General features: G+C 38.3%; 1 protein-coding gene and 1 long non-coding RNA gene across 11 annotated transcripts; one reads left to right on the top strand and one right to left on the bottom strand.

The window, feature by feature from the left end:
* Positions 1-49,125: 49,125 nt before the first annotated feature.
* LDB2 (LIM domain binding 2) lies at positions 49,126-268,517 on the top strand. Of its 10 annotated transcripts, none has more exons than XM_027642859.1 (9): positions 49,126-49,445; positions 125,924-126,026; positions 214,488-214,660; positions 219,765-219,887; positions 221,499-221,582; positions 256,924-257,047; positions 258,117-258,265; positions 264,408-264,550; positions 267,244-268,517. In XM_027642859.1, the coding sequence occupies exons 1-8, from the start codon at positions 49,314-49,316 to the stop codon at positions 264,510-264,512; spliced, it is 993 nt and encodes a 330-aa protein (XP_027498660.1). In that variant the 5' UTR covers positions 49,126-49,313; the 3' UTR covers positions 264,513-264,550; positions 267,244-268,517. The 10 variants fall into 10 exon arrangements, with proteins under 10 accessions (XP_027498660.1, XP_027498661.1, XP_027498658.1 ...); XM_027642860.1 differs by having other exon boundaries at positions 49,127-49,445; positions 258,114-258,259; XM_027642857.1 differs by having other exon boundaries at positions 49,127-49,445; positions 258,114-258,265.
* Positions 197,340-214,285, bottom strand: LOC113946869. The gene is made up of 3 exons (XR_003527575.1): positions 214,245-214,285; positions 201,654-201,695; positions 197,340-197,373 (listed from the first exon to the last, which is right to left on the bottom strand). It is a non-coding gene; the product is annotated as an uncharacterized LOC113946869 (long non-coding RNA).
* Positions 268,518-288,358: the final 19,841 nt, after the last annotated feature.

Genomic DNA, 288,358 nt, shown 5'->3' with positions numbered 1-288,358 from the left:
TTAAAATTAATTTCTTTGAGAATGGGATGACTATTAGGAAAAGTGAAACATACAGAAATAAGTAGACTTAGAATAGTTAATTAATCACAGATACTGAAAAAAACCCTTTTCAATTAAAAAAATAAGAAAGGAAAATAAATTTTATGTTTGTTTTACTGGTTTCTTTCACAATCTGTCTTTTATTCAGAGTTATTGCAAAGAAGTGCCTCTGTAATTAACATGTTAGATTTTTAGTGACTTATTTTACTATGTAGCATTTTATTGCTGAAGTGTCAGTCAGTGTAATGTTCACAGTGCTGCAGGGAATAATCAGAGCAAGCATTAGGAAATTCATATTTTATTTGGTATCCTGGTAAGACAAGATAAAATGTTTTGAAGATTAGTTTAGAATTAAAAAAAAAAAGGCAACAAAACCAGTGCTACACAAACACACACCGGGAAGAAATTACAGTAATTAATGAATGAATTTGAAAAGAATGTATGTCCAGCTTAATTGGGGAGGACCTAATGAAGTTTACCACAGAGTCCTTCAAGAATAGGTATCAGCAGTGTCACAGCCATGAGTGATCAGTTCATTCATGGATGTGGTGATAGGAAGAAGAAAAAGGCAGTACCTACCTGTAAAACCCAGCTACAGTGATGCTGAGGACTTACACACCATACAGCTTAGCAACAGTTCCTGGAAAATCACTGGAACAAATAATGAAGATTTGTTAACAATCATATAACAAGGAAAAGCATAAGAGCTAACATGGATTTATAAACTGAATGTGTCAAACGAGTCTAATTTCTTTGCTTAATAAGGTAACAAACAGCATAAATATGAAGGAAATAAATGTCAGACATGTTGACTGTATTCAGGCTTTTGTCACTATCTTGTGGCACAGTCTGGATTAAATCACCATAAACTGAATAATATACTGATTGGAAAGCAGTGTGCATAGTAGAAACATGGAATCATAGAATATCCTGAGTTGGAAGGGACCCATGAGAATTATCAAGTCCAACTCCTGATCCTGCACAGGTCATCCTGAGCAACAGCATGTGCCTGAGAGCATTGTCCGAACACTTCTTGAACCCTGTCAGGTTATGTGTTAAACCAGGAGCAGATACTGAGTAGTACTCTACAAGAATCTCTGCCGCGTGTGGTGAATTGCATGTTGACAGTAATGAAGAGTTTAGCAGAAAAAAGACCATACTTACTCATAAATTCACAGTGCCTAGCTGGGAGAAAACAAAAGTTTCTGGGAAGGAGGAGATACAATTCGAACATCTTGAAAAACTGAAAAAAGCATGGAGTTCAAGGAATAGAAGTACAGGGTTAGGTATGAACACCTGCACAAACAGGAACAAGGGGCTTAAATAGGGTCTTGGAGGTGTGGGAGGCACAGTACATTGCAAGCTGAACATTTATCAGTGTGTAGCACAGATCAGCAATGGTACACTGCTGGGGAAAGGTCAGCTGTTTTACTGGGATGGAGAGATTGCTATTGTCTGGTCCATCTTTTCATCTAGTCAGCTCAGATGTTGCCTCAGCTGGAGAACTGTGCCCATTTACAAGCATAACACTCCAAGAAAGATGTGGATCAACTGAAGAAACTCTATTCTTCCTCTGGGTAGAGAAACTACTGGTCATAAACTGCAGTGAGAAGGATTCAGATTAGATATTAGGGGTTCTTATAGGAATATTTTAATTTGGGAAGAAATTGCCTGACAGTATTGTGGAATTACTATCACTGGGGGATTTCAAGAGCAGATTGGGTAAACATCTGTCAGGAATGTGGTAGTAATATTTGATACTCTGTTGAAGCAGAGAATAGACTAGATGACTTGTCACTTCTCCCACCCTGGTTTTTGATGATTTGTTGAAATGATCTCAAACTACCAGTTTTGACTAAATGACCAACTGTTCTTATGCTGAAGTCAAGCGATGTCATTTTCTGTTGACTTCACTAGGCTTGGACCAGGAACAGGGTGAAGGCATATAAATGTCAATTGCAGAATAGGTATATTAAAGGCCTGAGTCCCCCTCCCATTAAATTCAGAAGAGACTTGATCTCTTTTGATGGAAGTTTAGATGAATTCTGAATGCATACATTTATATGTATATATGTATATATAAATATATAAGTATATATAAACAGATAATGTTAATACAGTTCTGTTAGTTAAGCAATATCACTGAAAAATTGCTGTTTGAGCAAGTGTGAGAAAGATAAAACTTTACCTACAGTGTCTTTGTTAAGAGTTTAGCTCCAAAGTAAGAGTTCCCCAATGATGTACATTCCAAGAAATCCTCATAGTTTTGTTGATAGCACCTGGTTGGATGAGGTACCAAAGCATTTAAACATATGGTTATAATGAGTGAATGAAGATGCCAGGCAGAAAAGGATACTTGGGTTCCACTCACATGGTCATCTGTATTTTTCTTTTTTATTTTAGGGGCTTATACTGCATTCTACAAGTGATAAAAGTGTGATTTTGTGACTTGCTTTCTGGAACTGGAGGAAAACTAGCAGTAGAAATAATCAAAATGTGCAAAAGACTCTTTTCAGCTTTTTTGGGAACAAGCTAAACTCGTAGATGGCAGCACAGTAAGAAAATCCCCTTCCAAACTATTTTAATGTTAGAGTAGAACCAGTCTTGTAACTTGTCTGTGTCTTTTACATTAAGAAAAGTTCATTTCCATTGTCTGGAATTTATGCTCATCCTCTTAGCACACAATTTTTTCATAAGCCTAGCCTTAGGAGTTTTACAGCTTCCAGAACCAGAGAAGCTTGGCCAGGTTTAAATAAACATCCACGCTAACCATTTACCACCAAGCATTATGATGTTTGCTAGCCCCATGGAATGTATGCTCTAAGCATCAGCTGATAAACTGCTATTTTTATTAAGGTTTAATCAGAATTCTCTAGCAGAAAGAACAGAGAAACTCAGAAACCAGCTGTGTGCTCTTTATTACAGAGAGGCAGCAATATGTAATAGTATTCAAGAAAAGTAAATTCACCATATAGGTAGACATGATGAACAGTGTATTCACCCTGCTGTGCATAGTCAATAATTAATATTTCAATTCTTGAAGGAAGCAACATGACTCGATAGGTAAAACAACAGATAAGAACTGTTGCATTGCATTACTGCATGGGTCTGCAGTATATCTCTAATTTTGTAAGTGACATGATTTTCTTCTCTTTGTCTCATTTTCCCTATTAGAAAACAAGAGGAACATTCATGTGCAAATCATTAAGCCATGAGGATAAGAATGGTGTTAAAAAAGAACAGTTGTTCTGTGGCTAACCAGAAATGAATTACAAATGTCTTCATGTTATCTCTACTAAATGTTTATTGAGAACATGAAATTGTTTAAATACTTCAGTCTACATTTGGTTCCAACTCTGAGACCCTAAAAAAGGGTAAGCTTTACCTGAGATAAGATGGACATTATAAATGACATACTAGACTGCAGGAAAGATGACTTTCTTTTTTAGTACAGGGAATATTGGTTTATTCTTATCTTAGATTTTGCTTGAGGTTATCCAGTGGAGGAATGATTCACAAGGAATGGCTCCTAACTGTTCTTCCAGGTTTTAGTATTAGTTTGTTAGCTAAGGTAGCTTTTTGCACCACAAGGGTTACAAGTTCTTCATTTCACTCATAGAAACTCATGTGAAGAAACAGCAAAGTGTTTGAAGGCCTCCCAGGTCGCCACAGTCCACACAAAGGTGGGCTTTTGCCTTGTTTGTAACATTCCTCTGAGGGATCTAATAGGCTTTCAGAGCTGAGGTTCTGTGTGTCAGCGCTGACGGAACAATATCATTTAGTAGACTTACCATGAAATGCCTGGAGGAATTTGAACAGGAATGTGTATATGTGCATGATGCATTCTAGTCTACTGTCAGCCAAATCCAGCAGAGACTAGAAAGGTTTCAGGAGCAAGAGGAGAAAAACATGTAAAGGTTAAATTTAGTGCTAAAATCACTGACATTTGAACAACATAGATGTAAAAGAAAAGTGAAAGCATCAGACATTAACTAGGATTATTGTACTGGAAACTTTATCTTTGTAATGATTGCAAAGTCTAAAAAAACCCCAACATAAACTCCAAGAAACCTTAACAAAAAAAACCCCAAAACAAACCTACTAGGAAGGCTGTGACTCGACATAAGCTTTTTTTTTTTAAATGCTGTTAATTGAAAAATACCTTTACAGGTATATGATCAATGTAAAATTTTGCCTGTCACACAGGTATAAATTTACTTTTTTAATTAACACCAGAACTAATTTAGAAGTTAATGCCATAAGAGCATAAACATTGTAGAACAGACTTATAAAAATTAAGTCAGAACAGTATTTTTATGAATTATGTATTTCCTCAACATCACTTAATATGTTTAACTCTATCGAAATACCACGGATGGATTAATTGACTGTTAAACTACTGCTAACCTAATGTATAGGCATGAATATTTCTCTTGGTTTTTTTCTGATTGAGAGGACGTGATCTTTTTTACGAAGAACAAACCAAAGAAAAATTCTTCCTAAGCATACAATCAGAAATTTTGTGTTTGTTTTTTAAAGTAATACTTTGATATGCTTATATTTAGGAATAGTAATGCTTCTAAAAAAGCCCAAAAATCCTGAAAGAGCAAGTGAGGCTGCTAGTGCCATGTAGCTCTAAGTGATGTATTTTCAATTTTTTTAACAAGTATTTGCATTCTTGTACATTAAAAAAAATATCCATAATTATCAGGAAGGACTCCTCAATATCCGATAGAATTTAAAAACAATTTGTGCAAAAAATGTAAAATGCCATAAATTCAGTGAAGAATTAGTAGGATTTATACAGGTAGGATTTATACTGCTTGTTTGTTTGCCCAGTTCCTGATTAAGAAAGAACAGACATAGGTATATAATAAATTCCTTTCATTTAATCTCAACTAGCAATAAATATGTTGAAGATAATAGTTGTTCTTCAGCTAGCCTGCCCTTGCCATTGGCATTATTAGCTCTTGGGATACTGGCTAGCAACACGGATTCAAACCTCTCCTGAAATCTAGCTGCTTTTGAGAGACCCAAAGCAATAAACATCAATACAAAGCCATCAACATCCCTCCTCTGAGCATATGTGCATGTACTCATAAGTCTGGATCGTTTTTTTGTAGAGGCAGGAGCAAGTGTGGGCTTCCTGGATCTCATTTCTTTGAGACCTTATTAACTTCAATCTGTTTGTACCTTCCACTTAGCTGACCACATTGCCAAATAACAATCCTAATTATACTAAAATCAAGTTTGGAGCACACAGCTCCAATTTGTCTTTCATTCTGCTTCTAAAAACTCATCCTTGCTGAGACTGCTGCCTTTCAAGAAGCAGTATTCTTGGTCTGTAGACTGACTGATATTTGAAGTACAGTAAATTTAATTTTCAAAACCAAGCACTTGTTCATATTTAGATCTTGGCCAGAAATTGTAAGTTGCATCCACTTTGTGTGTTTTGCTTTCCACAGGGTTGGTCAGGGGTAAAGTTGCACCAGACTAGGGGAGCTCTAACTAGAGTTATTGGTATGAGTGAAGTCAGGCTGAGAGAAGGTATCTCAAAGATCAGATCAGGGGCTGACGCTTGAGGGTGTAGCCTGTAATCAATCAAGCTGTAATCACAGGAAGCTGGGATGAGAGTGTGCAGTTCTGACTGCAGTTGGGTCAGTTCTTTGCACCTTTGCAAAATCAGCAAAGGTCTTCCAAAGTGATCCTGAGCAGAGAGGAAGAAGAGATGCCAAGGGAAAGATACAGACAGTGAATAATAAAGAGAGATGGCAGCATTACTCAAAAGGGTCTGTAATAACATTTAAAGCCATGTCTTGAATTTCTCTTATACACAGAATAGTTAGTTCTTCCTTTTTATTTGCCTGGAAATGTATTTCTATTGTTCAGCATGTTGGTTTACTCTATCACTCTTATCAGGCAGTATGAACCTTGGTATATTGGAGCTATGTAGTTGCTTTTCATGTTACCTTAGCAACTGAATAACTAACATTTGAAGAGGAAGCAATAAAGAAGTGTGTTTTAATTCTTTTACAGTTTGATAAAGCTTGAGAGATGGAGAAACCACGTGTTAACTTGATGAGAAGAGAGAGAGTAAACTGCTTTTTGTTTATATCTTTTAACTGCTCTGAAAACACCTGCATTGTTGCTTTTACTCAAAAAGCACACTATGTTGCTAATCTGAATTGACGTATTTATGTTAAATGGTATACTAGCTATAGGTTATTTGTAATACAGATTTATATGTTTAGTATAGAACAGCGAGAGTGAAGAGAAAAGAGAGAGGAAGGAAAAAGCCATGTCACATCTTAGCCCCTTCCTAAACCCTTTGCTTTCAGGGACAGTTCTAGTTATACAGGTTGGTCAATTTTAACTTTTTTTTTCACTCAGCCTCAGAAACTGCTTTAACAGAACAATTCAAGAAGGTAGAAGAATAAACTGGCAGTTTGACTTTTTGAGGAGAGAGGTGGATTAGTTTTTGGAGGTCCCATTAGGTGGCTGGATAAAATTGACCTACTGATTTTTTCAGGAAAGAGTATGCCTTTAGATAAGGCACATAAATATATCTACAGATAGACTGATATTAAAAAAACTCCACATTTTCCTTAAGGGAATCATTCCTTCTGTTCAATGTAAGTTTTTTGTGCTAAGGAGACTGTTATTTATTCCACTTGGTGCAGAGCTGTGGGGGATGGCACAGAGGGAACCAGTCTGCATAGGAGAGTCTCAGAACATAGTCAAAGTACTGTGGTCTAGGAACAGTTCAGAGAACAACAAATTTATTTGAAGCTTCTTCAGAAATGGCAGATGTACAAGGCCTAGGATAACACTTATCAGAAAAGAATAGAAAGCTGCAATATCCCTCTAACCATGACACATGTCCTGTAAGAGAGATGTTAAATCTCTTTGTTGCCTCTTTACTTTCCTTTTCCCTTTTGTCTACCTTTTTCTGTCTCATATTTTACCTTTCTCCTTGTATTGCCCCAGCTATTCGTTTTAATCAGCTCTTCTTCCATAACCTGCGGCGTTAGTATTCTGCATCTTTCTGCATGCTAAAATTGTTCTCCAGAGCATTGCTCCACCCACACTTTGATGGATTGCTGTTTATATGTTGCCGCTCCCTGCTCTCTGAAAAGCGCTGCGTGCACGCAGGCACACAGCACAGACGCTTCCACACTTAGGTACAACACTGAACATGGATCTGACTAGACCTACAGTGATGCTTCTGCATTTCTATGGTTGTGCTTTAACACCTTTTGCTATTGAAACCAGTTTTGGAGAGATGTCCTTTCCTCATCAGATAGATGTCTTGTCCAACTCTCTTTCTCTTCTTTTTTGAATTGCATTTCTCCAATCCTTCAGAAAAGAATATCTTCTGCTATTAATGATATTTGACAGGTACTGTCAGTGTCCTATTAAATTAGGTAATTTGGCTCAAATGACAGCAAACATGTTCGATATTTTTGGTACTTTTGATTTGGAAAGTTTTCTGATGCATGGGAATATCCCTTTCTTCCCCTCAGACAGGCATTGCAGCAAATCCTAATTTCAAGAAATCAAGTCTATCCTAACTCTTTTACCAGGACATCCACCATAGGGATCCCTTTTCACTAGTGGTGAGTTGGTGATACTGTAAAGATGATCACTGAAAGTACTGTTGGTAAGCCTCCATTTCTGAATTCGTAAGATGACAAATAATTTCCACCTGAACATCTGTGACATTTGGATTCTGAAACAGTCTCAAATACCAGGCTGTTCATTAGTGGGGATTCAATTTCCTGTACCTCTCTGCTTCAGTTTTGCTTCAATGCATAGACTGTGCATATTCATTAAAAGCAACAATAATGAAGTTTTGCCGAAAAAGAGGGGTGTGTAAATAGAAGATGCCTGGGGCAAAGCTATGTTTTGTGTTCTGGACATTTATATAGCTATTTACAGTGCTATTCAGTTAAACAATAATAATAAAAAAACCCCCAAACCCCACAGAATTACCATAGCAACTGAAGCAAGTATGTGTTACATTTTTAATCTCTGAGATACACAAACCCTTACTAAGAAAACAAGCAGAAGAAAAATGTGAACTTATGTGCCTTCCCTATGGTTAAAGGGAATATTTTGTTTCTTGTTTCCTTGCCAGTATTTAATGCTGCCTTTGTTAGGGGAGTAGCTTTTTCTCCTTGCATTGTTACGCTTGCATCTCAGGCGGAGGATGAATGCAGGAGACAGCTGGAATGCATTCTCTTTTGAGACATTTTGGAAACTGCCAGGAGTGCGCAGCAAATGGTGGCTATGAGGCCACTACAGTAATCTTCCTGGTACACTGGAATGAATTCCACAGGTGAACACATGGGGAACACATCTATAAATAAAACATGCTTGTATTTCATATCTGCACAAAACTACTTGCTATGCTTTTCTGAATCTGATGTACAGGGAAAAAATACTTGTTCAAGCTTATTTCCCCTCCCTCCCTACCTCAATTCCTCAGTTTTACTTGGTTTCCTTAAATCCCTTTTGATTTAGAGTGCGCAACACTTTCACTACATAAGAGTTCCATAACAATTCTGTTTAAAATTATATAAACCCACATCATTGTGTGTTGTGTCTAAAACCAGTGAGACGAAAGAGGCATTGGTTAACCCATCAGTAGTCTTTCCATTACCCTCTCTTATGGTGGTAAATTGGGATTTATTTGTCCTGTTGATGGTAAACATTTTTTCCTCCATTCTATCCACCCCTGTTATTGGCACAATAATTACTAATCCTCTTATCAAGACAATCGAGGGACTAAACTAGCTGCTTTCCCCATATTACTGCAGCGCTTTGTTTTGAATCTCTTGCGAAAAATGGGGCTTTTGCAGTAACATGCCTGGACACTTTACTGTTTCCAAGACAAACAGCCCTTGAGCCAAGACCGATTTGGACAGCACGCAATAGCTTACATCCTCTTTTTTTTTTCAGGAGATTCAGAATCCTTCAGAAGAGCTAAATGAGCCTTACAACAGCCCTAGAAGGAACAGCTGTGGGTAGCTTGAGGTACAGAAAGATTGTGCCTGCCCAAAGCTGTATGAGTCAATGTACTGGTGCAGGGGATCACAGTTCTCTGAACAATTAATCTCAAGCCTGAGACTGTTGATGCAGGCCCCTGACTTAAGCAAGTATGTCTTCATGATCCTTAGGGAAAAATCTGTCCTTCTCATTTCCCTGTCAAATATCTCCAACTTACTGTATTGCAAAATCAAATGAGGCTCCAGATTTTTGAGAAAATCCTTAAGATACTGATGTTACATATTCTTCATGTTCCTTACAGACATAAAATTTTATGTAGAACCTTAGTGTGTTTTGTCAGCATAGCTGCATGGCATCCTTTCTAGATCTGGCCAAGAGTGTTTCTCTTGGAAACTAATGTTTTCTCAGAATGCAACTTTGCATGGGAAATCAGCTGTTTCTGATGAATTTTCATTTTAAAAGTTTTTGATGGAATCACAGCAGAATGTTTATAACTTCTTGTGTTAGAACATCATAATTTGCTTGGATGCTAAGCATCATGCACAAGTCAAACTGAACTAAATAGTTGGAGCTTAACAGTAAAGAATATTTTTTTAACTACAAGTAGATGTAAAAACTGTTTATTAAAAATGGAAATTCTCAGTTTCATTTAGCTCTAATTTTTGTCTCAGAATGGTGAAATAATAGCAACATAACTCAGACTTTTTTTTATTCATTTCTGCTACCTACCCTTGAAGTAGCACTTCGAGCTTCTGTGAATGTTGAGTAAAATCCACAAATGAAATATGAATTTTCAATAGCTTATGTTCAGCTTGAATTAAAAACAAGAAATTTTTTCCTCTCTTTCTCATCTTGGAGTTCATCATGAAGTGACAATTTGAAATTTACAACCCAGACATTTAACATCCTTCACAAGAACATATAATTTGAAAAACTTGTGAAGAGAAATGTCTCTGCTAAAAAATTGCACTATCTCTTTGTAGAAAGACCCCTGTCATTTAAATTTCTGTTCAGCTTCCCATCTCAAGCTAAATAACACTGACATTTTTTTCAGATGCATTTTTTTGAAAGTTACACAGATTAAATATTCGCTTAAAAGAGTTTTAACGTGACATTGCTGGCTTTCTTCTATATCCCTTTGCATAAATTTACAGCTAATGCAGCATATAGATTTTATTGAATTCCACTGCTGAAAATAGCGACACTGCCATTTGGTAGATGGTCATAATCCTACAAACTACTAAGGCAAAATTCACCCTGAATTTGGAAAATGAACCCCAAGGATTTTCTTTCAAAAATGTAGGGTGATGTATGTTTTGATAAAACCTAGCAAGGAGGGTTTAGGATGAGATTAATAAAACTAGGCTTGATGTTGAACTCTTTGACTCCGTTGGTTATTGGACACAATCTCTTCTGGTCCATCCCACAAAATGCATTTCTTTACTTTCTCTTAATTAACCATTTTTGAAAATCTATTCTTTACAGACTAATAAGTATCTTTCAATTATGTTTGGCATACCTGATCCAAGTGAATACTTCCTTCTGTCAAGACCCCAAAAAGCAGGAATTTTTTTTCCCAAATTTTGTAGAAACATTCATTTCCCCACTAAGCTATAGGAAATGCATTTAGAACACAAGTCTTGTGGGAAATTGCTGCCTTGGGAGACTTAGAGTTCATTCATATTTTAATTGGCATTAAAATATTTTAACTCTTCAATATTTCTAATGTATTTTAGACAGCCCTCCCCCTCTCCTCCCACTCTCTTCTCGTATATAGACAATAGAAAGAAGAGGAAGGGAGAAATTCAAAACTGAACCTCTACAAAGTTTTCTCTTTGATACGAAAGTTTCATGTGATAACCATTGGACAAGGGTGAAAATGACAAGCATGAGACACGAGAAACCATATTTCCTTTGTGAAGCAGTAGAGCAGATTTCATATTTTGATTAATGAGATGCTTAGTCCAAAAAAGTTAACAATGAGAATCCAAAGGAGTGCCCATAATGAGTGGTCTTACATTGTAAGCTACATTGCTCCACAATGTTTTCCTTCCTCATCCTCAATAAACAGGCTTATGATTATTATTAGAATTGCAGACCAGAAAACCAGTATGATAGCAAGCCAGATTTTATGCTAGGAAATGCTCCCTTTAATGTGTTTAAAATACTGTACAGAATCTTTTTTTGATTCAAATACTGGTATCAAATTGAGGGAGAAATATTTCTGTAGGGTAACTTTGATGATGATCAAGAGACACAGAGCTAAATTTGCAAAGCATGCAATGTAAGTGCTTAATTCCCAGTTTCAAGAGTATCTTTGAAGTTGAGGAGTCCTTAATATGAAGCATGTTGCACAAGTTACAAGCAATCTTTCTATGCCAAGTAGTTATTCAGGGGTGGGGGTTGCTTAACATTTCCTACAGCCAGCCAGTGCTGGATACTTGCCAAGAGAGAAAGGCAACAACTAATACATACATAAATGTAGTTTAAAAATGAACTTGTGGAGACAGGTACATGAAGTTTCTGTATTTTGAGTTTATTAGTGATCTACCTTGTTTTAGATTAATCTTTCATTCACCTCGTATTTCCATGATGAAAGTGATTCAAGTCTGCACTATATGAGCTGCATACATTCTTGGGTTGACACATTTCTCCAATTAGTATGGGTTTATTAAAAGTGTCTATAGCTGAGTTTGTGATCATCCATGTCTTGTGCTCTATGTTATGAGCATACGAAGAAACAGAACATTTTCCTTGTCTGACCTAAAGCATGAGATCTATCTGCATATCTGGTAATGGTCATGGAAACAAAGAAGTAGAGAAATGGTTTTTGGGTTTTTCTGCTTTTTTTCTTTTGTTGGGTGGCTGTATTTTTTTTTGTTGTTTGTTTGTTTGTGGTTTTTTTGGTTGGTTGTGTTTTGGGTTTTTTGGTTTTGTTTTGTAATTTTTTAAAGAGTGATTTGAGGTACAATTAAGCCTCAGAAATGACTATGCTTTCAGATTAGATTATCCTCTTCCCATTTCAGGATTCACATTGGGAATAAAAGTACACACCAGGACACAAAGGGGTGAAAGAACAAATCATTCTCAAGGCAGAGTGCTGTACTGATGGTCCGTTTAGTGAAATGAGCTGTATGTTATGGGTTGGGACCACGATTTTAGTTATAAAAAGAGAAGCTGCCTAAAATTGCCTAGAAAGTCAGTTCTAAACTTTGTTACATTTTGAAACTGGGCATGAACTTCTCACTTCCCTTGGAGTTTTTCTATACCCACTCATTTTATCTCTTGTCCCCATGCTGTGCTGCAGTTTCTTTAATCTCTGAACCAGTTGCAGAAGTTCAGAGGCCTCTCTGTTTTGTAGTCTGGTAGATTTTCTGATACAACTAATTGGTTTTGACTCCCCTGGAATGGTCCATTGTGGTTTTACATAGTTTGACATTGTAATGAGATACGTTTGTTCACAATGTTAATTTTGTTAGCACTGAGATTCTTTATTTCTATGAAATATTAAGAAACACAGAATGTGTTCTGGATCTTCAGACTTGTGCCATGAGCAGCAACGTAGGTTACAGAAAAGTCACAATGTTTTAATTCATTCTACTCTGCTTTCATTCCTGCGTTGTAAGCCCAAATACATTTGCCTTTAAATGCTTTAGAGGTAGACAGGTTGGGTTTTCATTGCTTCTAAATATGTGGCTGCCTTGGGGCTTCTAATTTATTTATTTTTTTTAATGGAGTGAGAGGCTATAAAACCTATGTGCTGTAAAGCAGGCAGACAAAGTTTCCTACCAGCCTACCAGGCTCAGTTGAAAGAGGAGGTATCTTCAAGCTTATTTAACTCTGGTTCCTAGGCTTCTAATTAAAATCACTGAAATGCTCCCTATTTTGAAAAGGTTACATCTCAGATTTCATCTGCGACATTCCTTTTGTCTCATTTTATCTGTCTCTCATTTATACATTTATGAAAAAAAAAAAAAAGCAATTATAGTCAACTGTCCATTACCAGCAGGAAGATTATCTGCTTTGTGGGTAAGCTTTGGCAGAGGTGTGGACACAGATTCCTTGCCTCTACATATACCTTACCAGAGTTTAACCCAGAAGTGCAAGGTAGAGACTCCTAAATAGTTCTGCACAAATGAGGAGCACCAGGGAATGTTGTAGCTATGAATGGGTTTATTTGTTCAACCCTAATGCTTGGAATAAAAGAAATTTGATTCTTCTGTTTGTTATTGCATTAATTGATTCAGTTCCAATCTAGGGTTATCATCTCAATAACCTAAAATACCAGAATTTTTGGTGCTATTCTACAAGGTTTACTTTTTAATATATTTTTAAAGTACCATAATACCATAATTTTCTTTATGTTCAGGAGATTCATGGAGTGCCCTCTTCAAATGTGGTTATTTATCTTCATCTATTTTCATGGTTCCCATTACCATAATATATGAATTTCATATCCTTTAATGTGTGAATCTGCCCAAGGCCTCTCTGAATAAGTGAGTATATTAGCTACATTTTGAAAACTGAATGTAATTCATACCGTCCAGTTTTAATTGTCTAAGTTAAGACTCATTTTGTTGCCTTCGATCCCAGTATGGGCTATAAAAAAGGTCAAGCTGTTAACTTAGCCATGCTGGCTTGTACTTCAGTTTCTGAAATGACTGTTAGGAGTCTCAGCACCTAAATTAGGTAGTATCACCATCCCTCTAGGAGACTAGGTAAGAGGTTTTCAGAGATGTCTAGACACTTGAGAAAGCAGAGGAATATCAAACGGGATTAAAAAAAAAAAAAGCTGAAATGCTTAGGCATGTTGAAGACTTACTGATGACATTTATCTCCATCTGCATGTCTTGCCAGAGCAGAGCAGGGTCTGGAGTTCAGGTCTACAAAGTCCTGTACCCCTGCTTAGTCAGTGGGTCAGTCATCTTTTTCACTGCTTTATTTTTTTGTAATTCATGTCTTAGAACAGATAATAGACGTTCTGCTCGGTGACCTTTGAGAAGTCTTTTTAATCACATTTGTGCCTGGGGAATACCAGTAAGAAATAATGCTAACAATACTGCACAATGACAGGGTCAGAAGCTGTCCCCTGTTGAGTGGGTAAGAGGAACTGCAAACTTTATCCTTCATAACTATTTCTTTTTAATATGTGACATAAGAGGAAAGACAAATATCACTTCCTTTATTTGTATAGTTTATGATATTATTCTTTCTGGAAATACTAGTCTATAGGACTTTTTCATTAGAAAGTATTCAAGTCCTGACTCAATCAATGGCATTTGCTTTAACTGGCTGTACCAAAAAGTCTGTGCTCCTATGTACCTGGTGTTGCTGTATGGCTTTATTGTCTTTCCTCAACCTTCCTTCCCTTAATCTGAAACCTTAAAACAAAGTACCGAAATTTGCTGGAAGGAAATTAACGATCCTCCAAAAGAAATTCAGTGCAACTGGAGAGAGCCATTTTAATTAGCTGACAGAATTGCACTGTTTAGGTTTCTTTTAAAAATCAATGAAGTGGCTGCAAATGTTACTAATGTCTTCATGTCTTTAAAACTCTCACTGGGGAGCCCTCATTCTTACCAGAAAAGAAGTTTTTATTTTTTTTAAATTATTATAAAGGTAACTGGTGCTTGGAGGGGGCTAAAATGCACTTCTTCATTTCCCCAGTGTTTTTCTGAGTTTGCTTGGTGACAGAAAATAAAATACAAATCCTTGCCCTATTCATGCTTTCTTCTGGGTTTTGTGGTTAGGGTTTTTTTCTAACTTTATGTGTGTCAGATATACATGCTATAGATTTTTATGCTTATAGAATATTGTGCTATCAAAGCTTAAGCTTGAAGTAAGCAATTCTTCTGAAAACATCTCTCTCCAGTGAGGATACCACAGACTTCTGTACCTAGGACTGTGCTTATCTAAGATTACCTGGAACTGTTTTCTAACACCCAGGTCCAGATCAATCTTCCCTTCCATTCACAAGCAGAATATATAGAATTATGCATATTGATCTTGTAACACTTTTCAAGTGGCCACCACTGACTGGGACTGGTCTTGCAACAACATCATCCAGCTCTATAACACCCTCGGGTGAATATTGTCAGGGACCATCACATTTTAGGTTTCAGTCCCCTGTAATAGCTCACGTACCAAGCTTTCCTTCACTGACTGTGGGTCTGTGTATCAACCAGGATTTTCGTTCCCAAGGTCTGAGGCTCAACAGTGCTGGTAAAGACAGAGGTGAGGAAAGTGTTGAGAACCTCTGCCATTTGAGCATGGTTGGTGGCTAATTCATCTCTCCTGTTTAACAGCAAGGCAATAGTTTCCTTCTGTGTCTGCTTGTTGTTTATGTACCTGAAGAACCCTTTCTTGTGGTTTTTGACATCTCTGACCAATTTGAATTCAAGTTGAGCTTTTGCTTTTCTAACTGCATCTCTGAACACCCTGGCAATGCCCTTGGGGTTCTCAGTGGGTATTAAAAAATGTCTGCTTTTCCATCCATGGTTTTGATTTTGAGCACATGTGAGCTGCTGCACTGTTCTTCCAACAAAAGTCTGAGTAGTTGAAGTCACCCATAAGAACAAAGTTTAGCTGACCCGAAGATTGCTTGAGTGATCCAAATATTGCTTTGTTAGCCTGTTCCTCTTGGTTCGGAGGTCAGTAGTAAATGTCTACTGTAAGAACCCCCTTGGCAACAACCCACCTCATTTTGACTCGGGGCATTCAATAGGGCTTCCACAATCACCACAGCTGACTTCTGCACATTACATTCAAGGCTGTATTTAACATAAGGCAAGACTCCTCCTCCTCTTCTTCCCTGCCTGTCTTTATGAAACAGCCTATAGCCATCCACCATGATCCCAGAGTCATGTGAGTTGTCCCATGCTTAAGTTATTCCTATTATACCATAAATTTCTGACTGAGTATGGAGTTCCAGTTCCTCAAGTTTGTTCCCCAGGCTTCATGCACTGGTGTACATACATTTGAGGTGGTTTGTCTTTTGGTTTTCATCTCGAGGGACAGCTAAGGAATGCTTGTCACTGCTCTGGGTAGCCTTTCTTATTCCCCAGCTGGTTGCAGTGGAGTGAGCGTTGTCACTTTGGACTTCACACACCAAGTCCTTAACTTTGTCTCTTGCTCTGAAAATAACTGATTTAATATAAGTTGCTGTATAACTGACAAAGAAACATTGCAAAATACTCCTTTCTTCATTTTTCCATTGTCTTCTCCTTAGGGAAGAGCTAATGATAGCATTAAGCCATGTTCTGATAATATTTACATGCGCAACTCTCAAATAAGGTGTGTTCTGCTTGACATAATTACAGAGGATGCAAAGATCACAGCTGGTAAACCTAAACTGCCTTTTGTCAAAATTTTTTCAAACAGATAGATCATGAGTCCAGTCCTTCATTCCTTACTTCAAGGAAACTTATTTGAATTCTCTTTAATGAATATCAGTACTGTTAATCTCTAGTGATTAGAATGTCACAGGCAAGCATAATACTCTGAAATCCTTGAGACTTCTTTATATGAGAAAAATTCTTCTTGAGACCTTTCCTAACTTCCTATCCAACATAAACAATAAAGAAAAATATACTCAATATTTTACTTTCCAGTTCTCTCATTCCATCAGTATGCAACAGATAATATTGTTGGTGCTCTATTTCTATCACTTCTTTTGAACTCTATTAGATATTTATGGGTTATTTGTCATGTACACTACAACACTACTACAACAGCTAAATCATGGTTGGTTAGAAGTTGTTTTTATTATTCTTATACAGTGTCTCTTTATTTTTTCCGATTTAGACTCCTGAATTACAATCTTCTGTTCATTCTCTCTGGACTTTTCCTAGCTGAGCACTTGTAAATGTGTCAGTGATAGTGAAAGAGAAAATAGAATCTAACTTAGATTCTTAATTCTTCCCTAGCCTCCCTTTTGAAAAACAACACAATTGATTTGAAACTGCTTGCCTTAAAGGTTAGGAGATTCTTAATATAGACATTAGGTGGAAGAAAAAAATAAAATTCCGTTACAAGAGTTCTAACTCTGAACTTAGAAAGACAAATGCAAACATTTTTGTTAATATACAAAATATGTTTCACAGCCATAGAAACAATCAATAAAAACATTCCTTTGGAGGAAAACTTAACAAACTGTTTCAGAGATTAAATGATAGAGAGTAAGAAATGTCCAATCTACGTATCAAAAAAGGTGCCAGGAAGGTTCACTCTAGGGGATTTAGTGTTTATGTTCTCATGACAACAAAAATGAGAGTATTAGCAAAGGGAGAGAAAAGAAAGGACAAGAAATTTAGATGTTGTTTTCTATCTTTGAAAGATTTTGTTTTAGAGAACTATGAAAAAATCAGACAACTACAGAGTACTGTCATTCCTGAGAAAAAAAAATAGTGACATAGCTCTGATGTCAGTGTTAGGAGTAGGAAGAGAATTTTGAAATTCGTTAAAAAGAAATATTTTTTGCCCTTCAAATACATAAATTACAAACAAAGCTAGAAAGAGCTTACATTTCACATGTTGTAAAAGTACTCTTGAAGAAACAGTGTCCTGATTGACAGAAAGCTCCTTTTGAGGCAAAAGGAATGTAATTGTCCTAGGAGTTTACCCAAGAATTGGATAGGAACTCACTTCAGCAAAGAAGGCATTTCCTTTTATTTGGAGACCCTCATCCCTAGATACACCTCCACAGCTGTCAGTAACATCTATGACTTAGATCAACCCCTTCATAGCTGATGATCAGTGACATAAATGTTGTGCTCATATTTGGTCCATGTAGCCATATTTCAGCAATAGTTAATTTTTTTTCTGAATTTAATTCTTGTGTTTCATTCATTACCCAATAAATGAAATGGGAAAAAAAAAAAAAAAAGAAAGTTCAAGTGCAGAGTCAGAAGTTCCTCCATGAAGCTGACACTGTTATGTGCTTGAAGTGCCAGTAACACATACAATCACACACTGGCCTTGTTGAACTGCTGTTGTTAGCTGTATCGCTTTCTGAACTTCTGAAATCATCAATGGAATCAAATGCTGGGTCATTTGATACAATTACTGTGATGCTCAGCACCATTTATTCAAAAGCTCCATGTGTGCATGCGAGAGGCATGCTTTAGTAGCCAAGTTCCCTTGGTACACACCAGAATGTGAAGAGACATTTTTGTTTCTTTATTAGGTGTGGTCTAGGTGGTCACTTCGGGGTGACCATAGAGTGTGGAGGCTTTGCCTTGGCCTTGCTAACAACTACTTAACTTGTGTCCACTGAGCATTACTTTGCTGCATGCTTTGGTGAAGTCGTATGGTGGTGTAGGAATAACTGAAAAATACCTCTTTTGCAGTCACAATTTATTTCCATTTAATGCTTTCTCAGTCTGTACCTCCAACTTTTCCCAGGCTGTTTGTCATCTTCTAAAACTTTCACATTTCTGGTGTTCACAGAGTTTTAGAGCTCAGAGAGAGCTGTGAGAGTATGCAATTAAGTGACAAGGATGAGAAATGGCAGAACCTTGTCATTTCATTACATTTATATTGTGGTGCTCACAGAGCTTCCCAGTAGCCAGCTGCCTCTTAGGCGAGCTATTGCACAGAGCTGGCAGAAGACTGCTGTTGTCCTTTTCGTGGTCTGTCAGAGGGGAAACTGGACTACTTATATTTCAAAAATGGTAGCAACATTTGAATGGGGTTGACAGGAGTTTAGCATAGAAAAGCACAAGCTTGGGGTACATCTATTGCAGACTTCACTGCAATATAAAGCTATTAAATTGGTTTTAGGTGAGTTTGCTCAGAGAGATGACTTTGAGGACTCACAGCAGCACACAATTCAGCGTGGAGTATCCATATGGATGAGCAGCTAAGCTGCATGATGTTATAATTAAAGACTATGTGCTACCAGAGTGAGCTGCCTTTTTTTTTTTTTTTCAGCTGCTTAGTGTGTATCTACATTGCAGTGCCATTTGTGGTGTGGATGCAAACTTCTTTAGCAAGATCCAGATTTCAGTTTCTCAAACACTTGCTTAAGCAGAAAGGAAGCTAAAATTCTCTTATCTCTATTTTTATGTCTGTGGCTTTCCAGGGTTTCTGTTTTCTTCCAGATTGCATCGCCATGTCACATGTAAAATTCTGCATCCAAGAAAGGAGTGGAGGGCTATGCCTCTTCTGAGCTCTTCTGAGCTGAAGAAAAAAGTCTGAAATCGTTTGTGCAGTAAACGAAATAGGCTCAAACCTCCTCTATGGTATGCAACTAATTAGCTGATGTTCATTTTCAAGTGCATTGTTCACAGTCAAGCTGAGACAATGCATAATATGCATTATAATGTCCCAGGAATGTGTCCTGGTTCTAACTGCTTCCTTTTAGCACTGCTGCTCCCAACCATGAATAAACCCTGCTTGAAGTCTTGAAATGTGATGGGTGTATACTGGAGACATACATTTTCAACATCTTCTGAATCTGAGCTTTCTGTGATGTAAAGCCTGTGAAGGAATGACTCTGGCACTACAGCCTGTAAAATGTCTTCCTTTTGGCTTTTTCTCTCTCTTTGTTTCTTCCTCTCTCTTCTTGATGATTATCAAAAATTTAAGTTCTTTTATTTAAAAAAAACTCTGTTGCTCAGAGACTTTTGACTATTTGCATCCCTTTAATTTTAATAATGCATGTACTAGATTTTAGTGCTAGCAATGAAACATGATTTATTCTCTATTATTTATTGCTATTTATTTAGGATTTAGTTAACAGTCTCCGTAGTTACAAGCAGCTAGCTATAAGCCAGCCTAGTGAGTCATTTCCTTTACACTGACACCCATTGAAACAGCTCCCTTGCTGAAAATTCACTGATGTAACCAGACAAGCAGTATCGCGAGAGGTCATAGCTCATTATTTCACATTTGCTCAAGTATGTGAATGTTTCCTGGACAGAATAAAATCAAAAGGATCTAGGCCTAGGGAGGTCAAGGACACAAGGGAGAATGGATTTTATTCACATGAATTGATGCAAAATTTATTTTGGTTAAAATTATGTTTAGTTACCACCAGAGACAGAAATGGGACAATGAAAATATTTTTATTAATGCTCCCATCTACACAGGCACCGGTGTCAGGCTTGCCTATGTGTCTGGAGATAAAGTATTAAAATTGTGATAATGACTCACAGAAAAAGTAGAATTATAATTGACTTAATATTTAGAAGCAGTGAAACTAAATAGACATTATTAGTTCTTGGCATTTGTATGATAACTTGTTCATTTACTCATTGTGGTCATCTGAGGCCTCAGTTTTCTCCCTTACTGCTTAGAAAGCACATAACTGGATCAAGGAGAATTTTATTTCTGGAACATTCAAGAGGAGTTTGTAGCTATATTTTGTTGGTAAGAAATCAAATGCTTACAATGTACAAAGTGTAAAGGCATGCATGTAAATGCTGGAGATCAAAGAGTTAGTCTTCTATGGGGATTATCTAATGTTACTACTTTCTTCCTCACTTATTATTATGGCATCACTCAGAATATAGTGGGATTTCTTGTCATATTTGTTGATATACTGGAAAATACTCGAACTTCCTCCAAGTCTGCAGATCTGTCTGCCAGGATGGATCCCTGCAGAACCCAGAGGGGCAGCTTTGGGAACATCATGGTGGTTTTTTACTAGACTAAGATACGTACAATAAATATACATGCAAGCAAACCAACCTACCTTAGGATAAATGAGGTTCCAGATACCAACCTATAAAAAGAAAATCCTTCCCCTGCATGCTTCCTCTCTCCTCCATGGCACCCTGCTGCCAAGTGCTGCCTGTCCCTGCAGACCGTCCCTGTCTCATCTTCCTTTGTCACATACTCAGCTTTGCAACTTTTCAGGCCAACACACAAACGGGCATAATAAGAACAGAGGAAAAAAAATTACTGTAGGTATTAAATGGTCTGTGTATCAATTCATGATTTTTTAAATCTTTTTAAGAAACCCCTACGGCTACAAAAAACCCCAACAAACCCAAACAAAAACCCAACCCAAAACAAAACCAGGCAAATTTGCATTTTAAAAACAGATATTGCACATTCTTTACCAATACCAGGGGAAGGAAGGAAAGTGAGATTTGGCTGCTTTAGTGTGTTTGCTGCTCAGCATCCAAAGGAAAGTATATGAATGCCTCCCTGCCTGCAGCGGCCGAGAGACCACTGGCCCTCGAGGCTGCTCCAGTCGGCGGCAGGTTCTTTGGCGTGTCTGTAGTGATCGATTTGCCTGCAAAACCTCCTGTCACAAGGTTCCCACGTCCTGTCACAGCTTCAGTTCTGTAATAAAAGGGAACTGACAGCAATAAAGAATTAAAAAGAGCTCTATTGGAAGAAAGAAATGCATGCAACTGTCCAGGAAGTTTAAGAAGTTTAGGAGAGAATTTAAAACTTCTCTTGCTTTCTAAATACCTAAGTTTATTTGTTTTGCTGAAGCTAATTTTATGATTAAACAAGCACTTGTCTCCCATTCACTTTCTCTAGAAAAGGCAGGTGGAAAGGGAGTATTGTGGACTTCCAATCTGTGCCCTGTTACATCTTCACAATGGGGTAAATAATCCCCGGTAAGAGCTGGTAAAACTTGAGTTTCTGATTGTTTTCCCATAAACACAGAACAGTATTGCCACTTGGCTGAAGTGGAGTCTGTTATTTACTGCTTCTATCACCAATACCACAGCATTTCTCATGTTCTACAGAACTCCTGAGCAGCAGGGCTCTGTAGTCAGCTTCTTTTCAGGCATCAGTCTTCACACGGGAGGCCTGAAACTACTTGCTTCCAAAGAAACCAATATGTCATCCTTCTTTACAGGATTTTTCAGAAGGTAGTTATGGGCTTCCTACCCCACTGACAGTTTTGAGAGTGTATATGAAGTGTTCTGTTTCATACCACTGTGTTTTGCAGTATTTTGTGGAAGTTTGTTGAGAAATAGTCTGGTCATGATAATTTTCTAGTATCACACTATTTAGGGGAAGCAGAATAGACTATGCTTGACTAACTACAGTCTTATTCATTTTGGGGCAGATGGGTAGGTTCTACACCATTGTGCAGCTTTTTTTTCTTTAATATACTGATCTACTGGGGGGAAAAATGAAATAATTAATACTTAATTGCATCAAATGAGCCCAAAATTTGCTCTGAATTGCATGCATATACCTCACTGGTGATTGTACTTGCATTACCTGAAGGCATTTATATTGCTTCATGAGATTCCCTTTCCTTTCCCCAAATACACAGTACTTCTCCTCTGAGATCTGAACGGTTTTTAGTAATTAAGGTGGTTTGTGCAACATCTTAAAGATGCAAAGGGCAGATACATCAACTCCAAATTCAAGGACTAACTCAACAGCTCTTAAAGCTTTCCCATTAGCAAATTCCCTGAAGACAGACAATTCTCTAGAAGGCATATGCCTCTACATTTGGATTTGGCCCACTTTAAACCAGTGTCAGAGACATAAGAAAAGTAAACACTCCTAAATCTAATGGACGTTTAACAACATCCTTTCCTTATATAGTTTTACTACTTTCATTTTCATTTCTGTCACATATTTTAGAGCAGATTCGCTCAAGTTACTCACAGACTTTGGTCACTGCAGGTTTGATTTTGTCCTACAGAAGATGTGTGTACAAATTTGAAATTAAGTTACCTTTGTGTTGATGCTTGACAGTGAGAATCCTCAAAAGACATACAATGAAGTTTTTGACAAAATCTAAGATTTTGGAAATCTTACAACAATCTTGAGCTGTTATAGCTTGACAATGATAATTTAGTCATAAAGTTCCCAAAACACAATTGGACAGATAAACTAAAGCAATAGAAATAGAATTTCAAGTTCACACCTTCTGCATTTAATATTATTTTTGACCTAGGTTCTATACATATCAGTGAAAGAGGCCTGATATACATACAGAATAAAACTAGACAGCAAATTAAGAATGACATGTTGGCAGTTTGGTAGAGAATGAGTGTCACTTCTTTTACAACAGAATATAGTTTGCTGTCTTTCTAGAAATCTTCCCATTCATATCTCTGAATGTTCAGTTTTGGTTGGTCTTTTATGCCAGAGATGAGCAGGGGGATATCTTTCCTCAGTATGGTGCTGTGATTCATATTCCCTGTTCTTTGATTTCTTGTGCTATGTTTGATATTCTAGTGGCAATACAGAGCATTGGGAATACATACAATTATTTGTCTACATTGTCTTTTGCAGCCTGGTTATAGATTTTCTTTGCAGTTTTAGCTGGAAGTTCTTGGCACTCTTTACACCGGAAATGACCGTAAGGTTATAACTGGGCTAGGAAAATACCTGAGGTCTGTTCCAGAATTCAAACAAAAAATTTGTCTGCTTTTCAGGGAAACAAACAACTAAAACTGCTAGACGATCCTGAGATAAAATATTTAATTTCATTTTGGCTTATGTAACTCCTTTCAAAAGACATGTCAAAGCAAAAGAACTATTTCGAAAATGAATAATCAACAGTTTTAGACACAAATATTTATTTCTGATCTTTGTGAGAAAACCTGTATGTTTCCCTACCGCATTCTGCAGCACGTTTGCTATTCACTGAGAACACTTTTTCCACCATTTCAGGTGAAATGGTTCCTGGCCATTGTTCCATGGCCAGGAACAATCTCAGCAAAGACAAGTGATAGCAAAGACATGGAACCAGAATTAAAAAAGCTCGCTCTGCAATTAAACTTCTCATGAGTTATACAAAGTAAGTAAACGTCACCAGTTTAGGTACAGGAAGAAAAGCAGTTTCCACCTTGTAACAGTTCCTGCTCTCTGGGCTTGTCAAATACAAACCAGGGCCAAGAACTTGGGCTTAAGATAATTTATCAGTCTTTTCTGATATCCAGGTTTCTTAATCTAGATGTTCCAAAACAGTTTTCACTGGCTGTGTAAGCACAGAGGCTTTACAGTTCTCTTTTGAAGCTAGAACACAAGAATGGCAAAATCCTTTTGGTATGAGCAAAGATGACTATCTTTTATAGGTTTAAACCTATTTTAGTTCTGGTATTAGCCTTCATGTTTGCTGCTTTTATCAAATTGTACAGCAAGATCTTGTTTAAAAAATTCTCCTATTATGGTTCAGATTAAAAAGTTGGTTGAAGATCATGAAACTTCTGTGTGCCCTTGCTCTGGGGACACCAACTACTGAGAGAGGTGGGACACAGAGTACAGAACAAGAATTCCTGTAACAGTTCCAGCTTAATCCGCTTCCCCACATGAATTGGTACCCATCTTCTTGTTTGTTCCAACACAGTGGACTGCTAAGTAAGGGCATATATACCATGTATGCCTGTGGCACTAATGGTAGTATGTATGCTGCTCCCTAGAGAGGAGTCGTAGTACTGGGTTTGTGTGCGTAACAACTGTGTGCATGTAAGATGTTATTTCCTGTCTTCCAGTCTCTGTTCCTCTTCCCACAATCCCCATACCTACAAAAAAGTGGATATTTTCAATTGTTTTTAATTAGTATAAACTTCCCTGCAACTTCTTCTTAAAAAGAATAACATTATTTTGGCCCTATTTTCTACTGCAGAAGAATTTTATGATTTTTTTATGAGAGTGCCTCAACTTTGGATATTTAATTGAAGCTTGCAAAATCAACCAAAAAGAGTCTGCCTCTTTCCAGCTGTCCAGTTGTTTAAGCCTATTTGGTACCATATCAGGAGTATTAAAATTTTAACTATACTGAACAATAAATAAAACTGTTTAGTAACTTCATCTGTGAGATTATAAGGATCTCTTCCCTAATTAGCCAATAATACATTATTTGGATCAGCTAAAAGAAATAGACAGTTGTTGCTACTGCCATAAAACACACTTCTAAAACCAACAGGAAAAGAGGGCAACTGCTGGCAGCTTGTTTGTCCGAGTTGTTTGTGGCTATTCATGCTGTAACATTGCAAGGTATTTGCTCTACCTACAAGGGTAGCCATGAAGCTCTGTTTAATACAAATTACACTCTCTACTTTACGAGTGAAATGTAGTTGAGTTTATTTGCCCAAATACGGGGATAAGTAATAAATAGGTTGTGTGTAACTGGTTTTTAGCACTATTTTACATATTACAGATGAACTCTTTCCTCTGGGTTAGTTTCCAGGATCCAGGTAAATGATCAGCTTCAACTGTTCAGAAGAAATGTTCTCTTAAAAATCTGAAAATAGTGGGTTTTGATGAGATTTTTACTAGGATGCAATGACAGACAGTTCATACACTGTTTATTCCCGCTGGACACTGAGAAAATGAAAATTAAATATTTAATATTTAAATTCTAAAATATATGTATGTAAAGTAAAATAAATTATTTAAACTTGGTTAAAATTAGATTTTTACACTTAAAACACTACAAAAAGGGATTTACAATGTGCAGCATGAGTATGAAATAGGATGGATGTCTAATAAGGCCGAAGTTTTTATATCTTAAAAGAAATAAACTTTGGTTCTTTTTCCTCAAGAAATATCTATGTAATTTTTTTGACAACTTTTAAACAAATAACAAGACTGCTAGAGATAATAATCTATTAAATATAAAGTCTTTGATTTAAAATGCACCAGGCATGGAATGTGAATTTGAAGGAAAGCTGAAAATTGAAGCATGAAAAAATGAGGAAATAGTTAATTTCAGAAAATGCTATATTCATTTTCACAGAATTTGAGTGGCCCTAACCAGGTTTTACTTACTTGATGACAGATTATTTTTAGGAACAATTACATGGGAAAGAAGGACAAAAGCAGAATGTTAGCAGAAGTTAGCAACACTGGGGGCCTGCTGGGTAAATGATTATTGTAAGTTATCAGTAACTTTTGCCAAGGAATAATAGCATCCTGAAGGCATCTATTCCACACTACTAAACTTGTAATTTTGAAAGAAAATGTCATGCATGCATTTTTGAAAGAAATGTAAATGTAGGTTTGATTTTGTGATATGGTCCCAAGGTGCTCTGCTTCATCTGCCTCTCAGAAAGGCAGAAAACAGCCCAGATCCCCAGGAAGGACTAGGTAGGGTGTTGGACTTCTGTCATGCCAACTGGCCACCCATCATCTAAATGTGTGCCCTCTCTACCTTTCTGTGTACATGACGGACATGGTGAACTTGGGCTGCAGGTTGACATTACAATTGAATCCCTTGCAGTTGCTAAATTCCCAGAATGCTGTTTATGGATTAAATACTTGCTGTCATCTCCAGCTAAGGATTTACACTTAGATACTCGTACATTTGTTACTCTTGTATGAACTTTGAACACGCAGGAAACCCATTATGTTGTCTTCAACAACAGCCTTGGAGAACAGAGACTTCTTAAAAAACATGTATTTTCAACAAAGGAACCTACTGTGAGCACATCAGATCTGTCCTCTGATGCTTCCCCTCAGATTTTAAATAAGATTCAGGGAGCTGTTACTTATATTCCGCTGTACGCTGCATTGCCTTGTATGCCAAAGAAGGCATACTTCACTGCCTTGCCCAGGATATATAAAAAGTTGTGGAAGGGATTTGTTGCTTGCTACACTTCTACGAAAAATGGAGGGCTTTGTATTAGGAGGGAACCTCATCCCTACGGAGAGGATAACTTTCTGCAGGGCTGACCTCACACTGGACTGAATTACAGAAATTTAAAAAAATCCCCACAGATCTCACTGCCTTCTGCTCCAGTTGTGAAGCACTCTTTTTTGACCCCATTCTCTCCAATGTAAATACTTAACAATATACAAAAGCAACAGTGACTACAACTCTAAAAGTCTACCAAGCAAAGCACAAGCTTTTTCTGTTGGAAGCAAATGAGAGGACATACAGTATTAGTGATGGTGCTTCCTTGTGACTATGCTTCCCTCTACACACTCAGTGTGCCACAGGAACCTCTGTAGAACAGATGGAGCATCTCTAGACTACTTTTGGGAGAAGAAGGTTCAGCCCTGAAGTCAGCTTCCAGCCCAGACTCCTTTCAATTTGAATGAGCAGGTACAGAGAGAATGGAGATACAGGCAATCTGAACCTTGTATTCATATTTCCTTGGATTTTGTAACATATTTACTTCACCTTTATACTTGAGTTTGTAAGACTTGTGCTTTAACTAGTATGCCATGCCACTCCATGCTCGTGGCAAAATTTCAGGTATCCGAGTGCAGTACTCATGGGATCTGACATTTTTTACTCTTGCTACCTCATCAGGGACTAGTGGTCAAGCTGATAGTCTGACCTAGGCTTTTTCCAGCTGTATTTCAAGACTGAGATGAACAGGTTTAAGTATTTGCTCAAATAAATACAAAAAAGTACTAAATCCTGGTAATAAGAATTTGACAACAAAAGCTTTTTATTTCTGCCTTGGAATACAACACCATTACTTCTTTCTCTCCTTCCACTCCTTCGATTTTCCAGGTACCACTCAAATTGCCCATAAATCTTGGACTCTTAATTTAGAAAACAATCTCTCAATCTCTACCACCTCCTAAAAAAACACTCCTGAAAAATGGTAACTGTTTTAAACATCACATTATGGGTTTTGTTCAGCTTTCAGTGCTCATGCACTGAACATTGGAAAAAGAACATTGGAAAAAAAGGGAAAATGAAAGTAATAAAATAAAAATCTTAACTGTGTTTAGATTTTTCACAACACATTAAATAGAAAAGACATATCATGTTACACCATTAGATTATCTGAAATCTGACAATTCCACTGAAGTGCCAACACCTACATACACACGTTTTTCCGGTGTTTGTGAAAGGTGTAGGAAAAATCCTTCCTTTAAATTTAAAAATGGAAGAAATATACCTGTAGGACAAGGAAAGTGTGGTTGGAAGTTCTTTATTTCAGTGCGCTGGGTGCGCTCCAAGCCACGTGGACCTAAAGGCACTTCAACCACTTGAAAATTGCGCCTTTTGTATTCTCTTGGTTACATAAGCTGTTAAATATTCAGTGACTACTGGTTTTTACCTTAAAAGGTAATTTCTTGGACTCAGGAGGGGGTGTTACCATCCCTCTTGACTGATTTGTGACATACCCCTCTGTACGGTACAGAGGGGTCTCTCTGTACACAATGGATGGCCACGTGGCAAAGGATACATTTTTGTTTTTATACTTTTCCCTATTACCGGCCGCAAAGGTTCCCTGGCATCGGGCCCAGGCAGGACCCTCCACCTTACAGCTTTCACAACATGCCTAAAAAAACCCCTTGGAACTAAATGAAAAAGAAAAGCCCACCCTCTTCTGTTTTTCCACTAAATTCATTTGCTTATAATAAAACCAGCTTATTTATTTCTCATAAAGATTATACCTGGAAAGGTTATACCTGGAAATAAAACTCCTGGAACTTTGGAAATGGTACGTATGCACATGCAGTTCTTGCGATATATGCCATAACCCTGGGATCATGCTTTTAGTTGTATTTACAGGAACACAGAGGCCTTTACTAGTGATATGCTTCCTAATGCCCCCTGTTAAATTAAGTATATCAGAGAATCACAGAATTGTTAGAGTTGGAAGAAACCTCTAGAGATCATATATATATACACACACATAACCAAGACAATCTCAATACCTAAGAGTTTATCTAATTAATGTTTGGCTTGTGTTCCACATTTGTGATAGATATTTAAGGGGGGAAAAAAAAAAGCCCCATTCCCTTCGTTGTCATGTGTGTGTCCCTCTTTGTCCTATCTCTTCTGTTCTCTATTTCCTATCATTACAGGAGAATTTTGGATGCCAGTAATTATCTCCTTCCATCCATGATTCATGTCCCTACTTGAGAGGGAAAATACACATATCTAAGTCTCAGTCAGTTTGATAAAAAGTTAAATGGAGCAGACTTTGCCTGTCTGAAGCTGGCTGTTTGAAACCCACCCTCAGCCCCAGCATCCCTGGCTGTAGGCAGAAAGCAGAAGTGTTAGCCCTTCTCTAGCCCCAGTGGATTATAGAGGTGCAGAAATACTCTTCTATAGTGCTACTACAGAAGAAAAAAACTGTTTTTCTTGTGACAGCTACATTCTTAGCATGCTGCAATTCTTTTAAGCGGCAATAATTATGCTAATATTGGGTTGTTTGGTTTTTTTCTCTTGCAAGTATTTGAGGTAAGAATTGAGTGAGGCAAGCTATTAATGATTCTATGATTCTATATTTTTAGGAATGATCACCCTACCTGTGCTCAATATGGTTGAAGAGAACAGCTTCTGCTCTGGTTACATTATAATGCTTTAAAAATTCAAAGGCAGATCCCATCAGAAGCACTACTCCTTATTCGCTTGTGCTCCCTAATGGCAACTTTAAATCCTGTATTCTCTATTGTCTTTGCTAAAGACGCATGACTTTGTGCCTTTGCTGTCAGAGTGCCGTGTATTGTGCCAGCAAAATGCAGTCAGTGCCTAATGTGCATTTACAGAACTTTCAAAGACTGTTATATATACGTTTCTCTTCTCTCTTTTGTAGAGGATACGTGATTTCTTCTATCAGTTTAGCAGCTTGTGATGTGATAGTACAATGAAACATGAGGCCAGTGCAGCCAGATACCTTTTTTCTTCATATTGTGTTAAGGGTATGAGCCTTCTTTGATGTCAGTAAAGTTAATAACGTTTAGAGATATAAAAATCAAGTCAGTACTCACTGACTAAGAAAGTACTACTAGATTCCCTTGCTAGCCTTGGTTTTTACCAACTTTTCTATTTCTATAAATGAAAAAGCTTTTAGAATTTGAGACATGAGTCCTCTTTACAAATTCTTAGACAATATGTGGAAAAGACCGTATGTTCACTCCAAACTTACACCATCATTTGGTCATTTTATAGCATGCAGAAAGGTGTCTTGTAAGGAAAAGCACTGCAGCTGGAATCCCTCTAATCTCTCCCGCAGTACTCACAGCAAATTCAAATTGAAAATTAATTGAGATTGGGGAAGAAAAGCTAATACCTCCTCTTTTCTCAGTGGGCATTTTTTTTACTTTGACATATATCTGCATTTTTTCAGTCTGAAGAGCACAAGGAGAATTCTTAAGAAAAGAGGATGTTCACTGAACATTCCCACAAAGTTCAGCCTATAGGCTAGCAAAGAAATAACAGTGTAGGAATTTTACCTTATTTACACCTGTCCACTAATTGTTTCAAATATGCATTTAGTGTCCTAAGTATACACACTGCTCAAAATCTGGTAACAAAATAGATCTTTGGCTGTTCAGTTTTAGACCTTACGTAACAGAATTTATGTATTTGTTTCGATTATAGGTAGACTACATGATTTTTTTCTCCGTTCTTTTATTTTAGGACTAACTCCTCGAATAAATTGACACATAATTTCAAAGTTGGCTTTCACTGAATATTTGCTAGTATTTCTTGTTATGTTCTATATCATTTGGTTAGTGATAATGATTACTATTATGCAGCATGTAATTTATAATGCATCATACAATCTATTTGCTGCATTACTCACAGAGATTGAAAACAGAGGGGCACAAAAATGCCTCACTGTTGCTGTAACACACTGAGTTCTGTTGTCTATTTCCCAAACATAACATGATTCAGTGGCCAAATATGCAACAAACTACTTAAAAAAAACTAGTTGCGAACTGAAATACACCGAAGTGTGTATTGAAGAGGTTCTTGATTAATTAAAGACTCCTCCTCATGTTCTGAGCATTTGAGTCTGAGCCTTGAAACCCACTTTGCCTCTTATTCCTAATTCATAAATGAGGGGTTCTGCTTAGTTTCAAGTTTCAAGATGAGCCTGAGCCAGCTTCAGAGAAATGCCCATCCTTTAGGTCAGTCTCCAGTATCTAAAAGATACTGTAGTAAAGCGAAGACATAAAGCTGGGCAAGGGAACTTGCTGGGTTCTTTCACTGGGCTCTTTTACCTGGCATCTTAAATTCAACACCAAGTAGGTCTGAGAAAGTGTCACTAAAATGTGGAAAAGAAACTTCTGAACTTATCTTGCCTTTTGCGTTCATAGTTCTCTATAATTTTCCAGAATAACTGTGGCATGAGCCTTCACAGAATCTGATGAGTTTTTTTAAAGTACAGCCCTATCCAGAATAGGACCACACCTGCTGGTATCACACCTTAATTTAAGTACTGTTTTTAATAAGGAGATGAGAAAGCTGATGACTGAAATGCAACCATGAGTATAAAAACATACCCTAACACCTTTGAGCTGATTGTCTCATGATCATTTAAGTGGTTGAGGATTATAACAATGGGAATAAGATAAAACAGGTCTGTTCATAACACGTAACAGCAGAGCTAAGTGGGGGCTAACATACCATGTATTTACTATATTATGTAAAAGTTTTCCTTCAAAAAGTCAGCATTGCCGTGTATTTCTCCATCTTTTATCCAGAGGGCAACATAACTCTCTGAAACTGGGAAATGCTAAGCTTTTAAAACACCTAAGAATGAGGAGACATATTATCACGATATCATATAATGAATGGAAGATGTGACACACCCCATTCTTGCATCTTACTAGTAATACTTTAGATTTACATATATTAGCAAATTAGATGATAGTCCTAAATGATGGCATTCTGAGCACTTCTGGTGTATCCCAGGACATTTATATGAAGTATGTCTAGTATATAAATACCAGTTTGCTCTGGCAAATACAAATGTAAAACTGCTAAAGAAACTGTAATTTAGATAGTTATATTGGCTAAGTAGCTGAGAAACAGGCCAATTCAGATTACAACCCCTATTTTAATGTCTGTACCTCTTTTCTAAAGGCCAACTCTACTAGTGTAAATATCCCATGATCTGAATTGCATGCAGTAATCTTGAGGGGAGAATATGTATTTGGTAACATTTTCAATGATCAAGACACTTTACATGACATTCTTGTTTAAATGGCATGAAAATCAGAGTTAAATGCTGTGCAAATGAGGGCAGAATAGAGCCCTTTGTATCTCATTTTCCAACTGCCCTGGGATCATCTGGAGGTATAACCACATAAATCCCCTGAGGATATGTCTCCAACTCTCTTCCTTAACATGCTGTTCCCTGATCACACTGGAAATCCACTCAATTTAGATTTAATCTCAGCAAAGTCTACCCAAGACTTTCTAAATTTGACATGCTATCTTTTTGGTGCTTTTTTACTTGAGTTATTATGTTTAACTGCAGTTTTGCTTAGCCATTCTCAAATCTGCTTCTCTGTGGGGGCACCACTGTGTGCCAGGAGGGTAAGGGTCTAAAAAATTTGAGATGAAACTGTTGGTTCAGCCTTAAGCATGGGGACATATTGCTTCCCCTGTCACTGACTGCTGCATGATGTTAGGATTGTACCTTCTCCCTGCCTTACTTTGCTTATAAAAACAGGACCATAATGTTTTCCAAGCAATTTTAACTTTCTAATCTTTCTGAGTTAAGGCTCTGCATTGCATGGAGCAAAAGCATGTCCATCATCTCCACCCAAAAGGGAAGCTCTGAGCTTGTAATGAATGAGTATAGCAAATTCACAAGTAAAAAATAAATAGCAAGTCGCATGTGGAGAAAGAGAAAGAGACACAGAGACAGATGGATTTATATAAATTCAGATTTTAAAGTGGTGGTTGATTGTTTTTTTTTAAATTAAATAATTGTAAGCAGTAACCAGCTGTAGTATTATTCTTCACTGTGTAATCTGCACAGTGAAATGTAAACAGGGGGTCAGGCTCTCCTGTGGCCATATGACCCTCTCAGCAGGAAAAGGGGGCACGGAGAGAGGCTGTGCACAGAGAAGCATACAAGGATATTCATGAGCTGGGAAATTTTGCAGCAAAAAATAGCTTTCCTGCATAGTCAATGGTGCATAGCGTTTGGTTTAAAAATGCTTATTAAATTAAGAGGAGCTTTCTGCATCCACCAGCCTTTGCCGCTGCTGCTGTGTGTACTTCCATAATGTTGTTCAGAATACTGGGGCTTAATAGTAACTTGAAGGTTTAGAAAAATGCAATAACATTCAGATACAACTTGATTACAGACCAAGCAGAGATACAGAACACAAAAACTGATATGTCTGGGGAATCTAGCTCTTCTGAATCTCTTTGTTTCTTAAAAAAAGAAATGTTTCTTAAAAGCTAAACATCTATCTACATATATAGACACATTCCTTTGTCAACACAGGAAGATGGAGGGATTGGCAGCCAGACATGCTTCAACATGTTAATTATCTAATGTTTTCTCTTCTTTAAAATTCTCTTATTTTTCTTCCTTTTTTCCCCTCAAATTTAAAAGCTGAGCCCATCTCTTGCACTCTGATCATAGTTCTCACATTGCATATTTAATACACCATATTTTTTAATTCACAAACATACTCTTTCTGTCATTGCTATAGCCACTACAGCCCTGACTACCTTTTTGTTGTGGTGCAAGCATCTTTTCCCTGCACTATTTTTATGACATAACAAACCTTTGTTTATTTCTTCATTCATTATTTTAAAAACCAATATAGTTTTCCACCCGAAATACCCATTTTTACATAACCTTGAGATGCCTATCCATTCTTTCTCAGGAGGAGTTCAGGGGAAAGGTGCAGTGCCCCTCTAAATCACAAATGAAATGAGTTTGTTGGCTTGAATAGTATTTCTCCTTTCAACCCTCCGCACATTTCAGTGCATTCCATTAGTCATTGTTCAAATGAGGCTGTTCTCCGACCCCAGAGGCAGGGGAGGAGGGAGTTTGGGGTTTAAATGAGTTTGCCAATCAGTACATAGAGGCACATTGTTTCTCATCTTATATTTTGCATGTTCTGTTTACAGACTATAACCCTGGTTCTCAGTACCAAAATGTTTCAGGTTTTGAGCATAGTGTATGTTTGATGCAGCTAATTTAAATAAATGACTTTCACATTTAAGCAATTAAACCTATAATTAGCACTGTTTGAATGAACTAATCAGCTAATACCCTATGACACACAGTTCTTTTTTCCCTTCTAAATATTTTTAAAGGGAAAGGAGATTTATAAGATATTATAGGTGATGCAGTAAAAAAAAAAGCCTTGATTCATGAAAATTGCAAAACAGCACCACAAAGCATTTAGACCAATGTTTGCCTTTTGTCTTCCAGGGAATATGGAATTATGCATGCTCATTTCCTCTGAATTCAGGGAAAAAGACTGCAATAAACAAAGTAGTGAATCTTTTTTAAAACAAGGCAAACTTCTACCACTGTTGTGTGTTTTTAATACCTAAACACACTTTCAGAGGTACTCTGGGCTCACTGTATTTGAAAACGTGTGCATACATCTAATCCAGTGGTAGGAGAGCTGCGTAAGACATACCCTTGGGAGATTCCCTCTGACTGCCAGAACTTTAGCTGCTCTCAACAATATGGAAATTTATTAGGAGGAAATTATCCTGGTGTCCTCTGAAAAACAGCATTTCTGATAAAAATCTTGTTCTCTTACAGAAGTCTAAAAAGATACATTTGTTAGTTGGTTTTGCTCCTTGGATGTATCTGTTAATTTTAATACTTCTGTTGTACTGCTGTGTATTTATGTTCTGGGCAGACATGATCTATGTGTGCCCAGTGGAGACTGAGATGTTGCAATAAGACAGCACAGAAGTATAGGAGAGAGGTAGCCTTATTCTTTCTTTTTTTCCCCTTTACTTAGAGTGGAAAAAAAGCCCTTACATTTTTATTAAACACGGAATTGGTTAATAAATGTTGTGCTACCTTGAATCTATGTTACTATAGATTTCTATTACTACAGAAATATGTCTAATTTATCATATATTTTTTCTTTTCTTTAACACTGTTGTCCCTAAATGTCATAGTGCCACATGTAGGCCATACAAGTCACACTACATACTAGCATTTCACTTTTTTTCCCCCTAGAACGCCATTAAATGTCTTCAAATGCTGAAAACAGTTTGAACACCCCCCAGTTGTTAAACACTGCCTGTTCTCACTGCAGCTCCGCTAAGGATGGGATTCAGGATCCTCTGCAGCCTAGTTTTTCCTTGAGTCTCTACCTCATGTGGGGCTCAGGCTGGAAGATTTTCAAAGAAGGAATGTGGATTTTTAATGAATGAAGTTGGCATTAGGAATCCTCCACCCAACATTAGTAGGTATACAGTACTCTGCTCTTGCAGAGCAAAGGACAGCAGGAAGATGGCTGATGGTTTTCTGTGGTTTTATGTGAAACTTAAGTGAACTGGCTAGTGTGATACCTAGCTTCTGAAAGTGATTTTTCATCTGTCAAGCTTAAGATAAGAACTAGTTTAGATTTTGATTATTTTTGTCAAACATTTTGGGGAATGTGGGAGAGGAGAAAGGGGTTACAGGAAAGTGCTGTCTTATCAAAACTTTTAAAAATAGGATTGGATTCACCCTGGCTTCTGATGGAAAGTCTCAATGTAAGAGGGAATTTCTTTTCTAAATGAGAGAAAGAGGTGCTGCCACCCTATGCAACCAATACTGTGTTATAGGGAATGTGCAGAGTAGATCTGGCTTTGAACCATTTGGTTCAGAGCAGGAACTTGCACCTCAGGTGCTTACACTTTCAGGCAAAGGATTCGATCACCCAGTCATTTCCCATGGTCTTTCTGCCTAATATTTCCACATATTTCCTCCAACCTGGACTATGGAAAGACATTATTTATTGAAGCTTTAATAGATAGGAAAATAATTTCTTGGCTTTACTTCTGACAGTCAGGGTAAGGATATCTGAAGCACTGATAGTACTCTCTGTAGATGAAATCTAAAGGAGCAGCAGATGATCAACAGCTCAGGGAAATCAAAGCCTAGGTATTTAAAGCTTGGCAACCAATCACTGAGACATTCCAAACCTGAGGAATTCACAAATTTTAGCCTTAATCTTGCTATGTTTTGGAGCTCATATGCAAAAACAGAAGCACTTACGCCTTATTCTATAGCAGAGGAATTCATCAGTATAGAAAGAGGTACCTCTATTTGTGAGGTATATTATACTGGTGAAATTTCTAGAAGAGCTCATGAGAAAATTGATAATTTCTTATTCAAGCAGCTTTGAGATAAAGTGTAGTGAATATTGTATGACAGGGCTGGCAAAGTTCTCACATGGGCTGAAAGATACCCAGTTATGAATATGGTCTATTGAGAACCTTGCCCTATGATAAGAAAACCCTGAGTACTGACACTCATCATCAGTAGAAAGGAGGTGGCTCCACAAGCCACTCAACAGAATCATAGTCAGTCTTGCAGAGGTTCTTTGGAAATCTAAACTATGGTCACCCCAAGATGCATATCAACTTGACCTTCTGCTAGTGCACATCTGCCACACCTTTCAAGGCCTGCTAGGGAAAGTCTACAAAGTTACTCTGGTCATAATTTCATAGACTTCATTTGGAAAAAAGTGTTTTTGCTACTAGGAAGCTCATAATTTCTAGAGCAGAATGAAAACAGAATGGAAAAGACTTCAAAACTATTTAAATATTTTTTTAATGTATTCATGTCTGTATGATATAAAATAATGGTTGTTCTGATTAAGTATTGACAGCCATTACCTCTAAACGCAATTCTTTAAATACCAGGAAATATCCAGTTAAAGCAGTTCTGTGACATGCCTAACTCCTACACAGCATGCTAACCTATCACTTTGTTAGGGTCTACGCCTCTCCAGTTCTGTTAGCACAGCTGACCTCATACAGCAAAAATTATATCTGCAAAAAGATTCTAAATAGTATCCTGGTTGGTTCAAAGTTTAAGATTCTACTTTGAAACATAGAAGTGCTATTTTCAAAACTATTCTGCTTGTTGTTGCTATTCATTGTTTCCATGACAGAGCTGAAAAACTGTTACAGCTGTGTTTTGGGTGGTCTATTGTATACCACTGTTGGTTTTGATTATTACGTTCAACACTCCTTTGGTATGTGTTTCACCGTCCAACAGTCTCCACACAAATATGGAGTGGTGCTGCCTCCACCCGTTGTTTATTCAATTGCTCTGGGGTTACAAAGTGGGAAAGCTAACTTTTTTGCGTTCTCCTGCTTAAGGGGTTCACAGTTCTTGGGAGCGTGCCATAAACACTAGGTTATATAATAGTATTTAAGAAGATATCACTCTGCCCTTCCCTCAGGAAAAGTCCTGGAGTAAAATATAGAACATATAAGAAGCAGCAGGATTCAATGTCCAAATGATAATGATGACAGCCTGAGGTAGGGACACCAGGTTTCTTGTGGTCAAACAAAAAAAAACCAAAACCAAAACAACAACAACAAACCCCCCCCCAAAACAAAACAAAAAAACCCCACAAAACCCCCACCAACTAAGTAAGATAAAAAGATAAAAAGGCGGATACAGGCTAAGGTATTGCTGATCTGAGTTTTAAACCTGCTCTTACAAAGACCTGCTAAAGTCAATCAGGCAATACATAGTGCATTTACCTGGAATATACTGCACAGTGTAATGGAGAGTAACTTGAGTAACTTTCAATAACATGAGTTTAAATGTCTGAATCTGAACATTGATCCAGAAGATGTAATTTACTAAAGGTTCATAACCCTCAAAACTGAATTATGAGTAGTTAAAATACCAACTACTGCCTGTAAGATACACAACTTGTTTGCTGCAGAAGAAGGAAAAATAAAAGTGCTTCTTTGGACCCAGAATTGTGAAAAGGGGTGATTGCTGATGTAAAATTAGTTACTACCTGTAAAAAATGACAGTTGTAAATATAGTGTGTCAGCAGAACCCATCCTGTTCTGTGCAGCATATAGCCTGGATCAGAGTAAAGTAAAACTGCATTGCGGCCTGTCTTCTCCCACTTTGCAAATACCCAGCATTTGATCTTCTGCAGCTGAAGCAGCACCTTGCAGCCTAGCCATAAAAAACATCCTTTAGAAACCTGCACCTTGAAGTGGTTTTAGGACAGCTGAGACGTGTACCTGGAATCAGAAGTAACTGATGACTTGCAACAGTCAACAGAAAACTTTCTGATGCCACATATTTTTCTTAACTATGTGACCTCATGTGGTTTTAATTACTTGACATAAGTGTTCCCATTTTATTTTGGTTTTTCTTTGTCCAGTTTTCATCAAGAATAGGAAATCTGTAAAGGCAGGATTTTAAACTCAAATCACTATTCAAAACTTCAGATGTTTGTCTGAAACTCATCTGAGCTGTCTCCATGCGTGTCTCTAGGTTAGTTAAATGAACTTTTTGAATGTAAGATGAAGTCATGGTAAGAGTAAAAACAAAACAAAAATCCAGGACATCCACCAAGCATTTTTAAAGGGACCTAAACTAAGATCAATTCTCATGTAGGAACAATATACAAGAGAGGGCATATCAGCCATTTATTTTCCCCTAAAAATCACCAGGCTTTTGTATTCATGAGAAATAGAAGTCTGTAACCTACTACTTGGCTTAACAGTAAAGCGGGAGTTGGTCGAACCCCCAAATGGACATAACTCTGGGTTAAATGGGTATGACTACAAGCCACGTAGATCATGTCATGAACACCATTGCTTCCTCTCTTTCCTCTGACAATATCCAAGTCCAGAATACATATTTCAAGGAACTGTGACCTGAATGCAGATGATTGATCTCAGTAGCAGTAGAGTAAACTTTCAGTATATCTTCACATTGACAGTGAACCTGGTATCAAACTTTAACCTGCACCACTTTGCTTTCCTATAAAATAATAATACTCTGTCCTAAATCACTGCCTTTTCAAAAACATAAACAAAACCAAAAAAGCCAACTCTTTTTCCATTTCTACTGATTTCCATGTAATTCCAAGTTTCTTCTCTCTTTGATTTCCTAGGTACTCCCCTCACTTTTCCTGGTCTCCCACAAAACCCTGGCACAATATCAGCAGATCTGATAGCTTCTTCTGGGCTGGCTGCCATTACCATATTTATGTCCTTCAGGGTTTCTGTGGGACTGATGACGCACAATACATCACTGGGCTGCTGTGACCAAACAAGGTTTGTGTGCTGCAGCTTCCCCCAGCATTTTGCCAGAAGTGCTGAGACCTGTCAAGGGGATGAAGAAAGATGAGTAAATGTTGGTGAGGGATGGAGGAATAGTGTTGAAACAGAATAGATGTTGGGTAGGAGGAGAGGTCTAAAAACAGTGGCAGCGGAAGAGTTAGTAGGTGTTTCAGAAATATCTGTAATTGAAGGGAAGATAGAAGTATTCTGGTTCAGGATAAAATGTAAGTAATGGGCTATTAGGGGGAAATGAAAATTGGGATCAAACAGAATAGATGGAAAAGGAAAAGGTGTGTTTGGATTGGGAAAACGGTAACCGAAGGGCAGGATGATAGTGAAGAGGAAGCTTCATTAGGATTTTTGTGTCTATGCTTTTGGCTGAAGTGAACTATACTTTCCAACCTTTGTGAAATAGCCTGTCACTAACTGCGGTCCATCACTTTATCAGTATTAACCAATGTGTGATGTCTACACTTCAGGATAGGTGCCTTTCAGGATCCCTTGGGTGACCCTTGCATTGAGGTTCTACACTTGACTACACATACGGGTCATGTACTCATTCACACTGGTCATGTACGTATCCTGACACTCCCCTTCCACTGTGCTTTTTTATTACTTCACTAGAAAACCCTAAGTGAGCTTAGATATGTCTGTCAACACTTTGGTCAGGCCCATAATGCAAAGAAGTTCTGAAAATCTAAACTCAGTACATCAATATGTGAAATGATTTAAAGGTTTGGTTGTTTGTTTTTTTTTTTTTAATGGCATATTTCAGAGTAGACAACTGCAGGAATCTAAACTCACCCTTTGTTTTGATCTCTGCGTAACACATATTACAAACTAGGGGGCAATTATAATGTATGTATATACATGAAATACAAATGTTGTATGAAGACTTAAGAAAATTTTCAGTGCTCATGCTGTTAATGTAAAATAGCCCTGTAATTGTCCTTATTATGTTCATAACTCTTTAGCTGACTAAATGTCCCTTCTCACACACTTATGTTTATACTTCCTCTCAAATCTTAAGATTTCAATTTTAAAAATGTAAAAACCTAGAATGTTGTCACTTAGAATTGTAATGCCTGAATGCAGCCCAGAATTCATATCACGCCAGGGATGAGATGGTTTTAAAATAATGGGCATTGTTTTGCTACCTTTTCTAGCTAAGACACACAGGTCCTGTGGAAATTGTACTTGCTTTTTTTCTTTTGCAAGTTAACACAAATATCTTGCTGGTTAATTTAAAACCTTTTAACTTCCCTCCAAAATTTCTATCTTTATTGGATTCACATCTGCAGTTTTATTTAATGTGAACCAGATGTTGAAATCAAGGCAATATTTATTACGACAATTGCACAGAAGGCTTGCTACAGACAGAGTGTTGTGCCAGTTCTCTGGGTACAGTGTCAGGAAGAAATAAAGTATGCTGGAGGTTTTTGCTGTTTGTCTAATTAGAAACAAAGCTTACTAATCAATAAAGTTCAAACTTCAAACTTCACAAGCAAAGAGATATGGACAAACGTACTAGAATTCTACAAGCTGTCGTTCTTCATGCACAAAACATTGCACTATTGTTAAAACTGCGGGTTGTTAATGCACCAGTAAAAATGGGCAGGCGTGGCAGCAGAATCCATGCAATGGGATGATGCTGGAAAGACAGCAGACAGCAGGGAGCAGAATGCACTCTTAGAATCAGAAATCAAAGCTAGCTATCAAAGTGGAAGCTGGGAGATGCAGCTGCTGCCATTGAGCAGCTGGTTGGTGGTATCCTGTCTCCATGAGACAGAGCAGATCCTGATGTGGGCCAAGTTTCAAGTCAGAGGGAGCTCAGATCTGCTTGCTTCTCCAGAGATGTCAGAATCTTTCCATGCTCTCTGCAATATGTGCACATCAGACTTGTTTAAGATGAGTCTAATGTGTTTTAAATACTGAATTACATACACGGTCACTTTTTTGGTCACTGTTCGGATGTAGGTTACTGAGTAGCATACTTAGAAGGTATAAGAGGTAGAAGGAACAGAATCTATGACACAGAAGAGATAAAGATTTATTCAGTATATATTTTGCTTAGTCTTTATTTTTTGGTGCAAAGTCATTATTCACTAAAAAGAGAGGCATAGCCAGTCTTTTGCCCTCATGAGCTGGAACATTTTGCACTTGCAGCATAATCAGATTTTCCAAGCAAAACTCCTGGTTATTTCAGTCACATTTATGCAGCCATACAAGGCCTTGAGAAAATTCAAGCACTGCAGAGTATGGTAACATTTCAAATTACAAAATTTAGAATGATAACATGTACTTAAATTTTAAAAGTCAAATTAAAAAACATATTGTGTCTACAAAATATGCATACAGGTAACTGATTGCAGTTTTCATGTATTGAGCATACAGTCTACAACAGTGATATCCAGAATCACAGTGGATCATATTCTGAATGCTTTCATTTCCTGCCAAGTTCTGGCTTGTGTTCTGCAAGTGCAAAGGTTTAAGATCAAATTACAATCAAAACACTTAAGATCAAATCTTTATAAAAATGGAGAATGAATTAGAAACATGAAACAAAAGACTAAAAAAAAAAATCTATGTAGGAAATAACATTTTCCAACATACATGTCTTTACACAATTTAGTGTGACTTTCTGTTAAAATAAATGAATAAATAAAGCAGAGTGGCACTACATGTTTCGTAGTAAGGTATAACCCTTGGTTCAAAATAACAAGGTGAATGCAGTCTAGGCTTTGGTGCAACCTTTATTCAGTTATGTGGTAAAGGCACAATTACAATCTAAATTGCTCTCAAATTAATCCCACCCTGGTACCAGGCACAGAATTTTTCCATGCATCATTCCCTTTCACATCAGTTTTCCTGGCTGTCCATGACTTGTTCTGCTTAGAATGTGCATTTGTGCTGTGCAAGATCCAAATATAGATCATAAGTCGTAATTTCCTGAGGTAAAACTACATTTCTGCCATTGACTTTCTCAGTCATTCATTCTTCTCTTACCTTCCCCACCTGTAAAATAGGGAGAGAGACCCGTATGCAGGAAGTTGCACGGTTTTGTCATAGTGCTAATCACCATTGTGTCTCTATGAATGTTTATAAAGTGCTTTGAAGATGAAAATTGCCAAAGAAGTGCTAGGGATGATTATTATAAGTTAATGAATAAATTTCAACATGTATTTGATTGCCAGGTAATTCAGAAGGGAATCACCAACCCTTCCCTCTCTTCGAAGAAGAAAAGTTGACAGTCAGCTAGTTGCTAATTAGCACTCAACCGAAATGCCTCCAAAGCTGAGTGCTCCCAGTTGAGTCCTTTAAAAAGTAATCTTTCAACTAATTGAAATATGCTGAAAGTTGAGCAGTGGGTGAGGTGTGTAACAGGTAAATCAGTATAGTGGGGTTGGTTATGTAGAAGGAATACTAAGTTTTCCTATATGGAAAAGCTAGCCAAAATAAACATTTTGTGTGAATTGCTAGCCAAAATGATTGTCTCTTTCATATTCACATACCTGTTCCCTTTCAAAGCCCAGTTTGTGATCTGTCACAGGCAGGATATGCTGCCATATATTTGTTAGAGCAGATTAGGAAGGTAGGGTTGCTTAAAGACTGTGTTGAAGTCTGGTGTTTCTTATTTCTTACTGTATTGAGGGGTAGTTATAATAATTCTTGCTTTGGACTGAGATAGACTAAAGAAATTTGGAATAACACATTGCATAATACATTAAAGCTGAATGACTCTTTCACCTACATTTAATTCATATTTAGCTTGTCTGTAAGGGAAACTAGCATATCAGAAAGGGGCTCAGACTCTTCAGGTCCTTACCTCTCTGCTGGCCTGTCTGATTTTTTGCTGGAGGGTCAGTCTCCCAGACCATAGTCTGCTCCTATAGCCTCCCCCACCACTTCTTGGGAGATTTTTTTTTTGGCTGTCTGCCAATGCTATAAACCACAGCACTGTCTCCTCTGCTGCTGAAGGCTGTTTTCCTCCTCAGCCACTGTGAGATGTCTGCAAAAGGCAAATTACAGGAATTTCATCACTTTCATTCTCCTGCTTCACTGCTCTGGATTCACCATCCTCAGCATCACCTCTTCATACTTTCTTCAGGGAAAACATACTCAGCAAAACCTGTTGAGCACTTTGAATGAAGAATCAGGTGCTTCAAATAGCACTTCCCAGCATCAGCCTCCAGTGATAATCCACCCCAGCATGTATTCCCATGCAGGGGGTGGGGAAACACAATATGTAGGGTGAGAAGCTACCAAGGCAGATACCTAGAAACAATTCCTGGAAAAGGAATTTCACTCCAAAAGGGACTGTAGGCAGTTATGCGTAATATGAAGGAAAATGGGAGAAATGAACCCAGAAAGAAGTGGGAGAGGGAACAAAACAAGACAGAAATGTTCTTGAAGATGCTGGACTCTGGAGAGCAGCCTTCATGGTGTCCTTGGAGATTCAGCAAAACCAAGGTATATAAAATCTCTTTGGTGTTTTGCTAGTCTGGAAGATGATCCAGTTCTGTCAAAGGGCAGATGTCCCTTGGTATCCCGAAGTTATTGCAGCCCAGAGAAGCTCCCGTGGAGGTCAAGGGCTGAATATGTCACACATGAGACTTGATCTTCTTCCTCCCAGCACCTCATGGAGCTATTTCCCCTGACAACAGTCACGATGTACTTACTTTGTAGTTACAGTACCCAGATGTGATGCAGTGTAGGTAGAGGCTGCCCAAGTGTACTGTCCACACAGAGTACCACACTGACAGCACAGTGAGGAGCAAAACGAAGCCTCTAGTGCTCTAAGTGTAAGTCTCTTGTGAGCTGAGGAGCCACACTGTAGCTGAGAACTCCTACAGACCAGTATCCCCTCTGCATTGACACAAAGGGAGGATACTAAAACACACAGAGCCCTGGCTTACCACAGCTTAATCGAAGAGAGATAAGTCAGTTTGTCTGCTATATCTTGGTGAGTTTAGAAGGCCAATCAATGTAACATCAAAATACGATTTTCACAGCTTTGAGTTTGTTTCATGTTTATTCCCCCTGCTCTCTCTCCTGCAGGGGCTGTGTAGGTACTGGATGGGTAAAGCAGACACACTGCTTGGTCAGACATGGGCAGGTTTCACAAAGACTGCACTCGACATTCATAAAGTTTTCAGACAAAATTTAATATCCATTTTAACTGAGGACAAAGATGTTGCATACCTGCAGAACAAAAAAAAATATTTAAAATCCCTTTTGTGTTTTCATCAATTCAGAGGTACTTCTAGCATCATTGGTGAGTGCTGGAGCTGTAACTCTAATTTACTAGGATTAAATAGGGGAAGAAAATTCTTAGAATTTTCATATGTATTGAATTATTATTATATGTAATTTATGCAAGGTAGGTTTGTGTTTGCAAAAAGCCTGAAGCATTTAAAAGATGTGAACACTTCTTGCTGCACTATAAACTCTGAAACAGAGTAGTTTTGGTGGGCCCCACTTATAAATTTTATAAATCCTTCTGATAAAAATAATCACATCATTTATTACTACAGAAAAGGATAATTATCACGACCAAAAAAAAAAGTAATCTACATGGGAAAAAGCCTGAAAGTGTACATCAAGCTCAGTAAATACTTTAACAATGGATTGAACAGATTTATTTGGTTTCCTGTCCACAAATTATCTACGAAGGACAGTGTTTTCCGGAATATGTTTTTTATTTCAATATATTAATATTTAATGCAAACAAATTACAGTTTCTAGATTTCTTATAAATTGCAAGCATCTGGTACACTCTATTCTATAGCTATAGAAATTAATGGAAGTAACCTGAAACCTGTCAAAATCTTGTGCTTGAGCTCTGCAATTGAGTATATATTACAGATGGAGGGGTATTGCTGGTGGTTCTTCATTGTGCACCCCAGCTTTTGATAAGCACATTTCATTTAGTCACTCATGAGTATCCACAGGAAAACAGTTTTGTTCTTTTATCTAAGGTCACTTCATCAAAAGTCTCCAATACTATCTGGCTTTTCTATAAACAAAGGACAGTTTGAAAAGGTAGTTTTGTTATTTAAAAAAAATTAAAAATCATGTTTACTTGAGTATTTCTGCAGAAACTAATTTCAAGTATCTCTAGTTTTTAGCTCTTCATATGTGATGCATCTTTAACTATGATTAGTCTCTGCTTTTCTGCCTTTCAACAGCTACAAACCACCTTAAATATATCCTCGTAAACCTGATTATTGACAGAGACTGAACAGTCAACGCATACCAGGAATAAATACAGAAATTACACATATTTACAGCTGTATCCCTTTTCTGCATTATTATTATGACTAAGTGGTTATTAAAAATAGTTCAGCCTTCAGAGCTGCTTTGATTGTCAATTTGGCAAAGCAAGGACTGTGCCTTGGTTGCATGTGGTGCTTTTGGCAGTGCTGTGTTACAGGGCTGTCTGTGCTGCTCAGGGGCATGTGGGTGCCCTCGGGCTCAAGCTGTACAGGACCCCATGAGCCAGGGGCTCCAGCATGGACAGATGAACAAACCACTTTGGTTCATCCCTTCTAGCTCCCTGCTTTTGTCCTGGAAGAAGTTTCTGCTGTTGGTTTTGGTCCTTCTATTGTAGTGTAACTCGGGGCATTACAGGTGTCACACAGGTGGGCACAGAGAAAAAGAACTGCACCCTTCTGCTCCAAGCCCATGCTTCCCTCTGAGATGAAGGGAAATTGTCCTCCAGAACCGGCAGAGAAAGAGTCCTTGACTTGTGTGTGATCTTCTGTTTCTGCCCAGGAGAGGGCAATCCGGCACCCAGATAGCGGCCAGATCATCCCATCCCTCCTTTGGGGTGCGAGGGCTTAGTGCCTGGCCAGAGAGACACGAAACATAGCTCTGTCCCTGCTGGTGAGCTCTGATGGCACACTTCTGCCTAGCTCATTTTCCTTAGTTGGGAACCACGAGCTTGTGTCCCGGTCCTTCTCTGTTCTGATGTCTCCTTTCATGTCTGTGTGCAGCGCTCAGGCTGGGTTGGGGTGAGCCAACGCAGTTTGCAGGTTTGGGGACTGCGTTAAGTGAGGAGGAATCACAATCGTTCCCTTCTGGTCTCTCAGTGCTGGGGTAAGGTTCACTGCTTTGAGGTGCAGCAGTATTTGCATGTGCACACACCCATGTAAATGCAACTCTGCACATACTGTTTCCTCATCTCTTGGTAGCCACGCATACGTGCAAGCACAGGAATAGATGCATTGTCAGATTTGGGAAGACTAGTCTCTTCTTCTTTTTTCCTCCACCTCTTTTTTCCTCTGCTCACATTAAACTAATTTTCCAGAGTAAGGAATTTATTGACTGTACTAAATCTTGGGCTAAATATTTGGTTTTGACACCTGAGTCTCTTTGGGTAGCAGCTTGATGACAGTGGTATGGCAGTTTTGGAGCAGCCCAGGTAATGGGGCTGGCTACACGCCCCCTAACCCACTCCCCCACAGCACACACAAAACTTTAAAGGTGGCAGATCCAAGTGGGAATTGAGCTGACACACTGTCAGGATCCCTGTAACTTTATGTTCCTTTGATTCTGCCTTCTGTTTTACTGTTCTGAGCATCACACCAGTCTAGATGACAACAGGCAACTGGAAGAGCTGCCAGAGCCTGTAATTAGCAGGCTCCTACCCTGGGACTTGGTTCTTGCTGGTGGGCTGTAGGTGTTGGATAATTTGCCAGTTAATCAATGGGAATTATTAAAATATCACTGCATATTTTTGCTTTGTGCTAGACCTGTACACAGAAGCTCTTATATGGGGGTTGAGGGGAGTATCTGCAGTTCTCAATCATGAAAGCAAATCCTACTGCTCTTTCCTCCTCATTCACTTTCACTACTCCAAGTTTGTCCCTTTTTTTTTTTAACTTAAAGGAACTTCTTCCTTTCCCCCCACCAGCAGCCAAAATAAAAAATATTAATATAATGGCCATGTTTAACTTCTCGAAGCAGTGAATTTTAGCTTGATCTAAACGTCCTTAAAACAGAAACACTTTTCAAGCTATGCAAAATTCTGCCATTTTAATTCAAAAAGTGTGTCCCTTCTTGGGCAAATACGTTTTATTTTGGATTTGCTTTGCAAACAAAGTAAACCCCATAACTTGGTGGATTCTTGGTTGGGGTTTTTTTGACATTTATTTAAGAAGATGGTACTTCAGTTATAAAACTTGTGTATGTTAATGCTGTAACAGTAATTTTTCTGGCCTTAGGCTTTAAGGTGTCTGCTGGGATCTGTTATAGTACAAGATACACACAGGAAAGTCTTCTCCTAGGTGCGTAGCCATGATACAGGCTTCTTATAGGGCCAGTGAACCCTGGCAGAGCACTGTCACAGTCACCACAGAACTACTGAGCCAAACATTGCACAAGTTATTTATTAAACTCAGCACCTCCAGTAATGGTAACCGAGTGGCAGTGTAGTATTGCTACCTAGCTGGGGTGCACTTAAAGAGAGAAGTGAAATTCCCCATGTATTATCTGTTGTCTCTGTGTTTAGTGACAGAAGCTGTGGGAAGTCTGTAAAAGCAGCTCAATACGTCACTTCTTACGGAAACTGTTATTCCATAAGAGCATACAGAAATAGTTTTGCTAAACAGCTACTGGTACAGTAAAGATAAATTGTGATCCAGATCAGTGGTCAGTAGAATATAACATGTGAACTTCTGTATTTTATTCTGAAAAGAGAGATCAGATTTTCCAGACAGCCAAATGCCAGTGAAAACTGGGATTTTTCAAATACGTCTTACAACATTCCTGCATTCAGTCAGATTTGAATTACATTTTTGGCAGTGGGTAAAGTGGGTAAAGCCATATTATGATCAAATATTTTTTGGGATGATTAGAAAAATTTAGAAAAAGTAATGGCGCATGCCTTGATTTCCCCATCTGTGAAATGGGTGATCCTGCAGCGTTCATGCGGAGCACCCTGACTGAGAACCGTTGTGGCTGCAGCTGATTGTTATTCTCTTAATCATATTAGTTAACTAAATCTGTTCCTAGAGTGGTTCCATTTGCTTGAATGAATTTACATGAGAGATTAATTCAGCACTGTTTATTGTTGTTTTTACATTTATTCAATACTGTAAATAATGCCTGATACTTTACAGCTGTGTATGAGGACACAGTCTGTGCTTCAAGGCTTTTTCGTACAGGTAATTTGAAGGCTCCCCTCCTAAACCCTGCACTTTCCCATGGAGCAGATGAGACCCTTTTGTTTATTCTATATTTTGAGGACTTTTCTTTCACGTGGTATCCACTCCCAGCACTTTCCTGCAAGTATGATTCAACAGATAAAGTTCATCCCTCACCTCCAAAGGGCGATCCACTCCCCTTGCCCTCCTCTCTTCCCTCGGGACCCCCCCTCCCCAATGTTAGATATCCTTCATTGGCAACGCTCTCTAACCACTGCTGGATTTATGCCCAAAAATGATCCTGAAAACAGGGGCCAGTCTCCCACCTAGCTGCCACTGCCTTTAAGCCGGACAGCCGCTTCTAAAATGACCCATTTGTGCACTCCTGACCCCCGCAGAAGGGGACTGCTGGCAGTTCTCCGGGGGTCCCGCTCTTCCACCCGCCCCTTTGTGCTTTCCCATTTTCCGGGAGGTTTCTGCGGCTGGCATCTAAGTGCTCTCCATTGTGTGAAGTGTGGCGTGCGGGGGTTATGTCTTTGTGCAGGCTCCCCGGCCATCCCGCCGTGCCCCCGAGGTGCGGCCCCCCCCACCCCGCAGCCGCAGCCCCCGTATCGCGGCGCGGCCGCCCCGGGCGGGCAGAGCGGGCGCTGCGGGAGCCGTCGGGCGCGGGTGGAGCGCCGGCTGCCCGCGGCGGGATGGCCGTGGCCTGTGTTTATGTATTTTGTAGTAATCACATTTCTGACATTACCCGAGCGTGCTCCCGGCGCGGGGTGATTGGCTCAGGCAGCTTTTAAACCACCTATATGCTAAGGAGCCCGCTGCCGGCTCCGGGGGAGGGGGGGGGGCTACGGGGGCACGGCGAGCCCCAGCCCCGCACCTCTGCCCGCCGCGGGGGGAATGGTGTTTCTGAACTAGTCGGCGGCGCGGACAGGAAATGACCCCTCCAGAAACTGCTGCTTTAAAACCGAGCGGCGGTGCCTGAAGCTATCCAGCCTCCCTCTCCCTGTCTGGAGCCTGTGCGCTCCCGCTCCCGCTCCCCCCCCCCCACGCCCCCCCTCCGCCCGTCTCCGCCGGAGCGGGCTCCCACAGCAGTCCCCAGCCAGTGCGTGCAGCCTGGATGTGTGTGTGTGTGTGCGCGCCGCTACTTTGTACTGTGAAGAACACACAGCCCATGTGCTCTGTATGGATGTTGATGATACTCTGTGTAGCTTGAATCTCTGCAAGCAGGCAAGATGTCCAGCACACCACATGACCCTTTCTATTCTTCTCCTTTTGGCCCATTTTATAGGAGACACACACCATACATGGTGCAACCAGAGTACCGAATATATGAAATGAACAAGAGGCTGCAGTCGCGGACGGAGGTAAGTCCCCCAGCCTTGTTTTCCTGTGCATGGACCGTGGTAGGTTTCAGCCCGAATTCCAGCTGAAGCGTCCCACTAGACAGTGCAGTATATACAGGCATGAACCCTAATTAATTTAGTAGTTTAATTGGGTAATCCCTCATTATGTTTCCACGCAGAGCAACTCTTTGAGGAGATACCAGCTTAGGCTGAAATCGTGAAATTACAGTACAGCACTTCAGGGTTGATTGTAACGGTGGTCTCAGGAAATTTCTTTGCCTTAGTGTGTTGTTTGCTCAGGATCTGTCCTGCTGGCATTTGCAGCTATAATATTGCAAGGTATTGCTTCAGATTTTGCACAAAATTATTTCTGAACTGTTGCAGGTTTAGGGGGAGAGACAAACATTTCTCTGGTTTTGTTTTGTAAACTCATTAAAATTAAAAATTAATGATAACTGAAAACAGGAGCAGAGTTTTAAAAACTTATTCCTAGGGTACTCTTAAAGAACACATGCTTGGGACGACCGGCAAGAGAAATTTGTGTTTACATTTAGAATGCTGTTGCTTTTAGCAAGAGAGGTGGTCGGTTCGCTACTTTATCACATAGCTGTCAAAAGTATCCAATAATGTAAACTACATTCACTGTTGGTTATGCTTTGTATAATGTGCTAGTGGTTTATACACCCAGGCTTCAAAATCCAGATCAGCCACCACAAAGAATATACTGAATGGGAGGGGGAAATACTTCTGTCACTTAAAGAAAAAAAATAGTGGGGGCTGTGTCTTGTTATTTACATGGTAAAATAAAGCACACTTTTAAATTCTGCTGAAGTAAAAAGTGTGTGGCTGAATCAGGCTGGATTTCTGTCCATGTGTCTGTGTTTGTGCAGCAAACATTCTTGCTGCTGCAATTTTTCGTAGTAGTGTATTAGTGGTGCCCTGAAAAGACTTTTAAAAACTATTAATCTGCTATAGTGAACAGCTTTATATAACGACAAATATCTGCCAGATTCGTGCCATGAAGCATTGTAAAGGATCTCGTGTTGATCTGTTTGTTGTATTGTGATTCTTTAAGATAACATGAGGTTATAATAAAATAAAACACACATGTCTGAATTGTCAGCGTAGCCATGAAGAATCTGTGACGTTTAATGTATATGATACAGCTAACGAGATGTGACCTGCTTTCTGATTGGGTACCACCACGGGGTAACTGCTTTTCCAGCAGTTACCACTGCCAGACTTAAAACATTGCTGGGGAGTAATTGGTAATACACTTCGTGCTGGCTAAAAACTCCTAGTGGCTCCTTGCTCCCAAAATCACGGCAACTGTTTGTCAATTTTGCCCCAAGTTGTTGGTTGCAGAGGGTCACTACCATTTAAATAGAAAGAGCGGGTTTGTGGGGGTTTGTTTGTACTGTTCATTTGTCACTGTCTTGCAATTCTGTTCCTTGCATTCCTGTACATATTCATGTAATAATTTCTAGACTTTTTCGAGGGAAAAGAGCAAATACGTATCATTGAGTGATTTCTTCAGGGTTTTATATACAAGCTGCTCTAAAATCTGTCAGTGCTAATTTAGCCTTTTTACATATTATTTTAGTGGTACTTTTAATAATTGACTAGTCTCTGATTGCAACTCTTTTACAAATATTACACTAGAAGAAGTTTTTGAGGGACTTGTGAAACAACTTCCCCCGCCTTCATTGCTGAGGTGTGCTGAGTTAGACTTCAGGGCATTTAACTGCAGTTTTTGCTGCACATGTTCAGATGGACCATTGTGGGCAAAAAGCAGAAACTTACTCTTCCTTGCTAGGACTGCCATAGGTTTCAGCAGCATTTTACTTTGACAGACGATGTTTAGCTAATGAAGGCCTTATGCTCCAGCATTTCTTTTAGTTACTCAGAGTAAAAATTTTTTTACTGTGTGATTGTTCAGTGTTTACATTCCGGTTCTCTCTCTTTTTTTTTTTTTTTTTAATTTCTGAGCTCTGTGCTGTAAGCATTGTTATTGATTGAAACGTGTTTTCTAGCTAACTTCAGTTCATCTCATTCATCGTCCAATTAAAACGTCTCCTTAATAAAAAAAAATTATTGAACTAGTTTCCTGGGACACTTAGAGTCACTAGATGTAGACAGTCTGTAACGACTCATGCTGGCTTCTGGGGCAGGTCTGGAGTGGAAGTTTCATGTTAATTTTATGCAGTTCCAATCATTTTTGGGATTGGTAACTGAAGGCTTCTGGAGCATATATAACCAGCTCTAAATTTTTTGAATCCAGAGCCCTGTATGTCATGGAAGGAATGTGCTTGTGCTGTGGGTGATACAGGCTTACTGCATGAACGTTTCTCTTCAGGAAGTCTTTGGAATAATGTAGGCACTGGTCTCTGAAGGAGGCTGCTTGTGCTCTCTGAGCCCCAGGGGGTAGGTGAGCACAGGCAAAGCAGCTTAAGGGGAACGGAATAACAAAGAAACTCTCCAAAAGACTGGGGGTAGCAAGCCAGCAGATTCCACGTGGACCCAACTTGTGCAGAGAGCCAGTGCCAAGTGGAGATGCATTAAAAAATGGGAAACTACAGCTGTTATCCCACATATATCCGTGGAAAGCCTTTGGGATTTTCCTGGTTTCCTACAAAATAAAAATGTTTTTAATAATTCTTTAGAGTCAGATTCTCTACTGTCCCTTGCAGTGGTGGAAGTTCCGAGGCGGAGCAAAACATACATAATTTAATAATGTTGTACAGAGGATGGATGGAAAGGCTGTGGAAGGAGTATCTGTATGTCATGTCTATCTGTTTTCTCCCCTCCATCTGCTAGTCTTTGTAGTGAATTCCTGTAGCAACTCTCCTGAGCTTGCAGGTAGGTGAGAAACAATTCCAAAAAAACAATGGGCTCCTAGAAGCACCATTGGGGAACACACCAGTAAATGCCATTTCTTCTCCTGCTCTCCCAGCAGCAGGGTCGATTGTATGTTGAGTGTTGTAGAAGTGTCCTCAAAACAACTCTATGCTTGGGGACCCTTCCAGAGAAATCCATTGCTTCCACTCTGGTTTCTGTCAGCATTGGGTGGAAGGGAATAACAGTCAGTGTGAAGGATGTGCTCAGTGTATTAAGTGGACGAAGTACAGAGTGATAAAGAAAGGTCATTTAGATGCAACGTAACTATCTTTGTTGTTCTTGTTTTCTTTAGGAAGAAATGGAAGTCATGAAAGTAAAGAATTAGCAGCTTTAACCTGTGCTAGATGTGCAAACTTTTGCTCTCCAAACTTCTTATAACTTTATGAGCTCCTCAGACAGAACCTACAACTGCCTTTTTAAATTCAGGGTCAGTCTTAGGCGAAGAATTCCAATCACACCCAGGCAGGGGGTGGTTTTATGATGTAAGTACTGGCAAAAGTCCACCATCTAGCTAATTCTTATGTGATCTAAAGCAAATTACGGAGTCTGAGTCACTAAATAGTGTACAGGAACACCTTACCTTCCTTAAAAGTTGTTCAAAGAAATCTAATGTGGTAATACTTTTTTCTAAATCAATACATACTTTCTTAATAATACTTTGGGAGCATCTAGTGCCATTTTGTAATACATCAACAATCCTGATTTAAAGAAAAAAATGAATATTTAAATGCTTAATAATCTCTGGCAGATATAAAGATAAATCTTGCTTACTTCTCTCATAGTTGATTAACTTTCTGGTTAACCAAAATGCAGCTGTTTCCTTGCTCTGTGTGTGGTTTTAAGGATTTCATCACCATTCACTCAAACTCAGTTTATCTTAATATTTTTCTATCTGTGTTGGTTTACCATTTCAAGAAAGCAATCCTGTTGTGGCATAATCAGCAGTTTCTGAAGTTCTAGGTAGCAATACACAACATAGGTAAATTAGCGTAAATGTTTTCTCTGTTTTTCATAAAACTTGATGTTTAAAAAGCATCTCTTTTCCTCTTTGATGTTGTAAATCCTTTTCCGTTCCAATTTTTAATCATTTGAAAATGCTCACACTTAAAAGAAAACAAAAGGTGATTATATCTTGTATATAATTATTCAGTAACATTACAGTGTGCCATGGAGAGATCACTTAGAGCCGCTGACAGTTTAAAGTTTGAGGCGTTGCTTTATTGTCAGTAATCAAAGAAATTTATCAAGCCTTTCACTTGTTTATTTAGTCCCCTGTATTGTTAGAACTTTTGTGTATCACAATATATTAAATTCACCTGTATCTTCCTGTGTAACTACAAGAGATTATGCTTTACATCACCACTACATGCAAAACACAGTTTTCCCTCTGGCTAATAGAAAAATGTTTTAAGGGTGACTGGAGAGCTTGATTAGTAGCATATTTGTTTTAAAGACAACCAGCTTAATCAAATGATATTAAACTCCTATGAAACTAAATAGTGAATTTAACAAAGTAGAGATTTCATAATGGAAGAAAATGTAAAGAAAATGAAAATGAAAATAAAGGAGGATGTTATGGTTATTTAAAAGCTACTAAATGAACTGGAAACTTACACAGACATTCATATGCAACCAAATATTTAAAGCAAATCAAAGCAAAACAAATTTTCTGCAGTTTGATGAAATTCGCTTATTTTACTTCTTCACATTGCTCTCTGATGAAATAATCTTCTTCTTCCTGATACATTTTTAATAGATTAGTCATAAAAATCTATGTTATGACATCACATTTGTTCACATAGCAACTTAGTATGGCAAACAGATCTCTCATATTGTGTACATAAGTCTGAGTTTGTCCAGTGAGTTTGTTTTGTTGAGAAGAAAACACATAAACTTCTGTCTCAAGGTATTTTTGAGGAAATACTCTTTCACCCACACATATACTAATACTTAGCAATTCTAGGAACATGAGTAAAGTATTTTGAGAGTACTTATGAACCATGCTTTGCTGAAAGTAATAGGTCAGTTTAAAAAAAAACCCTTGAATGCCTTTAGGCATACACTGATTTCAGGATGGATTCAAGGCTCTTTTTACTGATTGTTTCTTATTTGATATACTTTTTTCATCCCTTAAAAAATTTCAGTTGCAGCTGTTTTCAATTAAAATTGTTACAAACTAACAATTCTTATGAGGCCAGGGAATAAAAAAAAAAGACTCTACTTCCTTTACATGCTGATCCTTAGTTTACAATCGGGGATGTCTTGCTGCTTTTGCTTCCCCCTCCCCCGCCGAACTTATAATATAGAAGGGAAACTGCACACATAAGGAGCGGGGAGCTATTGGGGGTAGGGACTGGTGAGGACGGAGAAAGAATCAGTGCAAAAGTGTAAGAATGGGTCTTGTCTGCAATCATGCTGATACTTACTAGATGATTTTCTATAAAGAAACCTTTTCAACCCTTCCTTTTCTCTTTTTCATTCTTTACTCTTTAAACCATTAATCCACTTAAAAAAACCTTAGACCTAGTCTTTCCCTGATGTAAACAAGATTCACTATGCAGATCCAGTGTCAAAAATAGAAGCTGTTGGTTAGTGAGAAGGAACAAAACAGAGATCATAACAAGGACCCAGTCCTGGGCTCTTATTTAAGCTGGAGTTTTGCCTGCAGTAGGATTGCAAAGTCAGATAAAAGGGAAAATAATTTGATATTGATATATACTCTTTCTTTGTTTAAAAAGAAAGGGTATGGGTAGATTGCTAAACTCCTTGCAATATTTTTTAGCTGGACTCCTTAATTCAAGTGGTATTTTTTTGTATCTCTTTGCCAGAAGTTGCATATCTACTGCAAACAGACGTTCCAATCATGCTGGTACTTTGTTCGGTTGTTTCCTCCCCAAGAAGAGCCTTCTTTCCTGCACTCTACTGTGTAAACAGGCCAGGGTAGATCCTCAGTTTTGCTGGCTGCTCCTTTCCAGAAGTTGTTTCTGGGCTACTTGATGCCTCAGAGGGGTGATCCTGGCAGGAACAAGGTTGCCCCAAAGTGACTGATGATTGGTCTCCAAAAAAAGGCTGTGGTAGGGCAGGGTCAGGTCTTAATGGTCTTATTTGTTAGACACAAATAGAAATGAAAGAAATATCCCCAAACCCCTGGCTGAAATATTCTCCCTAGGCTTGTGTCTTTCCTTTCACCGTGTGTTGTTTCTGTGTTTGGTTACCGTGAAAATTTCAGAGGGAAATAATTTTATGGTCAGAATACTGTTTCCGTTTCTTTCACATTGTGGTGGGCAGTCATGCCCTACTAAATTAAAGCCTGTAGGTTATTGATCTAAGCTCAATAGTCCACTTGGTACTCCTGAGGTAACAGAGGATCAACTAGAACCACCTGCAGATCTTAAATCTCAGTATGGGAACAGTTGACGCTTCTGGAAACAACTCTGGCACTTTCATGCCTTAAGAGATTAATGAAAAAACAACTGCTCTGGAAAAATGAGACCTTTGCAGAACTAAACATGAAGTAGGGCTTGGTGTGTTTCTAAGCCTATCACCTCTTCAGGATTCAAGAGTGTTGGTAGCGTAGAGTCTTTACAAAGGCCATAAACTTTACAAGAACAGGTTGTTCTCTGCATGAGACTTAGGTTGCCTTGGTACTCCCTTGTTGTTTCTACAGTATGGTCAACAAGGCATACCATGTGGAAACTCCTGGCCAAGGAGTGTTCCCATCCTCGTCATACAGACTTGAATCATAGACTCATAGATTGTTTTGGGTTGAAGCATGAGACTTGAATGTAGCAGTGTACTTCTTTATGAATAACTCTGATAAATACAGTCAAAATATAAGTGTCAAAGTAGAACTTTTCCCTCAGGTCTTTCTGTTGTCAATATTCACATTCAGATACTTGGTCAGAGGAGAGCCGCAAACTCCAAACTGATGCAGTAAAGCCATAATTTTATGTAGATTTCTAAATGTACTTGAAATCTAGTGTCTGGTCACCTGCAAACTAAATAGTTAGATCTTTTCATCCTTTGGAGCAACTAATAACTTGGAACATTGCTGTAATATCTGTCACACATGATCTGCAATACCTGTTGATATTTGTCTTCCCTGATTCTAAGTTTGCCAAGCCCCGTTAGCTGAGCAGAAACATTGTTTGTACCTGTGTTTAAAAAGGGAAGGGAGAAATCTGGGTATAATTTTAACATCAGATTACTCACATAGAGCAGATTCAGTATCTGTTCAGATCCCATCCAGTTACTGCAGTTCCATTTACTGCAACTGCTAGCTGCAGACTGGAGCATCCAAAAGAATTGCACAGTCTAGTTAGATGACCTTATCTGTTGCATTCAGAGGGAAAAGGAAACATTACGTGTATATAAAAGTGATAACATTTGGAAACCTCTGCTAAGGCAGATTCAAGAATAGACTGAATCTTAGATCTGCCCTGCTTATTCTTCAAAAATACCTGAGGAAAAAAACAACTGTCCCTGTGTGAGTATTAGGTGCAGTCTCACATCATGTGTGCAGTGGACTATTTTTACTTTTCTTTTGGACCTTCAAACATTTGTTTTTTCACATGTTTTATTATGTTATTTTCTAAAGTAGTAAATTTAGAAAATTATGACTTACAGCACATTATGTATTTGAAGTATTTAATGTATCTTACTGTGATTTTTGTTCCGGTTGTGTAGTTTTGCCTCAGCCATTAGCTGGAGATTTTATCACACGAAGAGCTGCCATCTGTACTAGAGTAGGTTACAAAGAGATTTCGGAGATATTAACAACCACATTATACAAAAGGAAATATTCTAAATCTTTAAATACAGTAGTTACATGGAGAGACAAAAATGCTCAGAAAACAGGAAAGTAAATAGAGTGAAACTGTTGAATCTTATTCCTGTTTAAGCAGAAGCAGCCTCAGCATACTTTCATCCCTTAGGAAAGCAGTCAGCAGCACCAACATTCTTAACCATCGTCTATGAACTAGACATACTCCAAGCTGTGATGTGCAAGGCAGGCATGACATGTGCTTTGCCTCTAGCTTTGCAACTGGGATAGTATTTTACAGCTGGAAAAAGAGAATACAAAGCGCCTTGCACCTAGAATGCTATGATTTTTTCATGCAGTTTAAAAGTCTCATGATGGATCCTTTGGCAGTGGAGAAAGGCCTGCAACTGTCTGTTTTACTCTGTCCCCCATACCCTGATAGTAACTTGCCTTTTCAGATCAGTGTAACCGTCTTCCATAATTCTTGTACCCATTTTAAATACCAAAAATGTTTTCATGTCACTCTATTTCACATCGCAATAATGCGAAAGGAAAAGAACTGCTATAAAATAGTTCCTTTAGAGCACATGAAAATAATTTTTGTTGTTCAGCGTCTTGCAAGAGGGACCTTCCTTCCTTTTCGTACTTGGCCAGCATTTCTCCAGTTTTCTTCTTCGCTATACCAAGATGTTAAAAACATTGACAGATTACAGATTCTAGATGTGTGTTTGCAACTATACCTTTTGCTGTAGTGGATGAAAGCAATACCATAGCTCTGTCACTTCTACCTAGACTTAATCACTGGAGTATCAGTTAACCCTTAGGGTAATTAGGTAATAATGTTGTTGATGTGATTTGAAGTATCATTTTAAGCAATTAGAAGTTCAGATATAATGTGATGAAATTATGCATTATATAGTGCATCTATCCATTTTACACAGGAAAAATTACCATATGTTTTGTGGGAAACTTGGTGTTTTGCACCGACTGGAGTTCTGCTTGCATTTATGAACAGTGTGCCTGTAAACTCTGGTAATAACTCTTTGAAGGCCACACCTATGCACGCTGCTGATTATGCTAAAAAGCATAGGCCCATTTTAATGAATCTGTTGGCATGAATAATGGGACATGAAAAGCCAACACACTGGATAAACATTCATTACCTGAGTGCAACAAATACTACATGCAAAATTTCTGTGACACTTCACTTGAGTTTAACAGTGAATTTGCTGTGGCTACATTTATGGGTTTTATGCGTTTCTGTGAATGTTTGATCAATGGAGTTTTATTCTTACATTGCAGAATGCAAATTTCAATGTGCTAAGCATTCTTGAAAGAATTTGCTTATTTTATATGGGCTAAGCTGAGAGACTGTGTTTCCTGTTTTGTGCTTCCAAAATCTCCTAGATAGAACCATGATACTTAGAAATTAAATACATCAGAGAAGAATCTCTGATTGCTTTGCGGTGAGGACTGACTGGTGTGTGAATGTAAAGCAAATTAATAACAATGACTGGTTGCAATGGGAAAATTACAAGTCAGTAAATATGATTCACGTGCATAATTTTTTCATGGGATGGAACGCTGCTTAGCATGCAGTTGTATTAGAAAAATGGTAAAAAGTTTCTAAGCTTCCTGGCATTTTAAGCTCTAGCTCCATCTGTGCTCATCCAGTCAAGGATGCAAAACAATAACGCACAATATATGACCAATTACAGCGTATAGTCTTATCATAATATTGCATGCTTACATCATGCTGCTTGTTATGAAAGACAAGCAAAAATATGTCTTAAATTTGAATAATTAATGCATTAGGATAAATTGTTATTAATTCCTAGCAACTCTGGGCAGAACACAGTGGAATTCATAAAATTTCTTATTTGATGTGAATTATTAGCTCAACTCCTTTCAGTACCTCTTAACACTGGCAGGGTTAATAAAGCAAAGACAAAACATTGGTCAAGGTGCCAGTGCACCAAATACCTCTGTTCCTTGACAGTGCTGTAAGATTGTTTAACACCCACATCAAGAACATCCTGAAGCAACCAAGTTACACCTTGACTGATTGTTGCATCCAAAGGGTTGCACTTCTAAATACGCAGTGTAGCACAGACAGAGTGGTGTTTAGCACCGGTATGTAACCTGAAGCCACAACCTGCGTGTCTAGACTGACAAGAATCCTACCAGTTGAGCCACTGTGACACCTTGTGGCTTATGAAGCAACACAAGCATCTTTTAGAAAACTAACAGGTAAAAGCCAGAGGTTAATGGGTATTGACAAATGTCCCTTCATACAACTATCAACAGAAATGTCTTTGCTGGGTTACTTTACTGTGTTTTCAAGCTACAGTTAAATTAAGCACTAATGGATTAATTTCTGCTTGGGGTCTTTACAGTATGTATTTTACTGCAAAGTGTAATAAGTTGGGACATCATTTTGGTCAGTCTGACCTGCTGCTATTATCTGCAGTGCTTGGGTGTTTGCTCATCATTCAGATTACATAAAGAAACACTAGTTTTGACTGCAGTGCAGAGTAAATATTTTATTTGTTTGCAACCATTAATTTGGCTAATCAAAAAAGTGCCTGAAGGATGCAATGTACTTTTTGGTGCTATGTCTAAATGGTAGCTGTACAGTAGCTTTAACTAAGATATAGTTAGCATTGGGCATGCAACTCAGTACATCCCTGAATCTGGGGTTAAATAGATCAGTGTTTGAGCTGTGGATTATTCATTAATTACAATAAAGCTGTATTTTGCTGGGAGTTACTGGTAAACTTAAAATTAGGCAAATAATGCATGGAGCTGAGAAGAAACACTGGATCTATAAATGCTCAGAACCTCACATTACCAGACACTAGTCTCCTGATAATCACTTGTTATGTCTTCAAACAAGCATTTCCATGTTTTCTTCCATGATGATCCTGACCATTTGAGAGGAGTTGCTTGTAAACTCACGTGTTATGTTCCCTAACATTTTATTTGGCTCTGATGCTTTCAAAAACTTAGGAACAATTGGGCTGAAATAGTTATCTTCTGTTGCTAAATACCAACTTATTGCTGAATACACTGCTTTACGATATAAGGGGTCTGCATCCCTCTATTCTGTGTACTTAAGGTCTGTGTCCCTTATCTCCAGGTGTGGCCATAATGCTGTCACTTAAACATAATACATAGGCATACATGCCCAAACCTGCATTTAATTCGGTGGTGTGGGAAGCGGTAGCAGCACAGGGCTCAGGTCATGCAATCTGCCTTATTTCACGCACAGGTATTTTGATCCTTTGCTAAGCTTTATGCTCTTAAAGTTAGGTGGTTACTGATGGTCATACACTACCCTGTCTTCAGGATGTGCACCTTTATATTTATTATAAGGTTTTTAGGGCTGGGACCGCCTTATAGAATCATAGAATCACAGAATCAGCTGAGTTGGAAGGGACCTCCAAAATCATCAAGTCCAACCCTTAATCTGCTACCGCTGCAGTTACTAGACCATGGCACTAAGTGCCACATCCAGTCTCTTTTTAAAAATCTCCAGGGATGGAGAATTCACTACTTCCCTGGGCAGCCCATTCCAATGTCTGATCACCCTCTCTGTAAAGAAATTCTTTCTAATATCTAACCTAAACCTCCCTTGGCACAACTTGAGACCATGCCCTCTTGTCTTGCTGATAGTTGCCTGGGAAAAGAGACCAACTCCCACCTGGCTACAACCAAGTGGTTGTGATGAGGTCTCCCCTGAGCCTCCTCTTCTCCAGGCTGAACAGCCCCAGCTCTCTCAGCCTCTCTCCTCTTGTGCAGTGGAGTTCTGGTCTGTATCTGTAGCACTTTGTGATTATTGTGCTATGTATTGTAATTAAATAAAGGCTAAAAGTAGATAGTAGTATTTAAAATACTTTCAAAACCAAATCTAAATATACCACTGTCATTTTGATTTTGTAAATCAAAATGTTTTAATTGATATTACATGTATTTATGCACTACAAAGAATTATCTGACTAGAAAATACCATAATACTCCAAGTTCCTGGAAGATGACTGTTTAATGTTATTAATACATTTTGTTACTTCTCAAGTAATTCAGCACACCCGTGCAAACCTACTGGCTTTGCCAAGCAAGTACAAATATATTTTAGGGAAGCGTTCTGCTGGTTGATTTGTACATCTGATATTGTTATTAAATCTATTGCTTTTTAGTGTGATTCTTCAATAATTTCATGTCAATCAAAGTAGCTCATTCCAAGTCTGTTTTTTCTTAAAAGTGGAAAAAACATCTTTCCACAGGAAAAGCATATTCTTTCTAATGGGAACTGGTGCTGTGGAATATGTATCTTATTTCATGACAGTTTGGGAAGGGAATATTGTAAAGTCTGGTGATAAATAAATTCTTGTAATAAGTACAGATGAATCAGAGAGGTTGTTCTAGGGAAGAAAGGCAACACTTATTTTTTTCTTTTATTGTTTGCACTCTACTGATTTAATTAGCCAGTGAGAACAGACCCACTTTGAATATTAAAAAGACAAAATCAACTTCCCCCTCCCCCGTCCCCACATCTGTTGCCTTTTGGAGACTACTTACAGTACCAAAACTACCCAGAGTCTAAGTGATTTTGCTTTTTAACAGGCATTACCTGTATGTGCTTGCAAATAAGTGAGGTAGTTATAAATATTTTATTCTGGTTATGAGGAAAAGGTACTGCTTAAATTGTCATTTTGAAAGAAACTGGGCTACCTTAAGCAAAACCAATACATTTTTGGTGTTGTAAAAATGGAGGTAGTCACAGTCCTGTGACATTTCTGAATGGTGATCTAATAGCAATATCTCAATGGTTACCACATTACAGAAACTTAAATTGTTCCTAGGTCTACTTGAAGTTGGAAAGAGTCCTGTCTAGGGTTATGCACTGGTCAGGAGCAGGAGAGCATGGATTGATAAAACTATGAAATGATCTCTGCTCTGTTTCATTATGCTACTGCCTTCCGCAGTATCAATTAGATGGACTGAATTTCAATAAGGCAGTGAAGCAGTTCGCTGCACCTCTGCTGGGTTAGGCTCACCCTTGCACAGAGCTACAGCCTTCTAATTGCAGTCTAGAGTATGAATATTAATGCCTTGCCTGGATCGCAGTGTTGCAGGACCAAGGGATCCTTGTCAGTGGATCCTGCTTTGTGTTCATGCTATGTTGGCACCTTTCATCACCTGTGGACCCCAGAATTCCTTAGCATTGTTTAAGGTCACATGTAAAGATAGCATCAAAAAAAGTGGATTTTTTCAATAGCTTTTTTTCTCACCATTTTTATAGGCATATAGTAGCTACTTTACTAAAATATTTTTCCTGTTGAGAGGAAAGAATTCTCCCAATTTTGCTGAAGGTGGTTTTTTAGAAACACAATTACCTATACAATTTTCAAGATTATTAGGAAGTATATGAAACTATTAGGACCATGGGAACTTGGATAAACCCACCTGGTGTGCAAATTTGGTTATCAGAATAGATGCACTAAGCTTGAGAACGCTGAGTGTGATTATAAGAGTCAACTGAGAAACATAAATTGAGAGCTCAGCCCAGCAGTCTTTCCCTTCCTTAAAGATTGATGGCACACAGATGCATGATTGCAAATAACATAGTTTGTGGGCTAGTGATGCTGTGGTGATTAAAAAAAAAGTTCTTGAAAATTCTTTTTCTCTATCACAAGCTTCCTAGGTTTTTTTTCCAGCCTGACCTTGTAACCGCAGCTCCCCATCCCATGCAAAGACTTCCTGTTTGCAGCAATGAGATGAGCATTTGGCCCTGCATAGGAAGATTCTCAATGAAGGTGCAGAAGCTTGTATAGCAAAAACTTGCTTTTGTGGGACCTACCTATTCTTATGGGTTTACCAATTTTAAGTAATTTAGTTTTTAGAGGTGAATTTGAGGCACCTTAAAAGGACTAGAACAGCATATTCAGCTTTTCAGTGTTGTCCATAGTTGGCTTTGTGATAAAACTGCGTGTTCAGGGACTTATACTATGTTCACACTCACCATTTCACACAATGGCAAAGGTATAATAGAAAGCACGGTTAAGAGCAAGCAGCTCTCATATTAAGGAGTATTGTGTAGCAAAACAAATAACAGAAAGTGTATGAAGTTTTTCTCAATCAGAAATTTAGCTGGAGAAAAATGTATAGCCAATAAATTGGCAGAGTAGTAGGTAGATCTGGCAGGCTGCATGAAATACATCCTTTAACTGAGCTTATCCGTACTGCTTGAAAGTGGATTCCAAAGCCTACATTGTTAGCTGTATTAATAAATAACAAATTTTGCAAGATTTGTTATTAGATTCTAATACTGATCAAAAATCAAATCCTGGACATTCATAGTTAATATTTTTTCAACATTTTTCTGAAGCAGCTGCTAGCTTCTACTGCTTTACCAGGAAGGAGAAAGAAGATGATTAAATTAAATTCATAGCCTTTTAGTGTCTGCTCAGCCTGCAAATGGCAGTGTGTGGGGTTTGTGGCTGTGACCTGGCAGACTTACAGCATTTTTATGACGTCAAGTGCACACATCATGGGAAAGCTAAATGTGAACTTCAACCCCCCCCCCCCCCCCCCCCGTTTGTTTTCATTTAGGAGACTAAGAACTTCTCCCAGTAAAAATGAGAGTGAGAGAATCGAGCCGCTCATTACACTTGCAAACTTGTGTGCTTGGCAGCATGATCTGAGTTACTGGGCCCAGCAGCTTGTTTTTGTAGACATGCTTTCTATATAGTGCTTTATTTGCTTGGTATGGCAAATGATAACTTGCTGCTTTAATAAGTGAAAAATGAATGCAGGTAGAAAATCTTGAGTTCTGCTGAAATAAATAGCAAGTTCTTCATTAGCTTCGACAGCACCATATAAAGTATGGATTCCTTCAGTTTGTTATTTGCATGAACCTTTGAGTTCTTTTGCTAAGAAAATGAGATTGAAATAATTATATCTACAAGGTTTTATATATCTTGACAAAATGTTACTGTCTGTTCACACTCAGTTGCATTTAAAACCTATGGGTGCATTTCAGGCCATAAAATAAGTTTACAAAATAACAGCTGCTTTCATTATAGTTGTTTCCCTCACATCTACTTAATGATTTATTTATTTCTAGGAATTGCATTTGAAATTCCCAGACATCTAAACCTTTTTCAGCATGAAACTGACCACTGATCTTAAGAAATCATCTATATCAGCACCAACTCAATCACTGACAAGGACTAGAGGAAATGAAACATCTGGGATCTATTAAGATTTTTATTTATGCTTTTAAATATTGAAATGTGTATGGCTGCTTGGCTTTTATGCTTTGAGCATGAATCCATTAAAGAAAGCTCTCATAACACAAACAGTTGCATGGTAAAGTGATTTGGGCTGGAAAACTAGGACCCTACCATGTAATTGCAGGGGAATTGCAAGGAAGGTGATGACTGTGGTGAACATGAGCTTATCTATTTATTGTGGTGACAGAAAGACTTTACCAAGTTCTTCTCAAAGATAAGACTCTTCAATTCTCTCATAGCTTCTCGCAGAAAATGCTTCACTGTTGCATTTATCTCCTTTCTATACACTGTGCATTTGAGATGTGACCTTGTTGAAGTCTTCAGTGTTCGGTGATGGCCTGAAGTTTTCTCACTACCACACTTTCAAATACTCCCCTGCCTGAACCCTCATCAAAGGAAACTGTTTTTTGTTTTTAGCTTGCCTTTGTAATCATGTCATATTTTTGAAGGAGGAAGGAGACTGTTAGACTAGGGGCCCAGGCCTCATCAGAAGGCCACAAACTCTGCTAAATTTGTTCTGCTCCTTTGTGTTCCTCTGGAGCTTATGGAGAGAGAAGGGCATGAGATGGGGGGGTTACAGCTTCTGAGGTGCTCTGTCATCACAGTACCTGGCAGACTGTAAACATATTGCTAAAGACTGACATAAGTGCAACAGGCACTGTGGCTACTGGGCTTTTTCAGAGGTCAAATAAGGAAAGGCCTGAGTGGGAATGCAGTCAGGTTTTCCACAGAACTGCACCTTGAAGGCAGTGCCCGTGCCTGAAACGAGGCAGCTCTTGTGTTGGGGCCGAAATGTTTGGGGCTGCAGGCTCTTGTTGATGCTTTGTAAATACACCTTTCTGCTTTCCTCCTCCTTCAGCCAATACATTTAATTCCTAAGCCAAAGGATTGTGGAGACTGTTCTCGTTAATCAAGTGCTGGCAGAGGGCAGCCCGCAGTATGGCAGTACTGCATGCACAATGTCTGGACTCCTCAGTACCAACAGCAGGAGCTGAAGGAAGGACTCCAGTTAGCCATCAGTAAGTAACTGAATGCTACTCTAACTGGGACCAGTCACTAGAGAGGGGGAGATCTCACACATTAAACTGGAGTATTACAGGCATTTTGGAGGAAGATTGTAAATCCTACTTATAGTGACTGGTGGAAGGAGGTGCTCAGTACCAGGTAGCGGTCCCTCAACTGAGGCTGAGCCTCTTCCATCCCACAGAAACCCTCTTTTACAATATATTTGGGATTTTGTCTGAGGCTTATTGATTTCACTGAAGACTCTCAACACAATATCTGGAAATAATTAATGGGAAACCACAGCACTGTGGGGAAGAGGAAGGAAAAAGGATGCACACTTTTAGAGAACAGGTGCATTCAAGGTATGCTTCTCTTAGTGAGTCTTACCAGAATTTTCCATTCTTTACTTTTGGATTCAGGGAAATAGGAGAATGATACAGTAAATAGTGAAAGTTAGCTTTAGGAAGGTAAAGGTTTTCAGAAGTGACTTTCCAGCAAATATACCAGTCTGACTGACCATGAACAGGCGAATGTTTAAATACCATTTTTATAGACATTACTAACCCAAAGGGAACAGTAAAAGCAGAAGGGTTTCCTGGTGCAGCACACAGTGTCTTAAAAGGACATTTTGAAATTTGTTGTGACTTGACATGCAAGTTTAAGATTGGATAATATCCTGTAGTGAAGATGATGTACTTATTGAACTTGTATTACCTTGATGAGCCACATTTAAAGCTTACCTAGGAAGTATCTAAAAAACTATACTGACGTAGTAACTCAGTGAAAAGCTAATATATTATGTATCAACAAATGTTAACTATATTGCACAGATTTGCATACCCTTCAGGATTTCGCTTTACGCCTTTTCACAATGTACACATGAAAATTTTATCTATGTCAGAATAAAAACTTAAAGAAAAAGGAAATTTGTTAAAGTTTCACCCAGAACCTCCATTGCTTATGCCGGGAACTGCAGTGAATACAGATGATTCCACCACTGATTATCATTCCAAATGTCAATGCTGTGGGGCTTTCCTTTTAAGTGACGTTGAAAGAGAGATTTATTGTTTTACAAGTTTAGATTGATGTTTCTTGTTCATTTAGAGAGATGCACTATGTTGTAATAGCTGGCAACCTAAACTTATACTATTAATGAAAGAGCACATTTACAAAATCTGAGAGCTAGATCATAGTGTGGCAATTCTGTGAAGGATTGTTCGCTCAATGATTAGTTGCAGCACTCCTACTAAATGTGTTTCAATTCAGTTTTTGTCACTGAGAAATCGAGAAATAGGTGGCTTATTAAAGGTGACCACATCCTTTTATGCAAATTTAATGCACTTGGCAGGTTTATCATGATAAATAGTCAGGATGAGATAGTTCATGATGTATCTCTAATCTCTTCTGTGAAGATGTTCATGTCTTGCAGGAAGTAGCCCCTTGAGAGCTGAAATCTTCAGAAGTATGTGGCAGATGGTGGTGTCTGCAGAGTCTCATGACTTGCTTTGAAGTCCCTCCAAATGATGCTTTTAGTTATTGTTCAGTTTTTGCAAGTTCATCTCCCTTACTTCATCTCTCCTTGGTGTCCTCTTCTCTCCTCCATTACGTTATGTCCCCAAGTTGTTTCTCATACTGGCAACATGCGCCACATCTTACAGAGTACATCACTCTCTCCCCAGTCCTGTCATATTTTTGCCTGTAAAGTTGTTCTTCCATTAGGTATCTTGCATATTTTAAGTGAAGTGGTTCACAACTGGAAAACAATAAAACAGAACAAATGTCTTAGAAAATCTTATCTATCATTCATATGTTGTGTTCAGTTTTTGAGTAAGTCTTTGGAGCCAACGTCAGTGCCAGTGTCTTGTTAATTATGCTATATCATGTTAATTATAGTCAATTACCAATATTAATTAGGCCAACTTCTCTTTTGATTAATAACAAGAAATGGTTAAATTTTAATGCTGCTGCAGGGGATCTGAAGGAACTCACATAATCAAAATAACACTGCAAATCTTTTTATGCAAACCTTAATTTACTGGAACACAGCTAATGAAATAGATACAATATAAAAGCATAAAAAATACAGTTACACATCTGGACAACTGTGTATTTTCAGAGCTTAATATTTTCACTTTTCATTAGTTGGCCTAGATTGATCTGAATTTGGATGAGATTTTTTTTTCTGAAATCAGGTATCAAATGTCATATAAATTTTTATACCTGTCATACTTCCTTTCTAAGTTCACATTTTAGAATCACTCTTCTTAAGTATTTCTGTTATTATTGTCACTATACATAACTTTGTGTGTAATAATTGGTAATATTTACTTTGGTAGGGTATCTAGGGGGTTTTTTTGGCATTATTTCTCTCTCAAATGCAATTCCCACAAATTCACAACTTGATCTCATTTAAATAGGAAAGGAAAGGCTGAGAAAAGTTTTTAAATGGGAAAAGAAAGGCCCAGGAAAGGCTAAGGGAGTTGGGGTTGTTCAGCCTGGAGAAGAGAAGGCTCTGATATGACCTCATTGCAGACTTTACCTAAAGGGGGGCTGCAGGAGAGCTGGAGAGGGAGTTTATACAAGGGTATATAGTGATATGACAAGGGGGAATGGCTTTAAACTGAAAGAGGGCAGATTTAGATTAGATATTAGGAAGAAATTCATTACTGTGAGGGTGATGAAGCACTGCAACAGGTTGTTCAGAGAGGTTGTGGATGCCCCATCCCTGGAAGTGTTTGAGGCCAGGTTGGATGGGACTTTGAGCAACCTGGTCTAGTGGATCCCTGCCCATGGCTTGGGGGTTGGAACTAGAGGATCTTTGAGGTCACTTCCAACCCAAACCATTTTATGGTTCTATGAAATATCTTTATTTGTTACAGTTTTTTTCAATCATGGCTTAATAATTTCTACTAACATTGTAAAAAAACAGGTATTAATATTTCACATAATAGTTTCATATTTGTGGTGCTGTTCCTCAGCCTACTGTATGATGTGTAACAAAACATAACTTCTGTTAAAACTAAGACCTATATATTTCTGTTTGTACCATACTTTTGCTGTCTAAACTGCCCTTAAAGTTGAATAATACTTCTTGCTTACTTTTTGAGTTTCTACTTACTTCTTGTACGTGTAGGAGCCATGGCTAACATGTCAGATGCTAAAAGCATCTGGATGCTTTTAAAAGGGAAGGGGTCAATGAGCTATGTATTCTTGAAATGTGATTCAAGGAAACTACAATGGAAATCATTACCTTCCATGACTAGTCTGGTTTAAAAATTCTTGGTTTTGAGGTGGTACTTTCAACTATCAATCTATGCCATCAATCTATGCCAAAGACTAACCTGTCTTTGGACTGTTGACATTTTTTAATGAAGTGTCAGTTATTAAATGTTGAAGGCACATTAGTACATCCTCATCAAAATATGTTTTAGGTCCTTGTTACTATGTTTTGAAAACATTATAGTTTCATATCACAATGTAATTGTTTAAAAATAAAAATAAAAAAACCCCTGAAAAACAGTACTACAGACCCGATCAGCTGTCTGTAGTCTAGAAAGAGGTACAGATGAATTTTAAAATCTCCTTGTTAAAATTCTGCTCGTGAGTTAAGGAAAAGACTGTAGTGACTTTTCTGTCTCTGTGACATTCCCTTTGTTTCTGGTTATTGCTACAGCATGTCATCCCAAGGTGATTTGTGGAATCACTTGGAATGATTCTAGATTTATAAGAATTCATTTGCAGAGCGAAGATGTTATTTTGCTTTTGTAATGGAAAAGAAAGTCCAAAATTATAGTTACAATCTTTAATTTTAATATATATGTTGTCTTACCCAGTTGGTACTTTACAGTCTAGATCTAAAAGACTTCTATCTCTTATACAAATAACCCTTGCAGTTCTAATGCAGACTCAATAAACACTTTAATAATGATGTATCTTGTACTGTTTTTTAATAAATTATGTGACTGAATGCAAACTTAGATTAGCCATTACTCAAAATGCCTGGCTGATATGTCACCATTACATTTATGCCACTGCATTGAACTGGCAAACCGTTTGTACATGTGAATGAAATAATAAACAATTACCTGCCTACTGCCCTTCCTGTGGGTGCTTTGACTCAGTGCCAGGGAGACAGAATCAGTACCTGTAACTTGCTATGCTCTACCACAGACCATATTAAAGTTGAATGGGTGGGACCATTGGAGCCAATCTGGTCATGACCACGAGATTCATTTTTTCACATCTCACTTGGTTTATGATTCAGCTGTTAAAAATGTGTTGCTTTTCTGTGTCCCTCTTGGTTGCTGCCCTTTTTGTATGAGCCGTGCTGGTTGTCTTTCTTTTGTTGAGCAGCACTCTTTCTTTCTCAATTTGCTTTCAGACCCAGACCTAGACCTCCTCAGTGCAATGCTCTGGTCTAACTCCTCTTCTTCTCTGGCCTGGAAAGATTGTTAATAACACAGTACTATGGTTTTGCTAGTGAAGTTCAGTAATGAATATTGTACTTCTCTGGATCATTTCTTAGCCTTTCTGGAGCAGCACCCAATTCTATATTCACAATTATGAATTTTCCAACATTGATGTTAATTTTGTTGTAGATTTTTTTTTAATGATAGCTAAATAAGAGACTTCTTTCAGTATTATTCTGAAAATCATCCCATTCATCACATATCTGTGTTGCAAATGAATATGTAATACAATGGTATCACTGAAGAATGTCCTGAATAGTATATTCATTGCACACACTGTGAATCATAACACAGATCTTTTATCTAGGGCATCTTTTGACTATGCTTAGGAGTGAATTGTTATCTGGTGATCTAGTGATCTTCAGAGGAGAAAAGCTGCTTAAGTGAAGAGAAAAAATAATAGAAAAAAGGGAAAAAAAGACAATGCCATCAAGACTAAATGCTTCACCAATAGGTAATATGTTTTTGCACAACTGATACTACTTACCAATCAATAATATGCACTAAAAAGGAAAAAGGAAGTTATGTATTCCAGGATGGAAAACACAAAATATTTACTCAACAGTCTGTTTGCTTTTGTAGTAGCAACCAGTCTAGGCTTTTATTTGCAAACTGTGTACAAAGATGAAACACCAGAATAGCTGTGCAGTTTCCTTTCTTTTTTTTTTTTTTTGTCTTTTTGGAAGCCCTTTGCACAACTGTTGGTTTAGTAAATGAGCACATTTTTAAACTCTAGGCATCATACATGATAGGTGTATAAACTAGCCAGAGTAATTTCACTTATAGGAATGCCAGCAAAGCTCTGAGAACTAAAGTAGACCCTAAAGCAGGCTCTAATTGTCCTGGCTGTCTGGGCACAAACATGGAGATATGGTGCCATCTCTTCTGTGTTGCTTGGCCAGCCTGCCTGGAAAGAGAGATCGGGAAAAGACAGATTGGCATAAGCCCTCATGCTCAGTTCCTGGGAACACCATGAAAAAACAGATTCAAACTCAATAATACTGTGGGCCGTCTAGAAGAGAAAGGAAAATATTGGCAAAGTAACAGCTTTGGTTTTAGAACAGCCTGGAGGCTCTTATTTTTGTTATCTTTACTCTGTAAGAGTAAAGATAGTTGATTGATGCTATTTAGGTTAGTCAGCTTTGATGCTCTCTTTCCAATACCAAGGATTGCTTTAAGTAAATCTCTTTTTTTTTTTCTTCGTAGAAGAATCTTCCTCTGAACTTAACAGAAGGGTTAAGAAGGGTCACCAATGATGATCAATACATTTTTTCATCACCGTAATTTGGCACGAGTGTGTGCATAATTGGACTCTGACCACTGGGTTTATACAAAGGCCAAAACTGACACATAACTTGAAATATGTTATTTGACCACTTTCTATGAGGTCTCATAGAGAGAGGAGAAGGTGAAAGACAAACTCTTCAAATATATCTGATACTTATAGAACTAAGTAGCTGTAAAAGGAAATGATACTGCAGGATCCCCCTCTGCCCCTCAGTATGTAAGAAAAGAATGTATAGATGAAAGAAGGGAAAACATTTAAAACTTCTGGGATGATCTGCAGCAGAAAGGTGGCAGTTCTACTTTCTGAAATAGCATAAGTTATGTGTTTTCAACAGGAGAATATTGCCAAAAGGAGCAACCGAATATATATTCTATAAAAAGTATGAGTTCAAGTCCTGTGAATTTCTCATAGTTGAATCCAGTATCACTTAGTGAGTGTAGAGTACTTAAAAATACACGAAACAAAACACTAGAAAATTCTGTTGTCGCTTTTTCGTCCACACACTGCATCTGATTTTGTCTGATTTTTGAATTTGATCTGAAATTTTAGTTAAAAATAATACCACCAGCTTTATTAAAAAAAATCAAACCAAGACACCAGAATCTCTTGCCAGTAGCACTATAAATAGAAGATTATTTTTTAAAGGTCTTTTATACCTAGCACTGTTTATTCTGTATTGTTCAAATTTGCACACTCTTTTCTACCTGGTAGTGAAAATATATTAATCCTTTTTTTTTTTTTAATCTGTTTGTGGTGGATTTTTTGGAGGGATTTTCTGGTACTGGTTGACCTGTGACAGGACCAAAGGGAATGGCCTGAAGTTGTGTCAGGGGAGGTTTAGGTTGGATATTACAAACAGTTCTTTACCCAGAGGGTGTTTGGGTGCTGGAACAGTCTCCCCAGGGCAGTGGTCAGAGCACCAAGCCTGATGGAGCTCAAGAAGTGTTTGGACAATGCTCTCAGGCACATGTTGTGACTCTTGGGGATGGTCCTGTGCAGGGCCAGGAGCTGGACTCGATGATCCTTGTGGGTCCCTTCTAACCCAGCATATTCTGTGACTGTGATTTCGTGACCTGCAGGACTACTTGTAAGAGTTTCATAAAAGGTAACTAAGAAGAACTCCCTATTGGCAGCCTTCTATTTGCCTTACAGAGGCTGGCATATCGTCTGTTTAAAATTTGTAGATATCTGCATATATAAAAATGAAAAATGGTGCATTGTTTTTTTCATTGTCATATATCAAACACTAACTCCATTGTGCAGTAGCCAGATTACAAATAAACTGGTTAATTGTCTTCTACTTCTGTCCTAATATGCAGGCTTAGAGACCTCATCAGAGATCCATTGAAGTTCATTAACTCTGACTGGAGCTTCCAAGTTTGTTTGTTAATTGAAAAAAATACTAAACAAAAAAATACTAAACCAATACTTAAAATGACAATTGTCACTTGCACCAAAAAAATCCCTAAACAACAACAACAAAACCCAAACCAAACAAACAAACTCCAACCAAATAACAACAACCAAACAAACAAACAAGAAACCCCAACAAAACAAAACAAAACAACCCCAAAAAATCCCAGGAAAGGCCTGGATGCCTGTGTTGAACTGCCAGACATTATCTGTTTAAATTCTCAAAGACAGTGAGTGAAATCTGCATAGAAACTCAGAAAGAGCATCTATAGACTGAACACTTTCTCACATGTCAGTGCTCTCACAGGCTGGCATGTCAGAAAAGGCTTTGCAGTTTTGTTTTTTAGGGTGTCACAAGCTAGCACAAGCATTCAAGCCTTCTATATTGCATGAAATTTTAAGAAATAAGTTGGATGACTGGATGAATGGAAGGAGCGAAGCTCTCAAAGCTAGCAGTGAAACTTTAACATACTCTTGTGCTGCCGATCAGAGCTCATTGATGGGCTGGCATATCTGTCTCTTACAGTGAAACAACTTTTGGAGAATGTCCTGATCTACCTGCCTAGGATTTTGTATTAACACTCATTGCCAATGTATCTGAGCACTTCCCAAGTGTCAGAACAACAATCATATCTCTCTCTTCCTTCCTCGCCAGAGGTGGAAACAGTTAGTTTGTTCTTTCCCCGTAAGGGAACTTAAATGGGGTCAGGGAGCCAGGATGGTTAACAATATGGTTTTGTAACTTAGCTGGATGGGTGGATTTCATCTCCATTGTTGCTTTCTTCCTGCTTTGTGGTGGTTGCACGCTCGCTTGCCAGCTTTCCTTCCTGGTCATTGGCACAGCTCACAAGAGGAAAGGAAGGCTCTAAGTGGCTGGGTGCAGAAGTGAGGCTGGGAAGAGGTAAGAAGTTGAATGAAACAGACTGATAAGGAAGAGGCTTGATGACACAATCAGATAGAGGAGCTTTAAAAGGCTAAAGTCAGACCTGCTGAGAAGGATTTATTGCAGTAGCAAGAGGTCATGTATTTTTCTCTTATGAAGCCCCATAGGAATGGACTAGAGTGCGGAGAACTATGTGAAAGGCCTAATAACAGAGAAGAGGAGTTAGTTTGCTGTCGCAAAACAGTGTTCAGTCACACACTGAACTGTGTGGGCAAATATGCATGGTGGAGGTCATGTAGCTGATGGCAGGCCTCAGCTTTTGCTGCAGTTGGGTGCTGCTTAGTAACTTCTCCCAAAGGCAGTGATTTTAGCAGGATTCTTCTAGTAGACTACTCTTATGCCAGAAAGTGACTCTGAAAATATTTGTCGGGGGGGAAAAAACAACTAAAAATCTGCTGCTCACAATATGCTGCTGGCCAAGGGTTTTATTATTTATTTATCTCAAAAGCATTTTAGCAGTGTCCATGTACCCGTTGCATGACAGCTCTGAGAGATTTCATCCTTTACTCCCAAGATGGGCTGGATGGCAGCAGGGAAATAGCAAAGACAGGATAGTGCTGAGAAGCTCAGAGCCAGAGGACTGCAGGGCTCAGGACTAATCTGCCTGGTTAAGGCAGGAGACAACACTGGCTCAAACAGACCTGCTGGTTGCATGGTCAGATCAAAGGAGTGCTGTATCCTCATGTATTATGTTTTGCTAGGCTTTTCAGAGTGTATGAAGGGCAGGGGGTTTGCATTTCTTCTTTGAGAAGATATCTGTACACTATATGTCCACCTCAACCCTCCATACAAAAAGCAAGGGTGGCCCAACTAAGTGCAATAGTACAGCATTAGGCATGATGTTTCCACTATGGTCTGTAATTCTGACAGCTTTCTTAATGCAGGGAGTATTTGCAGTATGAACTGCTGCCAGAACTATGGGCACATCATTACTAGAACAGCAAACAGCAGGCAGCTAAAAATACCAGGGGTCAAAATTTACTATTGGGTTAAATCTGAGAAGCAAGTTAGTTTTTGAGGGATTCCCTCATGTGTAACCAATTTGCCACATACGTTGCTTGATATCTGGCCATAAAAACCTTTTGCTTTCTCAGTTTTTGTGGTATAAGATTCCTCCATATCTACCTAATCTCGTTTTTGGAAGGAAAGTTCCTGGCATTTGAGAACTCTTTCTTTCCCTCTCATTTCTCTGTTTAATTTTTTTCCCTCTATTTAGTTTTTAACCCTTGCTTGGTTTCTCTCACCTTTGGTTCAGAAAAGCTGATGTCTTTAGTAGCTGTAAATGCACAGAATGCCCCAGTGCTATGTGGTGATTGATAGGTTCTTTACTGAACCTTGTTGTCTTTCTGCATCCCCTTCCTTTACTGTGCTTCATTTCCTTTTTCCCTTGACTACACAGTGGTTTCCAAAATGAATGTCTTTGGCTCTGCTCTGGCTTTAAAAATACTTCAAATTTAGATATTTTGGGATTTCTGGAATGAAAGAAAGAACAGTTTAGGGCTTTTGTTTTCCTCTTATTTTCTGTTAGAGTTTGAATTTCCTTGACTTCCCATGGGAATTTCCCATGGGAAAGAGAACAACTTTCACAAAGACCAGCTTTGCTAGACTGTCTGGGAGTTAGATCCTGGGAACTTGCACAATTATTTACCTGTAATGTGAAAGCAACAGTTAGAATATCTCCTATAATCTTCATCTTGCAATTCTGATCTTTTGATTCAGACTGCAAAATGTTAGTCCAATTTAGAGAAAACAAACAGACAAAACAACAAACTGCAAACAAACAAACAAAGTAAAACAAAAAAGAAGAGAGAGAAAATACAGGTGTCCGCCTCTTACTGGGCTTTTAAAGCTGCCAGAGAATGAAAAACCTTCCTTTTTTTCAGTGATATCATCCCTTGCCTTTGCTGAGGTTTGCACTCTTCTGGAAAGCTCTACCCAGCATATGTTAGAGAGATTTTTCTGTTGGTATCTTCTGGTTCAGTTTTGCAAGCTAGACTTGACTCTACTCTCCCATTTTCATATTGACTTTAGATTTCTTTCACATATTTATTCGTCCATAAATTGTAACCAGAGCATCAGAGGCAATTCTTTCCACATCACTCCTTGTGATAGTCTCCCCTCCCAGACTGTAACAGCCAGGTTGGCTGGCCAAATCCCTCATCTGAAAATCATTTGGTATTGTTTAAAATAATTTGTAATTGTTTAATTTATGTTATTGCAACTCTCTAAACAGTTTCCACACACTCAAACCTTGGTTATAGTGTGTACATTTGGGTATATAATTTGAATTTGGTTATCTTGTCAGCTTTTTCTGTTGAACTCTGCACTGTTTGAACTTGCAACTCCCTGGTGCCGATGCAACACCCCTCAGAATGGACAGTTTTAATCCAGCCCTTCTCCACCTCCATAATTTTAAGTCGTAGCATAAAAAAAATGGAAAGGTGATTTATACAGCTCAAGAACGACTTATCTTTGTACAGAAATTTGTATGTGCTGTGATAGCAGAGAATTCTTACAGGAGTGTGAACTAACCTGTGCAGTATTTGGGCCAAAAATGCTGATGACAGGAAAATAGGACCACTCTATTTTCATATGGTGGAAAATAACGTTGGCCATTCCTTGTTGATTGAGGTGCTGCCTTGATCTTTTCGGCCTTGGAGACCAAGAGTAAAAGTGACAAAAGATTAACATGACTCAGTTACAGGGAGTTGCTAAACTGAATAACACAATCTAGACATTTTCATCCTATCTACATATTAGCTTTGGCTTAATAGTTCAGGAGGATGATCCAGAAAATAGCTCTCATGCATTAGTAATTTCAGCAAACATTTATTTATGTTCACAGCGTTGCATGCAGACTGAAGTTCATTCAAATAATAAATACAATTCCCTCACAAATGGCCACATGTTTTCTATAGTCTATTGTATTTATTAGCATGTGTGTTTAAAATAATACTACATAAAATTTTTTTTCCTTGGACATGATTCAGTTTAACCCATCTCCCCATAGTAGGCTGTTCCTACACTCCATTCCCACAGGATTTTTTTCTCTCCTGAGAGCTGTTGTAATCCCATAAATATTAGAGTAAACCCATAAATATCAGGGTAAACTGACCTGATCACTAACCAGCACTCAGCATTTCCCAGGTGGAGCAACACCTGTTCATTTGGACATGGGGAATATGCAATAAAGCCATTCCTGCTAACCTGTGACAATAAATACTGTTTTGTTAGTTTTGAAATTAGTCTCCTAAAACTTCTACAAAGAACTGAGAAAAATTCTGGGTGTGTGTCTTTTGAACAAGCTTGTCTTAGTCTGTGTCAACAGAGTTGATAAATGCTGATGCTACACCTGTGTTATTGAATAGGGAGTACATAGCTGACCGATGGAAACAAGAAAGGGACCTGCCATACTGGAGCATTTCAAATTCAGCTTCTTCCTTTAGGACTAGATGGCATTTTTAGCAGACAGAGAGCTTAAACAAGCTCATGACTGACGTTGCATACTCGTAGCCCGCACAACATGGAATAAAATACATTTGATTAAATGCTTTATATTAGTAGTTTCCATAACTTGGAAACTTGGCACCTTATCTTGAATTTGTGATAGGCTGAGGATGTACCCAGTCAGTTACTGTCTGACTGATATAGACACTTACTAGATGGTAGTAACTTGTTGTCTGGGTCTGAAGCCCAGGTAATGTAGAAAGAATGGCCTAAGTTTAGAGGACTGGTTTTGAAAACAGGGTTCCTTAAAGGCATTACTTACAGGCACTTCTGCTACAAAAGCTCTCTAAGACAGAGGTTTCTTAGCACTATGATGAACAGAGGTAAGTTGACAAAAAATAAGGAAACATCTCTATGAATCGTTAACAATCCATTAGCTAAAAAGCACTGCTTTGGAACCTGGAGAAAGAATAAATACACCTAATAACCCTTGTTGTTCTCATGACCCTATTTTTCCCTCTTAAAATTTGTTCTGAGATTTCAGTCAGTAATTGATTTTTCCAAGTCTGATATCCCCCCAAATACATATTACATATGTTATATATAAGTATGTTTAGTAAAAGCATATTTTATTATTACTGCCAGATTTTGTTTTTACTCTCCCTTTAAATGAGAGAACATGGAGGAGATGACATAGCATTACCCATGTAATTTTGCTATAACCCTTCATTAAGCAGTCCAGAGTGACAAAGTAAAAGCAGGAGGAAACTGTTTTATGGAATTTTACCCCAATGGTCACTCTCAGGAATCCCTGCTTAAACCTTCAGCCTTTTGATTGGTGCTTGAGATCTGTTACCGTACATGCCTCTTGGCTTTTACCCTCCTTCTCTAGGCTCCCTCTGGATCATGCTAATTGGTTTTTATTTTAGTGTTCTGTTGTATTTTTATTTGGCATTTTGTTTGGTTGATTTTTTTGTTTGTTTTTTTTTTCTTCTTGAATCAGGCTACTTTCATTTGAAGTGTCTAATTCAGACCTAGTTGTAAGTTTCAGCAGTCAGATTTAAATATCTTGGCCATAATGTTCATACTTGCACTGAAATATTGAATCTGTTCTCGCTAACAAGGCAGTTTTTCACACATTAAAGGAATATGTCGAATGTTGGATCTGTTATATTCTTGAAGTGTTGAATCTCTCCCCTACTCAGAGCAGCAGTCCTCATCATAGATTTCAATTCAACAGTAAAATATTGAAATTCTATTGACTCATGTGGTTTCTTCCCATGCTTCAGTCCTTAAAAAACCAACCCAAAAAACAAAGTTCAAGTGACCCTTTGAGCCTGTCTCACTGCTGTTAAAAGAGAATGTGCCTTAAAGTACTATGTTAATTTTTTATCTTTATATGTCCTCTACAAATAATTGGGGGGAGAAAAACCCAACATGATCCATAATAATTATATATAACATGCACTGCCTATTCCTTCCCTGTATCTTTTTAGGTTTAGTATATGGACACTGTCTGTGTCTCTGCTCAGAGCTTGTTTAAAACCAATATGCCTATTAACTTTCTGTAAATTCTGTTTATAAAGTCTCCTGGACCTCTTCAGGAGACATTTAATTTACTGATAAATACCTCAGCGGTTTTATAGTTAAATCATTGAATTCTGTGCTTCAGTAAAGCTGAGGTAATAACACGTATCTTGACAAAAAGTGAAATAGTTGGAAATTTAAGGTACTACTTATAAAAAATAAAACTAAAATAGAATTTTTAGTGAAATAACAGACAAAGTATCTTTTCCAGAAGTATCTTTAAAAAGCAACATTACTGGGTAATTACACTTTGTTTTTTAGAGCTAACAGTACTGAGTTGCACGTGTATATTGATGCAGTTTTCAAAGTCAATAAATAGTGCATCGGCTCCAGTATGGAAAGAGGATGTTGCAGAAATAATTATGACATGATGCGATAACCTCTTCTTACCAAAAAAAAAAAAAAATTAAAAAAAATAAAGGAAAAAAGCAAAGCAAAACAATACCGTAGTGTTCTGGCCATCAGGAAACCACGACAATGCTCCCACCTTTTTCCTGTGACTTACCCAGAGTTCCTTCCAGGCGACACAGATAACTGACAATACTGCAGACTGGATCCTGTGCCAAATGAAAATAAAGTAATTTTTCTGTTAAATTTATATCTGATTAAAAATGGATCTTAACAATACCCTTTTTGATATTCAGTTTTGCAGATCTTCTAGCTAAAATACTTCTATGTAACTAAAACTGCATAGTTCCCAGTGTATGTGTTGCTTCAGCAGGACAAGGACAAAAAATTACTTTATTTTGTAAATTCATATCTCATAAACTAACTGTGATTGAATAAGAAAGTTTCTCATCTCTGTTTCTACTGAAGAAAAAAAAATCCTTAAAGTTAGCTTTATGATTCTCTGGGACTCGAGTATTCATGAAACAGTTCGATTTGCTAATAATGCTTTTCAAAGTGCACATGACTTAAGGAAACCATCTCCTCTCACAGCGTTTGAAATGCCGATGTAGTTCCCTACATGTAAACGTTTTGGGCTGTATGGATGTCTTTATGGGCACTCTCCTATTTTCTGCACACCCATGGATGTGTTTCATGGTCTCTTGTCTGGGTACAGTGGAACTTGGGCAGCTCTCCAGCAAGGCTGCAGCAGCACATGGATTTTAGCTTTAGAGATCCTTGGTGTCTCGCCTAGAATAAGGCCACTTTTATCTGTTCAGGAATGGTATTTAGGTGAAATCTCCCATCAGTGCAACACTCTGCAAGCAGATCTCCAAGGAGTGCAGTGTGGATTAGGAACTGGCTGTAGCATCAGGGGTGCAAAGAAACTCTACCTCCTGCTTGCTGGGGAGAAGGAGCCTCTGTGGTGTGGTGAGTGATGTTGAGGTCCATGGGGACTCGCTGTGGCTCCCATCAGCACACACAGTTATTTCATGCCTTCCTTACAGATAGGGAGCTCTTTAAAGTCCCTTGTTTTTAGCTCAGTTCACTCAGTTAATTTCCTCAGGCATTTTGCAGGGTTATTTATGCTTCAGCTTGTACTTAGCAGCCAAGTTTTTTTTTTTCTGACTGGCTACTAATGAAGAATAAGTCAATTTATCCTCATCAGTTAAATTATAAATACAGAGAAAACAGAGTAAAAATGTCACCACATGGAGATGGCTTTGCTTTTTTCCATTCCCTAAATCCTGGTTTACGTAAACTGAGATAAATATTTATAAAAAATGCTGGGCACAGTAACCCTCTTTTTAAAACTATTTGGATTAGCTTGTGAGATGTAACTATTGATAACACAGTTTGGTACTTTTGTAAGTAGATTTACTTTGTTCAGCTATGTCTTCCACTAAGTTTTAAAATAAATGTTGTGTTTTATTTGAGCTGTATAAGAAAAGAACTTGTGAACACGAAAAAAAATAGAAGTTGTCAGAAGAAGGTTTATTTTCATAGTATATATTGTGATTTTAAAAAAAAGAAAATGCCATACTTGCAGGCCAAAACTTGGACCCAGACCAAATTGAATTAAAGGGGACAGACAGGAAGGACTTCCATGGAATATGTGGAGGTCTTCTGTGCACCCAAATCATGTGCAGGAAGCAAACAAATGTCAGTGCAGGTGTGCCAGTCTGCCCCTGCCCCTCAGCATGTAGGACTCTGGGGAATGAGGCAGCTGATTGTCTCAGTCAAAGCCTTCTTCAGAGAAGTTGATCCTTCTCCCGTTGAAATCAATGCCAGGCCTTCCCTGTATTTCAGAGGAACAAGGTTAAAGTCTCCATTACATGCCCTGGAGGTTGTCTTCTGGTGTGACCAGCTTGTGCCATCCCATCCTCACAATTACTACTTCTGTTGTCATAAGTGTGCAAGCCAGAGGAGTGTGTATGTTTTTTTTTCCTAAAATATACAGTGAGGGATTTCAGCATTTTATGATGTTTTTAATAATTAATTGTCAAAAAACACAACAAAAATAGATGGAGCATTAAAGCAAATTTACAAGCCATTGAAGTAAAGAGCTGCAAATAGAAGCAATGCCTGTATTCTACCTTCAGCTATCACTATAAAACTCATCAAAGTAAACCAGTTTTATTTAGACATCTGGAAAATGTACTTTGACAAACATCCACTTGATGACTGTCAGTGTCTTATAAAGAGACTTTGATATCAAAGATCGTCAGAAACTGTCAGAATAAACTGTATTTTTTTTTTGACAGAAGGATGTTTCCCAGGCATGATTTATATTGTCTGGTTGATATGTTTTTAGTATCTTAATACAAAGGATTATTTTTACAAATGTTTTTGTATCTACTTGTGCAGAATGACGTGACATTAAGAAGTATTTTCACAAGTTATGCAAACTAGAAAAGCAGAATCTCTATTCTTCCTCCTTCCAACACTCTTAAATGTTCTGTCCTGAAGGTTAATGGATAGCAATTTTAAGACTTTGTATTTTTGATAGATTCCCAGATCTTACTTAGGTAATCTATCTAAACCTCTTTTCAAGCAGATGGAGAGAATAATCAACTAAGTATCTGAAGAGAGGATGTCAAGAGGAGGGACCCAGGCACTTCTCATTGTGCCAAGCAATAGGGCAAGAGGCAATGGGCAGAAACTGATGCACAGAAATTTCCACCTGAATATGAGGAAGAACTTCTTTACTATGCGGGTGACCGAGCACTGGAACAGGTTCCCAAGAGAGGTTGTAGAGTTTCCCTCACTGGAGATATTCAAGAACCATCTGGATGCAATCCTGGGCAATGTGCTCTGGGATGATGCTGCTTGAGCAGGGAGGTTGAACCAAATGACCCATCATGGTCCTTTCCAACCTTAACCATTCTGTGATGCTGTGATTCTGTACTTTGAGTGATGTTGTTTTCTTGCATTTATTCTACTGAAATATATAGGAACAAGGCAAAAAGCATCTGATTTTAGGTTTTCTACAAATGGCTGCTCATCAGCCATGTGCAGCATACCTCACCTTACATAGAAAGAAATGTTGAAGGCAGTAGGTAGGATTGCAGATGTCTAAAACAGCTTTTTCCTCTTGGCTTTCTTTCTTTTAATCCAGAAAGGAGGTGTTGCCTTGCAGTGTTACTGAAGATGCTGAATACATTAAAGTAAGAAGATGAGAGGAATGCCTTGTGGGGACTTCTTGTAAACATGCAGCATGATTGCTTTTTATTGGAAAAGGCATTTCTGTGACATTCTGTGCAGTGCTGTAGTGCCATAGATATGTTGAAAATGCTGTGAAAGCCTTAACTATTTAATTCTCATAATCCATCTGCAAGCACTAAGTGATTAGTTGCAGTTTATCTCAGTGTGGATGCCGGTCTTGGTACTTGCATAAGCCTGCCCTGCAAGGCCCTGCTGAAGATGGCAACGCCCATGCTCGATGCAGTTGGCAAAACTTCTCTAGGTTAATAAGAGGGCTGGCAAGGTGGTCCTGAGTAAACAGAAAAGTCTGCAAGAGATGAACATTTTAAACTGGTTTGAAGAATAACAGTGGCTTGATGGCTACAAGGGCGCTCATACTGCCTAAGTTTAGGCACCAAGTTTCCTGCTTTGTCAATAGGGAATGGAGACTTCTCATATACGTGAATCAGATCATGAGAAAAACTAAATTTTAGGGTTTATATAGGCATCTCTAGACTCTTCTTATCAACCTCACTTCCACAGTTTGGTATTTGCTTAAATTTTTCTGTACCTGTCTTTTTTTGGTACCAAAGAGATGCCAGGGTGTATATCAGTGTTCCTGCCTTGGGAAAGTACATTGTTTGCAGAAAGACGTTTTATAGGTAGATAAAAGAATTACAAGAATCTTAAAACAGATTGTTTTAGGAAAGCAGGCTGCCTTGGGGTGGATATCCTGTATGGAGTCAGGAAGGTATAGGAGGGACAGGAGATGCTGTGCTTGCAGTGGCTGTAGATCTAGAAGTGGATAACAAAGGGGCGGGGGGGGGGGGGGTGTTGGGGGAGAAATCAGTTGCTCTCTTGCTCTTTCACACACAAAGGCTATTTTTGTCTAACAGATATCAATTCATCAGTATTATAAAGCAGTCCTGCTAAGGAAATACCCTATTTTTAAGTTTTTGTTTGCTGCAGAGCTTCAGAATGTTTGGCCAACTTTATCTTAAAAATGAAGAGGCTGGATTATTTCATTATTTACCTTCAGGGTGGCTAAACAAGAATTCAGTTCACTTCTAAAATACTATGCTATTTTAGAGTAACTGTTTGTGATACAGGCAATTACCCATACAATTCCCTTGTTTAAGGATGACTGTTCAGGGAATCACAGGTATCCCCCAGGTGCCTGCTGGACACAACTAGCATTGGCTGCAGCCTGAACATTTAACTAAGCAAGTTTGAAGGAGGCTATTTCTACCTTCAGGAAGGTGGTAGAGGATCACTGGAAATAAAGATGTTTCAAGGAAATATTACAACCTGTTTTGACTGTAGGCAAGGTTCTGCAAAAATAGCTTCTATCTTTGTGATAGTTGTGTCCTGGTTTATATTGCCTGATTTCTTTTCATGACCATAAGTGTTTGAGCTCACCAACAAGTATTTCTAGGAAGGAGCTCCTTTCAGCTGATTTGGGGAGGTTACTTTCCTTGACCTAGGGATGATGTTCTTCCTTTCTACATGTATTTCTTTCTTAAAGGAAGTGGCCTCCTCTGCTGGTCATTCTATTTCTTCTTCAAATGTGTGAAATAGAGAACTAACATCCCCATTTCCTTTATTTTTTTTTTTTTTTTATCCCCAGAAATGATCTTCAGTTGTTTATTTTGGCAAATGACTTCTGAGGATCCGTGAGAGCAATTGTTGCTATTATATTAACTTCATCTAACTTATTTCTAGCACCACCCCCAAGTCACCTCCTCTCCCTGCTTTTCCTCCTCTTGACTACTCCCACTCTGGTTTTCTGTGATTTTTTTTGTTGTTGTTTTTGCGTGTTTATATCTTTTTGTTGTCTTTTCAGTTATGATTTTTCATCCATCAAATCACTTTTCTAAGCCAAGTCAGAAAAACTGCAATAGTTTGCACCTACACTTACACAGAGATTTAAATCTGCAAGCTTCTGACTGTAATCTGTCTGCTAGTTCTCACCTTTCTTTCCCTCTGTATGAACAGCCTGTGTCTTTCCAAATTCCAATTTTGGGAGACTCCTCCTCCCCCCTCCCTGTTTAATTCCTAGGAGGAATAAAATCCTGGCTCCACTGTATGCTCTTTGCTACAGAGCAGTGCCCACACTTTTCATCTCTGTGACTCACGGAGTACAAAATTAGTGCCTGTGAAGCTCAAGGAGCAGGGAGAAGCTGCAGTTCCCAAGAAACACTGTTAGCAGGCTTAAGCTACTTCTGTCACCGAAGATGGTGACTTTTTCTTCTTTGGGCTTATCCCTGTTGCCCACCATGCCTTTCTTTCCTTATGCTAGAAAAAGCGTTTGTGTAACTTTCCCAGATCAGGGAAATATTTCAGATAACGCAACCGGGGAAAACAGAAGGCTAATTTGATATTTTTTATGTCAATGCAAAGATGTTTTGGATTTACATTTTTCCTTTTTTTTAAGGAGCTTCCGTAATTGTTTTTCATTTTTATTTTCGTGGATTCTGTGGTGATAGAGACTGCTTAAACACTGTTCACTGCCAGAGAAAATGTGCAAAATTTTACATTATAAATCTGTTCAGGTTTTCCTGTGGTAGCCAGAGACCTGCCAAAACTATAGATTCCCTGGAATTTCCCAGGTCTCCAAAGAAATCTCACATCAGCTACAAATTTATAAAAAAAGAAAAAAAATAGTTTTGTTGGTTTTACCACACTATTTAAGAAACAAAAGTTAGTATCACACAGAAGGTTTTCCAGTTGGAAACTATTTAAGTCTTAAGTGGAAGATGAGAAACTTGGTGTACTCAGAGCATTATATCAGCAATTGTAGCTAACAATGTAGTTTTAAAAATATTTGAAAGCACAGGATAAAAGTTGCTATGGTTGTTTGTATCTAAATCCAAATTAGTCTCTATTTGAGAAAACTTCCAAAACTGTTTCCTAATAATTGTGTATCTGATGTTATTTCATGCATCAAATGTTTGTCATCCAGAAAATAGATGCTTTACAGTTGGTACAACTTAAAATATTTCAGTCCAGAGAATTAAATTTTCAGATTTTTATTAAGCGATATATATATACATCTGCATGTATGTATATATTTGTATATGTATACACTCTTTAATAAATATGGCTAACAATATGTTTTTCTGCTAAAAAACCACCCAGTAGAGCGGGGTGTTAGTAGTCTGTAATAATCTAAAATAGATCATCCAAGAAAGCTGAGGTGACCATGTTTCATTCAAAGCTGCCTAAGTCTGCCCATTTCAGAATTATGACATAATAGATATTTATAGCTGTCAACACAGTTTTTTTAATTCAACCAGATTTAAAAACATTTGAAACGGCACATAATATTCTTTTCTGTTTAGGGATGCTTTCCTGTGAATTTAAGTCTGGTCCTACATGCTAATGCAAGAGCTAGTTATAGTTTAGTTGAATTTTAACAAGTGTATGGATGCCATGTGTCTGTGAAATAAAATTCAGTGTAACTTTCCAGGGTACTTGCTCTGCCAAGAAATATGTAATTTCCCATGCTGACTGTATTTAATTGTTGGAGGATATCTTGTGGTTTCTAGTGTTAAAGATGGAAAAATATGCCAAAATTGGTCAGGCTAGGTAATATTATTTTGAGCTCAGTCCTACACAGCAGTGAATATATCCATCACTCCTTCTTCCTTGTGGAAGGAAGACAGCCAGCAGAGAAGTACAGGGATGCCCATTTTTCTTGTGTCCCACTTGGGACTGCAGTTGTGGATCCAGAGCAAATGGATCACTCCTTAGCCCCAGCTGGAGGTTATGCCCGTTTAACTCTGTGTTTGCTCTCTAACCCCTCTCTGAGAAACCATTGCCTCTTATAAAAAGGACGGCTTTTAGTTTTAACTGGAATCAATTCACAGAAATGGGTTAGAAAGTGAACAAACAGCTCAGCTGGCTGCGATGATTGGGCAGTGTCTCTGCAGCACAAGTGGGAAGAGAGGGATCTGAGTGCAGACTGGGGCAGCACTGTGAAGGAATGAGGGAGGGCTGAATGATGGTGCTGACTGAGGTCTGCTGCTGGCTGCCTGTTTTGTCAATGGCCTCATAAGCTTCTGGTTCTAGTCAAGGTCGTCTAGTCAAGGTCGTCTCCCTCCAGCCGTGCCTGCTCTTGTAGTTGCAATAGCATGTGTCGAATCCCTACATGAATTGTTTTGCCTTACTAAAGAAACAGAAAGCTGCCACAGCAAACCAACAAATCCCTGCCAAACCTGTTTTGTCAGTTGAGTGATCTGACCTGGCCAATAGAGGAGTCAGATGAACCCAAATGTAGGAGGTAGAAGGCCTGCAGAGCCACAAGAGAAAGGGAAGGAGGCTGAAAGGCTGCTCATTTTGGCAGAAGGTGCTGTTGGACAGGCTCAGCTGAGCTGCTTAACCACACTGTCACAACAGGATTTTCAGTAGTCAGAACACTGTGTGGGGAACCTCCAGCCCTAGTCACTTTATTAAGACAGGAGGAAGGCCAGGAGTATTCTTTTGGTCTGCAGGCAAACATTTATTTCATTGGGGCTCTTGGCTCAAATGCTTCCTGGAGCAGCCATTTATCCCTTTCTGGTCCCAAATTACTTCCTTGCTTGAGGTGCTGGTGCTGAAGATATTCCTCAGCTCTTTTTCTTACAGTGAGCAAATGGGCCCAGAGAGCTACATCTATGCTTAGTAGGAAGGATGGGGTTGGACGAGAGACTCTAGACCACAGGTTAGGGAATAGGTCACTCACCTGGAAGTAGGGAAATCTGGGATCCAACCCTGCTCCCAAAACACTGGCCACAGTTCTGATTATGTGCAGAAGAGGAGACATGAGGGGTGGGATTCACCCAATCAAATATGGATGGTCACCTCTGAGTCACATTTCTAGATTCCATGTATGATCAGTGGAGAGAAACATATTTGCATAGAAAACAACTTATCTCCTACCAGTGTGGACGCTTAAAATAGACTCAGTGAATTGCAGCTTCAGAGCATCTCTTTCTCTCAAACTACAAGGAATTTAGAAAAGTAGATGACTACATCAGAAAGCTTGGTTGATATAAATATTCCAAAAGGTAAATGAGGAGTTCAGGAGTATTTTGAGAACAACACTTTAAAATTCTGTTGCCTGAATTTTCCTATAAGCATCTAAATAATTTAGTAGATCTGGATCATGATACCTTATAGGACAGGACCTTTGTTTCCTAGAGTATAATGACTTTCATCTAAAAGTCTTAAAAGCGTATACATATCCATATAACAGGTATGGTTGTGATCCAAAAGGGTTGATGTCAGGGATTGTGGAAGAAACAGGTGAAAAGGACAGTAATAAATTAAACCTCAACCATTAATTTTCCCTGTATTTGAGTCTTAGTTTTGGGAAAGAATAACAGAAAAGTCATATTTGTTATTGGAAGTTGTTCCTTCATAGCAGCTCTGATTTCGCTATTTTTTTATTTTCTAAGCTTCACACAGTGGTTTGATTCTGATTTAGTTAATGTTCAGCCTATTCAGAAGGGTAAAATTACTGGGGTGAGCTTTATTGCTGTAATGGAGGTCTTGAGAAATTTAAATTGAGAAGTATTCTAATGCATCTCTGTAGAATATTATCTGCCTCACTTCTGAATGCTTTGCTACCATGTGCAGAACATGGCACATAAGTGGCTTTCGGGGCTCGATGCACTTATGCAAGTGTTTTTCCTTGCTGCTTCCTAACACAACAAAAAGACACTTGAAGCCTATTCTTGGGGCTTATTTTTATTGCCAATTTAAATGTAAAGAGACTAAAGTCCTCTGCAATGCCTATAGGCTTTTTTTTTCAACTGTAGACATTGTGAAGGTTTGTAAAAGTGTATTGTTGAAGATAGAGCCAAGATTAAATTAAACAAAATATTTTTGCAATGTGTTGCAGGTAAAAATTGTTTATAAGTTTACATTAGCTAGTCAGGGAACATAAACTTTATTCTGTGCTTTCCCCAGATGATTCTACAGTGCAAATGTTGAACTGCATCTAACGCATTATCTAAGGAATATGCTCTGTGAACATTTGCAAACATTATGTGCTAAGATGTGTTCAATACACTGTTCATTGAGCAACTCTGAAGAGTAATAGTAATAATAATAATAGAAACCTATTTGCAGACAGTTGCAAACAGGAGAAATGGCTAAATGCTTCAGTTAAATTATTCCTTATTTGCCTTGTCATACTATGTGGTAACAGTTAATAATATAATGCATTTTAGTAATGGGTTGGGGTTTTTTTCCTCTACTACTTCCTCTGGCCAGATTATTCTCTTCCATTAGCCTATTCTCCATGGTTTATTTGTTTGCGAAGTCCATCCACTGATTGTAGGCTGAATTCAAACTTGGCTTTCCTACTATGTCCAAGTGATGAAGTAATGTCTTTTTGTGGACACTTTTCCAGCAGATCTACTAGTGGAGGGTTTTACTGCTATTTTATTGAAATTCTTCCTGTAGGCTTGGTAATAGCAGTGCTGAGTATCAAAGCCAAAGATGGATATGGACCTTGGACCTCCTTTAGATGTGTTTCAGAGACTTTATAACACCACGTTCTGATCTTTAATACTATAAGATACTTTAACAAATATTATGATTGAGGCTTTCAAACAATCAGACTTAAGATAGTGTTAAGTCAGTTTAAAATTACATCACTTTTGAAGTTCAAATATGAGACTTTACCCCTCACTAAGCTTTCCTATTTGTATTTAACTCATCTATTACTTTCTGCAGAGAAAGTATTTCAGCTTGTATAAAAAATACTGTGTCTTCTCTTAGCTGTTTATAACAAGCTGATTAATGTAATAATGTTATTAATAATGTGGTATTCAGTTGTTCTGGGTTTTTTTAAACTAAATCAGTTCATGTCAGATTTTATAAAAATGCTAACAACACAAAGTGTATTCAGATACATCTATCTAAAAGCAGAGGAACACTGTGCATTAGAGTGAAGCAAGAGGAATTTCAGTGTTCGCGGTGGATATTGCCACTTGCATAACAATTCACCTCCCTCTGTTACCAGTGAATATTCATATTCCTATAGTAAGGCTCTTTGTATTTACTGTTCTGCTGAAGTATGAGATGGCATCCAAACCCTCTAGTGTTTTATTGCAGTAGACATGTCATTTGAAATGGTATTCTAAGCCTTCCTAAATAGAACAAGCTAAGGTGAACAATACTCTTGTATACCTCTCCTAAAATTCCTTAAAATATAAATTTAGTGTGATATTGACCTCTTTATAACTGCCTCATTTTGTAAAATCCCTTACACTGGCTTGGTTTGGAATAAGAGCAAAGGTGGGGAGAAGGAAGAGAGAGTGGTTCTCTGGACCCTGTATTTGTAGCCCAGAAAAAAACCTCCAAGAATCACCTGCACTGGAAGAAATAGATTTAGTATGATAGCATGCAGGAGAGAACTGTTACAGAGAAAACAAATCATATAAGTTATACATGAATCCATGCAAGGATTCTGTTTTCTGTAAAACTGGAGTACAAACTTTCCAATAGCCATCACTATCTGTCTGTACAAACTCAGCCTGTTAACTGTGAACTATAGACTGCTTAAAAATAAGGAATCAGCGTGATTTCTGGCAATCTTCCCTTCTCTGACTACTCCTGCCTTCATCGCTCTTCCCTTGCTTCTTGTACCATCCTTCCTACTTGTGCTCCCCCTCAGGCCTTTTCTTGCCACTCTTACCTCAATTTTTCATGTGCTGCATCTTTTCCAGGAAAGCAACAGCCCCCAGTACCAACAGTACCTCGGGATACTGGTTGTTCACCTCCCTTTCCTCACTCCTCCCTGCTGCCTTTCTTCTCCGTCAGCTCATTACCTTGGCAGGTTAAGTAACACCCAAGAGTTGCATTCAAATTTAACACAGTTTATTTATATCTTCATTGGCTACTTTTCACTGAGGAAGTCTCACCAGACTGATCTGGACCCAAACCAGGACAACACTAGGTCTTCTCCCTGGCTTTGAGGGAGCTGTTCTCACTCTGGGACAGAGTGGCTGTTCTCTGAGCAGTCTGCAGTGCAGCCAAGTTTCATGCAAAGCCTGAAATCTAGACTATCCATGTTAGACGCAAACATGAGATGTATACAGCACGGCCTCGGATTTAATGTTTCAAAACAGGTGTAAATAACTTCTGTCTTGAAAGGGATTCAAACCACCTACATAGCCACCCTTATCAGTTAATTTGTTCTCATGCAGTTAACTTGTACAATGTTTGTGTGCAAATAGTGCTTTAAAGTGATCAGGCAACATAATTAAGAAAACTCTGCTTTAGAAGCACCAAGGAGTTTCCTCTTCATCTTGGCGGGAAAAGAGGAAACAGCCTCTGTAGGACTCCTGTAGCTGCTCTTCAGAGCCTCTCTAATCAAGGTGCTTCTCTTCAGATCACAGTTGATGCTTTGGGAAACCTTCATCAGCCTCCAGTGCACTGGAGGACTGGGAATTCAGACGTGGAAATAACAACCTGCTGTTCCGGTGGATCATTTTGTGCTGTGGTGACAGCACACCTGCAGGAGTGGGGCTGGTGAACGTACCAAATTGGAGAAGGGTGCTGGAAAGTTTGTTTTTAGCAGCACCAGAAAAGGCTGAACCTTTGATGTGTTTGATCAGGAGGTGCTCCATCCCTGGCAGCAGCTCTGCAGTCTAGTCAGTCCAGCCTCAATGATGCAGCGGTGCAAACTGCAGAGGGCTTTACTGGGTACCATGGGACAGGGATTCGAAGGCTACAGACAGACCGACCCCACCAAGCAGTGGAAGGTAAATACTTGGCTGCTTTTATTCACTGCCTTTATTAGATATTTTCCCACATACATGAAGACAGAGGTTTCGTCTCAAATCATGTGGTGACTTTTGTGCACAATCTGTATTCAGTGTGTTCTCTGTATCTCTATTCTCTAGAAATATGCCATTAAAGGTAAGCCATATTTATTCAGGTGGTTATCCAGTGCCTGTTCCCTAATGAAAACTTCATTGCCACAGGTTTCTGTCAGAGCAGGAGCCATTCAGAGCAGCAGATAGGAACTAGGTGTCTCATTCAATTTCGATTTCTTTGGCTTTTGTGTATTGTAACTGTGATCCTGTTGGGCATCCTTTTTTGCTAGTATATGGGACTTACAGGACTGATTTTATGTAGTGATTATTACTATCAATAAAGATATTTTTTATCATTCTCTTCCTAAAATATTTTTGTTTTTCACCATGACAAATATTTACTATTTGATTTTATTGCAGCTTGTTAATTCAAATCTGACTTTTGTTACTTTATTACAATACTCAGCAGCCAGTATATTGTATAAATATAAATCACTTATGACTTGAAACACTTGAGTGGGACATTATAACTTGTCATTTTGTATTTTGGAAAACAGATTTTCATTATTTTGTCAGGCAAACTTCAGGCTAAAATGCCCCTACCAGTAAATGAACAGTGTGACTTACCTTGGCTGGGAGATCTAAAGTAATTTGAGTGAGCCAACGGCAATGCTTGCTTTACGCGTCTTGCACAGGCAATACTTCCGTCAAAAACAATGATTCTTAGAACTACCTTTTCATGGGAGTTTTTCCTTTCCCTCAACACATCAGCAGAGACAAGAACTCATTTTACAGACATGTGTGTGTAGATATGACGTAAAGATGGGGTATATTTCAGACAGCACCAGCTGCCTCTGATGCAAGAGGAGGGGAATGTAATTACTTCTGAGGAAGTCTGTACATATTTGCCAGAATTTATAAATGTTTACAAGTAACTGGTCTTCACATAAGCAGGGCCCTCAGGGAGTGCTAGGCCCCCATCTGCTGGAGAGTTTTATGTCAATTCTGGTGATTTTTAGGTTATTTTCCCTGAATTTTTTTTTCTAAGAATTATCATCACTTGGCTTTCTTACTTAAATGCTGATAGTGCCTGGAGAGGCAAAGGCCTTATTGTTCAGAGTAGTCTACATACATATGGTGAGAGACAGTTCCTCTCCCAACAAGTTTTCTATCTCAATAAACAAGGTTAACAGGGCTGGGAAGAAGCAGTAACTCCCCACTTCACGGGGGAAGCACCAGAAAGTGAGAGGAGCTGAGCACTGAGCCCCAATCCTGACAGGCACCAAAACGTTTGCTCCTGGCAGGGCCAGAGGGTTTTGGAAAATATTTTCAAGTTGAAAACAGTTGGAAGCGTACTTCAAGAAAAATAAACATTGCAATCTGCTTGGGTAGCTAAGGAAGAATGGTACAGAACTTGGCATCCCACAGGTTAGGGGATTAACGGCTTTCCGCTACTTTTAAGCCCTTCTGAGGGTTTTCTGTGGCCTCCGAGTACCTTCGGTAGCTTAGTTTGCAGCTTTTCTGTGTTGTAATGCTGCCTAGAGCTGTGCCTTTGTCTGGAGTCTCTCTGCTGTACTTACACAGCAAACATGTGACCAAACTCTGAGTGTGAAATGATCAGTTTCAGGAGGTTTTGAGGAGCCTGAGCAGGTAACTGAGGTGTCGCGTCCGTGTTTACACAGAGGGCTTGCCTGAGGAGCTTTTTGCATGGCTGGCAGTGAAACAAATGGGGTCTCTTTCCAGGATGCAGCTTGTCTTCTATGTGCTGTTAGCTGGAACGTAGGAGGATGACATAGAAGAATGTAACCAAGACACTGAGAACAGTCAGGCTTGATTAGAAATTCCTTCCTTTGGGTTGTCTCTCCCCCAGCATGGCCACTAGCGAAACTCCCCCAGCATGGCCACTAGCAAAAGCAAGACTGAGAGTGCTGCTGGGACCAGCCTTACAGCTCTTGCCATCCACCTCAGGGCAGTGTGTTCCAGTGGCTGGAGTAAGATTAATTGCAAGGTTGAATTTCACACATATCTTTTAGGGCACCTCTAATTATGAATGCATTACAGATTAGAGTTAAAAATTGTTAAAAATGTGAAAAAAGAAATTGACGCTTGAAATTGTAACTTGGGAATGTTTAAAAGCAGACATTTGTCATCAGCAGGGATGGTAAAGGAGGAGGAGGTAAATCTTACATTATCCATTTTCTCCCAGGTAAGAATAGGAGTGGATGAAGAGTGAAGGTCTCTGGTTATGTAGAGGAAAAGCCTTTCTGTCCAGTGGAGACAGCATTCCTAAGGAAAAACATTCAGGTTTTGGGATTCTTTGGGAAATTTGCTGTTTGTCATCTATAAGACCTAAGAAATAGCTCGCAGTCCTGCCCAAAGAAACTAGCCTGAAGCTGAGCCCAAGTTGTGCCAGCTAAGAGTGGTTACACTTCATCACACAGTGTAATTTGAAGAGACCAGTTTATAATATTGGGCTGATTTGCAGGAGAAACAAATCATATTTAGGTAGAATCCTATTTATTGCTGCAAATTACAATCACTTTGAAAGTGGATGGATTCACCTGTTTCTTCTGAAGTCCTGTTTTCAGTCTGTGACCTGATGTGGTGTAAAAAGGATCAGATCATCTCTATATAAAAAGAAAAAGAAAAGAGAGAAAGTGTACTCAAACCATAAAAAGGTGTTTGTTTTCTTCAAAAGAAGAAAGGCGGTCTTGCCATAAATTTGGTAAACTTCATTTTTAGTGGTTATGCCCACAGGTTTAGCTTGAAACAGGGAAATGTGCTATGTTTTAGTACCCAGAAGGAGTCTGGAAGAAAGATTTGTCCTGATAATTTGTCATTTACCAAAATGGGTAGCGATAATTGGACACAGGAGACACTTGCCGATCAGCTTTTAGTGACAGTGCTGATAGTTACTGAAAACATAAAATATCTCATGGTGGAGCTTCATTGCCTTCTCTCTCATCAGCCAGGGCAATGTCCCCAGCAAACACCATATGCATCATTGCCAAATATATTTTATAAAGATATTCTCGGTTCAATACCTTTCCCATTCTTAAAAATATTCTACAACTGTGCATATTAAAATTTACTGAAGATTAATGAAATTGGAGAATTGTAAGATAGGGATGGATAAACCCATCCTTCTGAGGTTGCCTTTGGCTCTGGTGGCTCTGGCCTGGGGTGAAGGAGGCATATTAGTTACCTGTGAGGTTTAAACCTATTTTCCAAACCTTGCTGCCCTTGATCAGCATTATATTACTAACCTTTTAGCCACCCCGTTGGTATTGTGCAATAGGACTGAATGTCGCTCTGGTGGAATGGAACAAAGAAGAAAATTACTTCTTTGAAGAGTAAAATATCACAATTAACTGAGAATCCAGATGTCAAAGAGCCTCCCAGTCTTTCTTAATTAGAACATTTTCTTTTACATTGCTTTTAAGCATCATTTATCGCAACTTTTTATTTAGTTTATGCTTTTTAAAATATGTGGTGTTTTTGTAGGGTACTGTACATAACTATGATATAATTGCAGAAGTCTCAGCAAGAGGTCATATATCATTCTGACTTCTCCAACTACCCTTCTGCCTGTCAAGTATCTTATAAGAACTGGTGGTTTTTTTACTGCATTTTACATGCCCGAATGCCACACCTTAGATGCAGGATGCTTATCTCCTTGCTCTGTATTGCCTTTCCTGCTTCTTGCATAGGATACACAACACTGCCTGCAGTGGGTGCCTATATTGTGTAGTTCTAATATTTGGCTGTCTAAGGAGAGGCTGAAAATGATATTCAGATGAAGCTAAATTGCCAGCTAAATATGGAATTGAGCAGTAGATGGTGAGGTCCCATGTGGTATTTTATTATCAATCTCATCACGAGATTGTAAAGAACAATACCAATAATTAGTCAGCCTTCTAACCCCGCAAAACAGAACCCATTAGTTGTATTAACCTTCACAGTATACTTTATTAATAACTTCCTATTTTACTCATGTATTATGATGTAAGAAGGATTTCTGGATCTTAATGAAGTCCTCATCCATTATATGAACTAAATAATACAATTGGACTGAACAGGTTAAAATTTATTTATTCAGATATAAATCAGTGATTGGTAGGTTAGTGTGTGTGTGATTGAAAAGGCAGCTTTTTGTTTCTGAAATAAGACCCTGGTTTAAGGGATGCTAAAAAGATTTAAGAACTTCCTTTGCTACCCTTCTGCTGATGTTGTTACCCTAGATATAAGATATTCAGGCTGTATGTTATATTCATATCCACTGCTTCTAAGACACATGACCTGAATGTGGCAGAAAGATAATTTTATAATATAATGGTAAGAATTTAGAAGGATAAGAAATGAGGCCAGTAGCTAGCCTATAATGAAGGTTTTTTTGAGGAAAGGATCCCAGTACAGCAGAGCTATTAAGAACTGCCAAAGTAAATGGGATTTAGGCATATATGCAAAAAGTTAAACACATACCTCAGTGTTATTAATCAGGATCGGAAAGTTTATTAAGGTTCGTAATTGAGTCAAGACAAATTGTTTGAGTACATTTTCCTTGACTTGTTGTGGCTTCGGTAAATTGTGTTTGCAATCACATCATTTTACCTAAAAGTTATTGGGAATAAAAGCTCAGAGGGAGTTCAGTAAAACAGACTGGCTCAGGTTCTCAAGAGAGCACAAGGACTAAATGCATTAATAGATTTGATTTTAGAGAATTTAGCTAAAAATTACTTTATTTAGCATTTGTTGCTATGTGCTAGAAACAGTTTCTCTGACCACACATTTGATATACGTACAAGTATCAGATAGGCTCCATGCTTTGAACTGGTGAATATTTAGTTAGGAAGTTGTTGGGTTTTTCTGTAGTTATTAAGCTGATGACTGGCTTGTATAGAACTGATGTGAAGGGAAGTGCCATCTCAAGCCAATCCTCTTTAAAGTAGGCTAGACACCAAGACCGTCTGTTTTACTACTGTCCCCACCACAAGCTTGTTCACCACAAGCCACAAATTGCCCTTTTAGGAAAGCAAAGCAAACTTAAAGCAATAATAATCTGCAGTGCCCAGGCAAAAACACTTTTTAAACGTGCTTGCAAACATTGCTGTAGAAAGACACGAAGGCAATTAAAGCTTCAAATAAACAGTAAAAAAAAAAAAAAGCCAAACAAAGAAGGTAATGTTAAATTTCTATATGACCTATCAGTATTTAAACTTAAGGTTGAAATCCCATCCCTAGATGCCTTCCTATAGATTGGTTTGGATAAATATGTAAAACAAAAGCCCCTGCTTTTGCTCTTAGGGTTCTTCAGTTTTTAATTTATTCTTCTGTTTTAGGCATAAATTAATTGAATTCTGACAAAATTAATGTTATATTTTTTCCAAGCTGTTGAGGAGAAAGAGGTACTGAAGACCAGTTTTCTGGTCTTTATATAAAGCAAGCTTCAGGGCTTGCTTGCTTGTTTTTCTTTGTTTTGTCTTGGGGTGTTGGGGTTTTTATGACTGTATTTTTTTTTTTTCATGTCTTTGAGATACTGACAGACAGGCTAGTGGGTCTCTGAGGTATCTGATAGACATTCAAAAACACTGTAAACTGTATTTATTACTCAGGGTAAGACACAAGACTAATGGAATGAATCAATAATGCTCTATGTACACGTGCTGTGTTTACCTGGTTCTGCATAATTATAAATGGAAATTTTATTTATTGTTTAACTGATAATTAACTAACCAGTTATATTAGTTCTGGGTATTAATTTTACACTAGCAGTAAATCTGATAAATCTTTTTACAACTATTTAATTGTTTATGTCTTTGTTTGTAGATAATAAAATTAAAGATCTGGGCTGAGACATTAAGCTGCCAAGAATGAGCACACACCTATACAAACCCCAAAATAATTCTTTTCTCACAAAATTCTTTGCAGACATCAAATCGGAGTCTCATCTATGTAGCCACATATATTTAAATACCAAATTTTTAAAATGTTGAAAATAATAAACCACTAGTAGTACAGACAAGTGTCTGAATTTGGAGTAAGATGCCCACTTAGAAGTCCTAATGAGGAATAATTCAGGTGAAAGTTGTAGCTACAGTTAACTGTCCTTTGACTTTTAAAATGAGTTAAAGATGCTTAAATGTACATGGAACCACTGCAGGGTGGAGAACAGGAATCTAAAAACTAAGCAGGATCTGGCTAAAGTTAGTAAGGCAGAGTCCTGATGAATACTTCTGTGTTTAAGCATTGTTCCTGAGGGGGTAAATGGTGAAGAAATCATGTTTGGAGCAATGCTGGTTAGGAGTGATGTTCTGTTGCTTATTTAGATCATGAACCTTTTGTCAATACTAACAATTAGTGGGCTAAAGATTCCATTGACCACATCACAAGAATCAATATACACGGTACTTGTTAGTTATTTACCACAGAGTGTATTAAAGCCTATAGATTCAGCATAAATCCTTTAAAGCTATCCTGCTATGATCCTTGCCACAACATGCATTGACACATCAATAAATCCTTTTGACAAGGGTGATATGTGAAAATCAATACCAGTTTATCAGCTATTTCCATGTAGTCTTTTCTATAGAGGTTTAAAGATCTTTTCCCAAAGCTGTATAACTGACATGGTGTAGGGACAGATCTTGAATCAAATCGTGACCTTGATTAATGCTGTTCACTCAAAGAATTTTGTAAATCCCGTACAAGGGACATAAAACCATTTCTGATGAGCTTCACTGTTTGGAAAGTGCTTTTGAAAGCTTCACTGTTTGTTTTCGGTGGGTTTTTTTGTGTGAAAGTAAATGAACTTTCCCTGTGGACCCAGAATGAGTTAGGCTTTTTTTATTTTTCTGAAAGAAAAAAGTTCCTTCTGCTGATAAAAAATTGCCAGGTGTTTCCTTTTCACTAATCTGTTATACAACATAAGAGCCATCACCAAGGGCTGTGCTGTGTACTTATTCTGCTATAAAAACTTTATTGCAATATAAAAATAGGTTTAAAATATATATGTATAATGGAAAGTGTACAATTTAGGCAGAGTAGACCATTTTTTAGTTGTTTCTTATTAAGTACTTGAGGAACTTTGAGCTGATCTCATCTAATTTCAATTGTCAGGCAATCTTTTAAAAATCTAGGCTCCTTAAGCTTACAGTGGTGGTTATCTTTCATGTCTAAATAACAGATTATTTAGATTTTTACAGTGATTCCTTCTATGCATACTGTCCTCTAAATGTATACAGTAGTTTTATCCTAAAGATGTATACATTGCTTATTTCATCAGCAAATTCTCATTGTCCTAGAGAGTGGAATAACCTTGGGAACCAAGAAAAAAAAGAAATGTCCCTAAAATACAGAAATGTATCTGAAACAAACCTTATGCAAAAAATAATGGCTACGTTAATGGCACTAATTGTTATTCTTTTTAGATTAAACTCTTTTACCCCTTTCTTGTGCAATAGATTAACAATTTGAATCTCAAAGTATGCAAAATATTTAATTAGTTCTGTATCTGGCATTCAGGGGCATGTAAGAGATGTTAAAATCATCTCAAATCCTACAGAGAGAAAAGGATAAGGAAGCCTTTGGCTCTTTGGGACTACCTTTGCCAAAGTCAGCTTTGATATAAGCAAATCCAACTCCCACTTCAGTCAGCAGAGCTGGCATCCCTAATGGTAGGGTTTGATTCTGCCCTTTGATAAAATTTTTCCTGTGAAAGCTGAATGTGTTTCCTATAAAGTTTTCTCTACAGATACTGACCTTAAAGGAAGGAATAAGAAAGCTCTGGAATACCTTTCAATGGTTTTAAATGAACTGATGCAAAAGATAACTGTAGTACCTGTGATAGGAGATTCTGGTCTCTCAGTCTTTCCCTGCCCTGTGTTATACAACATTTCACCCTAAAAATCTTACCTAAAACCTCCATTCAAAAATCTCAATTATTCTTCTATGTGTATGATATAGTACTGTACACTGTGTTATCTGCCTTTCTTTCTTCCCTTCCTTTTCCTCTCCTACATAATTTCTCCTTTATGTTTTTCCATCTGATGAATCTCTTAAGTACTGATAAATGGTGCTGATACATGTAACATTAAATGTCATTAAAATACAGGGAAAACTGTGTATTGTTTAACTACTTTGTTTATGGTGATAAAGATATTTAGATGGCATCCCCTCACTGGTTAAATACATGAACTGTCCTTAAAAGTAATTAGTGAATTTTTCACTTTTTGCAAAGAATTTGTTAAATACCTTCTCTCTGTGTCTCTCCCTTTTAAAGAGGAAAACTGTTGCACTTAATACTGCTCTTTCCCGTTAGAGTAGTCTGGATTTCTCAGTGCACAACCAGGATGGGCTTCTGGTGTGTGCCTCAGGGATTGAAAGCTGAAAAGGGAAGACAGTATGAAGAAAAGGGTGGAATAAAATCCACATAAACAACCAAAGAACAATGATCCCTGAATGAAAAACAAGGTAGAGTAGCCTCAGGCAACATATAACCCAAGCTCCAGCTGACCTTGGCAACATGACAGGGTCTTTATATAAGGACAGAATCCTCTAGCAATTTCATCAGTTTTGCCCCACTGTCAACCTTGCATCTATTGTTATTTTGTGTCTTTCCTTTTTTTTCCCCTCTGATCACATATATTTATTGTTCAAATGTATTTATTATGATTAATAAAAGGAAGATCTCTAAGTACAATTGAGCTTTCTCAAGTCTCTCAGACTCCAGAGGACTGATGAAACTCAGGATTGGGGTTTTTTCATTTCAAAACTCTTGAGCCAGAGAAAAAGTAAACACTACCTCTGCGCCACCAGGGTTGAATTTTGGGTCTAAGAGTGGTCTTGCTTCTCATTTTGGCATAGTCATGGTGTATATCTTTTGTCCTTTCTGTTGTGAATGTGCAGTTAAACTAACAGCAGAGGATGGAAAGGCAGCCGTCTCCAGCATGTCACTTGGCAGCAACCAGACCTTAAGCATGAACAGATTTGTTGAGGCAGCTTTCCCAGCCTATTCAGTAAAGGCAACCAATTCTGAGCCTTGTGTACTATGACCTGATGGGGTCTATTAAATATCCTAGCATAAAACATGCCAGGGGCCAGTGTAAGGGAAAGAAAGGAGTATTCATTTAGAAACCTAAGTTAAAACCTGTCAGCAGTTCTGTCTTGCCAAGAATACTTGTTTGACTGTTTGTTTGTAAAGGATGCATCAGTGCATCTTGCTTTAAAATTGTAAAGGCTGCATGATTTTTTAATTGTATAAGCATTTTGGCATTTCTTTTGCTATAACAAATGAACATGCTGCTGCATCCACACTTGGTATATATGGATAAAACTGAGAGAGGAAGATTGCTTGGTGAAGTTTTTGTTAAAGGCTATCATGTATCCTATGCACCTGTGTTTTTGCATGTGAAGAACTTTTTTAAAGTCACAATATATCAACAAAAGTCAAAAGCTTGTGAACTAAACTGTGCAGGATAAAAATGTGTTACTGTGGTGTTTTGATATTTTAGCAGTTTTAAATGTTAATAACATTTAAGAGAGTGAAGTGCAAGTTTTAATTGAAAGGATCATTTCTACTGTTCAGAGCATTTTGTGTATATCTCCATTTGACACTGATGAACTAATTTCCAATGTGTTTATTTTTAAAGGAATGAGTCTTACAGTTTAAAAGCACAGTAGTAAAACTACTGTTAATTTTTAATGCTGCTGAATATAAAGGGGTCTTATGCTTACATAGTTAAAAAGGAGACTATTGTCATATGAGTGGACTGATAAATAATTACATGGAATTTGGTTTGCTATTTTCAAAAGCAGGGAGAAATTTTATCAGTCTTCTATTGATTATACCCATCTTGATCAGATTTTCTTGAGGAGGAGGTGCAGTGGCTGAATTCTGTGTAAAAAAAATTAAAAAAGGGTATAGCTGCATGAGCATGAGATGTCTTCAAAAAATTATTATCCCTTATTATTCTTTATTATCCTTATCCTGTCAACTATCCCCTATATTTGACAATTTGAGTTAGGAGCAAAGTTAGATGTTTGAACAAACAAACAAATGGGAAGAATCAAAAGAGATTTTAGAGGCAGGGATTTGTTTGGTAGGAAGGAAGTCAGGAAGATGCTTTTATTCCTGCCCTCCAATCTGACCCACTTTCTTTCCTTTAGTTGTTTAGTTGTTTTCACATGAACAGTGATATACCATGTGTGCTAAGTAGCAGAGTTTTGTCAAGAAGAGGTTATATTTTCATAGAAAGGCTGTATCAATTCCTTCAGTTAGTTTGTAAATCCACTAGTAGAGACACTGAAATCTGAAGTCTTGACAACACTGTATAGATGTTTAACTGAATTAATGACAAGGTATAAAAGCATACCAGAGTCTGTTAGATGTGGAAGCAACAAGCTCATTTTGGTTTCACCTTCAGCTCTTGTGTGACAAAACCGAACCACCCAATCTTCATTTTCTGCCTTGCGTAGTGAGGATGACAGAATATTTTAGTTCTTTCCAAGCATATAATGGTGGTGTTCTAAAATACTCAAAGCTTTTTTCTCTTAGAAATAATATTTCCTCAGCTTCTAGGATCATAAAGGGAAAAGACTGTAAAAAAAAAAAAAAAAGAAGACAGACCTAACTAAAACAAAAAAAACCACCATCAAAAATCTTGCAGAAGTCTGGTCTGTGTAGTCAGTTCACACATTATATGTTTGTTCCTGGGAATTTCTGATTTCCTGGGATTCAGACGTCCCTTCCATGCTCTGACTTAGACTGGGGCCTGTGATGGAGACACGTTGAAAGAGGAAGGGCTTGTCTCAGTGTGCATTTTGTCTGAGGTCCTCTCAAGATTTATAAAGAAATTTGGCAGGTGAAATGCAGCAGTCCTTTGCAAAGATGTTTTCTCATGTTTAAACAGCTCTGATGGCATCTGCCAAAGAGGGACAACGACCAGTCACTCCTGAATTCTTCCCAGCCCTTTTTGGGAGAAACTGATGTCATGATTCATCTTCTCATGAGACAGTGCTCATGTTTCCCTACTGGTTTGTGCCTCAGCACAGGAGGAGGTTCTTTGTTTTCTCTCCCCTTGCACTCACTTCTTACAGTCCCATGCGGGGCTAAATACAGTCTGGCCCATGGTAGAGTTTTGGAATCCGTTTGCTTGCTCTTCTACAGCTTTCAAGGCTTGCCAGCAATACTGTGGGAAGCCTGGAAAAAATTAAAGCGTTACTCTATCCTAAAACTTGTCTCTGCAAAAATGCTATTCTAGGCTTCCATGTTTATTGTTTCTCTATGATTCTCTGTATGAAATTTGATCCATTTAAAAAGGGGACCAAAAAAGAAAAAAAAAAAAAAGGATTAAATCCCTGATTACCTGCTCAGCAGACTCCTTCTGTGAGCAACCAACCTGAATTCTCTCTCTTCAATCTGTGAATCAGAATATCTTCTGGTGAAAGGAATCAAACCCAGTTGAAAATGGCTCTGCTGTGTTTGAGCTTAAAATTCTTTTCAGCTGAAAAAACTGAAGTTACTTGACAGCAAATTCACAGTGCATGGCTATTTTTAAAGGTTAGTGTATTAACTGGTTCATAGGGAAGACAGGACTGTAAACTGTGGGGCAGAAGTTGGGGTTTCCTCTGAGCAATATTTTTATCACCTGTATTCCAGTGTAATTTATTCAGCCTGCAGAGTAACTTTGCATGTTTCAAATGCGAGTCACAGACCAGTTCTCTGCTGAGCCCTCTTACAACAGCCCAATTCACCCCTATATTCATTCAGTTGGAGAGAACCCCTGGAGACTTAAACATTTGATCTCTATAAAATTCAGTGAAGTTTATCGTAGACTTTCCTTTGGATGCTTTTATTGGAAGGAGAAGCACATGGTATGTAGCTTGCCTTTACCTTTAGGCTAATGGTAGAGAAGTTCTGAAAGGGTCCCTGTGGCATAAATAGAGGGAGGCACATCACAGGCCCTGATGTGAAGAAAACCTGCAAGAATTCTGGATTGAAAACAGTAGATTCATTAATGATCAGGTCTTGTAAACTGGTGAGTAGCCTTTCTCTTTTGTGGAAACTCTGTTTACATTCAGAAATCAAACAAGGGAGCTCAATCGTGTTTTCCTGATCTGTGAAAAGTAAAGTTCTTCTCATCTACAAAGCCATATAGTAGACTTGGAACTGCTCTCCAGGGAACTAAGAACTTGGCCTTTATTAGTTAGTTCCAGAGTGTAATTATCTCCTTAAATATAGTTAATAGAGAAGATCAATCTTAATGGACCACTATTTTTTTTAAAAGTACACAAAAGCCAGAAAACTCAGAAGTCACATATGCAAATCTATCTTTTATTATTTTGCTTATATCTATACAGCATCTCTTGATAGTCAGGAGAAAAGGGAGGAATTTTGTACATGTCCTTGCAGCCGATGACCCCTCAGATCTGTGTATATTTATCTGCATTTAAAACTGGCTTTTCTTCAGTTACTAAGGCACATTTTAAATATGGCTGGATTACCATTTTTGAGACTCAGTCATAATGCAGTAATTTAAAAAAAATTGTGGATACTTGCAAACAAAGAGAATTGTAGGGCGTTATTTGTTGCAGTCATTACCAGGGCTGATGCTCTCATTACTTCTAGTTTTAAAAATCCTCTTGGGCCATGACAAAAAAGATTTTTTTAGTTTGATGACATCTTGCAAAATAAAGTAATGTACTCTTAAAATAATGTGCAATGAAATGATTGCCAAAATCTCTCATTGAAATCTATGCTTTCATTGTACCAGAAGCATCAGCAATCACATGTTTTTTACTACATATTGTGCTCTTTGATGCTGTAATAGATGAGGTTTTACTAAGATTGCCTAAAATTCTCCATGATAGCTCCCTGTTGGCAGTTGCTGATACCTTTGTCGGACTTTAACCATTTGGCTTCTCTATGAGATGAAGTTTTCCACAATGGTTTTCTTCTTAGTTGAATCTGTTATGGAAAATTTCAGCAAAAATTATTCAAACACTTCCAGGCATTAGGCAAGGGGAAAATATATTTGTTTTGACCACACTGAAAAGTCCTGGCAAACTTTGCTCTGAATAGCTGTAGCTTCCCCTCCCTTCCTCTGCCCCCCATCCTATTGTTTGAGAATAAGGATCTGTAATTTGGCAGAGGGTGCTCTTTGTCTTATAAAATGGTTATGAAAGGCATCACATTGCATGAAGTTAAAAATCTTTGAGAAAGGGTAATGAAGGCAGGTAGGAGGCTGGAATTAGCTGAGAAAAGAAACAGTGCTATCTCTGGTTGGTGCCAATAGGAAGTAATGGGGGAAAGCAAGGGGGAGAGGGACTTGAACAGAGAAACAGTTAGTTGGGGATGACACACTGATAGGAAACTGAAAACCAAAGGGAGTTATAGGATTTAGTATTTCCTACACAAAAGATCAGGCCTTGGAATCAGCCTTTGCAGAAGGAAAGATTTGTGGGGAAGAGGGTTCAGATGTCAACTATCCTGCCACCAGCAGCAGGTGGTTTGGGAAAGTACAAGTGAGCAAAACTGGAAAATGACGAAACACTTTTTACTGATATATCAGCTCGTCCCCAGTGGACAGTTGTGCCTGGAGCACTGTGTTCAGGAATTGCCAATGTATTCTGCCTCTTCTAATACACCTAATATGTTTTAGAATTTGTTTATGCTTGTGACTTCTTTGAAGCCTGGCAGCAATGAGTTCAACAGCTTCTGCATTGTATGAAAAATTAGTTCCTCTTATTGGATTTAAAACTGTAAGTTGATTTTATTAGATGTCCTCAGATTATTTTTTGTGATTTATTTATTACAATGATGATTTTTAGACTGAATAATCATTCCCTAATCACAGACAAGAAATTCCAGAACTTTTATGACTTGCAAACTTCTGTTGTACCCATCCCCAGCTACCTGTTTTCCAATTTGAAAGCATGTGGTTGGCCTTTTTTTATCACTACATATCATTAAACCAACATTTCCATGGAATTATCCATAATGGTTCAGAGATTTTTGTGCTGAGTGATAATAGCTAAAGTCCATTGTGGTTTAGATCTAATTAGGATTGTTTTCCCCCATATGCATTACTTTGCATTCATCAATACCCTCTGCTGTTTTATTGTTGTTTAGTATTTTAAGCTTCCCACAATTCTCTGCATTCAGATCAGCTAGCCAGAGTGACTCTCCATGCCTGGTAAACTTTTTCATGTTTTTATCCATCTTCTTTCAGAGTCCTACAAGACTATACCTAACATCTCAGGTCCTTGGGAGTTGGGCTGGTAGGTTTCCTCTTTTGTGAAAGCTCACCAGTTATTTCTAACCTCTGTTTGCTATCTTTCAATGATTTATTAACCAAGTCTTGGGTTTTCTTTTATTAAAACTTAGAATAAGATAAAAACTCTCTGAGTTTCACAAAAAAACTTCAATGCCTGCACTTGGAGATGCAGGAATTTAATTTGCCTATGAAACTTTAATGGGCATCTTTTAGCTTATAATAAATTCTTTAATTAACTGATCTCACAGTATCTGATCATGTGATTCCTGCTTTCTTCAGTGCACAGCGTGGCTCTGTAATGGGAGCAAATCAGGATAACATAAGGGAAGAGACTGTTGTCTGGAGAATATTTGTTTCAGAATTTGGCAACTGTACTGTGAATGAAACAGGGGTGGAAATGACCCCTGGTTAAGATGGGTAAACATTAAACTCAACAACTGGTTGCATTTTCACATCTTGCTTCAAGGTACTCACACATGCAAATAATGTGCAGGTTCTCATAGAGGCCAATGCCTTTACCTGGCTATTTACAACAGGCTACAGTAATTTTACAAAAGATTGGAAGAGTGAATGTTGTGGCATTCTCCAAGAAATTCTGGATGAGAGAAGACACTCACACACAGATACATGAACAGATATGGACATAAGATTCTTCTAAGTGTAATTCAAAATTATATTATTAGTATTATTAGAAAATATCTTTGTCTCTAGGCAGCAGAAGAACCACTGTCCACTATGGTACAGAACAATTGCTTGCAAATGATTAGGCTTAAATGTTGGCAAAATAATATCCAAACTCTCAAGACAACTCTGGTGTTTATAAATCAACACCAGCTGTTCCTGTTTATGTAATACTTTGTAAACATAAAAGAATAAAATAGAATCTGATATGACAGCTCATGTACCAAGATTCAGCTTTCTGCAAAAACAAATCAGACCATTAAAAAATGTGGGGTTTATTGCAGATATTCTAACAAAGCCAACTAGTCTCATGATAATAAATGTAATCATGTTTGTCTAATGCCTTAAGGCATATGGCAGGTACCTGGCAAGGAGACTCCTAAAGCCGTCAGAGAGGTTTTATTCTCCCCTGGAAGGAACAGAGGAAGACCCTCTCATAGCAGCACCTGTCAGGCATTTCTGAGCCATGTCAGTTTCAAATTTGCCCTGAGTGCCAAATTCTGATTTCTGTCACACAGATTCTGTCACAGAAGGGACTCTCGAAAGTCAGTGGGGTTTGCTTTAGTGTAATTGACCTCAGAACATAGTCCCAGATCTCTCTTAGGAGCTGGATGTGTAGTACAGTTGGAGTATTACTCTCTCATAATTAAACTCATCATTAAAAGCTCTTGGGTTTCTTATTTTGGTGAGTATTTTTCATGTGCAGAGTAGCCTAGATGACACAGTTAGCTAAAACCAGTCAAGTGGGAGAAAAGTAAGATTTAGTAATCTCATGGGCCCTCAGAATGAAATAAACCCACAGGCTGGTTCCATGTAAAGTGCAGGGTGAAAACCAGGCACCACAGAGCAGAGTTTCAAACAAGCCATTTATTAAGCTCAGGTCAAAGCTACTGATGGGGTGGTCTTTAGAAGGTAGGATTATTTTCTGTTTTGTTGTGAAAGCTCAGCATCGTTCCAGAGCTGGGATTCACCTAGACTCAGCTGCCCACCCAAATCCCTGAGGATAGGAACCTAAAATTTTCTTCTCAAAAAATGGGCACAGAAATGAGCCTTATTTTTCCTCTTAATTTTGTCTGGATAAGGTAATAGGGGCTGCATCTTCACCTCTCCTAATGTTTTAGTTTGTACTTGGATTGTTGCTTTTGAAGTAAATTACATGAATATCTCAACTTACTGCATGACAGGTCGTGTTGCAAAGCAGTCTCGGCATGTGTGAACTGGACCTTAAGGTCTCTGCTTCTCGGCACTGGGCCCATGAGATTAGTCTCAAGCTTATTGAAATTTAACCCTTACTTCCTCCTACCTTGCCTTCCAAGATCCCCATATTTGGGGCATTGGATCGTCAGTACCAGCTATTGAGGTCTTGTTGCAGCTTGCCAATGCAGGAAACCTTCTATGTTTATCTCCCAGAGGTGCTCATCACTCCCATCACTCCAGAGTAGAATTTCTTCTTGCTTAGTCTCTTCTTGGCCCTGAAAGTTTCTAAAAACAGTGGCAGAGCCTCAGACAATGCCTCTTTTGGACTCTTTGGAATTAGAACATTGTCTGGATGTTAGAGAAGGCAGCTTTGAATCTCTGCAAGCTAAAAATCCTTGAATTTGGGTCTTTTTGGTAAATACTTTACCAATGAGATTGTCACGTAGGAATTTTCTCCTTCTTACCTGTACTGGCCCAGCTTCTCAGAGGCTTAGGTGCCGTCTGGTGCTTACCAAACCATCTTGTGGCCATTTGGAGAAGAGAGGTCTTGGGTAGAATGAAACTAAAATCCAACTGACTTAGATCTCTTGGTGTGGACATGTTGGTGTTGGCAGAGAGGGAGAGATTGCATTATTGGGGCTTTTTTATTAAAAACATGGATGGTGCTGGACTTCAACTGATCATGTCTGTTTCAGGTGATAAAGGCATTCTTTGGTTCTGCTTTCCTATTCTTTCTAGATGGCACACCTGTAAGTTTTTCATTCATGAAATGTTCAAAACCAGATCATAAATTTTTGTCTACTTTTGGAAATTATTCAAGCAAGTGCTATGTCTCCCTATTTATTGTTCATTAGCAGTTTGTAACAAATTTCCTATCTCTATTCAGGTTTGCTTCTCTTGCTTTATGGTTGGTCACCTTTACTCAACATTTCCTAGTATTTTTTTTAAAGGATACAGAAATCCCATCATGTGGCAGACTAACTAGTAGCAATAGTAGGTTTTCATGCTGGGTCTTATATTCTCTAATTCTGCAACTAATTTTTTTATAAGCTACCTCTGTCTCTGCTGGAAATGAATTTAATTTAATCACAAAATTATTTCTCTTTTGATGATTACATTCATCTTGTCAACCTGCCTCTAAATTTATTCTTCACAAACATTTGTATGAGCTAAAATTTGGCTGCAGAAAACCACATAAAGAAATCAAATTGAGATTAGATTTGTAATTTGAAAAATTCCCCACAAAAATGTTTACATTATTCAGTGACTTCTTATATTGAATCTTGCATGACAAACAACTGCCTGTAGATTATTCAGCAATGCTGTTGTAGGACAAGGCATTAAATTGAATAACAGAGAATAGGATGTACTTTCTCTGGCTGAATTTTATGGGCCTTGCCATGATAAAATATTCTCAAAATATATATTATTCAAAAGCCACTTTTATTTCTAAATAGTATATAGGAATAACTATACAAAAAGAGTGACGTAATTTTTTCGGGGTGGGGTTCAGGTGATGTTTGTCACAGTGATTTAAAGCTAATCGAAAGGGCTGGGTAAAATATAAAAGGCTGCCCTGTTAAAAGAAACTGGGCCCCAGAGTGGAGCAGAAATGCTCACCGAAAAAGGCAGTTGTTATGTCTTGCTCAGCATCCAGATACTGTGATCAGTGCTTACCAGAAACCTATGACCTTCAAAGTGTCTGTCATGTAATCATAGAATGGTTTGGTTTGGAAGGGACCTTTAAAGGTCATCTAATTCCAACTCCCATGCAGTGGGCAGGGACATCTTCATCTAGGTCAGGTTGCTCAGAGCCCCATCCAGTCTGACCTTGAATGTTTCCAGGGATGGGGCTTCAACCACGTATCTGAGCAATCTGTTCCACTGTTTCACTATCCTCATTATAAAAAAAAATTCTTCCTTATGTCTAGTTTAAATCTACAGTCTTTTAGTTTAAAAGCATTACCTCTTGTCTTATTGCAACATGACTGCTAAAAATTCTGTCCCCATCTTTCCTGTAAGCCCCCTCTTTAAGTATTTGAAGGCTACAATAGCCTTCTCTTTTCCAGGCTGGACAACCCGAATTGTCCTCATAGGAGTGGTGCTCCAGCCATCCAGCCGTTTTTGTGGACCTCCTCTCAACCTGGTCCAACAAGTCCACATTTCTACAACTACCTGAAAAGAGGTTGTAGACAGGTGGGTGTCGGTCTCTTCTCCCAGGCAACCAACAGTAGGACAAGAGGGCATGGTCTTAAGCTGTGCCAGGGGAGGTTTAGGTTGAATATTAGGAAAAAAATTTTAACAGAGAGAGTAATCAGGCATTGGAATGGGCTGCCCAGGGAGGTGGTGGATTCACTGTCCCTGGAGGTTTTTAAGATGAGACTGAATGTGGCACTTAGTGCCATGGTCTAGTAACGACGGCAGTGTTGGATCATGGGTTGGACTTGATGATCTCAGAAGTCTTTTCCAACTCGGTTGATTCTATGATTCTACAGTCTTTCTTGTGCTGTAGATCCCAGAGCTGGATGCCATATTTCAGGTGGGGTCTCACCAGAGCAGAGCAGGGTGCAGAATCACCTCTCTCCATCTACTGACCACGTTTCTTTTGATGCAGCCGAGTTGCTCTCTGGGCTGTGAACACACATTGCTGAGTCATGTCCAATCTGTCATCCATCAGTACCCCAGACCGTTCTCTGCAGGGCTACTCAATCCTTTCAGTCCCCAGTCTCTGTTGATACCAAGGGTTGCCCTGACCCAGGTGTAGGACCTTACACTTGGCCTTGTTGAACATCATGAGATTCATATGGCCCAATTCTTGAGTTTTTTCAGGTCCCTCTGAATTGCGTCTCATCCCCCAAGTATGTCAACCACACCATTCTGCTTTCTCTTGTCTGCAAACTTGCTGGGGGTGCACTTCATCCCACTGTCTGTGTCACTGACGTTGTTAAACAGTACTGGGCCCAGTATGGACCCCTGAGGGACACTACTCAGTACCGAAGAGACATATAGACAACCTTCCTATCTACCAGGTTTTGTGCAACATCTGGAAAGTAAAGACATGAAATGGTGAAATCTCAACTTTTCTGTTTGAAGGTTTTCTGGGACATGGCATTTTAGGGGCAGAATCTACTAAATAGAACATATTATTTTGGAACTCTGTTTTTAGCTTATTTATTTATGACTTGGCAGACTCCTAGTCAAGAGAGGATAACCCTGGTCCCAGTGATAAGTTTTAACAACTACATGTTTATGCACCAGTAGGTATCAGGAGGTCAGTCATAAAAACCTGTCAGTTTGTATTACTTCTCTGTTGACTCTCTATCAAAGCATGAAGGAAATGGGAGCTGCCATCTTTCTCTTCCTACCAATGGGTAGTATGTCATGTATTAGATAAAATAAGCTGATTTTTTCTTATATTGGTGCAAAATACAGTCCCTTTGAGAACTGGAGAAAACACATTAAATTTCTATCTATTTATTCAGTTACTGAAGGAGACATACCACTTTTGTAGGTGAAGGCGGTGGAAATAATGATGTTTCTGGAGCTTTTTAAAAACACATAGGCAGTGCTCGCAGATGCTTGTGATATCTAGTGTTGAATTCTGATCAGGTCTCCCCAAAGCAGATCTTTTTGGATATTCATGAACTGTTAATTTTTAAGTTATATGCAAAAGAGAATAGTGAAACTTGCATCATCTTTAATATGTTCAGGTCACTTCCTTTTGATACCAACACCCAAAGAAGCCAAATGAGAAAAGAGAATATCAAGGATGATCAAGGCTTCTTTTCCGCATGAGAAATTTTCACTCTGTTAAACATTGCCTCTGCATGAGCTTCCAGCTACCTGATATTTGTGGCCATGAGAATGAACATATGCAATTACAATAGGTAAGCCACTCCATGCTTCTACCCAAAGCAGAGCCAGGATCTGAAGGATCATGCCATTGGCTTAAATGTCATCCCACGAAGAAGGAAAGAGTTTGAAACTCTCTTTATTCCTGTGCTTATGTTTAAATACATTTCATCACACTCAAGCATCTCTCTGCAATCATGGCTACCATCGGAATAGGCTCCTGTTCTTAAAAATCCCACACTTTAATATCTATCCAGAGTGCCTGAGAGCTTTGATTTCAAGTTAATTTTTTGATAAGACAAGCTACAAAGCGCACAGTCTACAGCAGAAGAATAGAGGACCAAGTTATTCTAAACTTGTATCAAGAAATTAGATACTACAGACTGACAATTTCAAATGTTGAGCTACAATTCTGTCTGTTTGCTCCAAGCACTCCATGCACAGAACAGACACTGCTGCATCTCACCTCAGGTAGACCCCGGAGATCAGGAAAATATCCAGAATTACTTTGATCATTATCTTGATGGAAAATATTAATTTTTTTATAATGAAACATGATGTATGGTGGTTTCCTTGGAACTAGTTATGATAACAGTAGTCAAAGTGGAAAAACTGTAAAACTACTTTGCTTTATTTTACCATGGGATAAGTTACTTTTGGGGTTTTCTGTTTTAAAATCTGATAGATGGCCACTTTGTAAATACAAAAGTGATTACTTGATTAAATCTAAAAAGTACACCTGGCAAGCAGACCTTTTCTAGGAATGAAAAAAAGATCCTTTCAAATAGGAAACATCAATTCTTAGCAGTAAGGTTACCATCTCTTCACCTTATATCTCTTAGGAGACATTTATTATCCTTGACTGCTCTGCTTACTATCACAGGAATATTGTGGAACATCGTGTTTCCTTTTATACTTGAGAGGCACTGCTGCTGATCGTCCGATAAGTCAGATATTTCCCTACAACATTCTTTATTATGAGGCTCATCATATACAATGTATAGTATACTTCTGTTTTCACATCCCACCCTGACCACTGGATTCAGTTGATACATATCAGCTCACAACCCATAGGATCGTATGTCTGCAGCATACTGTGTAATATTGTTGAAAATATTCACTATCTGCAGTTTCTAGGCCATGTCCCCTGGGCAGTTTGGTGTCACCTCTTTGACTGCGACTAATGAGCGCCTGGAATATTGGCAGAGGAGTATACTGACAGTGTAATCCTCCTTGTGGTCCCTTCAGATCAAGGTGCATGAATATTTGCAGGGAGAGAGGGAGGAAGCTGCTTTGATTCTGTACTTGTTCTGCAAGTCCATTGAGACATTAGGACGTGAAGGCCTTGTGCTTATCAACTGTACTGGAGAGGGTTGAATCAAGTCAGAAGGAACTGAGCCCAGGTCTAACCACTGCCAGATGTTGAGCCTTACTGAACTAGAACAGCCACAGGAGTCTGAACAAGGAGCTGCTTGCTTAATAAAAAGCATATTTGGTCTTCAATACACTTCTTTGTCCTTGCTGATATGCCACAAGATACATGGTGGGCTCTGTGCTGACCTAGCAGTTTCCATTGGTGTTCTTGCAGCTTTCAGACCTCCTCATGTGTTGTGGAGGTTATAAAAAGTTCACATTTGTTCTAGAATGCCTCAGACCACAGATAACTTAATATATGATTTTAAGAAGCAGATGACCTAATCCAGGAGACACTACTACAGAAGCTGAGAATACCAACAAAAAATGTGTCTGTGCATGTCTGTATCAGTGCATCTGCTTCTAGAAGAAAACTATGAATCAGGAAGTAGAACTAAGAAAGCAAGAGGGTAAAAAAGAAGTCATTTTATTCTAGAACAGAGAGGTGATCCTTCAGTGTGCCATACAGAAATCAGATCTAGAAGTCAAGTGATTTTGGAAGAACTCATTTGGAGAAGGAGAATCCTAAAAACAGTCAGCACTTGAAACCAGCACCCTCCAAAGAGGATCTGTGATATTTTGATATAGTATTTCTTTGAGAACCAAGAGAGAGATCCAGCTACAACCAATTTTATAGGTTCTGACTAAACATGGTGCAAAAAATATGATAACATCTCACAGTGTTTGTCACTGCATTGGTAGAAAACAAGGTGCTTGGTATAGATCCATATATTCTGGGCTGAGCTTGATATAAGGTTCCCCTAGTATAAAAAGACATTAGCACTGAACCTCTTCTGATTTTCTGTCTCACTTTCAGATGACAGCTCCTCTGGCAGTTAATGCACTCCCAGAAATGTGACCGTGTAGTTCCTTGGCTTTGTCAAGGCTACTGCTGCCTTCTCAGGCTCTTTGGTACTCTGAACACAAATCTTTTAGGAAAGTTCCAAGACTGTAGATGCTCTAGGTTTATGGCACTCTTGAGGAACACATAGTACTTAAAAAAATTTAGGGTTCTGAACACCATTGTTGTATATTTTAGTTAGAAATGCACAACTGCAACACAACAGACAACACCATGCCCACAGTATATACTATCGTTAAGAAATGAGGTTTTAGATCTTTGAAAATAGGTCTGAGCTGTTCAATAGGTGCACTTCTACATATACCTCTTTAAGTTATTTCAGTCTCCTCTGCAGAAATTCTGTGATTTTTTTCTCCATGTTATGCAAAAATGTTTTCTTTCTTAAAATAGTTTTCTGTGTGTTTGAGCTTTCTCCTGGATTTCATATTCTTTACGGTTTTAAAAATCTGTATCAACACTGGTACTTTTTATTAGGCTATAGATACGCATCATGTCTCTAAATACTGTTCCTTACAAAAGTTGGGGAGGAAGAAAACTCTTTTTCAAAGGCTTTTCTTGCTCACCTGGGAGGCAATGAGGGTAAAAATCTACATCAGCAGTCCAAGGTATCACTTACTTGGCTCTTGGACTAGTGGGAAAATTAAAAATCAGAAATATTATTAGGCATTTTTTCACAATAGAGCTTGTTGGCTGGCAGGAACACACCAACAAAGTCCAGAGTTTTCAAGCAAATTCACAAATTTTCTAAGTTTTTCAAATTGTCACATGCATACAGAGCTTTTTTGTACTTCTTTATGTTCTGCAACTTTACACAGAGAAATTTGGAAGGTATTAGAAAATAGGGAAGGCCAAATGCCAGCTATTGAAAGCTAAGACATCTCAAGTGAATCAGTTTCACTGCTGATTTAACAGGTCCACAGAGTCTGAAGTGATAGGTTGTAGTTCATAGGAGGCTACTACTGTGATGAAAAGATGCTTAAAATTGCATTAGATATTTACAGACCCAGAGGTAAGGCCCCAGTGGATTATTATATACAACATAAAGATTTTATTTTTTTTTAAAAAGGATTAAATGCTGACCTGCTATGAGCTTTTGACTCAATCATATCAGGTCTCAGCTACAAGGATGACCTTGGTGGGTGAGTTCCCTGACATATGTAGTTCGCACTTGGCCTTGCTTACTTTGTTTAAATTTAGATTTATACATTTTTCATGTTTAAGCAGTAGGGTAGCTGGTAAATAGACATTTTTAGTAAATAATTGCTCATGTTGCTACTAGCTGACTGACAACAAATGAAATCCTACAAGGATTTTTATATATTCTGATGGTAGTGATACAGCTAAGTGGCCACTTGGTAGGTGAGAGCTTTGTTTGTCTAGGGTTTTAGCATAATCATTAAATCACAGCTTTCCCTAATTGCTTCAGCTGCAGCCAGACTCAGTTGGATGGGATTCTGAAGCAAATGGAATCCTGTCACATTCAATATCACTGTTTGCTTTATTAAATAGCATTTCTCTGGGGACCTGCATAGACTTTTGGAGTTTTTAATTTGTTACAGTATGTAATAGCTGGCTTCTGTAAAAGAATTGTTCACCAAGCTGCATTCTTATTATTACTACTGATGCCTTTTTACTTTAAATGAGGTTGACAAGATAAGAGATGCCATTTAGAAGAAAGCTGTACTTACTTTTCTCAGTGAAGACTGAGTTTTGAAAGGGAGCAATTCTTGGTATGCATAAATTCTCCCACTGCTTTTGAAGTGAAAATTTAAAGTTAATAATTAAAACAAACACATAAACCCACTCTGTTATCACAACCTTCATTCTCTCTATATTTCTTTTGGTGCCTTTCAGTACAGTATATCCTTTGATTTAGCAGCCGTAACACCCTTGTCAGTGATCAGTTACACTGTTCTACAATTTTATAGTGGCAATAACAGTAAAAGTTTTGGTTCTAAGTAGCTTTTTCGTGGCAAGCAGGTGATTCAGACATCTCCATTTGAATCAGAATTTTAATTTGTAAATGCAAATGTCAGTTTAAAAAGTTCACTACCCTGTACTTCTCACCATAAAGACTTGTAAACCATTGTATATGTGAGTGTCTCAAGCACAACCCATCCTCACTTTGTCAGAGCAATCTGGACTCCTGATTATTGTTCCTTCATTGATCAGTCTTGGCTATCACATGCCCAGTAGTGAGCATTATGTACTTGAGAAGGATAGTGCTACACCACAGAAACAAGGAGCAACTGAGTCATCTGACGGCCGCAGAATAATTTGTGAGCAATGTCAGTATTTGATATGTTGCCTTGTCGCAGGATTTCCTTATATTTCAGATTACTGAGGATGTAGGAAGATACATATGAACAATTCTGTCTTTAGTTTAATTGTATTTTGTACAGGATTTTTTATCCAAATACAGTACAAGATAAAACACAGGATCTTAGCACATTTATTTGCAACCATGGCTAGCTGGGGAGTGAAGTTAGGAAGCCAGGCAAATAATCACATCTTCTTCATTTAAAGCATTTCATACTGGCAGAAATCTTTAACCAGTGCTCCAACTTCTGTCTGCCACTTGGAGCTTTTTATATGAAACAGCAGGAACCTGGCAGCCTGGAGATCTTTGAGCATTGAGAGCAAAAAACTTGAACATCATTTATAAGTTTTCCTGCCAAGACTGTTAAAATCTAGACAAAGTAGATACAGTTGTTTCACCCAGCTATTCACTTATTTTTGTCCTTCACTATGTAAGCTCTCAAAACCTCAACCAGTTTTCTTCTTGACTTTTAAATTCTTGGTAGGTACATAGAATAGGATTTATCTTACCTACCTTTATCCCTGTAACAGTTACATGTCTAGACTGAACCATTCTCTAGGCTCCCTCTACAGACAGTGAAGAGACAGATATCTCTAGGAGGCTTTTTATCTCATATGAATTTAGACAACTGTCTTGGGGTGAAATGAATCCCAGCCCTGTTGTCACCCTCCAGCTTTGATTCAGCAAATGTAACAAGCTCCATTTCCATGCTGGGATTTGGAGCCTTGCACAGAATATTCCACATCTGATTTCCACTTAATTTAATGGAAAATGAATGCATAAGTCTTTTAATTAGCTTTGAAAATCTCTGCCTTAATGTTTGATTAAGTCTGAATGCATGTGTTTGTATATTAAAAATTACAAGCAGTAAATGTATCTGTATTATTTTCAAAAACCTGAGCATCTGACAACTGCAGCTGATTAGCGGACAATACTGACTATGGTATAGTGTTGAAAACTGGAAAAAGTAAGTAGAGATTAAAATATGGACTTAATAAGAATACCTCAGCACTACCTTTTTTCTTGTCTCTCTCCTAAGTAGAGTTTAGATTCCAAAACACATTTTACACAAATAATTGTGGATAAAGTGACATTGCCAGTTGACAAAAATGGCAATTACTAGTCCTAATAAGTACAGAAGACATAAAGGAATTAACTTGAAGTGTAGTTTTGCTATGCTAAAAAAGTAATCCTTTAAAATGATCACAAGAGTAGGGCTTCTGAGATGAGTTGAATAAAAAAACCGTGAATGAAATTTTAAGGGACATAACTTGCAGGTGACTCTAGCTCTTTTATGAAATTATTTGTAAATTCCCACACTGTTTTTTTGCTTAAAGAATGTGCACTGTTTTTGTAGCAAAGACATGGGGTTTTTTTATTAGCAACACATAACAAGAACTCATATTTGTGCTTTTTGCCAGAATTTTTCTGTAAGGTGCTGTAGTGTTTGCTTCTCTGCACTGTGAGGAACTATATACTGTGGTTACAATTTCTTTGGGTGATACTTGAACACCCAGAACTACAATATTATTATAAAACACCTAAATGCAGTAATACATAATTTAAACAATATATAATTTAAAGTGTATATATGATTGAAAATTGTAAAAAAAGGGAGAATATTCTTAAATACTTCTTTCTTAATTGTTTTTTCTTTTTCTGACTAGTTACTGCTAAGTTAAACTTTTGTGCATGAGGTTACCTGTCCTCTAAAGGAGATGGGTCATACGGTATACTTGATCTTTTCCACTTCATGTACCTTTGCAAGAAATAGCAGCTCATTGGTTACACAGAGCTGTCCATAATTTTGATATTCCCTTACCTGGTTTGCAAAGCATAATAGGAAGTCATAATCTTTAGTTAATTAGACTTGAAGACTAACAAATCCATAGTTGGATCCCAGTTCAGCAAAACTTTTAAGCATATCCTTAATTTTAAAGTCTCTTGCTGAGTCTTAGCAAGAGTTTTCTCCAAGTCCTGTAAGGTAAAGTTGTGTAGAATGGTCTGGATTGGAAGGGCCCTTAAAGATCATCTAGTTCCAATCGCCCTGTAATGGGCAGGGACACCTTCCACTAGACCAGTTTGCTTGTTCAAAGCCCCATCCAGCCTGGCCTTGAACACTCCCAAGGATGGGGTATCCACAGTTTCTCTGGGACACCTGTTCCAGCATCTCACCACTCTCACAGTAAATAATTTCTTCCTAATAGCTAATCTAAACCTGCCCTCTTTCAGTTTAGAGCCATTACCCCTTGTCCTATCACTACATGTCCTTGTAAATAAGTCCTCTAAGGCTTTCTTTGTGTATATAGAGATACATATCTCTTCACCTGTGTGTCTTTTCAACCATATAATCTTTTTTATGATAAAGTCAACTCTTCATTGCTGCATTACTTAGCCCTGTCCCCATTTGATACTTCTCCAAGAAGCTGGAATGTAGGTAGATGTGTGGTTTGTCTTATCTGAATTTCCCTTTCCTACCTGGATCACTAGGCTTGCACAAGAATAAGGCACATGAGATAAAAGTGTGTTTTTCAGCACAGCTGAAGAACCGTTTCTTACCTCTCTAAGTACAGACTGTTAGATCATGGTTTAGATCATAGTTTTTCAGAAGCAGGGACCTCTGAAGGTCCCAGCTTTGTGCTTGTCTCTAATACACGTGGTGCTTTCATGAGACTTCAGTGATCAAAGAAGTGGTGAGAGTCCAGTGTGAAATGGAGGTCCAGTGTGAAATGACTGTCTTCATTTCATCATGTTCTAATGTAGAATTTAAATGCTGTCAGTAATAATTTTACTTTCACTGTAATAACTGATAAAGGGATTTGTGTTCACTAATTTTTTTTTTTTAGAGCCTTGGGAGTTGGTGCAGTTGGGTAGAGAGATCTAGAGAGGCTAATTTACTAATATTGCTGGGAATATGACTTTTTTTCTGTGCCCTAGTGACACATAATGTTTGATGCTCTATATTCACTCATGGCAATACTAGTTATTGCCTTTTCATTCGGATAGATGGCATAGTAGCTTCCATTTACTCATATAGATGGAAGTAAACAAGGTAAAAAAGAAACCAGGTCAAAATGTCAGAATAAAATAAGAACATTTGTATGGCTGACAGCAGTACAGTAGATAATAGACACACTTAATATTCCATCTCTATAAAACATTCTCAAAGGCAGAGGCTGTGGGGTATTCTGTGGCAGAATAGAGAAGTGTAACTGTGGTTCATTTTTGATAAACACAAAACTCAGGTCTGTGATTTGTCTGCAATGATCATGGATTGAGAATACTACTAAGAAAATCTATTACTGTTCCCAGCCAGCTAGACACATCCTCGTGCCTACTAAAGAGGGCTCAAATTTAAAACAGTTTTGAATATGGATTTAGTATGCACTATATATATAGCAAGTCCTAACTCTGGGTGCTATGGGTGTCTATTTCTGTTAAAAATGGCATGATTTAGTTATTAATGCCCAGTCTTTTTGTTCACACAGCCAAAATATAGGTCTTATCCATAGAGACCAAGCGAAATCTTATCCTATGTATTTAAAAAGGACAAAAGAGCATCTTCTGCTGGTCATTGACAATATTGCTGTGAAATATTGAGGATGATGCTATGTTGGTGATAATGAATTGGCAGTGGAGTGTGTCTTGAGCCCAGCTTCACTGCTCTTTTTTCCCTTTTCTCTCTGCTCTCCATTCTTGTACACAAGTTTCAGGAGTGGAATAATGAATTCAAATTAAAAAAGCAGGTGAAATGACACATTTCATAAGGTAACTCTTTCTGCTCTGTACTGCTTAACAATGTGGAATTAAACTCTGCAATCCCCTGTCTGCTGTAGGTGAATAGTGAAACAGGCACAGAGTGGATTTGAAGAATTCTTTTCTCTTTGTCCACAAGCTGCAGTAAAATTTAAAGACTGACAAATAATAGGTTTGAGACCAGGCATTCTTCTTTGATTCTGTTATTAGACTGAATGAGGTATCTCTCTGTCTTATCCTTTCCTAGCAACTTAAGTTATAAAGCTCTGTAATTTTAAGGACTACAGTTTTAAAAGGTTATCCAAATTGTTATACATATAGCATCTGTGTAGATGGAAAAATTGAGTGGCTTAGATGTAGCGGAATAACTCTACTTTTCTAGTTGTTTGTAGACCAGTCAAGCTATTTGCCAGCCTAGTGAGTAGTTGTCACAACTAACAAAAGTTGTCTAATTTGGGTATATGTTAGTGACCAAATAACAAGGAAGAGGTCAACCATCCATCTGAACATAAGAAAAAAAAATTTGTTGTCCTTATTTCAGTGTCAACATATTTCAGTTAATCTGAACTCCTGGTAGAATTTCCCAGTGTGGACCTGTTATTTGAGAATCTAAGTGACATTATCTCAAAGCAGTATATCTGCAAAGCTGTTGTATGGCCAGTGTCATTACAGTGTAATGGTTTTCCTGTAGTGATGCTGATTCCTAAATGCCTGGGTTGAGAGTTCATCAAGAAATGGCATAAATCACATAAATCAATCTGCATATTTTGCAAAGCTTCTCTCTTTTTACTTTTTTTTCTCTCCCATTTTTATCTAAAGTTGAATAATTAATGTTTGATTTTCACAGTTCCCCATTCAGAAAATGGGCTGTTACCCTCCGGTATTTTGTTGTCTTAGAGTGTAATGGTTTATAGGTAATAAAAATAGGATCCTTGATATATTAGGAATTTCAAGTGAACGTGTAAGAGTAACTCCTGTTATGAGCTATTCCCTGAAATTTCATTAGATTCTTAAAGTTACTGCAGATTTACATGGGAAGCAGAAACATTGCCCCCATTTTGCACCCCAGTCCGTCTCTCTGAGGAGGTATTGCTGTGGGGATCTGTTGCATGGCTATTATCTGCCTTTTCAATAAAAGAGAAACTTGATGTTGTTTCTTTACTGTACAAATGAAGATAAGTTCCTAAGTGGAATGTAAACAATAATTTAATTAATTATTAAGTGAGCTGAAGAAACTGATATGTTTGGGGCATTGAGCAGAGTTTTGGCAAGAAGTTGCAAGTATGTAATGGAACAGAAAACTACGTATGACCAAAGCCAAGTCTTAAAATCTTTCAGCCAGTTTTACTACACATTGTTTGAGAGATGGAATCCAGCCACACTAGTGAGTGAAATAAAAGCAAGCAACACCATTAAAACTGTGCGTATGTGTGAAATAACAAATGGAAGGACTAGAGTAGGCCATTCCTGGCAGCAGAATGGGAAATGGAGGTTCTGTAAGATACCACTAGCTTCAAGATTAAAGTATATTTAATTCTATGTAAGGCACGCTTTATGTTTGAGATAAAAAATCAGATAGATTAACAAATTGCAAAAGCAGTGGGAGTGGTCCTTACAAACCAGCCCTGAGCAAAAGACACTGGGAATATAAGATAGGTGTGCATCTTCTTGTACCTGTGTAACAGCCATTTGACTATGTGGGTTTCTCACCCACATATGTATGAGCATTCCACTCTTTCATTCTGTTCATACTGTTTCCAAGAAAATCAATCTAAGACTCATAATATCTGTATTCCTTATAGAATTCATATAAATAGCAAAAGACCCCTATGCCAGATTATAAAACCATTGTGCTTTGCAGGACCAGATCTGCAGATCAGTACTCAAATGTCCAAATAGATGAAATTAAGATATATAGATCCCTATTAATTTGTTATTCCTGTTTAATTTATATCAGAATCCTAAATATGTTAGGTAGAAACAAGATGGATCTAATTTTAAACTAATGGAGAAAATTATTGGTATTTGGACTATGTGCTCTGAGTATAAACTTTAATGTCAGATTTTTTGATATACTTATCTTGTGAGTTTTTTAATTTGTAATGGCTGCAGAGTTTTTACAGGTGTATTTAATGGCAAAATCTTATCTTGAGTTGCATTTTAACAGCTCAAGTATAGTTTAATTTGCTGGGAACAGGAGGAGGGGAGGAATGCCATTCTTTCCTTGGGGAGACAGCAGTTTCCTCATGCAGCATTAACTTGAAAGAATATGAGACACGTGTATGTTGCCAACAGGAGTGTGGATGTATAGAGTTCTGAAAATAGTAAGTGTCAATAGGTAAGAGTTGCAGGTGCCAGAAGAAAAATGTAAGCTCCCAAGGGCACTATCTCTTTTTATTTTTGCCTTGTCCAATGCCAAGGTTGATGTTTAAAATTCAGATTTTTCCGTGAAAAGTGATTATACAAAAAAAAAAAAAAAAGGTCTTGTTTCAGAACAGATGTGTTTCCTGTGTGTATTCAGAATCACATTTATTTGTTCCCATACCTTTATTTTAATATATTATTTACGCTTGTTACACATGTGCAGCCAAAAGCAATGTGAGGGAGAAACCAAAAATCAGCTTCTCACTGGGGATGAACTGTGGAGCTGCTGTAAAGGGCAGCTCTGATGAAGGCTTATTGGCAGCAGGATCTCTGTATCCACTCTTTTTGGGAACACAGCAGCCATGCTCTGTAGCTCTTTTGCCTCTGCAAAACACTAGCCTCGAAATCTATAACAGGGGATTAATCCACTTAACCCGTGATGGCAGCAAACTGAGACAATTATTACTTTTTCCATCCCTGGTAGGCACCAAGGACAAGTGTTTACTATTCTTTATAGCAATCTTTTCATATGGTTAAAGCCTGTCATCACATTTTCTGTGAGCTTCTTCTGTCTTATACAAAATAGAGGTAGATCCTTCTGCCTTGCTTCTTGTGAATCTTTTGGGGTTGGTTTATTTGTTTGCATTTGTCCTTAAACTCATTGATTCCTGTGTATCTCAGAAAAATTCTTTTAGAATGGGTAGCCCAGTCCTGGCCACAGTACTCCAGAAGTGGACACACTATTCCAGTTGAAGTCTTTCAAGAGATGTATTTGCTGGAGTGGACGGCTATTGTATCTAAGACATTTCCCTTATTTGTGAGACATTTGCTTTATAAGCGGGACCATTTTCTACAGTACTACCTAGCCAGTTATTCCCCATTTTTTTTTTATCCTTTTGTCACTTCATTTTACTGAATTTCATCTTCATTTCAAATCATTTCTCCAATCTACCAAAATCATTTTGAATTCCAGTTCTGTCCTGCAAGGTGTCTTCAGCCTCTCAAGTGTGGTTTCATGTACTGACTTTTTACATACACTGCATTCTGCCTTCCAAGTCATTAAACAAAAATAAAGGGATTTGGAGAAAATGCCATAGTCTCAGTTGGCCTCATATTCCAGTTGCAAGATCTAATTTGGTTCAGCAATCACCATCACAGACAAGAAGAAAAGCCTCATTTAGCTTGCAGACTCTTAATCATGTAAGTGTGTAAGGTGTAAAGAAGAACCCAGCTTGACTCTCAGATCACACAGTGAACGTACAGGACTGTTAGATGGAGGGGGAAAAAGAACAACATTGTACTTAAAACTGATTACATTTGCCAAAGAACTCAGAGTCAGGAAAAAATATTGAAACCCTAGGATTCCATGTACTTGGAGACCCTTTTCAGAGTTGAGCCATGCTTCAAATTACAAATAATACCAGGGGTGGAATGGATCAGAGGGAATAATGACAGTTGTAGCAGAAGATGTTTTGCTGCTTGGGTAGTCTGGCCACAGCAGCATGGCATCTTTACTTCTAACCCAACTTGCAGGCTTCTGCCCTCTTCTGTCCTGTGACCCATTCCATAAGTATATTTTAATACAAAATATTTTTTAAGTATTAATATTTTTTTTTATGTTTAGGCCATTATTTCAATGTTTGAGCATGTGAGTGCAGTATGTGAAAGGGAGGTTGCCATGGTAATTTCTCATTATTGTTGAATAGAAAAATAATTACTCTGGCAAAATCCCCCGTAACCTGTCAAAGCATAAGTTAAAGATGCCTGAGGGCAGCCTTGCCTTCACCATCCCCTTTTTGCAAAAAAAAAAAAAAAAAAAAAGGATGGGTTTTTGGTTTGGTTCGGTTTTTGTTGTGTTTTTTTTTTTTTTTTTAATAACTGGATCCTTTTTCAGCTTGGCTGGGGACACCTCATTTGATTTGGTTCACATTTGGCTGTGAGAGTAGTTGGGCCCACCTGTGACAAGGGTGGAGCAGAGAATTAATCAGCAGAGCGTATCCAAGCTTGACAGAATTTATATATTCTTTTAGGCTTTGGTTTTCTTTCTGGGGATGGTGTGTTGCATTTTATGTTTTTCCTTCTTCCTGACATAAAATATGCAAAAGCTTAAGATAAAGACCTTGGACAGTATTCAAACTGTGACCGGGTCTGGATATTTCATCTATCCAGGGAGGGAATTCACAGTACTTCCATGCCCACATTTTTCTTGCTTTCAAGACTTCTTGGAAGCCAGAATGAGTGCAAGTATGTGTGGTTTTGAGGTGAGGCCCTGCACTTTCCTTGCTCTTCTCTGTCTTTTTGCCATGTGCATTTACATCCTGGCTATGTGATGTTCCTGTTTTTGTTCCCATGTCACTGGATGCTACATGGCTACGTAGCTCCAGTGATACTCAGCTACTCAGTTAAAAAGAACTGCAAATGTGGTATGTGACATTGCTTAAATCCTTCCCTCCCGTCTTCCTTCCCTATGACAAGTATGTCCAAAAGATTGCAGTTAAACAGTTCTGCTGTCTCTCTTTTGCCACTACTTGTTGAACAATACACTCTTGTATGGGCTTATAATGTAACCCACCAGGCTGTGCTGAGTGAAGGGTCCATGTGCAGAGGTGTGTTGAACACCTGTGTATATATTTCATTCTTACCGTGGCTACTCAGCTCCTCAACACAACAGTTTGCACATGGTAACACTCATCAGGTTTACACCAGGAAAGAGCAGCAACTCTGTGACAACAGATGTTGCAGATGTGGGGACAACTTTGATACCTCTTTGTGTGACTGAACTGCAGGGCCATATGGTCCTATCACTGCCAGGTGGGATGGGCCTTGGCAAGGAAGGAGTGTTACAGGCTCTGACGCAGCCAAGAAGTCTCTCTGGCGTCTCTGGTACGACCCAGATTGCTAAAACCTCTCCTTACCATTTCTCCATTGTATGCTTGACAAAAATCAAAGTGGAGAGACAGGAAAGATACCTTGCTCAGCATTTTGGAGTGAAATCCAACAGTAACATCATCTGGAAATACAGCAGCAGAACTAAAAACGCCAGATAGTTATTTCTCTGCATGTATACGTATAATGACTATGATAGATGTGTATTTTCTCTTAAACTGATATTTTATCTCAGGGGTTTTTTTCCTGTGAAGGGAACAAATATTTTTCTGGATTAGATCTATAATGCTCAGGCATTAAGAGGTTCTCATTGCTCACTGTGCTGAGTGAACCTGGCCTTGCACACTAGTTAGGCAGCTGCCATGCGTGGGACAGAGTGGCTCTGAGTGCAACTTGGGCATCTTCACAAGTGTATTTCCAGCTTTGTTGCTGTTCCTGTGTGCTGCAAGTGATTTAAGTCTCAGGGGCCTCAAAAGAGCAGAAGAGACTGTACCAAAAATTTCTAATCCAGCTATTAAATATATCCATAGCTTTTGAATTAAACCTTTGGTGTGTTTTGTGTTTTCTGACTTCTGTGAAAAACCTTGCAAGCTGGACCACTTGGTCACGTCCTAGACATTGAAGTTTGGGTGGCTGTTTTTGATCATTCAGGTCTGAAAATACCTGGTTCAATTGTCAAAGCCAAGAAACTACCTGTAATGGTGTACTGGTATATGCTTTACATTGTACACTATATTAATAATTGCCATGTGTATTACACCTATGTGTATTACTTTAAGTCTAAGTATACACCGGTCACCTTAACATATTGTTTTCACTTCATGTATCACACTTAAAAGTAAAGTTGTCTGACAACAATTACATTTAAGTAACTAACTGGTATTTAACCTGCAGTAGCATCATATTTATAATAAATGCACTGAAGTGGAATGGCCATTATATGTAGTTTCTAAATAACTTTATTGTCAGCTCATGCTGATGATTGGGTTATGTAGCATTTTAGAATTAAGTCCTGAGGTTTTTTGATTACTAGGACTAAACATTTGAGACACATAGCCCAGAAAAGGAGGGAAAAATCATAGTTGCTTAATTTGCTACTGATTTATAAAGCTATATTTAACATTTGAACAAAAAATTCTTCATTGAAATGAAAGTTTTTACATATTTAGTGTGCTTGATAAAATGAAAGACAGTCTATTGTATAATAAACTAAGCACTTTATTTTTTTCTTAAGTTAGAAATGGAACTTTATCTAGGAAAATTAGTTTGAAATATCATATAGACACCTGTACTCCAAAACCATGGGTGAAGAAGATAAACTAGGTGTGATCATGTGGAATATCCTTTACAACATATCAATATATATTTATTTTGCCTCCTATTAAGTGAATGATCTGTTGCTTCCTAGGACAGTGACAACCTCTGGTGGGATGCCTTTGCAACTGAATTTTTTGAAGATGATGCAACTTTAACCCTTTCATTTTGTTTGGAAGATGGACCAAAGCGATACAGTAAGAAATGTATATTTTTTTATCTACTGTTAAGTCTGAGTTTCTAAACACAGTTTGTCTGTACAAGACAGATGCAACCCTGGCAATGACAAAGTCACTTGTGTGTATTCAGTGACCATTAGGTTCCATTAAAAATTGCATGAGTTGGGGATCCATTATTTTTGTGGAATTCTCTGAATTTGATTACATGAAAATAAATTATTTCCTAGTGGAGTGAAGCAAATAATAAAATATAATCTTTGGATTTTTATTTTTAATAAATAAGCTTTGTGGCTGTGCTTGCACTCTTTGTTAATTTGTTTTCTGCAACGATTCAAGTGTTGAGTCTTGTGGGCAAAATTGTTCACAGAAAGGGAACTTCGTAGCAAATATCAGTGTTGTTGCTGGAAGGGCTTCCAAATCTAAACAGGGATCAGAAAAACAACAAATCAAAAGCTATATCTTTGCTAATGTAGATAAGTATTCCATCAGCTGTGTGGATCTATGCTGCTTGCACACATTAAGGACCTGCCTTGGATATTGTCTGAACAGCAGTGGAAGTCCAGAACACTCTTAATCAGGCACTAAATGAAAGCTTGAATAGAAGTGCAGCAGTGAATAAATCTGATGGCACTGGTATCCATTGCCTGCACACGCTGAGCAGCAAAAAGGGATAAAATTCATCGAACAAATTGTTTGAAGTGAATAATTCACTCAGCTTTAGCACTAAGCAACAGAGAGAGAAGTAAACATTGAAAAACTGCATTGCCAGTTGTTTCACTCGATTCAGAGTGACCCGTGCTTTATGGTGACAGCTTGTACTCTGTTTAATGCTTTGAATCTTGTGAGATTCTTCTTTTTCATGAGAGTGACTGAATGTCAGCCTATCACTCACGTACTTCTAATTCCTTTTATCAATTATCTCAGGTATTTATTTGACAAGTGTTACCTTCTCCTGGAGAAAAAATAACAGCCACTTTGAAAGCACGTTCTGGGATTAGTGTTGACAGAATTACAGTTTCTTGCCTTTCAAAGCAAGTGATAACTCTGTAAAGGTCCTTAAATTACAGCCTATAGCAACGTTGGTAACAGCTGATCTGTCCTGATTAGGTTGAGTCAACTTGTCAGATATCAGATTTGCTAGTTGTGTTATCAGTCCAGAAGGCACAGATACATCAGCAAAAAAGCAATTAATGTCCAGTTGGATTCAGAGGGAGTTGTGATTCTGGAAAACAGTGCTGCATATGAAAGAATTTGTCAAAGTGTAAAATATTCCTGTTGTCACAAATGCTTGATAATGGTTATACTGTGTGTAACTGGGACGGTTTGGTACAGAGTAATACTGTAATTCTTGCCATTGTTTCTGATAAGCATGATTGAAAGATCAAATTACTGTAGGTATGTTTTTAAAAGAACTAGTACACAGGATTTTCCCTCTGGTTTTAATTTCTGACCTCTGCACAAACTGTTGTTGCTTTTGCTGTTATTCTCAGCATCTGAAATTGAGGGTTCTCATTTGGAGCTCTTTGCTGTTCATTCCTATTTCCTTTCCTTCATTAGTAAATATTCCTGTAATTCTGAACTACAGTATTGGTGATTCTTTTTGACATGAGCAGTATGACTGTACAGTGATACTCTAAAGAGCATGCTTGTGCTGTTCCAGTCTGGGACTTCCACTGTCCTCTGAGAAGGCTTGAGAGCAGCCTTGGGGGTGCCGTGCTGTCCAAGTCCCTGCCTGGGGACACATTCAGCATTGCCAGGGGAGGCTGCAGAGAGGAGGTTGCATGTTAAGAGTAGCTTTCTCTTCCTAGGAGGGAAGTTTGTGTCCAAACCCATGTTCAGGAGTTGAGAACAGAGCAGTTTGCTCCCTTTTTGAGTACAAATAGCAGAAAATCACTTCACCTGTAGCAGGTACTCAATGAGCACAGAGACTTGATTGAGGTCTTCCTTTTGCCTGCCCAAGCCACGCTTATGCTCTGTTATGCTTTTATGGATGCTCTTGGCATCTCCCAAAGACCATAATGTCACCTAGTACCTTTACTCCAAGAAACCTGTGAAATTGTTGGCCAAGGGCTGTGGCTTCTCTTAGGTCAGCCAGAGTATTCTGAGTGGTTGCAGCACCAAGCATGGAACTTTGACAGAGACGAAACAAAAGTCTTCATACTTGCTGTCCACGGCAAGACAACTGCCTCCTTGCCCAGTATGCATGCTCTTTAGTACATAGTGAGCATTAAAAATATTGGAGCTTGCAGAGGGGGAAAAGAAAAGATAAATTGTTTGTTATTACTCTTGCAGGCACAAACAGTAATGGAGGCAACCAAGATAAGGCCCAGGAAGAGAGAAATAGCCATCCTTTGAGAAGTTGTTTATAAAGTTGAAAGTGATGAAAGATGCTAACCTCTTGCATTTTCTTCCAGAATTCAAAATTGCCCGCCTTTGTCTTACTTCAGCCTCTGAGAGATTTGCTTACATCTCTGACATTGGTTGTGGCCACCACCTCATTTTCTTTCCTTTGAGCAAAAGTTTCCCTCTTTCTTTCCTTTGGGCAAAAGTTTCCCTCTTTTGCAAACTAAAATATAATTGGAGCAAACAAATTCCATAAATAATCTTAAGTGTGTGTGCATATGTGGAGAGAACAAATAGTTTGTCAGCGGCCATGTTTTCTCTCTGGGTTATGGCAATTCCCAGTTCTTTTCCTTCCTTCTTCTCAGGGGCTACCCAGATCTTGCCTTAAGCCATCAGAGATGTGGAGGAACAAAGTGTTTTGTCCCAGGTCCTTTCTTCAGAGCCCCTCAAGAAAATTGTGTGAGGCTGCTAGGAACTTGCATGGTCTCTTCTGTTCTTCTCTAATCTTGACTGCAGTTCCCAAACCCCTTTGGGGGCTTCTTTCCCATGCTTGCTTTAAACTTTTCTTTTCTGTGAGTTTCCTATCGTAGCCTGTTTCCCAGCTGGCTTTCTCTGCCCTCTGCTCTTACCTGAACAGTCCAATCCCACAGCCAACACAAATGTTCAGAGCATGTGAATAAGGCCTGTAAATCATTGTTCATGTAAGTGTTAGAAGATGTAAAAAAAAAATATTACTTTTTTTTGTCTCCAATTTCTTTTTAACTTTTAATATACAGTTCTGTCCAAGGAATTGTAAGGTTTGTAAACTCACTGTTTTTTATCTCAGAAAACTATGTTGCTTATTTAATTTCATGGCCCAAAACTGAAGCTTTATGAAAAACACCAAATATTTTTAGGTCTACCATTGATATTACCATGTTTACAGCACTCGATACTGAGAAAAGCAGTTTTTCTTCCCTTTGCCACTTTCACTGTTTCTCATCACTTGTCAGCTCTCAGATTCTTTAATTAGTAGGGAAAAACAGATATGGGTCAAAATGGGGATTTTATGTCACTGGGTTATATTTACTTTGATTTGCATAACACAGTACTATATACTGGTACTTGACCTAGCTTTAAATGTACCTGTATATCTGAATGGCACAGCATGTAAAGATATTTATTATAACCTGGAAAGAGCAGAGGTTTGTTAGTTCAGTGATCCACCAGTGCTAATTAATTTGATTGCCAAGTTTGTTAGACCTAGACCAGTTATCTTTGCAGAACAGTATTTTGCCTTGGATAGATGTTCAGTTGAAAGACCAGCTTAACTTTTTCATGTAGAGATTCTGTGTCAGACCTGAAATAGCTCCTGTGCCTATCTTTGCAGCTCTTTTTGTCTTTCTTCAACATTTGATTTTTGTAGATGCAAGAACTTTACCTTCCTCAATTCCTTATCCTTGGCACAGCATTCCAAAAAAGAACATACTGTCTTTTTTCAAACAGCCACTGAAAATGTATGTTTTTCTCCTATTTGCTTATACTCCTCAGCTATTCTTTTGGTCTGCTATTATCTATGAACCTTACTCACATTCTATGCTGAAATTTTAATGAGAAATGCTACAGAAAATGTAAATGTATTTAAATGTAACAAAGGTGTAAATTATAGGTTTCTCTAGTCTGGTGTTTTGGCTACCATGAGATGGAGAGAAACCTCACACATTCCAATGCCTAAGGGCAGGAAACGATTCCCAAAACCAAAGAGATGCTACCTGGTTTATACTGCATTGAATTATAGTCATCAAAAACTAAGAAGTAAACCCATGAAGTTCATTCTACAGTGAGAGGAAAAAGAAATTTGCTCTAATGTCTTATGCCCTAAATAGTTTGATCAAGAAGTAAATAGGATTTCAACAAAACTAAAATAAGAAAACAGGCCTAATGGAGCAGATTTTTTACTTCCTTGTTATGGTTAAAGCATTCATTTCCTGTTAAGAGGCTTCTATCCCTGTAAAAGGGTAAATACTAGACTCTGATCCATTGTTGCCCAGGTTCTTTGTTTCTTAGAGACAAAATATTTCCCGAACAGATAAGAGAAACAAGTTTGATTGACAGCTCTTAGCAGAGTCTCATCAGCTGCTGTGCTGACAGCCTGGTGATGCGCACTGTGCTGATGTGGTAGGGAGTGACAGGTGATTGACAGCCCAAGACTGTGGAGACAGGAAAGATGAAGCATGCTCAGTAAGAATAATGTGCAGTGTTTATGCAGCACTGCAGAGAATAGGAGCTAGAAAGTTAACTCTTTCAGGGCAAAGTGCCACTGTAACGCAGAACGGATGCAGTTGCCACTGTACAGAAAATTAGGGCTTGTCTGCATTTCTCTTCTGTTCACTAAATGCTTTCTGTCCATGGAGGAGCTATATGCTGTGAGCAAGCAAAAGCATGAACTATCACATTTGTAGCTGTAAAAAAATTTCATGTGTGGTAGGTATGATGGAGTCCTCAAAATGGATTTATTTAAGCCTATAGATGTAGAATGTGTTGAGAGTTTCAGGCACTTTTTATGGGCTTCCATCACCCAATTTTATATGACATTGTATAATGTTACACTGTAGAAATTTCAGAAGGAATGATTTGAGCTCTTTTACTCTCCCTATCCCTAGGAAAATATAGTGATTTCAGTTTTATTGTTACTCTGAATATGTAGCTGATAATTGAATATGTATTTTGTGTTATAATTTCTACTGCAGTTTGTGTTTGGAATGTACAATATAACTATACCATGCTTTGCATTTTATGTCCTTTTCTCTACTTCGTTCATGAGCCCTGCTTGATTTTTCTTCTTTTTTTAGGTTTTTTGATAGCTAGATAGAAAGAAAGAAAGAAAAAGAAAGAAAGAGTTTTCTGGGCAGTAGTTTCAGAGTACAGTGAACTTTGGGCCAAGTGGTAAAATCATCACCTTTAAAGTGCTTATCTAAGTTATTCTGTGTGCCTTTAGAATATATTACATAGGTGTATCTTATATTTTACTACAAAGTATTTAATTAATACACAGTGAGTGAGCTGCCACAGATTTATTCTTGTTTGTAACCTGTGCAATACAGGTAACTTTATAGCCCTTTGTTCAAAAACTTTTACAGGGGTTAGTGGTGGGAAGCTACATCTAGTGGGTATTTCTTACAAGCAGGGAACATAGCTTGGGAATAAACAGGGAAAGTTCACCACACATATTACTGCATAACTATTGTCAAAGAGAGGGTTTTGAGAGGCCAGCATGCTACATTATCACCCCAGGTTTCTATAAAACTGTTGTCTGGCTTCTCTCATATAACTCTGAGAGAGAAAATTAAATTTGCCAAGAGAAACAGATTGTAGTATTTCCAGGATCATGTTCTTTCTTTTTCCCTTTATTTTTTCCCCCATGAGAAATCTCAGTCATTAAACATGACTTGAGCATCCAGGTCCAACACAGTAAATTGGCCTAGCTTAGTAAATAAGACAGATTATTTTGTGTGACTCCCTGCTCTTCATCTTTATATACCCCTCTTCTAGTTTTGGTTTTTTTCAAAGTTTTTTGGCAATACTTTTGAGCTTAATTTCAGAACATAGATGAAAATTTCATTAAAATCAAGTATAACAGGTCCATAAGTGCCTGGATCACCACTAGCCCCTTCACTCTCTGGCTAATTAACAATTACTTCCTAAAATTGGTGTTTCAAGTCTTCTCAATCCATTTTACATATGCTCTATTAAAACTGCATATTACTAAATTTTATTAAGAATATAAGCAATGCACTAGTAAGTCAAATGGTTTACAGGTGTCTAAGTGTATTACTTCCATGCACTTATCTTTATCACCCAAACTTTTGTAAGCTCATCAAAGAATAAAATGAGATTTGTTTGACAAAACTTTATTTTACATAAACCCATGTTGACTGGCATTAATTACATCCCTTTCACTTCAATCTTTGTCAGTTAAATCCTGTATAATTTTTTTCACTATTTGGTCTGTATTGTTATCAAGCAAGTTATGTAGTTCCCTGACTGTATAGTGTCCCTTCTTAAATATCAACACAACAGTAGTGGTTTTTTTAGATTCCCTCAGAAGGTCTATTTTTTTTTTTAATTATTATTTTGTAACAACAGATAGAAATGGACAAAAAACCCCTAGAACTGCTAATTTCAAAACATTTACTTTTCATAGATACTATTTAAGATCCATCTTAGCAGCTGATGGACTAGAAAGTACTTTTCACTCAAGATCAACATTCTTTCCAAAAGTAGAACAAAAAAGCTTCTTATATATCAATGTTGATATCTCCTTCCAAATTAATTTAAGTTTTGAATAAAATTCAAGGTCTTCTTTTCGCTAGCTTATACAGATATGGATTTTTCACTGCCAACTTCAGCATCTCATTCTAATATTTTATATTTCATAATGTATTTTTACGGAACATTTTCTTCTTTTTTATCTTTGCTTTTTTTTCTATAGTCATCATCATTATCAGGATTTTTTTTTCCTTCTAGCTATTGCCTTCATTTTTCTACAAACTTTTTTTGCCAAGTTGTTTTCTTTCTCACATTATAGTCAATTGAGCTTTGGTGAATCCAGTATTCTGAAGCACCAACTGTATCTCTCCTACTGACTGGGATTGCCTTTTCTTTGTCCATACTGAATGCATGTTTTGGATGGCATTTATACAGAAATATGTGGTCTGATTGGAGAGTGTCCAGGGGAAAACAAAAGTCTTGAAATAAGACTTACTACAAAAAATGAAAGAATTTGAGTTGGTTAGTCTACAGAAGAAAAGGCATGGCAAAAAGGAGAGGGGAAAAGGGGACATAATAACAAGACATATCAAGGATATCTTTTTCCATATCCATGATGAGCAGGGGAAGAGATGCTGGCCTTAAATTGCATTAAAACAAAAAAATTACATAGAGGGGTTAGTTCCTACCAAGGAGAAAAATGAGGTACACGAACACATTCCTTGGGGAGGCTGTGGAGCCTCCCTAGTAAAGGGGCTGTCTGACCTTCACTTCTAATTCCATGAAGTCACTGGTCCCAAAGCAAGTACTAGCTTTCAGGCTACCGTTCAGTTCAGTCTCAGCAATTGTAACCTGTTCTGGAACAATTTTCTCCTCTTGGATGCAAAACTTTTTGTGATTAAAAACACCCTGCTATTTCTGATTTTTTAACAATAGAAATGATATTTTTCTGATACCGCCGGCTGTGCAAGACTTTTCACTTGAATCTCCACCAATTTCCTTCAGAAAAAGCACTTTTCTTTTTTTCCACGTTACTGACAGATGTTGAAGAAATAATTCCTTCTAGCTTTTGATTTGCGATTAGCAGATATGAATTAGACCTTCACCTCTGCCAGCTGCAGTCTTGTTAGCTAGCATAATGTTCCTGCACCTCTCAGTTATTGATACCTTTCAAATACAAGCACAGACTGCTTTACTGTAAAGAGCCATCCATGTGCAACATGTTTGTTCATTGCATGTGTATTCAAACACAACCTCGGTTAGGTACTCTGTGGAAAGGTTTATCATGAAATCTGTTCTCTCAATCTGTTTTTCAAATACCTTACAAATAATGTAATCACAGATATCTTCTGTTTGTAACTAAGCTTGTTATACGAATCACTGTTGGAGACCCTATGTCTGTAAAGTGGCACCTAGAAAGGAGTGCTAATGTACTAAGGGCTACTAACTCCAAATGTGAATATTGCACAATTTTATAGATCCTCTAATTGTAATGGCACACTGAAATCCAAGTCAACCAGATTGGTTCTGCTGCTGTGTAAACAGATTAAGTGATAAGCCCTCTTTGGGAGAAATCATAATATAACAGGACATGATACATTTTAGGAGTTTAGGGTCCATTCAGAGAGCAGAAAGAATACAGACAAAATTAACATGAGAGAATCACAGGCTTTTCCCCTGCCCAACACAAATAATCCCTTTGTTGTGGTAGGCTTTTGTTCACTCATTTGGTCCAAATTATGTACCATTCAGTTCTTTCTCTCTGCTGCAGGTGATGTTAATAAAATGCTGGAAGCCCATACGAAAGAATGGAATTCAATATCTTTTTACATCAAAATAGTAAACAACTTTTCACTATTACAAACGCAGGTTAAATAATTTCTTTATTTTTTGTGTGCGCAGTGTAATGGCAATTGTGCGGAATTGGTCAGTACTTTTTCTGTTTTGCCAAATAACTGTGTCTGTCTTCAAATGGTGTCAGTACATTAAATTTATTTTTTTAATTGAGAAATAAAAATATTGCTATACTAGAGGTATTTGATTTTTTTTCTATGAAATTGAAAATGTTTTGTGGTTATTACTTCAGCTTTTAAAATTATCATGTGACTTTTAATATGATCAGTTAATATATGTTAAGTTCTAGCAGAAAAATTTTCTAACATAGTTATGGAGTTCCTGTAAGAAACAAGACTCAGTTAGAATATTCATGTTTCAATTAGTAGTCAGGAATTTTTTTTTCCTGCATTTTTCATTTTGTTTCTTTTCTTTTCTTACACTTGTTTCATTCTCAGAAGTGAAACACCCCCACTTTATGAATTACTTAAGCAATACTATTTTATAAACTTCCGTTTAATAAAAATGAAAGCTTTGTGGCATAGGATATTTTTATATTGTCATCTTGTTTCTAGACCAAAGAGAGGCATTTAACTAATTAAAGTAGTTTTATTCACAACTAGTATAGAATACTTCAGAGCACATGGATTGCCCGGAGGTATAACAAACAGATTTCCTTTTATAGAGCACTGAATAACTAAACAGTGGGCCATCAGATTTTTTTCTTCCCCTTTTCAATCCACAAATCTAGGTGAATCAGGACATCATTCATATTGGTTCTGGGAACTTTATGTATATTATGATAATGTTATAATAATTTATAAATTCTATCTTTTGCATTTACTCTAAACACTGCAGGTAGTGCTGCTGCATACTTCATGGCTCTAGCACACTGTCAGGACAAGGCTTGTATGTGCAGATGATCTTTTTTAAGCTCAGACAATAAAATATTTGCTCCTCTACCCGCAAATCTTATCTTGCAGACTTGTATGCAAACACGAATAGAACATGGTCAAATATACAAACGTGCATCTTAAAATAGTGTTGGTTCTATTACACAAAACCTGTATACTTTTTAGTGTAGAAATAAAACTTTAACAAAACTGTTACATTGTATTTCTATGATGCAGTAATGCTATTCCACATGATGCACCTTATTTTTAGGCTCTAGGTATTTACTATAGTGCAATATTTTTAAATGGCTTAGGAGAACACAATATGCAACATCACCAAAAATTATAGAATCTTTATAGAAATACATTTAAACTGGGTCAGCTGCAGCACCATGATTAGTAGAAATAGACCCCAAAGCTGATTCTGGACACTGAGATACTGTTCTCAATTCCATACTGAAAGTTTCCTTGAATTAATGTAGTCATGATTTTTTTTAAAAAGTCTGCTGTATATGAGAAGGCTGGGATATTATACAGTGGCTATCATTCTTTATCATATTGAATTCTGCACTCCAAATTATATTACCTTTAAAATGTTGCTGACATTTTGCTGTTCCACTATTCTGATCCATATAAGTTTTATACCATAATATTTTAAGTTTATTCTGGTGCATATAGCAGTGTAAGCAGTACCTTGCATTTCTTGTTTCTTCTCCCCTTATTTTCTAAGAGAAGTGGGTTCTGTGATGTATTTGTTTAGGATTTTTCAAGAGAAATGCACTCAATATATAGATGCTATTAAAAGTTTACAACAGAGAGGACAGTTTATAGGTATATGCATTGGATTTGGAACAGAATTATTCAGATTTGTGATATTACTTTGCTTTTGTGGAGTTTAAACTAGTCTTCTACTGAACTGCTGGGGTTGTCCTGACTCCTGAAGGACAGTCCTCAGCTCTGCCTGCACAGGAAAACATGCTAATCCAGGTCCAGCGTTCGAGATATGCTCTTCTCTGAAGAAGCTTGCTTCAAGTCATTAGGAGTGTTGCTATCTTGATTTTCTATTGTATGAGAAAGCCAAGAGAAGGATTACAAGCTAGCTCTGATACACTAGAGATGGTCCAGGCTGCTGAGGAGACAATGCCCCAGCACATGGCATTACCTGCAGCCTCGTCATTTCAATGTGTAGGTCGGTTTCACTGCTGTCACCCAGCCAAGATGTGTGGATCATCAGTCAATTTTTGAGAAAAGTTTATTGCTCAAGGGCACTATCACATGTAGAGTCTAGGTGATGTCTCTTCCATACCTCTACTCCAGAATAAACTTTCTAAATGTAAGTGTTCCTTCAGTCAAAGGGGCTTGCACCTTAACTACAGTGTCTTGGAAGTACTATTCCTTCAACAGTGTTACCTTTTTGACACCATTCAAATTCAAATATGTGCTTTTTATCTATGACTGAGGCTAATCTTAGAATTTTACCATTTTGGATATAGTGCAGGAATGTGTGCAGAGAAGCACGAGTGGACAGCTCTGTTTAATGGCAGCTTTTGAGTCAACACCATCAATGCAGTTCACTGAGTATCAGAAAGTAGATGTTGACCATTTTGTTGTGTCTATTAAAAATTCATTACTCCCACCTCTGTTTGGCTATGAAAAAGGCTTTTATACACAATTTTTTCTAGTCCAGAAATATTAGAACACTGTGTAATTCAATTTTATTTTTGTCTTTAATGTCTGAACCTGAATTAATACAGCATTACTTTTCATCCTGATATCAATCTTGTTCCTTTCATTCAGATCCAAGTTCCTTTGTAGTACATGATTTAATTCACTAAAATGAGGTAAAATGAAACCCCGGTCCAGGGAACATTGAACTAACATATTTTTGGTAGCACATGCGATAGCAACAATCTGCTGTATAACTCTTTGTGTTTCCCTCCCCTCTTTTAGTTGCTAAGAGATTTTAAAACTTTTTTCATTCTCAATATACCTCAATATTACCCCTATTTGTTCCTCCCGCATCCCCACCTTTGGTCTTAAGAAAAATCAGTTCATTCATTATTAAATGATATTAGATTAAAAATACACTTTGCTTTTATAAAATCAAGTTCCTGGGGTTTTTTAAGCAATTTTGAACTCAAAATAGTTTGGTATTCCCTAACTGTGGATCTGTGTTTTCTTTTGTGGCAAATCGGCTTTGATTTGACAGCTATTTTTGTTTCAAGATTGTATGCACACCAGCTTTTCTGCTGAGGCATGGCTCTTAGGGACAGTTGCACATGCATGGCTGGCTGTGCATCAAATTTTGTAATCCAAAGGGATGCTTCAGGTCATGGTCAAAAAAAAAAAAAAAAAAAAAAAAAGAAGAATAGAAGGAGGAAAATGTCCAGGCAAAGAGATTTTGAACCAGAATATGGCCTTGCACTGAGAAAAGGCATATCAAATTGGAGAACAAAGGAATATCTGTCCTTTCCAGACTGTTTCTATTCAATACTCTGCTTTTTTTCATTGTGTATGCACAACTAATAGCACTAGTTAATAGTTTCAAAATACAAATGAAATAGAGGGTATCATCCTGAGAAGGGTTAAACTTAACTCAGTAAAATGTGCACAACCTGTAATGTGAGATTGTATACAACTTGGGAATTGTATTGTGATAGTGTTCTTGGCTAAATGGAAAGAAAAAGTCTGGACAATACATTCCAACCACCTTCAGAAAGGTAGAGTTTGTACTGTTAGCACTCTCAGGGGCAGCTTGTTGGTTTAATTTATAATCTGCTGTGCTAGTAGCTGGATGCTGCACTGACATTAGCAAGCAGTGCAATGCAGTAGGAGTTGCGGTGTTGAGGACATGACATCCACACAGCACATGTTTTGCAGAGGTTTATTTCAGACTAACTCCAGTCCAATCTACTGAGCTAACTGCCTGTTAATGGCTGGCATGCATTAGGTCCATTCCTGGAGTCCATTTGATTCCTTTCTTGTGAAGGGCATACAGGTTTTGAGATTGGAGACCTCTCCACAACACAGACCAAAGCAGGGTGATTCAGCCACTGACTTCAGACAAGTATCCCTTAATTGAGCTAAACAGTGAGTGTGAGTTTAGGTATGGAGAAGGAACCCCTTTGTGATAATGTTTGGGTAGAAAAGTTCATTTAATTTTAGTTTTGATATCATTTATATTCAGCAACAGTTCCTGCGATAATACTCTTCTGTGGTCATATGACAATTCCTTTTCCTCAAACACCAGCTTGACTTTTTTTTTTTTCCTTGAGATGTGGAGAAGATAGACTATTCAGCACACAGTCTCTCAATCTTTTTACTTCTTTTAATTATTGTGGGGTCTGCAGCCTTGCTCTGCAGCTGTGTCTCAGTCCCTCCAGTGGTGCTGACCTCCCTCAGAGTAAGCCAGTGGCCAGGCTCAGTGGTAGGTTGTTTTTGTGCTCTGGACCCACTTCCCCCTGTTGGGTCAAGCAATTAGCCCCAGCTTACAGTCCTAGAGTGCTGTATGGAAACCTCATTCCTCAGGGAATGGGGTCATCATGTGTGTTCTTGACATACTTTGAAAGCTGGTCTTAAATCCCAAAATGCTTTTTTCTGAAGTTTCTTTCCCTCCATCAATTCTCTTTAGCAATAACAAAGACAAAAGACCTTTTAGAATACGATGGTGTGATTTTACAGTGAAGAGCTCAGATATATAATAAATATAACTTTGGCTGCTCCTAGCAATAACTTTTTCAACAGAATGTAACCAGTATGTCAGTAGATATACTGTTGACTGCCATGACTTCAGATTAATATTAATATACCTTGATATGTTTCTTGATTGCAGGAAGGTGCACACATATATCTAGATTGTAGTAAATTTATATGCTATCGAGTTCATTTGTGCAAATATATGTGATCATGTAATTACGATCTGCATTATTGCAATATAGATGCACAGGGAAGCAGGATTAAGATTGTACAGTCAGCTTCAATTTGAATATCCCCTGATGTCTGAGCACACTGCAATGCAACATTATCTTTTGGTGAGGCTTTTGCTGCAGCTTCTAGAATTAAGATCAATGCCTGCTTCTCTTTGGCAAGTCACTGCTATCCTAAACAAAGGTATGTGGACCTGATCATTCTGAGTGCATTGGTCAGCTGCAGCGCACAAAAGGAGTAAAGGAAATGAATGCAGTGTCCATGGGGAACATTAGGTAGTACCTAAAATGGCAGTGTAGCTTCTCAGCAGAAGTGGTCAGTGAGAGCTATGACACAGTACACAGAGCAGAGCCTCCTCTGGACCCGGTCACCACTAAGGCATCTCGCTACAAGAAAAAAAATGAAGTGGCATGTAAGAGAGTTAGCAAGGACCAGCATTCATCATTACCCAGCAGGTAGAAGTCCTTCTAGAAAGGAGGAGAACATCAGTATTTTGTCTGTTTGTAAAGTGCACCATGAGATAGTAATTCAATTCTGTTTAAGCTGAATGATTGTTTAAAGACATTTTAGTATCTACTAAAAGTGCTAGTTAATATGCAGAGACAGTAAACAAAAAATGTTGTTTACAGAGAGCATGTTAAAGCCATGTTTAAGCAAGGCTTTAATGAGATAATACTGGCATGTGAGAATTTTCTGGTTTGCATGTCTTGCCAATTGAGTATTCCACTTCTGTCACTTCTTTTTTAAAGTAAGGGTCATTGCAGTTGCACAGCTTATATAATTTGTCTTTATGAAACTGATACATTTATTCACCAGACCGTGACACATTTCTCTAGACCTGTTGATAGGATCTAAACTGTACTTCTTCTGTGTGCTTTGAATTTGCAATCAAAAGTTAGCAGTTTTGAAAGGGGCAACTATGAGTCCTTTACCATGAAATTTTGGAACAGTACTAATATGAGAAAAAGCGCTAGGAGCCTGCATCAGACAGATGTGTTGCAACAGCATTGCTATATGATTTCATTCTCACTGAAAAATGTCATAGCTTTTTTTTTTGCAAACTTTTCAAGTGCTTATGTCTTTCTCTTCTCCTTTTTTTTATACCATCATAGTTATACTGGTTTTGTCAGTTTTAATTTATGAAAGATGATATTTGACATGTCTAGCTAGTTTAGTTATTAAGGAAGGAAGCAACAAGAAAATAGCATCCTAATACACTAACCATAATGAAGTCAACAGTGTCAACAGGGCTTTTGGTATGTACTCTTGTGTCTTACCTACGCAATAATGAATCAAAGGGACAAAGACCAAAATTTTCAGAGGCAGAGAATACTTACAGTCACTTTTACAAGTGTTCATGTAAACCTGTCATTAATATATCCATGCTTGCCATTATATACAGCCAGTTGAAGAAAAGAAAACTTGTTAATGTAAATACTGGTTTATGTATTTAGAGTCTCACCATCATTTATTAAATTTATACTTTTACTTTTTCATAAAATAATTATTAGTGTTCTCAGGTTTCTGGCACAACTGACTTGGTAAAATGGCATGCATATATAGCCTTCCTATTTGAAAAGCAGTCTAAGAAAGATAATATTTGATCAATTACTTATGAGTAAACCTACTATTTCAGACAATGTAGCTGAACATATTTTATGCAAAAATATTAAAATGTGTGGTTCCTCTAAAACAAAGATGTGCCAAAACATCAGTAATTTTAAGTATGCAGGTTCACAGTAATACAGCAGTTCTCTTTTATTTGATAATTACCTTGGTAAGCTAGTGTCCAACTAGGTCTGTATAAAGAAAAATAATCTTCTCATTAATTCATGGTAGAGCACCAGCGCTTTTCATCAAAATATTGGTCTGAAATTTTAACTTAGTTTTACATTTTTTGGACTGAAGTAAGAAGCTCTTTTTCAGATTTCCTCTTCATCATTTCCCACTCTATTTTTCCATTACTTCTTTCTACTATTATACTTCAAATTACACCATATTTAGTTCATAGAATCATGGAATGGTTTGGGTTGAAAGAGACCTTAAAGGTCATCTAATTCCAACACCCCTATAATGGGCAGGAACACCTTTCACTAGAGGTTGCTCAAAGCCCCATCCAGCCTGGCCTTGAACACATCCAAGGATGGGGCATCCACAGTTTTTTTGGGCAACCTGTTTCAGCATCTCACTGCCTTCATGGTAAAGAATTTCTTCCTAATAGCTAATCTGAACCTAATGCTCTTTCAGTTTAAAGCCATTATCCCATGTCCTGTCACTACATGTCTTTGTAAAAAGCCCCTCTCCAGCTCCCTTGCAGCCCTCTTTAGTAATGGAAGGTGCTTTAAGGACTCCCTGGAATCTTCTCTTCACCACCTAGAGAGGTGCTCCAGCCCTCTGATCATCTCCTTGAGTTTGTCCAGTCCCTCTGGATGGCATTCCTTCCCTCCAGTGCATCAACCACAGCACACAGCTTGGTGTCATCTGCAAACTTGCTGAGGGTGCACTCAATCCCACTGCGCATATCATTGATAAAGGTACTAAATGGCACTGGTCCCAGTATAGATTCCTGAGGAACACCACTTGTCCACAACTCTTTGAGTACAACCATCCAGACAATTCCTTATCCTCTGAATGGTCCGTCCATCAAATCCAGTTTAGAGACAAAGATGTGCTACAGTGTCAAAGTCCAGGTAGATGGTGTCGATCTCTCTTCTCTCATCACCAGCGTTGTAACCCTGTCATAGTTGCCTGTGTTTGGATGAGTTCTGCCCAGTTCTACCAGCTCTAAATAAATGACAGGGATTCCCTGTCCCAGTGCAAACCAAAGGGTAAGTGATTTTTTTTTTGCCTATCCATTTCCCCTCTAACTCTAGTTGTTAAAATTTAAAAAAAAGAAAAATATATACCAACATTTTAACTCATCACTTATTTTTCAGAGTAAAGGTAAACATGGTTCATGTTGTAGGGATAACAGATTACACAAGAATCATTTAACAAAACATGTAAAAGTTTCCTTGGATGATGTGAAAATGTCTACAAATCTTCAAAGGGTATTTTCTTTCTTTTTTCCTATTTCAAATATAGCTCAGACTTCTTTAGTGAGATTGCTGAGAACCACTGACAGATTTAGATCAGTGAAAACCTTTCTTACAAGTTACATTTTCTTCTTTTTCTTCTACCAGAAGAAATCTAACTTCCTGTTTCACATCTCAGATGCCTTGTGCTCACTGAGAATAACAATAATCAGATTTATCCTGTTGCTGAACTATCTTAAATATAGACATCTACAAAGACTGCAGTAATGAATCTCAGCTAATATCCTGTTTATTCTTACAGAGCTTTTGTATAGATTCCTTTGCTGTCACTGAAGATGCTTTTATGATTTCTGTAATGTATTTATCTTTCAAAACAGCAGAGCAGCTTTCATCTGTCTGCCATCATTACAATTTACAATTGCAGTGGCACTAAAGATGATCTTCCTCAAGTTTCCAATCCACAGTATTTTCTCAGGTGCTTCAAAACTGTAAGAAGTTATTTCAGGGATAATATATTTAATATAGGCTATTAAATCTGATGCATTGAATTCCTCAAGATATGTCACAAGTGACTCAAGCTCTTATTTGTTTTCCCATGGACCACATGAGAGTATCCTTCTATTTGAAATCAGCTCAATTTTATCCATTGTCAAAAGTGCAATGAAAATTAGTTCAGGATGGCTGAAAAGTCATAAGATACTTTGCTAAAGGTGTATCTCATCAGAATCCTCCACCCAGTGCTCTAGACATGCTGCAGAGTAGAAAAGTCCAATTTTCTACCTGAAGGAAAAAAAAAGGCATAAGAGGGTGGGTAGTGATATTTCAAAGTCCTCCTTTGCTTCTACTTATGATGACATCTTAAGTACTCAGTTCTTTTTTGACAGTTCTTTCTCTATGACAGTTGAGTACCCAGTTCCCTCATACACTTTCACATCCTGACCTTGTGCATAATCTGAGAACATGAAAGTGGGAGAGGGCAAGAAGGGGCTCTGGCCTGTTGGATTCCCTCTGTGAAGGACTCATTACCCTTCCCAGATCCTAAGCTACCAGTGCATAGTTCCATGCTATGTGACATCCAGAAGTGCCTCTCTGCAGCCTCTGGGACCTCTGTAATTCCCATGTGGTTGGAAGCTGATTTGGCTCTAGGAACTGCTCCCTGCCTCTTATTAGAAAGAACCATCTGTTTTTCCTGTTTGGGAATGTTTACTTTCCAGGTGTTGAGCCGGCCATGCACTTTTATGCCTATAGTTCAAAGGATCCCTACATGATATTTAAGGTCTTTTCCAACCCTAACTGTTATATGATTCTATGATCCTTGAAATGTTTTTAAACTACAACTTTACTGATTCCTCCCACCCAACTGAGCCATCTGTTAGAAGGTATCTGGATTTGCCTGGTTTGGGGGTTTAGGGTTCTTTTTTTCTTAATTTTGGTCCAAGTAAGAAATCCACAAGATGCAGTTCAGACCTTCCTTCCCTGCTCAAACAACAATACACTGCTATGCAGAATTTTACTGAAGACCACCTGCCTTTCATCTGAAGTTTAGTCAGATTGTACTGTTTCTTTTAAGTTTAGTGGGACACACGTGTTCATTAGTGCTACAAGTCTGTGGGCAGACAAGTGTCTTTTGGAATTAGAAGAGCACCACACTTCAGAATCCCGAGAAGTGTTATGGTCTACAAATTTAACACAGTTGGGAACAGTTTTTCTACTCTCATTTCTGTAGTATTTGGACATTTGAGCTCCTCCAAGCTCCCTGTTACCTACCACTTCATCCCTTCCTCTCCAGTGCATGAGAAGAGACAGCAGGGGCCCTACCATACGAGCAAATTCTTCTACCTGGAGATAGAAGGTCACTGCTGGGGCTTGCCAGGAAAACAGGACCTGAGACCTTGAGGGATCCCTGTCATAGAGTAGAATAAAGGATTGTAAGAGTTTGTAGTATCTGCCAGCAGAGTAAACCCGGAAGAAGGGGGTAGGAGAAGAACAGATCACAAATACTTATTTTTGTGTATTCATTGCTAAGATGTAGTTGAGCCTCAGTATTTGGGTTATAGCAATAAGGGCCATGCAGAGAAACCTAGCACATGAAAAACATAGGGACCCTCCCAAGACTGCTGTAGAGTTTTTTTAAAGTAAACATCAAAATGGATTATTTTTTTAAATCTAATTTTTGAGTGTTCTGATGTCTTATCTCTTGTGAAAGACAACATATGACCTGGATAAGCAGTATTCTAAAACCTCTGGAAATAATAAGTCTGATATGAATTGTCTTGCTCTAGTTATATATTGATAATAGGAAGAGAACACAAATCCTGAGTTGTCATTCCTGAACCTTCACTACAAAATCAGATTTTTTCTTTAGACTATCATTCCTAAAGTTTTGGACAAGATGCTGCATAGTTAGAAAATTATTTCTTTTGTTAACTTCTTCTTTTACTATTACTTATTACTCTAACTCTTCTGGTATTGTCACCCTTGCCACATTTTGCCTCATTTTGGATGGAAGGCATTGAAATAGCATGGGAACTGCTGTTTTCTCAGGATCTGGAAAATTGTCAAATACCATGCTAAGTTGCTTATCATTCTAAGAGATCAGCTCTGATATTAAGATCAGAGTCAATGAGGTCTAGCTATGTAACCAGAAGCTTGAAAGCATGCATGACCTAAACTGGACCTCTTGTGAGTTGTATAGCACCATAAAATGCAAGGCAGATATTTTTCTCATGCTGTAAATACTGCTTGAGGTCTGAGAAGAATTCACGAATCTTGCACAGGAAAGAAACCTCTCTTCCACATTGCCGTCAGTAATTCTGCATTTTCTACAGCAAAATATAAATTAATTTTATGAAGCACAGAGCTAAAATTTAAAGGTAATAAAACCTTGCAGGTTACTTCTAATCTTCTATGTCTGACTGAATCATATTATCAATGGAGATAGTTTCCATTTCATCACACAGTCTTTTTCAGCTTTTTATTATAAAAGCTCTAGTTTTCATGAGGAAAATTACCATGCTCTCATTTATTTTTTCTCTGCCACTTTCATCATTCTGGAGGTTAAAAAATTCTATACAGAGTGATTCCTGTCCAGTAACTGTTCTGTTACGAAATCTGTCCTTTTACAAAATTTTTCTTTAATTCATAAACAAAATCTATAGATAAAACTGTGCAAACAATGTACTGTGTGTGCTAAACAAAGCTGCTGCCTTCTGCTATGATTTATGACGGAAGTTACACCTCAACAAGTGGAGAGGGTCTAAGGGACGCAGCTAGCAAAGGATCAAAATCTTTTCTACTCAGGTTGTGGCAATTAATTCAGGTAAGATTTTTTTCTGTTGGACAGGTTCAGATGCTTTCTTTGATTGTCAGTCCTAAACGCTGCCACATGTGGGAGATGGATATCAGACAGCTTGAACTGTCTTTCCACATGGGCAAGCGCTGTGAGCTTCCAGGCTCATCAGAGAGTTATCATCAGTGCAAATCAACTGTAAAGAATTTCTAGTTGACCCTCTTGCAAATAGAAGTCCATCTACATCTGAGATGGAATTAGATGGTGTGAATTTTGGTCACTATGTTTGCAATAAAGTATTTGTTTTTACTTGCAACACCAGTCCTAGTTACATGTATTCTGGTATCTCCATTCCTTATTGCCAAGACAGTGCTTTAGACTGTGAAGATTATGGACATGGACAATGAGTTTCCACAACAGGGTCCTAGAATGTGTTCTAAAATGTGTGTCTAAAGCCTTAAAAATTGGCCTCGTTTTCATAATTCCAAAACACCTAATTTTCCACAAAATCACTGAAAGTTATTTGCATAGTTGAGGGGAGGATTGTCATAGGCACACAGAAGAGATAAATGCTGCATGCATGTGTCAAGCCAGTGTGAGGTGGCTGATATTACTAGTGCAGTTGAAAATACAGACCTGTATATCAAATCACATTTAGAGAGCAAATCTGTGCTGTGAAAAAAGCTTGCTATGCAAATAGCCAGCATTTTCACCCGTTAAGTTTCTAGCATTTAGGATACCTTTGAATTATAATTGTAAGTTTCTCACCTATAGGTGAGAAGGCCTCTTAGAGGCAGAAGATAAATGCTGGTGTCTCTCCCTGTTATTAAGTGTCTGATAGAAAAGGGCAATACTTGTTCAATCACATGGCAGTTGTGCTTAAGATTTGTGAGACCAAACTGTTAATGATTCATAGGTGTCTCATTTTGGATAGGAGAGGTAACCCATTTAGTCCTTGTGAAAGACCAAGCCTTTTCCATACCGCTTCTTCAGTCATATCTTTTTAGGTAGTAGTGACAGCCTGTGTAGACTACATAATTTTGTCTATGTGTGTTATTTGTCTTGTAACTGTTAGGTAACCATATAAATACATGTCTAAGAAAATATAATTGAATTAATTGTACAGTAATTTTATTTGCTGGCATAAAAACCGACTTCTACACTTCTTTCCCCGTAGAGAAATACCACGACATTTTTGTAGATGTGAATTAAAAATGCCATATTGATAGGGCTTGGACTTCTGAACTCTGTTGAAAATGGAATATATATAGATGTCAAAAACAGTAACAAAAAACTAGGCAGTGAGGAGGCAGATTCAGAGTGATTGAGCTTACATATATTCACCACTTTCTGTATCTTGAACTATGCAGTATTTGATCATCCAGACAGCTTTTATCAACTGTTCAACTGACAGAAGTCCATTGAAAACTGGCCTAACGGTGTTTGAATTACCTTGCTATGATTCCTCAGGCACCCGAGGGCGGCTGTTAAAGGTTGAATCTGATTCAAGACTGTGCTCATGTCAGACTACGCAGGTGTTACTTCTGGTTTTATTTGTTTTATCTGATTATTCGTTTAACAGAAATTGCCAAATAAAAAAAACTCTGACAACTTCTTTTAGCTAAAGAGAGGAGAATTTGCTGGAATACATGCTTATTCCTTCTCTCATGTCAGTTTTGTTACCATTCCTTTAAAATATGTATCCATGTTCAATTAAGTTTAATTTTCTCAAACAGCTACTTGTCTGTGCTGCTTCTGAAGGAAGTCATGCTTGAGTCTGTTTTATATATTCTAATGTCCAAAAAAAAAAAAGAAAGAAAGAGAAAAAGAAATATATCAAATAAAATTTAAACAGAAGGACCTCATTTACAGGAGAAAGTTCTACAGCTGTTACTGGCTTAAATCAATTAAGTAGATTTCATTTTGATATTTCATGATTCCAAAAGTTCTGTGCTATTTCTAAAGTGCTATTCTTGCTGTTTACTGAAACTGAAAAATTTACAAAGAGCAAAGATTTTTTGCATTAGTAGATTCATCTCTGGTTCCTTGTCCTTTTCTGTTTTCAAGATCAGCCACTGCCTGGCTGGGAAGGGGCTGTTACCTCACCCTGTTCCCTATGATGTATGTAAATGTAAATGGCCTACTGCATTCGTGTAAAAGGTGAGGATCTTAGAAGGAGGCTGAATTGATAGAAATTAAGTGTCATAATGCATGTGGTGTGTTACACATGTTAAATATCATACAGGACATGAAATGCAAATGGCATTTGACACACAAACCACTGCTATGAATGTAAGACTCATTGTGCTCAAGCCCACTTTGAAGAAACACCTTTCTCCATTCTGCAGCCATCAGAAATCTGTGTATTAAATTAAGTGCTTGTTTTTGTTCCATATTCTTTGCATGTGTGTGTGCATATTTTAAAGAGTCAAAAAATCATAACTCGTGTCTGCAGTTTTGTTTGTAAAGCAGTCTTTGAGTGGACAAAGTTCTAATGTGCACAATGTAAAGAGAGACATTTAAACCTCTCAGCACTGCATAAGTTGTAAGTCAAACTTTGTAGTCTTTGGCTCAAGCCTGTAACAAATCAGTTTGAAATCAGGGAATGCAGTGGCTGATTGATTAATCTTTTGAATGGAATTTTATCCTAGGGGGAATTTTTCCCATTTAAAAAACTGAATTCTAGGCCTTGGGACCTGAATCTTACACCACATTGGTTTCCCAGTGTTATCACTCACTGGCTTGTGGCAAGTTGCAAGACTAGACTTAACCTGTGTGAAATATGCATTAGGCTTTTCATGCCTAAATCTAAGATTTGTTGTCTAGAGTGGATCTAGATATATCATTTGGATATGTCTAAATTAGATAATAAAAATTGCTCTGTTTTCCTGTCTCAATTGGCAAGCAAGTGGAACTGGAGAGCATCTCAGTCGATACCCTGAATCTCAAACAAATCCCAGTGCCTGCTAGGAGAGCTCAGGCATAAGTTTAGCATCTGTGACCACTTCTCGTTCCGGGTAACACATGGGGTTCTACAAAGGAGGTTGTCTACAAAGATATGGATAGCATCTGCATGCTATCAAACCAGGTACTGTAGTTCATTTTGGGAGGTGCTTGAAATAGATTATGTGAACGCAAATATTTGTCAGAACTGGTCTTGGCTATTCAATGATTTTAAACAATTGGATGACTGTTGTACTCCTTCCCTAGGTGCTAGAAATCAACAATAATGCCAGACTACTTCATTCATTGTTATTCTAGAAAATCCCTAATCAAAACAAGTATAAGTGCTGATGTGTGCTCAGTGGTGGAGTTTTGTGTGTTCCTTGGAAATATGATATTCCCTGGAGAGAGAGGAAAGGATTAGAAATGATAACCACTTTTTAAATACATCAGCTTGCTCATGTGTGTGGTGTTTTTTATCAGCTTTACAGCAAAAGCTTCATTTGATTTGTGCAGGGATGTGGATAATAAGGAGAGAGGCCAGCGAGCTGATTTTTGTAGTCTGTTTGTAGCTTAAACAAAGATCTGGGATTTTGCGGATAAAGACCAACTGAAATACCACAGATTATGCAGCTTTGTTTTTTTTTTTCAAAGATTTGTTAATTTTTTCCCCACACAGCCTGAGTTTCATGTGTCAACTCCACATGAAAACAGGCAGTTTTAAAACAGAATTTGTGGCAGAACTTCATCAAATCCTGCTCATTGACTGTGGTTGATTCATTGTGTTCAGGGATGTGCCATAGTTAAATACTCTTGCTTTTGTGATAAACAGGGTTTAAACTTAGACCACCATGACATTAGCAGGCACAGTTCTCACTGCAAAAATGCCACTGTTCTGGATAAAATCCTTGAAGTGAAACAAGAGGTGGAGCAAACTGCCATCTTTACTGAACAGCGAATATAAGTCAATGGCATGGCTCCAGTTTTTCTGTGATACAGTTGAAAAACTTAATGAAAACTCTACTGCCTTGTTCCTTGTACAAGAGTGGAAAGCACAGCCCTGCCAACAGATTTCTCAGTGCAGGCACAAGTAGTATTTTCCCTTTTTTCATTTTATTTCTTGTGAGCATTGTATACTTTATGCTTAAGTTAGGATCACTTGAATGCAAAGTGGTTTCTGGATGCTGATATCAAGTGAGAATTGCTGTTAGTCCAGCAGCGTAACTCCTGCAGAAACTGTGCAGTTCACAGCTTGCTCTCTTGTGAAGCTGAACCAGATGCCTTCACAACAGAGCTGGGACTTCCTGCCTTGAACATTAGCTGGAAGTGCAAAGAACCAGATAAATAAAAAGCATCACAGAGATGCTCTGTGTGAAAGTATTTGCATTATTTGAAAATGCATAGAAGAAAGCTAGGCAAGTGCAAGGCAGAGTGACAGGACAACACACCACTTTAGCAGTACTGCTCGCTTTCTTATTCTGACCAAGTTTTTTTGTCCACTGCTGGAAAACAATGGATCCTTTTTACATTAATTTTTTTTAACTTAGTCTAGAATTTCAGCTTCTTTCAGAACGTGTTATAGGGATGATGGTCACATTTATTTTTAAATTCCAAAGGAAACAAATATAGGAACAAAATCACGTTTTCCTACAGCACTTGGGAAACAACTTCTTCATTCACCAGTACCTGACCACTTGGAAATTATGTTGACTAATAGTTGACTAAATGAAGCAGAATCTGCATGGAATACTTCCATTGCAGAGAAAGCTGCAGGGAGTAACTCAGCAGTGCTCTTGCAGGCAGTGTGATATAGTGGGCAAAGCTCTGGCACAGCTCTGGCATAGCATGAGGAGACGCAGGTCTCAACTCATGTAATTTGTAAAACAAGTAAAGCAATGCTTTTGACTTATGGCTTTTAATTTTTCTGATACATGATTTATATAATTTACATTTTCAATGAACCATCTTTTTTTTTCTTTAAGCAGGAAATAGCAAATTGAAAGTGGTGGCACAGGCAAAATGAAGCATTCTTAAATAAACTAGAGCTACTTGTAGGAAGATTGAACCAGCTGTCAGTGACTTAGAACAGCTAAAAGATGGGAGCTGATTTTGCTCTTAATAGCTAGACTGTCCCTCATTTTAGAAGACTGCTACATATTTTCAGCTTATGTTTGCAAATGTGCCATCTTTGCTGTAGTCTTATCATACCTCATATACAACTTACACCCTGATGAGAGATTTTTGAGGACAGCTCAACCTGAATGATCAGTTATTGCATATTCAATCTGTAAAGCACTTTGGGTTCTTTGTGAGGTTAAGATGCTGAGTTTTCCAGCGCCAAGGGTCAAACTCTGATGCTAGTCCTCATACTAGCTAGTACCTGATCCAGTATCAACTTCAGTGGGGATGGGTGTCGAATGCAATATTATTAAACATGAGTTAGGGTAACTGATGTAATCCTCAAAAGAATACACATCAGTATATAACAGATATGATTTGAGCAAATGCCTTTTACAAAACTATCCGCTATACAGGAAGAGGAAAATTTTGGAAAATAACATTCAGAGCTTTCATAAATAAAACTGTTAAGACCTCTACTTCCAAATCATCAATAAGCTTTTTTTATTTCGTAGTGTGCTTTTGAATAGTACCAGGCTGTGAGTTTAGATAATTTTCAGTACTCTTGCAAGTTTCTGGCCCCAAAACACAGTTCTGAATGACCTGCTTTTTATTTTGCTGATTTTGAAAGGACTAACGTGATGGGGTGCTGTTGAGGAACTGCCAGCCAACTGCCATCTTTAATTATATCTGGGCTTCTTCAGCTTCAGTTGAGTAAAGTCACAAAGTCTCTTTAAGAGCCTTTTTTGCTCTACAGGAAATGTCAGGTTTAAGGTATAGTAATGAATCTATTATGAAGTGTTCAGTTATGGGGCAGAACATTGCTGAGGAAGGTATATTTGGTCTCTGGGAAGCAGATGAAATAGAAAGTAAACTAAGAGACTGGTATAAATGAAAGAAAACTATCAAAAGAGTAATTTTGATTGTGTGAGATAAACTCTTGTGTTGCTGTGACTTTCTTACTGCTGGCTATTGAAATTCAGGGTCAGGTTGTGCTGGATTCAAAAAGGCATATATTGAGGACTTAATCCAAAGGGAAAAGCTTCCAGTGGGACTGGCTGCAGCCCCAGACTAGGCAGGGGTTGATATGGTCACATTCATACCATAGGACCTGAAATAGAGGCATGTTGCACAACTCAGTGTTTCCTTTCATGTTTATGATGAGTATTGGCCAGTGTGGGCTTTTAAACTGCCCCAGCCTTGCATGGGGAGGGACCCCTTGCTCCAGGCATGGGCAACCTCCCTGTGGCACAAAGTCTTTTGGCTAGCATCAGAGGGAATTCATTACCAGAGATTTAGCCTTGCTTGCTCACTGGAAGGTTCCCACATAACTATGTCCTGTTTTTTAAGAAGTGGGTTTTGTTGGCTTAGCTCAGCATATTGACTTCATTAGGGGCCTTTGAAGGTATCCTTGTGATTGCTCCTGCCAACGGAGTAGGGACTCTGTTTCTCCAGACCTTGCTTTGTTGCAGGCCAGAAGGAAAGAATGCCCCAAAGTTGGGTAGCAGTGGCAGTCCTTAATCCTCTGTATTTCCCAAATGCTGCTTCCGAGACGGGGAATAATTTCTGTCTTGCTGTCTTGTTTTGTGTGTTCCATTGATCCTCTCAGCACTTCAGAAATGGTAGAAACATGACCTTTCCTATGAATTTTTAACGTAAGGGCCCTTATCTTGCAAACTTGTCTACCTCTGCACACCCTAGAGGATTAAAGTCAGAGCGGCTTGATAGGGTAGCAACATTTGTTAGCAGAGATCATCCTGGCAGAACTGAAACCTAAATTCTTTCTGATTCTTTTAGAAATATTCAACATTTTTAAGATTTTTTTTTTAAAATGTATTAAGCAGAATCAAAACTTTAATCAGTACTTTAGATGAGCTTTCTGACCATATAGCAGTAACTTCAACCTGTCCTTCTTTGTATATAAACTTAATTTTTAATGCTTCAGTTTGCAATTTGGAATAATATTTTATGACGTTCTATTACTGTATATAAATATGTCAAGATTCCACTATTAAAGTTAAATGTTTTAATACATATTTATAGTTGGAAATAATTTCTATTCTAGTGAGATTGTATAGCAATAAATACAAGCTGAAATAAGTAAATTTTATCTGTTGTTAAAATAGTTTGTCATTGTTAAACAGAATTTCTATTATACACATATTATTTTCTATTATTTGAATTAAAAAGAAGAATTTGTTTACATTACGAACCGTAAATTTAATTGACTATTAAACAGTTAAATTACAGCATTGGCAAAGCTAAGCTGCCAGTAATTTGACCATAAATATGTGCAATTTTTTCCCCAAATGCTTTTCACAAAACATTATGAAAATGCACACATTACAAGAATCCAGAGAGCGAGTGCAATTCAACTTCTAATTTTTATCTGAAAATCTATCCATTTTCAGCATTAGAGAGTGAGATACAATAATGTATTCAGAGTGATAGAACAAGGGATTCTGATGGCTTTCGGCGTCTGACACCCTTATTAATGCTTCTAGGTTTTGATCCTTAGATACCATCTTGAAATTCATTGTGAAAGAAAGCTACTATGATGTATGTGATACAATGCATCTGGTATCTGCTTTCGTGCTTTTTTTTTTAACTGCCCTTTTTTCAAGTGTTTTAAACTCATACGTATTTCTGATCTGGTTTCCATAGCCAACAGTTACTACTGACAACAGTTTTCATATAGTCTTCACCAAGGTCTGGGTCCTACAAAGTGTTGACTGCTGTGGTGCTGATCTCACAAGGGTTACCTCAGAGCACTCATCTCAGCTGCCTACTGCCTTAGCGCAGTGCTAGTGGAAGGGCTCACATCTGGCTGCTGGATTTGGGGAGGGAGCATCCTAGTGGATAGCAAAATAAGAAACCTGTCTGAGATTTGGCATCAAGAGCATATGAGCCCTGAAAACAATAAGACCTGAGTAGAGGCTCTAACCCTTCCTTACTGCCCGTTCTGACTTCCAAACTGGAGGCTTTCAGTTCAAATTCTTGCTGGCATACACTTCTGGATGGCAGAAGGTGCTGTTGTGTATCTTTCCTGCCCTATTAGCTCTCATGATATACAGAAAGAAAACATATGATAAGACCAGCCAGTCCACTGGCAGGACTAATCAGGTTGCAACTTTGGTTTTTGAAGGGTTAGTAGAAATTTGTAAGTTATTAGTGGGACGTTGCTCTAATTTGATGTTTTCTTCATCTGTTTTCTGCTTCTGTGAAATGTATAGAACATACACAGATCATTTGCCACTTTGGCACTTAATTTAAGCAAAGACCATAAAAGATTCCTATGGCTATCAGTTAATTTGGCAGAGATTACGCAGACCTAGTGATGAATTTGTCTGTTATCAATACTAAGTACTTAAAATTCGCATTTTCTTGTCTTAGCTGTGCATTTTGGATGTGAGGTTTAGTTTCATCCCTACTGGTTGGACCCTTGTGTTTAATTCTATCTCTTGCCTACACAGGGACTGTGTCTCTTCTTCAGTACTGTGCTGTCATGCTCTTTCTTCATTTTCTTTGGAACAGAAGTAAGAGTCACAGTTTGTCTTAGTGTAACTGGACAAACAAGAAAATATTTTAAAATTTGCTAATAGAGAACAAAGATAATTTTAACATCATCAATAAATGGAAAGCTGAATTGCTCATGCAAGTGCAGTTGGAACAATTACAATTTCACCATTTTTTCCTGCTTCAGCTGCTCTACCCACTTCCTCACTTCATCGAAACTTTCTGACGAAAATCTCATCCTGTCTTTCCATTTCCTTTAAGGTCTGTTTCTGTAGCCATCACCTCTTACATTGAGGCACACTTGACAAACCAGAACAGCATATGTCTTTACTGTGCTGTCATGTGCAAGAAGCAAATTAAAGTGTTTTGTGAATCTCACTGCTAGTTTCATTTCTAGGTGATGTGGTACAGTGTATTTGCACAAGCTGTGCTGACAGATAGGATGGAGAATGTATACTTACCTTAAACAAGTACAGTCTTATCAAATGTTAGTTGGCTATGGTTTTGAGTTAGATCTTCTCCTGAAGAGAGAGTCAGTAAGTGATACACATACTACATGTGTTCTTCACATCCCTTTTGAGAAAATTTCCTGTCAGAGCAGAATGGCATCAGAGAGGCACTAGCTTGGCTGAATGGTCATTGGTGTGGCTCTGGGTGTATGTTGCTCATGTGCACCACTGCCCCATCCTCCAACTGCTTACAGTTTACTTGTCAGCAGATTCACAAGGAAGGCATTCATGAGTAATGTAAAGGGTAGCTGGCGTGAACCAGCTGTTTGAGATGTGTAAACTACTTTCTAAAGTCTGAAAGGGGGCAGTAAGGGGTCAGGATGTATCTTTCTTAACACCAGGAAAGCCTCTCGTTTGTCAGGCAGGCAAATTTGCTTGGTGGGGTTTTTTTCTCTTTGCTCTGTGCTATTGAGTTGCACATATTGAGTTCCTTGCCTCATAGCAGTGTGCCATGGGTACATTTGTAAAAGGTCAGTATATAATGATATAGCAGTTTGTACTTGACAACATTTTTCACACAGAATTTTTTCTCTTTAACATTTCTGAAAAAAAACCACACAGTTTTTAAGCACTTCTGAGGTGAATTTGAACAAACTGGTGTTAGGAATTCGCCATCGCACTGCTCACCGATCCCTAACCTTGAAATGCTTAAAAATAAATAAATAAACGGATTAGCATAGAATAATATAGTAACCCACCAAATTTATTTAGTTTAATTTATGCTAATCATGGCATATTGGTGCTCTGGCAGATAAAATAAAGCTGGTGGAGAAGATTGCGTCAAGGAAGCTATGACAATTAACCCTAGAAATTATCACTCTGAAAGTGCATTCAGCTTTGCCATTGAAAAGAACCAGTCCAGCAAATTCTGTTAACTGTCAGTAATAAAATGTGTTTATTAATTTTAGGAGTGTGTAATTTTTTAAATGTATATGTAATTTTTAATTATTTATGTACACGTATGCACATATCTATTTTCTTAAGGTGTGTATATTCCTGTTAGAAGTTAAAATATTTGAGAATATGAAAACACAACTTAATCCAGGAGAGAACTCAAGCTATTTTGTATAGGCTTTTAATTATTTCTGGTTTATGGTGGTTTTTTCTAGGTTATATAATATACCATTTTAGGAATAACTGTACATAATACAGAAGTTAATATTAGTTTAGGCTTTCAGTAACATAAGAAGTAATGAAAGTGACCAAGCAGAAAAGGTTGTATGTCTCTTTACTGCTATTTTATCAGAGACGGATAGATGGACTGTATCAGGTTGCATCTCTTACAAATTGTGTCTTGGCTCTGTCTACCAGAGGGACCATACAGTCCACATAAATAAATAAAGTTATTATCATAAACAAACAACTATCTTAGGACTTCTTACAGGCTTTAGTTTCTGCATGTGCTGATTTGGTTTTAGATGTAAATTAACTCTTTTGGTTTCTCACTTAAAACCTTGTAAAGCACTTAATGGAAACAGAATTTTAGCTGTAACTTTTTTTTCCATGCAAAATGAAAAATTGAAATTGGAAGGAAGGAAAAAAAATGTTCTCTTCTTCACCTTAGATCACATTGTGTGAGATAAACGTCAGACAGGATATAAGTAGAAGCAGTCTCTGAAAAGGCAAGATAATTTTACTATTTGCTAGGTTAGGGTTAGGATTTTTGTTGTTTTGATTTGCTTTTTAAGGTGTAGAATCACAAACTTAAAGGTGATGGCAAGGATTTTCCAAAGAAGATGCCTCAATTATGTTTTAATTCTTTTTAGGACAAAAGTAGGTGGCCTGATTTTCCATACTGCAGAGCAAACAGTGGCAATCCAAGGCCCACAAGGACTGCAGGATTTTTAGAACCCATCTATTTCTTTTGCTGCTGTATTTTGTGTCTTTAAATCATTTTATCATGAACCTTAAAACAGATCTCTCCTCCTGGTTACTGCCTGCAATGCCTGAACAAATGGCAGGAGCTGAGCAAGTGCTCAGGGAAGAGTAAAACTGATGATGTGCAACTTCTGCCATGTGTGCAAAACAAACACGAAAACAGAGCTCATTTTCTCAAATGCCTTTTGTCTTCTGTTATTATTTGAAGCATGGGTTACTAACAAATTTTCAGATGCAATTACAGGCTCTTACGGATTGCATTATATGTTGAACTTGCACAGTAGTTTTCATTTAAACTTCTTGTCTTCAGTCAATTAAAACTTGCCAGAGTGTTTACTTGGGGACTAAAAACACTCCTGCTGAATATGTAGCTGGAAACCTCAGTCTGGACATGGCTTTCTGATATGGGCCAAGCTAAAACATACTTTTCCACTTTTTCAGAGAATATTTGTGGACTCTGACAGCTTGTTCAGCTGTAGGTAGTAACTTGAAATTTGGCATGGAAATAACTCTCATGAAGGAGAAGTGCCATTACTTTTTCTAGAGAAAATTGCTTTTGATTTGACTGAGCTGTAAGCCTTTGAGAAGTAGAACAAAATTTTATTTTCTGAGCTTACAGCGTGTGCGGTGGAGGAAAGACTCTGTGCATACGGTTAATTTAGTGAAAGTGCAGAGTATAGTGAAATATGTTTCTGAAAACGGGTGGAGGCACCTGAGGCTGGCACTTTTTAAGTTATGAGGGGCACATCAAAAGAACTTTCAATTTTTAGGTGCTAAGCCAAAGGCAGCTTCTTCTCCTCAGCTCCTAGAGATCTAAATGAAGCTCCTAACACAAGCAGTAAGGCTTTCCTACACACACAGTCATGTTACTCTGCCCCAGAGAAATATATGAAGGAAAAGAGTTTGTACAGATTTTTTAGCCTCTTCTGGAGTTTAAATGACATTATGGTCACACTACAGAAAACCCAGCAGATCTATCATGCTGTATCCACCCTGATCCAGGTAGCAGGGTCTGTATCTAATCTGTCATTTACCATACCTGCTGCCTTAGTTTCTTCACTTGTAGCTAACATCAATCCCACATTTAAATATTTGAAAATCCATCTTCAGGTATCTTGCATATTTTTAATTTTCTTCAAATTTGGGGTTTTTTTAGCCATATATCCAAAGATAACATGCTCCATCCGGTCCTTTATCAAAGCTTTTTTTATTTTTTTAATTTACTTTTGGTAGCCTTCCCATAGGGTCTCTACAATTTTCTCTTCTCTAGTTTTCAGACTGGTCCTCAGGATTTGATGGCATGGAACAGAAGAAGAAATCTGTTGCATGTTCCTTCCAGAAAGCTTTTGTTGCCTAGGCAGGCACCAGCCCTCGTGAGCTCTTGCAGGTTCTACCATGGCTCCAGCTCCCCTGAACCTCCCTGCCTTTCTCTCTGACTGAGCCCTGCAATTTTACTGTCTAAAGCCCTACCGAATTATAATTCCTCTGAGACATACTGATCGACTTACCCTCTCCAACAGGATCCGATCCTGTCTCCCCAAAACATCCCTCCAACAGCTCCAGCTTGACTCTCTGTCCACAAACACAGGTTCTGAAATCAAGCTAGTGCTTGGGGACCAAAGCAGCTTCTCTTTTGTGTGCAGGAAGGTGAAAAAACCCTCTCTGAAGGACCTTCCTTCACCAGAGCTTCCTCACCAAAGGTTGTGGGTGGATATCGGAGTGCCAGACGAAGGGCAGATCTACCTGTCGTAGAAGGATACCATGATTTTCCTATTTCCATTGTCCTTGTTACAAAGCTGTTTTCTCCAGAAAAGCTGCCAAATAGACACATCATTCACGCTTGCTCAGGCCTGTGGCTGCTGGTTGGAGTGTCCCGCTCTGCCAGAGCCAGTAATGCTCCTGACCCCATTGGACTTGGTCCCCACAGAGATTTCAGAGAAGGGATGCCTTTCTTCCTTAGGCCTTTAGCTGCCAGACTTCCCCAGTACAGAGCGACATAATATCAAAGCCAACTTATTCACTACTAAATTAATTATGTTGTTAATTGGTTAACCTAGGGCAGACAGTATGGAAAAAATGCTCAATATGTGTTTGCTGGCAAGAGAGGATGGAGCTGGGCAATGGAGATGTACAGATTATGACAGTGGGACATTTTCATTGTAAAACATTGGAAGATGATATACAGTCAAACCTTGTATAAAATATTATTTGAAAATACAGCATCCTCTGGAATTAAAACATAGACACATAAGGACTGAATGCAGGCAGTTTTGGTATCTTTTCACTTTTTTATGCTTAACTAGTTAGTCTTACCCTTCTCCCAACTGCCTGGTGTACAGATGACAGAATGGCAGAAAACAGCAATGGGGTGGTACCAGTTGAAAAGGTAAGTTCAACAGCTGGATCCTGGCCTTGAATCCAGTTCTGTCAAAAGGACAGGATGCCACTGTGACCACTGAAAAAAAAAAAAAAAGGAAAAATTTCCAAAGGCAAAACATATCCAGCAATGTGCTGCAAAGAAAAAAGCATAATTAAATTGCCCAAATCACTTTAGCCCTAGAGCTTGAAAATGTCAGTAAATAAATTATTGGCTATGCAAAGATCATTCTTTTCTGCTAATAGGAGAGAAGAAGCAAAGCCACTAGCTGTTCCTTCTTTGATCCATAGCAGGAAATAAAAGCACAGACAATACCACCAAAATGACAAAAAAAAAGACATTTCCTTTCATAGCAGTCAGTCCTCTCCATAATTTGGAAGAGAGTTATCACTCCTGTATGTGTGAAATTCAGCCTTGTTTGCAGTATAATTATATAAATAGCATTTTATTAAAAGCTAACTGTTATTTCCAGACTCTAAACTTAAACACAGACAAGTTCAGGGATAGATATAAAATCAATATATCTCTTCAAGTAATGCAAGCAACATTTTGAAAGGCAACTATTTGGAGTGTAGCAAGTGATTGACTGATAAGGTTGCTTTGTTGTTCCGTTTGCAGCTGATTTGCTATACCTTGTCCATTAACATGACTGTACAATGGGTCTGTGAGCTCAGTTTGATCCTGCTGTAGGACTTTTATTTCATCCTCTGAAAAAAACTGAGAGTAGCATGTCTGAAAGTTTGTACCAGAGTACTTCTAACACCTAATGTGAAGACACAATGAGTTTTTACACAAAACATGCTATGCATTTCAGATGATTTTTAATCATTAACTGTGCTAAAAATCTTGTTTTCTTTTGGAACAATTAGGTGTATACAAAGCTCTAGTAGTGTGTAAGCAGAGGTAATGAAATACTGGGTTACTGACTATGTCTTTAACTATTTCTACTGTCTTTATGCAGATTTTGATGAAATTGTATATCAATTCTGTAGTATTAATATTATTTTCCTTGTATTACATGGACTAAAGTGAGCACAATAGCCATGAAACAGAGTGCCTCTATTTCCTCTATGACCCCATCTTACTACCTTAGTTTTCTTCTGAGTACCATCTAACAGGTGAATGTCATTCATTTCAGCGACATTAGTTTGATGTCAAATGTGACTTAGGCTTTGAGGTTGATGGGATGATAAGTAGCCCACAGTTCCCCCCTGTGGGAGATCATGTCTGCAGCAACCTGCCTTTTTACATTCAAAGGTCATGTCCAGTTGAGAGAGCAACATGTACAAATGGGATTTTAGATACAAATTACCTTTTGCCCCTGAAAGTACAGGAGGGCCGTGACACAATAAATATTCAGGTTTTCCTTCAGTCTTACCTGTTCCTATGACTAATCAAGCAATTTAAAAAAATGTACTCAATTTTAGCTTAGAAGTGCTTGTCTCTTTAATTAGATCCTTCACCAGAAAAGTCTGCTTTTCAAAGCACAAGTCAGTCAAAGAAGGAAAAAAACCCGCAAGCATATACTGGACAAGTGTCTTTTTATATATAGTCACTGTGATGAGCAGAGTAGAAGAACTCCGGTATGGCTTGAGGACAACAGATGGAATCACTTAAGAAATTTTTTTTTCTGAAGAGCTTTTTCAATAATGATACATTTTTGATCATAATTTATATTTAGTATTTTAGGTCTCTTGTTTTACTACCTACTCTAGAGATCTGAAAAAATAAACTAAAATATGAAAAGAGGACATATAAATGCATATTGATATAGTGCTGAAAATGTGATGGGAAAATGTCTTACCACTTCGTAGTCCACATTGTGAAAATACTATTTTTTAATTGTGATATTTGGTGCATAAGCACCATATTTTGGACCAGCATGAGTTCTAACAGGTGAGACATCATTTTGCCTAAGGAAATACAGAGTTTATGGTGGTATCACTGTCAGACCTCTAACTGCTGTTACCCTGACACTTGATAGTGACATTAGTGACCACCACTGTTATGGGTGTAAATTCTACATGCACTGAGCTTTTATACAGAAGTTGAAGGGTGAGGGAGGGAGGAGGTAGAGGAGACAATGCTTCATGACTAGCTTAAGGGATATTAAATCAACCTTAAATCCTTGCCAACCAGTTAGATGGATAGCTCGCTGTTTCTAAAATTTGCAAGTCAAAGGGAGACAGGCCTAAATTCTTTCCGCTATGAAACCCCCACAGTCCTCTGCCTTTCAGGCAGAAGCAAAAAGGAATGGAAAATTCCAAACTAACGAGCGCTTCATTTTTTTTTTTTTTCTGCAGTGCTGTGCTTAGAAAAATTGCACTCTTTTTTTTTTCTAAGGCAAAGAAGTAAAATTAAAGTTGTATGACTGTTATAAATATTACATGTTCAGGGTATCAAGAGTACCTGTAGTTCTCTGGTTTCTGAGGGTGTTTTTGAATTAACCCTTTTATAGATTCTGGGTGTTGGGAGGAAAGGATTCATTCTTAGTCAAATGTTACACTATTAAGGAGAGAGTATCCTATCTTAAATGTTTGTGGTATTTTTATATACATTGTTTGCACATCTGTTTCGTAGAAGTGGACTGTAGAGCACTGAGAGAAATAATTACTTGTCCAAGTTTGCCTGACAATAAGAGATGAAGCAAGAAATGAAACCCAATGTCTTCAGTCCAGATTCTGTGATGCTTTGTAATTCTTTCAGTTTTACTGTATATTAGAAGTTAGTCAATGTAGATGTTGGTTTCATATTAAATACACATATATTTAGCAGCAGAAGGATTCAGGATTCAGGAAATGATGAACTTTTACTGAATTTCTCAAAGGCTGAGACTAATATGCTCTCCTGTTTCATTGACATGATTAAAAACAACTTTTGACTGGTCCGTTGGGAGGAGTAAGACGGAAGGAAGTTGGAGCAGCCAAATTCCTTGGCTGAGACATCCTAAATCTGAAGGACCCATACAAGCAGGAATGGAGCGTGCAGGGAAGCAGGCTCTCCTGCTGATCTGGGCAAGGCATGTGCACTGTGCAGTGCACTGGTGTTCAGGCTGTAGATGTTGCCTGGAATTCACTTTGCCATGAATTTCACTTTAGCTGAGTACTGCTCTTGCAGGGGATGAGATGTTCCCAGATACGCTTCCTATATGGTTAAAGCACATTTATGGCTTTCTGCTGGGTCTTGTATAAGCAGTAGACAGACTCTGTATCTCCTTATTTCATCTATTTGCAACATCTTCCTATATAAAACTTATCTGTAATTTAGCCCATACTGTCCAGAAGAACTTCCATCCTAAACCAAAGTCAAAAAGAATACTCTTCAATTTCTTGGTTTTTGGTCATATGTGTGGGTAATTTTTAAAACTGTTCCACTTCTGCTTCTCTGTTGACTACAGTGAATTTACTCATTGGATCAAACTTTGTTCTTCCTTTTCAGCATAATACCTCACCCACAGTAGCATCTTTGTGCCTGCCTCCAATCTTCATTTTGCAAGCTGCTCATTGCCAGTAATAATGATGTTGTTTCATTTTCTTAATAATCTTTAGCTGTCTTTGGGCTGGTTGATGTTCCCATAATTTAGAGAAATGCTACCCTATTTAAATAAGTAAACAAATTAAGTAGATTGTCAGTTATTAACGTAGACAGTACATCTCTAACATAATTATTGTTCTGGGCATTAGTGCTTCAGGAGTCGATCTTTTCTGTGTACAGAATTCTAAGACTGTTTTGGGGGAAATGAATACCCACTCTTAAATTCATTGCTCTCTCTTTCCTGCAGAAGGAATTAGTAAAATTTGAGAAAAATGTACCATTATGCATAAACTTATATAGCTTTACTTATTGTGTCACAGGTAGGCACAACAATGAAAAGATGTTAAATTTTGTATTTTATGTGGTAGTTCTTACAAATTCTACAATATGTCTGTCTCTTTAAAATATTCACTTGCTTCAAAGCTATTTTTGCCTCTGACCACTATCTGATGAGAAATTCACATGTGCTAAATATACCCATGATAATAATCTTATTTTCAGTCCTCCAGTAAAAATGCTGATGGTCTGAAAGGGATTTGAGTCCTCAGTGTAGCTTCCCTGACATTATTTTTCCGGTAGATTTCAGGAGAAAGAAATGGTTGGAATACTAAGCAATAAATATAGCTCTAATGTGGTTTACCAATCATTTTGTCAATATAACAATAGTAGAGCAATAACAATATGTCAATGAAACAATAACAGTATATATAATAATGATGTTTATCTCACAAAGAACTTCTAGTGTATTAGTGATTAGAGAAAGGGGTTGAGAGAAATGGTTTGCTCACTCATACAATACAGCGCCAGGTGTGAGTTGTATATTTCCACCTATGTGATAAATTTGGGACAGAAATGAGTGTTGCAAAATTTTTGAGTTGTTCAACCAAGCTTCAATTTGATTGTCAGGTCTCTGGACTACTAGTTGAAATACAGACTGTAGCAACCCTCTCTGATCAGTATACATGCCATTGTTCTTAGTTTGAAGTCAGTGAGACTATTGCAGTCACCTCAGAAAGAGCGGGTGTGGGAATCCATGTTTCTTCTGGAACAGACCTACATGTCACTTTTCACTCATCATTTTGCTGTGTGTTTGGACAAATGACTTTGCCTGTATAGTTATGCGCCTTGTTTATACCACAGCTTAATTAGAACTCTTCTAATGTTTCTGTGTTAGCCCTTTAGCTGAAAAGTAGAAATTTTAGCTCTTGCATCCAACAGTTCCTGATTTAGCTCAGGTAGGTGACAGGGCTTAGGCACAACTACACTGTTAGCAAGTGCTGAGCCTCTCTGTGTAGTGCCCTGCAGAAAGAAGAGGGCACCCTGTTACATGGTTCTTTTTTGCCTTAGAAGTATTTATGTAGCCTACTAGCAGCAATTTCTGTATTTTTATCTCTCTCTGCCTGAGCTGGTCAGCACAGAAGGTAGCAGCATCCTTGGTGTCCATCAGACATTTCTGTCAGCTGAAACAAGAAAGCTGTAATGAGATTCTGAAAGCTATTGGTGCAAAGCTTTCAGATTACCAGGGACAGATTAAAACAAACAAAAACAAAAAAAAACCCTCAAACAGCAACAACAACAAAATGATGAAACACAAGCCCCCAAGATTTAAGAATCTGAGCATTATTGTTGGAAAAAGGTGGAGGGAAATATATGTGAGCATTATACCAACAGAGGCTTTATTACTGCATTGTTTTATGTGATTAAGGCAATCTGTAAGAGTGGGATTATTTTTGAGAGTGAAAACAATATGGGTGATCTCAGCCAGTATCTATAAAATACAGTACACTGGGGGTTTTAACTCCAAAAAAGAATTGATTTAATGAACTTTTCCAGAAAATGGGTTCATTCTCAAACATTTAACTAGCATGCCCAAAACTATTTATCACTATTCAAAATATCATAAGCTTTAAAGAACATAGTATTTTTAAATTTGGCTGCCTAATTTCAAATGTTTTGGATATGTGTTGGTTCAGTCTCGGTTTTCTTCTGCAACCACTACATCTATAAGGATTTTCCTTTTATCATGTGAAGGCTGATTCTTATTCTGGGACCTGCTATTTAAGAAAGCCATCAACTATCATGAGACTTTCACTAAAATTATCAGCTAATCGTTTATGGTAGATTGCATTCTTCGGGGCACTATGAATGAGCCACAGGGCACTATCAGTGAGCTAAAGACACGCTCTCACACACAGGCCACCATTTCTGACTCCCATGAGATGAAGAGTGATACAGTCACGAAGAGCATGAATTCTACTAGAAATGTGAAAGAGCAAAACTGTACTTGCTGCATACATACCAGAGTTAGGTGGAGAAAAATAAAAATCAAAATAATGATCAAGACCTTATTTTATTGTAACTTAATTTTAGATTTGAGCTCAGACCTAAGCATTTGTAACTTTAAGACTTTTAAAGATAATGCCTATAGAATCTTTTTCTGCTGTGATTAATTTTCAGGTTTATGAGCAGTTCTTACACTTATTCTGTGGGGTTCTCCACATTTGCCTGCTTATTCATGCTGTTAGTTCTCCTTGAAGATTTTCACAAAGTTATGGTGGTATTTGCAAATTCCTCTCCATTGAAATTATTGAAATAGTAGTAGAAGTTACATAATGAAGAGCTTTATCTGAATATTTAGCCCAGAAATTAAATAATAATTCCAATTATAAATTATAATTGTTTTACTTAATTGCTTATCATGTCAGAAGATAAAGACAGATAAATGGTAACATTATGAATAAAAGCATAATTTTAGTGATCAAGTTAACATTTTCTTTCTTTTGCTACCAAACTGACAGAAAATTACAATGCAAATGTATTTTCATAATTTGAAAACACATTCCTTCCACAAATATTTGACATGAGTTAAGGAGTGAAGAAGGTTATAGCTGTCTCTTGGTGTTTTATACTCAAGTGATGTTAGTTATCTAACAGGGGAAATTAGTAATATGACAAAGAGCCACAGAATTCTGTGTTATAGAAGTGCATTTTATTTTGTAAATCTTATTTTCTTTTGTATATGTGAGGTGAAAACAAATGATATTTAGTTTTTGTTTCTTTATATGCACTCCATCACCTCACATGAAGGTTTGTCGCAATTTAGCAGTACTAAAATGTTTCAGCACGTGTTATTTTAAGAAATTATTCTGTAGCTTAAACTAAAGCCAGGTTTTGTTCACCTTCAAGTTGATTTCATGTTTAAGTGGAATTTGGTTATTTACAGAAATAAATTTTGAGTATATATCTGATTCATGAACATACAAAAATCACTTTTTGTCCATTCTTGGGGGCTAATTTATCTTCCTAGTGTAGTGTGAACCTTCAAATATGATGGGATTGTAATACTTGTGCTTCATTTATTAGCTCAGTTTACAAACTGAGGGTTGTCATATTTGGGTAAGGAAAAATAGGCATAGGCTTACTACCCCTTTAAAGCAAAAATCAGTCAAGTAATTCATAGAAATATTCAGGTTGCTAGAGTTGACTGAAGGCCATCTGCTCCATGCTTTGTCTCAAAGCAGGACTAAAAGTTAGAAGGTATTCTGAAAGGTGTAAATGTAGGATCTGTGTAAATCTAAAGGTGTAAATCTAGGATTTGTCAGTGATAAAATAACCCACTCATTATTAATATTATTTTTAAAATTTATTTACTTTAATTTCCCTTTATAAAAGAAAATAAGTGGCAGCTCTTCCAGAAATTAAAAAGTGGGTCTTTAAATCACAGGTTTCTGTATTGTATCACACAGTCTGGACTACTGCAGTTTTAGCTCAGTGAAATCTCATCAGTTTGTACATATAATTTGCTAGACTAGTGGTATGATTAATATTTCAGCTTGCTACAAATGCTAAAAGACCTAGAAGGAAAACAAACCATTCCTTTTCATTTTACAGATAAATAATCTGAAAAGGTGCAGGAGAATCCTACAGTTAGATACAGGAATAGAGATGATAGATCCAACTTCTATCCACTTGTTTGGAAAAAAACATATTCTTTCTGCTCAGCTGTCCTGCCCATACGTGCTAAAATACATGCTTTTCACACAGCTAGAAATAAAATCCCAGGTTTCTGTTTCCTTCACTACTGTCTAGTAACTGTAATAGCAGAAGATTGGTCATTTTTCTGTCTAGGTCTTAGTCCATGCACAAGCTACATAACTTTTTTGGGTGTAAGAATTCTATGGTCAGGAATTTAGAGTGCATGTAAGGAACAAAATGATGAAGTTTTCAACAGGGCAAAACAGCACTGACAAAGAAATCAAATGGAGTTTACTGATTTGACAGCAGGAACAAATCTTCTGTAATAAACACCAATGTTTTGCAGTAAAGTTTTATCTTAATCTTTCAACTGAAATCACGCAATTCAGTAAGAGTATTTTAGATTTCAACCACTTCTCAGACTTGGATTTCTGTGTTTCTCCTCAGTGGCATTGTAGATGGGAAGCTGTGAAAACAGCTACTCGTATCTTTTGGCCTCAGTGGTTGCTTTGTATTGTTTTATGTCGGTTAACTTTTGCAGAGCCATCCAAAAATAGCAAGGGGGATAGAGAGTCCATGAGGTGATCTAAAAACATAGAAATTATGGATCTCAGAGCATTCAGGCCCTGGAGACCAGTTTTGTTTACTGCACACTTCATACCAACAGTATGAAGTTTAACAAAGGCAAGTGCCAGATTCTGCACCTGGAATGGGGCAACCCCAGATGTTCTTACAGACTGGGGAATGAGAGGCTGGAAAGCAGTGCCACCAAAAAGGACCTGGGGGTCCTGGTCGATGGCAAGTTGAATATGAGTCAGCAGTGCCCCAGCAGCCAGGAGGGCCAACCATGTCCTGGGGGGCATCAGGCAAAGCATCACCAGCCGGTCAAGGGAGAGAATTGTACCGCTCTGCTCTGCACTGGTGTGGCCTCACCTTGAATATTGTGTGCAGTTTGGGGTGCTACAATATAAGAAAGATGCAAACTACCAGAAAGCCTCCAAAGGAGGGCTGTGAGGATGGTGAAGAGCCTAGAGGGGAAGCCATACCAGGAGCAGCTGAGGTCACTTGGTCTCTTCATTGCAGTCTACAACTTCTTTGTGAGGGGAAGAGGACAGGATCTTTGTTCTCTGGTGACCAGTGACAGAACCCAAGGGAATGGCATGAAGCTGTCTCAGGGGAGGTTTGAGATAGATATTAGGAAAAAGTTCTTCACTCAGAGGGTGGTTGGGCACTGAAACAGGATTAAGAAAACTTCCACGTCTGACCATCCAGGAGCCACTCTGGCGGTCACACTCACACCACCTGAGCTGAGAGTGAAGCCCCTTCTCAGCTCCACACCCCACACTCACAGAGCCAGACAAGCTTTCCTTACCAACTCAACCTTAGGTTTCCCATAGCAGAGGCTCAGACATCCTGTTCCTTAAAATAGTTTAATCATGATGCAATAACAAAATAACAGCTTGAGCTGGGTGTCTCCAAGAAGAAAGTAGACCCTGAGTTTTTATGCTCTTGGAATCTAAGTGGGTTAAAGTCTTCAGTCATGGGCTTCTGCCGTGTGCCTCTGTCCTGTCTCCTGGCAGGGCCACAGGTCCCCATTCCCTTTGTTATGCAAAGGGCTGGCAGTTCACGACCTCTTGCCAGGAGCTCCCACCACACAGGGTTCAATCTACAACTCACACTGCAGCTGCACATGGAGCTACCTACACTGAATGTATTCCCAAATAACAGGCTTCCCAGAGAAGTGGTCACAGCACCAAGCCTGCTAGAGTTCAAGAAGTGTTTGGACAATGCTCTCAGGCACATAGTGTGATTCCTGAGGCTGTCCTGTGTAGGGCCAGGAGTTGGACTTCAATGACTCTTTTGGGTCCCTTCCAACTCAGGATAGTCTATGATTCTATTATTGTACACTGACTGCTTCTCCTCCTTCTCTTCTGCCTTGGATGGTGCCACATGTTGCTGCAGAAGTGAGCACCAGTTCATTGTCATCAGATCTTCAAAAACACTACAGTGAGTCTTTCCCTTCACTGTATATTAAAGGCAAATGGGAGCATAATATGGACGATGGCTTTGGCAGCTGAGGCCTTTCCCAAATGCATGTGAAAAGTCAAAAACATTTATATCAATCATGTGGAATGTTTTATTACTATTGATAGATACAACCCCCTCTCTTTCCTCCACAAGAAAGAACTTCAGGCTTCAGTGAACCCCTAGAGGATTCACCATCTGAAAAAGGAAGAAAGCACAGATAACAGGAAAAGAATTCAAACAGGCAAGAGGAAAAACAAGCTGGAGATGTTCCCAAATCAGTGTATAAGCCCTTCCAAAATGCCACTAAGTTATTCTCATAAAGCAGCTTAGCTCTAGGTTTTGGCACTATTCATCCAATGTTTATGTGAAGGAAAGCAAGAAGGAGACTCAGATGAGACTGGTCATTTTTGGTTCCTTGGTCATTCCCTATCTAATGTTTGGAATATTCTTCTGCCTCTTTCCACACTTAAGAAACTTGAAATGCCTTTCATCCACCTCACCAGAGACCTAGGATGGCAAATGTTTCATTCCCTCAGTGAACCTGATCTCAGCTGGGAACACCTCCCCTTCTCTATTTGTTCAACTTCATGTATATGTATCTTCGAGGATATTTTTTAAGGCCACGAAGCTCAGCAAGGAGAGAATTATATCTGCACTTGTACCAACTGTTTAAAGAAATTATAGCACAGAATGATTTACAGATATTTTCTAAAAGGCAGTATTTTAAAGCATGAACAGTCCTTTTTTTTTTTAAAGAACAAGCAAAGAGCTGTAGTAATTGCGTTCAGTCAGCATAACCCTCACTGTTCATTGCTGTCACAGAATAGAAAAATATTTCTTCTTTGTATTTCTGGATGCGATGTTTTCCACTTTTAACTGCAGTATAAAAGGACAATGATTTTCTTCTCCACCCCCAGAAGAGTGAGAGATGAATGTTTAATTAGCGCCAGAATTTGTAATGTTCACAGAACAATTTTTTCCCCATAAGTGTCTGCTGATATGGATACCGTTTGTAGCTCATCTCCATACTTCTTTACTATCTGCTAACAACAGAGCCCTGCTGCAGTTGCTGCATAAGCAGTTTTGCTTTTTTAATAAGGAGAAGGGAAGTCTTGTGGTTCATCCCAGTGGTGCCGTTTAAGAGAAAAACAAGAAATGAGGCAAACAAGGGCAAAGGCAAGATTCTTTTAACCCTCTGACTGCTTTTGCCACGTTTCTTAATTTACATTGGTGACAGAAAATTTGGCAGTGTGCCTGGTGCACCTCATTCCCCTTCACTGTAAAAAAATATCAACTGGATGCTGTTAAATGACTTTTCTTTGCTGTGTTTTCTTACATTATTTGTCGTAGCTCGTTATCTCTTTCGACTATTGGCTCCCTCAGGTTGCTGCAGCACGTCAAAAAGGAGGAGGGGAAATAGCGAACTGTCCAAATGGGATTTGCTCAGTGGGACCCTGCTGAGGGAAAACCCGTGGAAACAGAATAGAAAAGTTGTGGGGAGAGCAGGGGAGAATGAAGACCAGGACACCAACTACCTCCTATTTTAAACTTTCTATAGAAATCAGCAATTGTTTTCCTTAACTTTTTGATGTATAAAGCAATTATAATGGAAATAATCCCATTGTTTCTAAAGGAGCTCTTTGCTGCAATTTGTGCACAAATGCTTTGCCATCATCTCCTGAATCTTTCAGAAATGGGTGGGACTCTAAGGGCTGTGTTTTCAAGGCGGGTGTGCCTGGCAAAGGCTGCACTGACCTGCACACTTTGCATCCTAATAACCAATTTAATTGCTCTTCTCTGATTCCAATGAAACCACTTACAGAAAGGCTGTGCACTGTTGCCAAGCATAAAATCCAAACCCCACAGAGAAGTGGGATAGAGGAAAGAGTGTGATGTTCATGTTAATCACTAATTCCAGTAAAAATGAAATACTGGGGAGGAAGGGTTATGTGATCACAAACATATTGCTGGAGTGGAGCTGCTGTAGTATCTCATTTATGGAGCAGTGAAATGTAGGAATGATAATAGCTTGAGTTTATATAGCACCTTTCATCACAAAGGATTCAGAGGTGATTTACAAACTTAAACTGTTACATAGATGGCACTTTTAAAACAGAACACAATTGCTGTTTTCAGAGTAATGGTCTGAAACACTACAGATTGCATTAGTGCTACTGAAATGATTTGGGCTGTTATTGGAGAATAGGTAGGATTTTTTATATCTGTAGAATAAAAACGGGATCACAGTGGCCACCCCATGAATGAGCTATGACAGCTGTTTAAATGTGCCTAGAAAAGCAGTGCAATGCAGGAACCAGCACATCTAGGAAAAGAAGGTCTCTCTTGACACAGAAACTTTGGGAATAATTCAGTGAAACAGTAGCACTACCATCCCATGGAAAAATCTATGTATAAGGGGTCCTCATCTTTATGGAGTGGCACAGGTTGTTCAAAAAGCCTTGACTTTTACATTTCCTGCAAAAGTATGTCCAGCAGCTTGATGGCCCAAAGCATTTCAGGAGGAAAACAGGCCTGCAGTCAAGGCTCCTGGGGAGAAGCAGCTTCTGCTGAATTTGCAGTCTCACTTCTGCCATCTTTAGGTTTCCTTCCAGGTTTCCTGCGCAGACGTTGGTGCTGCCTGTGATGGATAAATGTGATTTATGTGAAAGCACTCTGAGGGTATACTGTATGAAAAGTCCATATAAGTGGATGTGACACCTGTAGGAGCTATAATTGGTTTTGTTACTCATTACCTCTGATTCTGACTGCAGAAGAGCTCTGTGCTGGCCCAGATGTGGGCAGAGGAGCTATGTGGTTTTTGTTTCAGCAATAGATTTAGTCCAACAAGCTGTTAGGGACTAGTATCCATTTTTATTTTTGTTTTTCTGATTTATTTACAACCCATCTACTCCATGCAGTTTATTTTGACCTAAAAAAAAGGTTTCAGATGTGATGTATTCTTAGCACTTATAATTGAAGGAATGTGTCTTGCTGGCTATATGAAATACTAACAAAGTAGGCATTAAAAAAATTGTAAAAAATTTCTACTGAAAGATGTGAGATCGACTTGATGCTAAGCAGAGTTGGCAAATCTGTGGGGGTTTTTTTGTAACTGTGTGACTCCTGTGCAATTAACTCTGGAAAATGCAAGCCTTAAAAGTTTGCAAAGCAATCTGAAAATATTTGTTCCTGTCCTGTACTTATTCCAGTACAATGTGAAAGATAGTTTTAAATGCAACTACAGCAATACAAACTGATCTACGTAATGAGATTTGTAGATTAAAGCCTAATTAGGGCAAGTAGCTCATGAAAGCGTCCTCCAAAGTACAGCTGCTCTCCCAAGAAATGCACCACAGAGCAACTTGTAACAGCCTTTTACCAAACAGTTCTGTATTTGTAGCTAAGTACATTAAATATCAAAAAGATTATTGGTCCTGAATTTGTATCTTGGTTCTGTTAAAACTGGAGTAAAGAACCACTGAAGTGGAGGAACGGCGTGTGCTTTTTTATTTTTTTTTTTTGGTGGGAAATGGGGAATTTTCTCAGAAATATAAAAAGTTAAAATAATCAACTATATTTAATACTTCTTTAAAAATGCTTGTACAAAGCTCAAACTCTTATTAATTCTTCCCCAGGAGATCAAATATTCTGCTCTAGACAGGTTGCTTTTTGAGCTAGCTAGAATATCAAGAGACCATGCTTCTATTCTGTTTAGCTAATAGTCTGGTATATTCTGTTATTATTGTTCATGTTAATATGTTTATTTCTTATATATGAGAAGTTGATGAGACAAAGTAGGACAACAATATACTTCCATATATGCACATTTTATCAATTCTGGATCAGTATGCCAGTTCAATAGAGAGATACTCTAAGCCTGTGGATGCTTACTTTGCTCAAGTGTGTTCTTACTGTTCTTGTTCAGATTTTTTTCACTATTTTGGTAACGCTGTTGTTGATGTCAGTGGATATTCTGTCTCAGAAATAATTCACTAGAACAAAAAGGAAATTTGAAGGTCTGACACAACCTATAAAGGGTTGAAATTACTTGCACTAGAAATGCTGGCACAGGAAGCAGCTTTTACACAAAGGATGGTAATAGTGTGCAGCTCTATCCAGCTGAAATTACAAGGGAAGGTTACAAAGACATAATGTGACAACCCAAATTAGATTTTGGCAAACTGGACAAAACTAGCACTTCACCCTCAATTTTTTTTTATAAGATTTCCAATGTCCCAAGTGGTCAGGACCTTAGATTTATTTCTTGTAAGACTGGAGTGTTCAAGAGTAACACATGTGAATAGGAGAGAACAGGAGGAAAGTAAGTCAAACATGGAAAGAAAAAAAACCACACAGAACCCAAAATAAAAAAACCTAGAAGCACTTCTGTTTATATAAGGAGAGGATAATGGTGTGTGCCTAGAAAACTAAATCAATTTCTATGTGTAGATCTGAGAAATGTTTTGCTGTTTCATGAAAATTCAGTGTTGATCAAAGAGAGAGAATCAAGCAGTTAGCTTCTTTGAAAGAATGCTAAAATGTGTGATTTATTAGGGTGTCAGGTACTTTTAAGATGTATCAATGCTATCCCTCTTGGCTAAGCTTGCTGGGAGTCCCAGGAGGGAAGGTCGGGTGCAGGACTGTGTGCTGCTGCAGCTGAGGGGGCCCCAGTGAGCTCCCACTGCTGTGCTGCTTCAGTGTAAATGTTTCTTTCCAACAGGCTGTCATCAGAGAGTGCTGATTTAGAGCAAAAATATTTGTTGCTGTCTGTTTCACTGATGGCCAGATTTTGTGGGAAGGAAGGGCCCCTTGGAGATTGCACACCAGGCTGTGCTGTTACCTGCTCATGCGTGGTTAGCAGCAGACTGAGGCAGACCTGGGAGAGAGCTTAGCCTTTGCCAGGAGTGGTTCTAGGGGGAAAGAATCTGTTCACTGATGCAGAAAGTCTTTTCTTGTGTGAAGTGCCCCGGGCTCACTCTCAGTCTCGTTTCCCAAACTGACTGTACGCTCCTTCTGCGGCAGTTGGGGCACCACTGAAGAGGTGCTGCCTGTCTCTGCGTTGCCTTTCTGCAGCTCCTAGTGCAGCATGCCCACAGGGGCATGACCCAGGGGACACAGCCTCCACCCATGTGGCTTTGCTGGAGCTCAGCACTCTCGTGGCTGCCAGAACTGCTGGCACCACCACCTCCCACAATACCCACCCTTGGCAGTGCTGCACAGCACAACCCTGCTGCTTTCCAGCCACAGCACACTCCTGTGCCTCCACAAAAGCTGATCCACTCATCTGGGTGCCCCCAGTTCCTCACTTGGATGATGCAAGGATTAGAGTATGAGCATATTTCTTCTTCTTTTCTGTCTTCCTGGCTGTACAACCCACTACCAGGGACAGGCAGCGGCTGCCAAATTACATCCTACATCTGTTCATTTCCAAACGCGCCTTTGTTAGGTGAAAACCAAGGCCTCATTATTGGCTGTAAGTATGTAGTCACTTAGGAAAATAAGTCAATAAGTAAACATCTGAGTGAACAAATTGGTGATTTGCATCTCCTTGTTCCCTGAATGCGTTCACAAGTGGTGAGAAAAAGAGCCAGTGGCTCCAAACACATCCACGTGGCATTTCCCCACAATATACTTTTTCAAATAGACTGTCTGGCTTTTTCAGCCAAACGATGTGTAGCAAAGTCTGGAGAGAAGAGAGATAGGTGTATTTGATTTAGTAATATGGAGTACCAAGGTAAAAGTACAAAGTTTACTTTCCATCTGGAATGCTTCTGATTTACTCCCAAACACAAAGTTGACCACATGGAGAACTTTCTGTGTCTGCAAAAAAATCCAGCTCTCTATTTCAGGTCTGCAAGGGGAACTTCTGCTTCTTATGATGGTAAATTTCTGCGCTTTCCATTTCTACAAACTCCATTTTTCTGTTCAGTAGACTGAAATTTAGATTTAGAAACAGTATAGAATTAGAGGTGAATAAACTGTTACGAGAAACTCTTAAGTCATATTGACTTAAGTGATGAGATCATGCCAAGAAAGTTAATGCCGGCAGCTCTACGGTAAGGCTGATCAACTGATTTATTCAACTCTGTTTGTTTTAAGCAAAAACATATGTCTAAAGGGGAATTTCAAAGCACATCAAAAAAAACTAAAAAAGCTCAGGTTTCCTTTAAACCCTTGTTGTCTGCACTCCATTGACTATATATTTTTCATATAGAGATAAACAATATGAAGAGATGAACACACAGCATAAATGCCTTTTAAAGTATCTTTTTAAATTCCACATTGACATTTATTAAATAGAAACCTTGGATTCCAGATTGTGTGGTCCCACATCAGTAGGGCAGAGTCTGGCTGTATGTTTCTGCTTGCTTTGTTTGCTGCTGATCACCCTTGCCCACTTTGGTTATGCTTGAAGCCACTGCCTATGGTTTTATTATAAATTATTTTCTACAATTTATGCTTGCCTCTAGGCTTGTCCAAAGATAACTTGATAGCCTAAGATCTAAAGTAATTTTAGGCTCGTTCAAACTCTAGATGCACATTGCCCACACCGGCACGTGGTCCCATGTTAAATGGGTGAATTTTTTTTGTTAGTCCCCTCCTGCATGGAATCCGGTCTCACCCTGCCATGCAGGTTTTTTGAGAGTCTGTTAGTGTTAAAAAGAAATGGGATCCAATATTCAGTCTTCAAAAAACTCTCAGAAATGGAACAAAACATAAATTCCAGACAAACTTGCATGACACATAAGCATTTTAGGAACACTTAAAAATATCTTCTATTCCTAGACTATAACCTTTCCTGGAAATTAATAACGTCTATGAAAAAATCTGTACTCTCAACTAATTCAGTATAGACTTTAATATATTTATTCATCCATCAGTATGAACTATAAAGCATTTGTATCAAGGCACTGAAGAAGCTTCTAAATATTGTATTTTTAATATATTTAATAGGGACTTAAAAGTTTTGTTGTGATTGACTATCAAGCAAATAGTGCACATACAACATGCCAACATGCAGCTCTGAGGATTGGCTTTCTCATAAGAATTCATTACATGTGCCTGGCTTTATTTATGCCTCTGCTTACATAAGAATTTAAAGGCTATCTTTTTTGCATCCATATGTAAGCATTGAGAAACACATTGAGCTGTACACACCAGGAAGCAGGCAATGATGTTCTCTCCAAGATCATATTTTTTCTTCTTAGTTGCTGGGATCATTAGATGATAGATCATCAAAGTATTGAGAGACATTGTGTCTTTGCCCCCAGATTCATTACCACAACTCCTTGCCACAGCAGAACCATAGAGGGATCCTTGACAAAGCCGGAATCGGCTTCTGGGAGACTTTGCAAGAGTGTTGTAATTAAGTGGGTATGGACCAACCACCATTGCTTGAAAGTGCAAGTCCATTGTTTGAAAGGGAGAGAAGTGACAAAGAGGAGCTACAGACTGAATGTTATGGGAGAATGTTATATGGGCCTTACAGTACTCTCCATTGAGAAGTGGTTAAATAAAACAGTTGAGCTGGATTAAAAATTAGGTAAATAAGAGGTTGGAAAAAGTCACAGAAGTATACCTTGGGGAATGATTTTACATGGTTTCAGGAAATGACCAAATAATACATTCATTCTTATCTCAGTGATTCGTCTTAATATGAGCCAAAAGCTCTTTGGGTCTCTGAAGAGGCACATGGCTCATCATTTTTCAGCATACATAGTAACAGTAATGAAATCTCAGATTATTTCTTTCTCTCCAACTAAGGCACTCATTGTTAAACCTGATATAGTCTTAAGAAAAGTCTTTCCCCATTAGGCACATAAATCCTAGTGAACATAAAGATTCCCAAGTTACACCATGATGTAGAATTTGGATGTAAGCAGAATCAGAGAGACCTTTGAATTCCTAAAGCAAAGATGCCAGTTCATTAGCACATGAAATACTGCTCAGTACAGGGAGTTTTGATGAACCAGGTGTTAACTGAATATCTAAAAAGCATTTGTTGCAAATGAAAATAGTGATCATTATATCTGTGAATAGAAATTGGCACCAGCCAATAATATCTATATTTCCTCTTTTAAAAAATCCACCTTTTAACTAAAGCTGATATCTCTCCTGACATAAATGATGGCAACATTATATTTAAATTTGGAATTGTAAATCTTAGATATGGTTGAAAGAGATTGTACTGGTTGATCCAAAAGCCAGGGCTGTAAAAACACGACAAAAGTTCTGAAAAGTCCCTGATAGAAGACATACAGGATCATCTTCAAAAAGTAATACAAGTAAACATAGAAATAATAGGGAAAAGTGAAATGAGAAGCACTGAATTTAAATTACAGGTTAAAAATGCATGCAGCAGAAAAGAGAAGCTGAAGAAATCATTGAGATATAAGTAGAAATAGAATTAAAATAGCAAGAAAGATTTTAAAGCATATTAGGTATAAAAATCACCTTAATCCAAGACTAGCTCCATTGCAATATGAAGAATATAAAATCAAATCATAAAGAAAACGAAAAAATGCAGAAGTGTTCAGTTAATAATTCTGTTTAATGTTTGAACACAAGTAGGAAGGAGTTGATATGGTGAATGAAATGAGAAGTTTACCATCTGCAGTGAAAGAAAATGTGGAACAGTAGCTGCAATAATTAAATGCTATAGAAACAAGAGGCCCAGAGAATGTACAATTAAAAGTCTTAAAGGAATTATCCAAGGAGCAGAAAGATCTGAGTCAATTTGTGATTGAGACATAACTTTAGGACTGGACATGGATAATTACCTGTGGAAGACAGGCTTGATGGAAGCTTAGATGTTGCAAAAAAAAACAAACATGTAAAGGTCCAGTGGGTAAACATTGAACTTGAACAAATTCAGCCTTGAAGGAGTTGGATTTTCCTTGTATTAAGGTAATTTAGCATTGGAATAGATCACCAGAGAAGGTGGCAGACTCATCAGCTGGAGACTAAAATGAAATGAGATAACTCTTAAAAGAGTTGCATCTCAGAAAAATTCTGAGATGTGTATAGACAAGGTAGACTAGATGATCAGAGCAGTTCCTTTTGGCCACAGAGTGCATAAATTATAAATTAAACTCAAACTAATTTAGAAAATGATGTTTCAACCCAAACTAGAAACTAATTTACTGGCTCCTGCATTAGACTCTTCCCTCTTATGATGTCTGCAGTATAACTGCCATTGATTTTTTATTAATTAATGGCACATGTTTCTAATGTGGTCTGTTTTGTGGCCAGCTAGTACTTAGGTTCCTTTTGTGTTGCTGATGCATACACACATGTAATGAATTATGTATAAAAAGAACTGTAGAAGAACTTACACTCAAAAGAAAGCATGAGAGACAACAGGTGGTCACAACAGCCACACTGACGGGGGCTGAGGGGTGCTACAATACCAGGTAGAACTGAAGAGTTTCTACTGAACACAATAAGGTGCCATCTGGCCAGACATGCCTGAAGGTACTGTGGGGGCTTTCCAGCAAGACTGGTTGCTCTAGCAAAAGGGTCACGATTAGCATTAAAAATAACAGGGAGAAAATTTTATTGAATTGTCAAAAAATCAGAATCAACAGTGGAAGGTATCGCAACCCTGTGGATACAGAGGGCAACTGCACAGAATCTAGACCTACATAAATATAAATATTTTCAATGTCATTATTTTAGAAGATGTTGAATCTACTGATGTTGGCATCCTTAGAGAAGCTGAACTGAGTCATTAAAGTTACTTCTTGAAAACCTTTGAAATACATACTTTTATTCGGTAACACATTCTTCCAAAAATATCTGAACAGTAATGGATGTTTTATCATCAGCTCAAAGAAAAGACATGCTACCTCTCCCAGCATTTAAAATAAGTTTAGAATTGAGGTACAGTAAGAATGCTTGTACTAAGTGAGATTTTAGATTGAGAAGAGCTGTATTGCTTTCCTCTTGAACACTTGGAAGGGCAGAGTGTATCTAAACCTTGTGAAAGATACCCTGCTTTCAAATTCTCAATGGCATTCTGTGCTTTACTGGGTACTTTTCACGTGTTCAGACATTGTTCTACAAGAGTCTGATTAATTATTTTTAAAGGATAAAGAAAATAAAAGACAAAATAAGCCAGATAAACATCTCCCAAAACAACTTGTAGTACTTGGAATATAGCAGGTTTCGTATACATATACATACATATAAAATTATATATAATGTGTATTAGAGAGTTTTTGTTTACTTATTTGTTTATCTCTATAGCTAGCTCAACTGGCTGTGCTACATAACCTGCAATAATTCCCGTATTTCTGGGAAAGTATCTGTGATGGACTGGTAAAAATAATTCTTTACTTTTTGTGCACGCAAAGGTATGCATGTTGATACCTTTGTCTATAGCTGTATGTGTGACAAGTGTATAAAAGGTGATAGAGAGTGTCACCTTATGTGTCACCTCTATCTCAATGGCATTTAATGTGCACTGTATGTAGTACTCTTTTCTGTAGCTCCTCATACAGCTTGTTAAGAAGCAGAGGCAGCAGTTTGCTAATACACTCATATATACAAGTATTGTGCAGAAGCACACAGTGCAAACTGAAATGTGGATCATTTGAAAAGTGGATTTTGTCCAGTGATTTCAGTGGGCAACAGATCAGGCCCATGCCATTTGTCATGATATCTGTTTAAAGTCCCAGCAGTTGCTTCTGAAGAGGTGTACAAACTGCAGCAGAAGAAAATCTTTATTTCTGCAAATAGTTTCAATCATTCACTGAAGTGTTGCATCTGTCTGAGGGAGAGCAAATGTCCTCGTGTGGAGAAGGGCAAGACAGGCACCAGTGGGGATTTTCCCTGCGCTGAAACCCCAAGTCTAGGACAACACTGTAGTTTTTTCAGAGTCTGCATAAGTCAGTTTGTATTAACATCATGGCTCATGGTCCTTGGCACAGGAAGAAGGATTAATAAAAAAAGATTCTTAATACATTTCTCAGGGCCCTCATTTCTGCCTGCCTCTCTGGGTATCTAATTATCAGTCATAGTGTGGCCTTGCTAGGATGCTGCATGTATTTATCATTTGAGATACTTTTTCAGTCTGGTTCTTTTCCTGTAGAAATGTAATGAATGTATAGTGCAAACTGGGATGTTTCTAATATCCCCATGATTTGGAATTCAGATGCAATAGGAGAATTGGTGATGCTGTTCTTTGCCTAGTCAGTTACTGATCTGGAATCATTTTGTTTTTCCTAAAAAATGATCAGTTGCATCCCAATACAAATGTTATACAGTTTTAATATATTGTTACTTACGAAAGCAGAACTATTAATTTCAAAACATAAGTGACTGCAGATAGCTTCTTTTGTTCCTTGCTGTGTTTGGCCTCACCATCTCAATTCTCAGACAGAAACTTTTTCTTCTACACAAGGCACATGTCATATTGTAGTACTGAAATGTACAGCTGTGTTTAGTAGCTCCATTCTCACACGTTTAAGAATAGCTGTGCCTGATTTTTTTGAGATTGTGCCAATATTCCAAATGGCTTCTCTTTTGTTTTTGAGAAGTTAAAGCTTAATTTTGGCATTTATCAGTTCTGAAGTTATGTTTGGTTTCAACAGCTTTTTTTCCCTAAGATTTATCATCTAAAATAACCCGCAGTAATTACAAGAATTTGTCAGGATGTTGCCGATCACCTCCTGCGTGTGTTTTTAGAGGGAGGTGTGAGGCAGGACGCAAGGAAGCGTGTGTGCGTGCTCCAGCCCTGCCCAGGGAGCGCTCCCCGGGTGCTGCCTGCGCCTGGCGCTGTCAGCAGCAATCCACTTCGGCGGCTTCCCGATCTTCAATCAGTCTTTATGGCCCCTCGTTGCTTGTTGTTCAAGCTGTGTGTCACAGCCAGTCACAACAGTTACTTCAAGCAAATTTTCACACTCTTTGGCTCAAACTGCTGGCAGCATTCCTAAAGACTCTGAGGAAATAATTCCACAAAGTGGCATAAATTAATGTGACTAATTAACATGATGTTAATTATTTGTAAATTGTATGTTTGGATACACATTACTTGAGAGGCATATGTTACATTCAATGTTTACTGAAACAAGTGACTGCTAATCGCATCTCCTGAGTGTTCCTTTCACAACAGTCAGCAAATAGAGGCTTCTCTAAAAATAAAAATTGTGTCCTAAGGGAATGCATGAACTATAGCATGCAGTGAAATGAGGAACTGGAGTAGAGTTACCTTCGTGGCGGCCTGAGAAACACGTTGAAATGAGTTTCGTAGGTAGCAACTACCTCCACCTCGCATGTAAATCAGGATGTATACACTATATTAGCAGAATGTTTTTAAATTATCTTTTCCCATGCCAGTGGAAAAAATAACTGGAGCACATGTAATTAAAAGTTTCACCCAAGGACAAGACCTCAGTTTAGGTAAATAAGAGTAATACAGTTGTTTTCTAATGTTTGAGTTTCTAATGTGATGCTGAGAGGGTCCTCCTGCATCATTAGCAGCAGTTGCAGGCACTTGAGTGGTAAGTGCAAGGGAGGCAGAAATACGACAGGTTCAGTAACCTGTGGCTTTCTCAGCATGAGAGCCTCCTGTGTTGGGTTCCAAGCTGTCCACAGACAAGTGCTCCAACTGCACCTGGCAGCAGACTGAGGTACACATTATTCTGAGCCCACACAGGTTCTCATATGCTCTAGAGGGCATCGACAGATCGTGCTGGTGCTCATCAACGCACACTGCTTTTGTGAACAGAGTTTGGTTTTGAGTGCCAGTACTGAGGGGCTATAAGAGAGAAATGCAGTGAGTAGTGTGGTACCACAGGCCACTATGTCGTATAATCCCTTTATTAAATTGGTAAAGCTCCATTATTTAGGATTGTTTTCTCGGTAGTGCTGTCAGAAAGTTATTTTAGAGTACAAGGAGCTAATGCTTAAAAACTCTTTTGTAATTTCCAGTTTATATTTTCCATGATTGCTTATAGCTTTTTGTTTTTTGTCAGATCAACATTCTCTTTTAGATTAAATAGTTATTTTACCTCTCCTGCATTCCCCCTGCCCCAATATCATTTGCATCACATCTTTCAAAGTGCAGGTCCATGGAAGCTTAATTACTTTAAATGCTGGTTATTTTCCTGCCATAGCAGCTCCCTAAACTCACTTGCCACCTGCCTGCACATGCAGTAGAGGTGGTGCAAGGGAGAGGAAAGGACCATGTGGTTGGAATGTAAAGACACAGAGAGGAATATAGATATATAGGAAAAAAAGGACAGGCATATCATAGCTGTGAATTACATTAGTAATCAGAATTTTGAGAAGCGAATTTTCAATCACAGTACAACCATATCCTAGATATTAGGGAAAGTTTTGTATTTTACCCTTCCTTTTAATCCTACCATACTTCCTATTCTTGCTTCATGCATCAAGGTATATGAGCTTCCCAGTAAAGAAAAAGATTTTGACTTTTTTTTTTTTAATACAAATGAACAACATGTTTTCCTGATGTGCTTTCTTCTTTCAGAAAGACAGAAACTGCTTATGTTGAAAGTTAAAAAACAAATTTTGTCTGAGGCAAACATCCAGCCTGGAAAATTTCAGCGAAATAATTACAGCTTGACAAATATGTAAACAACTGAAACCAGTGTATTATAATAAAAAATATTAAGCCAACTTAACCAGAGCTCTTGTCTATAATAAAAATGTATGGAAGCATACATATGTATATACTGTGCTATTTTCTTATATATGTAATGAATAATGCAGTTCATTATTTTTGGAACTGTGTCATTTGCAGTACTGTTTTAAGCCAGCTCCTGAATTCAATGGGTCTCATTGTATATGTAAAGTTTAATACACGCATAACTCTTTTACAGAATCATATCCTACAGTATTAATGTGATATTCACATTATGAAGTTACCTGCCTGAAAATCCAGAATATTTTAAAATATGGCTACACACATACTGACAATTAAATTACAAATCCTAACACTCTACCTTTTCATGCCTTTTTTGTGTAAAACAGTTGCAATATACTGAAAAAAAAAGACAAAATGTAATTCCTGGGATTTTAAAAAAAAAAAGTTATTATGGTTTATAGTCTTCTTTTATTTGATTGGGTTTTTTCTTTTCCTGGAAGAGGAAGGGAAAGGAACTCTGCAAACACAGAGTTTACGTGTTGCTTATTTAGGGAATATTTTGACAGCTGGGTGAATGAATCCTTAGCAGGCAAGGGTGGGGTGGAAGCTCCAGTTGTTGTTGTGCTGAGGTGCAGATGTTTAGGAGGCTGGTTTGGGACGTGTTGACTTAGAGTTTCTTGAATAAAGAGCCTTCCATGAGCAGATACTCTGAAAGTCTGTTTTGTGACCGAGAGTCTGATCTGTTTGAACTCTCTTAGCTGTTAATTTAAAGGAAAAACCCAACTATGGTCATAGATGGGCAGTTGGGACTGGGATTTGGTGCTGAAATTATACAGAATACAACAGTGAACTTATTTTCAGGAAGTTACAACTTCCATCTGCTTTTCAAAAGAAACTTAGAAGAGTTTTATTACGCCACAGCTCTTAGTGACTCTGAATTCTCTGTACAATGCATTTGCAGATAAATGGAAATGGGTGAGTACTGGGAAAATTTTTGGTTCTGTAAAAACAAAAATACAATTTTTGAGGTTTTGCTGTCGTGCTGAAATCATATTATGGTTTTTGAAAACAGAAACAAGGGGGTGAAGAATTACATGAAAATAATGACTAACAACAGGTCTTTAAGCTGTGAAGTCTTTTTGAAATGGAAATATTTATATACCTCTTCCTCGAATGAAGAAGTTTTCTTAGCATTTAGGTAAGACCTAAATATGGTAACACCATATTTTTGACAGTGGACAACAACAACAAAAAAGCAACTAGGATAACTCAAATTATTTTTATAATAAAAATAATTATTGATTTTTTTAAATTAAAAATAGTTATGGTCTCTCACTCGTATACCCTATTCAGCCAGGCAGTTGCTAGATGACTCAGATAGCAATTGAATCAATTACACTGAGTAGACCACCTTAAAAAGGTGAGAAGATGTGCTGGCAGGTCCTGTCATTGATGGCTGTTCTCAGTCATGTGAAGCAGAGCCACTACTGACAATACAATAACACCAAAAAATGTTAGGATAGGACAGGATGTAAATAACAGAAATTACAGAGAAGAAATTGCAATGGGTGGGTGGAATTAATCACCAGAGCTGGTGTTGGGATGATGCTGAAAAGTTTTCGCTGGACGTTTCAGGCACAACCTAGCTGTGATTAGTCAAGGGAGAGGATAAGCTGAGACCTTGTGGAATCAACCATATGACATGAATGTAATTTTAAGGATCTGACACAGACTCGAAGATTTGGTAGGAAAAACTGACTTCCATTCAACTACTCAACAATTTGTAGTTTTCATTTTCCCGGTGACTATACTTGGTGTGCTGATCAGCCTGTATGAACCGTTGTGAAGTCCCAGTTGTGAAGATTTGTAATGTACAACTGACAGCAAATACTTGCTAATCCCATGGATTTCACTGGGAGTTCAACCAGAGCCCAAACACCAAGACACCACAGGAAATCCAGTGTTCTTTCTGAATTCCTCCAGTCTCCAAGTTGTATTTTGGAATATCCCTAAAGAAATTAATTTGAAAGTTGCAAGAATCCTAGGTACAATATGAAAATTGTAACCATAGGCGTTGCAATCTCAATCTACACTGAAGAGAGCTGGTATCAAATGACTCTGAAATATTTTTCAATGTATAGATAATTTCAGATGCATAACTTCTGCAGAGTTTTCTAGAAATAATTTATTTGAAAACTCTGATTTCTGATTTTGTTCTACTTTCCTTTATATTATCTTAAACTTTTATTTTATATTGGATTTATCTTTTTATGTTCTTTGGCATTTTTTAGAAATTTTCAGCCTCATAGTAACTGCAGCTATAAATTCATCTTGCATTCTTGCTGTAGGCTTTATGGTGATGCAAATCCCCCCAAAATTCAAGAACTGGATTTCTAGGAGAAACAGGTTACAACTATTGAGGAAGGAAAGTCATCAAAACCTAATTGTAGTGAGTTTCAATGCATATTTTAACACATTCCAAAAATTGATCTGCCTTCTGGAATCACTGGTGCCATCTCAAGTCCAAAAGGTGTTTTCTAACATGAAAAATGGTACTTACTAGATTTGCAAGAGTCTCCTTGGGTGTGGGCAGAAGGTTGCCTGAAGACCCAAAGCCATTGGGAAAAGAACCCACAACAACACAATGAAATGGTTCAAGGAGAAACTTTTGGAGACTGGTGGACTTTTTTTACTTACAGGTCAATTTTGTTTGTGGGATGAGAATGGAATAATCTCTGTAAGATTTTGGGGAACCAAAGGGTCAGATTAGGCCCCTAAAATTAGAAGTACCTCTCTGGCTGGCCTAAGTGAACAACTGCTGTCTCTTAGGGAGCTTAAAATTGAAGTCAGCACTTATGTTCCTGATGGGAATAATTGTGCCAATATATTAGATGTTTTTAATTTGAGCATATACCCCTTCATAAAAATAGCTAACTAAGGTTAAGTTAAACTGCAGGCACATAAATTTTTCATCTATGCATCACCTTTCTTTTAAGTATGCTTCTATTTGTAGGTTATATCCTTGGGAACATGCATGTCCATCCAATCACACAAAACTGAAAAACCTTCTCTTACTATATCCATAAAGGACATATTCTTGTTCCTCCCTTCTGTGCCTGATGGGTGGCACAAGGGACAGATACATCCACCAGCCTCTCTGGTTTCATGTAACAAGACAGAGTTCCAGCTGTTGTTAAGACACCTATTGGCACTGTGCATCATGAAGATAAGTTTCAGAACAACGAAACAGCCCAGCATTTCTATGTTAAAATTAGACACGTATAAAAAGTCACATGAATGTGAAGTTCACATTAACTGTATCCTTAAAAAATGCAATGACATTCAGTGGTCTTATAAGGATTTTGTTATAATATTGTCACAATTTGCCAATCCATTACTTAGACATCTCTAATGGATGGATGTCATTTAAAGTGCAACAGCGATGCACTTGGTCGATTTATGGTCCATTCTTCTCTCTAGTCTTCTGTCTGCAGTGGGATTTCTATTGTCTGTTGTTAAATCCCAGCATAAGGGATACCACAGCTGCAGTGGACAGCTGTAATTTTTACTGACTTTTGTCTTGGTGTGTGACTCAGCCATGCAGTTCACTACTCAGCCAACATGTTTTGACAATGGATTTGAATAATGTAAGTATATGTATTGTCTAATTAAAAATAGGAACTGTTTATTCTTTTGAATTTACCACTGTTGGAAGAGAAACAAAGCATGTGTCTCTTTTGAATTTAATATTGGTGTTTCCTAGGTGCTTAATGAGGGAACATATAGGACAGCTGTTTTCAATGTATATAGAATGTAAACCCTTGGTAGTGTTTAACTTTTTGAAATTACATGTAGTTTTAAAGTCTCGTGAAAGGTAAAATAGTCACAAAACACTGAAGTAATCATATAATCCTATTACTAAGAGAACAGGATCCTTAGTACTTAGCATCATATTTTGGTGTTTGAAGAAGAGTTTCTTGCCATTGCTTACTAACTTTTTATGCCCATACAAAAGTGTTAGAAAGTACCTTCATCATCCCTGAGCTGAAATCAAATTGATATACTAGCTCTTCTTTAGAATATCCCAACACACTCAGCTTGTTGTGTTCTGTGCTGGATCTCATCCATTGAATGACACCTGATACCTCGTATAATTGAACAAGAATTGTATGCTGCTTTTGGTGGTGTTTGTACTTAATAACAGGTTACATGTAACCTCCTTGAAAAACTGAATATTTTCCTCCAAACAACTTTTCCTGTGAGAACATCTGTAAACACGTCCTATCCCTATGTCACTTCTCTATGGAACCAAAGAAGAGGGAAGATGATATATTTGAGCTCACTGAAATGGAGCTGTGTACCCGAAAAGCACTCTAAACTTAGCCTTATATGCAACCCCCCTGACAGTAAGAACCATCCCTGAGAAATAAAACAAAGATGTCACCCAGTAATTTGGCCTCTGTTTTGTACCTCGTGTGCCAATCAACATCCCATAATCTCATAAAGCAAACCTGTAGTACTGATTGGTTTGCAGGTGAAAAGCACAGTGCTAAGTATAGTTTAAATATTTAAATAATAACTCCTCCATTGCATTAGGTACAAACCTGTTTTCTGTCAACATTCAGGCACTCCAACCTGGGATCTTAATAAGAAATATCAGTTAATCACAAATCTATCTCCAGGCTATATGAGCCTCTCTAATGTGTAATTTCAGGAAAATCGCCACAGGACTAATGTGTACCCAGAACAGAAGCATGTAACACTCTCTGTGAGATTCACTGTGATAGAAAAGTGGAAATGAACCCCTCAGTCTTCCAGGAGGAGGTACATTAGTGTAGTAGTTGGCCATTTTTAATACCATTTGATATCTTGTAAATGCATAAAAGTATTGAGAATTAGTACTCTATAAGTGGTTTTCTAGCTTTCCTCCAGGTGAGAGACAGCTCTGCTGTTAGCAGAGGTATTTTAAGGGAGGAAATAGTGTTGATATATCTGCATTTTTATCTGATTACAGTATGTATTTAAGATTCTTTACACATTTGGTCAGGACAAATGCTAGCTACATTCTCTTAATTAAGAGTGGAAGAGTTTGGGTTTCCTTTTAAAAATTTTGGTCAACTCTCAAATAAGTGGTCAGCAGGGACGCTGGATGCTTATGACAGTATTTATCTTTTAAATATCAGAATCAAATTCTGTATTCGGTTAATAAAATTAAGAATTTAAGGCTGTAAAATGCAATGTAGAGATAAAATTCGCTATCTATGACATATGGAAAATTAAGATAGCCAAGAACAATTTAAATATATACAATTAAATCTTTTTTGGCTTTGGAAATCAAGATTTGCTGCTGTGGTTCAGCATATGGTTTACTGTTCTATTTGAAGTAGTTTGACTTTTAGCTTGTTTAATACAGAGACTATCACTGTATGAGAAAAAAACAAATTTGTTCTAATAAACCCTTTCACCTAGTTATGATTTACATGACTAGTGCAGTTAATGTAATAACAGACCTAAGGTTTTTCACAAATATACCAGGACTGGTATTATCCATTTATTTCTTTTTTGGTATTTGCCTTTGCACCTGTGTGCTGTTGATTTTTCCTGTTAATAGTTTACTTAATTTTGAACTCTCTTGTAGAAAACCTTTCCATTATAAGAAATGCCTTGCATAGAAGATCAAATACTGTGCTATGTACTCCACTCATTAAAGAATCAGTAGCTGTTTTCTGTTTTGTAAGTACTTTGTTCAAAGTAAGAGCTTGCAAAAGTAATAGTAAGACATCTCCAGTCTGTTCTTTCTGTTTTCCTGGATATAAAAGGAGCAGCTGGTTAGAATTTGTTGCCATATTAAATATATCCCAGTAGGAACCACTTCTCACTCAGAGGAAAATCTAACACTGGCTTACCAAAATGTGCAGACTGTCGATTGTTCTTCAGCTTTTACTTTAATTCACCCTATAGGTGATGTCCAGGTATATGTTACTACTCTTCTACACATGATTTTTAATCAATATATTTTTGAGTATTTAAATTAAAACCTAATAAATGGTAAGGAATATTAGATATTTCAAAGGAAGGATGTAAAACTTGAATCTTGAGTTCTGAGTTTTAAAGTCTTCTCTGTGAGGAATGAAAATCCTATAAAAATATTTTTGGTGGTGGTTACAATGTGTATGTTCACATTTTATATATGAAGGTAAAAGCAGTGTATCAGAATTTTGCAAAAAGTTTTGTGCATGATGAATCTGCAAATTAGATGCAAGGTATTTATTTTATTTAAATTGTATAACCATTTGTCACATAGCTTGGAAAAAAGGTGTAAGCTAGAAAGGATATGTTGAATTTTACACAATTTAAAATATCTGAAGAGCATTCTGTTTAGGTGACATGTTTGACTATTAAGTACAACGTACTCATCATCTGAGTGCCAAATATAAACTGCTAAGACAGCTATTTGGCATGTTGGTCTGTTACATGTAATTTTTCTAAAATTTATGTGATAATACTTGTTAGATTTTTAAAGGATTTCCTTTATTTTGTAATCAAAATTTGTTGCTGATTATGTTTGGAATGCGTTTGTGTAGGTGTACATAGGCACACACCCTTAGACATGTACAAAATAATGAGGTAACAGTTTATACAATAGTGAGCTATTTAAGCTTAAATGTTTGACATCATTATATTTGTATGAATAAACCATGAATAATTCTTCCTCCTTAACAAACTGAGATTAGTATTAAAATAATTAAAACAATGAAAAAATAGAAGTAGTTAACCAGAAGTTCACCTTGGTGAGTTAAATTCTGTTTACTTCATATACATTCCACTGTGCAGAAGTGTGAAAGGACTTCATGCAAACCTTTTCCTGCACTATACCTGCAGGCAAGTAGTTGTTATTATGGGTTCCAACTAATCTAAGAGTAAGATTTTGTCCAGTAGATTATATTGCATTTGTGCATACTTGCCATAGCAGGGCAGCCTCTTAGAAGCTGCCCCAGGAGACCAAACACCACCAAGGGGACCCCCTGCATATTGGTAGAGGTACAGATTCTGATCTGGCAGACGTGAGCCATGTGAATTGAGGCCAACTGAGGTGCATCATCAGGAGTCAGACCAGCACTCTCTTGTGCTGCGTTGCCTTACTCTGGCGTGGGGGTATGTCCACGCCATAATCAGTCGCTGAGGAAAGGGCAGGGGGAAGACTCTCATCAAGTCACAGAATTGATTCCTTTTTCATCTGGGGCCTTTCTGAAAATGATTGTACAGGATTGTACTCCCCCAGTTGCTGGATTTTTCTTTTGGACAGGAATTTCAAAAAGTAGTGACCAAACGTGCTGCTGTCCATGAGGGAGATCATTAAAATGCATGTGCCTGTGGGTTGCAAAGACAACTTTGGCATTAGAGATAGTGCAAGTTCCAGTGATAGATGTACAGCAAAAGAGGAATTATTCTGGCACCTGCAGTTCCTGTAGTAACAGAAGAAGCTCATGCAGTAATGAACTCTGGTTTATTTTCTTTTTTATTATTACTATTTTTGTTGCTGTTTTCTATAAAGTGAAATATTGGGGCCCATCCTCATTGACTTTCCTGCTCACAGCACTGTAGCTCAGTGCAAAAGCACTGTTCAAAAGCATGTTGAGACGTTCAATCCCACATTTATATGTTATATAACTTTATATAAATGTATATAAAGTGTGTATAAATTATATAACTTTATATAAGTTACTGCTCTAGAAAATGATGCATAATCTAGTTCATCACATAGGAAAAACATGAGTTAGTCTTACATTCACTGTATCTGTGCTGGATACTGCATATACGTATTGATATATAAGATTTTAGCAGAAAGTAAGAGACGGTACTGTAGTAATCTAGGAAACTACTAATTTTCCTCAATTTTTTCAGCTGTTTCTTACCAATGTACTTGGCATTATACCTTACAACTTTAATTTCTGATCTACAAAGTGTAGGGGGAAATTGAATCTGCCTGATAGTCCTGGCTGATAGCTTTCTTCAGAAAAATAATAGTTTTCATCTTTTCATTAATATCATTTGATCTATTCTCCAGACCTTTTTTCTTTTTTTTTTTTTTCATTTTGCTGCTCTCACTGTCTGTAACTTTGCCTTCATGCATGTTACACTGTATACCAGAAGGTCTTGACTAATTTCAAAAACTGAATAATCTCTGAGGTAGCATAAGCATTTCTTAGTGTTCTGTAATGATTCTGAGAAACAGGATTAAATTTATTGCAATGATGATACAGGAACCCATTCATTATCATGGACAGATTATATTTAAATTGTAGAAACATTTTACATTACAAGTTTATATTTATAAAACCCAAGGTGATGGAAATAAATTCAAAACCTGCTCTTCTAGCCTGTAACTGTGTGCCACAGTCTTAGCTTAGGAGAGGAGGAAGCTCTTGCAGAAACTGACTTTATTCATGTGATAGAGAGTGACATTGCACCAGAGGAAAGGGTCATCATTCCTGAGCTTTTAAAACATCCCACACCCAGATCTTTTAGTCAGTTGAAGCTAAGGCTGCAGAAATGACCCTAATGTAATATTCTGAAGGGAACTGGTGATTGATTTGATATATTCTTGGTAGTATTTCCAAACTTTTGGCTGGAGTAGCCTATAGAGACCCTTTGGGCAGTATTTGGTGGCCCCCTGTCCTGTTGTCTGACTACAGAGGTGATTGTCCCGTGATCCAGGCAAACCAGGAATCAGCCATATGGCAGCTCCACACCTGTCATATATGCTTCCTGAGCCATGATGGGTCATTGTAAGCAGCCTTCATTACATCAGGAACAGCAGGAGCAATCCCAGCATGTGTTACAGACGGGACACTGTGGAGTTTCAGAAAGCAGGAGAAGGCAGTGAGGCAATCCCAGGAGTCACAGCTGGCCTCTGCTCTGGGTCTGGGCAGTCTTTCATTCAGAGCATCCCCTCAAATTGAAGAGCATATTGCCACATTCATTACTTTTGGTTTCTTTAATGATGATGTTTAAAGCTCAGGCAAGTTGCAGTGTTAAAGTCTGGTCCGACCTTGCTTTCAGCTGTGGATAGGGCGCACTGATTTAGTTGCATGCTCTCAGAAACATCCTTGTTATCAGTGCTTAGCAGTTGTCTTTGGAGTGGGTACAGTTCCCCAGAAAAGATCTAAAAAGCTTCAGGAAAAACTGGGTCTGGTGTTGCAGGACATTTTCCAAAACTCTTTCCACAGCCATATATTAACTACTGAGTTTAAGCCAACAGCTATAGATCTTTCAGCAATGTTGACTTACTTTCTAGCAATAGCAAATTCAATAACCCTGCCAGAGCACAATGCTAATCAGTCACTAACCATACCTCTAACCAGTCTGGAAAATGTGGTATCTGTCTGAAGAGCAAAAATTCATGTATGTATCATTTTTTTCTCTGTAGCACTTATTGTTCTTGCTATACTCCATCATCTATGAGAAGCCTGTTAGATTCTCACAAATCTGTGCTTTGCCAGTTCTTTCTCTGTATTGTAAAGATACCTGAATATTTAGATTGTTAATAGGTGTAGGAAAATAGTTATGCTTAAAACAGAAGTTCATATAAGAATGTTTATTTCTTGCAACACATTGTATTCTAAGTCTCTGTACCAAATCTACATTATGAATTATGCTTTTTCTTACCACTGTTTTAGATCACTGCTGGTTAATACCTAATTTTCTAGTGATTCAGTTATTTTTTTGCATATAAGTTTTATTTATTTCATAGGTTGCTGTGAAATAAAGTTTCTTTAGTGACAATTTCCCAAGAGGTGATTTAGTACCATCTCATATTGTCTGACCTTCAAATTACTTTCAGGCAACCACAGTAGTAGAACATTCAAACAAATACAACATAGATTTATCATAAGTCATTATCCTAGACTACACTGTTACAAGAAATGTGGTAGATCTGATATTATTCAGATTTCAGCATTTTATAAAGAATCACACACAGGAAATTATTAGTCCAGCTGAACAAGGTGGATGTTAGTAGTGGCACAGCAGAATGGAATGAAACTGAATAAAAAAGACATGACAACAGGTTATGCTAAATGGAGAACTGTCACACTGGAAGGAACATGTCAGCAGAATTTTTCAAGGATCAATCTAGAGTACTTGACTTACTTAACATTTTAATTAATGATGTTAGCACAAAATGTAGAAGTAGAAGAATGGAATTTGGTGGTGGCGAAATATTGTGAGGCATCATTAATATAAAGGATGATCAGAACATTATGCAGGAAAAATGTTCTTACCTTGAGGACTAAAGTAATAGAAATGAGATGAAATTTAAGAGTACTGATGCCACTTAAGGGCTGCTGAAAAGAATTTTTGCTAGAGACTTATCAGTTGAAAATGACAGAGGAGGCAAAAGACCTGTGTGTAACAATCAGTCATAGAATAACTATGAGTCACCGATGGGATACAGCTGTAAGCGATGTGATCCTAGAAAGTATCAAACGAGAGATTTCCTGTGGAGGCGGAAAAATGTTAATGTTGTAGCAGCACTGGAGAGCTTGCTTTTGAAAAACTGTACACCCACTTTTAAGGAATATTGAATCCAAGCGAAGCAAGCATTAGGAAGGTTTATAGGGACAATTAGAATGGTACAGAAGCATATGTAGTGCAAACAAAATAAAGGTTGGGGCTTGTTTAGTCCAGTAATACAAGACTGAGAGGAGACCAGATTGCTGTCCACATGCTCTTCGTGGGGGGAAACAGCAGAGTGGGAGAAGTGACACTTGACACTAAACCAAATGGGTATGTGCTTATATGAATATAAGCTAGAAATTAAAAGAACATTTCTAGCCATCAGATCAATGGGGTCTGAATCAGTAGTAGCAGTGAAAAGAGAAATGGACCAGTTTTAAAACAGAGCTCAGTAAGCTTATGGAAAAGACTAAATTATAGGATTTTTCTATGATGTGATTTCCTGGATCATTTGGGGACTAAATCGTCAGACTGATGAAGTCTTGTTCTTTGTTTCTTAATCACCTATGTTGCATGATATGTGATGCATACAGCTTGCTTAGGCCATGTGAACTTATTTATCCTCAAATTGATATTGAACACCAAAACATACCCTTTACTTGAGAAGAATCCTTATTCATACCTACACTGCTCAAAAGTACTCAGATGTCCTCATTCATACCTACAGCAGTGCTCAAAAATACTTAGAAGACTTATGTATTTCTTAGAGGTACTATAGATTGTACAAAAGCTACACTGTATTCTAAAAAAAAATATAGAATTATTCTCATTTATGTTAAGGCTCCATTTCATGATCTTGGCAAATGAAAGAGAGTGGGTGTAAACAAAACTTCTAGGCTGCTAAGAGGGCATAAACCACCTCTAATACCAGTAAAATGTGCATCTTCTTTGCTGACACAAGCACAGACCTTAAAAAATATGAAAACCCTAGTCTCTGTTATCTCCATTGTATGCTAACTTCCACAATGACTTCACTGGAACAGTGTGGCAGTAAGTTTTACTGAAATAAAAGGTTGAATTTGGCATGGAATGTGAAAGGAATTCTTGGAGGTTACGATCCTTGAGATGTGAATTCCACCAGTAAAAATTCAAATGCATGTAATTTCTATCAGGATAATAAATGTAAAGGTTCTGAGTAGCTAAAAATGTTGATCTTTAGATGCTTATCAGTAATAATTAACTATATAGGAAAGTTTTCCTATTAAAAATATTTTTAATGGACTATTATGACTTTAGGAAATAAAAATAATTTAAGACGATATGCAAGAAAAGAAAGGGACTCTGGTGAACAAAGCAAGTCCAGGCTACCTAATTTTGACTTTGAAGTGGTTCTTCAGTTTACTCCTCTGCAATAATGGATTGGGGGAAGAGGCTGAGGTAGAGACAAGGAGGGGGGCAAGTCTTAATGGAGCATTTTAAATTACAAGAGTTGTTATTAAAAGAAAGAAGAAGAAAATTCTTCTTGGGGGAACATCTTGGGTTTGCCTGGCTCACATTACCAGAGAATACTTGTCTTGTTTGAAAAATATTTTAGTATTTCAATTACAGAATCCTCTGGGCTCTATTCAGAGCACAGTATCCACTGCTTTGCAGAAGGTTGTGCATAGGGTTCTGCAAAAAATCAATTCTTCCAGTATAAACATCCTTTTTGCAGAAAGTTGAAACAGAAAACGAATGCAGTACACTGACATGTTGCTAAGCAGCAAAAAGGACATATGTCAAGAACCATCTATGTCTTTTGTATTACTACACTTCCTTTCCTCACACCTTCATCACACAAGCTGTTATGATTCTTATGTACCCATAATATGGAGACAAAATGACACAGAAGTTAGTTTTTCCTCATTTCTTCCTCATTTGCATTTCTTAAAAGATCTAGTGTTAAAGACAGGTCCCTGGTGGGTGTAATCTGGTTGAGACGTTACCAGTTTCAGGTCAGTCCAAGGCTTTAGGCATTATTGGTGTAGCTGATTAATTCATTAGTTGATGGACATCCTGTTGAAACCTTTTGGGCCTGGGTTACTTCCAGAAACAAAATGAAAATCTTGCCAAAAGGGAGAATATTAATCTTAGAAATAAAATCAGCCTCTCTAGACTGTGAGGTCAGTGGTACCCTGATGGGATAGTTAGGACCTACAAAATGGTGACTGCCATTAAAAAAGAGGTAATTTGAAAACATTACCAAGCAGGAGTTTTGCACTGACCACTAATTTATGTTGCTGGCCGGGTCTTTTATTCACTGGAGTAAGTGGTTTCTTCCTAGCAAGTCTTCATGGAAAAAGCACTAAGGTCTTCCTCTTGGTCTGCCACAAACATTTATTTATGTGAGTAGTTTCAGTGACATGTATTTTTAAAGTGTATTAAAGACCTTTTGATAATTGATTGTAATTTTTGCAAGGATGTCTTTTATGGTAGTGACGTTCCATGGTTGTAAAAGCACTTATTTACTGTGAAACTATTATAGAGTACTTCCAGGACACAGAGTCTTCTTGATAACAAATGTGTCTTGAAATGAGAAAGAGCTTTTCTTAATTTAAAATTTCAGTGTTGGGATTATTTTTTTATTATTACAGCTATTTAATAATCTCTTGCAAGTAGTTCCATATTTTCAAGGTCAAGAATTTTTAAAAAGACTAATGGGACCCAAATTTCTTTTCACTTCTATCCAACCAACTGTGATGAGGTAATGGTATTCTGCAAGTTGGCATTGGAACAACAAATTATGTATCAGCCAGGGCTCATGCCTTTTTCTCTATATACCCTGTGACTATATAACTAATAAAATCCCTGTTTTTATTGTGTGTGGTCAAGCTTCAGAATAATAATCATCCTTGAAGATTAAATTAATGAAAAATCAATTTAGCAATCAAATATTTCAACCATGGTTGGTGGCTAAGTTAAGAAGGTATTATAAGTAAAATATAATTTGTTCAGCCATATAGGCAGTTGTTGGATTTCTTATTCAGCCATCAATTACTGCAAAATGGTTAGCTGAAATTACAATTGAATAATGGTTGCAGCTCCCAACTAGAGTGCAGTCACATGTGGAAACAGCTGTAGTTATTTAAAAAGTGACCATCCCTGCTCTTTGCTACTGCTCTTCCTCTGGAGGTGGTGGACATCAGCATGTGTCAAATGCTTCCTCGGCAAGTCAGTGTCAGCCACACTCAGCCCTCGTTTGGGTTAGGAGCTTTTGCGGGGGCTGGCGAGGTGTCTCCGCCTGGGCTTTAACTCCCAGTGGGATGACAGCAAGCTGGTAAGGCTGGTCATGTCCTGCATTGCTCCTTCTCTGCCTACCACAGGGCTTTGGCTGTGACCATGGGTCTTTGGTTGTCCTTAAGCCTTTTCAGGATGATACATTTATAACTGCGTGTTTCGTGCCTGTACACAAAGAGGAATAAGCTTTACCTGAATAGTATCTGGTTACCCAATACTGTTGTGACTGCTCCTGGAATGTTGCTGTTTTAAGTATTTCAATAATATTTACTGTTCTATAATTGTACTTCTATCAAACTGTTCATAGATTAGGAACCAGACTGTAAGAAGAGTATTTTCAGTGGAAGTGTTATAAGCTTTCTGTTTCAATTTCCCACATGTTCAGTACCCATCTTCCTGACATGAGCAAAAAAATTAATTACTTTTTGTGAAATAATTGCCCCCAGTTTACTGTGTACCATATGACATTAATGAGGAGGGCTTTGAAATTTGCTCTCAAGATTTTTAAGTGAAAATGATGGTAAATTAAGGAAGCCTTTGGAGCTCTTCATGAGTTTGTGATTCCATATTAGGGCTCAACTTCTCAGATAAAAGCAGTGACATAATAACATGGGCTAAGTCATTACCTTTTATTCATGGTACAAGGGGTTTTTGTAGCTACTGTCTGTCTTGCAGAGCGTTACGTGCTCACTAACATATTCAGGGAAAAGGTTGTTCTCTGCAAGCTTATCTGTTGAAATATTTCCATCTATCCTGTTCTAAAGCATTTGCTAGTAGGCATATGTATACAATATATCAGGAATGAATGCCAGAAAAAAACCCTATAAAAACTTACTTTTTGTCTTGAAAGAGGATGTAGGTTCAGATGTGCTTCAACATTGCACCATTGCTGTGTCTTTTAGTAGTTTTACATGTAGGCGTTTGCTATTAGGTGTTTGCTATTGTTAAACGTGACAGCTACATCCCCCTCTTTAGGTAAGCCTTCTAAAAATAAGTGTGATTTACATATGGTTTGCATATTTTAAATCATAATTTGCATATGTTAATTGACAGTCATTGCAGCAACAAATGTTAATGCACGTAGTTGGTCTAAATTTTAAGAGTTACTGGAAAGTTTGTCTGCTCAAAGGCACGCAGGCTCCCTTCTGTATCTCAGCAAAGACTGAACTGCCATTGACTCTTCCCGATGATGCTGGGGAGTGAGGGGACTCTGTATTGCACACTTCAGGAGCCTAAGTGAATAAATACAATTGTATGTTTCCTGTTTTCAAAGGGTATTTATCTTGCAGCTTTGGAAGGGAATCATCGCCCTGCTGTCAGTGCCTTTCATGACGGTAACTTTGTTCCAGATCATATAGAGAATTGCTCTTAAAGTGAGCCTACATTTCCAAAACCTTTTCAGGGAATGAGGATCTTCATTTTACCAGCAAAATAATGTATGAAGTAAATGTCTCTTGTAATCCTGCAGCGGAGTCAGGAAGCAAAACTGATGTAGAGGGAACCAGATGAATACACCATAGCAAGGACTGTCATGCCATTGAAAACATGAGATTCATTTCTGCAGATCACCCATCTGTTTTGCAAGAACAAGCAAGATCAGGATATTAAAAATATATATATTGGAGGAAACATCCAAGTTTTTACTCAAAAAGGCGTTAGATAGGAAAGGACCTAGTAGGGAGTAGCTGCTTTAATGATATTTTGGTTGCTGAATATTGCAACAGTTGACCCATGCTGGAATAATCTAATAACGGGAGCCTCTTGGGATCCTTCTGCTCTGTAGCAGACATACTGGCATCAGTTTATGTATTTTCTAGGCCACTATGTTTCAAATAAGAGCAGTTTCATATTACTACTGTCAGTGATGCATTCAGAAAAAACAGTGAAAAAGACAAAAAGAAAACCTGTACAATTCTCCATCACAGTGACACCAATGTGGTATCAATGATATGGATCATCCATCTTGCAATACTGTTTGCTGTGGTTACCAGGTATACAAGTGACCGACTCTTTCCTCCAACATATCTAATGTCACCAGCGGTACAGTTTTTATTCAGTGTTTCAGCAAGACTTCTGCTTAGAATCACATTTAATAAAGACAACATAATAATTCCTGGTAAATTTAGGAGAATGATTCATAGGTGGGCAGGTAGTTGGAAGAATCCCCCATAATTGTCATCTCACTGTGTCCCTTAAAAAACGTCCACTGGCAGCCACTCTCTTGGGACTAGTCTGCAAATGCAGCAGGGATCACTGCTATATTTAGCTCAACTGATCAGAGCATGGTGCTGATAATGCCAGGGTTGTGTGTTCAATCTCTGTATGGGCCATTCACTTAAGAGTTGGATTTGATCATCCTTGTGGGTCTCTTCCAACTCAGAATATTCTGTGATTTGCCTGGGATATGTCAACCCAACATAGTATAGTCATCACAGTTTATGGAAAGGAGGTGATTATTTCATGTCAGTTGGTTACTTATATAAAGGTTTTTTTATTTCAAATAGATCACTGTAGAATATGCTAAAATATTCATAATATCTGGAATCACTGGGGACAAAAAGACACCCACAACATAGATATTGTCATTTTTTTCTGTGATACTGGAGTGTAAACAGAAACATTTCTCTGGAAAAAAAAAGGCATTTTTCTTGGTTTCTGATCACATTTGGGTTAAAATTTACCCTTTATAAAGTAATCACCACTTTTTCTTGACACTGTTAAGAATGTCATTCCTCAAGTGTAACTTGTAACTCTGATGCAGTAAACAAAAATGTTGTTTCGTTAGTACTACCATTTGCTCTTAATTATCCTCACGGTTGCATGAAAACCTATGTTCTGAAATTCAGTTATTCCCATCACCTTCCTTGTGATTCTGAAGTTTTGGGTGCATTTATGCAGAACGTACAAAGCATCAATAACCTAACAAACAAGCAGGAAACACAAATTCTTCAATGGAAATGGTTTGGGTGAACTTCTTGTGAGTGAATTCCATGTGAGTACCCCTCTGAAGGACATTGAATGCAGCAGACAGCTCACAACATGGGAGAGTAAAATGTGAATGGGATGACATACAAGTGATGAAACTCAGGGGGAAAAAAGCAGGTGGAAATAGCAGAGGAGAAGCAAAAGTTCAGCTTCCCTACGCAGCATCCCCACGCAGAGCAACGGCTTCCTGTGAAGTTGCCTCTTTGGGGGTGTAGCCTGCCATCTGCCTTGGAAGTGGTGGATTTTTAGGAGAAATTAAAGGTGAGAAAAGTCATTCAGAGCCACTACTTGTGACTAAATTGCACACCACCTCATGGGAATAGCTCTGGGAAATGAAACTGATGCTGCTTTGCTGACACAATGTGTGTACAGTTAGAAGCTCCTGTTCCACCCTAGTAGGATATTGCATGAGTGTGTAGGCATAGATGATTATCCTGAAGAAATTCAGAATCATACTTTGCTAAACATGTAGTGCTCCTGAAGTGGGCACATTCTGTAGACATAAAGCACATACTGTAGGAGAGGGTCAGTATTTTCTTCTTTCAGAGAAGTCCCTCTTGTACCAACATGAATTTCATGGGCAGTAACAGGTGAGACTCAGTTGCGTGGTGTGGCAAAACCAAACCACCCTATGAATCTTTTCTGCATTTGTGTGACAGGCATTGTGGTACATTGTTCAGTCAGTGTGGGCACTTACCGACTACGAAGCCTGGGGAGGAAAGATTTTAGTATCACGTTGGTTGCTGTGAATTGTTTTCTATGCTATCTTGCATATATTCAAGTATTTAATGAGTTATTTTTGAAGTTCAAAACCATAGCTCAGACTGTCAAAGTAATTTCTATTTTTTACAATGGCAAGCAAAATAACCATCTCTTTTTAAGAACTGCTTCCTCTGAGGTTCTTGCAAAGGCTGGAACCACAAGAATCACAAGCTAAAGAGCCTGTGAGAATAAACTCGCTCATATGATTTTTAGCACTTTCTAACTCTAACCAGGTGTGAGGTATGCAAGAACAACCTTTAATTTATATTTCTTGTTGTGATCATTCTACGAACAGGAGGATAGGAGGGATGTGGATAAAGTACTGTAGGAAATACAGGAGTGCTGATACAAAAAAATTTTAAATGTCATGTTCAGTCCAAGGCTTGTGCAGAGGTCTGGGAACAACTTCTATTTGTCTAAATTGCTTTATGCCTCACTGTGGGCCATTTTTCCTCCGTTTCTACTTTTTGTAGCAAAATGACAGTTTTGAATTAATCCACAATGTTGCGAAAAAAAAAAAATACAGAGGCTTCACTTTGTGTTAGCAAGCAGTTGCAGAGCAAAGCCCATATTTTCAGGTTGCATTCTCTATGTTGATTGCCATAATCCAGAAACATAGGGAGCAGAAACAGTGCATCTACTTGTCCTGCATCAGAGTACAGCACTCCTCCTCTACCCTCACCTCTTAGACGACTAATTTCACAAAAATGAAGATTATTTTCTTTAATTCTTCTTATCACTGTGCAATCAAAATGCCTGCTGTTTAAGTGGAGATCCATGAGGGACCAGTATTTGTTCTTGAATAATGTCTGAAGTAAGATCAGTATTAACAGGGGGGAAATAAATTGAAAATATTCATGTATTAGTGTAGTGAAGGAAGGCTGACATTAGACAGAGATGTTTTTCTATGGTTATGGTGAAAAAAATAACTTGGTAGGAGTGTTACTTTTTATTACTCTCCTGTGTAATGAATGCCCACAACAGAACAATTTTGGACTGGTGTTTTCTGCATTTTATTCCATCATCTTTTTTATGTCTTATAACAAAAGTGCAAATAGGTTCCTACCAAGCTTACTCTTACATGGTGTTAGGTTTTGTAAACAAATGTTAGCTCACTATTCACTGCAGTAGTTGGCACTACAACAATACACAAATTTGTTTCCAGATCCTGAACTGAGTTTGCAATGCTGCTGTTAAAAAAAACTATGTTCTTAGTTGTGAGATATGTACAAATTATTTAAAAGTCAGGGGAATATTTCAAATACGTATGTATACAGCAATAGATTGACATGTTCACACTCCAAGGGGGAGTTTCTTATTTTTTTATTGAGAGTCTTATTTGACCGTAATGAATTTGAAGTATGCCAAATTAAATTAGTTTTACCACGTTAACTGATTTTTGTACATTTTTAAAAGTTGGTAAATTTTGAAAAAATATATTTAATTTGTTAAAGAAGTATTTATAATTACATGCTCATATGCATGTTAAGAAACCAGAACATCTAGCTATGTATCTGGGATCATTCTCCCTGATGTCAGCGGGAATTCTTATTGTCAGAGTTGCTCTGTAAGCCTATTGGCACTGCTGATAAATAAAAAATTACAGCTAAACCTTTAGAAAAGAGCTTCCTACCTTGAATTTCTTCAGTTCTGTAGGAAAATATGTTCCAAGAGAATTTTTTTATATGCTTCTAGTCTGGGACCATAAAGTTTGTATATATTTTTCTTTAGATAAATTGAGTTGTTAGGGTGATATTTGAAGTGTGGGATTCCCTGTGCTCTCATTGTACTTGGATGTCAACAGCTATTAAAAGCCATGACTTCCATGCCTGAATGTATGCAACCTCTGTATCTTTCTACCTGTTCATTTTTGGAAGTAGGTGTGGTGGACCCGGGCTGGGATCACGCCACACTTGTCCGATTATTTTTTTCCATTTTTGTCTTTGTTTTTCCATTCTTTCTTTTAGGTAGTCTGTGGTTAGGCAAAGATGTTGGTCTGAGCGGACATTTGGGTTGATCCTGTGTGCCAGTTGTTGTATGTTCTGGGAGTCCCTGAAATTTTCCTGACAGTGGCATTTCAAGATCAACATGAGAACTGCATCTTACCTGTAGTGGTTCCAGAAATCACAGCCAGTCATTGTAGAAAAACTATATCAAGAAGAAAACATAACACCTCTCTGTAAAACATGAAAAAATGTATCATACAGCTAAAAGGACAGAAAACAGAAAGACACTGTTTCAACTTGAGCACGGATTTGTTATAGTACTTATTACTAATGTTACCTTTTTTGAGTTAAGGGCATTCTGCAGTATTTGCTGCATAAAATTTTATTAAAAACTATGTATAACGTGTGTTCTGACTGAAGCTTATAAACCTGTTACATTGCTTGCCCTTTTCTGAAAGTGCTTATTTATTACTTCATGTTATTTTATCAGACATCTGATTTGTATAACTGAACACAGGGCATTTGCCTTCATTTTAATGGTAATAAACAAGCTGCACTTTTAAAACCAAGAAAACATTTTTAAATGGTAGAGTATTTTTCTAATTATTTTGTCCAGTGTGTTCAATACCTTTTTACATTCTCTGCAGTTAGCTTCCATGAGCTTGAAAGAGAAGGAGAAAGAGAGTGGGAAAGCAAGCTTTGCTACAGAAAAAAAAAAATCAAAGGCAACCACCAACAGCTTTTTGAAAAAGAGTGTTCTGGTTGTTATAAAGCACGTATATAACCGACAACTGATATTATCCACTGGTGAGATATTGTTCATACATCTACAGCATAAAATTACCAGAAAAATCATGCTGGTTATCAATCCACGTGTTCTCAATGCAGTTTGAGGATTTTGAGAATACCATGTATATCTTATCGTATCACCGTAGCCCCTCACCTCCCACCAGTTCTCCAGACACACTCCCCACTACGTTATATCCCCTTTGATGCACATACCAACCCATTTCACCTCTGATATTTTTCACCTGAATGTGGACCACGCTGTGATGCTAGACTGACAGTGCTTGAGTGAGAATTCCTGTGTTCAGGGAAGGGACTATCTTTCTTCTTCATATGGCCAACCTTTGTGTTTCAGTCTTACCAGGAATAGAATTCTTCCAGTGTTAAGGAGATCAGCTACGCCTGTATGGCAAATGACTGTATGAGCCTGTTTTTCCCACACGCCGAGCTGACCAGATTCTGTGTGGCCATTTTCATCTGCCTTGGAGCCCCAACAAATATCTGCTGCCTCTTCACAGGATTTGCTTGCTCAGACGTGATGCCACGCTATGCAAACGTGTAGCTTTTGGGTTACTCAGAGTGTTAGCAGAGCAAGTTGGTGTCTGCATACAATATGCTTTACAGAAACATTCGTGGCTATGTTTACACTGTACTAACCACAGTGAGAGAATAACTTCGACTAACTTAAACTAGCTGCCATAAGTACTGTTACTGTCTATCTCTCAGTGGAAGGGAGCTTGTGGAGAGCTGCAGAAAGCATCTAAGAAGAAAGGTAAATTCTGTCTAAGCTAAGCCCTCTGAGGTCCCAGCAGCCTGTGCTTGTCCTCAGGCTTCTCATCATGAATGGTGTCCTCAGGCTTCTCATTGGGCATGGTGGTGATGATGTGAGGTGCTATTTTGGCAGATACAAACTGGACTGAAACCAAAAATAGAATTTATCAGGGTTGCATCTATTTAAAGGTGTGTGATGTTGCTGATTTTTCCTGGATGAGAATCAGGAACTTTAGAAGTGGAAAAGCTCTGCACTACACGTGGTACTCTGTCTCAGTCACTCGCAGCTTCTCTTGTCTTCCAATGTTTCTAAGAGTGAAAGGGACCTATGCATTATTCAGAGCAGTACTTTGTCAATTGTTTATTCTTCCCTTATATAGGCTGTATGTGTTTAATAGTATTTCTAGAGCAAACATAAATTGTTTTTTTTTTCTGCCTCAGCTTCCCATCTAAACATGGTTCATAGGAGAGGCTGGAAATTAGAAACTGATAGAATTATATTTGCAGACATCTCTCTTCAGAACAACTTCACTTCAGCAAATATAACACAACAGATCTTCCTATGTGCTTTCACAGCAATAATTCGAATATTTATACAGTTGAGGGGTGGGGAGTGGGGAAGGGATATCCCCAGCATAATGGCCAAATTCTTAGCAAGTGGTTATTGGTGTGAGTCTAGTGATTTTCATGAAACTGTTTGATTTATATCAACAAGAGATTAATCAAGTCGATGGCTGTGAAATGTGTGGGTTGGTCACTTAACCCACCACCCGCATGAACACACCACAGAAAGGCAGAAACACCACAGAAAGGCAGACACACCACAGAAAGGCAGACACGTGTTTTCTACAGCAACTAATCCTTGGGTTTTGAGCTCTGGATTCTGCCCCAGACCAGGTTGGGCACCTGCTTAAATGAATTGTGGCAGTATGGGAGGGTATGGCCAGTATCACTTTATCTTAATGTCATTTTGCTTATGTTTTTACATAATTTTTTGTTTCATGCCGTGTTTAACATTCTACTAGGTCAGATGAAGTCAGGAGTCAGGGGTGTGCTTGATTTAATACAACTGGATGGTTTCCCTGGTTTTTGTCTGTTCCTTTTGGTGTCTTGTCATTTGAATTTTATGTTTTTGCCTTTATTTCTTGAGACGACTTTTCTGGGTATCATTTTCTGTGCTGTGTTGGTCCTTTATATTGGTACAGATTGCATTTGTTCGTCTAAAATGCCTGTCCTGCACAATTTCCATCATTTTTACGGTCTTACATTTTGTCATTTTCTGCTTGAGTTTGGTTGTGGTTTGTTATGTTTTGACAGTGGTTTGTCATACAGCTGTGAATAACCTCTGGTTTGTTCTTAAAACTTCCTTCTTTGCAGTTGTTGAACAAAATTAACTGAACTACTCTTTCTTCAGACACAATGATAGCACAGACAGAAGTGTGAGTGGCTCTATACGGCAAGCAGGCAAACCATTTGTTCTGGCTGTATTTGCATTCAGAGTGTGGAATTTTTATGCAAATACAAATCTTCTGTTTGCTAAATATTCATGTGTAGATCTTTGGTGGGAAATGATGGTTTTGATTTATAAGATGTAGAAGTTTTTACAATTAAAGCTGGAGCTTCCTCATCTAGGACATGTCTGTGTGTGGGTAACCCCCCCCCAGACATTTCTCCCCTCCGGCCTAAAAAATCAGCTTAGACCATATGCTTCCTGAGAAATATGCCTGCCATCAGAAATTCTGAATTTTTCAGTGTGGAGTAAGAGTCTGGACTGCTCTGTACTGTTAGAAACCTAATTCAGTTGTTTAAACAATAAATTGTACGGTCTGTGAGTTTTCATTTTATGATCGATTAATAGATTCCCTAAGTACTTAGGGTGTTGTCACTGGATACGGAGCAAAAACTTGAAGCTGGTATGGATCTGTGCAGGGCTGATCCTCTGCTATTTGTGCTTCAGCTTGAGACGCTGGTTGTGAGATCTGCAGGAAAGGAGCTGAGTTGAAGTTGACTGTGAGCCAGCAATGTGCCATTGCAGCAAAGAAATCAACAGCCTCCTGGGCTGTGTGAGGCAGAGTTTGAGGGAGGTGGTCTTTCCCTCAGTCCTGGTGATACACATCTGTGTAGGATACTCAGTTTGGACTCACTGTTTAGAAGCCAGACATGGATATACTGGAATGAGTCCAGAAAAGAGCCATGAATGTGATTAAAGGCTTGGAGGATTTGCTGTATGAGGAGAGGCTGAGAGAGCTGAGAGAGCTGAGACTGTGCAATCTGGAGAAGCTTATAATGTGTTTAAATATATGATGGAGACAGAGTAAAGCAGAGCCAGGCTCCTCAGTATTGCAAGAGGCACTGGGCCCAAAGTGAAACACAGAAAATTCCATTTAAACACAAGAAAAACTGATTTCCTCCGAAGGTGGTCAAACACTCGCTCATTGTGAGAAGAGAAATTGTGACGGCTCCATCTTTGGGGATATTCAAAACCCAATTGGACACAGCCCTAGACAAGCCATTGTAGGTGACTTTGCTCTGAGTGGAGGGAGGGATGATGCCCCCCAAGCCCAGATCCTGTGAAAGGAATCTTGGACTGCTGTTTTCTCTTTACATTCTCTGGTCCAGACTCTCTTAGCCTGAGGCTGAAATACTCAAGAACTGATGTCTGAATTTTGTAGTAAGCAATTCTTTAAAGAGTGGTGGTCTGCTGCCAGTGTAATAAGGAAAGGGTTTGGGAGGAGATTTTATTGTAATAGGTAGGCTGGCTGAGCCTTAATGAAAAACTACACTGATGCAGTTTAGCTTTGTACTGAGATATAGAGAGGTTTTTATAGTTCTTTTTTGAATGTTTTTACAAAAATGAATTATAGTGAAATATCATCTCTCTTCAGAGAGATGAAGGATTTAAGATTGAGTTGCAGATTATTTGACTGTTGAGAATAAGGGTCATAAAGTGGGGAGTTAAGCTGAGGTCTCATTGTCATAAAGTTTCTTACTTGCTCTTGACTCAAGTGTGTTTTAGAGGATTGAAGTGCTGGTTACACTCTTTCGAGAAAAGGAAACACACTGTCAACTGAATCAAAATTATACACGAAAACCCTCACTAGGCTAAAATATTGTTAGAAAATACTTATTGGACAAAAGACAAAGTCAAACCTAGCAGAGTGATTGAATTACACAGGATAGAAGGAACTGGAGAGGGAAACCTAGACATTTACAACTTTATAAGCTTTAATATTTGGGGTTATAGCCTTTAACTGTAGGCAAAGTTATTGACATAAATAAGATATTCCAGATACCATTATACATCATGTATCTAAACAAAAACATTGGGTTCTGGTTGTGGGAAGGATCCAAGTCACTCAGTAACAGTGCTGAATCCACATCACACATCCCACTTTGTAATTTTGTTACAAAAATTGAGAACATAGGCAAATTGGTTGGAAGCATTAGATTTCCAAAATTTCCAGAAAGTGTCAAGTAGACCATTAAAGATAAAAACAAAATTATAAGTACAAGGGAAGAATATATATAATGCTAATTTTACTCCTCAAAAGGTGTGCTTTATTATCAATATGGAGATAGTGCTTCCACTGTCTTCTAAACTTCATGGAGTTTAGAATCTATAATGTCTGTAGATTATACAGATTTTTTTCTGAATGTGCAAATATGTAGTATATTACTAATATACTACTATTAAAAGTACACTAGTATACTCTAGTATAGTAGTATTATTATTAATGTAGTATAGATTTTATATCTTAAATTTACTTTTATTTAATGCTTAATTTGTATAAATAACTATAAATTTCTGTAAATGGAGATTAATCATACATTCTGATTTCTATTGTGTAAGTAGTCTACATGATAGAAGTCCAATCTTACCCACTAGATAGGGAGAAAAAAAAGGACAGGTCTGTATGTGCCAGATTCTTCTTTGGATAGATGTGGGTGGATTAATCAACATGGCCCACATGTCTCTGAGAGAGAATTTGGACTTATTAGACTGTCTTTTCACTGCCTTCCATGCCACACTATCAAATCTGACAGTAGATTTTCCTGGGAATTGACAGACTTGTGTTGTTTGGGTTTGAATCCACTCAGCAGATAAAGCTGCAGCTTCTTCCAGATAGCAGATCACAGTACTGAAAACTGGAGCTTTACTATTGTCCAGCTTGATTGAGGGATCCCTCCCTTCACATCCCAGCCAGGTGGACTGTGTCCAGAAGAAAACACAGCTGATGTGCTCTTTCACTGGGTCAATTTTGGGCAAATAGAAGTATAGGCAGAATAACAGCAATGATATTACTACGTAACTCCATTAAGTTTTGCTCTGTGAGCACTGATGTGTTTATTTCAGTTATAGAAACATATGTAAATAAACATGCCAAGCTCTGGGCCACGCAGATGTTAGTTAGTCATGACCAGAGATGTCAATTAACAATTAACAGAAAGCTCATGCTCTCTTCTGCAGTGCTCAGGAAGGTTCATTTGCAATCAATGGGACGTCGTCTTCTGGCTTCCCTAGTCCCTGCATCTGGCTGAGGAGAGTTATTTGTTACATCTCCATTTAATTACTGAGATCCAACTGTGATAATCTCTCAAGCAAGAGACTCTCATAGTCTGCCTAGAGCTTTATGGGATAGCTCAACATTTTGTATTGGGAGCCAAAAAAAACCCCACAGTCCCAACCAGCAGAGTTCCTCAAGCCCAGCTATAGCATATTGATGAGATAATCAGCTGCAGACCGCACCAGAGCTTCCAGAGCTCCTTTAAGCTATAGGCAGAGTGTTTTTTTCATTCTGCCGCTGATTCTGCGGTGCTTTTAAAGGCTTTTTATATTTTATATTTTTTGGTTTTATTTGTTTCTGTTTTATTAGTTATTTTATAACCTAATTTTAATTGAAGACATAGGACTTGACAGGATTCAGAGCTGCAAAAACCAGCCTGGAAGCAACAAACCCAATATTTTTATTTAACTGATTAACACTTCCATTGTTTCTTTTTTATACCAACTTGACAGTATCTTACATGGTGTATATGTATATGCTAAATCCAAGTCTCTGCCCCTGAGAGCTTCTACTGTAAAGGCAACACGTGAACAGTTCAGTGAGGGGTTTGCTATCAAGCCCTGCTTCTGCAAAGAGGCCATGACCCTTCATTCTGTAGAGAGGGCACTGAGATTTTGACAGTCTGTCTTTGGCACACAAAAGGAGGAAATGTTCTTCTATTCCTAGCCCACAAATAATGCCAGTTTCCTGTGAACTAGAAAAACATGTTTGCTTTCTATTTTACTCAAATCTTCCTTGGGAAAAAAAAACCCAACCTAACAGTACCATCATAACCACAGTGTGTAGTGGTACCACAATTATATTACAAACTGTATTTTTAACTGGTTTTCTGCCCATAGGTCATCTGAGGCTTGCAAAAACTCTGAACTTCACAAGTTATGGACATTCCCATCTAGAGATAATTGGACATCTTGACTCAATGTGGGATAGAAAAATAATTCTAGAATTAAACTTATTCCTGACAGAATGAAGTATTTTACACTCAGGCAAACATATAAAAGGGAAAATAAATTAAATGACAGCATGAAAATAATGATTCCTGGGATAAGGGTGACAGAAGAGCACCCTAATCATCATCGTTGCATGCCCAGGCCAAAAAGTGGGAGCATGACCTCAGTATGTCCCTCCCTAAGAGGTAGGCCTTGGGCCATTTAATATGTTAGATGGTTTAATTCTATTCTTTAGAATTCCCCAGGTGCGATACTTAAGAAATTACATGTAACTGTTACTGACCTATAAAGCTTCTTGCCTACGTTCACAGATTGAATTAATTGATTTCTGGACTGCTCATGTTTGGAGGAGTGTCACAGACCTATCTTACTTCAATTCTAAAATTGTTTTTTGGTTGGAAAATGTGTATGGAATCACATGTAGCCAAGCTCTTACACCACAAAATAGACTAAAGTTGTTTCATGCCAGCAGATGACAACATTCTGTTTTGTGCAAAATAGTCATTTCAGATATGCCTTTCTTATAGACATTTTCATATAAATAACTATTTCTTGTTGCTAAATCCAGCTGATCTTTGTCAGTTTGCTTTGCTATCTGGGCAACTGCTAGCACAAGTAAAGCAAACATTAAGTGTCAGTGCCCACTTCTCATGAGAAACGGTACATCCTCAGACACTCAGCTAGGGAGGAAGATTGCTGCCCAGGACAAATGATAATTTAAAGCAGCGTTCCAGTGATCTGGAATTAATGCCTGAATGCTGAGGGCCAGGTGAATTTTCCTTCTAGTATATACAATATCTTACAATGTGGGGAGTCACATTTCACACTATTAAATGGCCTTTTCTGGGAAAGGGGACCTGTTAGTATTTGTAGATGCAGGTATGCTTTCTTATGCTACGTCTGCTTTTCTAAGCCTGACTATTGGGCTTAGAGCCTCAGTACCTGCAGTCAGGGCTGTTCTAATGTACTTTTGCAGGCAGATGATATCTATTATTAGTATTGCTTGATAAGTCCCATGAAAAGACCTTCTTTCTACTTATTTATAATTTTGCTAAGCTTGATCTAATAAAGCTGAAATTGTTTTTGCTTTCATCTAGTTCTTTTTTATATAAACCAAAAAAAGATTTCTTTTTTTCCCTCCAAATGGAAAAATATTGGTTTTTTCCATGTTACTAAAGCCTTGCAAGTTTGTTTTTTAGATGTCTAAAATCCTGTATGCTCTGGAGTATGGTTGCTCACCTTTGTGGTAGGGGTGTCCCTTTTGTCCTCTTTGTGGAAATCTGACTGAATTTAGCAGATTTCTAAATATTTGAGGGGAAAAAAAAGTCACCAAAAAAAAGGTATGCAGTGCAGGCTTTGCTACAGTTCAACAGCTAAAATTCCCAAGGTCTTCCTTTCCAAGGAATATAGTAAGTCTCCTCATCAGAGTCCATTGGGGCTAACCACATGCCAACTACATAGAGTAACTAGATATTTTGGAGCTCAGGGCTGTGTGAAGTTGTTGTCATTTCCACTGTAAAACCCACAGGGAAGGCTCAGCTAGTGCTGCATGCAAGAGCAGAAAACCTTTTCTTCTACACTGCCAGCAGATATGTCTGGGATCAGGCAGACCTGTGAAGGAAAGAACTTGACCTGAATGTAGGGGTAAGAAAAGGGATGAGGAGAAAAAAAAAAAGGAAGGGAAAAATCAGGACAAGATGTCATTAATATGATGAGACAGGGGAGAGAAAAATGGTAAATGGGAGATGAAAGAAGATGGAGGATGATTAAGTGAGAGTTGGAAGTCAGTGAGAAAAACAGGGAACAGGGAGATGTTTGGCTGGGTGAGGGACACAATGGGAAGACTTCTTCTTGAATGGTCTCTTGCTGATGAGAAGCTGAAGGAAGGAAGGAGAGATGGGGTTTGTTTAGAGAAAGAATCTGCTCTTAGGAGGAGACAGAGTGGAAAAAGTGCAGAGAGATAATTTTGGAGGAAAAAAAACAAATCAAAACCAAAACCAACACCACCACCACACACACAAAAAACCCCAACACCACCACCACCACCACAACAACAACCAACAACAACCAAAAAACCAACCAAACAAAACCAACCAACCAACCAAACAAACAAACAAACAAAAAAGACAGACCACAAACCAAACAAAAAACCAAACAGGATCCAGAACAGTGCTGAGACTGTTGAGGCAGGGAGCCTGGGTCAAGGAGCTGTGGAAGCTTGGCTGGGTAGGAAGGGCACCAAAAAAGTGTATGTGGAGCTGGCGTTTTGGGCAGAGTAGAGGAGAGACTGAGGAGTCTGAGACTGGAGGAGGCTGAGACTAGATAACTGGGCCTGCTTAAGTAAGAAGAATGAGGAAATCAGGTAGATTTGGAATGGGTTGATGAGCGTCCTTGAGCAAAAGAAAAAGGGACAGCATGTGCGGAGGGGGAGAGAAAACAGGGAGATACTGGGAATTGAACAGTGAACTTGGAAGATAACTGATGTAAGCCACCAACCCTAAGGTGAGAAAACAGACAACTGGACTATGGGTGTGGGTGAGCAAGAAGAATGGAGAAAGAAAGAAAGAAATTCCTGACATCAGGAAAGGAAGTTACAAGAATTTTCCCATACTCAAACTGCTGCTACAAACACTCGTGTTGGGAGCTCCTGTGGCTGAGATCTGTGTGCTGGCTCTGAGGGTCCCCAGGCAATGCTCCTTTAGGGAAGTGTGGTGTGGAAGGGAGGACCCCTATGAAACTATGCACAGACACATATTCTGAATGTGTGTTCTGTGGGCTAAAAGCCAAGCTCTAAAATATGAAGGAATTCCAACTGCAGTGGCATGTAAAGCTTCATTCAACCCCATTGGTGGAGTTGGATGTGCTATTTATATACTTTTCATTGTTGCTGTGGCTGCCTCTGGGGAATTGCAGACCCAAGACCAAGTTAGCATACAGTTTGCTCTGGGTTCTGCAAGATGAGTTCACTGCACTGGCACAAGGATGATTAAACAATATCCTGAAGTGGCCACAAGTATCAAGTTATCCCATAATCCTGCCTTCTCATTACCCAGGATTCTCCTAGGAAGTATCCTTCAGCTATCTCTAGCATAAGATACGTGGCATTACTAAAATATTGTTGAGATGCAGAGTGGCAGACAGAGATGGAGTGTGCACCTCCACACATGATCGTGTTCATCTCCTGTGAGAAGGGAAGGAAAAGCACCTTTGCAACATTACCATTCTTTTGCCCAAGAAAGGATTGTATGTATGCATGCAGCAGAGCAGGGCATGCACACGCATATGTGCTTGAATGCTTATCTATGCAATCATGTTTTGGAAGAGAAAAAGCAAGGAAAAGTTCTTCGTGCTAAAAAATGCACAAAGTTTGCAATGATCTCTAGACTTCATAAGAGCTACTCCACAGCCTTTTGTTGTTCTTGGAAATACTATCTCCTGCACAAATAAACTTTGTTACCGCTGAAGAGAGTTTCATGTTTATCCTAGAAATGAAATGATCTTTTAAAACCATTGAGTACTTCAGGAAGAGAACCAAAACCTTGAACATGCTTCAGTCTTTTGTGGCAAAGCAACATAGTGCGCTGAGGACAGGTCTGCTCATCAATACAGGTTTCCATTTCTGTTTCTTGTGGAGTTGAATATTAAGCTATAATCATTTATGCTGGTTATTTGCATCCGCTATTTTCAGTTTTACAGGCCGACAAGGTCTGCATGTGCATCTGTCATGCAAAATCAGGTTCCATGGAGCATATCCTTGTGTGCACCTCTATTCCTTTTCATTCTTTTGGTCTCATACTTTGTTGTTCACAGTAGCATATCCCTGTGGCAAATATAGATAATGCTTACGAGGAAAAGTAATAAGTTATTTAATGTATTTCTAGCCTCCTTTAATGTGTTGTAGCTGTGAATACAAGGAAAAGAGCAACACCATATGACCATGCTACTTTGGGAACAGTCTATAAGCTGCATTTAAATAGTTTCAAGATATTTATGCAGTGCATAAGTCACATGAATAGAGGTTTATCACAATCAGTAGGAATGCTGGATTTTCATATCACACATTTGCTGCTTAAGATGATTAGCAGGAAATTTAATTTGCACTAATTAGCCTTAGGGGAGCAAGAAATTAACTTGATGGGTAAATTTCACTTTTTACTATATACCATACCAACATGGAGAAATTTGAGTTAAAGCATGAGTTGAATGCTATGCTAATACACTGGACTTCAGTTTTTCTAAATTAAAATAAAAGACTGTGAAAAGATAATATGTGCATGTTGATTGGGTAGGGTTTTTTAAGAGCTAGAGTCACAGAATAGTCTTTCAATGTATTCACTGAATTTTCGGCCACTTTCAGAGGGTGTGTTATGTTTTTGTACATTAAACTACATTGATATCTGATATTACAGCAAAACTTTAACAAGTCCTAATTTTCTATATTTGCATATTTTCATTATACAATGTGCATTATGACTGCACATGCAACATTCCACATTGCAACACACAGAACAAACACATTTTTCACAGAACTACTGTGAAAATTCGATATTTTTTAATTTGCAACAGCCATTTGCAAATGCATTTTTAGGTTCTGGAGCCTTTATTCATCTGCTGGCAAAATTTCTATGAAAATAGTTTTTTAGAAATTACTCTTAAAGTATGCAGCAAGTGAGGGAGGCATGAGTCACCATATAGTCCTAACAGACAAATAAGAATTAGGAACTAATAAACTCTAATCTTGCCTGTTGATGGTGACTTTTCTATCTCATTCTTCCAAGAGACCATTTAGATTACTTGGGTTTTCCCTTTAAAATGGACGCAATTTTTATGTATCCACCACTCAGAAATACTGTGGATTGACTAATGAAGGCAAAGCAATGAGTCATTTTGTGTGGAAGTATTGGTCTATTATAAACTGAAGTGTCCTATCATACCAGGCTTGTGGTTACATCCAAATTTATCTGTAAAGAAGGAGATGGAAAGCATGAGTTGCATGCGAGATGATTGCTTTTGATGTCAGCACTTCTACTAGTTTTTGCATCTAAAGTACACTCAGAATTACTACTGCATATTTGGAATTAGACCCTGTAGTATTTAGCTGATACTAATATGGAAGTGAGAGGTGTGACTTCAGTGAGAGTTTTGCCCTACTAAGTATTGCTGAACTGGGTACCTTAAATCCCTAGTTCAGGGTCTAAGTGGGGCATATATGCTCAGACTTTTTAGCCTATGATATAAATACTGGTCTAAAGAGAGATCTCAGATAGACCTGTGGGTAGTCATAGATTGTATAACACATATTGTTTTGCATTCTCAGGTTCTCCTTCATTCCCCAGTGCTCTGATTTCTCAGCAGTAGCCCTCCTATTCAGTCAAGAGTGCCTGTGCACGTGTGCGTGTGTGTGTGTGTGCGCGCGCGTGCATGTATGCATGGGTGTATATAAATATACTTGTCCCCAAACACAAACAAACATATATGTCTACACAACCCCCATATATAAATTTGATTTGCTTTTTTTGGGTGTAAAAGTATATTTCTGTAAATGCTCACCACTTGTATTTATACACTTATGGGTAATATCCAATTTTCAGTCGTAATTGACACCATGTGGCTTTTTGTATAATAATTACTTTGGGACAAAAAACCTTGCAGATGGTTTCAAGAGTGACTCTAACTTACCATCAATGTAAAAAGATTAAATATGATGAGCCCACTCCCTCTGAATGGAATCAGCCATTTTCATTGATTTCAATGGGAGCAGGCGCAACTTCATCTCTACAAAAGGGAGAGAACGTGTATTATATTCATTAAATGAAAGTTTGATTTCATTGAACTTAAAATTATTCATGTGCTGTTAGCAAATGGTTTGAGATTTTATAACCTAGAGCATTTGCTGAATTCTGCTTTGTATTTTCCTCACAGCAATTGGAAGGACCCTCATTCCTCGTTATTTTAGCACTGTCTTTGAAGGAGGTGTAACAGACCTGTATTACATTCTCAAGCACTCAAAAGAGTCATACCACAACTCATCCATCACAGTGGACTGTGATCAATGCACCATGGTCACTCAGCATGGAAAACCTATGTTTACCAAGGTAACAGGGAAGACTCAGTAAAGCATGTTGTTGGTTTTTGGTTTTCTTTTTCTTTTTTAGTGTGTATAAGGGTAAAAAATATTGGCTGTTGAATTTTTCTGGTAGACTGAGATTATTTCTAATACTGAAAACCCTTGAAGCCATTTAATTACTGTTTTCTATATTCATTATGTGACTGGAAATTTCTGTGGGTATCTTCTGCAATTCTCCCAGAAAGATTACAAGAGAAGCTCATAATGCCAAGTGGCCAGAACTATCGGTTTTATGTGAATTAAATTCAGCCTGCCCATCTCCTTTTCTCTGGGCTTGATTTTAAAACAACAGTGAGATTTCACATTTCTGCTACCTACCATATGGGATGGTATGTACTACATTTGATACTTACCTAGTACAAGGACTATAAATCTTTAGGAAAATAGTGATTTAATACAGTAGGATGCCAGCCCAAAGGGCAGTGAAGTCAATGGAAGGAGTCAATTGATTTAAACATGCTCTGGATCAGGCAGTTAGTGAATATTCAATATTTGTAATTGATAGTGACTTATCTTCATGCATAGGCCACTTCTAGTCCTGTAATTAAACCAAGTATATATTTATAAGAAACAGTACAAAGAGTGGAAAATAAAAATTAAAACAAAAAATTCCCTTATATTAAAAAAAAAACAGTAAAATGTTTTTCAAAATAGAAGTGTCCCTTTTAAGACATTAACAGAAAAAAATGATTTTCCATCTTGTATCTGTTCATCTTTAACCTTTCCATGGAGAAAAGTAGGAGGGGTAGCAGGAGAAGATAGCTCATCCATGTTGCCCTTCGCCCACAGGACTGTGGAGGTTTTAGTTTTAAGTCACTGGCTATTGACAGCATCATGACCAAGGTCCACATGGCTCAGGCTCTTTTAGTATCTATGTGAGTCCCATCCCTTTACTGGGTTTTCTTTGCCATCTTCCTGGCTCTTGGGGTAGGGCTCAAAGAAGAGGGAAAGGAAGCTGCTGGTGTGTGGTGCACTGGTGAGCCATGAAGTGTGTATTTAGTGGTGTCATTGTTCCAGCTCTCCCACCCAGCCCCTGTGACTTATATAGACATAAAAACAGATAGACAGAGAAGAGACCAGATATTCCTAGTAGCACTTCTTTGCCACCTCACTGCTCATGAGGAGCTGTGAGTGCTGTCCATATCCACCCCCATGTGCAGGGGACATGGCAAAGGTACACCGTAGCTACTTCTCTGCTGAGAACCCTAAAGCCATTTCTGTGTCATTTTCCTTTGTGTTTTTTACTCAGTAAATACAGAACACTTTTCTCAATTCAATTAGTTTATTATACTTATCATGGCAGCACATGACAGTGTTGTTATCTTGGAAAGGTGGTTAACATCCAGCAAGTCAAAGACAGACTAGCAGCATGATCTGGGCTGGGTGCCCACCTCATGTCAGGGGGCCACAGTCACCTCCCATGGCACTGTCCTGCTGTGTGCAGTGGGTCTCTCTGCTGTAGCCCTGGCAGTGCTTCAGCCCTGATCTTTCTCTTGTAGATTCTGATATAAACTTTTGTGTCCCAGTAGCAAAATTCAGCTGGGGATGTGATTTGGATTTTAGGAGAAAAATTAGGAGGTTTTAATGGCTGTATGTTTAAAATATGACAGTTAGTAAGAGCAAATTTGAAATAAAACACAGTAATTGATAGAAAAAGGGGAGAAGGGAATATGTTACTCTTTCAGAAATAAGTTGGAGCCAAATGTTGTCTCAACTGTGCGTGTTTAACTTCTACCAGAGATACTGAGGGCACAGATCGTACCAAAGGTAAACTCCTACTGTCACGGTATTGCTGGTGGAACAAAGCAGACCTCCTGTAGTAAGCAGCACCGCAATGAACTGTGTAGCTCCTTAGATCATGTCTGAATTTGACCCAGTGAAACTACCACAGGAGCAGTTTTTAATGCAAAAATACAAACTCTTTCAGTTTTACAAACAAATTCTAAGCTGCAAATTCTAACCAACTTCAAATATAAGGGATTGAAACACCTCTCATTATGTATTGAATCAAGAATCCACAGAGTCAAGAATCCAATGTATTTTATTCAGTTCAACATTTTGCTAGTTAGAGCAACTCACTGCATACTGCGGTATTGGATGAATATGCAAAATGGCATTTCCTTTTTTTTTCAAACAAATATGGCCAGAACATGCCTAGCAGTAAGAATATGAATAGTTCAGCTTGTCTTTAGAGGGTAAGAGGTCCTTGTAAAGTGTCACACACTTAAAAATTGTTTTATCAAGATATAAATAAACACTATAAATAATTTATAACAGTTCAATGGCATAAATAAAATGTGGTAAAAAACTGAAGCCAAGACCACCATGTTTGTTTACCTGGGAGATGCTCCATTTATTTTTCCAGGTAGAGGAAAGTTTTAGGAGTCCTCCTAAGTCTATGTTTTCACTGTGTTTACTGACTCTCCAACTTTATGTGTAGGCAAACTGTTTTTCTGCAGCTAGCAATATTTATATTTCCCAATAGTTTGACCGAGGAGAGCTTTGCCTTCACCACTAAAGCAGTGAGCACCCCCTGTTTGAACCATTCTCTTCCTGCTCCCAGCAGCGGGGCCATCAGCTGGATTTTATAGGTGAAGCCCTTGAAACCCAGTGATTTTAATCCTTACTAATAATCTCAGGCACTGCCCAGATTTGTATAAGCTTTAGGCTTCTTTTCAAGCAACAACTCATGTTTGAGAAATGGTAGTTAATAAAGGGTGAAGGCTTCTAAAGATATTTACTGATAGGAGAGTGAGACTGTGAGCAATAAGGCACAGGACCAAAGTTGGTTTTCATAGGAACAAGCAGTTGAAATTCCTACAATTAATAAGTGCAGTGAAGGGGTTAAAAAGCTATTGGTTAGTTTGAGAAATGTTCTTTTTTAGTTTTTTCCTGGCCTAGTCTAGAGCAACCACGTGATACACTGAATGCCTGCCAGCCTCTTTCTTGTTGATCCTCCGGAGACCATCTGTGCTGGGGGCATTGATTAGAGTGTGTCTGCTGGGATTACATCTTTTCTGTTGCCATGCCAACTAATCAGCTGATTTTGGTTACCACAGAAACAAAATGTCAGAGCTCACAGTACGGTAACATGAATTCAGCACAACAGAAAATGTTTTCTTAATTGGAGACTCTTTTGATTTTTTGGATTCTATGTAAAAGGCAGCTTTAAGAAAAAAAACCCTTTTAAAAACAAGAACTGTGCCAATTCTATTGATTAAAAGCAATGTGTAAAATTCTGCTCTACATAAGGAAATTAAATTCCTTTATAAGATGTATAAATTTTTACCACTGTGATATGAGGAATGTGTTTCACTTTTTCTATTAAAATTTGTTAATACCAGTACCTAAAACCTGTTAAGAGCTGAGGGGATTTGAACTTAAGGGAAGAAATATTTGAAAAGCCACAGGTATTATTATAAAAAATTATTTTAAACTTGAAATATTTTTATGTTAACTAGTCAGTGACCAAGCTCTTTGGCCTCAACACAGTTACATTAATACAAAATGTTTTTCTTCAGTGAATCCTTACGTGTGTACATGTGTACCTCTATGTAATTTCTCATCATAGTGCAGGTGATGTGAATATCAAAATCAGGGTCAAATGACAAAATAAGACACATTACAAATTTGAAGGCATCACTAAGGTGTGTTCAAAAAGGCAAACGAGAACCTGTCGCAAGATTCTCCTTCACAGGTCTGCAGGAATTTGTCTGTTAAAATTACCTACATGTTTTTGCAGAAACAACAAGGAAGAAAAACTATGATGATGTTAAGTGAACTGTTAACCAGAAAAGCCCCACATTGCCCAAGTGAGAGCTAGCCAAGCCTGAGCTGGGGCTTGTAAAAAGACTCAACAGACTCAACTGAATTTGGGATGGCTATTTTTCAATCAAATGCTAGCTGTATTAAAATTAAAGTTGCAGAAACCTTTTCTTTTGAAAGCCATTACACCCTGTTTCCATGATCTCTATGTACCCTTAACTTGCAAGTTTACATCAAACAGGAGTTATAAGTCTAAATATCCAATTTAAAAAGAAATCAACAACAGTAGTTGTTTATTTTCAAATCAGACATCATTTACGATACTCCACAGTACTCCTAGTCAAGATACCCTACTGGGCTTGTATTTTGCACCTTAAAGGAGATCACAACCACAGTGTATTTTCCACATAAAATTGTGGACAATTGTTTAAAAGTCCCAGTAATTTATTCCTTTTCGGGTAGTACCCACTTTTTGAATTTATTCCTCCCATATTTTCTGTTCCTTCTTAGACAAGACCCATCACATCACAAAGCTGCGTGAGCCATTTTCTGTGGAAGTAACTCCATTGTCCTGGCTGAAACCTCTCCTCTGCTCCCCTCACTCTCAAACCTGCTTGGTGATGCAGCTCATACAGTCTGATGGCAGGCACCCCACCTGGCTTTCTTGGAAGGGGGGATTAATAAAAGTAGATAAGAAATGAAAAAAAAAAAATAAACCCACAAACAAAAACAAACAAAACCCAAAAACAGGACAAAATTCTTGAAAAAGAAAAGAACACTTGGTAAAGACAAGGAAAAAAAAAAAGGAAAAAAATCAGATTTGGCCACAGGCATTCAGGCCACTGTGTAATACAACTGGACATGAAAGAAAGGTTTATATGCCAGGCTGTTGTAAGGAAAGGGCAAAGTGTGGGAATGACTAGGAATGACTGGTTCAACAACTTGCCATCAAGTGCACACAGTTGCACCACAGTCACCTCCACTGCAAGGTTCAGTCATTAATTAGCAGTAGCAAACTGTGAGGGAAAGGGAATTGTTGCAATAAATAAGATTTAGCACACAATATTCTATGTTTGTGAAATACTATAAAATCTATAGCATTACAAGTTACTGTCTCTGAAGTAAGGCCAATGAAGTAATTTTCCCACATTTGCTTTTTCCCCCCAAGAGAACAAGAAACAATTAATCTAGCAGAGATGAGCAATAGAATACCGCTCTGATATTTTTGAATGGTGTTTAATCGGTGATACAATACCATTGAAAACAAAATTCCTGGGAATTTATTTCATGCATTTTTTGTATTCTAGGTATGCACAGAAGGACGTCTTATCTTGGAGTTTACTTTTGATGATCTTATGAGAATAAAAACATGGCACTTTACTATTAGACAATACAGAGAATTAGTCCCACGCAGCATTCTAGCCATGCATGTAAGTAATCCTTTATTCATTTGACCTAATGCAAAGAGATGAGATTAGGTTTATGAAAAACTCCAGCAAATTTCACACCCAAGGCAATTAACTATAAATATTTTGGTTTGCCTGCAACTACGGCCATTTACAAGTCCTTTCATCACTCCCTTGCTCCTCAGTGCTCTAATATTGCCACTGTTGCTATGTTTTCATTCTGTTTTAGCATGTAATTTTCCTTTTAATCCCACTTGGTGGTCTGTATGATTTGGGTCCAAAATCTGTTCCTATTGATATGAACTACAGCAAAGTCAGTGAATTTTTATCATTGTAGGAACAAATTATATTTATTCTTTAAATGAAGCAAACTGATGCTACCCTTGCATAGACAGAAGATAAGTAATTACCATATATTTACTTAGAAACCTTTAGAATTTTAATCCAGATCTTTTTGTTCCACATTTCATGACTTTCTTTTGTAATTGAATGAGATCATACACAATGGAAATTAAAATATTAAATATTCTGCAAGTCGAAGTTAAAAAATAAAAAAGTAAATCATGGAGAAACAAAGAACATAATCTCATTGACACTTTCCTTTCTGCACCAAAGAAGCATTCCTCCTAGTAGTACCCCCATAAACAAAATCAATTGCAGGAGTATGTTTTTATACATACAACACAGACCCAAAGATGTTCCCGTATTTTGACATCAAGTTACTTAGATATCCATACATAAAAATATATTCTTGGTGAGGAATTTTAAATAGCTTAAGCAGCCTGGACTTATTTCAAAGTCCTACTACAAGTCTGAAGAAAACATCTTTGAAAACCTGCCCCATCATTTCTGTCCCAGCTTTATCTGCTATTTTAAAGGACTGATTAATTGAACTCTTCAACAGTATCCCATTAAGGGACGATGAGGATGGCCATAAGCGACATAATGTATTTAGGAGGCTTCTACAACTCAGAGTGGAAGCAAGTTAGCCAGAAACCAGTAGGTATTAATTTTAATAATGAGATTGATCTAATTTTAAAGAGGAGGCTGGTCTCACTGGTAAAGCTCCTGGCTAGGGTCAGAGAAGGATGATACTCGCATTTTGCCTGTTTAATCCTGGGAAAATAACTTGGATCAGAAGTGTTCTCCAGCCTGTGCTTAATGTCACCTGCGTGATGAGCTCTGCTGAAGGTGCCTTGAGGAGATCTTTCTGCTGCAATTTCTCACCCACAAAAAGAAAGCGATACCTTTTTTGTTCCTCCCTTTTTCTATTTAGTCTTCTGGGACTCCCAGCCAACAAATAGAAGGCTCAAAGTGTACTGCAATCCCCCAGGAAGCTCTTTGGTGAGGCCATGCTCACTTACATGACCAGACCTCCTAGGTCTATCTTTTGAATGGGCAGGGACCAAAGGAAGATATTGGAAAACAGTCTTTATTCTGCTCCTATTTTGTAAGGATTTATTTTCCTGTGCATACAGAGCTCTAGCCTACTACATAAATTTAGTATCAATGTGTAATTTTCCCATAGAATTGGCACTGCTTTTCAGAGAACCCTCCCTGGATTCCACTGAGGACATAGAAAAAACCAAAACAACACAAAGCAAAGTGAAAATTATTTTTTCCTTTGTTGTTTAGGCACAAGACCCTCAGGTGCTGGAGCAGCTGTCCAAAAACATCACTCGAATGGGTCTGACAAACTTCACCCTCAACTACCTCAGGGTAAGCATACCATAGCTGGTGATTATTGTGAGCATTTTTTAAAAGTTACTGTTAGCTTTGAGTCAAGGTAATGAGAGCAGAGCCTTTGGTGGTCAGGTACAAAACTGACCTAACCCTTAATGAGGGTGAAGGAAAAACACAGACACTGTAGTAGAGATGTAGCTGATAACAATATGCCATTAAAAAGGCTAAGAATTTTATTATGGAGTCCAAGCCATATTTGAGTAGCTCTGTTTTTTAACAGTCTTTCTTTTCAGTTTTGAATAATGGCTTTATTTTACTGTAAGCAAAACATTCCCACCATTTTTCCTTTTTGCTTCACTGTTCCTGAAAATGGCAGATAATTCTTATTAAAAACTGCCTGTATTCTCCAGCCTTTTCTACCTCATCACCTTTCCCAGACAGAGGCAGGGCTGAGGGGAAGCTCAGCTCCAGCCCTGTTTGCAGCAGTCCCTCAAAGCAGTCTTCATTTCACATGCCTCTGGGAGCCTGAGCTTCCTCCTCAGCCTTGCGCTGAATCAAGTGTGGTTTTTACGATTAAATAATGCATTTGTTCCCATTGCTTTTTGACCCTTAAAGTGCATTCAAAGTTTGAATGTTTATTTTTATTTTTGAAAGTATTCCCCAATGCGGGTTTATAATATATACACTGAAATACAGATTTGTAGAGTTCATATTTCAAGGTTAAAATTCAGATTTTTCCTATTTCTAGGCATGCCATCAGTAGATAAAATGAGGCAAATTGCTTGATGATACACCAAGCTAATTTGGACAAAAGTATCTGGTTTTATTTCTTTTAATTGTGTGAGTCATTAATCAAGACACTTTTTAAAGATAACAATAACACTAGAAAATGCAGTTATTTTCAGCCTACTGTAGAGCTGTACCTGAGTCTATATTTTAGCTGTACTTCATTCAGTTCTGTGAACCCTGTACTACCTTCCCTATGGATGGATGGAGTCCTATCCCCAGTGCATCTTGAACTCCAGGGGAGATAGTGTGCAGAACTGAGATGTGTGGTGAGATCTCTCTCACTGTATCCCTATGATTTATAAACAACCTGTAGTTGTACTTACTTACTATCCCAATACGGTAAGCCATTGCTGATTTTTGCTTATGTGGTGTTAGTGCAAAAGTTACCATTCAAATTATACCCTAAGTTGTGCAGAGCAGGTCTGTTGTAGCATAACTGAAAGAAGAATATTATGTAAAACCTCGGAGGAATAAATAATACATTGCATTAGAATTTTTCCATGTGTAAATGTAAGAATGACACGTTTACATAAAGCATATTGGATTCCTGTGGTTAGTTTAGTTTGTGGTTTGGTACAGAGAGCAACCCCTGTGCTTTGGCAACAAGCCTACAGCCACACTGTCATTGTCACCTGGTGGGGCATCATAGAGCATATTCTACAGAAAATCCCACTGGGAATTCCACCTCAGTCATGGCAAGTTTTGCTTTACACCCTAGTGGCAAACTGGGCAGCAAGTGGCTGACTCAGGTATGCTATTTCTGTGTTTTGTTTACAAATTGTCCAGTGGCATAAGGCATTGATCCTCTTCTGAGGTCTTTGATCCCCTTGGAACGAAGGGACACACTGTCGAGTGCTTAGGCTGACACACACCAGTTGCAGGACTCTGTAGTTGTCCTCCATGAGGCTTGGAGGGCCATGCTGGATTCTCAGCACTGCCTCTATCACTGACCTCTTCTGAGTGTTTTGTGGTATAGTGTGTGATCACTGAATGTGACAATGCAAATGACAGAGGCAGGATTCCTGTTAAGAGACAGCTGGCATCAGGTACCAGTGCTGCTACCTCTGTCAGCATCAAAAAGAAGCAAGAAAGGAAGAGGGGGAGGCAGGAAAAAAAAAACTCAGAAGAAGAAAACTGGGATCAAGATAAGCACTAGGGAGATGACCAGTGAAGTGGAAGGGGATGAAAAGATGAAGCCTCACTTTTTTTCTTCTTCCGAACCCAGACATTAGGTCTCTGGGTGCAAAGCTTCCTCTGACTCCTGCTGTGGTGATTCCAAGAGGAAATTTTTTTTTCCCAAGCCAATCTTTACATTTCTCTTTTTCTCGTGGTGAGGAATTGATAATTCTGTTCTTTTTTTAAGATGTTCAGCTCATCATGGCTTGTATTACATGGTGTATTTCCATTTCGATTTGCTTCTTTCCCAATTACTTTCCTCTGTTAATTTTAACATAAAAATATCTTCTGAGGTCAGGCCTGTAAAATCATGCACTAAAATAGTGTGGTAAATGTACCTAGCTTTAAGGTGTTCTGCTTTGTGTTTTTTAAGTCAGCATTTTATGATATTTTATTCAGTCTTCCCAGTGTTTAGTAATTAGCACTGTTACATCGTTTTGAATAAAGATCAGAAACTAAGCATAAAAATTATTTTTTTTTTCTGCTGCACACAGCAAAGGCTTGTGATACTCATAAGCCAAGACTTCGCTGATGGGTGGAATTAATAATTTTTATTCTCTAACGTGCACACAGCAGCAAGCTGTGCTGCAGTTTCTTTAAAGGAAGAATTTAAACCTGGATTTCAGATGGTTGTGATATAAAGGCAGAGCCTGTGTTTTCTGGACTCTAGACATCACAGAATGCTAAATCATTGCTAGTTGGGATAATTGCAGTTGCTGGCATGTAAACCTCCATTCCTGAGTGCCACATGCCTGTAGAGCCACAGCTTTGGATGTGAGCCCTGGTTTGTCTTCATTCACTCCAAGTAAAGCTGTCCAGCACAGAAGAACATTGATTTGTAAATCATATTTAATACGAATTTAAAATATATCTTCTTGGAACCTGTAAATGAAATGTTTTATCCCATGTCAATTGCCAAATGCTCTTTTTCTCTGTTTTCTCTGGCTCTGTACAAAACCATAGGCTTCCTTTCTTTCTAGTTACGAGTTTGTTTTGTTCCAGCATAATTGATTACCTCATCAATGGGGTCAGTGTACTTTGCTGTAGCTGCTGACTAGCAGTCGAATAGGCTGTCTCAGAAATAATGAGGTAAACATTGTAGGTTTAAAATTAGTATCAGGATTTTTAAAATGTAATTTCTCATCAAGTCATCAAGTAGTAGATATTAAGAACTGTCAGATAATAAGGCCAAGACCTAGAGCCTAGTCTCAGTCAGTAGGAGTTCAGGAACAAACAGGAATCCTGTACAGAGTTTGAAGATGGAGATAACATTTGGAAGAACAGTTTCCATTGAGCTAGAATAATTCAGTCCCCCCATGTTACCTTATTTTTTTCTCTGTAATTTTTTAGTTGCTGAGGTACTTTATTTAGATCTTCAATGCATAATGGATTTGAATGTACTCTAAAAACAATAGCTTTAGACTAGCAGCAGTATTCATAATTTGGAGCTTGGATATTTCTTGCATTTATTCTCCTAAAATTTCTGACATTATAAAAAAGTCAGCCCCTATTGTCAATTAGGCAGGACTACCAGGCATGAGCTTTGAAATACGGTTGTGTCTTGCCCAGCTGATTTTCAAAATTTATCTCTGCTTTCTTGCACTGGCTGGGCTGGAGTGATTTCTTGAACCTCTACCCCAGATCTATCTATTGCATCCTCCCCACACTGTGGTCTGCTCTGGTAGCCACTTTATTGATGTTAATGGAGTCGAATCTGCATCAGCCCTTTGCAAAGTTAGTGTGTCAGAGCACTCCTGCTCTGTGTCAGGAGAGGTATGTAGGCAGGGGAATATACACTCCCATTTCCCCTTACGTCCTGTATGACTCTGCTAACCAAGGCTTATCTGAGCTACAAATTATCCAGTTTTTTTGTTTTCTATATAAACCAATAATAAGGTGTTACTATTGCTATACAGAGGACAATATTTTCTGAGTCCTCACTTTCACTAATTTAGTTCCTCACTAGACACTTTTGGATTTCTTCTGCTAGGAGAATTAATGTGAGTTATTTAATGGGACACAATTTTCTGAAGACATTACTTACATTGTAAACAAAAGCCATTTGTATGTATACCCATTGTGTACACAAAATTTTCTTTTGCACATGCAAAATAGACACACATACAACAGTTTCCATTAATGTGCAGGACAATTTGATTTTCTAAATATGGTTTCGTGCACAGAAAAGATATGAGCTCAAATCATTTTGGAGCTATTTTGCTCCTAATATGTAACAGTTTATGACAGCTATCTGGTCAGTATTTTACAGCTGTTGGTGTATCTTCAGTGAAGAAGGAGAAAGCTTACATAGGAGTAAGCTTACATACAAGCATGTTAACGATGCAAAGTTAGTTACCCGGGGGATAAGAAATGCTATATTTATAGTCACTCATGCCATATGAAATAATTTTCTTTTGCAAGTTACAGTATGCCATCATCTTCTAAGTTAATCATCATGCATTGTGTTTCCCACAGAGGCCCAACCACATGCAGTGCACAGGATGACTGGCCCTCACACAGTAGTGAGTGCTTCAGTGCTACTAATTTTGTGCCATTCTGCCATTCTGAAAGTGGTGGATTCACCATCCCCAGAAGTATTTAAAAGACCTCTAGAGGTGGCACTTAGGAACATGGTTTAGTGGTGGCCTTGGCAGTGCTATGTTACTGGTTGGAACCAATGATCTTTCCCAACCTAAATGACTCCTATGATTTCATCTCAGCTGCAAATGTTAATGGCTGCATGGCTTCTACCAGCTGAAGAGGCACTGTCATTCCCCGTGCACACATGTGGCATTGAGGGACATGGATGAGCCCTGGGGCAGTCTGAGGGGTCAGCTAAAGGGAGGTGGCCATTCTTAGAAAACAAGGGTCTGATTTTGCAGAGCAATTAGGATTTCATCTTGTCCCAAATACTGATAACAGAACTATTGCTGTTGGCTGTAGTCTGATGTCTCAAGCTAGCTATAGCTATATAGTTGAAAAAGGAGCAGATGTTGTTTCTGGGAACACACTGGTGAAAATGTTTTTTCCATGACTGAGTACCACAGTAAGGCTTGGGAGCAGGGGCAGTTTGTTAAAGCACCATTGGATTACTCTGAGCTTACTCTTTCTTGTTCTGCAGTCCCCTGCTTCATGCTTCTGCCATGTTTCTGTGTCTTCAGCAGCTACAAATGAAGTCCTACACCTGGCAACTTCATTTACTCCATGCTGTGCACTGACTGGGGGGTGTTGGGTAAACAGAGTGTGTTCATGTAGCAAGATGCTATATCCTAATGGATGTGAATAAGTTCTATTAAGGGTTCATAAGCACTCAAAGGAGAGGGTTTGGATCATTTAATCGTTCCAGAGATTTTCATATGAAAGCTGTCAAAATTTTAAAGAATCCTCTGAACTGTAGATGCTGAAAGCAGACACGACATTTTCTAGACTTAGTTCCTAATAAATGATGGAATTTTTCAATCTAAACCAATCCAACTTGGGGCAGTTTTCCCCAGGAAAATGCAGTCAAAACGAGAGGATTCACACAGAAGGATTCAGATGACTATAGCTGGCTATCCATAATCTATTTCTGCCAACTATAATTAGTTGATTCTGCCAAGGTTTTCTGGTAATGTAATTTCTAAGCATTTATTTTAGTAATTATCACAGTGGTTTCTGTTCCTCTCTTATGCATCTAATGCTTTAGAGACAGTGTTATATGTTATTTTCAGAATAATAAATGAGAAGAAATGTATTCTTTGCAACAGCTCATATAGTCAACTGTTAGGTTTTCACTTTTTTAATAAAGACACAGAACAGTTATATCGAGAGTTACTGCTTCATAAACATGTGAGATCACATAAAATGATACAGTAATTTTTTTTTAAAAAGAAATCATCAAGATGGCATGAGTGGGACAAGAGAACAGAAACCAGAGAGTTGCAGAAGATAGGACAGGTAGAGAATGAGGCACCAACTTAGAAATGTTCTGAAGAGAAGATAGAATCTGAAGCAATCTCTGTTAGAACATGGGTTGGAAAGATAACATTCATATGGTTAGAAATAACAGTGGTGTGCTTTTCATCCATTGATTTCTAGCATTTTGCTAAAACAAATGGGAAAATTATGGCACGTGAGAAGCAAAAAAAAAAAGATGGAGGAAACCCAAGAGCATTTAAAAAAATCAGACAGTAATTTTAAACCACACTTTGGAGAGTATAGTGAACTGGTGCAGCAGTGTCCACTTCTGCTTCTCCTGACTTGGAAACAGATTTTAGTGTCTGTGGATATCAGGAATTTCAGAAGTCAGTGAAAAGTGGGGAATGGGAACAGAGCACAAGAAACAAAAGATATAAGAGAACAAACTGGGATTTTAGCAAAAATGGCATATTTTGCCAGTATTCTGGAGATGGTAATAGCCAGTCATAGAATCATAGAATCAGCCAGGTCAGAAAGGACCTCTGAGATCATCAAGTCCAACCCTTGGTCCACTCTGCCGTGGTTACTAGACCATGGTACTAAATACCACATCCAGTCTCATCTTAAAAACCTCCAGCGATGATGAATCCACCACCTCCCTGGGCAGCCCATTCCAAAGCCTGATTACCCTCTTTGTAAAGAATTTCTTCCTAATATCTAACCTAAATCTCCCCTAGCAGAGCTTAAGACCATGCCCTCTTGTCTTACTGATAGCTGCCTGGGAGAAGAGACCAACTCCCACCTGGAGTTGTAGAGAGTGATGAGGTCTCCCCTGAGCCTCTTCTTCACACAAAGAGCACTGCGAGGCTCATGGGTATCAGTTAAGTAGAAAATGTGTGTGTCTATGAACACAAGCTGGCTACCATGCCCACTGGACAGACAAACTCACATGACCTTTGAAATAAAATTAAGGTCTGGACTAACGAGAATGGAAGGATGATAATCAGCGATGTGAGTCCTTGAAGCATCCATGGGTAAGAAATCAGAATGAAGTTATGTTGGAGCAGTTTAAAATTAAAAATGTCAGAAGGGTAAAATGGAGAAAAAGAGAGACAAAGACAAAGCACTAGTCATACAAAAACAAGCTGCAAGATTTGAAATAATAATGTTATTTCAGAAAAGAAAAAAGATGAAGTAAAAAGTCCAAGAACACAGCCACAGGCTCTCTTTTTAGAAGACCAAATTAAAGCTTGGACTAGTATGCAGTGCCATCATAAATAATAATAACTATTAATTAAGTTTAGGAATGAGACCTGCAGAGGTACAATTTGTATGAAGACCTGAAAATGCCAAAACCAGCTTCTTGTTCAAAGCAATGAAAACAGCAAAAAATTTAATTAGTTGTTTAATATTGAATATCCATGGGTATTTGGTGCAAATTGTTATGCAGGGAGGAGTGGGTGCTCAGGAGAGGTCAAGAAATAGGCATTAATGCAAAGCTGGTGGTTCAAATCTTTGTTCTTGGAAGGATTTGTTTTAGAATCTGAAATATTTATAGTGGAAAGCTTATGGCAGCCCTGAGGTTTGCTCTTCATCTGGAAAGGTAGTCCTATAGCCCACTCACTCATGTTTTTAATCTTCATAAAGATAATTTCATGGTCTACTGTGATATCACAAGGAACTAGCTCACATAACCTTTTTAAATAATTTTCTATATGTAGTTAACTTTACTGGTTAGCCTGCTTATCCCTTCCCCTTCCTCTGCCACTCTTTCTGTAGGTAAAACAGCATTATTGCTTACCTCTCTCTGCTCGAGAGGCCTTCTTTCATGCATCTCAAAATAAAATCTGATTTTCCATATCTACATATGTTGGAGGATTTCTTTGGACTCTTGAGATTGATCCTATTTCTAAGATGTTCCTGAAAATCTCTTTATCTTTCTTGTGTGATACCCTGATCCTTGTCTCTATGGAGGATATCTCTCCACTTTGTCACTTCAGTCTGTCCATATACTTCCACTTTTTAATTTGTAATCTTGCCATCTTATATTCACAACAGAAACCCTAAATACCAAAATTTGGCTCTAATCAGTAAAATAGCTTAAAGACTATTAGACTGGGTTTGTGTGGGTTTTAGAGATTGGCACACACAAAGCTAAATTTGTCTTGCAGTCACCTCCCTGCAAGTACTGCTGGAGCCAGGTCAGGAGACTGATCTGGTGAAAAAAATTAATCTAATCCTTTCCACCTAAATTATGACCATTCTTATTAGCTCCCCAAGTGCTACTTGTGCTGGGCACACAAGAGCGCAGCAATATGGATTTGTACCAACTGGCACCTGTCTTGAAGTCAGACCTCATCTCCAAATTTGCCAGCACCGAAACGAGAAGACCAGAAAGTGCTGGGGAATCCTACAGATTAAGTACAATTCTGTAAAGCTGTAAATTTCCCTTTCTTACTTCTGGATCTGGAACATTGTGTTGATTGTGTCTGACCTACTATGGTTTTGCACTGCTATAAATGTGTTCATTTCATTAGAGTGACTACTGACTTCCAGTGGTAGAATTCAGAGTAGACTCTTGCTCAGAACAGATTACCTTAACTGACAAAACTTGAATTCAAAACAAAATAAGCAGAAAGAGAAAAGTTTGATCTTCTGTGTTGCTTCTGAATGAAAACAAAATTTTATATATATATATGTATGGTTATAAATGGAATATCCATTTTTGTAGGTATTCTATGAACTGTTTAGTTACTGTTTAGTAACTTTGCAATTCATTGCCAGTATTCTCCATTTGTACTAAGCTATTGGAAAACTTCAGTAAACTTGTTCATTGCTGTATATACACATAAATGAATACTGGTGTCCATCAGTTAATGTGCAAATCTGTGCATTCCTTTTGATTTCCAGGCATACCTTCTCTTGATTTTAAAGGGTGCATCAACAGGTGTACAAACTAATAAACAGAAGCCCACAGGATGTAATGGGGAGAATCTCTAGGCAGTGTCAATAAGCAAAGGTGCTGGACCAGACCTGTACTGGTGCACAGACAAGGCTTGTGAGCAGAGTGCAGGGAGAGGACATTATCAGAATTATAACATAGGATTCATATAAATTGTGTAATTTCCAGTGCTGTGTTCTGCATGGCTAGAAAAACCGTGCTATGTTAAATATTCCTTCCTACTCTGAATTGCTTCCTGTGCCCTCTTACCTTTTCTACTTGGTGTTGATGCCTCACCATTACTCATAATAAGGCAGTTTGTTAAACAAAGATCCAGTTCAACATCCATTAGAGTCAATGGATATATCTCTTTTGATCCAAATGTCATCTCAGAGTTTTTCATTTATTCAGAGGTCTTTTATACACATAAAATCCAATTTATTGAAATTAATTTCTCCATTCCTTTAGGCAGTTTTAGCCATGAAAATGCCATGCTTCATGAACAACAACAACAACAAATGGTTACTTTTATTGCTTTTTTTGTTGTTATTTTGTTTTGGAGTTTTGTGACAAAAGAAAATTGACTTGATTAACCATGGACTATATAGTTCTTAGGTGAGCCCAAATAAACAAATATCAGCTTGGGAATCTGATTTGAAGAAAGGGTTTAAGAATAGAAAAGAACGAAGGAATACAAAAGAATAGAGCTTTCATAGCAGAACAGAGATTTTTCTCATTTTATTAATCATTCAGGCAAAACTTAGAGCTGATTTAATTAAAGGACTGTGCACCATTTCTACCCAAAATATGATTTTATATAAAATAAGTCACATGAAAACAAAACCCACAGCAGTATTCCCTAGCTGAAATTTTATAGCATCTTGTTTATAAAGCAAGGATTGGACCCAATCATGCTGGATCAAAATCTTCAAAGAAAACAGAAGCACTGTTTAAACAGAATGGTATTGGTGATGAGGCAGAGATCACAGTACTCTCTGGAGCAGACCTTGTCTCATTCTGGTGCTTTGCTGCTCCAGCTTCATCAGGAGTATTACCACTGTATATCACAAGGTAATGTACATCTCAAGTCTATAAGAAAGCAGAGGTTTCTTTCTAGGGAGTTACCAATTTCATTCAAAGTAATGAAATTTAAAATGGAATAATCTTTTGATAGTGATATGCAAAGGAAGGAAGGAAGTAAATTTCAGTCTTCTAAACACTACATGAGACCTTTTCACTGATTAGCTTTTGACAAGTTGTATTAGAGCTATGGTGTAATTTGAAATATTATAGTCTATTTAGTAGCAAGTCTATTTTGTAACTCTCCCAACATCATGTTGGTATTCTAGTGTATCCTTGGATGCCTTACTGATTTTCTTTCACAGTGTGTGAGATGAGATGTTCAGCCTTACAAAGGACACCATGTCATATATTCTATTGATAAGTGCCCTTGAACAATGTGATTTTAAAAATGAATTAATTTTATTAAAATAATTGCAGTAAGAAACAGGACATGAAATACAGCTTGCTCACTATCATAGTTAAGAGTGTAAGGAGAATGACAAATGATTCAGAACAAATGTATATTCTCGGAGTCTTTCAATGTTATCACCAAAATCATATTCATGATACTTTTTGTTTCTTTTCTGCACCTTCTTGGTGTCTAATTGTATTTTGAAGACCATCTGATCTCTTTATTTCTCATCTTCCTCAAATTCTTTCTAGCTTAGTGTATGGATAAGTTGATTCTTTTGGTCTTATTTTAATATTTAGATTCCTACTGTGGACCACTTTGCTACCTGAAGTTTTCTGTTGCCATAAAAAATGGTAAGGAAAATTTCTGCTTTGAATCACACAAGTATACAAGCTGGAATAACATCTCAGAAAGTAGTGACCTTCCTCCAGAGTGACATAAGTGGGTGCAAAGTTTCTCCCGTGGTATTTATATATTTCATTACCTTTAGAAATACAAGGCATGAACACTATCAGACTAATCACAGCAGCAAAGGGCATGTGGACACTGTCATAATCTGACCTCCAAGGCTTGCTCCCAAGCCTCTGCTAATCGGGCCAGTTCTGCTGAGATCACAGGGAGCAGCCAAGCAGTTCTCAAGACTCTTCTGAGTACAGACCCAGTTTAGAGGGAAAAGGCTGCCTCCCTTATAGACCAAAAAAACCATAAAAAGACCACAAAGTCTTCAAGAGCTGTCTTTTTCTTTTTCACTGACACTGCAGCAGGGATTAGAAATTAGAAATACATGAAGCAAGAGGAAAAGCAGCAGAAAGAAAATCTACCCACATAAGCCAAAGCACTGTAGCCCCCAAGGGGACTTGAGAATGATGCTGTCTATGAAGATGCTATCACTTCTCTACTTACACTGTCCTCCCACATTTCTTGCATCAAATTCTGTTAAAGACCACTTCCCTAAAGAGGAAAGAAAACCAGAGAAATCACTGAAAGGATCAAAATATAAAACAAAATACTTTTTCAATAGTGATTGATTTGGAGTGATATTTTAGGCTTTTTTCTCTCCATTTCTTTGAAGTAAAATTAAGGAAAGCAGTGTTTTTTGATACCTGCTATGAAGGCTGTTACTGGTCCTTGATAATACCTTTGTGTAAGTGGAAGTTGTGGCTGTTTAGTACTTCTCAAGATGGATGAATCACATCAGCTTTTACCCCAACTCATATTCTTGTATGAACCTAAAGGGAGCTTACATTTTTAACTTCCAGTGTTTGATTTCATTGTTCAAAGTTTTTTTCTTTTTTTTCTTAGTTTCTTTCTGAACAAAAATTAGATTAGAAAGAACTTCAAAGGATATCAGCTGCAAGAGGGCTGTTGATTTCAGTAGAATTATACCAAGTTATAAAAAAATCAGGTCAAAACAGGGGAAAAAGAGGAGACATAAATGCATTTAATATTTTTCATGGTTGCTTTGACAAAGCATTTAAAAGTTGATCTGCTTACATTTTGCTCACACTTGTTTTTTTTGGGTACATGAATATATGCTTTCCCAAACAATTAATACAATTCGTCTTTGCTCAGCTTTCTACTAGTAAGGCTGGAATCAAGTTCAGTTATGGATGCAATCCAAAGAGCTATTCATCTATATCTGTAATCATGGAAGATGATGTATATAAAGGAGAAAACAACCATTTGTCATCATAGTCTAGCTTAAAGATGGTCTGTGCCTTAGGAATAAGGCAATATGAATGGTTCTTCTCATTAGCTACTTTATTCCAATCTGCAGGAGCTGTTAGAAGCATCCATTTACTAACACTCAACTCTCTGTGTTTTAATAAATATAGCTGTATGAATCTATAGAATATCATAGGAATTAAGATTGTGCAGAAAACACCTTTGGTGATGAACAATCAACCTTCTGCTTGGCAGAGCTCTAAAAAATTAAACAAAACCCAGAAATCTATGATGATTTTTGAGGTTTTTGCTTATCATATAGATATTTTGTATGAATATAAAATGTTGTGTTTTCCTCAGTTTAGTTGGAAAAAAACACCCCTATATTTTTTGGCCATTTTAAGCAGTGTGTTACTGTGGCAATGGGAAAGTCTAGGGAATGCATCTGTGGTTGGTTATCAGTGTTAAACACCTTGAATAAATTGCATAGCATCAGAAAAACCAGATGACTTCAGCCATCCAAAAAGTACAAGAAAATACATTGCCTGCAGCCTCTTGCAGCTATTATAAAATGGAAATAATTATGGAGAGGGGAAAAAAGTTCATCCATGTACATTTGCTATAGTATATGTCCATGTCAGCATTGAAAATGTGCCTGAAAGTTCTAGCATAGTAAAGCCATTTCCTATAATGAATTTTGTTATGCCTCCTCATTTTCTGTGGACTCTGAAAGTCTAGATCTACCTGCACTCCCATTATCACAGTGTCTGATCGTTTTGCCTTTTTTTTTTATTCAAGCAATATTGTTATAAAAACCTTTATATCCACTGCACAGTTGAGGAGTTTAGGATGCTTAGAAGGACATAAAGCCACAGTCAGACTTTGTGGCTTCACTGCAACCTTCAGCTAGAGGCTTATCTTTTTAGATTTCATTGCTTAAGACACCACAGGCATCTGTGCCATCCTGGTTTCAGCCAACCACTATGTTGTTTATTTTTACAGCACAGCATGAGAGGTGGTAGGTGATGCCCAACTTTATCTGGTATTCCAGAAACCTTGCCCCAAAGTCATGACATTGGGTCAATGTTCTCCTTAGCCTGAGGGAGTTCAAAGCCCTGTGCGCTGATACACCATGAACATGCTAAAACAATAGCGGGTGCTGTGAGCAACCTATTGAGGCTGGGCCATGATGCAACCAGGAGGACATGGCTCCCTGGGTCAGAAAAGGAGCCTGATTGTCTCAGCTAACAGGAAGCATGGCTGGTTAAGTATGAGGACTTTTATTCTCTAGTCTGCTCTCAGGATTCTTTTTTTTTAATTAAATAATCACTGAACAGCAGGTTGAAGGTGTTAGTGGTTGCTCCTCTGTGTACTCAACTTGTACTTCTGTGTACTTAAGCCATCCAGGTCTGTCAGACTTTAGAGCTCGTTTATCTATTCAAACCCCCCAGGTTAGGTTCATTCTTGTAAACAGCATCCAGTGGTGTTCTTGGGTATCTGAATGGAATATCTGTACTCTTTTAGAGCTGTTCCTGCCTGCTTTGCTGACTGTCAAAGAATTCCTTGGCACAGGAGCTGGCATGATATAGAGTCCATTGGTGGGAGGGAGTTTGTATGTGGTCTTCTGTCTTGGTGCGTGAGAAGGCTCAACTTTATGAAAGTGGGACATTCCTTGCCAGTTGGCCTCACTGCCACAGAACTACTGGCACATTTCATTTACTTGGGTTTCTTGGCTTTAGGGGGCTTGAGCATATGAATTCTGAATTGTCTGAGTATATGCCAGGCTCACCTCAACCAAGGTAGGTGAAAGACGGGACTTTTATGGCTCATACTCTTGGAATTGAATATTTAGATGCTGGGATCATTTTTTTTCTGATGTTCCCTTTAGTGGTAAAACCATAGTCACAGACCTAGAATGAGCTTGAAGACCAGCTCTCCTATTTTTTTCCCTGATATCATTATCACCATTTCATTCGGCTTTTTTCCCCATATTAACAGAAACATGCTTGTGTGTATCTCTCCTTTCTGTCACAGGAAAATGCTACTACTGTTCTGAGTACTGGGATCACAGTAGGTAATAACACTTTTCCCTGTCAGCTAGCAGGAGAAATGGCAGTCTCTTTTTATTCCACTCCCATATACACTTCTAGAAGTGAAAGAAACTTGCCTCTGTGGAAGAGGCCAGCCTAGACTGGAAGCAGGCGTATAGAGCCTAGCACCAAAGTTCCCAACTGGTACATAACAGAACACATTCCATTATGTGAGGACAACTCCTAAATGCTATGAAGAACCTGTAACACCTGGAAGTGTGTGTCTGGGTACACAAAATGGGGCTAAAATCTGGGGGAAAAAAAATAAAACAGCTTTTCTTGGTTGTCTCTAGTCTTTACATGTCTGTCTAAGTAAGAATTTACCCTTTGATGTCTTCTGTTAGTGCTGCAAAGTCAGACAGCTTGCACAGATTACGGGAGTTCTTCCTTTCTGAGTCGCATTTTACAACACAATTAAGTGCCAAGTGCAGTGTTGATATATGAAACAGAAGGAACACAGTTTGACTTTCAAACTCTAAGCAAGAGTTTGCAGTACTAGCAATTAGGAAAAAGATATTTTTACACATAACTTAAAGTCTTATCTGAAAATCACTGAGATAATAATCTTGGGACCTTATGACGTTATTTTACCAAGACACAAATTAAGTATAACAGCAGTCTGAGGACAATGTTGTGCAAAACTTCGCACAAAACTAGTAATAGATCAGCTGGTCTGTTTTTAAAAGGAGGGAAGGAAGACTATTTATTTTCCCTCAAAGGAACTGCTACAAAGCTATTTTCCTTATCAGAAGAACACCTTTTTCCTGTATGTTATCGCTGACATTTGTTCTTTATAACCTGATGAGGGCAGGTGGAACACCATGGGAATGAGTAATTGTTGATTTGATATAATTTTAACTTTTGTTTCAAGCCTTCACATGCGGTTGGTATTTTGCCACCTTCATTTTGCTTATTGGTAACCTTGGGCTATTTTGTAGTCAATAATAGGGAAAAAAGATAGTGCTTCTTTTTACTGCTAGACTGTTAGGTGACTCAAAGTCTTTTCTAGAGACTGTGCAGAGTTTCTATATATTTCTTCTTCTGTGATCAGCAGAGAAAGTTTCTTGATCATCCCACATAAAATGGTAGGGAGCATTCATGATTTAGGTTCTTCTCAGAATGTCTGATTTAGACCTCTGATTTAGACATCTCGTAACAAGCACGCGGTGGTCTTCCTTGTTAAGGGACTTGGTGTGCTGGTGGGGTGAAGCAGCACAGTGTGGCCATGCCTGCTGCCCCAGGTACTCAATGGACGTGGCAGTCAGCTGGGTGCTGCCCGCCTGGCAGCCAGGCACTAGCTGACCTTTCCGCCTAAGGGAATGCTGTAGGAATTCCCCCCAAAATGTTCTTTTGACATGGTCATGCCCAGAAGATGGGCTTTCCTCTGTCAGATGTAAGGGTCTATACAAACCTGTTACTCCACTGATCAGTGGTACTGGTGTAGGGATTGATCTTCTTCAGAGTGGATGCAGCGTTGTGCATGCAGTAAAACCCAGCGACTGGGAGAAAAGCTTGTGCATCCTCAGCTATGGCCATACTCTGCCCACAGCCAACCTGTTTTAATTTGCCTTCTCGGCACGTAACAAGTATTGGGAGACCTGAGGTTACAAATGATCAATATGGAAAGTAAAGCCATGGAAAGTAAAGCCATGAAAATTAAAGATTTAGCCTTATCTGTGCCCAGTGCCGTCTCTTTCCATCCTGAAATGAACCCAGGTGTTAAATTCTGTGTACAGAATGCAAGTTGTAGTGTAGGTTGTAGACTCTGATATAGTCTCTTGAATCTTAAATGGCTGAACAACCATAGTCTTTTTGCATGTCCCTAGTACTTTACATAGTACTGCAATACCAAACCCTAGATGAAGGTGAGTTCCCAGTGTTGCTACTTTTCCAGGATTGGGGTTAGCTTCTATCAATAAGAAAAAAAAATGCTTTGGCTCAACCTGCTAGTTAAATGTCCGTTCTTTGGATTTGGATCAGGAAAATTGTTCTTCTAAATACCCCTTTCTCTTCTTCATCATACTTGGCTGCTGGGAAAACTAGAAAACAAATAAAAAGAAAATTAAATGCAATATAAAACTAAATGCAGTTTTCTCTATTGTCATCATTCCTGGCTTCAGGCCAAAGAGATTTGGTCCCCAGCTGTTATGTCATCTTAGTCATGCTGCCCAGCCACAGTGGAGTAAGGGTGATCCCCAAGATCTCCTCTAAGTCAGGACCTGAGAACCACAAGCCTCTACACTACTATCGGTCTCTGCTCCAGAATAACCCTTTCTGGGGACCTGAGATAATCAGCAGTAATTAGATAGAGCTAAAGTAAGATAGCTTTCCTTAAACAAGCCAGCAAGGATCTGGCTCAGAACACAATCCTAAAAATGCCTTTGTCTATCACCAAGCAGAAAACCTTATCCAATTGCTTTCAGAAACCCACACATGGGTTGTTCATCTATACCAGTTTCTTAAGGAGCATTTGTCCCACATCACCAGTTTCAACCACACATTTCTGCCCACATGCTGCCTATTTCCTTAGTTATTTCTTGGACAGATCTATTCCCCCAGCTGTTTTGCTGTACAGCCACACAAATAGCTGGGTTTACACAGCAGTGGGAACAGCATGGTGCTTCTTAAGCTGGCATTGCCACCTAAGAAACAGAACCCTTAGCATAGTGTCCTTTGGATACTGTCCCTTCCTAAACCTTCCACAGGATTTCTTCTGGCCTTGCTTTCTGGGAGAAGGGAAGAAGTAGAAGAAAACAGTCAGTTAGCACTAACATCTCTGAATTAGGATTTTTTCCAAGTAGCAGTTTATTCAATATTTGATGGACCATTCAGTCCCAGGTTGGATGCAAATACTTGCAGTTTTCTTAGAAGAAAAGTTTAACTCATTTCTCCACTTAGCCACAGATTGCTGAGGGGTTGGGGAAACTGGGGCATACTTATGAATGTAAAAATATCGCCATAATGTTTCATGTTTTCCACACCCTAAATGTTCACTTCATGGCGCACATACCATATTGCTTTCCAGAACACCGAGATTAGGGCTCTTTTGCAGTCTGCAAAACTAATTAAAAGCTTAGAAACAAGGGGTCTGAAAGAGCATATTCCTGCTAAAGCTTTGCTGGTCAGTGGTGTCTGCAGACTAATTAATCCTCCTCATGTCTTGATCAATTGACTCATACCATAATGATCTCATACTTTTCCCATTCAATATCAGAATGTTTTTAGTGATTGGAAATCTCTGGCTCTGGCTGTGTTTTATACCTTGTGTCATCTCTTAGACTTCAGGAAATTTTTTAGCAAGAGTTTCCACCTTTCATCGGAGCTAATCAAAGGGCTCCTCAAACTCTATGATTCTTTAGCAGCATCTCCCAGAATGAACCCACTTGGGAAAAACAAGATAAATCAAATAATATAGGCAAGGAAGTAATGCAGACAATTCACAATAATAAAGTAGCTGCATTAGTCTCAAAACAGCAATTCAAAGGAGCATAGGATTAAGCAAATACTGTATATGTCAGTTCATTTGCACCATCTGCTGAACCAAATATCATAAGGGGAAAGGATAGTAGACACATGGGACTGTGTGTTGAAATATAGTTGGAAAAAGAAAATTGTTTCAGAAAGCTATGAAAACAAAAATCTGGGTGCTTACAAGTCTGCAGCCAGGAGAGGGAAGGAAGAATGATGTCATTTCATAGACCTCAGAGATTTGATTTTTTCATTTACCATTTTTAGGAGTGGGGGAGGTTGTGGAGCTTAATATCGTCTACTCTGGAGTCTGGTTCAAATAGCAATTGCTATTTAACTATAGGAAACACAAGCATGGAAATTATTACACAGAAAACGAGAAGCACAGGTTTTTAAAATGTACTTGGATGCTGTGAGTGAGTACATGCAAAGTTTGGGCTTGGACACAGTCACCAGGATACAGCCACAGACTGACTGTGGTTTAGATGGTTTAGGCATTGTAGTGGCTTACTAAGAATCTGCTGTGTTGACCAGGGTGAGTGAGAGACATTTGGAACCCTTCAGATGATCTTTGGATCAGTAATGTTACTGCGAATGCTTCCCTGGAAAATATGATCAAAAGCTGTGAAATTCTATTGTTCAGATACTATTGTAAAATATGTGTATTAGTCAAAAGATGATATTGGATTTGTGCATTGCCAAACATAGGAACAATAAAACAGGGGAAAAAATCCCATTATTCCGGTAGTCTGGGAAGTGCTGGTGCATCTCTCTTGAAGTGTCATACGGTGTATTGGCATATACCAACCCATTTCAACCCCTCAAAATATGTGTTTATTTCTCTTTATCAAGACTGCTTAAAATTGGAAGTTACAGTTTTTTTCTTGTAATATAAATTGAAATAAGAAATGTAAATGAATTGTTACTTATTTAATTGATAATAATTGCACTTCACAATCTGTACCACATAAGATAATGGCTCTGGAAGTCAAAAGATATTTGCACAGAAGTTTAACTTGGTGATTAATGGCTTCTTCTGTAAGATGACACATAAGAGCTGCAAATACTGTCCCATCTTTAAAGACTTAAAAAAGTATGGTTTAGTTGCAAGAAAAAAAAAAAAAAGAAAAAAAAAGGAAAGGAATTTTCTGTGTCCCTTGTTTTGGTGTTGAATAGGACAGTATTCTGGAATGTGATTGTAAAAATTAGAAAGGTCTCTTTAAAATGAAGTAAAAAGTAGTCATTGTTTAGTTTAAATTTCAGTTCTTATAGTGTCAGAACACCTCAAAAATGCTCATAAAAGCATCATTGATTCACAGATAGATGGTGTTAAAGGACATAAAGCATCAGCAGAGAATCCAGTAAGACTTTGTGTATATCATAGGGCGTTGTATTTTACTGAATTACTGCCAAACTGAGCCTAGTGACTTCCATTTCACTGAGACATAACTGGTGTTTGGCAAGAGCAGAAAGTATCCTCACAGCACCCATTTCAAATTATGGAATTATTAGTTTCCTTATTATATAGATGGGATATAGAGTAGTTCAGGGAACCATTGGAAGGTCTTTCTGGATGCTGCATGCTCTACCAAGAGGCTATTTTCTCATGGAAAAAAAAAGAAAAGAAGAAAACACCACAGGAATCTTAAGGTCTCAGTAACTCCTTCTCCATAAAACTGACTTCTCCTGACACTGGGGGTGATAATGAGAATTTGACGATTGTTCTGTGACTTGTGTGATATTTTCAGTCCTGGCTGGAACACATTAAAAAGCTGTTTTGAACATAGAGGATACATTACTGTGATCACACTAGCAAAAAAAAAAAAAGTTCAAAATCTCTCCTTGCTCTCTAAAAGCACTGCACTGCCTGAAGAAAATAGATGGGTTAGCATAGGCAAAATTACACAAACCATGTACCAGAAGTGAAATTCACATTGCCTTGCTCATATAATAAAGTGTAAATTGTATTCTTTTAATATAAATAAAGTATAAAAAGCCAAATCATAATTGTTTTTGTAGTCAGAGTTTCCAGTGACAGACACTGTGTCTTGTGAACTTCCAAAGACTTTGTGACCACTCTGGAAATAGCAGCTGTACTGTCACCAGCAGCACTGGGACCACTGCACACTGACTGTATGCATCAGTAATGTATGGACAGTGCTATTTGCAAGAGATCACACATTTTGTAACTTCCTGATCCAGAAATGTAGCTCTGTCCAATTAATCCAGTTTCTCTTAGCTATGGAAAACAAACTGGGCATTCCAGTCACCAGATCTGCAGCTGTCATTGGGTAGACGATGTTCTTGGCCTAACTTTCTCTGGCTGCATTTCTGCTTATAAACCAGACAGACCTATGACACTGTTGAGAGCTGGCATATGATTATCCACCCAGGTGAGCTGTTGGCACATTTTCGCAATTTATCCCATGCCACCTTGCTCTCTCCCAGACCTATCTTGGTGCCATTCTTGAAGCAGACTGGGCAAGGGATGGTTTTCAGTAAGAAGTGTGATTGGGGCCACCCTTCACTGGCAGCAGGCAGGGTAGAGCTGTGTGCACACAAGTGCTGCACTGGCACACGTCCTGAGAGCTGGAGAATGGGTCTCACCCATTTGGGAATATTGTATTTTATAATGTACCCATGTCTGTGGTTCCATACCCATTAGTAATGTATCCTTGTGCATTGGATCATCAAGCCATATAAACTTAGAATGGACCAGATAAGAGCAAAATTACATTTCTGTCATATTAACAGAGCATCCATTGTGGAATTTAGTCTGACTTTGTTGTCTGTGCTGAGCACAGACATGACCTGATGCTGATATCAAACTGGCAGATGATTCCTTATATGGCATGAAACATTCTGATATAAAAGTAATTTGTCAAATATTTTCAAAAAATATTGAACTGGTCAAATTCATTTCTACAAGCACAGCTCTCTGGATTACCAATACCCAGGAGCTTTAACACCAGGGCTGCTGTGCTACTGAAGCACAACCTTAGTCACACAGTTAACAGCATTGGGAGCAGTGCTGCACTGCAGTTGGTAGCACTCATACATACACAGAAGACCTTTTTCAATATTGCTGTTATTGAGAACTTCAAATGAATGGATGCATTTGAAAGATGTCCCAGAAAATACATTTCCTTTTCAGCTGGCAGCTCAGTTATTCATCTAAGTAGTCTGTGGATTAAGTAATTTGACAACCTCTGAAAGGTTTCTTTTTGTGAAACAATTGTGTGTTATTGCTCTCTCCTTTTTCCATTTCACCTGTACAACTAACCCAGAAATTCAACAGAGACATATCAAGACACACACTGGGACCAGACAACAGCCACACCAAGTTGTGTGTGATAATGCTCATAACTATCACTGAATGGGCTCATATTCCAGAGAGGGAAAAACAGAAGCTGGGAAAGGGTTAAGAAGATTGGGTTTTCCTGAGTTTTTAGCTGACTTCTTGGTATAAGTCTCTCTGGGCGTGGACAAGGAAGGAGTACAGATCTTAGTCAGTTCGTGTCTCAGATGATTAGTGCAGGGGAAGCCAAGTTGAGGTACAGCATCATGTGTTATAATACAGTTGAATGACTGATATCTAATTTATTAAGCAACCAGGCAGATTGGGCAGTCTGATTTTTCTAAATGTGTGGGAACTGTCAGTTCATTGGTACTGTTGGTACTTCTTCATCTTTATGTTTATGCTATGCTGCAGTGTGAGGTGGGTGGGAAGAGGCTGGACTATCCCCATTTGGACGTGGTTGCCATGTCACGGCACTTTTCCCTCTCAGGAAGGATGTTAGCTTTGTTTCCCTGGGGGCTGCTTTCTCAGCAGACACTCGGACCCCAAAGCACTTGTGAGAGTGGATGGTGTAAGGCAGTGCCATTGCTGTACACAATGCCCCCACAGAGCTGCAGTCATTCTGGGAAGCAGGGACTGCACGTGCCAGTGTGTTTTACCTCTACCTGATCATCATATCCACCCACCTTAAATTCCATCTCTGTTTTTTGTATAGATCCTGACAGAACAGCTCAAGTACACTGTGTACAGTTAGAGGACAAGTATTGATTTTGCTGTACCTGAATAAAATCCTTAACAGAAAAACAAACCTAATGTTAGTGGTTTGGTTTTCATCTCTTTTGACTTTTGTGCGTGGGCTTCTGTACTCACCATCTAGCATTTGATCCATGTGAAGTACAGAGTTGCAGCTTGATTTTTAAGATGTGCACGACCCAGGTTGTGATCTGTGCAGGCACAATTTCAGAGCCAGTAAATAATTTTGCCTATGTTTTATTGCCTGTATTTAATTGAAGTGCAAAGTAATAATTTCCTTCCTACCTACAAATCAGAGGATCAGATGGGCAGTTATTACATTTTTCTGCTGTAATTGTCAAGAACAGCTGATACATCAGCATTACTAAAAAGATTCAAAATGTAGCTTATCTGCACTTCACTGGGCCAAGGGACAACTAGCCTGATCTGAAGTGTATCCTTATGTATTTTGAAGATGTAGCTCTGAATTAAGTTTATTAAAACACTATTTTAATAATAGGTATAGTGTACATTAGTTGTGTTGCTAACTATAGTGTCATGAAAACAGTTGAAGCATTATTAATGTACATGCTATCAATACTTAAAAGCATCATTGCCTGATGGTGATAATAAAGCTTCACTAGGGGATGATCTATGACTGCAAGCATTAAATACTCCCTACTTTAAAGTCATTAATCCCTACTTTCTTCGAATACGTTTAATTAAAAAGTTCCATTTTCCAGTAATTGCTGTTTTTATATAACCTCGAAATGGAATGTTATTCAGACACAAGGTCTTTTATATAAACATCCATCTGTCCACAGCGTAACAGTGCTGGGACAAGTCTTGTGGATTGGGTGAGAAGTGAAGAGATTACAGAAGACTCTGTGTCCCTGTAAGAACTGTGAACTTTTGTCCTCTGTGTAACAGCTCTGGAGGATTTTTGCCTTCAGAATTTTGGTACCAAACAAGGGAATTGCAGAGTCAATAGGAGTGCAAATCATGAAACAATGGGCTTAATGCCTAGTGGAGTTGCATTATTAGTTTATAAAGCAAAGCTCCTTCCTTATTCCTTTTTTCCTATGTCAAGCTCTGCACTGCAAAGTATCGTGCTTTCTATCTGAACACAGAATTAAGCAAACCTCAATTGCGTGTATAAAAATACATACTCATATACATATCCTCTGTGCTTCAGGCTGAAAGATCTCTAATAAAAAGAAAATATGTTGGTATTAATAAGATTGGCATTCAAAATGTATGAAATAAATGCATGGAAGTTTGTCAGCTTATTAATCGTTCCATTACAAGTGGTGTTTTTGCTTTCATTGCTCGAACATCTAACCACAGTTCATCGGCTACAGGCCAAGCTAGCTTTTGCATTGGCACATTACCATGCGGTGTAGTTCTCTACTTCTCTTCCATTTATTAATGCTGCAGACTTCCTACAATTCAGGCTAAAAATAGAACTGGTTATGTGAAAAACACTGCATTTGTGCTTGAGTTGCAGTATAGAAACAAGAGGATTTTATATGGATGGGGGAAGAGATTCATGACACAGAAGAGCTAGCTGCTTATACTCTGGAAAAAGCTTTCTTTTTGCTAGGTTGTAGATAAAATTAGAGTTGCTGTGTACATGTTAGTCTGAAGGATGAATCACAGTTGTATTGCCTCAGTTTGTATGAATCTTCATGTGTATCTATTGTATGAAGGAAAGATGATTTCTTCTACAAGGAAACATGAAAATAGCACAATATATGGAAGTGAATTTGTAAAATCAAGGGTGAAGGTGATTGTTTTGGTTTTCAATATAAAGACTGTCTTCATCTATGGCACCTGTTTTGAAGTAGTCTCAAAAATTACACACTAAGCCAAAACTTCAATCTCACCACTAAATTTTTAGACTTGCATTTTGGCCAGGCATAGCATCTCCTATTGTTCCACTTTCAGTATCTTTAAATCAGCATTTGCTGTCTGCAGACCACTTCACCATGAAAACATTTCTAAACTTATTTCCAAGTTGCAATACAGCTGCACACTAAAAATGGTCAGCATTCAAATGCAGTCACTACACTCGTGATCTTTTTTATAATGCTGTGATTTGTTTTGAATCAGCAGTAGTTTGAACAAGACAAACAACATTCCAGATTCCATCTGAACCTAAGGGAGCTGCCAGGGACACAGGTGAAGAGTGACAGTGGATGCATTTCATAGTCAAAATGAAAAGCGGCAAAACTGATAAGGTCTCATTGTTGCAGAAATAGAAAAGCTAACAGTTTGCATATCAGAAATATCAGGTGTTAGGATTTAACTCAGAACTGCTGAATTTGCCTTGTTTGCCTTTGGAGAAATAGAGAGGAAGGAAATGTCATGCAGCAACATCACACATGATAGTGATGGGAGACAGCAAACAAGGAAATAGACCTTTCCGATGCTGTTTCCTAGAGATACTGTTTGGACCGGCAGTGATGGTGGATTATTAAGGAATTCTGATTATTAAGTATATGCGCTTGGCAAAGAATAAGAGAGGAACGAACCTCTTTTGAAGTACACAAGTCTCCAAAGTCACCCTTGTTTTGTTTTTAACTCGGTACCGTGTAAGAAATAAAATCGGCGATTGTGTTAGAAGCAGAGGTAGCAATATTGAAATGAGAACAAATTGTAAGCTGTATGATTTTTGAACTATCAAGAGAAAATGAAATTAAGAAAGCTTTCAAATGTCATGTGCTTTGCACTAGACCGCTGAAACACAGTGAGATAAAACAATAGGTATTGGGTTTCTATGTCAATTCATAACCTACAATTGGATGTAAAAAAGGACATATTAGTTCACAGGACAAGGCTTAAGTAAAAAATATTTGGTACAAAGAGCTTAGTTCCTTCTCTTAATTACTACAGACCAGCCTTAAGCCCTACCTAATGGTGGAACTCCAGCTAAATCCAGTATAGGCTGAAATCAATGAATCTGCTCTGATTTACATTAAAATTTAATTTTGTCCTGACAAGCTCTCTGAAATTGATACTCACTGCAATACCAAATGCAGTATAAAAGATCATATCATGCAGTCAACATGATGCACTTTGCAATGTAATTTAACACTAATGTTAAATTAAATTACAAGGATAAATTTTATGGTCTCAAAATCATTTAAGAGCTTAATTCTGATCTGAGATGTGTAAGACACAAATCTTTCCTATTGATCACTGACTATACAGATAACTGTGAGAGAAGAATCACACAATATGACAGGCTGTCCAAGACTTTTTGTTATGATACAGGCTTGTGATTTGATGTATTGATCCTTAGGTTAGGATCTTTGCTGAAGGAAAAGGCTCAAGCAGGTTGTCATCATTGGAGAAAACACCAAACAATCTGTATAGTTTGGGTGAGGTCAGATTGCATCAGGAGATCCTTAAGGAAGATTTAGACAACTGTAAACAAGAGTTAGACAACTCAGATTAAAGGTTTTCGTGGTTTTCAGAACTAAACTCTGGGATGGGACTTCCCCTGTAAGTCCTTTTATTTTCATTAGCTGAAAATATATGCAGCAACAGAATGCAGTTTGCCTGTACCATTAGGATTCCAGGAATATCTGCTTATGTTATTGAAACCACGTGCCCTTACTTTGTCTGATTTGTCATTGAGGGAAAGTAAGAAGATAACCTTCACTGTCCACTTTGGTGTAGGAAGAAGCATGAGCCCACCTGGGCAAACAATATTAAAAGCTCTTAAGGTTCGTGTCATGCTGTGAAGGAAGGGTTTTTCAAAACATCTCCCCATTGTACAGAGGGTGAAGAGGAAAAAGAGCATTTGCTGAAAGGACGTTCTTTTAATGTCTAGGCAATGAGAGGAAGAGTGAATAATTTAAAGTTGCAAAGTTCTTGCAAAGAATCAAAAATTAGAAATCTATTTAAAAAAAACAGTATTAAAATTTCAAAGAGAGAAGCAAAACTACAAACAGTGGAGCTCCTTTCTAAGTCCATAAACTACAGATCTTAAATAAAAAGACTAAGCAAAATCACAGGGAAAGACTTTTTTCAGAGTTTGAGGGGAAAGGGTTTTCAAATAGTTACAGCAATGACTGAGAGGCCTGAAACATTTTTTAATGCTTAAGAATATTTTGAAACAGAATTCCTTACAGCACATTCCATAATAAGCGTACTGACAAAGTGATAACTAATTAAGACATATGTCAAAGTTGTCTCCACAAATGCACTCCAGCATGAGTGCTTCCTCTTGGATGGGGAAAGGAGAGCACATCTGTCCAGTTCAACATGCATTACATGGCATCTCAAAGGTGCTCCACACCATTCATTACTTACAAACTGAAGATGTCACTGTATTGGGTTTGCATGGTCAGGTTTTGGTAGCAGGGGGGCTACAGGGGTGGCTTCTGTGAGAAGCTGCCAGAAGCTTCCCCCATGTTCAGCAGAGCCAATGCCAGGTGGCTCCAAGATGGACATGCTGCTGGCCAAAGCCAGGCCAGTCAGAAATGGTGGCAATGCCTCTGTGATAACATAGTTAAGGAAGAAAAAAAAGTTATTGGTCAGATGTAATGTGACCAGAGAAGAGTGGAGTGAGAATATGCAAGAGAAACAGCTCTGCAGACACCAAGGTCAGTGAAGAAGGAAGGGGAGAAGGTGCTCCAGGCACTGAAGCAGAGACTCCCCTGCAGCCTTTGGTGCAGACCGTGGTGAAGCAGGCTGTCCTCCTGCAGGCCATGGAGGAGACCCATGCTGGAGCAGGGGGATGTCTGAGAGAGGGCTATGAACCCATGGGAAACCCGTAATGGAGCAGGCTCCTGCAGGAACCTGTGGACCTGTGGAGACAGCAGCCCCCACTGGAGCTGGTTTCCTGGTCGGACTTGTGGCCCTGTGGGGACCCACACTGGAGCAGTCTAGGCTTGAAGGACTGTGCCCTGTGGAAGACTGACCCACACTGCAGCAGTTCATGGAGAACTGTTGCCCATGGGCTGGATTTACGTTGCAGGAGTTAATGGAGGACTGTCTCCCATGGGAGGGACCCTACACTGAAGCAGGGGGAAGACTCCTCTCTCTGAGCAGTGGCAGAAACAATCTGATGAACTGACCATAACTCCCATTTCCCATCTCCTTGCACTACTGGAGTGGAGGAGGTAGTGCTTGGGAAGGAGGCAGGGGTGGGGGAAGGTGTTTTTAGATTTATTTAGCTTTTCATTATTCTGCTCTGATGTTATTAATAATAAATTCAGTTAATATCCCCCAGTTGAATCTGTTTTGCCCATGATGGTATTTGGTGAGTGAGCTCTCCTGGTTTATTTTTAGTTTGATACAATATGGGTGCTAAGGAGGCCCCTCAAACGAGGTTCTTCTTGGGGATGGGTGTGCTCAGCTCTCTGCAAAGCATTTCAGCAACAGTTCTGCAGGAACACGGACATTGACAGGAATGCTTTCCAGGTTACAGAAGTGTTGAACCCAGAGCCCTTCTACTAGTCTGAGCACACTGCAGGATGTGAGGAACTGCATTCCTGGCTAGGATGCAAGCAAGGAGGAAGAAACTTCTTGAACTGTAAAGGAAATTGGGTTCCCTGGTGACCAGGGGCAGGGTTTTGATGCTGTTGTGGTGTCAGCACAAAGAAGGGCAGAATTAATAGCCACAAGAGCTAACAAAGTTTCCATAATGACCTGAATTGTTCCAGAGTGCATGAAGGAGAGGACACTGGTGGAAGCTGTTAGCTAGCTGATATGTAAAAATGAGGGGGGAAAAAAAAGAGGGAGGGAGAAATTAAACTGGAGTCCAACAAGAATTAGCTGTTACACTGGTGATGGCTGTACTGTGTTAAGATCCATTTCCTATCCACTCATAATATTTGCCTGGAAAACCATGTTTTTTAAGCTTAGTCTTACCTGAAATGAATGCTGCTTCTTTCCATTATCACTATTGCTGGGAATTGAAATGGCTGCAGATATAGAGCAGTGTAAAAACATGATGAGCTATGTAGCTTGGGAGCAATTGAGCAGCTGAATACTGCATTATTGAGAAATCATTCCCTACCTCTGGGTCTTAGTGAGAAACTGGAGAGTCCTAGACTGGCATTCAGGGTAGAGCATAGGATGAATAAACATTACTGAGTGCTGAGTATTTACTAGCGAATCCAGCATGGAGCTTCAGCAGTTGCATATCATCCCCCTGCGTCTTGCAGGGTTGGCAACACGCACAAAAGGAATAGTGAATGCCAGAAGCCTTGTGGCAGAATTTTTTCTACATAACAAAATTATCAATGAAATTAATGACTTTTTGTTTAAAGTGCATCAGGCAAAACAGCCATATTTTCAAGTGACAACACGTGAGAACCATTTAAATATATATCAGTAGTCCTCAAGGGACTTGTAGATAGCTATATGAAATTGTTGGTTTTACATGCATACCTTTCTATTGCCAAATTACTCCTGGCTTAGTATTTTACCTCTTATCTAGTTAAGATAGGAATCTTTTTAGGACAAGGGGCTCAGTAGTTTGTAAAAGACATGTTATCTCTGGCATTGTATAAATAATAAATAATAAGCTGTAGTTGTTAATGATCATTAATATTGCAAGTGTTAAGCTAGAAATTCTATTTCTTAGCTTCTTAGGTGATTGCAAGTATAAATATTTCTTGACTCAGTGTGGTAAGCATTACAAAACATAGAACCTTCTCCAGTTTGGAGTTATGGCTATCAAGTATATCCCAGATCCTGTAAATCTCCTGTTATGGAATTTGTCCCAGAATCTGCTACGGTATTGTGCTACAGAAACTCGTCCTGTATTTTTTTTAAGTTAACACAAAATATCCAGTCCACGTGGTTTTGGAAATGTACTTAAAATATGAGCCAAATTCAACCTGATGCAGTCCTGCCTTGCTGAGCCCTGAACTAGTCTAAAACAATTTCTTTGAGAGGCGTGATCCCATTCATATCAATTAAATTTTAAGTCTAAGTCTAAAGAAAGTATTTTTAGCAACAGTTTCAAACCTTTTTATTACTATCTGTTTAAATCAAATTTATTTAATTTAGGAGTAAATACAGTAGGTGTGCCTATACCATATTTCCAAGCAGTTTCCCACCTCCTTCTAGATACCAAAAGCTCATATTTTTCCCTACTTGTGTAGCAAAACCAAGGACTTCAGTCCGTTTATACACTGCCAATTTAAAAATCTTTGGCACAGAAGGAATTGGAAATACGGAGAGAACAGTAGTCATAGTAAACAGTCCAGGGATTACTCTGTGGTATTGGACTAACTTAAGCTATTGGGGCTAAGAGCTGCCTTTTCATTCTGTCCCAAAGATCATCTAAGGTTTCGCTAAAATAAAGGATCCTATGCAGACTGGATTTTGAATATTCAGGTTAAAATTACTTTTATAACTTAAATTGAAGCACCTACTGGATTTGCTGCTTGCTACACTAACTACTGCAAAATTCCAAAATTGAACATATATTTATTCCATGTATACCATTACATGGGATGTACAATGTACATTTATTTGCATCCACATCTCAGCAGGAGTGTACAGTGTCTCTTCAAAAAGGGAAAGCAGGTAGCAAGAGTAGTAAGCTGAGTGATGGGAATCTCAAAACCCCTTCTTTTGTCTTAAAGTTTATCATGAAGGGAAGGAGCATGGATATGGTTGATCCACTGAAATGTACTGATGGAAGAGACTTGTATTTGACTTGACATACTGGGCAAGAACTTAGAACAATGCCAAATCAATCCCCTCCAGAAAAACAAGTATGTAAAAAAAAACCCCTCATTTCTTTCAGTTCAGAAAAAACCCAAAACATTTCTCATTTATATCTCCATGTTTTTAATGGAAAACAAAGACAGTTTTAAAGATGAAAATGTTCTGTATTCACATGTGATCCTTAAAAAACACAAGCTATTTTGAGCAGTGAATTGCAAGCCGGCCAGTGAAAGAAGCAGCAATATGTTCCTAGGAAATTTTCATTCCTCCCTCTGTTCTGCAGAGAAATGATACTTACATTAGTTCTGAAAAACAAGCATAAGCAGAGAAATTTAAACTCAGCTATAAGCCTTCTCTACTTCTAACTCCAAAGAATGAACTTTACTGAGGACTGCAGAAATGTGTTCCTGTTTCAGTGCCATACTGCTGGGAGTGCAGAGCATTCATACTCTGGGCTTTGAAAGGCTTTGAAAACCAATCCAGGAAGTCAAACTTGGAGGTATAGCTCTTTCACAGAGACTAAAAAAATATCCATAATATGTCCCCTTCCTCATCACAGGTGTATTAGTAACATATCATGGACCTCTGGGAATATGTATCTGTGGATATGCATAAAATAGTGGTTAGAGACATTTCAGTTCTTTTCAGAAATCCTGCCCCACTGAAGAAGTGAGACCTTTCCCAGGGAAATGCACTGGAGCCAGAATTTCACTAGCACCATCAACTGGAGTTTTTTTCTCTAGAGCACATACAGGATATGCAGAGGGAAGACTCCATTTCAGTATAGAAATAAAATGTCACAGAGTCGTTGGTTAATAACTCAGAATGTTTGTGAAGGATAAAAAATGAGCTCTTAAAGAAAGCACTGAACCCCTTCAAGGCTGCACACTGTATTCCAGGTATACGTTCACTGTCAACATCCTACCTGAACATTCGACGGTGATTAATACTCCCATTCAAATGGAGGTTTTGTCAGTTTTAGGAAGGGTTGTACATCTCCATGAGCTCTGAATTTTCAGCAGTTCCTATAATTTTCAAGTGATTAATACAGCCATTCAACAAGGAGACGTTTCAAGCATTAAACAGTTAAAAGTACATTTCAGTAAAACTTCAGGGAACACTCTCGATGCTGCCTGGTTTCTTGCTGGCTCATTCAGAAAAACTGATGTTACATTATTCATTAACATTTGTAAGTGTCATCTACATGAAAATTTTACTTAATTCCATTTTTTAAATTGTGGTTAGTGAAACTTTTGCTTTTACAGACAAAATGGGTAACCACGGGAAGATTCTTAAAACTTGTTTCTTTTGGTAGACTGTGGGACTTGTTGGCCATCCAGCACTTACTGACCAAATATGTTTCCTGATTTAAAGAAACTGGCTGTGTGGTTATGTCAGTCTCAGCACCTAAGTATTGCAAGACTCGAGTCTCAGTGATTTCTCTTTAAAATGCAAAAAGCATCGAAAACCTGAAGGGCTGCAGTTCTTTTGTACTGCTGGCATGGAGGCAGGGAAGCCTGTTAGCTGGGGCAGCTCTGCCACCTGCAGCTCAGCGCCGGCAGGACCGCAGCGCCTTCACCAACCACCCAACAACCTTCCCTACTGCGAATGGAAAAAATCTCGTGGAGACAAGAGGTTTCACTGAAGAGGGTAATTGCTAATTAAATTAGCAATGGAATACATAAGCTTATGGTATGCAAAAGTAAGGTGAAAGAGAGCTTTCACATCGGTCTTTCTGCTAATCTTCACTGCTACCAGAATGAGTATCTCTTCTCAGAATAGAATGAAAACCCAGGATTAGAACAAAAATCATAAGGCTAAAACTGTCCTTGGTGTGACTGGACTGATCTCAGAGATGAATATGGTTCCCCTTACTGATGAAGGGTGGTTTGGGCTCTGTTGATAACTGAAGTATTACAGGAAATTATATGTGGATCCATATTCTCAGAACCTTCTAACCCCTGTCTGCAGTGCCTCCAGTGTCTCCTCATATAACTCCCTTCTTAAAACACACTGTGTTTTGAAACCTGTAAATGCTAGTCTTCTCCTCTAAAATAAAAAGTCATTAAAAAAATCAAATCCTTCCAGATGTTTTACTAACACACACACACACAAAAAACAAACAAAAAAAAACAAAAAACAAACAAACAAACAAACAAACAAACAAAACCAAAACATGTATTTTATTATATTCTGTACTTTCACCTCCCTGAGCCCTAAGGATATAACATTACCGTTTTGTCAAGTTGGATCCAAGCCCTGTAACTGATTAATTGTCCATAGGATCCATATAGAACTCTAGGAAAATCACTGTCACTTTATATAGTAACAAAATGTGTGCATGCATCCCTGTGTGTACTGGGCACCCACAGACAGAGGTTTCTCATGCCAAAGACTTCTCCCTCTGTGAAGCACTGTGCCCATCTCTAGTGCTGTCTCCAACTTGCAGCTATGGCAGTGAAACTGCAATGGTTCTGAGTAATGGTCAGACATCATAGCAATGAGCTCAACTAAGAAAAGATGGCTGGAAACTAATTCTAATAATACTGGGATACGAAACATCATGTGGAGTTCTTTCAGTGAATTTTAGTACTGCAGAGGGGAAATATATAATCTATTATGATACACATTGTTCCAAATATGTTTTAAAAGCTAAAAGAAACATAAATTTTCTTTGAACTTTGGGCCTTGTACAATTGCCCACACATTCTAGTGCCTGAAACATCTGGGCCTTCTGGGACAGCAAGAGCAACCTGGTGGATCAGATCCTGCATCACCTAGGACATTTCAGCTGGCACTAAACACCTATGTGTGGGCAAATGAGTCCCACCTTTAGTGTTGCCTAAGCGTGGAGATTGGAAATACCTAATTGTGTCTTGTCAAGCATTGCCATTAAAGGTTCTACATTCCTAGGAACGTAGAAATTATTTCTGTAATCAAATATCATCACTGCACTAAGTTCTTGAAGACTTTAGGGTGTTTTCCTGGGTGACTGATTTCAAGCTGTGAAGAAATTCCTTGTAGAAGTGATTGGTTTTGTTGGTGTTCCAAATATTATTAATATAGTACTACAGTAAAGACTTATATGTTTTTGTACTATCCAAGGCTTAAAAAAAATTTAAAACAGATGTTTTGAAGAAATCTCACAGAGTGAGACAAGGTGATCTGTAGAGGATAGGCAGTTTAAAGCTCAGGCTTCTTCTATATGTCAGTGAATGTAGGAGTTTAAAACATTTTTTTAGGTTTGTTTTAAGATGTCACACTGTAAAATGATGCAGTTAACCCAGCCTGCCATTTACCCTGTTCACTAGTGTTGAAAATGGCAGGTGGTTTTGGCCAACCAAGCTCTTAAATGCACCTTCTCCCTGCATTTTTAATCTTGCTTTTTGCAAAAACCAAGCTCAGTGGCAAGTTCCTCAGACTTTAGATAATTGAAGCACGATCTTTTCCTCTTTTAAAGATTTAGTTTTGAGTCACTTTAGATTTCAAGTAGGTTTTAAGGGTCACTGAAAAAGACTGTGAGATGTAATATCAATAATTGTTAATCCAGATCATTTTACACTTGTGCCAAATTCACATGAGCTAGGTGTATTTAAAACTATAGAGTGCAAGGCTCTCCTATTACTCAGGCATCCAAAGCTGACCTTATAATTTACAGACTTTAAAGGGAGAAAATGTTTGTGAATTCCCTCAAATCAGAAGAGTAATTCATGCAAGTCCATACAGCTTCCAAGTATCCAGAAGATGAGACTGTCCCATGTCCTACTGTAGGGCCCTCTGCACTCGTATTTTGACTCTGTGCACCTGAGGTCAGTCAGGTATTTCTAAATTTTGGGTCTTTATCCCATTTAATCTTGTGTGTGAAGTGAAAGAGATTATAGACAGGATTAACAATGAAGGTATCTACAGGTGGCAGGGACGGCCTGGTTCTCAGTGCACATTACAGTCGGAGCACAATAGAAAATATCTTTGCCAAGATGATAAAGAAGAAACATTCTCTTCATTGCCAACAGTAAATATATAGGGAGGAGTAAGTGTTTCATGAATAAAGTGTCCCTAAGGAAATCTTGGAAGACTCTACGTGTATATTTACATATTTTTAGTCCCAGTAACAGTAGAGTTATGTGAATCTAGTGCTCTGCCCAGGGTAACTAGTTTGTTCAGAATTATCACAGCTATCTTTTTCATGCTTGTTACTATTTGCTCATAATGAGAAAAATTAGGCAGCCATGCCAGAAACCCACTTTTGAGAACCAAAACAATGGTGTCCATGCTATCATGAATCTCTTTCTCTCTCACATACACACACACACAAACACAAAACCTGAGCAACTGTCTGCTGGTTTCAGAATAAATTGAATAAGAACTCAAAATACAACACCTCTTTCACAGCATAAACATATTTTAGGACCTGATGCGCTTAATTTTTGTTAGACTATTGACCCAGAGGAAAATCTGAGTCCAAAGTGACAGCAGAGATCTGATAGCAGCTCTCTGTCTATTAGATTATCTTGTATTTATCTACAAAAAATATGTAAAAAATTCTATGTAAGAAAAAAGTCAATGAGGCAACTGCAGATTCAATTTCTGCAACTGGAAAAAAATAATTTCTCGTACTTAAGCTCTTCGTTCTCCCTGCTGCTTTATGTTATTTCTCTTTTAACTGCTGTTAATGAAAGGCTCATCAAATGGCAGTGCCAATACACAGTAATATTTAAATGCTGAATTAGTCTCTTAGTCCTCATGGCAGCTCCCTTTCAGCTATTTTCCCTGCATACTTTGCATCTCCATTTGTATGGATGAGAGTGGGGTGCACATGGGGAGAATGGAGCAAGCACTGATCAGCTCTGCAGCACAGAGAGCAGAATTTGCCTCCTGTCATACATATTTTAAAAGCACGAAGGTAAAACATCTCCTGCTGAACTAAGTCCTAGATGCCCCTTCAGCAAAACTTGCTAAAATTAAGTCAATAACTCAAAAAAAGGCTTGGCTTAATTTATACCTTTTTGTGATTGCCATTCTAACTTCCAATAACTTGATCAACTTGTCTTACTTTTACTGTCGGTAAAAAAACTCTGCCCCTGCTTCTATATGCAATTCTGCTTTGAAAAGTGACTAAAAATGGCATGCAGAGTCCATTTTTATTCTGTGCCAGCTACTTCCTTCTCATATATGCTCAGTTAGTAAGTGAGGAACCTTTTCCTTACTTGTGCCCAGCCCTGCAAATTTCAGGTGGAACCTGCAGATCAGCCTGGAATTTTTTTCTTTCTTGTGTAGGATAACCGAAAACCAAGGATCCTGCAAGCAAGAGTAACCTCTCAATTATATGTGTGCAATTCTGTAGTCTTCTATGGCTTTGTGTGAGGTTTAAATGACTGGAAATGATCTGTGGTGATAAACAGGAGAGAAGAGAAACCAGATCAGAGTTCTTTATGCTGGAAAAAAGCAGTGAACGGTGATTTTAATTATTAAGTGAACAGATAGAAAATACATAAGACTATTTAAAAAAGAAAGATGCTTGCTTAAAATTCCATTTTTTTTTTCAGAAATCTCCACCTTATACATTCAACATTCAAGCAGACAAGGAAAATAAAATGCTTTTCTTTGTTCTCGGATGTGACATTCATGTCATAGGAAGAGAATGTATAGTCCTCGTAACACAAAAAAACTCCAAAATTATCTGAATTATTTTGCATGCAAATGCAAGATAAAAGATCATTTATGAGAAGTCCTCTTTGTGGAATGCAGCAGGTCATAAGAACACTGTGTGTACATTTTGCTGTATGGGAATGATAACCTACTATGGGCATTTTATTATTTATTAATTATTCTTTGCAGATTAAGCAATCAAGCATGAACATCTTCTAGTCTTCTAAAATCTCTGTAGCCTGAAAGACCGGAGTTGAAGTTTATCTGATATATATAAAACATACTTAGGATAGCAAATAGCGAGCAAAAGTTTTCCCAATTCAGAGAATTCAGAGTTTTATCCTGCAATTCCAGTGCAGATTAAATTGAACTTTACAAGGCATCCTCAGTTAGCAAGAGTAAAAAAAAAAAAAAAAAAAAAAGTAAGATTCCCAGTAATGTAAATACTGATCAACTGGGCCTTTGCTTGGATGAAATTGTTCTATTCTGATTTTTTCTTCCAGTTGTGTGTAATACTGGAGCCAATGCAGGAACTGATGTCAAGACATAAAACTTACAATCTAAGTCCTCGAGACTGCTTGAAGACTTGCTTATTTCAAAAATGGCAGAGAATGGTGGCCCCACCAGGTATGTTTCATTTCCAGTATTCCACTTATTTTACAGTAAAATTAATGGAGAAACAATAGGAAAATTTACTTCTAAAGGAAAGCAATTAGCACCGCTCCAAAAGAAAGCCTGAAAATTATTCTGATGTTTTATGATTTGTCTGACACAACTGATTTATGGATGTGCACATTCAGATGGTTTCACTATGACTGGGATATAATTTAGTACAAAAAAATGTGTAGATGGAATGCAAAATGCCTACTGACTCCATTAGAATTCATCGTTTATGTAATCCAGCTTCCTGCTGTGACTCTGAAATTACAGCTACAAATCATAATTAATTGTCTTTGAGACTAATATAAAGTTATTTACAGGCCTGAACCTAATCTCCTTCCTCTTACACCTCAAAATAATAATTCTCGCTTTTTTTCAGATTATAAAGGTTTGCATATCTAAGACTATTCGCACGGGTGCTCAGGTCAAATTTTGAGAAGTACAATTGCCCCTCTGTTCTTTGCCATTTAAGCAAAGCTGTGTAATCATCCTGTTTTGGCCTGAGTTTTGAAGGTTTGCAGGGAAATGGCATTCAGCAGTGCTCTCTTGGGAGTGGCAGATTTAAAGGAGTTCAAATGGTAGTTGCTCGTGTTCCACAACGGTAGGGTAGAAAGCTACCTTAGCCCTCCTCTCTGGCTGGGTCAGTTGAGGCTGTACCCTACATCAGAGTAAGGCCTGGATTTTTGTTTAGCACTTTTGCTTGCTGTGTGACCTTCAGAAAGTTACACAGTCCCTTTGAGCACCATGATAGTTCTCAGGATACTCCCATTGGTAAAATGCTTTGAAATGTCTTTATAGATAATGCCGGGACAATAAGTTTGGGTAATCCATTATACAAAATTGAAAGCAGTTTCCATTGGTTTAGGCCCAAAAATCGTTCTATGGTTTGTATGTTAAATCTACTACTATTACTATTAAACTTAGAAATTTAAAACTAGATGAAAAAATATTCTAGCACTTCTGCTTATGGATCATTTTAGTTCACGCTTTACAGTATCTGCCATTTGCTTTCCTTCTTATCATTTTATTGCAGCAGAACCCACAAGACAACCAACAACCAAACGGAGAAAAAGGAAAAACTCAACCAGCAGCACTTCCAACAGTAGTGCTGGGAACAATGCAAATAGTACCAACAGCAAGAAAAAGTCAGCTGCTGCAAATCTGAGTCTATCAAGTCAGGTACCTGTAAGTCTCGCTTTCCTTTTAGGCCTGAATCACTTACGGTGCTTTTATTCTTTCTCTACATTGTAAAGAAGGTGCATTCTTGAGCCAAAACTATCACAAGCAAAAGGCAATCTTGCACAGTGTGCTGTGGAAGCTGGGGAATTAGTGAAGAGATGTGAAGGAACTGTTCTGCAGTGCAGCTTTAACAAAGGACCCTCAAACCCAGGTGTCCTGAGGATCAGATGTGATTTTCTAAAGGCCTGGGCCAGCTCCCCTTCTTGTCAAAGGGAGTCCTTCCACTAGTGGTGGGACTAGATCGGGCCTTGTGTTTTCAGATATAGCAAGAGCCTTGCAGACTTCCGTCTGCCAAGTGCTAAGTGAGGATGTGTCCCTGTGGTGCAGGACAGTCATACCTGAAGAATCTGCTGTTCTCTCTACTTTAGTACCTTACTTCTAATTGGTGCCAGATTCAGATGCTGAACAGGAACAGGTTATGAATTAACTTACCTGTAAGGGTTATCTCTTTTTCCAACCACTCCACTTGCAGAGGGTAGATCCCTTGAAATATGGCTCTCAGCTTATCCACCCTGCTAGCTGGAACTGTTGACATCCTAATTGTACAGGGAGACACTAAGTCATTTCCAGAGTAGTAACTGTACCAGTACTAATAATGTCACATTTACTGCCTTATTCACAATATAGGGCTAATCAGTCCCCAAATTGTGACAAAGTGTGTCTTAGTCAATAAGGAGATAGCTTATGCATTTTAAAGCTTGTGAAATTAATTTTATATTATAGGAAACATAAAGTCATACCCTGGGAATAACATGCAGGGATTTTTATTGGATTTCTGATCAGCAGATAGGAAAGGACTAGGTCTCCTCTGAAGCCTGACAAAGAATATAGGCCTTTTGTTAGCACGAAGCAGACACTTCCAAGGAAACTTGAATACCCAGATAAAAAAAGAGGAGTAGACTAACACCGGTGAAATGAAATGAAGATTTTTTTTGTTTAGCAACTGATTCAGCAATCTAGTAGTTTACAGAAGCTTGGGGCTTCAGTACATTAAACTCATATTTCCTCCTTGTCATATTAACATTTTCACGTGGCTCACATCCCCAGAGTCAGATTCTTTCCCTTATATAGGCATCTCTGTGTTTTTCTGGCAGCACAAAACAGTCAGAAGCCAGCTACCTGATCCCCTGGTGACAGGGACCACTCTAACTCACTGACAGCATGCCACAAACCCCCTTGGATCAATATTCAAACATATTTAAGAAAAAAACAGCAATTAAGTGCAAACCTGAGCAACCATTTAGTTCCCTGCTGTCTCTCAAGTTTAAAAGACAATAAAATCACTTCATCTCACTACTTTCTCTCTGAGTTCAGTTCAGTAAGACCAGAATCTGACCCCCTGCCACTCTTCATCCTGCCCCTCCCTGGAGAGACAACTTTTGTTGGCTTCAGTGGTAGCCATGTATGTTTGAGTGTAATTGAGCCCTGTCACTCCTGCTGATATTGAAGCTGACTTCAGGTACTGAAAGGTTACTCCTGACACATGAAGTAGTCAAGGCTGCTCTTCCTGATGGAGATGATAGTTGAGCATCTGAGACACATTGGTGAAGTTTATCATGGTACGAGGGATGGATTTTTAGCCTTCATTTACTTTCAGGATGTTGCATAGTCAGTGTTTTTCAATATTCTTTTCTTTCTGTACCAGAGTAGCAAAATGGTCCAAACTCTTTCATATGGAGGATCAGGTTCCATTTTTAGGACACTTCTCCTTTCCATCTGCAAAGGGGAAAATGCTTAGCTGTTTGATTTGACATACTAACAGCTCTTCCTATCTTCCCCACAGCAAAGATAGCAAACCAGATGGAATTGATGGTTGGGCCACCCTGTAGGGTAGACAGAACTTGAAATAATTTTAGCAGTAGGATATTTTTGTGCAAAACTATTCAATGCTTTTCAGTTTAATAGAGAGCTGTTACCACATTTCTTCAAAATTACACATTCCTTGAAGTGGACCTTATTACAGGCATACCACTGCTTTCTGAAGTTAGCTGCCGGTAGCAGTAACTTGCTCTCTGTTTCTTTCACATAATTGTGCCTTAAAGTGTATCATTTAGTAGTTAATGTTTGGTTTCCCTTATGCAATAGAAGACAAGAGATCCTTGAATACAATCTGGTAGTTTTCAACTCATTAAAAGCTTCATTTGTCCATACAGCTTTCTGTGAATGGGACTGTCCTACTCAGTATAAAAAAACCAAAAATCTACTGAAATGATTCATTTTCAGTGTTAAAAGCATTTTCTCCCTCCTTATTAGGGAAGAGGAATGGAATCACTGCATCTTCTTTCCAGATGACTCACATAACCAGACCTAATTTCAGTTCAATTTTTCTCATCTTCCACTCTAGAGAACCCTGGCAATGGGCTCATATCCACATCAAATCTGGACTAATACGAAGTCCAGCTTTCCCTTTTTCTCCAATGATTTCTTCTCATCCAGCAAAGTCAGTCTGTCCACCATAATCACATCTAATTAAAAATTTCCTGTCACTTTTACACTTTTGTGTTGTTTTCTCTCTAATAGTAAAATAATCCTGGTTAGACAATGTTTTCTTAGCTTCTATGTAGTCTTGGTTTAGGACATTAGTAATTATTCAGTTTTGTTCCTACAGTAATGCTTTGTACACTCTGGCAAATGTGTGAATTTACCATTCAGCTCATCCACACCTCATTCACACCATTAACTTCTGTTTTTTTAATGAGATCTTCGTGCCTGGGGAGGCAAATGTCATGTTCAGGATAGTGTCCAGAAAACAGCTGAAGTACCAGCAGCTGTGACAAAGCTTGAAACTTCACAGAGTTTTGTCATTTTCCCCACAGCGCCTTCCAGCTCTTCAGATGAATACATTGGGCTGAGCCAACCTTGATTAATGAGAGGCAATGGTACTTGTCACATAGACATTCTTCTAGTTGGAGGAGGAGAAGGATGTGCCATTTCCTCTACCTGCATTATTTGTTGATCATTTCTTCAGGCAGGGAGGGTGCTGACAATACAGAGCCAAGCCCAGAAAGTGAAATCATGTGGTTGTATTTCCATGCATGGGTCAAGTTGGCACTGCACCCTGAAGCTCGGTTGGTGAAGCCTAATCAATCAGTATCATTTGTGTTCTTTGTGTTGCTTTAAATTGATTAGCACTTTCACAGCGCTGACACATTCTGATACATCTTTAATAACACTGTCTTTAAAAGTGTCTTAAGGGTCTCTGCCAGTGGGTGGGTATGCATCTTCCCTCTCATCAGTAATTTGAAAAGGTTCAGTCTTAGTCCATCCTTTTGTCTCTAACTATTGTTTATACTTTCTCAACTGTGGTAAATAAAATACAAAGTTTTGCCCTTTTGACAGTCACACTCTATTGCACTCATTTTCCCTTACGATGGTGGGAAAAACATCGATTTCTGTGATTTTGTTAGTTCTCAACCTACTGATTGCAGACTCTGTATCTCTTGTCAACATAACTCTTGTGGCCCAAGTCTCATGTTTAATATCTTTTCCACATATTTCCTACATATTTCCTACATTCTTAAAACAAATGTAGTTAGCCAGTGTGCTACATGACTGCACCACACAACTCATGCCTAGGTTGGCCCATTGCTTATCCAGTGGTGCTTTTGACTTGAATCCTGTAGATGCTGGGGCAACACACTGTAGTGTGCTGGAAGTAGAACTAAGTCCCACTAAAGTCACTCCAATAGCACAAATACAGAAACATTTTTCTCTCCAGAGGTTTTCTTCTCTCAGACCCTTGCAGGTGCAGGCTCAGTACTGCATTAGCTTGTTTTAGTGCATAAAGAAAACTGACAGAACAGGGAGACTTGAGAAGCTGCAGTCCACGCAACTGCCTTAGCCTCAGCAGATGCTGGATTGAGGTTTGTTTATGTTCTTAATCCACCCGACCTTAAGAAGAAACGTTAGCCCATTGGGCAGCAACTGGAGTTACCAGTTTCCTCTTTTCTCTAAACAAAGAGCAAAGATGGGCAAACTCCTCCTGCAAGGTTCATAGAAAACTTTTCTAATGTCAGACTTCCTATGATTCAAAGAAATTATTTATCTAATTTGGGTGTACCATTGCCTTATCACACAGCACTAATAATTTCCTCTGATATTTGAAGCTAGCTGCAGTGTTTTCCCAAATCTTTGCTCAGTTTTCAAGCCTCTTTACTGGCTAAAATCATATTCCTTAGCATTCTTTATTCTCTTCTGTTTCAAATAAAACTTTCTTGCAAGCCCAGGCCCCTATACTGTAGAATAGTGACTTGTTCACCGTGATCTGTGGATGACAGGTATATGCAAGACCATCAGAAGGGGTCCATACAGCCATTATCAAATAAATATTACTTTCTGTTAAGTTTAATAAAAACAGGGCACATTGATCCATTTTCATATATTTGAAATTTGACAGCAATGCACAACTCTCACAAACTGTAAAAACCATTGCTCCAGGCTGCTCCCAGTCATCACCACAGAAATTAATAGGTGGATTTTGCTTTCATTTACTAATGAAGATCCTGTTGAGTGTAGTACTGTAACCAGGAATCCAGTGAAATATCATTTGTGTTGGAAAGAATAAAGCATCACTACATACCACTAAGTAAATCAAACGTTCTTTGTTGCATCCAGAGTCTTAATTAGAACCTCCTTGCACTCTTTAAGCAAGTTACATACCTCAGTAATCTTTCTTTCTCTTTGTAGTTCTCTGTAAGCTCCTCAGAAGCCAAATCCATAAATAAACCTGCTAACATGGAAGGGAGCAATACAATCTCTTATGTGTTTCAGAAACAGGGGGTAGGTTTAGGTGGTTTGTAAAGGATGCTGTAGAACCACAGTTACAGTTCCAAGGCCAGAGATCAGTGTCAGAAATTATCCCATGTCTCAGAACTGTGCAATTCAGAATCCAAGATTTAGTCGTAAGGAGATGAGAGAAAATAAATTGGTTTCCAGTTTTTGCACTTTAGGAAAAATATTCCAAACAAGACCAGAATGTCAAATTAACAGGGAGGATTATGATGAGATGTGAAAGATTTTCCTCTAGAAAGTGTTTACTCTGAAGCCTAATTAAAATGTCAGTTCTGTTTCTATAGATCATTTCAACACCAACGTCAGTCTGATGTTTTTGTAGTGGAAGCAGTGAACATGATGGATATGGGCAGCAGTGGGTCTCTCAATCATTAATAATTTTTTGTGGTAAGGAGCTAAGAAGTCAGTTATTAAAATAATCACGACTAACACAATTCCATAAGAAGGAAAGCAGGAGGAGGTACCCTTCTTCTTTTGACTTAGCACTAGAGGTATGTTAGCTGCCAGAACTAGTGCAACTTTCAGTCCCTGGAGTATGAGACGTGCTTGAACAATATATTTGCTAGTGTTAGGCATTTTTAATTACCTCAGGCTTGTGAGCACTGTTCATCTACTTCTGAGAACTGAGACATCTGAGCTATGAACTAATCATTTTAACACACTGGGTGGGATCGCGTATTAACAGTAGCAAAGATGGCAGGCATAGGGATGAGGAATTTTACATGACCCAGCAGTTTACCTCCAGACTTCACAAAGACATTGTTTAGATACAGGATGATCCCAAGTTAAGAAGTTTAGTTACATAACTGGGCAGAGCAGAGCTAAATTTTGAGTCTTGGTATAAAAAAGATGAAGCCTGAGAAGTGACCGGTCTGTTAAATAGAAGTGCTTGTATTTGAGTTGTGTACAAAGTGACCTCTGTGTGTAGTTGTTATGCATCAATTAAAGTTTGGATGGCAACTAGGGTAATTTCAGGATGAAAGGTATGATATACATGAAAGCTGCTTTTGTGGTTATATTATAAAATAATACATTTCTATCACATAATGTAAAACAACCACTGCTTTATTTATAGTGCTTCACTGCAACCATATTTTACTATCATGAGACATTCCTTGACCAAAAATATTGTTTCTAATCACAGAGTAAATTAATAAGATTGAGTGACTACAGACTAAATCTTTTTTAAACTAATCTAGTCAAATATGTGCTACCATAACTAGGCCATAGCAGTGTGTGCTGCCGTGCAAGAGACTAGGGTTTAATTCTTGGATTCTGCTTCTCACTCCATGAGCAGGAGCTAGGAGCACTCCAGAGCTGCAGCCTCAACCCTGGGAGGGATGGAGCCTTGTGTCATTCAACAGCAGTGACCCCCACTGGCCAATTTAAGGAGAAGCATTGAGGGGCTCTAAAAGGAGTCACTTCCAGTCCTCCTCAGAGGTTGGTGGTCATTGCACGGGATCTAGTGAGTGGAGGTTCAATGGGGTGCACTTGGTGGGGTCTTCAGCTTTCAGTCTAAGGAGCAGAATCCTCTCTGGGGAGGAAACAGCATGTGCGCTTCCTGAGACACTATTTTTGCCTGACATAAGTGGCAAGATTGTCAAGATTTTTTTTTTAAATGTCCTGTAACTAATGCTGTGATATCTATCTTTTAAATAGAATGAGGGAAAACTCCACTAACCTCAGCATAATTGTAGTTTAATTCCCAGAGAGAGAGAGAAAGAGACTCAATGGCATGGAGGGAAATAGAAATGCAAACTGTCCTCTCAGTGGATGTCAATGTACTAAAGGAATAATATTTGCAAAGAATCTGAGAAATTAGAGGCGAAAATAGTTACAAGGTGATTGAACATCTCCCCACTGATGCACATATGTTTCCTACCACAGATTGAGATTTTTCCCAGCCCAGCATTAGGTGACCTGAGCAGCAAAGTTAGCACTGTTCCAGTGGGGTCATTAATCTTCAGTTTGCCATTATCAGTAACAGGAATTTTGTCTTAGCAGTAGGGATTGCATTTTTGTTCACTTAATGTCATCTTAGTACCCTAGTTTACATCTCCTCAGATTGACCTAAAGTGATCATCTTCCTTTCAGCACTTGCAGTTGTTAAGCATATTTACCCCTCCCAATCATTTGGTGGATGTAATACATATTTAATTCTTTCATGTAGCCTCCCCAGCCAGCTGTTCTAGCCCCACAGTGATTTTTGATACGCTTCTCTAAGTCTCATCCAAGTCACTGACCTCTTGCTCGTGTGGCAGCAGGGAGAACTTGAGGCCCGTACTCAAGAACATTGAAGTAAAGGGAACTGTTGCCACCTTGGTCTGTGATTCTGTGTTTCAGCCACTCTGGTCTTTTTGCCTGCCATATCACACTGCACACCTCAAACCCAACCTGCTGTCCTCTGCCAGGTCTCTCTTGTCATTAATGCTCTCGCAATACAATGGGGTCAGGTCTGGTTCAGCAGTGCACACTATATATTGTCTGTTGTTTAGAGAGATGGAATAAATTAGAACAAACTTTTGCTTATGAACACCTTTGTCTTTAAAACTTCTATGTCTTAAAGTTGTGTGTGAGTTTTATTTAACCAAATATTTTATGGATATATGGAATAACAAAATATAGACAAAGTGAAGAAGAAATCATGTAACAGTTTCCATATACTCAAAAATATTTTACGTAGCATAGGCTGAAAATGTGATACAAAAATTCTTCTGTATCATGCCAGCCTTTGTTGAGGGATATCAAAAAATAGTATAAACACTTAAAGGCAATAATTTGTGTTGTTTTGTGGTGAAGGAAGTACACATCTGATTAAAAAGAAACCTTATTAAATGCAAACATGTCTTCTGTTTGCTTTTTACAAATGCTTTTACATCCAAAAGGAGAACCAGATCCTCTAAAATATGAATCTGTTGTTCGCTAGGATTCTTGGAAGAGCTTGTTAAATCAGCAGGAATGAAGCTAGACATCTGGAATTACTGCACTTTTACCAAGCACTAGCTGATGCCCTGACACCTGAGCTGCATGAAAAGATGCATCCCACATATTTCTTTAGCAGTTAGCACAGCAGCCTGATTCTCTGTTGAACAGAGGGAACAAGAGAGCTCTCTGGCTTTGCACCTTTGCTTTCCAATCTCAAGTTTGCACCTTTCTATCCCATGCTGCTTAGGTTTTTTGCAGCAAATCTGTGATGCACTGGAGTACAGTAGGCGGTTTACTTGTTTTCATGGAAGGACAATTTGTACTTAAAGCAGTGATTAGATGAATTCTGTCTTTCTTGCATGCTTTAGTTTCTGATGACTACTAGCTTCATCAGTGTAATTATAATTAGCACTCTTCATCTTGCTTTTACGGTACCAGCTGGACAGATTGGTCCTCTTACTGCACAGATTGGCGGCAGGGTTGCCTACATGGAGTTAGGTGACAGGCACCATGAAATAACAGATGGTAAATTCAGGGCTTGTTGGCAATCAGCAGGTTTTTGCTAATGACTTAATTAGCTATGCAAATTGTCAAATCAGTGTGAACATTGTTTTTATCGAAAACTTTACCTAAATTAATTACCATAATTAAGTAGCAGAATGTCAAGTATATTAGATACGTAAAAGGGCTTGGCTGGCTATGGATTAGAGAGTTACCATCTTTATTAGTGTTGTGCTCCATGTTTGAGAAGTCTGAGGATAAGAAATGCATTCACTTTTAAACTACTTCTAAAATACACATATCGCAAAGTTCCAACTGAGATGCATCCTGGTGCCTTTCCAAAGAAAATGGCTCAGGAAAGAATTACTGGATAAAGGCTAAATATTTCAAGGAGGAGTTTAAAAGCAGTTTCATAGCCTGTTTGTTTGCTTAAAATCAGGCACATTTTTCAGTCTACCTGCTTTTCAGTTCTGGGGTTTCTGAGATCCAGAGCCGTGAGCATGCAGCTAGAGAGATGTGTTATAGCTTTTGATTTAATTAGAAATAAAGTGTAAGCCTGTCTCCTGCTTCCTACTATGCAGGAACTTTTAACTCTGTTGTTCAAATATCACAAAGTTAAGCGATGCAAATTCTCTAACATAATTTTTTTAAGTTGATTTTTTCTCTCTCAAGGTTTCCATATAACAAATATTGGGTGCTGTTCACAGGATGTGATGGTGGTAGGAGAACCAACTCTGATGGGAGGCGAATTTGGGGATGAAGACGAAAGGCTTATCACTAGATTAGAGAATACACAGTATGATGCAGCAAATGGCATGGATGATGAAGAAGATTTCAACAATTCACCTGCACTGGGAAATAACAGCCCATGGAACAGCAAACCTCCTGCTAACCAGGAGACAAAATCTGAAAACCCCACACCACAAGCTTCCCAATAGGTTATCCTGCAGCCGTGCCCACTGCAATGTATGTCAGTGGGTTATTAATTACTGTTTCACAGCATTCTTCAAAATAAAATTTAAAAGAAACACCTTTCAGATTATAAAGTATCTATTTCTAAACTAAAGCTATCCAATTTTTTTTCATTAGGGAAAACTCCTGTATAAGCTTCCATATACATACCTTGGAAGCATTCTCATACAACATGATACTGGCACTGACCTCGATTAAAATAATTGGAAAAGATACAACATCTCATGAAAAATTTCTGACAGTGCATTTTATTGGAAGGGGTTGTTTTTTTCCTCATCAAACAATGGCCATATTTTAAAGTCATCAGTGCTCAGGATCTCATTAACGTAACTATGTAAAACTTTTTACAATTGTAATATATTTTCTGCTTTTCAACTTGCACCTGAAATTTCTTGTTTCAGAAAAAGATCAGCTTTTAAGGAAAAGTAATTTAAAGTAACTTTCGTTCTTTCTTTAACTTTTCTTCCATCAGTTAATCATATAAAGGATCCAGCATTTTTAATTTACATTTAGCTGATGCCAGTAGATACTCTATCCATCATTTAATAAAAATACTGAAACAAGAAATGTCTTTTTTTCATCGAAGACATGAGAAATATTTTTATGTGGAAAAAGACACCCAGTCCTATGAGAGTTTATGCTTTGTAAAATTGCTGTCGATCCAGATATTTTAAAGCCATGTAATCCATTAACTTTGTGGGCAGCTTAATAAATCTAAAACTTTTGTGTTTTTATTATTGTATCTGAGTTGGCTTTGTTGTTATTTCTTTTCATAGTATATTTCTTGTATAATATTTTTGTAAAGCCCTCATTTTTTCTTTTACTTTTTTTTTTTAATTCCGGTGTATTTATGTGAAACTTTATAAAAGAAACTAATTTTTTTCATTTACATATTAATATGTTCAATTCATTATGTAAAGACACAGTGAGTCAGTGTGTTATATAATACAACTGTATTTTATGTATGCTTTGCCAATAAGTGTGCCAATAAACTGTGTTAACAAACATGCTCTTATACAGTGCATTTACAGTTCCTTGCATGCAAAACATACATGCCTGTGTGCAGGATCACACACCAAGACAAGATCACACACCAAGAATTTTTGGAAATAGTGTTTCACTGAATTTCAGTCTTTTTCCAGCAAAAGGGAAAGTCTGTACTTGGGTGTGAATCATTTACAGCTCGATTTGGTTAGACGATCTTTTTTAACAATAACGATGTGCAACACCAGGGGTGGGTTACAGTTGGGAAGGCCAAGTGTGAGGGAGTGCAGGGCATCCAGCCAGCACACCTCCATCCTGAACTTTGCATCCCTCGCCTTCCAGGGCTGGGGCTTATCAGAACAGGAATTTCCACTCTGCTGAATCCCGCCTGATAGTTGTATGATGAGTCCCTCAACTGGGGCTGAGAGGATTTTAAAAATTCTCCGTCTTTTTTCCCTTTGCTATCATATCCATTGTTCACCGAGCAAGCAAAACCCCCGGAGTGGTGCCGCTGCTCTGAGCACAGCCCAGCCTGGAAAGCCCCTCGGCTGAGCTGGGAGGCACAGACGGACACGCCTGCGTCCCGGGGCAGCTGGGAAGCCCTGCAAGGTGCACTCTGCGAGTGGCAAAGACAGGGAACGCTGCCGACACAGAGATGCTGAGTCTACACAATCCTGCCTTTTCTGCATGGGAGCAATGTTTTGCTCTTGCCTGAAACTGTATTTTTAAAATTACTGACATTATAAAAACAGCTGAAGAACTTCTAGGGGGGGTTTTTGAGTGGTTGTACATATACCCTGAAGTCAGTCTAGGGAAATCTATATATTCCAAAGATATATAGATATTTTTTAATCATGCTTTTGCTAGATGTGATGCCACCAAAGAGTTTTGAAGTGACCAGTGCAGAAGGAATAGAGGGCAAAGCACCCTGTGTGGCCACTTGTTTCTTAGCAAGACAGCTCCCTCTCTGCCCCAGGAACCAACCTCAGCCCCTGACATGGGTCCATGCTCCTGTAATCAAAATCCTTATTCAATGAATTTTGGCACCTATGGTATGCCTTGCAGGAAGATAGCCTAAAAGACACTCCAGGCTCTAGAACACAAAGGATATCAGCTGTAGGGTAGAATTTAAATCTATCTAAATAACAAACGCGAATAGCAATGCTGCTCCTTCATGACACTTGCAGAATGTAGGAAACTGTAGGTCTATCATTCAGTGACTACATAAGTCCTGATTTTTCCATGTAAATAATTAAATTCACAATGTATTCCATTAAGGAATCTCTGGCTCCTATATAACTGCTATAACATTACAATTATACACTGTAATTCTAACGTTCAACACCACTAATCATTCATATTATATTTCCACGAGCACACTCTAAAAGGCGTTCCTTATTATTAATCTTTCAAGACTGGCACTACTATTTCAATTTTTAAAAGATTTATGATGTCATATTACTCCTGTTGTTTCAGTAAATAAACATAGGATCACTTGAAAAATGGGCAACAGACTCCTTGGAGTCCTGTCCTTGAATTAATCTGGAAGGACACTTTCTCCATATCTCCTCAAAAACCTCGTCTACAAGCTATCAATCCACCCTGTTGTGGTTAGGGTGAATAACAGATGGAGCTAGCTAATTTTATTTATTTGCTTATTTATTCATAAAAGAAATGTCCAAAATGGGCCAGCTCGAGGAATTGGGTCGAGATGTACAGCAGCTGGACGTGCAGTCTCCTCACTGCTCCTTCCTTTGTCCTCTGAGCTGCTGCATTGGCTTTTCTTACCATATTTCAAATGACATGGTAAACTCATCAAGACGGAGCCTGTGATCCTGTTTCTAATCCCAAGTGTTCTTGTCCTGTCCTCAGGAACACTCCCCAACAGGTATAGGATTAAAGTACAGTGATCACATGAACTAATGGATTTTGTGGCTTTTGGTTGGAGGTTGCAATTAAGTGACACTGTGGCTTCTGTGTGCTCCATGAGTGTCTGGCACAGAGCAGTGGGAAAGGTGAATAAACGCCACAGGTGTAACCTGGTACAGGTATGGTAACAGGTCTGTGAGAGCTCAGGTTGCAGCCTGAAGAGTGAAAGCTTGAAACCAATAATTAATTTTACTGTAATCTAATCCCAACACCTACCAGAATATTGTATCTCTCTTAGAATTTGGAAGGGAATAATGTTGTTGATACTTCCCTCTGGGGAGCCCTGCAGCTATTAAAAGGAGGAAGGAAACTTATCTCATGATGTTGAAATACTTTCAAAGAGAAAGCTCTTGTTTGTTTTAGCTAAATGGAGGGAAATACTGGCTCTGAGAAGTGCCCTCACAAATCAGAGGGAGGAAATTCCAGTTTGCTTGGAAAAGCAGAATCACATAATTAGTAAAGTGACTGAATATGAACACTGATAACCAAGCTGGTTGCTGTTACAAAGGATTTGAACCCTGCAAGAGTCATAAGCACTGGTGGGTTTTGATTGTTCTTTGAATTGCTTTGTTTGGGGATTATTATTTTTTGTAGATCTTTGTTCAGCAAAGTCCCCTTCTCAGGGAACTTCCAACTCACATGAGTCATCAGCTGGTCTCACTGGCTGCTCCTCGTGAGAACATTTCAGTTCTTCAATCTCCTTCTTTCTCTCTTTCCACAACTAGCAAAAATAAGCAGTATTTGCAGCTTTGTAGTCTTTTCAGAAAGATGCCCTGAGGTTTCATCATCTCTGCATTCATATGTATGAATGTAATAATGTAGTAGGATAATTCAGTTTGGAAGGGACCTTGGGAGGTATAACTAGTATTTGCATGCTTGCAGCATCACAGGCCTCTGTGAAAGTTGTGACTCATTTTTAACCTTGGTCCTGGGGAAGGTACTGCTCTCACACATTTGCAAAGTGTAACCAACTTGCATCCTTGGGGGACAAAGCAAGAAGTGCCCCGTACCAGAGAGCTACCAAGGATGATCTGCCTGAAAGTGTGCAGAAACACATAGGAACCAGAGGGGGAGGAAACTACCAAAGGGAAAGGAAAATGCTGAACATCATTGGGTGTTCTCTAGCACCAGGGTGGAGAGAGGTTCCTTACCCAGCTGTTGCTGCAAAACACCATTAACGGAGTCTAAATGATAGAACAGACTAAATTTTGCAATTTCATGGCCTCCATGAAAATCCCATTTTAGCAAAGACAGGATGAAAGAGAAAACATGAGTGATTGATACTGAAGGAAACCCAGTTTGTGTCTAATATATCCTGGAGAAACTGCTAATGGAAATTGAATAGTCCTGAAAATATTTCCTGAGACTGCAACTCTGATCAAGTAGCCCTATGGTGATATATTGCATGTCCAAATTAAAGCTGCCCTGGGGCACACGTAACCCCAGCAGCTGGTTTTATTGTGTAGGACTGGATGATTTGTATGTTTTTTCTAGCTTTTTGACAGCATATTTTTATACAAAGCTAAGGCCTGAATCTTCTACTATGTAAGAGAAGCTACTGAATATTTAACATCCCATAGAACTGCTGTTATTCCAACATACCATTATGTTCTATTAGGAAGCCTGGTGGTACCCTAGCATTTCAGAATGGCAGATGGTACCTTTAGATAGAAAGTCACTTATGGAAGTCTCTAAATTTATGGACCATGTTGGTACATTTCATGAGAAAATATGAATTTCCACTGAATGTTCAGAGTATTAAAATCTGTTCTAATTTACCATGGTATTTTGACAGCAACTAGTATCAGTTCTTTCAAAGGGAGAGGCTTTATTGGGAACAGTGATGGAGCAATTTAACTGTAAAAGCATTTCTTCCATGACCCTGTGAATCACTTCCAAAATAAAAGAACTATCCCTCACATCAAGAAATAATTTTAAGGGGTCTATGGGAAGTCTTAATTCATAAGCACATTTTAAAACACCATTATGCACTAAAGATGACATCAGAAAATAATACACTCGTGCATACAGAATCAAAAATGTTATAAAAAGCATCCAACTGCAACAGAGCACAAGCACTCCAGCTCCCCAAGAAATTCCCAACTGTGTTTCCATCAGTTTTATAGGAGCAGGATGAGACTGGTAAGCTTCAGTTTGGATAAGATACTAAATCCATCCCTGATAATTCAGGTTATTGCACATTAGCAAAGGAACATGTTTCAGCTGAAGCAGATAAATGCCCACACAGTGTGCCTCCATGCCTGCTGGACACCCAAATTCATGATCCTTTAGGTCAGTGCTCATAGCTGGAGTCCAATTTTTTTTTTTTTTACTTTGTACGGTGCCCTGTGACAGAAACACTTCTCAGGTGTCCAATATCTTACCAGTTGGAAGGTGACATGCAGAGCATTTCTCAGAGTGTGTACTTTATACCATGCTAAAAGAAATTCTGCCTGATCTGTGGAGATCCTCAAGTTGTATATCAGCCCAGTTTAATTAATAGCTCTGTCTCAACAACTCCGAATTCATCAGAGATGCTGTGTATAATTTCATATTGATCAGTTGTAATATATAAGGTTAGTATCTCTTTCGTATATGCATTAGGAGACATTTTAGCAAATGTTTGATATGAAGCAGGCATTTAACACGTCTTATCACATTCAACTGCAACTCTAATTTCATCACATGAAGTTTTATCCTCCCTGAGTGGTCTCTTGGGGGGTCTGAGTACTGAAAAAGCTTTTAAGAACTGGTGTTTGGTGCTTTCAGATGCTGGGGGTTTTTTCCATTCTATTTTCTTCCATCAATCTTTGATATCTTATGAAAATTTGTTTGTCATTTTGCACAAAGTTTTTAACTTTCCATCTTCTGGCCATGTGTAATACAGAATGCAGGACCTGTGTGTGCTCCACACAGACAAACCCATCAAAACCAAGGTGGGTTGCTCCCAGCTTGCCAAGAGAGCTCAAATTCAGCAGACAGAAGGTGTGAAATTTAGGAACTGTGATCGATACTGAGGCTTGTGCCTGTTTTCAACTGCAAACTCCAGTCTGAAAAGAAATTTTCAGCTGTTTTCTTTGAAATCTCCCCTTCAGGTTAAACTCATGTTCCAAAGGGTGATAACAAAGGGTGAACAACTGAGACAGCTATCTTTTCATTCATGTTTGTCAGCAGCTCTGTGTCTGTATCTGTGCTTAGACCACCAGCTCCTCCAGTGTGAATCAGGTGGGAAGTGCTCCAGGAGCTGGGCATATTGCTAAGGACTCTGGACAGCAATCAAGAACCTTTATTGTGGTTCTTGAGCTGTGTAGGAGTAATGCAATTTCATTTTTACATACCACAGCTATCTCAGCTGCTGGCCTTTGTGTCAACAGGGACAAGGACTTTCAAGTTGACTTTGTTTAGCAAACTTCCAAGTTTTGCTGCTGTTTCAGCCTAAGAGCTCAAAAAAATGTAGCCTATATCAGCCTTCTTTCTCCCAGAAAATGTATTATTTTTAAATATACTCCCTTTTTTTAAGTCAGAATTTCCTTGAGAAGGGCCTAACTCACAAATTTCACACAGCAGGATTTGGCTTTTCTGTAGATGCCAGCTGCATTCCTGAGAGGGAGGAAAAAATACTAATGGCCAGTTTATAATGAGGAACTGAACAGTGGCACTCTGCAGGGAGGCAACATTTTTGAGCTCAAGACCATGTAATAGTGGGATATGGGCTTTTAAAATGGAAAGAGAGTTGTCAAGTCCTATGATTTTGCTGTGAGACCCATGACATGACCAGTTCTCAAGCAGGGAGGGGAACTGTGGGGAAAGGAAGGATGGTCTGTATACTAATTGCCTTCGAAAAGTCTGATGCTTCCGAAAGTGGCAATCTACAAAACAGCAGTTTCCAAGAAAACTCAATGTATTGGGTAAGAAAACTGCAATCAGTAATGAAAGCAAACTTCTAGGGATGGGCCTCATGAAGGCACTTCCCTGTACCAGGGCAGACATGTAGCTGCAAGGTCAAGACTCAAAAGGGAAAATGGAAAATTGATCTTATTTTATATTTTATTCATTTTATAAATTTGTTTTATTGTTTTATTACCTGTGACCATGCAGGGTAGTGCCAGAAACTGGTCTTGTTTTTTAGTTCCAACAATCTCCTTTAGCTGATTAACAGGCAGATTAATTTGATATATCCTTTGAGGTAGAAGAAAGAAAACACAGGGACATCTCTACTTTGAAACCAGGGGAGTCATTTTGTCACATTAAAAGCCTGGCTGCAGTCATAGCTTTTCTGGGACTGTTATACTCTTACCAATACTTCACCCTCCAGCCCAGTACCCTCCAATCTCCTCCAGACCAAGGCCTTTCTTGAGGGAAGGTTTGTGGCCATTTTACTACCACTGAAAAATATCTGCCTATACAACTGCAGGCTGCTGTGAAACACCCAGAATAGATGTACAGAAGTAATGATTCCTCAAAATCATAATTCTTTTTTTTTTTTATTCAACCAAGAGTTTTTTGTTTGATTTGAATGCCTTTTATTCTTTTGGTTTCTTCTAGGTATTGAAATTTTAACTTGTACTTTGATAATTTTCTTTCCAGATGTGATTCGCATGAAACTACAAGTACCACAAATTTGTTTTAAGTTTGAAACAAACAGTTAAAAATTTCTGGAGCTGGAAGTCAAATATCAAATACAAGCAGCTCTGATCTAGCCAGGGGTGGGTTGATGAGGTTCCCTTCTCAAGGCTTTTGACTAACCCATGATGCTGCAGAGTGAATTACACAGGTTGTGTCCTGCCCAGCTCTCTACAGAAATATGCTTGTAAATGTTGCAGAGAGATAGTTGAAGGACATATGAATGATATAGATCATCTAAAACATCAGTTATTACATCTTTCTCCTCTCCTCCCTTCCCCAATTCCCTTCAATATTTGAAAATAGACTAATCCAGAAGAGTCAAAAAAAAAAAAAAGAAGAAAAATTAAAAGAGGCTTACAGAGTTGTCAGCTCTGGCTTTCCAATTGCAAGGGCTCATCTTGGGATGTTCTTATGGCAGCTGGTCCCTTAAATGTGACCAGAATGGATTAACCCTGACTGGAATGTGGCCACTGTGTACATGCATGGCTTTATGGCACTCTCTGTGTATACAGTGCAGCAGTTCCCAAAAAACAGTTTCCTATAATTCCCTCAAAAGGACTATGATGACAACCCCACTTCCTGTACAAAGACAAAAGGCTTCAGAGCTGATCTGGCCTCATGGCACATTCATGGTCCCTCACAGGAAACCAGCAGTGCCTCGATGAGGCTCCAGGACAGCACGGAGCTGCCTTGTTCATTCACTGCACCATCCCATCCTTCGGCAGCGGGTGCCACCCCTCCACCCGAGCATCCACAGTTCTGCTCTGAAGCCACTCAGCCTTTCACATGACCCAAGACACTTGTATATCTTAACATTAGTGTATCTTGAGTGAAACTGTGCCAATTTGGATCCCTTTATTAGCAGTATTAAATTCCATTGTGCAGGTATTTCCACAGCTGTGAGTTATTCAACATAAACTCCTACTGAAGTAGAGAATAGGCTGCAAATAACTCACTGGGGAACAATTTCTTAAGTGCTAGTTATCCAGAAAATTCCTTTATTCTCAGTTTTTATGGTAGGATTATTTGATGTAGAGGATATGTCCAGGTTATAATGTATTTGATTATTTATAGCAGATATCTTGTGGCATGAGCTCCATTTTAAAATGGACAAGGATTATTGGAACTAGACAGATGTGATGTTAATTTCCAAAACTAACCTCATTTTCAGTGGAGCTTGTGCTATTGCTTGCACTCTTGAGAATATCGCTTTTCTAGTAATTTTTCAACCCCCCAGTTGTTTTGCTACTGAGCCTATTTCATCCTGTAATTTTTCTGTTTTCTACATCTTTCCTTGATGACTATTCCTATTTTGTAGTGAAATATTTCCTTTCCTATGCCACCAAAAGGATCCCCCATACAGAAAAAAAAAGGTCTTTTTCTGTTCCACTCTTCATCAACCTTTGAGATATGCATTTTCAGTTCTATGGAAGCCCCAAGAGCAGGTGTCACCTGCTTTAAACCTGAATAAAACACCTCACAACCCCCTCAATGGAAAATCTCCCTTCTGCACTGTTACCTGCTGGAGCCAGCAGCCTGCCCTTTTTGCTGGGGAATGCATTTAGAGGATATACACCCTTTTAGTAATGCTACTGCATTAGCCAGTAAGGAGACCCTTATACAATTCTTGCTGGTGTCTCTAATCAAACTATTGGTGTTGCACAGTTGTTGTGGTTTAACCCCAGCTAAATACCACATAGCTCCTTGCTCACACTAAACACTCCCCCAAACACCCAGCTCCTCTCTGGTGGGATGGGGAGGAGAATTAGGGGAATAAAAGTAAAACTCATGAGTTGAGATAAGAACAGTTTAATAATTAAAACAAGGTAAAATATAATCATACTAGTGATAATAATAACAAAAATAATAATTGTAATGAAAGTGAGAGAGGGAGAGGAATAAAACTCAAGAGAAACAGGTGAAACACACAGGAATTTCTCACCACCCACTGACTGATACCCAGTCCAACCCTGAGCAGCAGTTGGCCCATCCCAGCCAGCTCCTCTCAGTTTATATACTGAACATTCTATGGAATGGAACAGTCCTTTGGCCAGTTCAGGTCAGCTCTCCTGGCTATGCTCCCTCACAGCTTCTTGTGCACCTGCTCTCTGGTAGAGCATGAGACACTGAAAAGTCCTTGATTTAGAGTAAGTACCACTGAGCAACAGCCAAAACATCAGTGTGTTGTCAACATTATTCGCACACAAAATCCAAGCCACAGCACTGTACCAGCTGAAGAAAGTTAACTCTTTCTCAGTCAAAACTAGGGCAATTGTTCAGTTCCTTTTCAAAGAGACTCTGCCTCCTCACCCTCTGTTTTACCATTGAAAAGATTTTGAACTGATCCCCTAACTTCATCAAGGGCCCCTACATCTTCTACCGACAGGGCTGCTGAACACCAGCTCCACATTCAGCTTCTCTGCCACCTTTCTGCTCTCACAAAGGTGATCCCGTTACCCAGCCTTTCTGCCTGAAGTTTTCAGAGTGACCCATCAGTCCAAGGTCGGCTTCAGCCCCACTGTGTCACAGGCTTAGCAGTGATGGCAAGTGTGCTAGAACAGTGGCCAGGCAGTAAAGTCTTAGCAGATGCTGTGCCTCTGTGCTTGCAGCTCTGTCAGCCCCTTTCCCCCATGTGATGAAGAGATCAGTTCTGAAATGCATTTTTGAGGTTATGGCATACTGAGCTGAGCCACTAAAGTGCATTGCCTACAATTATGGTCCTTTTTTTTTTTTTTTTTAATTCCCACCTATTTATGGTGCCACACTAATTTGGTTTCAAAGTGCTGTGCATGGTTTTTATTTGTGTGACTTCCATTTGATTTTTTTTTTTTAATAGAAATTTTAGCAAAATCTTCCAAGTGCCTCTTAACAGTGATAGGATTTCATTCCTATCATCCCTATCCTTTTTTTGCAGGCTATTCAGCCAGCAATATTCAGGGCTTTTCTTAATGCCTTCCATCTCCTCTGTGCTGCTGGGAAGGGGCCAGCCATCAGCCAAACAGCAAGTAAATAGATTGCATGCATTTAGTGTAGTGATGGGTACATATGTTTTTAGTGAAGAGTTTATTTGCCAGAAAAAAACTAGTTTGAGAATTCAGGTCAACTTTTGGTGAATCACTTTGAACTAACACTAATAAATATAAGAGGTGAGGACAGAAAGATTTCAGAAGAGCAGGAAAAGTTCATATCAATTTTTCTGGAACAAATCAGCTCTGTTTAGTTGGGCCAGACTACTCCTGTTGTCAGCAGCAAAACCAGACCAAAACAAACCAAAACAAAACCCAAACAAACAAGCAAACAAACAAAAACCAAACAAAAAACCAAACAAAAACAAAAAAAGACAAACAAAGAGCAACCCAGGCAGGGAGGAGAAAAACAGGACAGAGGATTGCCCCAAACACAACATCTAAGTCAGAGGTGTTTAATAAATCCATTTCCTTTGTTGCCCATTGCCCTCCCTCGCAAGCTGTTGACCTGCCTCTCCTGTGACAGAGTCCTGTTTCTAAACCCATCCACTACAACCTTCCTCCTCCCAGGGTCTGCTTCATGAACATGCCCAGGTCCCAGCTGGAGAGCCCCCAGCCACTGCCATCCCACACCTATCTTTCTAGAGCTCTACACTAAAACTCTCCTTGTCCAAATCCACCCAGACCTCCTCAAGTTCAAGCACCTCCAAAAAAACCTCCCCAAAGCCCCTTCTTCATTCAGTCATCCATGTTAGAGCAGGTATCTGGCTTTTCCCAGCACAGCTGGCGGCTGCAGCCCACTGTGGTCACCTTCACCTCCTGAAAAAGCTTCTGACAGAGTTCCAGCTGCAAGTCAAAGATTTCAGAGGGATGCTGCACTCACTAGTAGGACAAAGTCCTGTCCTCACAGGTCTCCAAGGGCAGGAAAGGAGTACTATGATGAGGGAAAATCTGATGTACAGAAACTCTTTTTTCAGGATACATTCACAAGAGACTGAAATGTCATTTATAACTTTGAAAAAATGCTGCCCTTAACACTCACTTAAAATCTAAAAGAACTGGATTCAGCCTTCCATGTCACAAGAGGGCTGATCCACTGAAGAGGGGCTGATCCCATCTCCTGTCGAAGGGCAAAGGTGATCTCAGGAGTATCTGGGCCAGAGGACAGCCAGTGAGTAGCTCCAGAATATGCTCATGGTCTCCACAGAAACTCAGCCCATATCTTTCCTCAAAGCCAGTCACAGGGGGAATTTGGACTTGGTTTTTGTACCACACAGAATGAACTATCCTGCTTGCTATTCAGGTGCCACTGGGATCATGGTCTCTTCCATGTACTGTCCCCTGTCAGTCTCAAGTTTGATTTTTATTAAATTGATTAAAGGATCAAGTGGACTGAGTGTGATTCTTTCAAGCACACTGAGAAACTTTTGTTGAAAGCTGACTCAAACCCCTTGTACTTAATTTAACTTTCTTTTCAGTTAGTATATTAGAAAGCAGCACTACTGAGAGAGCTCCAGGCATGTGTCTCTGCTCTGGAAGGAAAAGGTCATTTTGGTGCCAGGGAGGCTGTCCCAGCCATGCAGAGAGGAGAGAGTCCAAGGCAGCCTGTAACAAGGTGGCAGTTTCCCACTGGGGTAGGCAATTCCACTGGTTTTGGTGAAATGAAAAGCTGTGAGGCTCAAAAATCCCAGTGTTAACTTGCTGCTACCACACAAAATCCTTGTTCTGGCTTTTTGAGTTAGGTGGGTTCAGCTTATGCAGCTCCTGTCAGCAGCCACCGGTACAGATATTTCAGCATAATGGTCCTTCCTCACAGGCACAGCAAAGGGAGCTCTGAGGATATTTATAGAGGATCATATCACATAGCATTGCATACTTGGAGATGACAGAGGAGAATGCCAGTGTAATGGACCACAGCCTGACTTCACAGCACCGGTTAGAATGCCTCTTCCCACAGAGGCATGGTCTATATCTGCCCTGCCTCACACCTAGCTTTGCACTTTCCAGGCCAGCTACAAAGCTCCAGTCCCCTCCCACGTCGGCCACGGTCCCCAACTTAAGTAAAGGCCATTGTTCAATTCTCATCTTCAACTCACAAAACGAACACACCTGTAGTTTAACTGCCGGTCATTCAGCAAACGACCTCATTTAGAAACTAACCCCCTCAGTCCAATTATCCCTTTTCTTCAGCCACACGTCCTTATGTAGCAGCATTGCTCATTTATATGCTAATTTTACTAAGTCTACTTCAAAGGGGAGAATTGTTTGTTAAAAATCTTACACTCCAGCCTCAGTTCAGACCATCTCATTATTTACCTGCAAATTTAGGGAGATATGGGTAAAAGCTCTGTTCTTTTATGATCTATTGTCTAGGTGATCAAAGGAAACCATTCAATATGAAGATCAAAAAGAGTCTGGCTCCCAGCAGCCCAGCAGCTGGCTCTGCCAACTCCCAAAGTCCACAACCTCAGTTATAAGTAAAGACTGATTTTACTATTAAGTAACTTTTGATTACAAATTGGAGGGGGGAAAAGCACCTTCACATCACAGTCTCTTTACTAAGGTGTTAATGAAACTAGGCTTCATATCGATATTATCTCAATTATTAGTCAAGGAATATTCACTATATAGAGAGAGCCTCTATTAATAATCCTCAGATAATGAAAAATATCCCACAGACATAACTAATACTACTTGATAAATTGCTGGTGGACCACAGCTAACCCAGATTTTCTTTTTTATATAGATATTCTGCTCAAAGGATTTTTTAAAACAGGAAGACAGACACAGAAGTGTTTGCTATTTAGAGAAGGCAAAAGCAGTGGCTGTAGGTTGAAGTATCAAAATCGGACACCTCATGTCCCAGTCTGTTAGGGAATTATGTCAGCAGAGTAACACGATGTGAATAATGAACTCATGCTTTTCAGGGCTGACATAATTCCTCAGCCTAAGGAGTTTCAAGAATGGTGATTTGTAGAAATCCTACTCTTCTAGAAAAGATAACCCACAGAAAGAATTTTTCATCATCACCACAAATAAACATTAAATAGTATACAGCTTACTTAAGAAATATAATGTGAGAATTGAAAAAGTGTAGACTTCCAGGCTTTAATCCTCCCTTTAAAGTCAACACACTGCTATTCACTATGGCATGTCTCTTTTCCATGCTACAAATGGCAATAAACAAGAGGTTGAGCACTGAAGTATATTTGGGGGCTATGCAAGGGGAGCACAAGTATATTTTGACTGGCAAGATAATGAAATATGTTGGGTCTTTTTTTACTTGATGCATTTCTGAAAATACAGCAAATCCTCCCAAAAACATTAAGCTATGTCTATGGAAGAAAAGCCTCTAGTGTTGCTAGGAAAGATATTTTGCTAACTGTGCTCTAGCTTGTTTGTATGTGAATCAGTATGTTGTACCCTTCCTGTCAGTCAGTAGTAAATGAATACCTTACCAGCTCTTAGATGACTTTTAGCACTGTTCTCATTTGGAGTAGATCTAAAGCTGATGTTTTGACCACTTGTTAGTATTAAAGATCTGATGGCACTTTACAGGAGGGTTGAGGTGTAAGTTTTGGTGTCCTGGCCAAATTCCAAAATGGGTAATTAAATTCTATCCATCTAAACTTCCCCCTGTGGCTTTAGCTGGCTCAGGTATTCTTAATTTCCTGTCTTAAAATGTTCCATAGTGTTGCAGCGATGGTGTTAAATAGTTGCCAGGTTTCACCTCGGCAATGTGTGAGATGATTCATACCTTTCAGATATGCAGATAGCTGCACATCAGTACAGCCTATGGGAGCTGGAGGAAAGGCAGAGTAGCAATGACAAGATGTCATGACAGTTCCTTCCATTCATTTTCTAATTTTGTGATACTTCAGAAAAATAAATTAAAACCTCTCCATTCATTAATGAAATAAATTCCTCTCCCCCCTCAAACCTTCCATTCCTTCCATACCCAGAAGAGAAGAGAGAAGCTGAATAGACATGCACAAGGCTAGATGAAAATGCAGATACCTGACTATGCCAGGATGGGAAGAGAACTGAGGTTTAAATTTGACCTGCTCTCTTTCCTCGCCTCCACAACAGGCAGAAGAACATTTCATTCTGAAGCTTTGAGAAATTTCACTTCCAAATCAAAGCTTTATGCCCTGAAATCATTCTTATGGTAGTTTTTCTTCTTAAAATGTAGTAACAAAGCACCAAAAGAGTGCTGAAGGTGAGTCGAGCCCAAGTGAATGTGTATTTTAAGTTGCTCCCTGTTTTGTCCTTTCATTGGCAGTTTAAAAACTAAACAAAGTCTATATTACACACACACCCCATAAAAATAAAATACAGCCTCCAGAAAATCCTTGTTTGAAATGGTATATGCAAGCCTGTTATTTGACACTCCTTCATTGTTATCTGCCCTGTTTCCTCCCTTAGTTTGCTTCAGTCTTGCAAAACTTCTGAACCTGGTCTGGATGTGAGAGAAGAGCTTAAAGTATTCAGTCTCTCACCAAAATAAGTTAGGAGGAGATACTGTCTTTGTTAGGGAAAAGAGAGAGGTTTTCCTATTACCCAGTTCAGCTCACCCGAAAATCCAAGGATTTCCCCCCAGAGATGTCTACCTGAATCCATTGCTCAGATAAGAAGTGGCAAATGAGGCTTTTAACTTCAGCACCTCAATTTATTGCCTAAGGTGGGAGGAATAACGCTGCCATTTTAACACAAACAACATGTAATGTGTCTGTCTTGTGGTGCGGTTCATGAATTTATCATGAGGTAGCAAAACGAGAATAGAATTAAATCAGTGAGATTTCATTCCCATACAAATTTCTGAAAACTCTCAATAGCTATAAGCATCACTGGCAGCGCAGCAAACAACCACTACTGTCCTCTTCAGTGTCCAGTATAACAACAATCTGTTTTGCAAAAGGAGGCAAAGCAGCTGAGATGTGTAACAGCTCGATACTCCTGGTTTTGTGGCTTTCTCCCACAAGCCTTGCTTCAGGAAGGACACCAGCGCAGCTCACAGAGAGAGCTTTGTCTGACCTGTCTGCCCAGGAGCTCAGTGAGTTACTGGCTGGATTACAACTGCTTGGCTGCCTGGGCTGCAGCTCTGTGTGAGTGAGGGATAACAGGCAGATTTTTACACTTTTTTAAATAAAGAAAAAAATCTCTTTCAGAAAGCAAATATATGCCAGTTTTATTTAATGACAAAAGCAGAGCAGTAAGAAAGGGGGAAACATTAATGCTACTCTGGGATAAAAGTGTTTTGAAGAGGCACATCTTTAACTGATCAGGAAGCTCTGGAGGGTGGACCTAATATTTTTGGTCTAAGCAACAAAATCTACGCTTCTCATTTTTCTGGCAGAAAGCCAGTTTTTCTTATCTTGAGATTTCCTGAAATGACATCACTAGGGCCTGATCCTGGAAATGTGGGAGAGGCTGAGTTCCCAGGAACCACTGCATAGTACACTGAAAAAAAAAAAAAAAAAGAGAAAGTTTTTCTCACACCCTGAATGAAAAAAAAAGTCAAGCCCTTTCTCAATTAGGATAATCATTGGCTACATAAAGCCAAAAAGGGATGAAAAACGTGGTGAAGGGAGTCCCAGTGAAGCTCTGTTTGAAAGTCAAGAGTTTTCACTTTGTCTTCACGAATACAGGCAGGGATCATTTTCTGGAACTGCTCCAATCCTACTGCCCTTAAACATATAAAACTCCCACTTCAGTCAATGGGAGTTGTGCATACTGAAGAGCTACCAGGTCGAGCTCATAAATGTCTGTCACTGATTGTGCGACACATCGGCACTCTTACGGCTGATTAAAGGAACAGACGTGTCAGCAGCAGATGAGACCTTTGCACAAATAGGATAACAACACCATGTCAATATTTTCCTAATGTGTGAATAAGTGCTGTGAGGGACAGGGCACACAATATTCCAGAAAATGAAGTGTGGGAGATGATTGAGAAAGCTTACTGGACTCTTATCTAAACACCAAAAAGCAATATTAAATATTAAATCAAATTATTAATATTAGAATATAATATGTTAGCATGACACCTCACCTTCTCTAAAGCAAGTTGCCACTTGCCCTTGATATATAATCACGCACGTAATGAATGATTTTCTGTTACTGCTTTCCAGTATGGAATAAATGGAGTGGAAAAGCTTTCTTTTTGTCAGAAAGAAATTTCCAGACAAGATTGCATGTTGTAGTTACTAGAGGTGGCAGTAGAGGGGTACATGTGTAAGAGCTGGCCTTTGTAGTGTGTGAAGATAGAGGTATGAAATGGTGTTAAGCCACTCTGAAGCCCTCCAGCCCTCAGGTTCTTCAGCTCCAAGAAAAGTCCTGTGCAAGAAGCAAAGCGCTGTTTTCTTCTGATTTATGCCTTGTTAAATTTGGCTCAAACGCACCTAATTGTGAAAGCATAATTCTTCATTTTTAAGATCACAAATTGATCTAAGTCTAATTGATTTTGTATATATGTTTACTTGCTTCAAGCTTAAGCAGAAACACCATCCTTTAGGCATGTCTAGTGTCTGGGACCACCTGGGGACCCTACAACATTTTAACCTCATTCTTACAGTAACAAAGTCAGTGTTAGAGTTTGTAGGAGTAACTCAGAGGAGACAGAAGAAGGAAGATGGTGGTCAACTGTGTACACATAGGAGGGCTTTCCTTCTCAGGAAAATATTATTATTAGTTGTCTTGAATTACAGCTCCTTTGTAGCACCTTACAGGGCAGGAGATCTTGCCTGCTTTCTTACTAAGGAAAAATGTTACATATTTATCAACTTTTTCTAGTATTGCCATTTTATTAAGGGGTAGATTTCCACTCTTCCCATGTCCAGCACACTGAGAATGGCCCTTCCTTACCCCATTTTATCCCTTGGCTTGAGATGGATACATAATGTAGAAATATGAATTCCTCATCAACTCAGTGTTGTCCTTTGTCTCTGCTCTGCCCCCCCCCACCCCAGCCTGGAGCCCTCACACTGTTTTTTCTGATGCCTCTTGTGTGAGCCATTCTCAGGGTATATAGGCTCTCCAAAGACAGAAATTACCTTCATGGTTATGACCGTGGGATGTACTAGTCCATTTCTGTCCACAAGAAATCTCTAAGGAATTTTATATAAACAAGGTATTAGCAACAAAATATTAAATTGACAAAGTGGACAAAGCTAGTATTTAAGCCAGACTCCCAGGAAAAATAGGAGGAAAGGCTTATTGTTGGACCTACTCTGAACACAGAAGACCTTTAGAGGTCCTGTGTGGAGTGTGAGTGTGGAAGGAGGGATGGAGTGGAAATGCATCAACATGTTTTTGCAATGGACATGCCCAGATCATTATAAGGAAAAGGAAAAGGAAAAGGAATGTGGGGCTTAATGGCTCAGAAAAAGACCCCAGACCTCCCAGAAAGCTGTGTACTCTGGCAGGCTTGGATGAGCTGCATTAGGTTCAGGACACAAATATATAGGCTCAATCATTAAGGAAAATGCAGGAGGCCTTCAAAGTGCTTGAAGTGAGCACCTTACATCTTAAACTCAGGGCCCAGAAGCTTTGCAGAATTTGGAACTTCTCAGCAATCATGCAAGAGGACCTCAGTCATTTCCATGCCAAATTAGTGGGGATTTCTGATAATATCTGGGTCCTACAAAAAAGCTGGTCACGTGTCAGCAGTGTCTGCAATAATGGGACTTTCGCATCTGTGTTTTTACAGTAGAATTTGTAATTCTATAAAGTACTTCAGTGCTTGTGAAACCTATTGCATGAATTAATAAATAATAATGGCTTGGAAACTGAAAGACATTCTGCTTTACATCTAAGAGGACTCTAATCTTTTCATGCTAGGAAGACATCTTTTCTATATTCCCTTTCTTGGGATGTCAAAGATATATTTTTCCAAAACATTTGAACAATTTGACTGGGACTCAAGGGAAAACTCTGGATGCATTGTGGTGGAGTAATGAGTCAGAAAGTTTTCTTGCCAGGGATTGAGAAATGCCTGACCTCATTTCTGAGAACACTGCATGAAAGGGAAAGATTTTACCCTTAGTGGAATTTTAAGTGCTTAATGTAGACCTCTGAGCATAAGGCAATGGCATCCTTGTTAAAAAAAAAAAAAAAAAAAAAAAAAAAAAAAAAAGAAAAGAAAAGAAAAGAATCTGTGTTTATCTTTGTATTTAAAAGTAATTTTATTAAAAGTAATTTTAGGTGCCAAATAATAACGTGGATATTCTGATCATTGTTTATTGAACTTATAACTTTGACCTAAGTTTTGGCTCTATATACATAGTTTTATCTTTTAAATCATAAGTCTGGGAAGCTTCTGGGGGTCCAGGCCCTTGCACCAAGGCAGGACTAGCCATATCTATTGCATTTCTGACAAATATTTATCTAATTCCTTCTCCAGCACTGAAGATGCCCCAGGCAATCTGTTTCAATGTCTAATCTGAATCATCCTTGCTCCAAACGTAAATCCATCTCTCAGATGCTGTTCTATGGTTGCAGAGAAAACCAGGAACATATTAGCCCTGTGGCTACATGGAACAAGTTTTACTGAATTGCTGGTAACTAAAATTTGAGGCATTTTATTTGTCTGGTTTGGCTTTTATTATATAATCCCTGGGTCTGTAATCGACATACATGTTCCATAAGAAGAATTACTACTGGACTTAAGTAAAATTATACCTATAATTGCACATTTTGTATAAATTTCTTCTGCAGATGATGCCAAATTCCTTAGGTGCACAGCAAAGCCTCTGTGGCTGCCACTTTTCTTTGGGTGGCAGGCTGGATGTAATCCCCAGTGGATGCAGGCAGCTCTCTGCTTTGCTTTTTGTTTTGCTTTGCTTTTAGGTTTACCTCAGTAAGTCAATAAACAATATTATTCACCAAATTCCATTTATTTGCCACAAACTTGTTAGAATTGGCTACGTCAGGGTTTGACTGCCACCTTATCTTGGTATCTGATCATCAAACACACAGAAGTGTGTATAAAAATCCATTGAAAAGTTATCAAAGCTGGTAGCTTACTAAAGTTTTCTCTATGGTAATTGAGGGGGTTTTTTAAATTTTTTTTTTTTTTTTTTTTTTTTTTTTTTGTAGGCAGTGGGTACCACTGTCCTTAATGAAAATCAGTCTTTTTATCCTGGAGACTAATATAGTTCCTGGCTCTGGAGCTTGAACCCTTTCTCCCTAGGCTCTCAGAACATTCTCATTTTTCATCCCCACTGAGAACACAACTACAGCACATTTCCTAATTTCTATCATATGTTAGTGTATTTTGTGAAATGTGATTCTCTTTTTTTTAAATAAAAATAACCAAATAAAGCACATTTCAATGAATAGATGTTTTCCACTTTTTGCCTTTCTTGATCAACTCATTTGAGAAGCCAGTAGTTATTTTCACTAAAGCTAGAATATGTAAGACTTCAGTCAAAAATGTGACTTTTTTATATCTTATTAAATTTCGTGTGGGTTATGCAGAAAATAAATTACATGCAACAGTACTACCTAAGTACCACTACTGTATTTTTTTTTCACTGAGCAATTTCTGAAAGCAGTATAAATCACAGGCTAAATTCTGCTGCCCTTCCTCCAACCTTGCTGAGCCAAAATCCCATTAAAGTTTGGCCCCATGACTGGATGAGTATGGGAAAGCCTGTAATTTATAAGGCCATATCCAGTCTATTATACTTCTGGAAAATGTGCAGAAATATATTTTTAAGAGACTTTTCTCTCCAAGTTCCTAAAAAAGCCTGAGTAATTTCAGGGAGGCAATCTGATAGACAGATTTGTATGAATATTTATATAACTAATAACAGAGCCAATATTTCTAAATATTTTCTAAGAATATTCACTCAAGTGAAACAGTGAATGTGTCTTGGCTGTTTGTCTTCTTTCCATTTACTTTCTGTGACTATTCTTGCAGATGAGTTCACAGGCAGGAGTGTTGAAGAACATTTGAGAATAACAGCACTATTCACAAAGTGGATTTAAACTTGTAGCTCAGAGCAGTTTCATGAGAAATCTCTCCTAATTTGTGAAGAGAAATAATGATATGTGGCAGGTGAAGTTCAGAATTATCTTACATTTTTAATTTTGAATTGTCAGTCTTTCAAATGTAAACAACCTACAGGTGATCTTCAGAGAGCCTACGGAAGAGTAATTTCACCTAATTCAAGAAAATTATAAAATATCTTCCGAAAATATGCAAACAGAGAAAGGTTAAATCAATTAAATAGGTTATTTACCACAAAATACTCATTCAGCCGTAGAAACTAACCCCGAACAGATGTACACTCCTCTGATGTACACTTGTGGTCTATTTGAAGACAAATTAAAATGCTTCTCT

The sequence above is a fragment of the Corapipo altera genome, unplaced genomic scaffold (genome assembly GCF_003945725.1).
Source record: "Corapipo altera isolate COAL_440 unplaced genomic scaffold, ASM394572v1 22, whole genome shotgun sequence".
NCBI lineage: Eukaryota > Metazoa > Chordata > Aves > Passeriformes > Pipridae > Corapipo > Corapipo altera.
The sequence above is the reverse complement of the archived record's forward strand: the minus strand, read 5'-3'. Positions and strand labels throughout refer to the sequence as shown.

What these genes read in the sequence shown, in the direction of transcription:
- LDB2 (XM_027642852.1), top strand. Translation starts at nt 49,314, where the DNA reads ATGTCCAGCACACCACATGACCCTTTCTATTCTTCTCCTTTTGGCCCA. An exon ending in GCAGCATTCTAGCCATGCAT is followed by an intron (nt 219,888 to 221,498) that starts GTAAGTAATCCT and finishes TTTGTTGTTTAG; the next exon opens with GCACAAGACCCTCAGGTGCT. An exon ending in GTCTATCAAGTCAGGTACCT is followed by an intron (nt 258,266 to 267,243) that starts GTAAGTCTCGCT and finishes TGCTGTTCACAG; the next exon opens with GATGTGATGGTGGTAGGAGA.